Raw genomic sequence first — 288,358 nt, 5'->3', positions numbered from 1 at the left:
AATTGAGAAATACTTATTTACAGGTCCTGGAAGTCTATAACTTCTTTGGAAGGGCAGAATAAGCATAAAAGAAGAGGAGAAAGTAGCAAATTATTAATTCATATTAACCGGTTAATTATATGAAACTCTTGCACATAAACCATAGAATTTCACACAGGGATTCCTGAATTTAATCTGCCAATTTATAATGGACCTTGTACATTGCAAATATCCATTTAATCTGAACTGAAAGAGTTATGAAAGCAAATTTACAATGCAGAAAACTATTAACTATCTTTATGTAAAAAATTAGTTTCATTTCCACTTCAAACTTTTTTCTGTGGTTCTAGAAAGTGATAACAGTGCTCTAATAAGGGCAGAGTTCAGCTGCAGGAGACAGAGGCAGCCATCATACAATTCTGGCAATTAAATAAAGCATTCAAAATATCAAAACATGCCATCTACGTCATAAGATGTTACTCTTCTTGGAAATGTAAAAATCTGTACAAGGAGGAAGCAGCAAAACAAGAATAGACAAGTTTTTTTTCTTTGAAGAGCGTAAGATATCCTTTCTGTTCACAACCATTTTTCTGACCTTAAATACTTCTCTGCTGTATCAGTAAGGTTTTTAACTTGCTTTCAAAGCCACCAAATACATTTCTGAACTGAGCTTAATTCATGACTGATTCTTCATTAATTGTTTCCAGTCTCATTACAAGTTTCTGTTTCAACACGTTTTGAAGATTAGCACTTCTGGAAATCAACCAAAGCTACAGCTCTAGTAAAAAATTATCTGCAGAGAAGTCTCTAGAGGCTGTCTGTGTTACAGTTTCCCACCACTTATCACAGCTCCTCTGCCTGAGGTTACTGCTTTCAGAGCAAAGCTGGCAGAAGAGCTCAGGTAAGCGTTTCTCACCTGTTTTGATACGAAGTCAAGCTGGTCAACTTGAAATGCTTTAAAACCCACTGGTATTTAATAAATGAAGCTGAGGTAGGTGATACAGAAGTGCAAGGGTTGAGGACCTCCCTCATCATACATATTGCCAGCTCTGGAGTAAGAGACAACATCCAGCAAGGGGCTGCTAATGGACACCTGAATATGTGAAAAATCACATCATAGCCTCTTACTAAGAATAAACAAACAAACATGCCAACAGAGCGAGCTGGCATATCACCCATCCAAAGAACAAGCATGTTAACTGAGCAACGCAAAAGCTGATACTTGGTTATATCATATGATCTTTAGAAACATAAAGCACAACCTCCAGTTTTAAAATTATTCCCTAGAAACTAGATTTACGATAATCAGGAAGATGAAACCCTCCCTTCTTGCCTAATTTCCAGTTATATGAGGCACACTTTGTTCATTCCAGGCAGTGTTTCTCAATGACAGCCAGGACCTCAGAACACTGGTAGGGCAAAAATAACCAAATCCACCAGCTGTTGCAGCTGGAAACAGATACAGAAGAGAAAGGAGTTTTAAAGTGCTTTTTCTAAAACATTACCTCTCTGGGTTCAAAAAAAATTTTGAGTCAGTTGTATTGCTGCAAGTGCCGATGTGCAGAATTTACTTCCTGCTGTAACCTTGAGGACAAAGATTCAAGTTTTTGCCCTAGAAAAATAAGGCCAGATACATTTTATCCATCTGTTGGGAATATTTACTTTACCATGTACAAAATTGATTAGTGTCTACGAAAATTTTCCATTTAGAGTTCAGCCAAGCGTAGTATCTGCATTGCTTATTCCAAGGGCTATTGTACTTTTCCGTTTTCTTTTTTCTTCACAATCTTTTCCAGTCTTTTTCTCTTGAACTTAAGCCACTTCTGGTTGTTTCTCTCTTCAACTCTTGTTTGACCTTTTCTGCCTACCTCTAGGAACAGTAAACTAGAACATTCTGTCAAATGGAATCTTTACAAAAATACTAAAGCACTTTCAGCAAAAAAACCTGTTAACCAATTTTTTGAAAGACCTAGTATTTAATCTTATGTGGATCTAACTCTGGTTTAGCATGTTAAGGTGGGTATAGATAAACCTCATTATATTAAGTAGGTAGCATAACAAAGATACAAAAGATGAATAAGCCTCATAGTAATAAGAGAGAGGCATTTCAGCTTGTGAAAGATGACCTGTTTTCTTCCCCCTACTTACAACTATCTGTCAATTCTCCTCTCCCATGTGTCTAGAAATATGATCTGAAATGTTTTATCAGAAGTTTCTACTAGGTTGTAAAGCTTTAAAATTGATCAGTTTCTTACTTTGGTATTTTAGGAAAACAGGCTAGAAAATAGCCCATTCTCCTATCCAGTACAGAGTCAGTGGTACCTTTGGCAGTCCTGAAGCAAGTAATTTTTACCTACCAGTAATAAAGAGCCCATGGTCTCCCTGGTCTACTCAACTGAACATCAATCTTTACTCTTAAAACAATGTCCTTTAGTGTCTCACTTATAGCTCCCTTGCTGCAGTGTGTTACTTACTTCCCTAAAGAATGGAGAACAGACTATTCCCTTTTCCTCTTCAGAAGCCTTCTATACATTTGAAGTGTATTAACTTGTGTCTTTTCAGCCTTTTCCAGATTAAACAACCCTGCTTACTTCAGTCCTTCTTCACAGGCCGTTTCCAGCAAACTCCACTTGCTGCTGTCCTCTGGACTCTCCAACTTATTCAAATATATCCAAAAGGTGTCGCCTATAAATTAGCAGTACATTCTTGAGGTGGCTGTTATTTGAAATAGGATGAAAGTATTTAATTACTTCTCTGGGCTTGATCAGTAGATGCCGAAACACTAGAACAGAATCCCTCAAAGACTTTACTTTTCTCTGATACAACACGGATGAGTTAGGTCATGTTGCTTATATATTTTTCAGGTCAGAATACTTTCTGTGAACTCTATCACCTTTTGAAGAACACAGCAGTAGGTGTGCCTGTTTATTTTTATTATTTAAAGTACTGTTATCCAAAATATTGAAACATTTTTGTCTTGCAACTAACAGTGATCCAGAACAAAACAAGTTGGGATCTTTGCAAACAAGAAAATACTAAAACTAAATCAACAGTCAATCAACAAGTGAGTTCAACCATATAGTGGCTTTGATCAGCAAAATTATGTTGTATATTGAGAGGCTCTCTTTTTTAAATGTGTTATGATGAAATTAGACATAGCCATTTCAGATACTTGTTTTTCAGCTAGGAAGTCACTGTGAGCCTCAGCAGCCATACTGCAGCTTCTCCAAACATTGAATAGTTGATGTGTTACTGAAGTTTTCTGTTAAGAACCCATCATAGATATTGAACAGAAATGTTCACAATGTGTTTTCCCTAGACTTTCTGAAAAATGGTAATTGTATGTAACTTTAAAACATAAGCATTTTTCAGATAGTACAGCATTTCCCTAAAGAAGGAAATTCCAGCTCTGTCTCTGAAGGAAGATAAGTCTGCCTACATGGGAGTTGTTCCAGAATAGCTACTTCTGATTAAATACAGGAATGGGCCTTCTAAATCTGAGCTAATACTGTCAGCTTCCAAATAAGTTAACCCATTTTGGAAAGGGATTTTCATTTGGTACAAACAGTCTCATTTTCAGTCAGGATGTCCAACGCCATGTACAAATTAACTGCATAATGTAGATAAAGAAGAAAAAGGTTTTTTGGTTTAATTTAAACCTTGCTTTAATAGAAATTAATTTTGCTGATAAACAAGTCACCAGCCCAACCATCTTTCTGGTGCAATATAAATGCCAGCAATGGAAAACTGTCAAAACCTGTTAGACAAATGGATTGTACAAAGCTGGAAAATGTACATTATCTGAGAACAAATTATTCATCCAGCTTTTTAATATATTTGATTATTACAGGACTTTCTCAAAAAATTAGTAAATATTATTCCACTACCTTCAATAAATGCATGTTATATAAGTTATATAGCAATTATGTCTCTAAATATCTGTTCATTTAAGTAAAAATGCTATTAACTTTTGGGCTCCAGTCATTACAGCCATTCTAAGTCATCAAGTTTTATATTTTAGGGCAAAAAATTCAAAACAATAAAGAGCTTTCTGAGTCATATTGGAATAAGATTAGTAAGCGCTGGCATTTCAGCAGCAGAACTGCAGTGAAACCTATGTTTTTAGACATAGGCTTTACACTAGGTTTCTCTCTTGCTTAGATGAGGAGTCACTCACTATCAAATGATAGCATCAGAGTCTAGAACCCTTTGGAGCACTAGCCTGTTCAAAGTATATTAGAACTGCCTGTAAAAACATGGCTTGTATTACCAATGGACTTGCATATGATAAGGTTTGCTTTTGAGATTAAATGTCTCTAGCCAATTCTGTGTCACGGGCCAAAAGCACAAAAGAAGCTCCTTTTGAGCAGAATTTTAATCACACCTAAGAATCATTTCATATTTGAATGGTCTCTTTTTCTCTGGGAAGCCACTTAAGTTGCAATGTTTCAGACTGACTATTTTGTATTTGCTTATCTGCCACCAGGCACCTGAAACTGATTCAAGACAGGGGTGGGAGTGGTGTGACAACAGCAGACTTGGCAGACAGGCAGGTGACCTCACTAGCTGTATGAAGTTCCTCACTGCCAGTCTTAAGGGCTAGACACCATACTTTTCCCTCGGAGGGTATGGAAAAGTACTGCCCAGCCCAGACACTGAGCAGGTCTGCAATTTCCTCTTTCCTATAACTTCTCCTCAAGAATCTGGATCTCCTCGGTTTTTTCTCCATAGACCCATGCTTGCCAGGAAAGGTTGGGAAACAAGTAAACACATCAAATGATGGGAACTAGTGAAGCACAGACTACCTTAGCACAGATCAGCACCTTCACTGTGAAGACCTACCTGTGAGGGTCTCGTGTAAGGGCATTCCCAGTGGTGATGTATTTGCCCTTGTGCATGATGGGGACATCGCAGGAGGAATATTCATCCTTCCCACCATCACGTTAAACCCAGCTTTCTCTGAATTCGTTTGCAACCTGCTCTATCTGTTTCTTTTTCATCTCACCTAGCAAGGAGCTGCTATCTGTAGCAGTGACACAAGAACAATACTTTATGTAAATAACTTCCAAGTGGAGGTAGTCATTAATGCAGACAGTTCTGAAGGCAAGTGAAACAGCATTTGGCAGCAAGCACTGTTAATGAGACTGTCTCTTAAGATTGTAGTCTGATTCAGAACACGCCTTTCTGACTTCCTCATTTTTCACTTTTTTCCCTGCAATACAATCCCCCAAACCGTAGGGCTTTCTCCTATTGCAGCAGAGATTATTTGGGAAGCTGTTGTTAGCTCCAGTGCAGAGAGGAGATAAGGAGCAAGCAAGCGCAGCATTGAATGACAACACAGGAAAGAGGGAGGTGTTCAGTATCCATCATTAATCTGTAGTCTGCAGGTTGCCAGTCTATGCAAAGTCAAACTCAAGCTTAAAGCTGTATCCACAGCCACATTTGCATACCTCCCAGCATTCAAAATTCAGATAGTGTTAGGCAAGTGCCAGCTTGCCCTTTCTGAGTGGCCTGCTCCTCTCTTTCTGCCCCAGCACACACTCACCCAGACACACAAACACAGCAGAGCACACTGGAGAATATTTCATCTAAACATGCATAGCCCCATAAAACATTCTTGTGCAGGTGCCAGCTTGCAATGGCTGGACACAACGGACTGGCCTCAACTGAAGGTGAGAAAAAGCAGACCTAAGCGTCTCGTGTAAAGGGTTTTAGGGGAGGATGAAAGAACAGGCTCTCCGTTGTTGGCAGAGACACTGCAGAATGCTTGGGGGATGTGGATTATTTTGATTTTGATTTTTTTTCCTATAACACATTAGGAAAGCTGAAAGATTAGCAGGGAAGCAAGTGAACCTCTATTTTCTCAGGCATGTGATACCACAAATAAACCCAGAGACAGTAGTTGACCCATAAAAGGTGCCGTTTAGTCCCCAAAGTGGGAGAATTAGCAGGTACATGCTCCCTTGTCCATGCTTAAACCACAGAAACAAATCAAAACCATAGGATAAGAATGTAGGTTGGAAGGGATGCCTGGAGATTGTCCGGTCCAACCCTTGCTGACATTTAGCAGCTCTGTCACCAAAGTGATAGAAGGTATTCCAACCTTTCAGAGAAGGTTAGAGTATTTTTTGGTGTGGGAAGTGGGAGTTTTAAGTGTAGCACCTGAGTTATATAGACAGGATAACTACAAGGAGAAGGCACACCTAAACGATGTGAAGAAGAACAAATGAAAAACACTGTGGAGAAAGGAAGTTGGAAATGGAATGAGAGGTAGGAAAAAATACAGAACAATACTCACACTTTCTGAAGGGTACCATACCCACACTATGTCTTTTCTTTAGGACCTGTTGCTCTCTGCCTCATACTGTGTGGTCCTGTGCCCTTCATTAAATGTGGGGTAATAAAATACACTCAGTAATTACATTCCTCCAGTTTAATAGGAAATTTGTTGGAATATGATGCACTAAATAAATACCTTTTCTTCACACTTCAGAAGAATGGCTGGGAGGCTCAGAACCAATGCACAGTCTGTTTTACCCTGAAGTCAGTTTTCTGTGGGGTTTGGGGTTTTGCTTTTGCATAGGCACCGAGACATAAAATAATTTTCTGTAATTTACCAGGGAGACTGAGAAAAGAAAGGGCTCTCAATCTTTTAAGAGAGTGAGTTAACGTGGCATTGTGGCAAAGCATTATGCTGTGCGTATGACCAGTGAGTGGACATGCAATGAATCAGAAACCTGAGCCTGCAGAGCCTGTATTTTTTTCCAGATATTACCTTAATTTTCCCAAGGAACAAACATTCATTTCTAACCCATCACAGTGTAGAAATCACAGAAAAGTTTAACTCTGTATCCTTACAACAAAAATATATGGTCTGCCTTACTCCAAAATTACTCATATACTATACTTTCAATGTTTGAGTTTAATCTCTGTGGAATTTGGTTTCCATTCCTTATTAGTTACTGGACAATGAAAAAAAACCCCAACACAAAAACACATGAAAATTGAAAACAAATACTATGATAGGTGATGTGGAAGAAAAAGGAGGAGCTAAGTGAAATCATTTACTGGTTTCCAAGTAGCAAGAAAGACTAAAATTGCCTGTGCTGAGTGATACTTAATGAAGAAAAAATGAGAAAAGTTATAGCTTATGTGATGTGGAATTCTAGAATAATCACTGGGAAAAATTATCTTTTCTATACCAGCAATTCTATATATTCTATATAAAAGTGAATATCCTGCCTCCTCAGTGGAAACTATTGGAGTTTCCAATATTTGAAGAGAGTGTCTGTATAGAAAGCCACTTTAGGACAGCCACCATGGAAAAGCGCATACCAAAGTTTATATTCTGATCAATTTTCCTATGTTAGACAAGATTCAGAGTAGTATTTCGAAGTCTATGTTTATTTACAATATCTTGTTTTGCAGAAGGGAGCAAATGGCTGCATGACATGAGTCCTGAACCAAAAGGAAGAACTCATACAGCCAGTGAGTTTCCCAGCCACATGTCATCAGGCTCCACAAAAGACCAACTAGGCTCTTTTGGATATTAAAACAACTAATTTGGAAGGAAATGCCAGAGTACTGAGATGTTAGACATTAACACTCAGATGAGGATTTTCATACATCTCCATTTAGTTTGGTATTCCATCATGACTGCACAACAAGCCCGGAATAAAATAAGACGCAGATAAAAAGGGCTACTGTTCAAACATCTAATCATGAGCTTTCTCCAAATCTAATCTAGGAGCCAGTGCAGGGGTGATGGTATCAGCACCAGCTGAGGGTTTCTGAGACGGCAAAGTGGCAGATGGAGTTAAAGCATGACTCTAGGAAGAAGGAAAGAAGCCAAAACTTTTTCAGCAAGAAGCTTACTCAGGTGGCATATCTGAGTATTTCTGAGCAAGAAAAATACTTTTTTGCTGTTTTTTTATTTCTCTGATTAGGCAAGCAAGACACTGTGTTTATATTGTGAATAAAGATTTTACTAAAAACATAAATGTTTCATATAATAAACTTTTCATCCTAATTGAAACAAAATAGCAGGGCTTTATTTTGGGCTTTAATAATGTAAACATATTTAGAAAACATTAATTTGTTATTAGTATCAGAATTTCAGCAAAATTTCAGGTGCAATGTTATTTCACAAAAGATTTAATTAATTTGTTTTATTCTGTACTGAAGTGAACTAGAAGCACGTTTATAGATAGAGTTTATCTATAGATACAGACATAGGAAATTACAATATCTGGGTTAAAAGGTGATAAACTTGCCACATCCTAACTGCCAAACTTCATGGCAAAACCCACCCTTTAGATACTTAAAACCTCACTTAGTTACTGAGCATCAAAAACACCCACTGACAACCATAGACAGCGTTCTTCTCCATCACTTCTGAAAAGCAGACCATGAAACAAAGCAGAGGTTAAAGATTTTGAGTTGTGTACCTTAACTCCTTCTATTCACATTTCAATGTATTTGTAAGCATATAAGTCATCTGTCACTTAAAGTTTGAAACTGTTCAGGCAAGAAGTGTATGTTGATTGAAATAAAAAATATGTACGGATCACCTATTGCTAGAAGCCACAACAAGCACTGAAGTAGGGCAAACTCTGAAATGGCAGTACATTTATAGGTGAGATAGGTTATAGACCAGGGAATCTACAAATTGGCAATCTACTTAGTGAGGTAACACCTGAGTATCAAGAGAAAATCAAGGCCTTTCTGTAATCCTGCCCTATCTTCTGCCTTCACTAAGCTTACAGGATCAAAAGTACATTTCAGGGCAGCTAACAGTTAGCAGACTTCAAACAGAAAGAGAGAAATATCCATTCAGCTGATGCTCAGGCTTTCATGGATCTCAGTGAAAGCTGGGACAAAATGAAACCTTTCTATAGCAACCAGGTCATAAGAGTGGGTAGAAGAGAGCCGGCACAGCTCTCAGCTGGTGGGGACACCAGGCAGTGTCACGGTGTGCCCCAGGCTGCCAGGCTTGCTCCTTCCACAATAATACTGAAAGAGTTTCCATAAGCAATGCTGAAAGAGTCTCAGAAAGTTTCTGGCAGGCTTTCAGTGACCGTCCTCTGCCCCATCCTTGATGGTGGTGTGCCCACCCCTCACCCCTATACCCTTACCCCTGCATGATCCTGCACGTCTCCACTCCTCCCTTTGCCTTCCTCTCCTTTGCTCATCCCCACCAAGATGTTCAACATTCAATGTCTCCATTATGTCCTTCCAAGTGACAAGTGATAGGACGAGAGGAAATGGCCTCAAGTTGCGCCAGGGGAGGTTTAGATTGGACATGAGGAAAAATTTCTTTACTGAAAGAGTGGTGAAACATTGGAACAGGCTGCCCAGGGAAGTGGTGGAATCACCATCCCTGGAGGTATTTAAAAGACATGTAGATGAGGCACTTAGGGACATGATTTAGTGGGCATGGTGGTGTTGGGTTGACGGTTGGACTCGATGATCTTAGAGGTCTTTTCCAACCTCAATGATTCTATTCTATTCTATGATTCTATTCTATTCTTTCTAGCCCCTAGAAAGCTTCTCCTCTCCAGAGTGGAGGAGCAGCCATGTCAGTAAGTGGAAGGATGCTAGGAGGACCCAGCAAGCCCCAGAGGCAGCAGCACAAGGGCCCTTCCCAGGCAGGGCTGGGTGCGAGGAGCTGGGAAGGAGGAGGGCTGGGTGAGGCAGGAGCCAACCTCCATCTGCTCTGGCAGGCTGCTAGGTCCACTCAGCTGCTTGCAGACATGCAGCTTCAGCCTAGGGGGATGCAGGTATAAGGTCTGAGTGTAGTTTTTTACAAGACTTCTTATAGACTGCAATAAGTCAGTGACATCAACAGGTCAGCAGGGGAAAAAGTAGAGAAAAAGAGCCATGATAGGCTAGGTGGAAGAGGAATACCCAGGTCCATTAACTGAGACCGTGACACACAGCCTTCTGTTTAAAATCAAAACCAAATTTTTTTGCAATGGAATTGAAATTGGATTAAGATATGGTATTAATGTAAATGATGACAATTATTTGTAGGAGGCCATTCACATATGGAATTACTCAGTTATTTATAAACCCTCTAGAAAAATGTTAAATCTCTGTCCTCCCAGTGGAGAAATACTACAAAATAAATTTTAGAAAAACATGACAAAGGCAAATAAAAAACCACAATCGTATTTATTCTTCAAAAATCTTAGTGTCAAAGACTGATTTCACATTTTTATTATTCTGACTGACAACCTTTTCTTATATCTGAGACTGATAGTATTACTGTCATCCCTATTTCCTCCCTGCTGTCCCTCCCTAGGAAACTTACTCTTTTTCTCTTGGCAACATTTAGTTCTCAGACCTGAGGGACCAAATGCTTCTAATTATAACGGAAGATTCTCCGTCTATTTTCATCCTCTTATTTTTTGGTTCCCTCTTGAAAAAATGTATCAGATCTGCTTCCATCCATATGGAACATTTCTGCAATACTGTGAGGAACAGCCAACAGTAGCCACTTCAGATATATTTAGTTTGTTAACTCTTTTTTCCCTTGCTCAACTCAAGGATTAGGTATGTCAACACAATAGAACTATTTTTATTTATAAAACTGCGATTTTGCCCATTTTCTTAATCTGATCCTTTTTAAATGAACAAAATTGTTCTATGAATCCATAATGTGTTAAACTGACAACTACAGATAAAGTGTATGAATATCTTAGTAGGAAAGGAAGCCTGCAAATGACTAAGGAATTACTACTACACTGTTCCCACCCTCCTGTTCCCATCCCCCTCAGAAAAACCTTTAAGAACTTTTCTTGAGTGAATGAAGCTGTATAAACTTAGACTAGAGTGCAGGCAGGCTAGATAGTTCTCAAATAGAAGTAACTTTTTTGATTCAAGCATTACTTACAGATCATTTTCATCAGAAGGATTACAAGAGATGTGTTGAAACTCTTAATTTTCAAAGGGTCTTATCTGATTAAAAAAAATTCTCCACATCATACTAATCAAAGAAGACACCCTCTTTCACTAAATGAAATTTAGCATTGAAACTTACAGAAGTACCATTTGATATGAACTCAGACTATGAAGTTAGCAGCGTTTCACTCATTGCTTGAGTAATTCTTTATTTGAAATGAGAAATGTGCTTCCTGTTAAAATATACTGGCTATTATTTTGAGGATGCCAGATGGAAATAATTCCCTCATAATCTTAGGAAAACTCAGAACTCCCATCGGGTATTCACATACACGTTGAGTTAAAACAAAGAAATAGACATCCATTGAAGTTTTATAAGGTTAAATTTCACATCAGTGATACTGAAAATGAGAAAGAAAGAGACAAAGAATAGGCTGGCCCAAATCCATTTCATTAATTTGTAGGGAAGGGCGTATTAAATGCAATTATTCACCTTAGTCTACGGGATGTGTTTCACAGAACAAAATTGTCTCCCTCATGCCTTTATTTAGTTCAATCAGATTTAACATTTCCTCCTTTTTCTGTCTGTCTGTCTGTCTGTCTCTCCTTTGTGTGAGAGCAAGAGATTAATCAAATTTGTAGAAAAACATGGACTTTTTTTGAGAAATTTCTGCTTTGACTCAATTAATCCAGCCACACTTAATACAGGGTTTGTGCTTACTAGAGGTTAGGTGGTCATAAAAATTAGCCAACCTAGGCTCAGTCTTCAAAGATCTATGTTCATGTTTGAGGCACAGGGGTTGTTCTCCATTGCAGCAACCAGCTTCTGTAACCTGTGACTTTGACATTTTGAGCTGTGCTATAGTGTGCATGTAGCTCCAACCCATATCAGCCAAAACTCTGAAGCTGCCCATGAAACACCACCCAACATTTTAAGGAGTAGTTTTCACTGAGAGCATGCATTACTCTACTAGATTGTAACTACATCTGCATTGCCAGTGACATTGTCCCCTGGGAGCATTCCCTGAAGTCCAGGCCAAGTTGCGCAGCATGGGTCACGTTCTCACTGCAGATGGTGATGCTCTTTGAAGCACACAAGCTGTGTGCACACTGAATAACACTTGGCCCAAAGGCCTCCTCTGAATGTCCTCTGAATCTCATGTGGTACCCATCTGAACCATGAAAGATGTATCATTTTGTTGTGATTTTTCTGTTGAAAGTACCTAAAATAACCCAGAGAATGCTGCAGTGCCCAACAGGGTGGTGTTTCTACAGTAGGATGTTGATGGTAGACATTGCATACATTAAGGTATGGAGTAAAGGTGAGGAGAGTTAGCTGAGGACTCCGAAGCTGCTGGGGCAGTGTTAAGGGCAGTGCAGAGCAGGGAAGCTCAGATTTTGTCCTGTCTCAGATCTTGTCTTGTCTCAGAGCAACTTGGAGAAATCATTACTGGAGCAAAGCACTTCCTGAGCTACATCACAGAGGGAGAACTGACTAGTTTGTTCCAAACAAGAGGTTAGGAGAGAACTAACATATTTATTATGTGCTAAAGAAGATAGAACCTGAGGAGAAACCAAAGAGTGAAGTTACTGTCAGCTTGTCTTCCCTGATGTCTGTCTGCTTGTTCTGAGCTGGAGGTAATGTCCAAATTCCAAAGAGGATTTTGAACCTGTCACTCACCTTGCCAAAACCTAGCATTGCGTAACAGTCTGCATCATCTGTCACAATTCCTGGTTATGTTTCCACTTTCAACATTATATTTATATATAAAAAACAAATTTTGCAGAAAGGCTTCTGTTGTCTACTGTTTTGCTTTGCTTGAGGGAACTTTTCATAAAAAGTAGTCTTCTGAGATTGCCCAAAGAGAATATGAAAAATAGTTTTCCCTTTAAACAGGAAAACTGTTTTTAAGGAATAATTATTGGGCAGGCCTGGATAATGAAAAAGGTGTTTTTTTCAACTCAGTTTAGTCTTATTTAGGTATGATTTTTACTCCCTAGCAAGGGAGTAAAAACTATCCAAGAAGATTTGGGCAAAAAGGGGATGAAAAAAGCCACCATCATCCATACCACAGCCTGGCTTGGTACCTTCAGAAGGCTTCTGTGGGTGAGCCAAGGGCTCCCAAGCCAGCTGGCTTTCAGGAGAGCACTGGCATTGTTTATAGCTCGTGTCCCTAACTCACATTCCGGGACCTAGATTTCTTATCACAGTTCTTGCATAAAGCATGGGTGATGCTGCGCCCAGGCCCCTGAAATCCTCTAAATTTCTTTGATCTCAGCTTAGTCCTTCTTGTAAATGCTTAGATTGTCAGCATTTGAGGCTAGGCAGAATCTTTCCTATTTGTATGAGCCCGTAGACTATGTGGTAAAAGGCATACAACTCTGGCTCCTGCTCAGTCTCCAGAGCTCTTGGCCGGGTAAATGATGTCCCTCTGACCCACGTCCCACCTCTGCCAAGGTCTGTGCCTGCTCCACAGGAATGAATTGGCATTTGTGCCTGGGGTTCAGCCTTGCCTCTCTTTGAGCATGTTTTCTGTCATTGTTTTCCCCAGTGTAGACTGTGGTTTTGATGCCTTTTTCATAAGTTGGCATTTCTCCTAGTGCAGGCAATCCTTCTTAAGAAGCAGCTTTAATCTTTCTAGGTTTGATAGCTGCATGGGCTCTGGTGGTGGTGGTTTTATGCATTTATTTAAAAAAGTAAATAAAGAAAAAGATATAAAGAATGTGGTCTGTGAAAAAAATGCAATATTTTTTCTTTGTCTTTCTTCTTCTGTATGATTTTCTAGTAAATGAGGCAATCTGCATTTTGAAAGACCTTGTGTATGTATCCTGAAATAATCTAAAACCTTTAGAAAACAAATTTCTTCTCACCAGCCCTGATAATCACAACCAGAAGAGAGGGAAAGACATGAAGTGGAGGATCTCTTTCAAAGTTCCTTTTTCTTCCATCCACATCTATTTAATATACCATCTCTCAGTCTGCTTTAGCAAGTACTTGTAAGCTGATTCAAAATCCTGACATGAAAAGTTCTACTGCAACACAAAATGTCATTAGCTTTGAACGATGTGTTATTAAGTGGACATCTTGAAATAGAACTGCTTTTTTAAAGAAGGCTGATACTAAAAGAAGTACTAGATGGCCACTCAAAAAGATTTTTAAAGGGACAGAGGTTGTTGGCCTCTTCACAATGAATTGGGACAGTGTTGTATCATTTCTCTTTGGAGAAAGCAATCTCATTTTTAGCCATGCTGCAACTGCCTGCGATAAGATTTGGATTTTTTTTTATTCATATACATTACTCGTACTACATAGAGATTAAACAACAGAATAACAAGGATACATGTTTCTTTAAAAAGAAAGGAAAAGACTTATTTGTTTGCTTTTTTTGGTCTGCTGGACAATACAATGGTGGGAGCCAGCTTATTACAACTTTTCCCACAGGCCTGCCCTTGGGAATAGCTCTCTATAAAATCCCCTTCTTGTGGCCCTACAGAAATAGAACATAGTGCCTTTTTTAACTTGAAAATTATTACACCAGGCACCCTACTGCAAATGAGCTAGAACAAAGCTGTGTCCTGTAGTGTGATGATACTAATTTCTCTGAATACGTCCTTACACTTTCATAATGCAATATTTAGGGAAAGTGGCACAGCAGCAAAGTGTGTAAACAAAGAATAAGTAGATGTGGCATTCTCAGCATTTCTTTAGTGTCCTAAATGGAAGTGAATTTTAAAATGTAAGCAGTCATTTTGACTTGGCCTTTCTGATAAGGTCTGTCACAATCACCCTAGCTGAAACATAGAATACCTATTCTCCACCTGTAATGTTTAATATAATGTAAAAAGTAAGAAAATATTTATATAGCATCACAAAACATCCATCAACACACTGGCACGAAGTGTATACAATCCCCAGAGCCGTCTGCAAGGAACACAAAACCTAGCCAAACCCCAGAGATGCTAGTGTAGATTCCTTGGGATTCTGTAGATCGTCTCCTGAAGCTGCAGAAATGCTAGTGGCTTTAGAGAATATAAAGAGCTTGCCAGAATTTAGCAGGGGGATGGGAGAGAAAAACATCTTTTCACACAGTAAGGTTAGATGATATATTCAAAGTGACTTTTATCAGGGTAAGGTTTTTACAGCCTCCTAAGACATTCTGAGTAATCCCCACAGATCACAGATTTTCTCAGCATTTAACTAAGAGAGATAATTGAATTGCAGCACTCTCTCTCCAATGTCATTCTGTTTACACTTGCGTATGCAAATTGCTTTTTGCTTGAAGTTCTGCAGAATCTGCTAGGACCTTGTAAGGAAGGAAAAAGACACAAAATAGAAGAAAAGCAGATGGAAAAGTAGATGCAAGTTTTGCATAGGTTGCCACTTCTCATTTCTATGCAACATATTTATGCATAAGCTGCTAAGCCCAGGGTTGTAGCCAAGTATTCAGGCACACTGTGATGGATGTGGAGATCAATTGTTTGTGAAGGCAGAAAGGGTTCTAACCCAAGCTGATACTTTTAAGTTAAACAAATTATGTCACCTTTTTTTGCATAACCAAAATGTTTACAAATATACCTGCTCATATGTTATGGTCCTTTCTTTTTCGCAGAGGCATAGTCTAAACTAGACTAATGTTGTTTGTTACGAAATTCTAGGGCTGTAATCCACATACTTTATTGACACCTCTTTCAAAAATTCACTGACAATGTTACAGAAAGTGTCTCCCATAGCCTGCAAGGACGGTTGAGCCATAACTTTTAAAAGTTCCATATAGAAAACCAGAAATGAAGAATGAGGCACAAATTATTTCTCAGTAGAAACTCACTTTATTAACATAACTTGTCACTGTGTGTAGTTTATTCTGGTGTTACACTATTGCTCAAAGAAACACATTTGAATTCCACAACCATCCAAAGTGATCCATTAATGTCATGTCCGTTGAAACTGCCTTTCAATCAAAAGTCAGAAAAAAGTTGTAGTATTAGTACAATGCATATGTCAGTATAACATGTGTTTGTCCAGTTTCTAGAAAATATCAGGGTCAATGTGAAGCGATACTATTCATTGACTTAGGAAGTACAAAATGCTTTTGCCCTACAGTGAATGACTTAGCTACTTGCTCAGCTCACCTTGAAAATAATCCTTCATTTGCTGTATGGAAAAATAAGGTTAGCCCTGGATCATACCCAAGAGACATTCACTTTTCCAGGTTTGATAAAGCAGACACTTTTCTGGTGGCAGAAAAGTTGAAACTTTGCCCAAAATCCTGAGTGTTGCAGAGGGAACTTTCATTCTGTTAAACCTCAGCAGGAGAATTATGATATTTGTGAAGTAGGAACAGCAAATGCAGGATCTACTTCCATGAATACAGTTGGACAAAGCGTTGTGGTTTAACCCCAGCCAGCAACTGAGCACCACACAGCCGCTCGCTCACTCCCCCCCGGTGGGATGGGGGAGAGAATCAGAAGGGTAAAAGTGAGAAAACTTGTGGGTTCAGATAAAGACAGTTCAATAGGTAAAGCAAAAGCCGTGCACGCAAGCAAAGAAAACAAGGAATTCATTCACTGCTTCCCATCGGCAGGCAGGTGTTCAGCCATCTCCAGGAAAGCAGGGCTCCATCACGCGTAACAGTTACTTAAGAAGATAAATGCCATCACTCCAAATGTCCCCCCTCTTCCTTCTTCTTCCCCCAGCTTTATATGCTGAGCATGATGTCACATGGTATGGAATATCCCCTTGGCCAGTTTGGGTCAGCTGTCCTGGCTGTGCCCCCTCCCAACTTCTTGTGCACCCCCAGCCTACTCGCTGGTGGGGTGGGGTGAGAAGCAGAAAAGGCCTTGACTCTGTGTGAGCGCTGCTCAGCAATAACAAAAACATCCCTGTGTTATCAACACCATTTTCAGCACAAATCCAAAACATAGCCCCATACTAGCTACTGTGAAGAAAATTAACCCTACCCCAGCCAAAACCAGCACACAAAGTCGGGTTGCTTACAAAACAGGCTTCAGACAGGAAGGCTGTGAAGCATCTGTCAGCTTCCTAGCTGACCTCTGCAGGGTCGAATGGACCTTGAAAGCTAAAATGCTAGGTAGATATATGTTACTTCTTTTTATTTCTGAATGTTTGCAAAGAGTGTCATATATTTATATTTGGTAAATAAATACTTCTTTTCTTTGTTCTTTTGTAGCCTGGTTTGAGATAAAAGCTGATTTAAGTGCATTGTCTGACCTCACAGCATTCCATGCTTACTGACACAGAGCACTTAAAAGCAGGCCCTGGTCCAGGCTGACAATGTTCAGTTCCCCAGTGTATTTCATTAAAGGATCCAAGAGTAGTAAGAGCATGTTTCCATTTAAGCTGAACAAGCTGATTTTAAAGATGTTAATGCAGATGTCTGAGAAAAAAAGAGACTCTTCTGGTGAGGTGCTAATATAATTTGATTTCTACCAAAAGATTTTTTCATTAATTACACCTCAGCTTTATTGTGATGAACACAAATATTATTGAGTGCAGTGTTAGTCTATCAATGCAAGTTAGTCCATCAATGCAATATAATAAAAGTGCCATCAATGGTACTTGCATTATATTTAATTTCAATTTCCCTTTATCACTCGCATACTTTACTATCCCATATTTTTATTAATATAAATAGAACTAATAAAAAGCCCCATACATTTTAGTTCCATTATACATGGATGAAGAAAGTCCCAGTTGGTATTACTGGAATTGTCATAATCAGAAACAACCTATTACTTCTCATTTTGCAGATATCTGGTCAAGATAATATAGTAAGTTTAGGAATTTGCTTTCTGAATTTGTATACTTTATTGCAAAACCACTCTGGGAGTGCTCTTCAGTGACAATGGTCCCATGAAAGGGACTCTAGTTATGATCCCTGCTGCCCAACTAACGTAGCGTACTTTGATACTGAGATAAAAACAGTGCTTTAGAAATTTGTTTAAAGAGCTTGTAAGAATAGGACACACATAACACCTGCATGTATGTTTTTTTAAAAAACAAGATAATCTTGGTTTTGATCAAACAGGAAAGACAAGCAAAGACTGGCACAGAACACCTGTCCAGCAATGAAATAATCACACACCAAAGACCACCATCTTTAATCTGAAGAAGTTTTTCCCAAACATAACTTTTTAAAAAGACTTACAAAGTATTGTAGCTGAAAAAACAGGTGCCACAAGTGTCACAAAAATGAACTATTTGTTTTAAGAGTCAATGCAATAAATAAATTTAAATAAATACATGCAAAAAAAACCCTTTTCAAATTTAAAATTTGGTTAGAAATTGTAATGTAAAATTTTGATATCATCCTTGCTATTAATCCCAGAAAACGTAAAAAGATCCTAGATACAGATAACTAGATAGCTCTGAAGAAAATATCCACCCTCCTTCACATTAAAGTGCTTCCAATGCTGACATAAGACAGTGTTTGTAATCATGAAATAACATAGCTTTCATGTGACATATTTAGTTACTTTCTCAGGTGAACAACCAAAAGTATACCAAAAAAAAAGAAATCTGAAATAAGGTTTTGCACTTTACCCAATGTGCGTCCCTCCCCCAGCATGTCCACACCTGAGCTGCTCTGTTTGACCACTACCATGAGCTGCTACTCCCTCCCTGCCGTCCAGCAGACCTGCAAGCTCCCTCCAGCCTGCTATGGCCTTGCTCACCCCATGTTCTCTTGGGGCTCCTATGAGTATGGTAGCATCCAGCACTCATCCCAGACCCTCCCACGTGCGTGTGCACCATGCATGCCCCTTAATCCTCCACACCCCTCCCAAACAACTTTGCTTTCTCGTTCTGACACAGTTTTTCCTTTCCCTTCTCTGCCTCGTTTGCCTACGGAGGCTTTCCCTCTGTTGCCATCACAATTTTTTAAGGCTGCTCCACCCACACAGGTCTTCCCTGTTTTCTTTTATCAAAAAAATCTCCCGTTTGTAAGTGACTAAAATATAGCATCCCACCTACTTTCTTCTGAATTTTTTACTATTTGGTTGCCATGGTACTGAAGGCTTGTAGGGGCTGGCTAGCCTTCTGTCCCTTGGTGCTCACTGCCCAGACTCACATATCTCTGCACTGTCCTTGTTCTCCTAAGTACATGACTTGAGGGTCATATGAAATGCTCCCCAGCTGGAGCAGAGCTCCTCCTTGCCCAGATCAAGGCACAGGTCAGTGGCTCTTGCACTCCACCAAGAGTAGGGAGGAGAGGTGGAAGGTAGGGAGCTATAAGCTCTCTGAATTCAAGAGAACAGACACGATGTTTTAAAGTGCAGAAATATTTTCTTATTGTCAAATATGAAAGTATTTTTCTTTTGGCAAGTACAAACTGTGTTGGCCCTGAAAACCAGTCCATACTTAACAGAACTTCAAGGACTGATTGCCCTTTTGGAAAACTAACGGAAAACAACAGAGACAATATTTACATCTGGGCCAGGCCTTCTTACAGGCCAGGACACATTAGTCAAAGTGCAACGAGAATACATCAAGAAAAGCCACCCTTTCCTACTGAGGCCATTTGGACTTTCTCAAAGCCTTTGAGATTTATGTGCCCAGAGGCCCTCTTCAGGCAATGATCTGGGGAGATTGCTCAGAGGAAGTCATGGCATACACATAGAGGCAACGCTCCTGCTTGGCCTTTCAAGGCAGCTAAGGAATAAAGTTTCACCTACAAGAGTAACCTGTGGCCAAAGAGCAGTTAATAAAAGTAAGGGTTGTTTCTCCTCTGCCTTCATAATAATGAATTATAATTATGAGTTTTAATAAGTGGAAAGTGGGATCTCTATGAAGGCCATAAAAAAAAATTGTCCATTGGGAGAGGACAGGAAAACCTGATGGACCTTTACTGTCCTGTAGACCCATCCTGCCAGGCACCGCTCCCAAACACTCCCTTGTCTCTTCTTGCCTGTTACAACAGCCATTTCTTTAGGTTGGGAAGCCTCTGCCAGCATCACTGTCATTCTGACTGCAGGCCAAGGCCCACATGGGCATGGGCATCTATGGAGTTACCCCTTTAGTGAATTTGTGAGAATGCCTCCTGTATGTTAGGAGTAGGGAGAAGAACTGCTCTGGTCTGGTTAGATTGCCAAATATTTGGAACCTAGGGAGTCTTGAAGCCCTTTAATCCCAGCCCTAGTGCCCTTTGACAATATGAGACAAGGTTGTCATTCTTTCACCAAGTCCTGTGGCATGATTTTGTCATGCCCTGGTCATAAGAAATGCTGCTGGGATGGTGCCAAATTATATACCTTTGGAAGGAGGCGTCTTGCTGTTATAAGATGATGGCCCTACTCAGGCTAGTGGACGTACCAGTTGGTTTGGTGTCACAAAAATATGAGGCCTATGCCTATTGTCCTTTTCCACATTAGAGTCAGAACCTTAAATGTTCTTCTCTTGCCTCATCCTTTCTTCTTTGCAATGGGATGGACTTTCTTTTATCTTCCCAAACTTCTGAGGAGCATAAATCCATTGCCATGGACCTCCCTTCTATGGACCTTTTACCTTCAGGACTCCTGCTATAGGTCTACTTGGACCTATGTCCTGTTTGAAACAGAAGAGTTTCTTCTCTGTTCTTCCTCTGTCTCTGCTCTCTCTCACCTCCAAGCAGTTGTTCCCATCTTTGATCTTGCTGCAAAAGTGCTTTCACCTTTATCCACCGCTGATCTCCTACCCTCATATAACACAGCTCACCATCTGATCAGAGGTGTAAATAGCTGTAAAGAGCCTTTCAGTTATTTATATCCATCCTTTTCCATGGAAATAAACATATGTGCCTCCTTGAAGATTCAGAACACGCGATGTGTCCATTTGAGACAAGTGCTATTAGATTTAAGTGGGGTCATTCAAAACTGTGTATCCATCATCCAAACTGTTTCTAAAAATACTGTGGAGGGCACGATAGCTAAGTGGTCCTAATATTTTACCTTTAGTGATATTTTAGCCCTCAACATATTACAAAAGGCATTCCAAGAGCTAGGAAGTGGGAATGGTCAAGGAATTTAGCCTTTAGGATGACCATGCTGCCCTTGTATAAAACAGTATAGCACAAGCCACTTGCATCTAGCTGATTTTGTAAAATGGAGTATATAAATATGATGCTAATGTCAAGGGTTTAGAAGTCTGCAGCCTTCCCATTTGTGCTACTTATTAACCTGACAACATTCATGCTGTGGCACCATTCTCAGTCTGGTAGCATGTATCCCTCCCTCTCTCGCATTCGCAGCTACTCTGTCACTTCCATGAGCCAGACAGTTTGACCTGCAGGGCTATGATACACAGGAGAAATCAAGGCCTTGCACTTCAGCTGAGGAGCATATCACATAGTGAAATTCTAAGCTTATAACAGCCCTGCTAGAAGAGACCTGAGCAAAGCTTGGTGCCAGATCCTTCCTTCATTACATAAGCTGATCTAGCACATACTCCCAATCACAGAGTGGAGAAGTGGCAGTTACCTATTTATGTTGCAACAGCAGCTGGTACTGCAATATATACTGTAGCTAATGGCAGACTTCTTGAATAATACATTACAAAAAGCTGCATATAGATTCTGGATGCAATCCAGTGCTTTATGTCTAACTGTTGAAATCAAGGGAGGTAAATAAGATGACTGTGCTGTTTTAATTTGAAGATTAAAGAAATTATTTATAGATAAGTTCAATCCATATACTTTTAATAGGGTAAGACATTGTGAAGAGAAGTTGAAGGATCTATATGTCTTTCAGTGCATCAGTATGTCTAAACAGGAGCACTGTTTATACTGAAGGGCTATGTCTATGTTGTTATCAGATGCATAGAAGCCAGGATTTAAGATTGACTTAGTAATAAGCTTAGCTCCAAATGAATATGGTTAATCTTCTAAAACACCATTAAAGCATGTTCCTTTCCAAAATGTATCAGAGAAAAAATTATCTACTTGGCTTCTGTATAGAGCAGCCGAGTCATTAAAACATCATATAGCATTTTCTTCCACAATAGACTGGGTATGCAAAAAATCTTATGGATAACTGACAGCTTGAGTGTGTCAGGTCATATTCAGAACAATACATAATAAAACTATCAGATGTCCTATTGAGAAAGACTGGTTATATTGGGAAGTAACAGTAATGTAGCTAATATTTACAAAAGCTAGACAATAAAATAGAATCATAGAATCATAGAATCATTGAGGTTGGAAAAGACCTCTAAGATCATCGAGTCCAACCGTCAACCCAACACCACCATGCCCACTAAACCATGTCCCTAAGTGCCTCATCTACACGTCTTTTAAATACCTCCAGGGATGGGGACTCCACCACTTCCCTGGGCAGCCTGTTCCAATGTTTCACCACTCTTTCAGTAAAGAAATTTTTCCTCATGTCCAATCTAAACCTCCCCTGGCGCAACTTGAGGCCATTTCCTCTTGTCCTATCACTTGTTACTTGGGAGAAGAGACCGACACCCACCTCACTACAACCTCCTTTCAGGTAGTTGTAGAGAGCGATGAGGTCTCCCCTCAGCCTCCTTTTCTCCAGGCTAAACAGCCCCAGTTCCCTCAGCCGCTCCTCATAAGACTTGTTCTCCAGACCCCTCACCAGCCTCATTGCCCTTCTCTGGACACGCTCCAGCACCTCGACGTCCTTCTTGTAGTGAGGGGCCCAAAACTGAACACAGTATTCGAGCCTGTGCGGCCTCACCAGTGCCGAGTACAGGGGCACGATCACTTCCCTACTCCTGCTGGCCACACTATTTCTGATCCAGGCCAGGATGCCATTGGCCTTCTTGGCCGCCTGGGCACACTGCCGGCTCATGTTCAGCCGGCTGTCGACCAACACCCCCAGGTCCTTCTCTGCTGGGCAGCTTTCCAGCCACTCTTCCCCAAGCCTGTAGCGCTGCATGGGGTTGTTGTGGCCAAAGTGCAGGACCCGGCACTTGGCCTTGTTGAACCTCATACAGTTGGCCTGGGCCCATCGATCCAGCCTGTCCAGGTCCCTCTGCAGAGCCTTCCTACCCTCGAGCAGATCAACACTCCCGCCCAGCTTGGTGTCGTCTGCAAACTTACTGAGGGTGCACTCAATCCCCTCATCCAGATCACCAATAAAGATATTAAACAAGACCGGCCCCAGTACTGAGCCCTGGGGAACACCGCTCGTGACTGGCCGCCAACTGGATGTAACTCCATTCACCACAACTCTCTGGGCCCGGCCGTCCAGCCAGTTTTTGACCCAGCGCAGAGTCCACCTGTCTAAGCCGTGAGCCACCAGCTTCTCTAGGAGAATGCTGTGGGAGACGGTGTCAAAGGCCTTGCTGAAGTCCAGGTAGACCACATCCACAGCCTTTCCCTCATCCACTAGGCGGGTCACCTGGTCATAGAAGGAGATCAGGTTGGTCAAGCAGGACCTGCCTTTCATGAATCCGTGCTGGCTAGGCCGGATCCCCTGGTTGTCCCGCTCATGCCTTGTGAGCGCCCTCAAGATGAACCGCTCCATAATCTTCCCCGGCACCGAGGTCAGGCTGACAGGCCTGTAGTTCCCCGGATCCTCCTTCCGGCCCTTCTTGTGGATGGGCGTCACATTGGCAAGCCTCCAGTCTTCCGGGACCTCCCCCGTTAACCAGGACTGCTGATAAATGATGGAGAGCGGCTTGGCGAGCACCTCCGCCAGCTCCCTCAGCACTCTCGGGTGGATCCCATCTGGCCCCATAGACTTGTGAGTGTCCAGGTGGCGTAGCAGGTCATTGACTGCTTCCTCTTGGGTTACGGGGGGTTCATCCTGCTCGCCGTCCCCGTCTTCCAGCTCGGGGGGCTGAGTACCCTGAGGATAACTGGTCTGCCTGTTAAAGACTGAGGCAAAGAAGGCATTGAGTACCTCAGCCTTTTCCTCATCCTCAGTGACAATGTTCCCCCCTGCATCCAATAAAGGATGGAGATTCTCCTTGGCTCTCTTCTTGTCATTAATATATTTGTAAAAACTTTTTTTGTTGTCTTTAACGACAGCGGCCAGATTGCGTTCTAGCTGGGCTTTTGACTTTCTCATTTCTTCTCTGCACGACCTAACGAGATCCCCGTACTCTTCTTGAGTCGCCTGCCCCTTCTTCCACAAGCGGTAAACTCTCCTTTTTTTCCTGAGTCCCAGCAAGAGCTCCCCATTCAGCCAGGCCGGTCGTCTTCCCCGCCCGTTCTTCTTACGGCGTACAGGGACAGCCTGCTCCTGCGCCTTTAAGACTTCCTTCTTGAAGATCGTCCAGCCTTCCTGGACCCCTTGGCCCTTCAGGACCGTCTCCCACGGGACTCTCTCAACCAGCGTCCTGAACAGGCCAAAGTCTGCCCTCCGGAAGTCCATGGTTGTGGTTTTGCTGCCCCCCCTCCTTACTTCACCAAGAAGCGAGAATTCTATCATTTCATGGTCGCTAAGCCCAAGACGGCCTCCGATCACATCAGAAACCAAGTCTTTCCTATCATTGTATTTCTAGAGGGGCAAAAAAAGGTGTGTGGGGGAAATCAGTAAACTCATTTTGAGAAGAATCTAAGATTGTTAAAGTTCATTAGTCGCACACACCTAGTAGGTTGGCCCATCACTCTATTCCTTCTAAGCATTTTTTGGAAATCTGTTCCAGGACGCATCTGCTCAGTTGCCTTGGTAAAGTCAATACAATCGGTTCACAACACAGTTCTGTTAAATATGCCTAGGGAATTGTCAGGTGAAAATGGGAGAGAGAGCACCTATTTAGCTACTTTCATGGTTGGGTTGCTGTTGAACATTTCAGATGATAATTTGGGATTTGGGCACCTATGGTCTTTAGTTGATCTGCCTCATGATTTTGCTACTTCCTGAAATGCTACAGCCCCGAAATGGTGTGTCAATACACTGAGTAATTTTAAAATATAATAGTAAAGGTAGACATTTTACAACATGGGGAATAAACTTGATGGGACAGGGATGAATGTCCCATCCATTCGAGAAGCAGCACGAGGGAGGAACACACCTTTAGCTGTGAGAGAAAAGCCAAATGGCCTTTATGTTTGGGGATTCCTTTGGCACACTCTTAACTGGACTGTGAATCAGATTAACACCAGACAAGCTAAGTTGTTACATTTCTGCCAAATCCAGTGGGGAATACTCAGAATCCTAAGGTGCCTTGTTTTTAACAAATGAGTTTTGTAAATGTATTTACGAAGTGAAGGGCCTGATTTTTTGTTGCTATAACTTGGCACAGTTCCACTGATTTCAAAAGTGTATAGCTGATTTACACCAGATGAGAGTGTGGACCAATAAGCAATGCCACAAATATGAGACCATCTTAAACAAAACAGGCTTGAGTCCACAACTAGGAAAGCCATTATCCCCATTATTTCTTTGAAAAGCCTGCACTCAGGGCTTCCATAATATTTTGAAAGACTTCAGAGTGCCTGAAGCCTTCCTGCTATTTTGAGTCCTGAGAAGCATAGTTCCCAGGAGCTCACAAAGAAGGCGACTACGGAAGCCAAGACTTGAAATTGGGAGAGTCTGTATTTTAGGCTTAGCCCAGCACTGGAGGCTAGCGCAGCGCAGATGTGTGGAGGTTGTGTCAATGGTCCAATTGATGTAACAGATCAACCAGTCTCAAGTCATAGCATCCTACTCATGGCTGAGAGTACCTAGATACTGTGTTTGTAGAAGGGATGTGCTGTTGGGCTTCAGCCTTAAGCAGCTGGATGAGATTTGTCTACTGGATTGTATTCTGTAGGAATACAACTTTATCTTCTCAGACACGGCTACCTAGACATGCCAGGCTTCCAAATGAGTATTCTTCCTAAGTTAAGAGGAGTAGATAATAGCAGTGCATCAATGATAACCCCATTCATCCCTATAATGTGACAAGGAATAGGTGTTATGTTATGCTATGCTACCAGGGATGCTATATTTCCATTAGCACTTCTTTTATAAATATGTTTGCTTTTGCTGGCTCAATAGGTGAAAACATTAAACCAAGGAACTCATTCCTTCGCTTCAGCAGCCATGAGCCAACCCCAGAAGGAAGAGTATTGCCAGAGGGAGACATTTACCTGCCAGCTTCCCACGTCAGCCCACTAGCTTCTGGTCAGTTGGCCCTACAGAGCTCCAACAGAAAGGCTGCAAAACTGTGCATGTTTCCCACATGGGATCCTATAGCAGTCTGAGACTGCACTTGCAATTTTGGCAATCTGTAAGCAACTCTGTTTATATTTTGGAAGGGCAGTATCATTTGAAGGAGAGTCTGAATATTTCTGTAGAATACATTTTTTTTCTGATCTTTTTGGCCTAGAAAGTGAATATAAAGTAAATCCCATCCTCTTCCTATAAAAACTTGGATCATTTTGAATGTGTGATGGGTTCCAGATTGTGTACAAATATATGCATTCCTCCACTGCACAGCAGTGCTGAATGACTGTACGCAGAGGTTAGCTTCAGACAAGTCTCGCTACATTTTTTCCTCTAGTTAATGGAAAGAGATGAGCTATTCCAGGGAGCAATTCAGAAGATCTTAGAGTTTCTGAATAACCTCTTCCTATTCACCTCTTTCTATTCCTGTTTCTAAGGACCTCCTATTTGCTGTAGGGAGAATCCACAAGAGTATCATTAGTCTTTGGGCCTGTTCCCTTTCTCCCTTGAAGAAAAACCATTCACAGTGAATGCAGACTCTTCCCTAGTCACCCCTTTTAGGAAATGAAATTTCAGTTTTGCCTACCAATCCATACTTCTTCTAGAACTGATGCCCGTGATACAAACTTTTGCAACATATTTCTCTTTCTCCTTCCTTCCTTCCTTCCTTCCTTCCTTCCTTCCTTCCTTCCTTCCTTCCTTCCTTCCTTCCTTCCTTCTTCTCTTTCTCTCTCTCTTTCTCTCTTTCTTTTTCTTTTTCTTCCCTTCCTCCCTTCTTCCCTTCCTTCATTGTCTTGGACAGTCATGTAACTCTGCCCAAACTTGCATAAACATCCTGTAGCGTATTATCCGACAGATAATCAGGGGCAGAATTTGAAACTCTACCAAACATACTTATTTCACTTAGTCGACCAAACAAGTATCACATCTTAGCAGACTTAATCTGTCATAATTAAGATTGATACAGGAATTTTCCTGTGAAATAACTTTTGTTGAAAGATGCCGATTGACTGAAGCCAAAATTTTTACGAGGTTACTCAGTTCTGAATGAGATAGCTGATGACAACTAGTCTAACGAGAATGGATCAGGCCTGTAGCAGCCCTATAGGGACTATAGCAGCTCAGCGTATGGACTCTAGCAGCTCCTACATTTAGTCATTCGTTCTATCTGCATTTTCTACAAATTAAGACTGATAACTGGATCTGCTCCACTTTAATGACCGGTTGTTTCATATACACAAAACAAAAAGTTTCATTAACTAGTGGCAAGGCCACTCCTTCAGTCTGTGGGAGACCCAGCTTCAAGTTCTACTTTTAAATTAGACAGAGATGGGAATTAAACTTGGCCATAACAGAGCTTATGTGAATAGTTTGGCTACTCAGTGGTTTCCCTTCTTGCAGAGTGTGAGAAATTTCAGAAATATCAGTTTCAGCTATACTGAATATAACCAAATTCCCTTAAGCTACATTTAAACATGACACAGCCTGACTTTCACCAAGCAACTTAAAATTATAGGCTCTGATGCTCCAAAACCTCTACTGCATTTTCTTTTATGCAAAACAAGGATCAGATGTGCTTCCAGTCCTGACTGGCCCTTTTCCCAAAGTAGGTGATGAGAGGCAGGCCTAGAAGGAAAGAGAAATTTGGGCAAATTATTTCACATTACTCCTGTTTCTAAATTGTTATAAGTGAAAATTGTTGCCAACTGGCCCTCAAGTTAATAAGAAACTTTTCCATCTTTATATTTTTTTCCCTTGTACTTTCACTTTATAACAGAAGTGTTTTGGAGAAAAAAAAAAAGAAGTTTCTTTATGGAGTAATGGTGTGTGTCTTATCAAAGCTATGCAAAATTTGTGGTTGTTAATGATATTCGGTATGATCAGCACATGTCAGAACACAACTGTGTCAAAGCAAGTGATGTATCTCTTTTTGATATATCAATAATGTTTTTTGAAAGGTTTTCAAGTTTCTGAATTTTCTACCCTATAGCAACAAAACAATTATATAACAAGCCAGATATGTTTCTTGTTTTCATTGTACTTTTGCCTTACAAATGGTTTAATTAAATGCCATTTATCAAAACCCCTTATGAGCAGGGTGTTTCAAAGCGGTTCACATTTGGTGCTCCTCTTGAAAATATATTACAGGCATACAGACAGAGCTGTTTGTTGGTTCTCATGAGCTGGAGCAAAGGAAAACAGACTTACAGCATAGCCCCAGGATTATATCCACAAAAGATGTAAATGGCAAAAGTTGGAAGTAAACACCCAGGTCAAAACCCTCTAAATCACTTTTCAGTTATTGCCCAATTCTCAAGGCAATAAAATATGGAGGACACTTGGTTTTTGCAAATAAGAAACTTGAAGTTCAGCCTATGGATATGACCAGTAGTGATGTATCTCACCTTCTGCTGGATATCTGTCTCATGTCTAAGCCTTTTCAGAATTCAGAGACTGGACATTTGTCTTCTTCCCTGTGCATTCTATAGGCAGTCTCACTGCACCCCAATAGATCCAGTGGGAGAAAGTACACCCAGTGGCTTCACTATTGCCTGGGATGCAAGAGATTAGTCTGCTCTTTTCTCTGTAACATGTCAATCACTATCTCCCAGAGAGATCACCAAACAAGCAATTCTCAAGCCTTTTGTACCCAAGCATCACATGAAAAAAACTAGTGTTGCTCTATGCTCCATCCACTGTCATCCCAGAATGGCTATCTCTGCTTCCTTACTTTCCTGTAACCTGCCCAGAGCTGCTTCCTACTCCTTTCCCTCACTGCTCTGTAGATGTAACTATTAAAAGTTACATTTTCATCTTCTGCACTTTCAGAACACCCTTTTCTGAGAGAACTCATTTGCTTGGATTGTGTCTACCACCTTGGGTGAAAATTTTGGTTATTATATGTTCAGGAATTAGGTTTCTCATTATCACCCATTTAAGATGCTCCACTTTACATAGTAGAATTAAATATTCATGAGACAAGAGAATGTAAGAAAGAGTGATAACCTGAGGGCATTCACCTGGGAAGGAGAACTGGACTCCAACGTTTGCTCCAATTAATATTTTAATTATTTTTTTCTTAATTTTTTTCTGGTTCAATGAATATTTCCCTGCAAAGCTGAACTACTCCCTCAGATGTGTTTGAGAAAATCACAGCCATGAGTACTTCCTAGCAAAGATGAGAAATCATTCAGCCAAGGTGTGCCATGTAACTTCTTATGTAGGAAATAAACAGTTGTTTCTGTTGCCCTACCCCTCTTCCCTTCTGTGACTGTGAGTGCACATGCCACAAGGCCAAAACCCACATAACAGTAAAAGAGACTATACAGAGCTCCAGGGAATGGACAGTAGGTCAGAAGAATTTGTCTCTCACCTTTGATTTCCAAGGTATCCCAATTGCAGGATATCCTGGTTTTCAACAATACTGTCAAATAGAATCCCCAACTATTTTTATTTTCAAGAAACAGAACATAGGGATTGATTGTGGGGGACTTCAACTTCCCGGACATCTGCTGGAAATACAACACGGCAGAGAGGAAGCAGTCTAGGAGGTTCCTGGAGTGCGTGGAAGACAACTTCCTGACACAGCTGGTAAGTGAGCCTACCAGGGGAGGTGCCTCGCTCGACCTGCTGTTTACAAACAGAGAAGGACTGGTGGGAGATGTGGTGGTCGGAGGCCGTCTTGGGCTTAGCGACCATGAAATGATAGAATTCTCGCTTCTTGGTGAAGTAAGGAGGGGGGGCAGCAAAACCACAACCATGGACTTCCGGAGGGCAGACTTTGGCCTGTTCAGGACGTTGGTTGAGAGAGTCCCGTGGGAGACGGTCCTGAAGGGCCAAGGGGTCCAGGAAGGCTGGACGATCTTCAAGAAGGAAGTCTTAAAGGCGCAGGAGCAGGCTGTCCCTGTACGCCGTAAGAAGAACGGGCGGGGAAGACGACCGGCCTGGCTGAATGGGGAGCTCTTGCTGGGACTCAGGAAAAAAAGGAGAGTTTACCGCTTGTGGAAGAAGGGGCAGGCGACTCAAGAAGAGTACGGGGATCTCGTTAGGTCGTGCAGAGAAGAAATGAGAAAGTCAAAAGCCCAGCTAGAACGCAATCTGGCCGCTGTCGTTAAAGACAACAAAAAAAGTTTTTACAAATATATTAATGACAAGAAGAGAGCCAAGGAGAATCTCCATCCTTTATTGGATGCAGGGGGGAACATTGTCACTGAGGATGAGGAAAAGGCTGAGGTACTCAATGCCTTCTTTGCCTCAGTCTTTAACAGGCAGACCAGTTATCCTCAGGGTACTCAGCCCCCCGAGCTGGAAGACGGGGACGGCGAGCAGGATGAACCCCCCGTAACCCAAGAGGAAGCAGTCAATGACCTGCTACGCCACCTGGACACTCACAAGTCTATGGGGCCAGATGGGATCCACCCGAGAGTGCTGAGGGAGCTGGCGGAGGTGCTCGCCAAGCCGCTCTCCATCATTTATCAGCAGTCCTGGTTAACGGGGGAGGTCCCGGAAGACTGGAGGCTTGCCAATGTGACGCCCATCCACAAGAAGGGCCGGAAGGAGGATCCGGGGAACTACAGGCCTGTCAGCCTGACCTCGGTGCCGGGGAAGATTATGGAGCGGTTCATCTTGAGGGCGCTCACAAGGCATGAGCGGGACAACCAGGGGATCCGGCCTAGCCAGCACGGATTCATGAAAGGCAGGTCCTGCTTGACCAACCTGATCTCCTTCTATGACCAGGTGACCCGCCTAGTGGATGAGGGAAAGGCTGTGGATGTGGTCTACCTGGACTTCAGCAAGGCCTTTGACACCGTCTCCCACAGCATTCTCCTAGAGAAGCTGGCGGCTCACGGCTTAGACAGGTGGACTCTGCGCTGGGTCAAAAACTGGCTGGACAGCCGGGCCCAGAGAGTTGTGGTGAATGGAGTTACATCCAGTTGGCGGCCGGTCACGAGCGGTGTTCCCCAGGGCTCAGTACTGGGGCCGGTCTTGTTTAATATCTTTATTGATGATCTGGATGAGGGGATTGAGTGCACCCTCAGTAAGTTTGCAGACGACACCAAGCTGGGCGGGAGTGTTGATCTGCTCGAGGGTAGGAAGGCTCTGCAGAGGGACCTGGACAGGCTGGATCAATGGGCCCAGGCCAACTGTATGAGGTTCAACAAGGCCAAGTGCCGGGTCCTGCACTTGGGCCACAACAACCCCATGCAGCGCTACAGGCTTGGGGAAGAGTGGCTGGAAAGCTGCCCGGCAGAGAAGGACCTGGGGGTGTTGGTCGACAGCCGGCTGAACATGAGCCGGCAGTGTGCCCAGGCGGCCAAGAAGGCCAATGGCATCCTGGCCTGGATCAGCAATAGTGTGGCCAGCAGGAGCAGGGAACTGATCGTGCCCCTGTACTCGGCCCTGGTGAGGCCGCACCTCGAATACTGTGTTCAGTTTTGGGCCCCTCACTACAAGAAGGACATTGAGGTGCTGGAGTGTGTCCAGAGAAGGGCAACGAGGCTGGTGAGGGGTCTGGAGAACAAGTCTTATGAGGAGCGGCTGAGGGAACTGGGGTTGTTTAGCCTGCAGAAAAGGAGGCTGAGGGGAGACCTCATCGCTCTCTACAACTACCTGAAAGGAGGTTGTAGCAAGGTGGGTGTCGGTCTCTTCTCCCAAGTAACAAGTGATAGGACAAGAGGAAATGGCCTCAAGTTGTGCCAGGGGAGGTTTAGAATGGACATGAGGAAAAATTTCTTTACTGAAAGAGTGGTGAAACATTGGAACAGGCTGCCCAGGGAAGTGGTGGAGTCCCCATCCCTGGAGGTATTTAAAAGACGTGTAGATGAGGCACTTAGGGACATGGTTTAGTGGGCATGGTGGTGTTGGGTTGACGGTTGGACTCGATGATCTTAGAGGTCTTTTCCAACCTCAATGATTCTATGATTCTATGATTCTATTAGTATGAAAAACAAGATGAAGAGAGAGAACAGAACAGAAAAAAGTAAGGTATGAGATGTTATAAAGCTGTTTGTGTTAGTGATTTTGACTGCTCTCAGTGAAGCAGGTCAGGAAGCCTTTGCTTCCCAATCTGTGACTGTTAGTGTCATGCCAAAGCCACTCATACTCTTCCTAACTTCTGCTGCAAACTGAATTATTCCAAAATTGTATCAGACATGGGAACATAACTAAGGCATAAGACTCATCTCAACAAAGAATAATTTGCTTTCCGATGGAAACAAAAGGGTAATTGTCTCTACTGGGAATCCAGGATGATGAATGCCTAGTAATATATTATTATTTAACAATCCCCATGTGTGCTTTTAAGTAGAAGATTGTTACATAGATTGCTTTGTAAGCAGTGTTTTTTTATTGCTTCCCTGATGTTACAAGAAGCTGTTCTATGCAATTTATGCTAAATATCACTTTTTCAGTTCTTATTGCACCCTAGAGAAGTTAAAGTTTAATCATTAATACACAAGGGAATTTTTAGAATTAAACTAAATCTTGTTTTTAGGGAAAGATGAGATCAAAAGATATTCACTAGAGACATGTATGATATAATTAGCAATAAAACAATGATGCTTATGCCATATTGGCTTAATTAATTATATTCTCCAGTAAAATTATTTACAAAAATAAATATTAATAACCAATTACTAGGCTGTGAAGGTCTTCAATGTGATATTATAAAATGGAAAACTTGCTGGAATATGAGTCACTGTTCAACAGAAAACATTTTTTATTACAAAGTCATTTATTAAAATGGCCAAAACTCATAAATAGAAGACAGCAGAACCAGTCCTGAATGTATGACCAATAATAATACATACCTGATTGCCCCTGTTATGTTAAAAACCTTGTTTTCTAAAATCCAGTCTCTTTCATAGGCATTCATTATTTTTGCCCTATAAAATTATTATATCCTTTTCATTGCTAGCTATTTTTTCGTTCAGCTTTAGCTGGTTTACAGCACGTGAGATTTTGAATCAAATCAGAAATGGTAACTTGCGCTTTTTGGTTGACCAGTTCCAGCTGACCTAACTGTTTGGAAATCTGCTTATCAAGTTAATTTAATTAACTGCACCTAATTTATGTTAAAGGCAACTGGGGTTATAACAGCCAAAACCCAAAAAAACTATCTTGAAGATAAAATTTTTATAAAATTTCCTGCTTGTTCAGCATTACTGTTTGCTAGAGTGGTTAGCGGGAGCCCAGTGACTTCAGAAAGTCTCCTTTGAGACTGACTTCCCATTTATTCCATGTTTATCTAGAAACATCCCTTAAGTAGTCAAATTAGAGTTCTGAGATCAAGTATCAACTATCACAAATTCGTAATTAGACATTACAGTCTATTGTGTATATAAATCCTTCCAGATAGTAGGTGATACTCTATACTTAGAGAACTGCTTCCCCTTTCAATCTTCAAATTAAGTGTTTGCAGACTATTTCTAAATAAGCTTTCAGGGGAGGGAAAAAAAGACCTGCAGTATTATTGCACAAGATGGATTCAATTAGTGAGAAGCCATGATTTTTACAAACATTTTTTCAACCCAACTTTTTATTGATGGAGTGGATGGGAAAAGAAAGCAGTGCAGTTCTCTAGTTATTCCTCACCTTCATGTAAGTCGTCTTCCCCAGCCAAAGATAAAATCAGCTATGTCAAACACTTGTCCAACCTTTCTTCAATGTCTTCCTGCCATGGAAAATTAACAACCTGAGGTGAACTTTCCCGCACCTCATTCTTTTTTTTAATTGGAGACTGTTTCTTGGTGTCTACTCTTATTGTAGTTTACATTTTAAAAATTCTTTTTATTTTATTTTTTACTGCTTCCTTCTACATATTTTTCTCTGGATTAAATATACCATTTTCTTTCAAGAATTCACTGCAGATCATTTTTCAAAACTTCTATCATATAGCACCAGATAGCACAGACCTACTTCTTGCATTTCACAGAAAATACTTTGATCTATTTATGACTTTTGTCTTTTTTATAACAATATGAGAGATTTACCTCATTTTCAGTGTGATTTACTATAACTGTACATGCTGCTCTGAAGTATTTGTGCATCCTCCCTCAAGCTACATTTGTACAGCCAAATATTTCGCTGTAAAGATAGATTTTTGCATTTATCCTACTGAATTGCAGCATGTTTTTATCAGACCATTTCTTTGATTTGTCAAGATGATCTTGAATTCTAAATTTGCCTCAAAAACGCATGCAGCCATTCACCCAAGTCACTAACAGAAGTGTTGAACATTCATAGGTGCAGGAGAGATTCCCATAGAAATCTACTTTATTTAGCTGTTAGTCTGACAATGAAACATGAATGACTGTTCGTCTGGATATATGTTTCCAATCAGTTGTGCAACTGCTTCATCCAGTGGTCATTCCCACAGCTTCCTCATAACAGTGCCTTTTAAGTAGTACCTGACAAGACAGATAATATCTGCTAATTCCCCCCTTCCAAATAAGTTTGCTACCTAGTCAAAGTAGAGGAGTAATTTTTTTTAAAAAGTATCATATTTGGAGAAGTCCATCTTGATTGTTACTTATCTCCTTGTCACGTTCTATTTGCTTAGAAAATATTTGCGTTTTTTTGTTTCAGCAGGTTTGTTTGTTTGTTTGTTTCGAAATTAAATGGACTAGCCTAGAGATCACTAGTTCCTTGCTTTTACTAGACACATTTGGATGACTCTGTTAGGCCTTCAAAGTATTTGCAACTCATCCAGCTATTCTATAACCTACTCTTCCCTTACTGAAGCAGTATAAACACTTTTTTCTCTGCTGCACCTGTACCAATTGGCTGACTACAGTTGACTTTTTAAGTGAAAAAAAGAGAACATGAAGCACACAGTCAAATCAAGATAGTAGCTCTCTGTCCTGCCTCAGGAACAAAGTTTCTTTGAGTCAATATTAACCCTTACGTCTCTCGTTCATTTTGCACCTTGGACTTTTTGACTGTGTCCCTTTATGTCTGTGCTACCATTTCATATTAATCTTTAGCAATATCTCTTAGAATCTACTTTCTGTGCTCTCCCTTCTTGTTTTCAGGGTGACTGAAATTTGATCCAACTACGATGATCTTTCAGCCTGTGTGTGACAACTGATGCAACCCTGTACCACATAAATGTAAATAGGGTGTTTTGTAACAAGACTGTGGCTGGGTAACAGAGAGAGAGGCTCCCTGACCTGGCTGCCATGCTTTTGGTGCCACCTCCTCTAGAAAGGAAAAGGGAAGAGGAGTTTGTTCTTCCCCTGAGAGCAGCTGAGCGTATCCAAGCGCAGAGAAGCCCTTGGACAGCAGCATACGGCAAGCAGCCAAGGACAGATAGTAGAACAGGAGCATGAAGCATTGAGATAAACAGGAGTTTTGCCCCTGAAAGGAGCAAGGGGCCTTTCTGAAGCAAGAAGTAGGTCCAAAGTTAAGACTCAGAAGCAAAAGAAAGCAGGAGACCCAGAAGGAACTGTGTGGAGTTTGTGGAAACCCAGGAAGCTACTGAAAGTTGCTGGAATGGACAGCAAGGCTGAAGAAAAGGATGTGTCCTTGCAAGGGCACAACTGGCAGGGTACTGGTTTGTTTCAAACTTTTAACTTCAGTCTCCTTTGCCCAAGAGATTTGAGGGTTTCCTTTGTAAATAACTACCTTGTGGAGGTTTCATATTTTCTGTTATAGTAAAACCAAACTTAAGACACTGGTTATATTTTTTTCTGTCCTGTGTAAGGAAAAGGGCTGGACAATTCTACCTCAAAGTTTTGGCAAATTTAGGATTTTCTCATACCATATGTGGAGACCAAGTCCAAAAAAAAAAAAAAAAGCATAAGGATTCATCATCTGAATACTTGAAGACTCCTAGAGCTGATTAAAGCCACAAGACAGTAAGTTCTCCTAAACAAGCAGTAAATAGGGAATGAAAGGGAGGAATAATCAAAGACTTGAGACATGTTTTGGTGCTCTATTTGCACTAAAAGGAAACTAGAAAACCTCCAGGTACAACTTAGGAGTCAGACAGCCACAAAACAACATTGGCATCAAAGTGCTGCTGAGTCAGTCCCTTAGTTCCCACAGATGACCTACAATCATAAGTGTCTCTAAACCAATGAACTGCCAAGCAAATAATCTTTCGAGCAATGGAACAAAGAACTGCAGGGAGAAGAATTGGCTATCAAGAAAGTTCCTCCACTTATTGTCTGTGACTTTGCATTAGGTGGTGTTTCTCTGGAACAAAGAGGGGAAGGCTAGATTAGGCATCATTACAAAATCCTTTGGCTTGTCTCTATTAATGATGACATACATTAGAATAAATGCTATGTGAAATTATCCAAGTATAAAGGTTAACTTGAAAGAAAAAATCAAAATTTTTATGGAGTTCCCCCTACTCTCTCCACCAGACAAAATGTGAAAAGCAGAAAGCACTGGAGATGAGCCAGCAGTTTTATCATTGGTGAGAAAGAAGTTTCCTGTTAGGTGGAACGCTCAGCCATATTTCTATGGTTTGGATGCTACATAAACAGCTTTGCCTGCATTTCATAGGTTCTGAGGAGAAATGTTTGGGGATGGGGTGGTGACTGAGTTCTTGCCAGTTTATACACCTGTGCCAGGTTTAGACTTAGAAAAAGCTACATATTACAGTAATCTTTTCTGTTGCCTGGAAAAACTGACTCAAATAACTATTGGACCTTTTGTAAAAAAAAATCAGCCAAAGTATCACAGTTACTTTTCCAACTATACGTTTAAGATTAATCAGAGCTGTTCTAAGTGACTGTTGTGGTTTAATCTCAGTCGGCAACTAAGCACCACGCAGCCGCTCGCTCACTCCCCCCCAGTGGGATGGGGGAGAGAATCGGAAGGGTAAAAGTGAGAAAAACTCGTGGGTTGAGATAAAGACAGTTTAATAGGTAAAGCAAAAGCTGCGCACGCAAGCAAAGCAAAACAAGGAATTCATTCACTACTTCCCATTGGCAGGCAGGTGTTCAGCCATCTCCAGGAAAGCAGGGCTCCATCACGCGTAACGGCTACTTGGGAAGACAAACGCCATCACTCCAAACGTCCCCCCCTTCCTTCTTCTTCCCCCAGCTTTATATACTGAGCATGATGTCCCATGGTATGGAATATCCCCTTGGCCAGTTTGGGTCAGCTGTCCTGGCTGTGCCCCCTCCCAGCTTCTTGTGCACCTCCAGCCTTCTCAGTCGGTAGAGCATGGGAAGCTGAAAAGTCCTTGACCAGTGTAAGCACTACCTAGCAACAACTAAAACATCGGTGTGTTATCAACATTGTTCTCACCCTAAATCCAAAACACAGCACTGTACCAGCTACTAGGAAGGAAATTAACTCTATCCCTGCCGAAACCAGGACAGTATCCACCCCTTATTCTATACCATCTACGTCATGCTCAAGTCCCATATTTTCCAGTGCAACCTCATTAACCACCCACCCTGCTTTCCATCCTTTGATATAACACACAGATATCATTCCCTTAGTCTATGGACCACCCTTGTGGAATGTCTGTAAAATGTCCAGAAATGTCCATGAAATATCCATTGAGTTCATTTAGTCCGTGACTTTGGGCTCCATCTGTGATGGTGGTCACTCAGGACAGGAGAGGTGGTGTGTTGCGTGGAGTTAATGGGCACCAAAGCCAGCTCAGGTCGGGTCACTGCTGCACTTGCACTGCTTCTTGTAAGGCTTGTCCTCCACTTGTTCGGGTGGTTCCTGCTATAGTAATTTCTATAACACGCAACTCAAATCATGGGTTACAACAATTTAAAGGTAGATCCATTACAATCGCCACCCCTGGTCCCTTTGGGCCAGGTTATAGGGTTTAACATTGCAATGAACTTCTCCCCCTGCCCCTAGCCTGGCTAGCAACAAGGGGTTTCTGCTATAGTAATTCCTATAACACACAACTCAAATCATGGGTTACAACAATTTAAAGGTGTTTCCATTACAATATCCACCCCTGGTCCCTTCGGATCAAACCATAGGGTTTAACATTGCAATGAACTCCTCCCCTTGGCCCTGCTCCAGCTTGGACTTATCCACAGACTGCAGTCCCTTAGGGTAGTACCTGCTCCAAGTGGAGCCTTATCTATGAGCCACAGTCTCTCCAGGGGTACACCTGCTGCGGCATAGACTTATCCACAGTCACTTTGAGATGCACCTGTTCCAGCACGGCCTTCTCCATGGGCCACAATGTCTTCAGAGATATACCTGCTCCAGCGTGGCCTTACTCGCAGCCACAGTCCCTTCAGAAGTAAACCTGCTGTAGCACAAACATAACCGCGGCCACAGACGCTTCGAGATGTACCTGCTCTGGTATGGGCTTATCCACGGCCACAGACGCTTTGGGGTGTCCTGCTCCCGCATGGACTCATCCACAGGTCACAGTCCCTTCGACTCGAGTTCACACTGGAGTTCCAGCCTGTCCAGTACAGCAGCACAGAAACAGCAGCGATGCCCTGGCCATCTGCCAGCCCAGGCACATCACCATTGCTGTTATCAAAATGTTCCAGGCACAGTAGAATATGATGATAAGCAGTACAGCAGTACAGCAAGCAGCGAAAGCAAAAAGCAGCCACTAACGAGCACTAGACTTTAATATACAGTAAGGCAAGCAAGCCCCATGGCAAGCACAGGAGCCTGCCAATTAATAGCTAAACAGCTGTAACAGGTATAAATTCGATCTAGCACATTCCAATCAAACCTGTCATTATCTCGAACCCTTCGAGCCCCACGTTGGGCGCCAAAAAGGACTGTCGTGGTTTAATCTCAGTCGGCAACTAAGCACCATGCAGCTGCTCGCTCACTCCCCCCCAGTGGGATGGGGGAGAGAATCGGAAGGGTAAAAGTGAGAAAAACTCGTGGGTTGAGATAAAGACAGTTTAATAGGTAAAGCAAAAGCTGCACACGCAAGCAAAGCAAAACAAGGAATTCATTCACTACTTCACATCGGCAGGCAGGTGTTCAGCCATCTCCAGGAAAGCAGGGCTCCATCACGCGTAACGGTTACTTGGGAAGACAAACGCCATCACTCCAAACGTCCCCCCCTTCCTTCTTCTTCCCCCAGCTTTATATACTGAGCATGATGTCCCATGGTATGGAATATCCCCTTGGCCAGTTTGGGTCAGCTGTCCTGGCTGTGCCCCCTCCCAGCTTCTTGTGCACCTCCAGCCTTCTCAGTCGGTAGAGCATGGGAAGTTGAAAAGTCCTTGACTAGTGTAAGCACTACCTAGCAACAACTAAAACATTGGTGTGTTATCAACATTGTTCTCACCCTAAATCCAAAACACAGCACTGTACCAGCTACTAGGAAGGAAATTAACTCTATCCCTGCCGAAACCAGGACAACCAAACAGCAAAAATCACTAATTGTGCTATTTTTTTATAGTTATGTTATACGATTCCAGCAGTAATGAGTTATCAACTTGTTGGTATCATGCAGGTGTTTGTAGATTGCTCAAACCATAAGCTAACCTTTCAAGTACTGCTATCATCATATTTTCCCCTGTATCTTATTTTTATTTTTTATCATCTGAAAAGAGTCATATTTCAACTTTCTCACTGCTTCTTTTAAACAAAAAGATGAACCTCTCCTCATCACCGGCCTAGATGTAACTTCCTGTTGTGCTGTAAAATGTAACCTTAAATATTTATAAATATTTATAGGCATTAAAATACACATGATATTCAGTTTCTCATTTTTTGTTATGAAGCATACACATGCACACACAGATACATACACAAATATGAATAGACTTCATTTTTCAACTCTCTATACTTGAATTCACCATACATCCAGAGAACATGTTGTTACATGGTTTGAATAAATGTTGTGCATATCCAAAATATTTCTAGCACAGATTGAACAAATCCTCCCTGGAAAACAAGAAATCATAAGCAACTTTAGATAAAGATATCTTTGGTGTTTAAAACCTATTCAGGTAGTCCTAATAGATGTATTTTAACCACTTTTTCCAATATTCCTATAGGCATACCAGGGTCAAAGGAAATCTTAGTAAACTTTTGCAATCTAAATACACGAAATTGCAAATTTTTTTGTCTCCTAAGCTAGAAATTATAGAGAGAGGGAGAAAATAAACAAAATACTGGCTAGTATAAACAAGCTAATGAAGGCTGTTGCCAGAACAACATTTTTCCTGTTTTAAACTTCCTCCCACACCAGTCATAATGCCAGAAGACATTTTCAAGGAATTTTAAACACTGTTGAAAAAAACTCAAACATTAAGATAGTTCTGACATCTTGAATCAGAGAATCAGAGAATCACAGAACAGTTGAGGTTGGAAAGGACCTCTGGAGATCATCTAGTCCAGTTGCCCTGCCCAAGCAGGGTTAGCTAGAGCAGGTTGCCCAGGACCATGTCCAGTCCAGTTTTGAGTATCTCCAAGGATGGAGACCCCATAACCTCTCTGGGACACCTGGTCCGACGTTTGACCACCTGCACAGTAAAAAAGTGTTTTCCTGTCTTCAGCTGGAATTTCATGTATTTTAATCTGTACCCATTGCCTCTTGTCCAGTCAGTGGGCACCACTGAGAGAAGTCAGTGGCTCCCTCTTCTTCATTCCCTCCTAACATTTGTACACATGTACACAAGGCCCTGAGCCTTCTCTTCCCCAGGCTGACCACTCCCAGCAATGTCAGTCTCTCCTCATATGTCAGATGCTCCAATCCCTTAGTCGTCTTCATGGCCCTGCATTCGACTCACTCTAGTAAGTCCATATCTTTCTTGTACTGGGAAACCCAGCACTGGACAATATTCATCCTAATGCAGCCCAGGAGGCTTTTGGCATTCTTTCCTACAAGGGCACATTGCTGGCTCATGGTTTGCTTGTTGTCCACAAGGACACCAAATTGCTTCTCTGTGGAGCTGCCTTCTAGGTCATCGGCCCCAGTTGGTACTGGTGCCTGGGGTTATTCCTCCCAAGGTACAGGACTTTACACTTGCCCTTGTTGAACTGCATGGGGTTCCTGTTGGCCCATTTCTCCAGCCTGTCCAGGTCCCTCTGGATGGCAGCATGATCTGCTGGTGTATTAACCATTCCTCCCAGGTTTGTGCCACCTGCAAATCTGCTGAGGGTACACTCTATTCCATCATCCAGGTCATGAATGAAGATGTTAAACACAATTTGTCCTAGTATTAATCCCTGGGGTACACCATTAGTGACTGTCTTCCAACTGGACTTTGTGCTGCTGATAACAATCCTATGATCCCAGCAGTTCAGTCAGTTTTCAGCCCACCTCACGGACCATTTGCCTAGCCTGTATTTTATCAGTTTTTCTGTAAGGATGTTAGTGGAGGTAGTGTCAAAAGCCTTGCTAAAGTTGAGATAAACAACGTCCACTGCCCTCCCCACATCCACCAAGCCAGTCATCTCATCACAGAAGTCTACCAGATTGGTCAGGCATGATTTCGCCTTCATAATTTTATGATGGCTATTCCCCATTACCTTTCTGTCCTTCATGTTTGGAAATGGTTCCCAGGAGGATTTATCTCTACTACCTTCCTAGGTAGGTATTGAGGTGAGGCTAACCAGACTGTGGTTCCCTGAATCCTCCTTCTTGCCCTTTCTAAAAATAGAATTGATAAAATGATCAAGAACAACATAACAGTGACATCGGCCAGCTCCCTCAGCACTTATGGGTACATCCCATCAGGTGCAACAGACTTGTGTATGTCCAGTTTGTTATATGCTCCCTAACCTGAACCTCCTCTATGAAGGGTATGTCTTCCTTGCTCCAGATTTTCCTATGAGTCTCAGGGACCTGGGACTGCTGAAGACAAGCCTAACCAGTGAAGACCGAGGCAAAGAAGACATTGTGTACATCAGCTTTTTCCATGTCTTTTGCCACCAGGTCCCCTGCCCCCATGTAGCAGTGGGTGCGCATTCTCCCCACTTTTAATTCTTTTTGTCTTCTGTATACCTTAAGTACATATAACTCCTATCCTCTTCTTAATGCAGACACTAAAGCTATTATTTGTTTAGAACAACTTAGAACAATGAAACTTGACTCATTATACCAAGATCTAGTATCCAACCAGTCTCAAAGCCTTAGAATTTCGTTGAATTGGGCTTTTTATCCTGAATTCTACAAAACCACACTTTCATTCTGTTCAATTTAGCCAAATTTGAAATGACAGAGCCTATATGAAACAAACAAACGTTGACTAACTGCTGATTAAGTGATTTTTACAGCAATCTAGCTATGGTTTTCAGCTGAAAAGCAACATTAGGGAAAATTTAAATATCAGGGAAAAAGTACTTAAATCTGGCCACTGTGGCAGCTAACAGTGCTAAATGAAGCTCAGAGTTAAACTACTCTCTTCTGGGAGTTTCCCTTTTTTGCTTTAAGGGTGTGTGGGAAAATGTGCAAGAGGGTGTTCAATTTCATAACAATATACAACAAAAGACGTGATAACTGAAATTTGCACACGGATTTCAACCAAATTGTTACCCTTACCAAAATTTAATATTTATCAGTAATTCTTTTTCATATTCAGTCTTCATAGTACTTTGTAGGGTTAAATTTCTGTCAGCATTCAATCTGTGATGAAATGGGAATTATATAACAAAGAAATAATTTTTTTTTAATTACTCTGTCAAATGAGTCATTAACGCAGAGTCTCATCATAGTAAGTGCTTAAGAACTAGGCATTAGAACATCTAACATCTTTAAAAGAGTTCACTGTATTCAAGTTGATGTTGCATAATGTCTTTGAATATCATTTTTATCTCCATATTTATTTCTGACAAGGTAGAAATAGTAGAAGTAGAACACAGTATAGAATAAAAGATCAACAAGAAAATAGTTGAAGCACAAAATTAACAAATGGGATTTTTAGCATTTAATTATCTTTCTCTGCAGCAGGTTCTAATAACAAATGTAAATCACCTGATTGTTAGATTTTGTCCTTTTGAAACGCCTTAAAGAATGACAATTTTGTGGGCCAGACTGATGGATATCTCTTGCAACATCCCTGTGGTGACATCTGATAATAGAATGCCTTTGATCATGTACTTGTCATATGCATACACTTGTTGCAGTAGGTCCACATAAGTTGTGCCAGAAACACTTTCCTTTCAAAAAATGAAAGAAGCAAATAGGCAATTAATGGAAAATATATTAAAGCTATTTTACAACCTGCAACTCCATTGATGCCAGGAGAGGCTACAAGTATTTAGAAGGATGTAAACCAAGTCTGGGGGAAATCTAGACACCTGTTGATCAGATTAAAGAGTGGACTTTCTAGCATCAAGAAAATGTAATGTAAATTCTCTTATGAACAAAGCTAGTTAGTTCCAGTATAGAAAACCGAACTGATTTGGCTAAATGTGAGATTTATTACTTAAAGCAATCATCAATACTGCTTCCTGTCATCAAGAGGTAGTACATGTCAATACAAACCACTCTTCAGATGAGCTGATGTATATGATAAGTCTTTTTTAATAGCAATGCCTATCATGACCATGTTTATGCCATTAGCCACTCCTATCCTGCAGTAAAAATTATGGGGTGATGCTGAGTTTTCTCTTATTCCTTTTCCAAAGTAGAGCTGGAAGCAAGTTACAGGATGTACCTCAATCCATTAAGCTAGGTATGGAAAAGTAACTATTCTTTCTTCTTCAGTGACTGTGGGAAGGTGGCTTTTCAGAAGCATCAGTTAAATGGAAACTGAAGTTTCTCTTTCCCAGCCTCAGCATTTGAAATACCTGCATACTGTTCGAGTAAATTCAATGGATGACTTCAAGTCACCCAGAGCACATCTCTAGAGGAAAGGTAAAATACTGCTTCAACCTGTAAGATCCTGCTGCTGGCTGGAAAATTACCCAGTGAGATACAGGCTATTGTGAATTTTGATACTTTTAGTTGGTGGATGATTTGACTTTTACTATATCTGAGACATGTAATGGTCTTAACTTTCATACTGAAAAAATATGGTTCAGAAAATGGTTTGTGGAAGGTGCCCCACATGACATCCTGCTTTCTTAGGAAGTCTTCCCCATAGAACAAAATAAAACTCCCAAAACATTGACTTCTCCCACCAACAACATGAAGCCTTGTTAGGAAGGCAGGAAGGCTAACTGACTGAATTATGGAAAAAGTTAAATTAGTGACTAATCTGAGGAGACGTCTCTGTAATATTTGATGACAAAATAAAATATTTGATATACAAAATAAAATGTTTAGTATACAAAATGTATTGCATATCTCAAAGGGGATTGGGAAACTAAGAATACTGCTACAAAGATCCTGTTGTTAAAGCCACTGGGATATAAGCTTACAGGTAGAAGTGGAAGTTTCTACTTAAAAAATCTCATATTTTGTATTAAATTCTGTTTTCAGGATAGTCTGACTAAAGCATGTTCAGTATTGTTTAGAAAACTGAAGTGTGAAAGTGCTTTTTATCTTTCCTGTATTTTTATGTCTACTAAGACAGAGAGAGAAATACTTGTATACGCTGCCTAAAGTAAGAAGTTATATTTAAAATCTTTCAAAATTCTATCAATTTCCTTTTACATTCATATGCCTTTGTAGGGTTAATCCTATGATCGGATGGTTTACTTAAGAGGAGGTCTAGAAGAAGCATGATTAAGCTAACACTGTCCTAGAGATACCCTTTTTTTGAGAAGGAGTATCAGGCAGAGTATTTCTGGAGATGTTAGTAGGAACTTAGCAAATGACCCCAAGGAATTCAGGGACATACACCCAGAGGATACACTTGGCTGAAGAATGCCATTTTTAAACATCTCAATGGCCTGTTCTTTGTCCAGGACAAACACAGTCTTGTGTTGCTCAAAAGGAAAGAAGCAAAATGCTAGTTCAAAATTAATTTCCTTAGTCTGTTTCTTTGTTTTTTTCACATCTCTGTTTGTGTCCTTCCACCTGCTCGCTCTCCTTTTTCTCATGAAAGGTAGTTATTTATTTAACAATATAAAAGCTTATGTCAAGACCATGGTTACCTATACCCTTCCTCTTATCTTGTCTTCTTTAATCTTAGAAGGTAATTCTTATCTTCATTCAGCACAGTAAGGCCAGCTTGGGATCTCTGTAAATACAGACAAAACTACTTTCTTTTTCCCCTTTAAATTCCTCTTTAAAACTCTCCTTTGCATTGATGCCTACATCACCACTCATTTGTCAGTGTTGATCTCACATGTCTACTCCTGTGTTTATAGGCACTGCCTTCAGAAGTTGCCAATATTTTTTTCTGTATTTATACAGTATTTAAACAGTCAGTACTGATCTGTCACTAGTGTTCCTCAGCAGTATGCTATGAAAGTAATCAGTAATAACTTTGTTAGTCTAGTTCCAGAAGTTTGAAGAAGGGTCAGCATTTGACAGGATTTGAGGATTTGAACAGGCTGACGGTGCGTGGCTGAGAGAAGACCACCTAAACTTGATGTGTTATAATATCCAGCGGAGGGAACAGCAAATACGGCTGAAGAGGTTGCTGGCAATCAGAAATTGCTACAAGAGAGCTATTTCCTTCTAGCCTATTATTTCTGTTATTTATGAGTGCTATTATCTAAGACAGTAAGGGGCAGAGCCTGCCAAGATTTATACCCCAAAGTAGAGCTGCATACAAGCAGTCCCATCAACATCAAATATCTTAGTTACTTATAGTTAAAATATACCAAAAAAAGGAAAACAATTATGTACATGCAACCAAAATGTCCCTTTCATATGCACTTAGAATTGTTTTGTTTCTCAATTATTAGAAAACAAAAGTAAATAGAAAGAAATGACAGCAACTTATTTACAGGTTAATTTATGATCTAATGGTTGCTGGGAACGTCCTCATGTTATGCTTCAGATGGGTTTTGTCTTAAGTGAGGGCTCAGAAGCTAAACACAAAAAAGTACACTTAACACAAAGAGTATTTAGCTGTGGTTGCTTATCTGACCCACAGCATTTGCCATTCCAGGCACTGCAATTTTATGGATCAGATTCTCATAAAGCTCTTTTCTATACCTTGTTCGCTTGTGATGACAATCAATTTATTCTTTCAAAGACAAAGTCTTGATATACTAATGAACAACATGTGACTTTAATAAAATACTGAATTTTTCTCATCATAGCTAATTAGGTTGGGCAGAACCTCACACTGATGTGTCCAAGCAGTTTTGAACTGCATCCCACCGCCGTGGAACATCTGGTTGCACTTGACCATGTCAGATTGCCAGAAGTGCGATCAAGCTGACTGTGGAACCAGGAACCAGTGTCAGACCTTTTAAGATGCTGTAAGCAGCAGATTTTTTCTAATTGCTAAGAAATGTAGAATACATATGCTAGAAATAACCCAAGCTTACATTTTTTGAGGGGGTTTATATTTATTTCATATATATATATATATTTCATATATATTTATATATAACAACTGAAAACAAACTCAGATTAATACCACCTTCGCTTGGCTTCTCCTATGTCTCAGCACTATGCAATTTTACACATCTTTCAAGGGTTATTTGTCTGTGATCAGGTTAACCCAGCACTGAAACATCTTTTTTCCTAATTAATTCCCTTCCTATTGAAAAAAATCCTTCCTCTAGGCTTGATATCACTAGCACAGCTGATTATCCACCATTGTTACCAAGATATATTGTTGTCCACTTCTGTCCCAGACAGAACATGATCATATCCTGACAGATAAGCAATTTTAGGCAGGGAAAAAATAAAAATAAAAAAAAGTTCTTCCTAGGAATAGGAGATATTTAATTAGCATATCACCTATTTGCCATTTAACTTTTTACCATTACTTCTGAAAATGACGATAGAACGATTCCTTTTCATTAATCAAATAATTTAGTTATAATTAAATTCAACAATTCAAATTAATCTATCTGTGCTTTTGTACACAAATTTTCTATATGACTAGCAGGTGAAGTGGGCATGTTCAAAACTAGGAACAATCATTTAAACCAGGTCTACCAGTACAAAAATTATTTTTGATGTATTATAAAGAATTTCTGGCCAGAATATCCCAGCTGACAACTAACCATAACTAATTAATTAGGGACATCTGCTAAAGAAGATAAAATAATCCAGTTTTGTTGATATTGTTATAATTTAAAAAATGAGAATTTGCTTACCACAAGAAGTGAAGGAGTGATAATCAGAAGATTCCTTAAATACCATAAGGCATTCTGAATTCATTTAACAGAACTTGTTCCATGTCCTTTAAGAAGGACAGAAGAGGAAGAGCAGGCATTTACCTATGTACACATATCTGTTCTGAACATTCATCTTGGTGCTGCAACCAGCAGTCATGCTTGCATGCCATGTTCAAGGCACGCTAAATAAGAATCCATTATGAGAAATACACAAACAAACACTGTTGTGACCTGCTTGTGTTGCACCATCACTTCTTGTAGTGGGATCCGAGAGGTCTCTGCGATGATTCAGTAGCCTAATGGTGTGAAATCCATGCCATTGGAAGCAACGAATTAGCTTGATTCAGCACGGAAGAGTTTATAAAATAAGCAAAGCTTTGCTCCCTTTCAGATCCAGATCCCGTATCCTCTGCTTCCAGAGACAGGATGTTAGATATCGGTTTTAATCTAATATGCTCCAAAAATTATTCTTAAATCAGAGTGATCTTCTGTGCTCCTGAAATCTGTTACATAAATAGTTTTGCAATAAGTTCTCTTTCTTTCAGTAGAGTAGGGGTCCTGTAAACCTTATTGCATATCTAATTCTTAAGAATAAATTCCGGGCAATATAAACCATAAGTTCCCTTTTAATGTATTCTCACTTTTACAGGGAAGTTTCATCTTTTTAAATGTTGCCTTTGCATATAAATATAGGTCTACTTTACTAAATAGGTCCACTTAGTAGAACCCTGCATTGACATGTTCTTTCTCTTTACAATAAAATATTTTGGATTACCTTTTTATATTTATAAATTTTGAGTACTCTGTGCAAAGGAAAATGTGAACTTTTAGAGGGAGAATCTACTGAATAGTTCACTAGGGTAATCTGCAGTTGATAAATGTCTGATATTTTACAAAAAAAGTGCAATATTATTCCTTACCTTCTGAGAAATACAGCCCTGCTTTGGGCAGACCACTATTTTCATGCCATAAAGATCTAGGTCTTTACTGGGAGCATGGGATTTGTTATTCAGAGTTTTCTGTGACCACTCTGGTTAATCTCATTCTCTAAACACAACAGCTACCCTACCTAAACACTAAAATGTGCATTTAATTTATGAGTACCTGCAGACTTGGAATTTATTGGATTTATGGAGGAGAAGAATAAAGCCTGTTGTCATCTGTGTGAATCAAAGCATTTCTTTCTTAGTAGGATGTGCACAAAGAGCACTGCTAGTGACAAAATTGTATCTTCAGAGCAAGCCCTGTAAAGATTTAAAGCCAGAGGAGTATTCAGAGGTAAGGAAAAAGGACATGGCAGAAATAAAAACCAATAAGGTTGTTTAACTTTTGAAGTATAGACTACAATGAAGTAGAAGAGATTCTGTTTTCTTTTGCAGCATTTTCATACTGACATCTGTACTTGTTTTCTTGTTTCAGAATATACATTCCATGTTGCCAAGAGGTCCATAATATCCAAAATAAATTAAAGGTGAGATATTTCTGTATTAGATTTTGCTCAAGACACACATATGAGTACAATAAAATAATACATACAGCAGGTATTGAGGTTTCATTTATTTCAATGGGATTTGTACCTGGACTTCAGTGGAATTAGCTCTTTAATATCTGTTTCTACTTTTTTTTGTATGCAGTGCAATTCACTACAAAATAGCTAGTGGACTCTAAAACACCACCAACATGCAGCTGTTGTGCAACGTGTAAATACAGGGTCTAAAAGTGACACTGTCACTCTTGCCTAGAGGACTAATTTTGGTGGGATTTTCTTTAAAATCTACTCCTTTATTTTCAAAGTGACAGGGAGAATTCAGGGTTCTACTTTTCAAAGGTACTATTAGTACTAATAGTACTAAAGGTACTATTTTCAAAGGAATAACTGAAAATCAAAAGAATATCAAGAAAACAGTTGCAAGTTTTTTCTCTTCATGAAAACCTTACTACAGCATGTTCCCTGTATACTTATGCAAACCCCACAGATGTCTACATTTTATAATACAGAGATATTTTTAGCCAATTCGTCATCCATGCCTTGCTGCACAAAGTAGCTTGACACAAGCTACAACCTGCATGAAACTTTTAAGAAATCTAACACCTGAATCATCACAAGAGTTAATATTTGCATTCACAATCTCATTTGCCTTCAGGGCTTTGCAGATGCTACTGCTAAAATGTAGAATATCCAAAGATGACACATGTTAGCACCTGAAAAACAGTTACACAAAGCAAAAATATTATTTGTGAAGTTGTTTATTTGAGGATATGTTTAAGTACTGTAAGACAGAACTATACGAAGACATCTAAACTAACTCTAAAAACACATTGTCACTAAGAGGAAATGGCATGGTTGTTCTAATGTGATATTCTGCCTTGGCTGTGGCATGTCATTTCTCAGCCAAAATAATTTCCTTGGATGCAATTCCATAGAGGTGTGCGCAACTCTCTAATACTCGCTGAATGAGACTGCTCTGCACTAGCCTGGATATTTCTGTGACGTTCTGCTTTGCTGTGTAGACTGACACATAGGACGAATTTTGGAGGTTTGGTCCACTGTTTGACTTTCATGGGATGTGACAATTCACAGCTTTTACGTGAATTAGCAAGGACTCTAATTATGCAACTCTGAAAATGAAGAACTTGGCAGCCCTAAGGTCACAAAGAGAATGAGAATGCCAGAGGGGTTTTGTGGCAACATTTTTGGGATCCTTTCTGAACAACCCTGAGTATATGATGAATACTAAATTTATATATTTATGAGAAACTAAATAGAACTGTGCAGATGAATTTGAAAGCTTCTATTATGGGATTAAGATATGATTAATATGGCAAGCTGAAAAGCTGAGTGAAAGGTTTATTTCCTTTAATTGGTCTAGCTGCATTTGAACAGAGGAGAAATTTGGTGTTTACACAATTCAAAGGCAGATGTCAAATGCTAATCCTTACCAAACAGTTGATCTATCATGGATTTGTTTTACATAAAGGCTCTCCTCCCTCTAAAGGATGCTTACTGAACTACTCAGACATCTAGGGAGGGTGAAAATTGTCCAAGAATGACTACAAGGGTCAATTTTTACATGAGGTTTGTGGTATGCTTTAAGAATCACTGCAGTTTTCTTTCTTAACTAGAAGTACATTAATGCAAAACCAGATAAGAGAAATAATTTATAACAGCTTTTATTTATTTATAACAGCTTTTAAACCCCAAGTTTATGTAGAGATATGGCTTAGACACATTTCCTCTTAGCAGTGATTTAAAGGACTTAAAAATGCAGAAGATGTGTAGAAGCCCTAAAGAACTGCAAAGATTGAGGTGTGGATAAAGAAGATCCCACAAGAAAATCTAGGACTAGGGAGAAGTTCATTTATCCTATCTAACCAAGCTGCTAAAAGAGAAAACGTGTTTTGGCCTGGGATTCTGCCTTGGGGGTGGGGAGGAGAAGAAGTTATGTTTTAGGAAATAGTTTTGGCTAGTAAGTAACTTGAAAAATATAAGGTTCTGCTTTCTGTGATTCCCAAAAGGAAATGGGGGGGGGGGGGGGGAGAGAAAGGAAAAGAGTGTCCTCTTTTCAGTTTACTTTCTCTAATATCCTAATTGTGATGAGATACGACGTTGAGGACATCATTTTCTGTCTTTTCAGCCTGCACTTACTAGATTCTCCTTTAACCCTTGTGGTGGGTTGACCTTGGCTGGCCACCAGGTGTCCACCAAGCCGCACTATCACTCAGTCCCCCTCCTCAGCAGGACAGGGGAGGAGATGAAATCAAAGAAGAAAGAAGATGAAAAAGAACTTGTGGGTTGAGATAAAGTCAGTTTAATAAAGAAAAAGCAAAGGCCATGCACAGAAGCAAAGGAAACCAAAAAGATTTTATTCTCTACTTCCCATCAGCAGGAGATGTCCAGCCACTTCCTGGGAAGTAGGGCTTCAGTATGCATAGCGGTTGCTCTGGAAGACAAATGCAGCATTTATTGCTGAGCAAGATGTCATATGGTATGTAATATCCCTTTGGTCAGTTTGGGTCAGCTGTTCTGGCTATGTCCCCTCCCAAACCCTTGCCCACCCTCAGCCTACTGGCCTTTGGAGGGGGCGCGGTTTGGAGAGACAGCCTTGATGCTGTGTGAGCACTGCTCAGCAGTAGCCAAAACACTGGTGTATTATCAACACCTTTCTAGCTACAAATACAAAGCACAGCACTATGAGGGCTGTTATGGGGAAAGTTAACTCCATCCCAGCCAGAATCAGTACACCTCTGCATAATTTGAAAGGCATTCAAAATTTACTTCCAGAAGACTATCTTAGCCATAAATCCTTAAAACTGAAGGAAGCAACATGCCTTTGTGTTCTGCTGGGGGGGTGGAGTGGTGTCCTAGCTCTGAGAAATATTTATTTGAGTGTTGCTTGTCCGAATGTAAAAGCAAATCTGACATAGTTCAAATTTACTGTGATTTGCAACAGATCTCTGATTTCTTTAAAGGGCTGTAAAAGCTAATTTCCATACATGAGAACCAACACATATATCTGCCACCATGTTCAAGTGCACAGAATGAAAAATGCAGCACATCACCTCAGGCAAAATGCTAGTTCCTTCTTCCCCAGATTAGGTAAATTTTTAATTTCAGCTACTATTTCAGCTAGTCACTTTTTATTTCTTTATTTTTTTAAGGCTAAGAGACATCAAAGTTTTCTCAGATGCAAAACGGTTCAGTAAATCTGTTGATGAACCTGTGGCAACTGCTATTCCCAACTCTGCATCCAGCCCTCAAGAGGGCCCTATGTTCCCCAACAGAAGTGCATTTCCTCTAGTCCTGACAGCTGAAACCAGTGTCTGAAATTATCCTGTTGGAGGACTAGAGGAGAACAGTGGATCTCTTCCATCATTCTTAAAAGGGCTGGGGATAAAATACATGTACCCTTTCTTGCTGGTAATCCCAGTAAAATATATTCTCAAGTTTTTCAAACTGTGAAAGCTTATGGGGAGCCTATTACTATATAAAGCCTGTGTAATTTAATGCATGCCATGTCTATGGTGTTTAACTGCATATTATCCACATAGGTCAGGTTTCAGGCTTCTGGAAGAGTCACATATCCTGCCACAGAAAATAAATGAAAATGTTGATGAACACACACAGTGTCTCATTACAAAGTAATGTACACATATATAAAATAAAACTTAAATTGCATGACTTAAAGTATCTTAAATACTAAACATTTGCATTGGATTGCAAAAGTACTCTGGAATTACATGACAATGAATGGTGAATGCAACTCAAGGAAACCACATGCTGCAAACCTTCCTGCATTTTTTACAGTTGTTGCACAGCCTGGTAAAATGCATGCTACTACATCCAATGCTGCTACTACAGCCATTATCAAACCACAGCCACCACATCTTCCCTAACCTCTGGCAGTGGGCATCATTCCCTGCACATCTTTCCTTCACAATCTGTCTCATCTGACCCACAAGTTCTGCAAACTCAAGTTTTCTCTGTCTGCTCTGATTTTATCAGGCTTAACTCCTGTTATGACAAATGTGGGCAATTTTCTTCTCATTAGTCATATCTAAGACATGGGTAACATGTGGTAGTCTCTCACAATATTTCAATGTGAAAACAGTGGCTTCTTAATATCTTATTTTTTTCAATATACAAGTTTCACATGCAAATGGTAAAACTTTTCACATGAAACTAAAACAGAGTCATTTTTTACACTATTCAGAAGTCTAACTGCCTATTAAATTGCTAAGTTGAATGTAAATTAAATTATTCTGTGTAATATTTTACTAACTGATTTGAATTCTCAGTTGTCTCTTTGGGCTAGGACAGAAATGGCAAGAAAATGTTCCAGTATTTTAGATGTCAGAAACAACTTTTGACATTGTGTGGCTTTAGATCTAACTTGTTTGTTTTTCCTGCTTTTCTTCCTCAAGTTTTCCACATCTTGTTGCAATAACCCAAAACATTCAATACCTCAAAGTATATATATATCAGTATTTTTTTTGGCTCTCCGTATGCAAATTCCACCCCATAGATTTCTATTAGTGCTGGTTCTTGTGAGGTCTTCTAAGCTACAAATAAAAAGGATTTGGTCATACTATGGGACTCTATCTAATCCCTATCTTCAGGTGAGATCAATTAATCTTATTTTAGCCTTATATGATTTTGACCAACTCTTACATAAGGCACGAACAGTAAATACTTGTTTTTATAAACTTTTCTGGATCTAAATAGTGCTGCTTCATCAGCCAGAGGTTTTCTGCCTTGGATGCAATCCTCAAAAGGATAATCCATAAAAATATTTTGCAAGGGTGTCAATAATGTGTTTACACAGTAATTTTTACAGGGAACAAAGCAACCATCAGGGACCATGGATGTGTACTCTGTCTTTGGCCATTTTCCAGACTTCCTAGTCACATTAGAAACTTACAAAATATCTGGATGACTGCACTTTCATTTTATTTTATTTATATGTTATTCATTTAGACTTACTATTTAACTGTGTCCTCACTTCATCTCCAGCTAAATCTCTTATGCTTTCTTTACTTCCCACAAAAAATTTTGCAATTACTAGAACACAGCCAGATTTCACCTTTCTTTATGGATAGTTGAAGGATACTCTAAATGTAGATTCTGTACCATACCCTTTTATCCTTCCTTTGATAGAATAAAAAAGAGCATGTTTTCACAGATGTTCCCACAGTTTCTCTCAGGCTAAACGAATTGACAAAAATAAGTAGGGATTAGCAATGCTGATCTTTGCTGCAAATAACATTTGTAGTCAGATTAAATACAACAGTTTGTCCTTTAGTTGAAAATGCTGTATTTCAGAATATGGGAAAACTTCTAAGTCTTCAAGTTTCCATTTTTGTGTTTCAGCCTGGCTGCATAATGATTTAGGGAAGTCGTGTTCAATAATTCTGCAAAATATTCTGTATTTGACAGTATCTATCCATATTGTTAAGTGGGAAAGAAATGTTTGATTGAATAGCATAACAAGTCTGTATCTCAGATGAAAATTCCTCATTTTGTTCTATGATAGCTCTCAGAAAACAGAGACTTCCTTCAGCTCAAGCGTTTTTCACTGGGCTGCTCTGTTAGTACATCACTAAGCCATAATATAGTCTTCTCATCAGACAGAGGCTTATTAAAGGTCTGCTGCATGTCTTTTTCTACTGACAGAAGAAGATCCCAGCAGGGAGGAGGCTATAGTCAAATGCTTAATTTGGTTATAAATAAAGGATTCAAAAAGCAGTTCTCCATTCTTGACAGATCCATTGATTTCCTGAATTTTTGGCAGGTTTGTTATGGCAGATGTGCTCAGTAGAACTGTACGGTATGCTTATAGCTACTTACAGATTTTTGGAAGCTGCTGTTTCTGCTAAGTTATTCAGTTTAGAACTGGAAAACCACATTTTATAATAAAACTTGATGACATCTGTCACAGCTTGATTACTTATGTTGAGGTAGTACCTTAAGTCCCTTAGTATGAATAAATAACAGTATGATCATTTATGTGTAATTCTGCCATCTATCCAAAGACTAAAATCAGTTTTCTATCAAATCTTGAAACAAAAAAAAGGCTCCAAATGGGTATAAGGACAAACCTTTTCACCATGAGGACAGACAAGCATTGGAACAGGTTTCCCAGAGAAGCTTGTGCAGTCTCGTTACTGGAGATTTTCAACCTAGACTGGATAAAGTCCTGAACAATGTGGTCTGACCCTGCTTTGAGAAGGACCTCCTGAGGTCCCTTCCAACCTGAATTTTCCTATTATTCTATAAGAACTATTTTGTTCCTGATTTAGAAGAATTGGTGTATTATTTTTGTTTCATGGAAGTTCTAAGTTAACTGCACATCACTTTAATTAGATATTGGTTAATATGGCACATCCAATGAACATCTCTATAATTTTAACTGTCGAAGTCCTATTTTTTTAGATGTAATATCAAAAGAAATTTAAAAATTAAAATAAAAACTTAGGATTACTTTCCCCCCTAATCTGTAATTCTTAAACTTTGGCAATAGATACACCAGTAAAACTTAAATTGCTTGAGATATGATGAGGAAATACACTGAAATACCACCATTTTACTGATAATCTAGTTTCGGTCTACAATTTTATGAACTTTCCAATGCTAACCCAAAGGAACAATTATTTACTATTCTTTTTATCATAGTTAGTAATTCAATGTAGTAAAAAGATAAATTAATCATAGAAAGACAAGATCAAAGTGTAAGAGCAGCCATGACTACAAAACAACATCCGCATGACTTGAGATGTCTCCAGAAACAAGACTGATATGCAGTCACAGTGGAATTTTGTTTTTCTTGAATAACATTATTAGTAGCAACAGTGGTAGAAAGGCACTACTGAAATTCCAAAACATATTGCATTACTGTGTAATCCAAAGGGAAGGGGATAAAAATACATTTGTAGCAGTTCTTCAGAGAGAGAAACTGCAGAGCACTACATATACCATAATTTGTAACAGTTCTGCTTTCATCTACCAGCTCTACCTGTAAATTGCCCGAAGCCATCATCTACCTGAGAATAAAATCGAACATTTATATAACTGGCACTGAAGGGCTAGGACTTAGGGCGGATTGTAGGAGTTCAAATGACTTTGTAGTGGCAGGAAATCAAACACTAGTTTTGTATTCATCATGTGACCAAAGGTTCTCTCTAGAGACTGAAATTCTCAAATAATGGTGGAGTCCATTAAAACTCACTGGGATATGAAAAGACTAGATGGGGGCTTTAGGAGGAAATTGCTTCAGTTCATGTGAAAAGTAAATTGCACTTATCCAAGATTTTTGTTTCTAATTAAGACAGAACAAAAGGGAAATACATACCAAGCATTCACAATGTTAATCTGTTTCATTTTTCATAGCTTAACTATGAAATAAAGAGAAATAAGGCAGTCATCATTATCTTTGGCTAGCTTGAGGCAAATTCTCTTTGTAATCCTAAAATTGGGTAACCTCTGAGTACTTCATGGAGAACTAAAATCATTCTGCTGAGCTAAAAAAATGATATTTTTAATGCCAGTAGTAATTTAGGATCTCTTTAATGGAAGTATTGTCATGTGACCAATGCAGATAACTATCTAGTGGATTTTATAGGAGTCCTTAGGCACGTAACGTTCACTGCAAACTCCATCTGTGGGTACCTGTTTGTTGTACTTAGCTGCCAGCAGATTCATCTAACATTAGCATCTAACAGTAACTTTCAGAAGTACCTCCACACAAAAAAAAGGCAAAAAAAAAAGAAGAAAATGTCCAGTTTATATCAAATTAATCCCATTACTCTGAGTTTGGCAAATATAATCATTTTTCTGGTCAGTGCCCACAGGTAGGCTACATCCAGGTACGCTGGGCTTCAAGGTTTAAGTATAACACAATTAAATAAACTACTAATTCTTCTCCTGAAAGGCGGTTAGCTGAGATGGAGTTCGGAACAAGGGCTAAAGCTTTCAACAGCCAAAGTCCCTACAAGCTGCTTCATGCAACAGATTTATTCTAAAAGTGTAGGTGTGAAAAGTGTATTTCTGGTATCCTTTAAAAGAAAGCAGACAGCTTAACACAAACACCCCATATAGGAATGTTTCAAATCAGAAGTCTTGCTTCTCTTAAAGCCCATATTGATCTTCAGGGGGCAACAGCCGGTAAGGTAATGGATGCTATGAACACAATTGCCTACAATCACTCTGAAAAAAATTATAAGATGGGACAAAGACACTGACTACAGTGTTCAGGTGAACCGATCCATTTGCACTTGATCACCCCAACTGTACATTCATGAAGGACGGGTGATATTTTAAACTATTCTGTTGTCTTAGGGAGTGCTATACACCAACAAGGCAACAATTGTTCTATGGAAGTAGGTTATTCCCAGAGAGTACAAAGGGTGTTCTTAGTCTGTGGGTTTATGAAGACTGCCTGCACTGTGGGCTGCTGTGCCTCATGCTGCACCCTCAGTGCTGATGCAAGGGGCTCCTCCTGGAGTACACTGTGACTCCTACCCTGCCAGACACAGGGGGACTAGAACTACCAGGTACACCTCAACCTGCATGTCTCTACAGATTTGCCGTGAGTTCAACTGGTACCAAGGTAGAAGGAAACATGTCAGTCTGCAGCAAGAATGACAGAATAAAACAACCTGTGAGGACATGGCTGGTTAGAAAGCAAGTAGCTTCTCAGTAGGATGGGCCTGAATTTATGATGTTTTAGGGAAAGTGATGCTTGTCCCCTGGTTCTTCTCCTCTCTTTCTCTAGCAACCTGGCTTTCTCTTTCTGGTGCAGGACTGGCCTCCATTCTGCTCAGACAAGCCAGAATGCTGAGGCTGCCCTAAAAACATTCCTGATGCCGGTATTCCAACAAGAGAAAGCCATGAGTGGACCCCTTTCCCTAAGTCATTGGATGAGTTGTATATGAACTGGGCTAGGCTGGGCTTTCCTACTGCTGCCTTTGGAGCTACTGGATCTGTGCCAGGTGTACTGCTCCCCCACTGGGAAAGCTCACGTGGAGTAAAAGCTACAGTGCAGAACCTAGACCACAGGCATCATTGTATCCTCTGGATCCAGGGATCACACTCAACACTCTCATTTGCTTGAGGTAGATATGCAGGGTAAGATTCAGTGTAGAGGTTGACATATCTACATTTATGTGTATATGTATGTGACTGTTAGGATTCTACTGATTCGAGCTCTTCTTGCCAGTGGGGAGCTACTCACCCCAAAGGAAATACGAAGCAACTATCCGCTGTTTCACTGTATAAGCTTCACTGGCTGTATGCCAAGATCTTCAGTCACTGTAATTGGAATTTAGAAGCGTAGTGCTCATCTGGATGTGTAAATGTAGGTGCCTTAAATTTGGACAGAATCCCACCCTCAATTCTTGCAGATGAGCTTTTCTTCCAAAGCTGTTAGAGGCATAAACGACATTTTCTAAGGAAATCACACAAGCCCAGCAAACTATTGAACTATCCTGCACAACATCCTACAAGATGGCTTGGTAGGTTTCTGTGTTCATTAGACAGCAATGATACAATAGATTCGTGTAGCATGAAGATTTATACACAGAACAGAAATCAGAAGTGCTGCACTTCTGCTGGTATTTTTAACTACATACTTTCTGTACAGAAAAGTTGCTGTTACAGTCCATCCCTGTTGAAGCTGCTGTTGCTCTGAATGGACCAGAGCGCCATGTTTTCTCATGTGAGGTAGGTTAGAATGTCTCTAAGGGAAAAGGATCAAAAAACTAGTGGAATGGTGGCCAACAAGGAAAGTCTATGACAGGTAGGTAAACAATAAGTCATTTCCTATTCACTGTGTCTACTATTTTTAAACTATGTTTGGGTTTTTTTAATAGTAAAGGTCAGAGAACTATGGTCAGGTTCAATACATAGGGGCTTTCATAATTTTTCTCCAGATCTAATATGAGGCAGAGAGGAAGTAATTCTCTGTCAGACGGAAAAAGAGATCTCACAATCTCACAATGACTTGAAAGTTGAGAGATCTGTGTATCATTGTTGGAGATGATCCCACTATGAAAATAACTACAACAATGTAGAAATCTTCCTTGAAGAAGGTCACAATGGGATTATTTACATTCTCTAGCACTCCATATGTCAGCATCACCCGTGATGCTATCAGAAGTAGCAGGTTTGAGACTATGCTTATCAGGACAAACAATTCTAGTATGCTTATAACTAAAAGAGCTGTCATCAGAGGAGAAAAACTTGGGACTAACTTGTTACTACTCCAAGATGATTCAGTTCAAAGTTGCTGTCAGTGAGACAAGAATCTGTATGTCAGCTCTAACAGAGTCATCGACTACTGGCTCCCAGCAGAAGCTTTTAGGCTACATGTGCATCACAAAATTAAGCAGCACCAAGCCATGGGCTCTAGCCCAGGTGGAAATCATCCATGCAGCACATCCCCTGGCATACTTTGTCCCATGCTAACTAGCACTCCGTGGTTCAGGTACTGTTCTCAGTTGGCAGTACAGATGAGAGCAAACTATTTTGCAGGAGGAGATGGATATGAACCCTTTCATAATACTTATTCTCCAGGAAAAACAAAACAGCCCTGTCAGGGCCCTGAGGGCACTAATGGCCCTGACCAACCTCACCTGGGGCCTCCACCCACAGCTGTGGGCCCAGAAGTTCTGTTTAAGCTCGGACTTGAGCCTCAGTTAGAGGAATGCTGGTCTCTAGTTCAGTCACAGTTAAGGCTGGTGGTGAACCTTATTGATCCAGACACCAACCTGCAGGCTGACTTCCTGGTTTTACCTTGGTTCTGCCTGCCTTTTCATTATGAATCTGCCAAGTGATGGCTGGACCTGATCCTGACCTGCAGTTTGGCTTCCAGGCTTGACTTTGGAAGTACCTCATCACTGTGCTATAGATCTGGACTGATGGTTGGGACCTGGCTGCCACCTATGAGTCTGACCTGCTCCCTGGCTGCCCCACAGGAGCCTCTGCCACTCCCAGCCCTCATCTTAGAGGGAGCAGCTGGCCTGTGCTGCTCCCTGACAGCCCAGGCATATTTTATTTTCTAGTGTGAGTTTAGGTCTGCAGTGCCTGTGCTGCCAGGGTGTCAGATGCCTAGCTCCAGCGCTGGTGTTCAGAGCAGTTCCTCAGGGGAGTGTTCGCCGAGGAGGGATCCTTGGGCAGTTCCTCTGCCGTGCCATTAAACCAGATGGGGACATCAGTGGTTCCAGATTCTGGGCCAGTAATGGTTTGGGAAAGTGTTTTCAAAAATAGTTTCACCGATTTTTTTTTTTTGACACTGAGCATTTGTGAGGACTTTTGTCAATCTGTTCTGGATCAAATCTAAGTTTAAAAAAAGAGCTCATGACATTTCTGATGGATCTGGCCAATGTCAATGTCAACTCCAAGGATATACAGTCTTCCCTTGAGCAGACTGTTTTTGACTCTCAGCGCTACAAGGGTGTCGTGGTTTAATCTCAGTCGGCAACTGAGCACCACGCAGCCGCTCGCTCACTCCCCCCCCAGTGGGATGGGGGAGAGAATCGGAAGGGTAAAAGTGAGAAAAACTCGTGGGTTGAGATAAAGACAGTTTAATAGGTAAAGCAAAAGCTGCGCACGCAAGCAAAGCAAAACAAGGAATTCATTCACTACTTCCCATCGGCAGGCAGGTGTTCAGCCATCTCCAGGAAAGCAGGGCTCCATCATGCGTAACGGTTACTTGGGAAGACAAACGCCATCGCTCCGAATGTCCCCCCCTTCCTTCTTCTTCCCCCAGCTTTATATACTGAGCATGACGTCCCATGGTATGGAATATCCCCTTGGCCAGTTTGGGTCAGCTGTCCTGGCTGTGCCCCCTCCCAGCTTCTTGTGCACCTCCAGCCTTCTCAGTCGGTAGAGCATGGGAAGCTGAAAAGTCCTTGACCAGTGTAAGCACTACCTAGCAACAACTAAAACATCGGTGTGTTATCAACATTGTTCTCACCCTAAATCCAAAGCACAGCACTGTACCAGCTACTAGGAAGGAAATTAACTCTATCCCTGCCGAAACCAGGACAAAGGGTTTAGTACACCTGCTAGTATTTCTGTAGTCACATTTAAGAAAATACTTCTGTGGCATAAGCAGAAATGTGGGGGGAAAAGATACACTATACTATAGAGGCATCAGCTGGAGCTTGCAGTACATATTGCTAGTTCTTCTCCCAAGTAACTAGCGATAGAACGAGAGGAAATGGCCTCAAGTTGCGGCAGGGGAGGTTTAGATTGGACGTGAGGAAAAATTTCTTTACTGAAAGAGTGGTTAAACATTGGAACAGGCTGCCCAGGGAAGTGGTGGAGTCCCCATCCCTGGAGGTATTTAAAAGACGAGTAGATGAGGCACTTAGGGACATGATTTAGTGGGCATGGTGGTGTTGGGTCGACGGTTGGACTCGATGATCTTAGAGGTCTTTTCCAACCTCAATGATTCTATGATTCTATGATTCTATGATATGAACGTATGCTTTCAGCCACTGCCACTATGTTTGACTAAAACTTTAACAGGTGACTTTGTATTACATTTCTGTAAGACAGTGCAAGTTTGTTTGCCTGACAGTTGTATTAAAAAATAAGCTTACCAATGCAAGTGTTGGCATGAATATGCAGTGTTAATTTATCTCTATTATGTAACCCTACCATATATCATTTGCAGATCTGCCCAGACAAAACTTTTTTTTGTATAATAAGAATCTGCTTCACGAGTGGTCCATGACAAGCCCTCTGGGTTTACTTGGTAATTACACTAAAGGCTTCAGAATTAAACACATCTTAAAATACCAAGCAAGATTTTGTATAATTTAAGGTAATCTCTTCTAGTAACTACTTTTGCAATCTATAAGCAAATAGCTTCTTTGATAATTCATCTGTAAACCTTTAGTGTAACTGGCTATTTGCAAAGCAATGGATTTTACTGGAGATTGTAATTTGTGGATTTAAGCAGCCAGACTTTGTGTGGTGAATTACGAACATTGTGAACTTAGTGTCTGGTGCCTATAAGATGAACAACTGTCTCTCCAGGAAACCAGAGCATTGCAAATCATTATGCTGTGGGGAAGCCAGTATGGGTTAATCTATTTATGTTCTGTTGTCCTTTTCCCCTTAAACAAAGTGCTGTCTTTTAAGCCGATTTGTATTCCTGAGCAGGACATGTTACTTCAATGAGTGTTAGGCCACCTCTTCTTTTTCCCTGATGACTAGATAGGACTTGAGATTGTTTATCAGTGACCCTAAAATTTGAATCCAGCCGTTGTTCCTATGGAACAAAGCCTAGCAGCAGGCCTTCCATGATGAAATTAAAGCCAAAGTAGTATCAATAGGACTAGGAAGCCCTTTACTATCTTCAAAACAGTCGCATGTTAAAAAAAGGTCATCTTTTGCCACCAAAGGCTTTTGTTTGGTAGGCCTGGACACCTCTGCCCTTTGGGTACTTAATTATCTTCATGTTACTGTCTTAATTAAGAATGCAGAAAGAGGGTGGCATTTCTTACTAGACTTGCTCTCTAGTGTGAAAGTAGATTTTTTTTTTTATAGTGCTCATACTTTTGAGTTCAAGGAGTTGAGTTTAAATTTTTTTTAAGATATTTATAAATGAAATCACAGTTGTGATGGTATTGTCTTAACAGCAGTGATTTTAGATAAGTGTCTTCGAAATTATTAGCTTTTGTTCCCAGTTTGAGATTCTTAATGAAACCAACTGTAAATATGCATAATATAAGTGGTTTAGGGGTATTTTAGGAGGTCAGTTGTGTACTGGGCAAGGAAGATGTTAAAACAAATTAATAAGATTCAAGTAGTAAGCCTCAGTCTCTTGCTGCAGATGGTAAATGATATCACCTGGAGCTTTGTGTCCTTTTGTTTACCTCTCCTTTCTACTCCACACAAGGTTTATTAAGACCACTTTTTGCCCAGAGTTTTAGTACCTAACACTGACGTCTACATCATGTTATTTTGTAGTCAATGAGTAGTTCCATTTGAATCACTGAATGGCCATATAAATGTCTGTTTTGAGATTTGGTCGGTATAAAAATACAAGAAAATACCCTCCATAACAGTTTTTCTTGCAAACAAATAAAAAGATACTGTAGACATAGCCTTAGGTTGCAAATTCTTCAAAGCAAGGATTACAAGTTACTTTGTTTGCATACCTCCTAAAGCCCAATAATGTATCTAAACACTAAGCTGTTTTGAAAAAGTTGGAAACTAGTGCTAAGAGACACCTACAGAAAGCCATAGTAAATAGAAGAGGACTATTGTTTTATAACTACGTAATGACAAAGTGATTTATCTTCATCTATTTAAGTAGATAGTGCTAGTTTAATTTCTAGTGAATATTACAAAAAAAATCTGACAAGCATATTTTCATTTTCTTTTTTAATACTTCTCTTGTGGAGACAAAAAATAAAGTGTTCATCTTCTGGAAAATAAAAGAAATGCTTCTTCATGTCATGAGATGTAGTTATGCAAAATAGAGAGAGGGACACCTTAGATAAATTCCAATATTGTAAATACTGAGAAACAAGAAAAAAATACTGTTTATTATAACATAAATACTAGTTAAAGCATGTGAGCATCCAATCCCTTCTTCTTTTTGATCCCATTAGTCCCAGGGTATTTAGCCACTATTGTAATTGGGGTCATAAAATACTGTGGCAAAACCCTATTAGAATGTGTTAATGAAACATACACACTAAAGTGCTGGGTCCAGTTCTGGGCTCCTCAGTACAAGAAAGATATGGACTTACTAGAGTGAGTCGAATGCAGGGCCATGAAGACGACTAAGGGATTGGAGCATCTGACATATGAGGAGAGACTGACATTGCTGGGAGTGGTCAGCCTGGGGAAGAGAAGGCTCAGGGCCTTGTGTACATGTGTACAAATGTTAGGAGGGAATGAAGAAGAGGGAGCCACTGACTTCTCTCAGTGGTGCCCACTGACTGGACAAGAGGCAATGGGTACAGATTAAAATACATGAAATTCCAGCTGAAGACAGGAAAACACTTTTTTACTGTGCAGGTGGTCAAACGTCGGACCAGGTGTCCCAGAGAGGTTATGGGGTCTCCATCCTTGGAGATACTCAAAACTGGACTGGACATGGTTCTGGGCAACCTGCTCTAGCTAACCCTGCTTGAGCAGGGGGGTTTAGACTTGATGATCTCCAGAGGTCCTTTCCAACCTCAACTATTCTGTGATTTCCAAAGCTAAACAATGTATGAGGATCAGCAAAGGTGAGTACCTAAGTAATGTCCTACCAGTGTTTTGTAGGACCAATTCCCACCAGGGCCAGCTTTAAGCCACCAAATTTCTCACCATACTCTAGCAGAACTCTATAACTGCAGCACTGTGTTTCAATGCGTAACTACCCTTGCACTGAGAGTTCAGTTTCTGGTACCATAACAGTAAGACTGAAGAAAATTTAAATTTAAGTCTCATCCTTGTGCCTCTTCCTCATCTTTGTACTTGTCCCTTAAATTCACACACACATATGCATGTCTTTGTGTCCTGTTTCCTCCCCATTCCAGCTGCCCAGGTCATTATTCCCACATGCAGCACGTTGAGGAAGGTGGTAGCAGCCACTTCTCCCCTAGTGAGTCAGCATGAGACAGCTGGCAGCTCCCCGGAGACCTCCAGTGCCTGAGAACAAGAGACCAAATTTTTCATGACTGTGTTATGCTATGTGTTACATAACTCAGCTGCTGAATCCTAAGAAATTAAACAACATGGCAGTCTCCTGAACACAACATTGGTTTGGGGAAATTACAGCTCAAGTACAGTGGAAATTCTGATACCTCCCTATGGTAAATACTCTTGAAAAATTCAGAGAGTGAAAACAGTCCTTGAAAGCATTTAACAGCTGCAGGCAGGCTCAGAGCATAATAGCTCTTTGATCTTGTGTATGATGGGAAGAGCACCACTGGGAGCTTAATGCCATCATTTTATGCAAATGTCACGGAAGGAGATTCCACGTAGTTAAATTGTTCCATCTCAAATACAACATTTATGAAAGCCATCACTTCTTCATTATCATCCAGGTGGATACAATAGATCATTATATAATAGAAATTAAATCTAAATGTTATCTTTGAGTTTGGGGAACTAGAAGATGCTTTGATGAGAGAGAACTGCCTGTGATATTTATAAGCCTGTTTGCAAAAAGCTACAGTTGTGAAATACTGACTGTAACTAATGCAAACCCTTTGAAAACAGTTAGCAATGTTTTCAGACAATGCCTTTAAATTAAAGAATAGGATTTCTCCTACCTTATCTTGAAAAAAAAATTGATGTACTGACTTCTGATCCTGCTGTAAATTCAGTCTTTTTTTAGGAGCTTCAAGGATGCTTTTATCTTATTTATCTAAATAAAAAGGTGTTTGTTTGATTTTAACTTTCTGGCCTTTCACAGGGTGAGTTAATTTTAAAACCCCATGAAAACAAATATGATCATCTGAGAAAACTCTGCATCTTTAACTTGCAGCAAATGTTTCTAAAGTACAGCTGAATGTTTTTTTACTGCACAAGAAAAAAAGTATAGGAACAATATGCAGAACCTTTAATGAAAAGAATGCATCCAAAAATCACAGAACTAAGTGATTGTTCTGGTTTTGGCTGGGATAGAGTTAGTTTTCTTCCTAGTAGCTGGTACAGTGCTGTGTTTTGGATTTACTACGAGAATAACGTTGATAACACACCGATGTTTTAGTTGTTGCTAAGTAGTGCTTACAATAAGTCAAGGAGTTTTCAGCTTCCCATGCTCTACTGACTGAGAAGGCTGGAGGTGCACAAGAAGCTGGGAGGGGGCACAGCCAAACTGGCCAAAGGGACATTCCATACCATGTGATGTCATGCTCAGTACATAAACTGGGGAAAGCTGGCCGGGGGGGGCCGCTGCTCGGGGACTGGCTGGGCATCGGTCGGCGGGTGGTGAGCAATTGCATCGTGCATCGCTTGCTTTTTATATACTTTTATCATCATCATCATCATCATCATCATCATCATTATTATTATTATTTTATTTCATTTCAATTATTAAACTATTCTTATCTCAACCCACAAGGGCTTTTTCGCTTTTACCCTTCCGATTCTCTCCCCCATCCCACTGGGGGCGGAGTGAGCGAGCGGCTGCGTGGTGCTCAGTTGCCAGCTGGGATTAAACCACGACAGTGATACATCTCTATAAACTATTTATTCAAAAGAATTCCAAGTCAGAAGGAAAAATGGAAGTTAACTAGAGAGAAAGACAGATACGCTATGAAATGCATCATGAGAAATTCTAGGAGACAAAGTTTAGAGGAAATATACTCTAAAATGTTTGCTAGTAAAAATAAATATGTAAATCAATTTCTGCATAAGACCCCTTCGTTAAAAACAACTGAGATTATAACATTTTTGTTTCAGTGCTATGCAGCCAAAAAAAGCCAGTTAAAATATAAAAGTTAAGGGTCAATCCTTATCCTGGACTCAAGAAGGTTGCTGGATTTTTTTTCTCTTGCTCTCATTCTTACAAGTTACTGGCTTTGACTTAAATTTAAAAAGTAAAGTGGATATCATTGAAATGTAAGTTTTACACTTTAAACATAAGGATTTGACAGTTATAGATGGTAACTAACAGTTGCTTCCAATATGGATTGATCCTGCAGTTTTAATGACAGGCAGCATAGCAAATACAGGCAATTCAAAGAGTAGGATCCACTTGTTAGAGTAATAGCAGAGCTTTAGATCGTATTGCAGTTAACTAGTATTACCACTTCAGAAATAAAGTATCATTAGATTTGTTATACTGTTTTCTGTGGGAAGTCTACAGTTTTTATTTATTTACTCACTTATTTTTGTAGTAGCAGTAGTAGCATTAGCAGTCGTAGTAAATTCTCCCTTTTGCAGTTATCTTACATTAACAAATATAGAAATGAGGAACTGAAGTAGGAAACAAGAATTTGTAAACTGAACTCTGCTCCAGTGGGTCTATTAATGACCTACAAAGCCTTATTCCTATATGATTTATGATGTATACGTCAGTGTTCCCCCCACCACAAGAAGTAACCAGCTCTGCAGGTGAGCCATTCTGCAGGACACCCAACTCCTTTACTGTGTTTCCCTCTTATGCTTTGAATTACCGTATGCTATCACTGGTGACACACATCCAGTTAAGCTGGTTGCTGTATGAACGGTGGTGTGCTGCAGTCATCTCTTTCGTCTCAAGTGCCAAAGCACATCAGAGCACAGTAAAACCCTTCCTTGGCTCTCCTTCAGAAACCTTTCCTAAAAAGGAAAGAAAAATAAATCTCATCTACCCAGCTTTAAATCTCTACAAAGCTTGTAGGAACCTTGTATAATTTTGATACCTCTGCCCCTTTGACAAATTTGGTTGTAATTAGACAGCAAGTTCAAGAACTATAGAGAAAGTATTAGTAAGAGATAAGCATGCCATCTCCATCATTTTTAGCCCAATGTTCTGAGGGCTTTTTTTGTTGGTTTTTTTTTTTAATTACTTTGATTTCATGAATATTAATTGAAATTATATCTGCCAAATTGAATGTATTGGGGAAAAAATAGGCTATATTGGGGAAAAAAAAATCATTGAAACATTTTTCAGTTTTTAAAAATTTGTACTAGGAAACATAACTGATGAATCAATAATAGCAATATTTAAAAAAGAGAGATGAAAGACCAAGTAGGCTTCTCATAGAATAAGTAACAGGCAGCACACCTTTTTACTATTTACTACCTACTATTAGAAATGTTTGTAAAGAGCATATGATTGTTTTTGCAAGAATATTCACTTAGGAGAATGAGGTTTTTTTCAAATTTTTCCAAAATAAAAGATTTATCTATTACAGAAAGACCTGACACAATTCCCTTTTTACATAATGCTGACAAGCACAGTATGTTTGCTAAGGTACTGCCTAATAAAAATTCAGTTTGAGAGCCAAGCCCTGGCAACACTGGCACACTGCTACAGCAGATGTTTCTTACTTTAAGATAGCTGTAATGGCTTTTAACAATATCCTAGAACTGAAGAACACAAGGGGCAGGACTTGGCAAGAACAAGGTATTGTGACTCATAAAAATCAGGCTTCATAGAAAGACTCCTGAGAAAATGGAATTCTCTCCTTAGCTCAGGGAAGTCTATTGTCATGGGCTGACTTTGTTCTCTTGCTCTCATATGAAAAAGCATTTTAGGGGGACTTATAGTAGTTTTTCCTGCATCTTCTTTTAAATCTTTAATCTTAATGTTATTTCATAAACCAAGAATCTCTACTTCATGTTCTGCTGTCAAAACCATAAAACTTGGTATCATTTTTGACCCTGAACCCTGCTCCAACAATGGCTTGAAACATTTACTGAACAATAGATCAAGATTCAGATTTTTCCTGTAGGTAATCCTGCTATCCATAGATGCAGCTCTACCACTTCTGGGGCTTGAGCTAGTAGTTCTGCATAGTGCCTCCCTTTATCAGGAGGACATACCCTACAGCTTTGAGCAACTCTAAGGTCTGATCTGGTGCTCTGTTGAGCCCTGTACAGTTTTAGCTATCCCCTCTGAATTCCCAGCTTTGAAGAATTCCTGGCATCCCTGTCAGGGCAGATGATGTCAGTTACTCCATTTCTATACTACTTAGCACAATGGATCTCTGTTCTCGGATGTCCCCAGGATGCCACCCTAATACAAACAGTAGTATCCTTTTCTGCTCTCTGACTATCTGAATTTCTCTTAGAAATCCAGCAGAGCTGTATACTGATGGCATTACAGACAGAAAAGTCAAAACTTTCTTTGAATTTTATTTCTTGACATCCTTCTCAAAATTAAATTACTACCTTAAATGGCATGGGCCATGTCTACAAGACATGCATCATACGGATTTTCACAGGGTTTTTCTGCAGATCCACCAAGAATGAAAGTATAGAGAAGATTCATTATAGCTTGCACTTTGTTTCTCTTTCAGTAAAAGGAGGAGCAGTCATATGAGTAACTGCTGGCAAATATTAGCTTATCTTTCTCACATTAAAATACCTTTCACCTACAACCTGAACAAGGTATTCAAATTACTGCATAGTAAATAATCACTCTCCATCAAAGTGATGCTTTCTCTATTAGTCATTTATTTTCCTCCTAAAATGAATAATTAACTGCTCAGATAATTCAGAGAAATACAGAAGCTGTTGCAAGTTCTGAGCTGTTGCAAGTTCTCAGCTTTACGTGAACTTAGTGTGTCCTCAAAACTCAGTAGGATTTCCTCTGTTTTTCTTCTTAATTTTCCTAAACTGAAATGCAAACAGTTATAAGATTGAATAGTCAATGAAAACAGGCTTACTTTTTGATTTACAGAAGCCATATGTCAATCCCTTGAAATCACTAGATTTTTATATGTGTTGCTGTCCCTAGCAGAGATGACTACAGGTGTGGGCCCAAAACATCATTTTAAAACACATTTTTAAAAGATAATTCTTTCTATGTTCAGTAAATACCACAGGAAAAACAGAAGTGTTCAAGTTTTTGCTCTGTTTTATGAGTACACCGTAGATGATTATTCCTAACTTGAGCAGAAGTCCCTGCCACATGTTCTTTCAAAAAAGGAACTGTAGAATCAAAGGAAGGTGACTGCTGTGGACATAAGGTATGGCTGGATGTGACTGTGCCGATATGCTGAATCTACAAAGAAAGTGGAAAGAAGCAAGGAACTGCCACTGGGCAAAGAGGCCTGAGATGCTTAACCTTTTACAAAAAAAGTAGCTTGGGAAAGAAAGAGCATGAATTAGAACATAATTCTTGTTTTCTATACCCACAGTAGAATTCATAGCTCTATTTATTCCCATGAACCAAGAATTTACCCAGTGTTCCAACATCTGCTTAACAGGATTGATAACACCCACTGCTGTGGGAGGACATGGCCATCTCTAATTGCAAAAGCACCTGACAGGTAGAATTGCACTGGCAGAGACAAAGCTCAGGAGGTTTCAGGCAGAAAGTAAATTGTAGGCATGACACTTGCTCGTGGTCTCTTCAGCCCCACCATACTCATCAGAGTCCTGATACAGCTTCTGTTGGTGCTCTCTGATCACTGGGACAGACAGGTGCTATAGGCGCTTCAGGAGATAAGTCCCAGGGTGGTAACTAATATTCCAGTCCCTATGAGGTCATGAACAACATTTTCTCAGGGATGAGGATCTGAAGACATGCACTGCACGTTATGTGGAGCCCAGAATGATCAGGAGCTTCCTGAGCTGGACAGACCTGGGGGGAGAAGCTGTGAGTGAGGTAGAGCTGGTTTAGTCCAGAAAGCATGGTATTTTACCATTATGACTAAAAGTCCACAGTCTTGATGTTAACCTGGCAGTGTAGGAGCTCCAGACTTGCCTGAGCTAGCCTATTATTAAATGGTAGTACTGTGTTAGTATTATTATAAATCTGCTTTATTTTGGTTAGACTATCAAATTAGACTTACAAAAAAATCATAGCTCCACATATATAGAATAAGTTTCCTTCTGGCAATAATAAGATTTGGAGTGTTACACTGTGCACGCAGTTTCCAAGTTCATGCATTAATAATAGCTATCTCCTTTCTATTCATTCAGAATTTAGAAAACCTCCACACCAGCAGAGCCCCATCACCAATCACCAGGGAAGGGGAACACCGTGTGGCTGCATAGCGGCTTGAGCTGACACAAGAGGGGAAGAGGGAGCATGCAGCCAAGGGCAGAGAGAGGAAACCATTGTTATTTTCCAGTGCTTTATCATATTATACCCTCACTGAACTTTTCCTTTCCTAAAGTACAAGTGCCTGCATTTGAGTCATTGTCTGCTATTGTGAACATTTACATCTGCCATGTACAAATTTTTAATTCTTTAACAAATATTGTAGGCCTATGATTATTATATCTAAAATTCATATCTCCTGTCAGTTTACCTGATTCATCAGATACACAACCCAGAAAAACATAAAAATTCAGTGGAAGAAAGCTTGACTTCACCTAAAATCAAACAGATCAGAAAACAATAAAGATTAGTTACCATATGTAGTACTGGAATGAGACCTTTTTATATTCACTTGAGTTATGGTAGCTTGATGTGTCCGAGTCTTGAATGTGAATGCAATGTGTCTCGTAACCAGAGTGTTTCTCAAATAACAAAAGAAGTATCATATTTACTGAAAAAAGATGCACTGCAAGTTCTGCCTCTCAGTTCCTCTCCCCTAAAATCTATTACTGGCTCCAAAGTCAGTAATGCTTAGCTTCAAACCCACTTCTCCATGACCTACTGTAAAGCCCTCTAGCACACCAGCCTTTCCACTTCACTTGCTGTACCTCATCTCTCTTCCTTGGTGATCAAAATGCCAGCACAGCATCAATGGCATTTGGTGGGATCACAGATATTGTACCCGCCTAATGAGAATTCTGGATTTAGGTTCTTCTTTCTACATCTGCTGCGCTGGCACACTTCAGGGCTTTGATGAAACAAAATAATGAATATCTATAACCACTAACTACATGAACACATAAAAAGAAATAGTCTTTTGAAGCACTTCCTCACCTTTGTTTATTGTTTTGGAATCTCCAAGGGGGTCTGACTTCTTCCTTTCAGGCTCTATCACCAGTTCATATATCTAAAACACTATTTAGAGCTTAAATTAGGCTTGTTAAGGAAGCAGTAAGGTTAGTATGACTTCCACGTTAGGACAAACTCTATAGTCTCTCAGCACCTTTGCTGAGCATGAGGCATGCTCTTGCCTCACAACAAGACACCAAAATGTAATTTTGGGATTTTTGTTTTGGTTTTATACTAGACAAAATAAAGTTGGCATAGATGTTTATAAAAAACACATGTGAATATAAAAAGTAATCATAGAATCATAGAATCATAGAATCATTAAGGTTGGAAAAGACCTCTAAGATCATCGAGTCCAACCGTCAACCCAACACCACCATGCCCACTAAATCATGTCCCTAAGTGCCTCATCTACACGTCTTTTAAATACCTCCAGGGATGGTGATTCCACCACTTCCCTGGGCAGCCTGTTCCAATGTTTAACCACTCCTTCAGGAAAGAAATTTTTCCTCATGTCCAATCTAAACCTCCCCTGGCACAACTTGAGGCCATTTCCTCTCGTCCTATCACTTGTTACTTGGGAGAAGAGACCAACACCCACCTCACTACAACCTCCTTTCAGGTAGTTGTAGAGAGCGATGAGGTCTCCCCTCAGCCTCCTTTTCTCCAGGCTAAACAGCCCCAGTTCCCTCAGCCGCTCCTCATAAGACTTGTTCTCCAGACCCTTCACCAGCCTCGTTGCCCTTCTCTGGACGTGCTCCAGCACCTCAATGTCCTTCTTGTAGTGAGGGGCCCAAAACTGAACACAGTATTCGAGGTGCGGCCTCACCGAGTACAGGGGCACGATCACTTCCCTACTCCTGCTGGCCACACTATTTCTGATACAGGCCAGGATGCCATTGGCCTTCTTGGCCACCTGGGCACACTGCCGGCTCATGTTCAGCCAGCTGTCAACCAGCACCCCCAGGTCCTTTTCTGACAGGCAGCTTTCCAGCCACTCTTCCCCAAGCCTGTAGCGCTGCATGGGGTTGTTGTGGCCAAAGTGCAGGACCCGGCACTTGTCCTTGTTGAATCTCATACAGTTGGCCTCGGCCCATTGATCCAGCCTGTCCAGGTCCCTCTGCAGAGCCTTCCTACCCTCGAGCAGATCAACACTCCCGCCCAGCTTGGTGTCGTCTGCAAACTTACTGAGGGTGCACTCAATCCCCTCATCCAGGTCATTGGTAAAGATATTGAAAAAGACCAGCCCCAGTACTGAGCCCTGGGGAACACCGCTCGTGACTGGCCACCAACTGGATGTAACTCCATTCACCACAAGTCTCTGGGCCCGGCCGTCCAGCCAGTTTTTGACCCAGCGCAGAGTACACCTGTCTAAGCCGTGAGCCGCCAACTTCTCTAGGAGAATGCTGTGGGAGACGGTGTCAAAGGCCTTGCTGAAGTCCAGGTAGACCACATCCACAGCCTTTCCCTCATCCACTAGGCGGGTCACCTGGTCATAGAAGGAGATCAGGTTGGTCAAGCAGGACCTGCCTTTCATGAACCCATGCTGGCTGGGCCGGATCCCCTGGTTGTCCCGCACATGCCTTGTGAGCGTCCTCAAGATGAACTGCTCCATAATCTTCTCCAGCACCGAGGTCAGGCTGTCACTTTCAACCTGCTCTTATAAAAATAAATGTTCATTTTTTCTTTCCCTCCTCTTAAACACAGCTAGCTGTCCACATGCATTTAACTGATGCAGCTCTGAGATACTATCCAGCAAAAAGTTTTTCTCTAGTAAACCATGGTAGCTTTCTAGGAATAATCTCATTTCCCTCTAGTGATCGCAGTCACATTCAATTCTTTCTCCCCAAAGCTTACCACCTTTAACTTTTCCCAGAGGTCATTCTGGCAGTATCTTTCTGCTAAGCAAGGGACAGTGTCACCTGTATGAAGATTCCAGTGTCTTTGCACTTGAGTTAGGAGTAAAACTTCGGCCTCTAGTTTATAGCCATCTACAATTCAGTATAAAATGCCTCCATCCATTGAAACTTATTATTTATTTCAACATCTAATATGAAGAATACCCTTCACACAAATGGCTGATTAGTGTTAAGCCATGTAGCTTTTCACTGGCTCTTGGTGGAGAACATTCATGATGGCAATCACCTACTTCGTGTCAGATTCAAATGGCCTGGACCTCCTGAACTACTATTGAGAAACACTGCAACTTTAAAAAAAAAAAATCTAGAAAATTTAATAATCAGGGAGGTAAAGTAGTAAGAAAAATAGATCAGAGAAGACAGATACACATTGAAGGAAAATAGATTTTTTTCTTGGTGCCAATGGAGATAGATCAGACAGGAAATGTTTGCTTCCCTCCACTGGCTATAAGAGGGGACTGGGATAACTAGCGCAGATGCAGAAGTCTACAATGTAGGAGTCTAACATGAAGTGAGATGAATTGGCCCTGGATATTTCCCAAGAGGCTTGTCATTTGAGCATCTGCATTTAAAACAGCACTGATTTTTCCCTTTTTTACACTATTGATAAAGATTTAGATAAGAGTAAATAACATAAAGTGGTAAAGCAAATAAGACCTTTTTTTTCTTTTTAGAAAAACAGATTTTAATATCAAATCAGAAAGATACACTCAAGTGTACGTCTCTTATCAAAGGTCATCAACATGTAAATAGAAAAAAACTACATCAGAATGAAACAAAACTTTTGTTCAGTGTTTTTCTTCTACACTGAGTGTAGCTTTTGACATATGCCCTTTGTGATTTGTAAATTGAACAGATGAAATGATATCTGTAAAAATAGAATATGAAATAGATTTTTTTCCTCTTCGCTAGAAAAAATACTTTAGGAAAAACAAAAAGGAAGGTTCCATAAGTATCTTTTTAGAAAGCATTCTCTCTGTGACACCATTTTTATAAAAGTGGAGAAAATTATCCTACTTTAAGGAAAGCAGAAAAATTAAAAACACCTTAGAAAAATTTAGAAGCTGTCCATAGTGAAGGTGTTTTAATATAATGGGGAAAATGGAATTTGCAATGTTGTGCAGTCCAAATGTTGAACCAACACCAGAAGAGGCTCTACTTTTTAATTAGAATCTCATTCACAGTAGAAAAAATATATTCAGGAATATTATTACTTGAAGAAATGTGTCAAAGACAGGAAGGAAATATTGGTCGGGAAAATATGCCTTGATATTCAGTGAAGATGCAGCCAGGACATGTGAGCATATTTTGACGTATCATATCAATGGGCTTGACCAATTCTTAGCACATTGTAGACTAAATCAAATATAAAATGACATTTGACAGTATGCAGTGCGAACACATTGATTTAGGAGCTGATGAAAAGTTGGGGCTTTATCACTGGAGATAGCAGAGGAGGACAGCGAACTGGATGTATGGGTCACACACGGATGACCATAAGCCAAAGAACCACACAACTGAGAAATGCAAGTTGAGAGTATGCATAGACAGGTGTGAGATGCTTATTGCTTTGAAACTGGGAATTTCAAAATACAGCCTGCCCCCTTGGGTTGAGAAGTAAAGGTGCAACAAACCTGAGGGAAATGAAAATGCTTTTTATGGCTTCTGTCCTTTCCTTTTTCTCTTTTCCTGCTCTTTTTCTGTGCAAATTGTTGAATATATTTGTCCTAGCTTAAAGTAACCATGGCATATAAACATTACATTCTTTTGATTCTTGGCCCCAGAGCAGAACAGAATTGCTATATTCATTTGTTATGAACTAAAACAGCTCTCAGACACATATAGCTGTTGTTGCAAATGTAGTCTGTGACTCTTCTATTTTTTAGGCAAGGTTTCAATGCCCATGTAGTTAAATGCCCACAGCTGACTTACTGTGTTTTTAAACCCTGGCAGTTAAAACAGTTTGTCAGTCTGTTTTCTCTACTATTCAGTCAGGTCTATTAGCTAATCTGGTATCCTTCTAAATATGTTCTCTTGCCTTTCTATTATGTGTGCTCTCTAGACTAAAGAAGCATTCAGTATGTTGGCCACAGTCAGACATGCCTCAGTTACTCCTTCCCAAAGATAACAACACAGAATACAGACAGGAGATAAAAGATTTACGGAAAAACCAAGCAGAGTACGCTGTCAGGTAAAGTGCTGACACGGTATAGAACCAAACACACTGCCACAGGCTGCATAAGGCACCCAGCTCCTATCATTGACACTCAGAGAGGTATGCTGAAATACAAAGTATTGAACTGCAGACTACACGAGATTTTACCATGAATATCAATGGACTTTTCCAGGAGTCTGAAACACGGGCAATAGCTGTGTTTTCATTAGTCTTTATTCTTGCTCATATGGTCAGGAATCTACGGTGACATGAAATCCTGGGATTTCTGGAGACAGTAGATCTCCCTAACACGTATGAAAAGGCAGCCAGGTGTGAGTAGCACATTGATATTCATGATTTACCTCATTTCTTGGACAATGGCTTTTCCTCAGTTAAGTACAACGCAGATTAGAGGCTTAGGAAGTGGAAGAGGAATTGAACTGTGCTGCAGGAGCAGAAATAAATGGCCTAAGATAGGGAGAGGAAGGAATTCCATAACCTGGAGATGCTATTGAACTGCTGTACTGGGGAAGCACCCTGTTGTTTCATTTCCCTTACCCTCCACACCTCCTAAGTGAACTACAACTTACTGAGTTTCTGTGGCTCTGCACACATCCAATTGTTTTCAGATAACATCTTCATTTTTAGCCAAAAGCAGAAATGCTTTTGGATTTATTTATTTCAAAAGAATCCATTTTATATATATTTATTTATATGTATGTATGCGTGTATACGTGTATATATATTTATATAGTCAATATACAGTCAATGCATTATGGGCATTGCATATATATATTTGTGTGTGTGTGTGTGTTGGAATACTATAAATACACACATATACATAATATATACATGCATAAAAATTTTACTTTTTTTTTACTATATGTATAGATATGTAATGTCTATAGTGCATTGACTTTTCCCTTTTTCACTTTGCCAGGAATCCTGCAAATAAAATAATCTACCCTTTCTGCCACGGGGTTCCTTTGATTTATTGAAAAGTACTAGAATTTCTAGCTGAAGGACTAGCTAGTCTGCAAACTTTCAAGCTAAATAAAAAACTAGTAGCACTTATTTAGCACTGAGTTGTTTTCCTGCCAGAAATAAACGGATATAACTTTCAGATTTATTAGTTTAATTCCAGAATAACTCAGGGGGATAGGGGGCAGTGAACTCCTTTTGTAAGCTAGAATTAGTATGGAAAAGCTCATTAGTGCTAATGTTTTCTAAACCTTACGCTATTAAAGTCTTTTGAAACCACTATGAGATGCCGAGTTTGACAAGAGGTTGCCTAGGTACATCTAGACAATCTAGATTGACTGAAAACTGTGTTGTCAATATAACATTTACACTTACATACCCTGTCAAACAGGAGTGTTTATTCAACAAAATTTAGAAATATTTCAAAGAAATGCAAACTAATTCAAAGTGAATACCAAAAGTATAAATTTAAGACAGAAGCAATGGAATAATATTCCACTATCAGAATTAATATATCCTCTATCTTTGGGATATTTTTTCTATTTACTACTTAAAAATGTTTGTCACAAGTTTTGCTAACTAAATTTTAGCATCCATTATTTCAAAGTAGCTACTCAGCCATTTTGACATTTCAGATTCCCAGTCTACAATTTATCCATATGATCTCTAACACAGCAGGAGAAGAGCTCATGTGGACAGAAGATATTATTATGGGAAATGAAAATAGTTAGTTCTGCCTAAAAAGTAAGCCAGAGTGAGTAGTCACTCTGACAGATGATCCCTGAGGGCATACACAAAAAAAAATATTATGTAGCTGGAAATACTTTCTGGAGTGTCATATACATGCATATCTTACTGTTATGGCTGACTTTTCTGACCTAAAATAAACCTGTTAATGAACACTTCCTTTATCCACGTTTCCGGACGTGAATGCACCAGAAGTCTTTTCCTGCTTCTGTGTAAGTGAAGAGATAAGAGAAGCAGCATCATACCAAAACCAGTTTGCAATGAACATTTGTAAAAGCATTCCTCTTTGCTCTTCTTTGCAAAATTACATAATTACAGTCTTTTTCCTATAATTTTTTTTTCTACAGATTAATGAGAGACAAATTCAGGTGACTGTGTAAGCAGTTTTAGAGGGGGGACAGGATACTTCTAATGTGTAAGCCCTAGTGATGTGCCTGAGATGTCCAAGGAATTTAACTGTTTCTGGTCTATGCATGATGTACATACATAGTTTAAGCCAAAAGAGAAAAGAATATCATATAAAGATCTAACAGTGTAAAAGTTGGCCTCTTCCTCCAAGTAACCATGTAAAATACAGCTTCTTTGAATTTTGCAAGTAATAGGCAATATATGACCAAAAAGCAACATATGGCCAAGAGAGCAAACAATGCATGCTCAGATTGTGCAGTCACTATATTCTTATGACATTTTCTTTACATTATGGATCACCTACTTAAAAAGAAACAATTGTCAGGCAAATCTTTTTCCTAATGAATAATACAACATACACCATTAATTTTTCATAGCAGGAATTCAATTTTAACATAGACAATATGGAAGTGCATATTTATCCACAAAAATACATTGCTGAGAAGGTCTCACAGTGCTTGTACCGATTGTTTGAATGGCAGGGCTGGCCCACTGTAAAACACCTGCAACCAAGCCCAAAGATCTATCACATGGGAAGGAGGAGCTGCCTGGCGTAGTTAAATTTGACAATGTTCTGCTTCATTTACTCGCTGATAATTGCAACTTTTTAACAAAACACCAATGTCTGCAACCCTGTCCTAGACACCCTGTCTCCAAAGCTAAGCTGCTTTAAAGAGAGATTCCAATAGTATATCTTTGCTTGCCAGGCTAGCATAGCACCAACAACAGTGAGCACTTATGTAATAAGTTTTACTTATTTAAAGCTTTAAATACTTCTAAAATTGTTCAGTTAGCCTCTGAGATACCTTATTCTGCCATTCTGACTTGAAAAACTCCTTTGGTTATGAGTATTGCCGAGAGACGGCAAGGTCATTTGTTCTAACAGTACCATGTCCTGGGGCTTACATGTCCCAATTTGATGTTTCTTCCCAGGAAAAAGTGCAGAATAAATGTTCCTTATCCTCACCAATTGATCACATAACATGTCAATGACTCCCTTCCATTATGTGTCCAACTAGGGTGGATGTATAACAACTCCCTTAACGTTTCACAGTGTCTGGCAATCATTGACTTCTACCATATGTATCACCTGCACCGTTCTTCTGAAATACAATACTTATATAGGTTTTTTGAAGTCTTATCTGTCCATTTCTATTTTTTCGAATTCCCAGTTCTTGAATAGCATGTCAGTGGCTGATAGCATGTTAATCTGTGCTATTCCATAGCAACCATGCTAAATATGGATCAGTGTCTGACTGCATTCTTCTTCAGTATGCATTTTATTAGGCTGATTACTTTTTTCCCCACCAGCCTATGTCACTGGGTTATAAGGACTAACAGTGACATATCTAAATCCATATTTCACTGTAAACTCCCTAAATCATGTCCACATCTCTTGACAAATAGAGCCCCGTGAATATACCATGGCTGAAAAAAAAACCAGAACTGATACACATTATCTGCTGTTTATACAATAGAAGGAAAATAATCTAATGTAAATGAATAATTTGTCAGGTGAACACAAACCTGTTTATATATATTTGCTTTATTTACTCACAGTTTGGTGTATATATAAAGCACAAAGTTTCCTCATCATTGCTGTTTTTAGGGATGAGTATAGTACTGGGGCATGGGTGGGATAGAAACAGGAACATGGCATGCAGAAAGACTGTACAAGCTTCCAACGTCTCTCCACCACCAACAAAGAATGCTTAGTGCTGTATGGTATTAACTGGGGTGCAGGGAAGGACAGTTTTTCTCAAATAATTTAGGGATTGCTGTCTGGAGGCTGTCAAGTGAACCACTCCAGAGAACTTTCTGCATTCTTCTGGCCTGCACCGGGATCTGCTTGGAAGACTTCTATGGGATATGGTCTTGCAGAGAAGAGGGTTCCAGAAAAGCTAGGTGATTTTCAAGGATCACTTCCTACAAGCTCAAGAATGGTCCATCCTGATGAGTAAGAAATCAAGCAAGGGTGGCAGGAGGCCTTCATAGATAAGCAAGGAGCACCTGAAAAAATCCAAACTTAAAAAGGAAACGTATGAGAAGTGGAAGCAAGGTCAGGTCACACAGAAGGAATATAAAGACACTGTCCAATGGTGCACGGACGGTGTTAGGAAATGCCCACCAGGAGTTGAATCTGATAAAGGACATGAAGGGCAACACGAAAGGCTTCTACAGGTAGATAAGCAGCTAAAGTAAGACAAAGGAAAACACAGGCCCACTGTTGAAAGGGGTGGGAGACCCAGTGACAAAGGACATAGAAAAGGCTGAGGTGTGCAATGTCTTCTTCAGTTCAGTCTTTACTGCTTAGACCAGCCTTCAGTAATTGCAGCTCCCTGAGACAAGCGAAAATCGGGAGCAAAGATGACGTACCCTTGGGGGAGGAATAACAGTTTAGGGAGCACTTAAACAAACTGAACATACTTAAGTCAATGGGGCCTAATGGGATGCACCCACAAGTCCCGTGGGAGCAGGCAGATGTCACTCTTGATTATCTTTGAAAAGTCATGGCAACCAGGAGAGGTTCCTGAAGACTGGAAGAAAGCAAATGTTACTCCAGGAAGGGCAAGAAGTAAGGCTCAGGGAACTGTAGGCTGGTCAGCCTCACCTCAGTCCCCGCCTAGGAGCATGATACAGGAAACCCTTTCCAGGCACATGAAGGACAAGAAGAGGATGGGGAGTATTCAGTACAGATTTATGAAGTGGAAATCGTGCCTTACCTACCTGGTAGCCTTCTACAATGAGATGACTGACTTGGTAGATGTGGAGAGAGCAGTGGATGTTGTTTATCCTGACTTCAGTAAGGCTTCTGACACTCTCCTATAGTATCATTAATGACAAACTGATGAAGTATGGGCTAGGCAAATGTACAGTGAGGTGGACTGAAAAGTAGCTGAACTGCTGGGCTCAAAGCTTTGGAATCAGCAGCATGAAGTACAGTTGGAGGCAAGTCACTAGTGGTTCACCCCAGGGGCCAATACTGGGACAAATTCTGTTTAATATCTTCATTAATGACCTGGACAATGGGGCAGAGTGTACCCTCAGCAAGTTTGCTGATAATACAAATCTGAGAGCAGTGGCTGATACACCAGAATGTTGTGCTGCCATCCAGACGGAGCTGGACAGGCTGGAGAAATGGGCCAACAGGAACCCCATGCAGTTCAACAAAAGCAAATGCCAAATCCTGCACCTGGGGAGGAATAATCCCAGACACCAGTACAAGCTGGGGGCCAACTAGCTAGAAAGTAGCTTTGCAGAGAAGGCCAAGATGGCCTTCTTGATGGACAAGAAATTGAACATGACCCAGCAACATACCCTTGCAGGAAAAGATGCCAAAAGCCTCCTGGGCTGCATTAGGCAAAGTATTGCCAGCAGGTTGAGGGAGATGATCCTTCCCCTCTGCTCAGCACTGGTGAGGCCATACCTGGAGTGCTGTGCCCAGTTCTGGGTTTCCCAGTACAAGAGGCAGGGCCATGAAGGCAATTAAGGGATTGGAGCATCTGACATATGAAGAGAGTCTGAGCGAGCTGCGACTATTCAGCCTGGGGAAGAGAAGGCTCAGGTGGATGTTACCAATGTGTACAAATATCTGGTGGTGGGGAGGGCATGATGAAGTCATACTTTTAGCCAGGGTGCTCAGTTAAAGGGCACAAAGTGAGATACTGGAATTTCCACTTCAACAGAAGGAGAATTTTTTCCACTGTGAGGGTTGTCAAACACTGGACCAGGTTGCCCAGGCAGGTTGTGGAGTCTCCATCCTTGGAGATATTCAAAACCCAACTGGATGGGGAGAGAATAATGAAAGAATAATGAAAAAAAAAGTAAAATTCATGGGTTGAGATAAAGACAGTTTAATAGGACAGAAAAGGAAGGGAAAATAATAATAATAATAATGATAAAAGAATATACAAAATAAGTGATGCACAATGCAGTTGCCCACCACCCACCAACCAATGCCCAGCCAGTTCCCGAGCAGTGGTCACCCCTCCCCCAGCTAACTCCCCCCAGTTTATATATTGAGCATGATGTCATATGGTATGGAATATCCCTTTGGCCAGTTTGGGTCCGCTGTTCTGGCTGTGCCCACTCCCAGCTTCTTGCTGGCAGGGCATAAGAGGCTGAAAAGTCCTTGACTAGTGCAAGCACTAATGAGCAACAACTAAAACATCAGTGTGTTATCAACATTGTTCTCATCCTAAATCCAAAACACAGCACTGTACCAGCTACTAGGAAGAAAATTAACTCCATCCCAGCTGAAACCAGGACACTGACCTTTCTTTGAACCAGTGTGGCTGTACTAGATGATCTCAAGAGGTCCTTTCCAACCTCAACCATTCTGTTATTCTGTGATTATTTGGTGCTAGGGGCTGGAAGTATGCCATCCTATTCAACCTGTTCTGGTAGTTTCAGTCATTCTCCAGAGTGTCTTAAATTGAGCAGTAGATTGGGCAGTTAAAGTCCTATTTCATCTGATACTGGCTATATTCTTTGTTTGTTTTGGGTTAAAACATTAACTTTGTATTTTGCTTAATTGCACTTCTGTAAATTTTCTAAAGATTGTGCCTGCAACCTACATTCATAACAGACAAAAAAGGCAACTCTTATAAAGTAAATGGAGAGGTTTCTAGGCCATTTTAAACAGCAGCAAGTGCTTTATGACCAGTTTCATCCAGTCTTAGTTAAAGACATGAAACTTTCTTATATGCATCATTATCTCTTCAAACTGATTATACACATTGTGATGTATTTGGAGGTACTGACAGTATAGGAGTAATATGACCAAATCAAATAGACACATCCTAACAAGCAAAAAGTAAAGCAGGTGAATCAGGCCTGTTCTCCATTTTCTCACAGGCCAGGTTGTCCAACATAGATACAGACATTTTCAGTGCAAGTGTCAAAGTACATATCCTGGTTTCAGCAGAGATAGAGTTAATTTCCTTCCTAGTAGCTGGTGCAGTGCTGTGTTTTGGATTTAGGATGAGAATAATGTTGATAACACACTGATGTTTTAGTTGTTGCTAGGTAGTGTTTACACTAGTCAAGGACTTTTCAGCTTCCCATGCTCTACCGACTGAGAAGGCTGGAGGGGCACAAGAAGCTGGGAGGGGGGCACAGCCAAACTGGCCAAAGAAACATTCCATACCATGTGACGTCATGCTCAGTACATAAACTGGGGAAAGCTGGCCGGGGGGGGCCACTGCCCGGGGACTGGCTGGGCATCGGTCGGCGGGTGGTGAGCAATTGCACTGTGCATCGCTTGCTTTGTGTATTATTATTATTATCATATTATTATTATCATTTTATTTCAATTATTAAACTGTTTTTATCTCAACCCACGAGTTTTTCTCACTTGTGCTCTTCCAATTCTCTTCCCCCATCCCACCTGAGGGCGGGGGGGAGTGAGCGAGCAGCTGTGTGGTACTCAGTTGCCAACTGAGGTTAAACCACGACAGTACAATAATAAATATCTTGGGATGAATTATACTTTCAATTTTCATTAGTGCTCAAGATACCTAAATCTCTAAATTTGATCTTACTTCTTTAGAATAGCACTGTATCCCTCCCTGGAAGTACCTGTGGAGAATTAAATTTTGTACTTCAGTCTGACTGAGAATTTGAACTTCTGTAAGTTTTCATTTTCTCAGAGTCTTTATCTGTATTGCACGTCCATAGGGAAACACTGCTCAACAGCGTTCACAAAATGCTGGGTTAAGCAACAAAACTCAGTAAAAATTTCCAAGTATAATCCGTCATTCCCATGGACACTCTCCTCACCAGTTAGGGCAGACAGCTTAGTGGTGATGTCAGCTGTGCTGTGATCTACGTGTACACGTCCTGTGTTAATTTCTTCCAGCTCCCTTTTGTTCTCTGTTAAGGGTTTCTCTGTTCTCTGGGAGACATTTTTAAACTGCTTAATTGTTCTGGACCTCTGAACCCTCAGTGAGGATATCCTCCTGACAATAGCACAAACCTTGGTGCATGGCCAGTCCAGTAACAGCAACTCTTTTCCTTTGCATTACAATATATCACTTTAAATTTGTTATTCACCAACGTACCTATTTCACATGCTCCTTTAGGAGGAATGTGCATCCTCCAGGTTCTTTTGTTTTAATTTTTGAATATGTCAATAGGTCAAGCTGCTGTCTCTCCTGTATTCATTCATTCATTATGCTTTCCATGGTTTGAAAACTTCTAACTTTTTTTTTATTTTAGGGATTAATTCCGAATCTTCCAGTAATCCACCGCTCTCTAAACTTGTCTACAGCGCCAGGTGTCAAGAATAACAAAACCAGGAGAAAGGAAGCCTCTCTGAGAGAGACTGGGTATATAAAGGTGCAGCGGGTTGATATCTGCTCCACCGTGGACCTCCATGGGCTGCGGGGGGACTGCCTGCCTCACCATGGTCTTCACCATGGGCTGCAGGGGAATCTCTGCTCCGGCTCCTGGAGCACCTCCTCCCCCTCCTTCTTCACTGACCAGAGTTGTTTCTTTCACATATTCTTGCTCCTCTCTCCCGGCTGCTGTCGTGCAGTGTTTTTTACCCTTTCTTGAATATGTTATCACAGAGGCGCTACCACTATCGCTGATTGGCTCAGCTTTGGCCAGCGGCGGGTCCATCTTGGAGCTGGCTGGCATTGGCTCCATCTGACATGGGGGCAGCTTCTGGTGTCTTCTCACAGAAGCCACACTTGCAGCCCCCCCAGCTACCAAAACCTCGCCATGTAAACCAAATAGATTTAGGCACAATCCAGCACCTACATGTCTAGACAGTCACTTCAGACTTCAGCTAGCATATGCCCTGTTAATTCACAAATAGAGGGTTCTATTTTGAAATTGTCTGTACTTGGTCAGATCCGAGTCATAACTGTTTCTTCTGTAGGCCTTGATCATTACTCCTTGTGTTTGCCAAATCTATTGTATTCAAACACATTAGTCCCTTCTGCCTGAGTTAACTGGAACTTTGTGAACTCAGTAAGTGTTTCAAGATATATGGCAGTCAAAAATAAAGCTGCCTTTTTCCTTTCAATTGGCCAGCCATGATCTGTTGGCCATCTCTTACAACTTCCAACAAAACCAGTGCCGATGTTTAAGTTAGGTCTTAGTGTGCCATGATTCATATAAACTACCCCCCTCTTTGGTCTTAAAAAAGTCTCTGTATCTATTTTTGCAGTTCACAAACACACACATACACACACACACATAAATATGCACACATACATATTTATATATAACTGGATTACGCTTCACTAGGAGATAAGCTTTTACTCAAGAGAATTATATATACTCAAGAGAATTATATAGGTTGTCTTTCTTGAATTAGTCTTTGTTTAGCCTCAAGGTCTTTAGAAATGGAATAATGTTCTAGAGGAATAAAGTATGTGGTTAAAGTATGAAATAAGTGTGTGAGTTAACTTGAACATCCCAGACAAAGTCTAACTCAATCAATTACACCTTCTATTACACCTTCTGTTTCAGCTCCATCTTTTTGTGCCTGGGTGAATGATTATGGAAAGTGTAAAGAAATAGTTGTAAAGTTAATTCTAAGCACATCTTTGGATTAAAGGTTAAAAATATACTTGAAAACTGAAAAGTACACAAGGGGGCTGGCATAATATTGCAGAGGCAAGTTTATTTCTGATATTTCCTAAATTTTAAGAGCATTCCTTTGCAACCTAATAATGATATATGAACAGAGGTGTGTATAAGTGGATAAAATATAAGGAAAAGATAACAGCCTTCAATGGAGTCAGACATGAAAGTCCTACTTGTCCTAGAATTCAAAATGTTTTAATTGTCAGACCAGCTAAAATTGAAATTAGAAGTGACAACAGGGACATGCTTTGTGTTTAAACAACAAAGGCAATGTTAACTTTTAGAACGGAGAACAAGGTACCGACTAAACTAACTGCGTCTTTAAAGATGCCAGACACAATTCTAGGAAGTTTATCAAAAGTATCCATTTTTGAAAACAATTGGGTATAGAGCATCAAAGAAAAAAATCTTGCCAAGATTTTAATTAACTTCTGCAAATAATGAAACCTGTATTTCATTTAGGCATTTTTAATTTGCCTGTTCCCATGCTATTACACTTAACAAATACACTCACATACATACACTTGTCTATGTAACCTGCTTTGTGCATAAGCAATGTAGCTGTGGCATGTCTGTATGTATTTTCAAAATATAAGTCATAGCATCTAAATGATTCAGATTAATTTCCACATGAAAGCAATACTTTCATTTCAGTTTTCCATGTACTCCTACTATGTTCCGCATGTTGTCCCATATGAAGAAATTTGTTCTTTAAAGGGGAAACCATTAGACATTCTTCAATTTCTGCAATAATTCTATTCTCCATTCTCTAAAAATATCTGTCCTCTCACATTGACAGTGATGGGACCATGCTAACACAGCTTCTAGACAACTTTCTGAAAGAAAATTACTGTTATATTTGAAATAATAGCACTACTACTTACTACTAGTATCATAAGTATAGTATCATTAGTATTACTACTAAAAAATGGCTGGGCTGTTAACTTTTTTATTTTTCTGAGTGAAACAGAGCCTTAGTTTCATTTACAGCCAGACCAAATAACCAAATTATAAACCAGGATAACAACTAACTACAGGTTAATAAAAAAATGTTAAACTTTTCAATATTTAATTAAATATTAATTCAAATTAATTAAGGTTTTGTAAGAAGAAGCTAAAATTATAATGCTTAGGTAATGGTCATTAAAAAATGAAATATTTTTGAAGGAGAAAGATAAAGCATTCATTAGCACAGAAACAGAGCTTTGCAATCTACCTTTGACTCAGCATTGGCTAGGTGACTTCATCCATCTATTCTTCTGTATAATCTCTCACAGTAACACCTAAATGAAAAAAACAAAGCAGAACTTTTCAGCTTAAAAATTCTTTGTTTCCTATAATAATATTGCCTTTGGTCTTCAATAATCCTTAAGTGCTTTTTTTTTTTTTTAAAGATCTTAATTAAATTTTCTTCTCCTGGAAAACAAACAAACAAAAAAAGAACTGTAATGTTTCTTCATTCTGAAACATTTATTATCATAAAGGAAATGTCATGTTTTGCCACAAAGTTTAATAAAGACCAGTGAGTGTAAGAGATAAAAATTCAGCAATGTCAAGAATAATAGTTAATGTCCTTCTTTACAAAATGAACCAATAATAAGTAAAGTGGGTTTGGTTTTTTTAATGATTTTTAAATGATTTGGGTTTGGTAATAATTAGTCAAAACCCTGAAAAGAATTTTCCTCATATGTCTTCCTTCGTATTTCCATCCCACCTTCTTTTATTCTGTTCTCATAACATTCAGTAAGCCAGCATTTGAATGTGAAAAGATGATTTAAAGTCTTTCTCTTCCCCTCATCTGCGCTGGTATCTATGATTCCTTTTGTGTCATTTTGCTAACTGAAAACAATTATGTCAGAGTGTAGCTCTCCTCATAAACATCATATATATGTCCAAGAGAATGGAGTCCATGCAATATGCAGTTCTAGCATTTGAAATTAGATTAAAATACTTTTCAGAAAAACATATATTCTTAGCTTTTAAAAAGTAGTATTAATTTATAGCACAGGATTTTTTTGAACAAAATCTTCAGATACAATTCTTGTGAAATCCCTCCTATTTCATATGATTACTTCTTTTCCCAATATATCCAGTCATCAACATTTACAAGTTGGAGCACCAGGTAAGAAGAAGGTGAAATACATAGAAAATAAAAGGAAAAATAAAATCCCAGCACCTCAAAATAAGATTTTTTTGTAGATGTATTTAGTACATTTTAGTACAATTTTTAAGACCAGAAATTTGAAACCCATTTTTATTTCAAAACTTGGAAAAGCAAAATTTATCTTTCATTCACTAAAAAAAAAGAAACCACCATCTACAGCATAATTAAAATGTAATGCAAAACAGTCTCAGCTCTGTTGTCAATCTGCTCATCTCTGGAAGGTCTTTACATGCAAGCACAATACAGTCTCCTGTAAGAATTTAGAGACTCAGCGTACTGGAAGTACTGAAGTCTCCGCGTTTTCTTAGTAAAGGAAATTATTAATCTGAATTATCATTACGCAGCCACAGTGCCAGCCATTGGCCTAGGTGACTTGTGCTGTATTTGTGGCTATATCACCAGAGGAGCCGAGACCCGCCTGCGCGGACAGCACCAGCTGCCATTTCAAACCACACCGGCCTCAGCACTCGGCTGTCTGGCACAGCCAGGGAGCCCGGAGCTCAGCTCTTCACCTCCAGCCTCCCGCAGGTGCGCACATAACAGCCATCCGCTTCCCACATGGAGGCACATTCCTCCTTTCCTTCAGACACCAAGGAAGTGGAGGAGACTCAACTGCTCTCTATGTCCACTCCAAGCTACCCTGAAGTGGAGCAATAAGATAAACTGCTGGGACAGCGACAGGCAGCGTTCCTTATGATTGACCTGTCGGCAAAGGCAATTAAGCACCACAATGGATAACCAAGGGAGGCTGTATAACCCAACTACTGTGCATTTGTAAGCACAGATCGGAAAAACTGCTGTCAACAGTTTAGATATTGTGGGTTCTGCCTTTGGAAAAAGGGTTACACTAGTTACTGTCTCAGAAGTCTTATATTTTCTATAACTCTGTGTAACACACATATCCTTAATGATTTCAAATGTGGCTATTTAAGCATTCCTGAAAACTCCTGTTCATTTGAGAAGTCACACTGAATAAAGAGTTCCAACCAAATTGTTTTGTTTTGTTTTGCTTTTAATTACCGTACTTATCATAAAATAGATATACTTAAGATATGCAAGACATAATCAAATATGCGAAAATATATGTGGACATCTGTTTTTTCAGTAATTTTAATCATTAAATTCGTAGAGATGATCAACTGTGTTCAGAAAAAATAACCGGTAGCACTGATGTAGTGATGTAATTGGAATTGACATTCTTTTTGTTGGCAAACTATGGATTATGTTTGCAGAGTACTAGACATTATTTTGAGACAATCAAAAAGCTTTTGACAAACAAAACAAAATTAATTGAATTCAAATTATCATACTGAAGTGAATGTCATCTGAAACTTCCTTCTACAGTTCCAGCAAATGTTTTGGAATTTCAGAGAGTTTCACTTTAAAATTTCAATAAAAATATAGAAAGCAAATTGGAATCTTAGAAACAAGAACTTCAAATTATAACTTTCAGCCTGCCTGCAATTTTGTATCATATTTCTTGGATGTCCTGAGCTCAGTATGTTCCCTGTATTGAGCATATTTGTAAACTTCCTGAAGTTAATATAACTGTTTACATGCCTAGTTAATGAGGGTTCCTACATACCTTCTTAAATTGTAGCCTACAAGAAGTAGCTCTCATTAGAACTATTTGCAGACTCCTATTTTTGTGTTTATTGCAGGCCTAATTCATCATTCACTAAAATACACACTCCCCAATGACCCTTCTAAGAATCAGATAAGTCCTGAGTCCTTTAGAATATAAAGTTTAGAGAAATCAGGTAGTATTTGTAATACCATTTTCCCTTGCAAGTTCTTAGAAACTAATTTAACCTATCAGTGTTAACACAATTTGGTATTAATGCACTGCATTAATGGATTCCTCATTGAGAGGTATAAGTCAAATGTGATTTGTAATCCCTGCTCAATGGTTGCTTAATATGAAATACTGACGCATTCCTTGGAAGCAAACATTGGTCTACTTTGTGGTAGGTGAATGCAATAACCAACTGACTCACCATGATTCAACTAATATTTTCTTGCAGGACAAGTAGAACAATGCTGGCAAGAAAGGTAGACATTTTTTTCCTATCCTTTCTGTTCCCTCTGTTTGCAGGTCCTAATGTTTTAAATCCTGCAGGGCTGAAATTTAAGTTTGTTGGTGAAAGGGAAAAAGGCCATGACAGGTTAGAGGGTAGCTTGAGTGAGGATGTCCACATGTTGGCCATGGCACTAGAGCAGAGCAAGTCATCAAAAGAGCCTGGCTCTGTACCCAGCTGAGATTGGGGGAAAATAGAGATTTGCTCCTCTTTATACCTTGTAGACAGGTATGTCTACATGGTATATCTAGACAATCCTTGGAACATGACCTCAATGTTAGTGTCTCAAATTAGTATCTAAGCAATATTTAACGTCGTTTTGTACTTGACTGAGGATTTGTGTTTGTATGCTTCACACCAGATGAACGTGGAACACTGAATCCATCAACGCATTTCAGCTTTTTTGTTTTGGACGTTATCTTTTGATATCAGAAAATTATGCCTTCTGGCCTCTCTTCATTTTTTTTCAGATTTTACAAAGAATGTATTTCATTTCCCTAAGAAAAATTATTACCTTGTATAGAATACTTGTCATGATTAAAAGCATGATGGAACAATGCCAGGAAAAATCAGGCAATTTAGATTTCTAGCAAGACTAGGTATACAGTGGATGGCATTGAGAAAGTTGCCTAAACTATCTGCACTTTTTAGATCAATAAGACAGACTTGATGTATGTACATTCCACAAAAACTAAGCAGATGAAATGTATACTTACTGCTACTGGTATTAATTTCAGGGTTGCTTTTCAGTTAAATCTTCTGATCAATATTTCAGTCAGTGCACAGATTCTGTTAGCAGAACATTAGGAAATGCTTTATAATAAATGTAAATACCATGTCTTGATTCCTTTTAACATCAATATCCAGTACGTTTTTTGATTTAATGGTCTGTGCAGGAAGTTCACCTTATTTTAAAAGTCTACAAAATTCACTGTCTATTTTAAGTGGAAATTATTAGCTTGAGTCAACAGTAATCAAGAGGCTTTAGACCCAATGCAAAAGTTTTAAAATTTTTCAGAATACAGAGAACAGAGTAGAAATCCAACTGGATGACTTCTGGTGTTTGATATACTTAATTTCTTCAGTGCCCAACAACCAAATACATTATAATAAACAAGAGTTCAAAAATTTTGAAAAGTAATTCTGGAAGAAAAGTCAGACTAGAACATTTAAGACAGAGGTAGAACTAAATTAAGTATACCACACACAGAATCTGTAGAAAAAGATATATCTGAAAACAAAGTGGTGTATTTGCTCAAGTAAGATTTGGATCCACTTACAAAAAAATGTAATGAAATTATCGTTAGTTAAAAGAAAAGTTTGCTCTATCCAAAAGTTGAAATAGGATGAAAACAGCCAAATAAATTGATATTTTTTCAAATTCATATAGCAAAACCTTTTGAAGAATGAAACTAATGTTTTATCATTTCTGAATTTCTACTCAGAGCATAGATATACATGGTCCATAGTGACTCAGAAGATAAATATTTATCAAAAAAGAAAAGAGCCTCATCTGCAAAACTTGGAATTTCACATCTGTTGGGAACTGAATCAAAACAAATCCTGTCATGTAATAAGTGTTTCCTGTAAAAGTGCAGTATGAGCCAGGTTCTTTCTTACAAATATCATCTATATGCACTACGTATGGCTACACCCTGCTTTCAGGGTCTATTATCAGTTATCAGACAGTGGCCTAGAAAGAGACATTTTGATGGTCAGCACCAGGTAATTTTTTCCCCCAAATTAGTACAAATATATAGCCTAAAGAAAAAAAAGAGAAAAAAAAGGCAGGCCGTGCCAAAAAAAGCAGTGCCAGCTGGTCTGCTAAAAACATTTCTGGAAAATATTTGGGAGTTGGGACTACTGGGAGCAGGGCAGGGAACATTCACGCCTCACCTACACAGCTTTAAGGGATGCAACACAAAGACAAGTAAGCTACACACACCTCTTAGAAATAGCCACTTTACTATTAAAAAAAAGGAAAAAGTCTAAAAAAATCCAAATAAATTTGAACACATTAAAAAAAAACCAAAGTCTTAGTTATTACTTCTATATCATTTTATGACTGTCCAATTCACAAAGATCTTCCAACAGAGATTACTGTTTCAGGACATCAGAACAAGAATTAATCCAATCTCCTGCAAATAAGAGAAGACTAAAGTCTATTTCTTCATAACCTAAAGCAGGTCTTGCCTAAGTGCAGCAATTTAAAAGCTTGTAGCGTTAAAAGCTAACTTCAGTCTCATTTAAAAACTATTAATAGAAAAATTGAAGTTATACACCCTTTACAGCAATTAGTTGAACTCTGTAACACTAATAAGTAAGAGTCAGTAAAGTTAGTTCCAGATGCTCCATTAAACTAAAGGTTGATTTTTGGTACTGTATCATGGCTTCTGTCTTCCTTTCAGTTGTTTTGCTATTGCTTATACCTTGCTAATGAAAACTGATCTCAGTGCTGAAAGTGCATGAGCTAAGATTGTGCAGCACAGTAAATTAGAAATCAGAAAGCAAAAAACGAGATTCATTATTCTTCTTTTTCCATGGTCTCATCAAAGACGGAAGGTCTTTCTGGGACTTAGTTATACACAGATAATACCCTCCAATATTTTTCAGTTTTCAAGACTGTAATGGGAATTAGTTTTACTGTAATCTTGACTTCATTTTTTTAATACAAAATCCTCTACTGCAGAAAATTGTTTTGCTTTTTTGCAGTAGGAATTAATAAATCATCCTTAATGTTTTAGCTATTTTTTGTTTCGTTCAGCTATTTTTCTAGGGTATTCTTTTAATTCCGTTAGGCTGTAATAGTAATTAAAACTTTGTTTGGACCAAATAATAAATATATTTTTTAATGTAAAAAATTAGAAAGTTTTTCAGTCTTTCTTTGATTTTTTTTTTTCTTAGTGGTAATCAATTATAGTACCTTAGTACCTTGCTATATATGCACATAAAACACTAATTTTCACATAAAAGAAGTATCAGGCTTGTATTACAAAAGGCTTACATTTAAATACTTTTAAATAAACATAATAAAAACATTGATTTTCAGAGAAGGAAGAGAGGGATAATTAAATACTGGTAAATGCCATTATCTTTCTCTCTGACTCACTACTATGAAAGTATTGCAGGACATCATGGGTTTACTTCAGAAGAAACTGAACCATGATTTCATGTGACTACTAAAATCAGAACAGCATAAGCACAGAACAGAACAAAAAGAGAAGTCATGCATCAATCTGTTACCTAAATTCACAGATAGTGACTTGTTTATCCATTTAACCCTAGTTGCTGAAATTGAATTTTTTTCCAAATATTTTTTAACTCTTACCAGTTACACAATTGACTCTCTTTTTTTTCAGATTTGCATAATAATGCATCACTGTATTTTAATGCATATATATTTTCATAGCATACTTAAAATTGATTACTATGTAAATCTTGTTAATGGCCCAAATCAGAGTAACTTTGAGACTCCAACTTCCCACTTTTGGGTTTCTTCAGGACTAACAGGCTTTAGAAGAAGAATGTAACCCAAACTAGTGAACCTGTTACGAAGACAACAAGTATTTTCATCTGCAAGCAGAAAATGGGCTTGACATTGCCAAGATATGTGAAATACTGCAATCATGTTTTACTGAATAGCACTGAGAACCTAGTATGTGTGCCTTTAAACTATGCTTCAGTTAAAGCACCTCTAGAATTCGTATTTATGACTAAATGCTATATTTCAGTGAAGGTAAAAGATATCCACACATGGTATTTCTCATAAAGATCTAAAAACCCATCTGACAGAAAATCAGGATTCTGCTTTGGCAGAATTTGCTTACTTTTTGAAAGTAATTTCCAGTAAATTGGAAGATTTTGGCCCTGACTCTCCTCATTGTATATTCTTGGCTACTTCACTGCTAAGAGAATTAGCAAATCTCCTAAGAAGATCACATTTACAAGGTCATTTACAAGGTTATTCACAAGGTTAATTACCAGGTCATTACAAGATTGGTGGTGGCCACACTGTTTCCAGCAATGCAGCTTTTCTGAACCCACATCCACCAAAAATCCTGGCAGATTTTCCCTATCCCAGTGAGACTCCTGTGTTGACATCCCCAAAAATTAATTGAATCATCAAAAGTTCATTTGAACAAAACACAATAAATCTCTATAAATTGGCTTTTTCAACAATGCTTTACTTAAGAATATTTCTTACCCATTCTACTGTCAAATCACTCCCAATCTGACTCTTAGGAATATCATAAATAATTTTCCTATGTCCCTTGATATAATTAACTCTCCTTTCAAACATAAATTTTCCAAAGCAGGGGAGTAATTTTTAAACTATCTATGTACAACTGTGTCTTGTACAATGGGAATATTTGTTCCAATTCAGATGATTTTTTTTATTCATTGATTTCCCTAAGTGTATCATCTACCACTTGTTGTACGACAGCAGTTGTCCAGTAAGAATGTCAGTGCCTTGGGTTCCAAACAGAATATTTTACAATCTGCCTTTAGAGGACATGTGTAGCTCCTGTTGTCTGTGATACACACCTACATCACTGCCAGCAAGAAAGAAAATGTGCTGACCTGATAAAGTCAGTGAAGAAATGAAAAACATTGGTCTAAAACTGGACCAACTCGCAGTAAAGAAGCAACATAGTTAACAAAGGAAATAATTTTGAAAGGTTCCCATCCCCATTTTAATATGTTTTGGTTAACAGTGCAGTCCCGTTCTCACAAATCAGACAGGTCCATAAAGACAGCAAAATGCACATGCAAGCTCAGACTTGAGCATGCCCTTGGATGCATGAAGGGACTCATGTGCCTGAACAGGTCCAACTCTTCGATACCTCATGGCATGACCGGACAGGTTACAAACATGGCAGCCGTGCATGTTGGTGTATGTCAGACTGTTATAAACCTACATGAGCTTCTCTGGGAATAATGTGTTTTCATGTGCATAACTCATTAGAGATTAAAAAATCCATACAAACACTGTGATTTAACAGCAGAACAGTTTATATGCATGTGAGAGTTATGAAAGAGGAGATTAATCCCCAGGACCTCCTCTCCTTTCAACTCCTCTTGCTCCAGATCCCACACACTTTGCTTCCTCATCTGATTTCACTTATCTTTCTGTGTGATATGCTTACACAAGTTACCTGAAAATATATGTGAAAATTCCTATCATTAAAGGAGTGCTTCTATTTGGACAGTATTATTTCCAATTGTAATTAGTCAAGAGAAAGAAAAGAGCAACCAAAGTCTTAAGTAGAAACACAATTTCCATTTCTAATGTTTTCAAATTTTTCACATAGTAAAGAATGAGGTATCTGTGAGAATAGCTGTGATTACAGCTGTCCTGGTTTTGGCAGGGATAGAGTTAATTTCCTTTCTAGTAGAATCATAGAATCATAGAATCATTGAGGTTGGAAAAGACCTCTAAGATCATCGAGTCCAACCGTCAACCCAACACCACCATGCCCACTAAACCATGTCCCTAAGCGCCTCATCTACTCGTCTTTTAAATACCTCCAGGGATGGTGATTCCACCACTTCCCTGGGCAGCCTGTTCCAATGTTTCACCACTCTTTCAGTAAAGAAATTTTTCCTTACATCCAATCTAAACCTCCCCTGCCGCAACTTGAGGCCATTTCCTCTCATCCTATCGCTTGTTACTTCGGAGAAAAGACCAACACCCACCTCGCTACAACCTCCTTTCAGGTAGTTGTAGAGAGCGATGAGGTCTCCCCTCAGCCTCCTTTTCTCCAGGCTGAACAGTCCCAGTTCCCTCAGCCGCTCCTCATAAGACTTGTTCTCCAGACCCCTCACCAGCCTCGTTGCCCTTCTCTGGACACGCTCCAGCACCTCAATGTCCTTCTTGTAGTGAGGGGCCCAAAACTGAACACAGTATTCGAGGTGCGGCCTCACCAGTGCCGAGTACAGGGGCACGATCACTTCCCTACTCCTGCTGGCCACACTATTTCTGATACAGGCCAGGATGCCATTGGCCTTCTTGGCCGCCTGGGCACACTGCCGGCTCATGTTCAGCCGGCTGTCGACCAACACCCCCAGGTCCTTTTCTGACAGGCAGCTTTCCAGCCACTCTTCCCCAAGCCTGTAGCGCTGCATGGGGTTGTTGTGGCCAAAGTGCAGGACCCGGCACTTGGCCTTGTTGAATCTCATACAGTTGGCCTGGGCCCATTGATCCAGCCTGTCCAGGTCCCTCTGCAGAGCCTTCCTACCCTCGAGTAGATCAACACTCCCGCCCAGCTTGGTGTCGTCTGCAAACTTACTGAGGGTGCACTCAATCCCCTCATCCAGATCATCAATAAAGATATTAAACAAGACCGGCCCCAGTACTGAGCCCTGGGGAACACCGCTCGTGACCGGTCGCCAACTGGATGTAACTCCATTCACCACAAGTCTCTGGGCCCGGCCGTCCAGCCAGTTTTTGACCCAGCGCAGAGTATACCTGTCTAAGCCGTGAGCCGCCAACTTCTCTAGGAGAATGCTGTGGGAGACGGTGTCAAAGGCCTTGCTGAAGTCCAGGTAGACCACATCCACAGCCTTTCCCTCATCCACTAGGCGGGTCACCTGGTCATAGAAGGAGATCAGGTTGGTCAAGCAGGACCTGCCTTTCATGAATCCGTGCTGGCTAGGCCGGATCCCCTGGTTGTCCCGCTCATGCCTTGTGAGCGCCCTCAAGATGAACCGCTCCATAATCTTCCCCGGCACCGAGGTCAGGCTGACAGGCCTGTAGTTCCCCGGATCCTCCTTCCGGCCCTTCTTGTGGATGGGCGTCACATTGGCAAGCCTCCAGTCGTCCGGGACCTCCCCCGTTAACCAGGACTGCTGATAAATGATGGAGAGTGGCTTGGCGAGCACCTCCGCCAGCTCCCTCAGCACTCTCGGGTGGATCCCATCCGGCCCCATAGACTTGTGAGTGTCCAGGTGGCATAGCAGGTCATTGACTGCTTCCTCCTGGATTACGGGGGGTTCATCCTGCTCGCCATCCCCGTCTTCCAGCTCGGGGGGCCGAGTACCCTGAGGATAACTGGTCTGCCTGTTAAAGACTGAGGCAAAGAAGGCATTGAGTACCTCAGCCTTTTCCTCATCCTCAGTGACAATGTTCCCCCCTGCATCCAATAAAGGATGGAGATTCTCCTTGGCTCTCTTCTTGTCATTAATATATTTGTAAAAACTTTTTTTGTTGTTTTTAACGACAGCGGCCAGATTGCGTTCTAGCTGGGCTTTTGCCTTTTGCCTTTCTCATTTCTTCTCTGCACAACCTGCACAACTAGTAGCTGGTACAATGCTGTGTTTTGGATTTAGGATGAAAACAAAGTTGGTAACGCACCCATGTTTTAATTGTTGCTAGGTAATGCTTACACTAGTCAAGGACTTTTTAGTTTTCCATGCTCTACCGACTGAGAAGACTGGAGGTGCACAAGAAGCTGGGAGGGGGCACAGCCAAACTGGCCAAAGGGACATTCCATACCATGTGACGTCATGCGCAGTACATAAACTGGGGAAAGCTGGCCGGGGGGGCCGCTGCTCGGGGACTGGCTGGGCATCGGTCGGCGGGTGGTGAGCAATTGTACTGTGCATCACTTGCTGTGTGTATTATTATTATCATATTATTATCATTATTATTATTATCATCATTTTATTTCAATTATTAAACTGTTTTTATCTCAACCCACGAGTTTTTTCTCACTTGTGCTCTTCCAACTCTCTCCCCCATCCCACCGGGTGGGGGGAAGTGAGCGAGCGGCTGCGTGGTGCTTAGTTGCCAACTGAGATTAAACCACGACAGTCCTTTTGGCGCCCAACATGGGGCCACTGAAGAACATCAAAACAACCAGCAGGTGGATCAGGCTGCTAAGATTGAAGTGGCTCAGGTGGATCTGGACTGGCAACATAAGGGTGAATTATTTATAGCTCGGTGGGCCCATGACACCTCAGGTCACCAAGGAAGAGATGCAACATACAGATGGGCTCGTGATCGAGGGGTGGACTTGACCATGGACACTATAGCCCAGGTTATCCATGAATGCGAAACATGCGCTGCAATCAAGCAAGCCAAGTGGTTAAAGCCCCTCTGGTATGGAGGACAATGGTTGAAATATAAATATGGGGAGGCCTGGCAGATCGATTATATCACGCTCCCACAAACCCGCCAAGGCAAGCGCCACGTGCTTACAATGGTGGAGGCAACCACCGGATGGCTGGAAACATATCCCGTGCCCCATGCCACTGCCCGGAACACTATCCTGGGCCTTGAAAAGCAAGTCTTATGGCAACATGGCACCCCAGAAAGAATTGAGTCAGACAACGGGACTCATTTCCGAAACAACCTCATAGACACCTGGGCCAAAGAGCACGGCATTGAGTGGGTGTATCACATCCCCTATCATGCAGCAGCCTCTGGGAAAATTGAACGATACGATGGACTGTTAAAGACTACACTGAGAGCAATGGGTGGCGGGACATTCAAACATTGGGATACGCATTTAGCAAAGGCCACCTGGTTAGTCAACACTCGGGGATCTGCCAATCGAGCAGGCCCTGCCCAGTCAGAACTTCTACGTACTGTAGAAGGGAATAAAGTCCCTGTAATGCACATAAAAAATATGCTGGGGAAGACAGTTTGGGTTATTCCTGCCTCGGGCAAAGGCAAACCCATCCGTGGGATTGCTTTTGCTCAAGGACCTGGGTGCACTTGGTGGATAATGCGGAAGGATGGGGAAGTCCGATGTGTACCTCAAGGGGATTTGATTTTGGGTGAGAATAGCCAATGGTCTGAATTATGTGATGTTAAGTACTAATGATAGTTATAATAGTTATACTAATAATACACAGATATACTAATAATACTAATAATATTATATGCCATACTAATGTTATTACAATAAGAATCATCCAGACTAATGAAGAATAACTTCAGTGAAACCAAGCAAAGCACAGTGATGATGGTACCAGAACTGACTTCAACATGAAACAATCCAACACCACATACCATCTCCATTTTTCCTGCCCTGAAAGATTATTATGACAGATGGAGCCCAAAGTCATGGACTAAATGAACTCACCGAACGTTTTAGAGGGATGGCCCACAGACGAAGGGGATGATATCTGTGTGTGTGTGTGTATATATATATTAAAAAAAAAAAGGGGGGGTGGTGATTAATGAAAATGTACTGGAAAATATGAGACTTGAGCATGACGCAGATGGTATAGAATAAGGGGTGGATATTGTCCTGGTTTTGGCAGGGATAGAGTTAATTTCCTTCCTAGTAGCTGGTACAATGCTGTGTTTTGGATTTAGGATGAGAACAAAGTTGATAACACACCCATGTTTTAATTGTTGCTAGGTAATGCTTACACTAGCCAAGGACTTTTTAGTTTTCCATGCTCTACTGACTGAGAAGGCTGGAGGTGCACAAGAAGCTGGGAGGGGGCACAGCCAAACTGGCCAAAGGGACATTCCATACCATGTGACGTCATGCTCAGTACATAAACTGGGGAAAGCTGGCCGGGGGGGGCCGCTGCTCGGGGACTGGCTGGGCATCAGTCGGCGGGTGGTGAGCAATTGTACTGTGCATCACTTGCTGTGTGTATTATAATTATCATTATTATTATTATTATTATCATTTTATTTCAATTATTAAACTGTTTTTATCTCAACCCACGAGTTTTTTCTCACTTGTGCTCTTCCAATTCTCTCCCCCATCCCACCGGGTGGGGGGGAGTGAGCGAGCAGCTGCGTGGTGCTTAGTTGCCGACTGAGATTAAACCACAACAACAGCTTAAGAAATCTTTTTTGGAATGCTATTTGAATAGGGAATACAGTGAAAAATCTACATTAGTTGTACAAAAATCCATTTAATCAAAGTCACCTCTTGCACAATACTTACTCTACTCAAATATTAAAATAAACTACAAAAAATATCATTGTATTATTAATTTGAGTAACACTGCAGTTTGAGAAATACTGTAACAAAACTTAGGACAGTTTACATGGTTCTCATTCTCTCATTGTGAGAAAAAGGCAGGTTATGAATCTGCGATGCATTGATTGGAAACTGCCACATTCAGCACAGTGTTAGATTCCTTTCATTTACCATGGAATGAAAACATGGGTAGAAGCAATTATTGGGATGCAGCATTACAAAAAAATCCATAACTTTCCTCACACTTAATTTCCTAGTTTAGTTATACACTAGCTTATCCATGTGGTTATGAGAAATCATTCTGAAAACTTCAGAAACCTCCTCCTACAGGATGTGGTCCAATCTCCTTTTTGCCTTAAAAGAAAAGAATGCAAAAAACAGAGAAAAAGATAATTTAACAGCGCTATGAAAAAAATAACACACAGAGGCACAGACTCTCCTAAGAAACTCATTAAAATATATGAATAACAATGTGGTAAAACAGAAAACTTTTATATACATATACATTATTTAACATATATAATATCTACTAGACAATATTATATATTAATATATAATACATGTGTGCATCTAAATATTGCATATACATATATAATATATGTGTGTGTGTATAAATATATATGTATAATTTCCCCTCCTCCTTACCCACCCCCCATGGGTTTTTTCCAATCATGTTAATTTTGAATTTCACTCCAATAATATTTTGGGAGCAGAAATGACTCAACAGGCTTATGAGAGTTCTTTTGCCTGTTACTTATTTGCCCTATCATCATTGTTATTGTATGTTGTATTACCTTTAAGTTACATTGCTGCTAAGATCTAATAATAAAATATTTTCCATGACTATGGCTGCCCGAATTCAATCTATTTCATACTTTTTTCTATAATTATAGAAGAATTTAAGATCTTTTTCATAAATCTGATAAATCTTTTCCTGGATTGTTTGAGCGTGCATGTCTTCTACATTAAGAGATAACTTATAAGCATTTATTTGAACAGAAATTTTTCCCTAAAAGAAAATTAAAACAAAACAACTTTCTTCACCAGATTCATATTACAAAATGAACAAAAAATCTACTCTGGAATACTAGTGGCAAGAGGAGGAGGAAAACATTTTTTCCATATCTAGCCTCATCTATCCTACACTTAGCATAAATCTAACGAAGATACTTTCCTCATATGAGACATATCTGGGATCTGAGTTCAAAATGGAATAATTAAGCACTTCGCTGTTGTAGGTTAGAACTCTGAGATATTTAAAAAGCAAAATCCTTATAGTCACCTGCTAGATTGTTTAAAAATTAATTTTTTTTCTTTACAAAATAAATCAGCTCAGCCAGAACAAAAAAAAAAAACATTCCACACAAACAAGCTCTTCTCTGTGAATATGAGAGGATTAAATAAAAAAACCCAAAACTGTCATTTTAAATAAAGATGAGATAAAGCAGTATGAAAGACAATGCAAGTTCTCAGATGCAATGTGAATGGGTTCAATGTCAGGGGAATTCCCCTGACTCCTAACAGCTTGGGTCCTAATGAAGATCTAAACTAAATCCCTATTGCTCTCAACAGAATATTCTCAAGAGGAGGGTATGAGAAGCATGCCTTAAAATGTAGCCCCTGGGCAGTCTGAGGGCAGTCCCAAATCAAGAGGCTAGCTTTAGACCCAAAACTTCTGCATACAAAGCAAACCCGTAATAACAAATTGTTAGACCAAAAAAAAAAAAAAAAAAAAAAGAAGATTAAATCTCTTTTTCTTGATTTATGTTTTGTGCAAGACTGGATCCTCCCAATGCATTTTAAGAATGAGAAAGGGAGTAAGCCTCCATAGGAACACAAGCTCAAGTGTGCCACCTTCTGAAGGCTGAGAACTGAGCACTTCAGTGCCTCAATGACTTGGGATGGCAGGCGCGTGTAGTGGTAGAAACTTAAGCCCTGTGAAATCTCGACAAGCAGAAGCTTAGGGTGCTGTGGAAGCGAGTCCTGTGTACGCGAGGAAAGCCTCAGCATGAGATGACAGCAGAGCAGGGTTACTGAGGACCTGCATTTCAAGCCTTGCATCCCTCACACGGCAGCCAGACATTTAAAAACTTCACAGACCTAGCACATATGGTTCAGAAACAGGTGAAACCATACATCATCTAGGAAGCAAAAGTTTTGAAGGCAGTCAAGTCTTTCTGGAAAGACTGCAGGCGAGAGAACAAATCTCATGCTTTTAAGTGGCAAGGGGGAGGAAAAAAGTGGTAAAAGCTGTAATATTATAGAAAATAGAAAAAGCTTTTGTTCTGCTTTGATTTTTAAATTAACCACCTGGTAAACTGGTAAATCTGTGATAGAGTTATATCTGCTTTTAACAGTTTGTTGAATAGGGATGGATGACAAACTGCCTGTATCCTTTCTTTCGAAAACAGAAGGCAAGGGTTGGGCTACCAGCACAGCGGGTAGAGGCACAGGGTGTCTACCTGTGGCCAGTGGGAAGTAAGCTCTGGAAAAGAGGTTTCAACACTGGGAAAGCACTGAGGGATGAGGATTAGGACACTCTCCAAGTTTTTCAATTAAGCCTCTGCTGCTCAGAAAGAATTATGTCTTAAATTAGTCACAACCCTGCAGTGATTTATCCTTTTTCGGGATCATGGTTATCATATCCAGCCATCTCAGAGCAGTGGTAGAAGTGGTCAGGGCTGCTTGCACATATGTTCTTGTATATGTGCTAATGCATGTTTGTGAGCAAAGTCTTTAGCATTGCAGTGTCAAACCTTTGCTGCAATGCAAACAGGAAACACTTCAAAATACAAATTGCTACCACCAAAGTTTTAATAAAGATGATATAATGTTGATTCATTATAAATGTAAAAATGTGTTTGTGCCTCTTGGGTGTTGAAAATTTCAAGATAGACCCTCACCTGGCATTTCAAATATATGACTTCTGTTGGAAGAACCTGTTGACTGATGGGAAATAAAGTGATAAACTATTATAATTAGGTTTACATTTGGATCTTTTCTGAATTACACAATTATTATTCATCATAATATAGTTCAAGTACATTCCTTGGATCTTCATGCTCTCAGAAACAAGAGGGAGACACACAAAAAGTTTGGATGAGGATCAGACCACACTTTCAAAAAATGTGTTCAATAATTTTAAAAAAGAAAAACCTGGAAAATCCAGGACCTCATTTTATTTTCTCTATGTTCTTTGGTATTGTCATTGCTTTATTGTGACCTTAAAATTGCTTTCACTCCTCTTTTTTTTTTTAACACATAAAAGATGAATCTGAAATAATTTTTCTTTTGCTTTAAATTTAACAAATTATTTCAACAACCAATTTTTCCATATGTCCTGAATAATAGAATAAAGTAGGTTCTACTTTTGTTCTGTATTTCTTTATTACCTTAACTGGTTAAAATGTTTCTAGGAGACAATCCTGTGCCTATGATTTACTTTTCATATACATATAAAGTCAGAGCTATAAATATTAAAAAACAAGAATATAATCCAGTACGAAATACTGCATTTTCCATTTCTTTTTGATTTATAACCAGTTTTTCATTTTGACTATTATTATATTGTATAATAAATAAATTTTATTATACATATGGTTGTAGCAAACTTTGTCGTCTTGGCCTACAACCTAGAGCGTATGGAAACAAGAAAAGAAAGGGAGAGACCTGCATATTCTTCCCTAACTTCATATTACGCACAATACTGATTCACTCCAATGTTTTGTAAGGCTTTCACTACCATCTCCAATAGATATAAAAAGGTAATATTTGCATCTTCATAAAAATTTAATTCTACTGCAAACTTTCAGTTGCTTCATGTACTCCCCCATGAACAGCACCAGTAACTCAGCATGTGCGACTATGTGGTACTTTGTACATCAAGGGATTTTTCCTAACATCATTGAGTTGGCTCTTTAAAAGTTTCGCTGTTGCTTCATTTAACCTATAGTGGGAGTTTCTTAATTCAAAGGAGTAAGATGGCAAAATAATTCAGGAAGAAAACAAATGCGCAAGTTTAAAGAACTTATTTTCACTGCTGCATTAAGATTTCAGTAAGATTATAACCACTGAAAACAGGCAATTTTAATATGATCTAAATTTGCATTGTTGTGTGCAGAAAGATTTCATATGCAAAATACATCAGTTTGCAATAGGCAGTGTTACTTTCACAAGAGTACCTCCAATTTAAACATACACTGTAAAATAAACAGAAGATGGGATGGAAATTCCTATAATTTCTTAGCTCAGAGCGCTTTAAGGAAGCACAAAATTAGAATGAACCTCCTGCATCACAAAGTTTAGTTCTTTATTATTACAGGTAGCATTTAATGCATTCACTCTCAAAAATGTTCATGGCCTTAGCTTAAAATAACTTCCCCTTCCCCCCGTTCTCCTTGAAAGATAGTCCCAAAATATATTGTTCCAGTAGTCTGGGCCTTTTGCCTCATTTCCAGCCTGAGTTTATTTATAATTGTTTTCTGCCTTTTTGTTCTTGTACAAACATTGGCTTTTAGCCTAAATGGTAATTTTTCTTCCAGTTTTCATCCTCCTGCTGAATATCTTGATAACCACATGCCCTTTTGATTTGTTTAGCCTCAGATAACAAGATCTAGCTCTTTGCAGAAGGTAAGCCTCCTGCTTTCCTTATTCACCCAGCAGAGATTTTGTGTATTTGTTTTAGTTTGAATTTATTGATCTTGAACATAGGTAATCAAAACTGAGTATTCCAGATCAGCGTCACCAGTGTCTTGTAGTAGAAACATCTCTATTTCTACTGGAGTCACCTTTTCAACACAGTCACCTCATTTTCTGGCTAAACTACTTCAGTAATTTATAATCCTGCTGTTATGTAGGACAGCCAAATGCATTTCCACCTTAGTTCTTTGCAAACTTCTAGCTTTCAACAGAAGTATGATACCAGTACCAGGGTGTATCAGCTTGTATTATCTATTACTGAATTTCATCCCATTTCTACTAATCCAGTCCTAATAAGTGATTTTTATACAATACCCTACCCTGTATTGACAATGCTTACAGATTTATATTGTCAACAGATACAATTCACATTTTTACTGTATTGCTACCAGGACTATTAATGACAATATTAAAGAAGTTCAGTGCCAAGGTCTTTTAAGAACATCACTAGTAACTACTGTGCTACTGGATAGTGCAGGGCTGCCTACTGGTCCTTCCCTTTTGGATAGCTTTTATCCCTCCCATAACTCCATTAATTCTTGTCATCTGTAGTTTAACTATTAGTTTCTCCAGAGCTGAATTTCAGAAAGATGGTATCAAGTGTTTTCTTCATTTGTTAAACCAACTATAAAATAGCATCTCAATCTACATAGATAACTTCATGGTATTTTATTTCCACGTTTCTCTACATTTAATTTATCCTTTTACTTGTCTTCGTACATCTGTGTATAAAAATCCGCCATTTGCAAAACCAGACTTGAATAACAGGCCTACTTATTTTTTCCATTTAATTTAAAATATATCAGTTTGTACCTTTTTTCCACAAAGCTGTTTTTTTAAAGCCAGATCCTCTCACATACCCCACTACTTATCAAAACTAATTTTAATTAATGTCACTTTTTGCACCAGCCTATCTAACTAACAATTTGCTGACTAGCATGCATGCAATATCCAGGCCTTACCATATTCTTATCATTTGTTCTCTAGTCTGTATCTGCAAAGTTGAAGATCCTATGACATTTATCTGCCCAAAAACATTACAGACAAGATCTTCATCTATATATCCAAAACTGGGGTTACAATATATAATTGTTTATTCTATGTTGCTCCAATCAAAACTTTTCTACCTTTTTCTCTACTGATTTTGAAATTAAGAATAATTCTTATGGCATGGGTCAGACCAAAAGTCCATTTAGCTTGCTACAGAGTCTCTGACTGTGTCTACTGCCAAATGCCTAGGGGAAGAGTTTAGGAACAAGTTTACGAATAGGGCAAGTGCAAGGTGTTTTTTTCCCTTGGCATATCCTACCAGGTTTTGGGATTTTGCAGGCGAGGATCTTTCTAAACCAGAAGTTGCATCTATTTCCTTATGTCTAATGGTATTTCATAAATCTTCACTTTCATCAATGTAGCTGTTTGGTTCTTGGGATCTTTTATTCCTCAGCAACCACAACATCTTGCAATGAACTATAAAATTTAATTATGTATTCTGTGAAGACATTCTTTTTACCAACAAAGTCTTCAGTCATTTAAGTCCCCCAGCCTGGTATTAAGAGAACTAAAGAAAAGTAATTTCCTGTTCACCTTTACTGTAAATTGCATGATTTTTCCCTGGATCTCTTCTACCCTGGAAAACCCTTGCATAAGTAATGCATGACCTTTGCAATGACTTTGCATCAATTTAGTTGCTTTTATCCTTCTCTGTACCTTTTTGAATTCTACTGTGTATGCCTGGAGTTAGCCCAGGCAGTATCTGGCACAGCAAAATTACTCGCTCCAGCTCTGCTGAAGTGGTTGGCCAGTACAGTCCTGTTCTCACAGGGACGTGATTGCTGAAGAGCCTGAAGCAGGCAACATGCCAAAGGGGTGACACGCCTCTGAACAGCATGATCATCTGCAAATAGGAATGCTGAGAAGAATTATTTTCTTGCATTTAATTAGAATTTCCCCTGCTGCAACTTGTGTCCATTACCTTTTGCCATGTGTCACCGAGGAGAGTCTGGCTGCAACTTCTGTGCAAATACCTACAGAGAGTTGAAGACTGCAGTAAGAAGCCCCTATAGTCTTGTCTTCTTTAGGCAAAAGAAAATCAGCTTCTTCAGCCTCTCTTCACAAATCATACGCTGCAGCCCCCGACCACCTTGAATACACAGCAGAATTCCTTCTAAGAGTGGCCACACCAAATTAGACCATAGTCTATGTAACCCACTTTCAGTCTCTGAAAGCGAATGCTTAGAAAAAGAGAAGTGAAAAGCAAGTTGGAAGTGATATTTCTCTAGTGTGTACCCAAGCACCCAGTAATCTATGGAGAAAACACGTCTTGACACACTGGACACGCATCCAAAAACCTTGGACAATTTTTTTTTTCCCCCTCTTAACCGTTTCCAGTCATGTTGTACCTGCAATATTCCAAATGTGGCCTTCACAGCACTTTCATTGTTCGGTGCAATTCTACATACAGGCTCTTCAGGATGTATGCATAATCACCCTGAATTAAAATTAAAAATCTGAGTGTGGGATTTGACAGTAACATTTAAAAGCAAATTACTATTTTTCCTCTAATTATGCAGTCACAGAAAAACAATAAATTCTTAAGAAGAAAACTACAGGCCTGGAGGGATGTTAACAAGCAATATCATGAAGATCGTCATATTTCAGTAAAATTAAGAAGCTTTGTAAGACCCTAGATGCTTTATTGCTAGTCCCCAATATATAATGGAAATGCCATTTTTATTTATTTCCTAGTTTAGATCATCACATACTTCCATGATGATAAGCTACTCAGGTCAGACGCCACGTCTTCCAGTGGTGTTATTCAGAGCATTGCAATTTATCCTGTCACACGGAGAACATGGGTTGGATTGCTGCTTAAGATTTATATTGTTGGCCTAAACTGTACCAGAGCTGCTACTAGGACTACAAGGAAGGCTATCTGCAAATAGCTAAATGCAGGACAGAAATATAGAACAATACTAGCTAATTTCATCCTTATCCATAGATCAGCTGGTTTTCATATAATCATGATCTGCTTGAAATCTTGTTCTAGTTTAGCTTGTTGACTCTACCCCTCTGCTCCTCCTTTTCACAAGATACTTACCAAGAGGTCAAGTACAAAGATAACAGCCTTCACCTCTGAAGTGATAATGGACAGCAGATGAACAACAGTCTGAACAGTTGCTGCGCCTGGAAGCAGAAACTACTACCATCTCAAAACCCTGCCAGATCCCGAGCAGTAAATAAACCAAATCACAAGATATAACAGTAAAATTCAGTCACACGGTGTTACGCTCTACATATTATACAACTCTACATATTTATTTATGTAAGTCTCTGCACTCTGATCATTTGTGTGATTTATGCAACTGCTCCATACTAGGTAATAACCTGAAGCAGTAACTTGGTCATCACTGCCTGTAGGTATTTTTCTGCATTGCTGTTCCAAATAGCAATAATAATAGTTTTCAATAATAAAGCGAAATGAGCACTTTTCCTAGTGAACATTGAAATAACTGTGTACCAGTTCTTTAGCAAAGACTTACTTATGTGATTTATATACGTATATATGTTATAAATATATATATTTAAATCAGAAACAAAAAGCAGAACACTGAAGATGCTTACTATTAATACATATAATAAAGACTTAAAAACCTTCAGTTAGCTCATCTGCTTTTTCTTTTCCCTCTTTACAGCCTTCTGTCCTGGAACACTGGCAGTGTGAGAAAGCACCACTGCCACAGAAACAAAAGAACACAAGAGAACAAAGGAAAGAGAACCCAAAAGTATTACAGAAATACAGTGACTGTGCTACTGGAATTCAATCTCACCTTCAATCTCTTTATACTGTTTCATCTAGAGCTGAAAAAGGAACAGTATACTAGTAAAAACAACCATATGAAATGGGTTTTAAACTCTGAAGTTGAGACGGTCAGTAATTGATGAGTTAAAGTTTGCTGTATTTCCTTGTCAGCCAGAAGTCTCATAGGACACCCAGACACTAGACAGCCTAAGATAACAGTGTTTGTTATTTTGTTATTTTTAAAACAAAAAAACCTAGATGTCTTCTTGCATTTCAGTCGCTTTTTGTTTCATGGTTTTTCTTTTTCTACAGTCACAATAAGTTTTGTGTTTGTAAGCTGAAGGATCATCTGCCAATTTTGTACTCATAATTAAAAAAAAAAAAAAGCTGTTCTTCAGGGGAAAAGGTCTTACAGACAGTAAGATAGTCAAAAGGTAAAGGAAGTCAATGGAAAGAGGGTTCCTTTTGTTATTTTTATCACAAGATAAACCAGTGCAAATAATTGGAAAATCCTTATGCATCATTTTAATTTCTTAATCTTTGTAATTTCAGTGTTGCTTTTATCCTTGTGCAATGCATATATTTTTGTTCAAATATATACTTTTTCATGTATATTGATCAGAAGGCAATTACTCCCAGAACTTAATTATGCTTCTTATTTTTGCTTTTCATATATATTCTAGCAAATTAGTTCTTTTGCAATATCTGTAAAAACAGCTGAAGGAATATCCCTGAAAGGTAAATTTAAACCCAAATATTTGCACTAAAACCTTGACTATATTCACCCAAGTAAGGGGCAGAAATATAGTATGACTCGTTCAAATAATACTCATCAATACAGCTCACACTTTAACTTCATGCAAACCCACTCATATAAATACATCTAAAGAAATACTACCCATTCAGCTTCTTTTATGTTTCTGCACAGTATTTGAATTTCATGAGTTTTAAGCTTTCACATACCTTTCATTGTCTCTATTTATTTGTTTGTAGCTATTTATACTGGAACAGTGATAAATGTTTATGTATAGAGCTGAAGAAAACCCAGCATTCCAGACCTGTTTAAAACTTGTTCAAGAAGGTAGAAAAGGTGTTCAGAAGCTCCTTTTAAAATTCTTTTATCAATTGTCGTCTTTGGTTTTTTAATTGAATAAGACTTCTTATATTTTTGCATAACTTCAGAGCACAGCACTTATTACATACCTTTATCTTACTGGATTTCAATGACACTTAACATTTCTTATAATTTGGCTTCCCTCATTTGTACCCTCTACAGCTTTCAGGTGTGCCCAATATCATCATGCTATCTTTGTCTGCTAATGGGAAGGCACACATTTACAGAGAAATTACTGTATCTTGCAAACTGAGATAGTCGTCCGTAATGTCTGATACTCCTGTAGATGGAAGGAGCAGTGTGCCCAAACAAACAAGCAAGCCTCAATTATTCAGCTTAAGGCTGAGGAGAGATAACAAGTAACCCCCATTCTGTAAGCGCCAGTTGTCACAATCTCATTTGAGCTCTCAGTCCTGGGGAGTTAGTGCTGCAGCATCGTGCTCTAATGACAATCACGTATAACAACAGCGTAGGACTGGGTTAACAATGTGCAAATGAAATAAAGGTGAGTACATGTTCAAGATGGTATTTTAAAAATCAAGATTTATGACTTCTACTTTTGGTAAGACATCCTGTAATTGTTGTATTTTCCTCCTCCACCTACTCTCATTGTGCGTGGATGAATACACATATAATTATAAATACCTTGCTATGTGTATTTAAAAAGACAATACCCTGATAATTACACATAAGGAACAAACTTATATACTGAATAGGTGTAGGAAATCTGAACAACTTGCTTTATTTTAATGCTCACTTCTATTTTACCTGGAATCGTTCAGGCTTCACATTCATAACAGTTGCAGTGTAGAAAAGACAAAGAAAATTCATAACCTCATATAAAGCTTGTAAGTCATATCACCTCCCAAAACTGTATCAAATACACCAATTTGTCTGCTACGTTGACCTACCAGTCAAGTATATGTACATTTTTCCACAATGCCAAGGTGTAGTCTGGCATGCAAAGCCCTACAAACCCAAGCATTTCATTTCTTTCTGTTTCTGTCCACGTCTGAAAAAGGCTGAGCCCACCCAAACAAGCATGTAACCTCTAAACTTGCTGTAAAGAATGTTAGTGCCTCTGTATGGACATTTAACAAAAGATATTTACAGTTCTGTAAGCACTGGTGAAGGCACCAGCTGAACAGGGACTTTTTACTCACTTTTTTTTGACAGTATATTTCTTATACTGGCAAGGATGTAGCAGCTAACAGTTGTTTGCGTTATGCCAGAGTCTATTAACATTATATTAATATTTTGTTTTAAACAGAATGCCTTAGTTCAGAGTATATGGTACCTATGAAGTCCAATTCTCTTTCTAGCAATCTTTGAAAGTATGACACTGCACCAGGGAAGGTTAAACCTGTTTTTCTGGAACTGTTTCCTAGCCCAAGAAAGTTATGCAGGTTATTATGTTGGTCACATCCCAGGATAATTATGCAGAAGGTTCTGTGGTGGTTTTGGTTTGTTTTGGTTTTGGGGTGTTTTGTTTTGGGTTTGATTTTTTCTTTCCCATCCTTGCTTTTTGAGACAGACTGATGTGGGTATACAAAATTTATTCTGGCTGTTTGCAAGAGACATATATCCTGCATGCAGGACCACTGGTTTGTAGACAGGCACTAAATATTAAGACTGCAGAAAGCAGTTTTTAAGCTTTCAAAGAATACTAGCTGCACTACCACTCACTGAATGCTATAAAAATAACGTTATATCTATCTAGGATTATTTAAAAAAAAAAAGAAAAAAAATAGCATAGTAATGTATGTAGCATAGTAAGCTATGTTATTTTGATCCCAGGCAGAAATGTCTCACCTTTTTGTAAGCTATGTTAGAAGTTTGGGGGACAGATTCTTCTTGATCAGGTGAAACACTATATGAAGAGTGTTACAGTTTTGTATGGAGAGGCAGTGAGGTGAAGGACAGGTGGAAGGAGAGGTGTCTTCCAGCCTTTCCATTCTCAAGCTTCTTGTCTAAGCAAAGCAGGATTCCTAGGCTGAAATTCGGAGAAGCATAATTTTGGTTACAGGGCGATGGCTGAAGCAGGGCTTCTCTGGAGTAGGAGGTTCTGCTGCAGTTCCAGACATTTTGCCAGGCAGAGATGGATCATAGCACCTTCACAAGGAAAAGCCCAGCCACATACACTCACCCAAACCGGGACTTTCCCTGGTGCTTTTGTGGGATGCAAAGTTTGCAACAGCCTGGGGCGGGCTGCTAACTTCCCAGAGTTATCTTGATCTTCATCGAGTCTTTCTAAAGGAAACTTCAGGAAGGAACAAATGCCTGCATGTTCAGCTCAAAGCTCTATACCCTGGAAGCAGGTATGTGAGCAGCTTTACTGCTACAAGGCGCAGCCTGATCTTGCAATAAACTCATCTGACAATGAAGTGGCAGATGGCTGAACTACTGTGCCTGAAGAGCTACTCTCTGTGCCCCTTAGCGTTGGAACACCCGACAGCTGTGAGGAAGGGAAAGCTGCTGAGATGTTGCGCTGGACAATCTACGTGCACAGTGCCAAAGTATTTCAGCAGTTTTTGCTTTGGGCAAAAGGAGAGTGCTTACTCCTCTATCAGAAAATCAACATTTCTCAAGGTCAGTGCTTTGCTCTGAAGTCCCATTAAACATGAGGGCACCTACCCCACAGGCCTATGGTTCAGCTAGCTGTGGTGAATGAAAGCTGAGTAATAAAACACTGTTGATGGCAATTTAAATCCATTTAGGTGGAACTCAGTTACCATACTGTCACACCTCCTGGAAAACAAAGAACATGTCCATTTTTTGCATCCCACGGGCACAGAAAAAACCTGTGCCCCCTTCAGAGTAGGAGGATCTTCTGAGCCTGTCTGTTTCATGCCAGAGAGCCAGTGGGGAATGAGGAGCTGGATGAGAAGTCCCTCTAGGTTTTAGAGCTACACAGGCATTATTTCACAGGTTGTGAAGCCAAGACGCACTTACCTTTCAGCATGTAGTTTTCCTTTTAAACATCATGAAATTGCTATTGTGTTCCAAAATAAGGTGCAGTTCAGTAAGTCTCCACAACTGAGCAGAAATCTGAAGCTTCCTATTTCCTTCAGTTGAAGGCTCTGGCAGCACAAGCATGGCATGTTTTCTTGCTTTCCTTCATATGAAAGCCTCCATCCACAGCAATCTTCCTGTATGCTTACTCCTAGACTGACTTTCTCTCTTCCAGTATTGCCTAATCAAGGTGTAAACTGCACTGCACACTAAAAAGAATTTCTGTCCCACTTAATCCTTTGTGACTCCAATCTCTGACACTTTGTACACACCCATTTGTAGAAAAGTGTTTCCTATTCTTCACAGTCTTAGAATCATAGAATGGTTCGGGTTGGAAGGGACCTCTAAAGGTCATCTAGTCCAACCCCCCTGCTGTGGGCAGGGACATCTTCAACTAGATCAGGTTGCTCAGAGCCCCATCCAACCTCACCTTGAATGTTTCCAGAGATGGGGCATCCACCACCTCTCTGGGCAACCTGTGCCAGTGCTTCACCACCCTCAGCACAAAAAAATTTCTTCCTTATATCTAGCCTGAATCTACTCCCCTTTAGTTTAAAGCCATTCCCCCTTGTCCTGTCACAACAGGCCCTGATAAATTTTGTCCCCATCTTTTTTATAAGCCCCCTTTAAGTACTGAGAGGCTGCAATAAGGTGTCCCCCAAGCCTTCTCTTCTCTAGGCTGAATAACCCCAACTCTCTCAGCCTTTCTTCATAGGAGAGGTGTTCCATCCCCCTGATCATTTTTGTGACCCTCCTCTGGACCCGCTCCAACAGGTCCGTGTCTTTCTTATGCTGAGGGCTCCAGAGCTGGACACAGTACTCCAGGTGGGGTCTCACCAGAGCAGAGTAGAGGGGCAGAATCACCTCCCTCGACCTGCTGGCCACGCTTCGTTTGATGCAGCCCAGGATACGATTGGCCTTCTGGGCTGTGAGCACACATTGTCGGCTCATGTCCATCTTTTCATCCACCAGTACCCCCAAGTCCTTCTCGGCAGGGCTTCACAATACCCAACTATTTCCCTGACAGAGCTGATAAAAACCAATAGACTAAAAAAAAGAAATCGGATCTGAACGATCATGTTTTTAACTGTAATGCAAATACTACTACTTAGAAAATAAAGAATACTTGCAATACTTAGAAAATGAAGTCTTAGGATGTTTCATGTGCAAAACAGACAAAAAAATTTCTATACTCAAAGATTAACCTACAATCGCACACGCTGTCCTTCTGCAACTGCACTACCTGTAAGCATCCAGTTGTCTCAACTATATGCATGCATATCCAATTAATCCTTAAATTTACATGTATTCACCTCTAACTCTTTATGCACATACTCACCTGCTAAAGATCCACAAGTTAATCTTACAAATGCAGGATTTTGCACTGAAATTATATGCACAAATGTGTATAATACTTTATATGCTTATTGCAGCTGTACATGCAAGTTTGAACAATTTGTGCACGTATGCAAAGGTGATACAAGACATCTCTTCAGGTTTCTTCAGCAACCACAGCAATTGCATTGTATGAGAAGAGGGCTACAAATTATTTTAGTATGCCTGTCCCATCCTTGGAATTCCCAGTTCTTGCATGGTAGTGAAATTGGGAGTTCTAAAAAGGGATGACATTTATGGTGTTCTTGCACAGGAGGATGGCAGGGAGAGGAGAACAGATAGGTTGAATCGAAAGGGGAAAAACACCTGTTGATTATTCTGTTCTATCTGCAAGCAGACAAAGCCAAAATTATTCTCTCTCTGATAGTTTTCCTATGAGCAAATGCTACTTTGATTATATTTCAGAAGTTACACCACTTCAATTTACTGAATCATTTTTCTCATGAGAGTTTAATTTTAAAATGGTTGACACATCCTAACAGGCTAAATACAACTCAGCACACTGACATTAGTCAAAATACTTGTTTTTACTAAAATTTCTTTTAAAGAGCCAAAAGGGGCATAGTACCTGCAAACAGACTGAAAGACCTACCCTCCAGCATCCTTCAGTTTACATTAGTTTGATGATTTTACTTAGTTAAACCTGATGGCACCTCTTAGCGTCAATAAATCTAACAATTCTTGCTAGTCCCTAAAGAGCAGCTACTCGGACAGTCAAGATGAGAGCAGTGTGACAGAGGCTCAACTGCAGAAATCGAGAATGTGCCTTTCCTCCCCTCTTCAATTTACAGACCAAATGAAAGTGGTGTGGCAACGGGATTCTGGGAGCTCTTGATATAAAAGAGGAGAATCCTGGCCTGCTCCATCAAAGAGAAAGTACCTTTTCTTACTACTTAGTTCCTACCATTTTCAAATGCATGTTCCTTTGTATTACCCAGAACAATGACTAATTCTTTCGTAAAACAAAGGTTTAGAAGGAAGACTTAATATGCAAGTCAGTGTTTCTATAAAGGTCAACATACCAGCTATTTTAGCTACAAGTAACCGAGTTATTTGCAGACAAGACAAAACAGCAATTTTCAAGGTATGCTCAATAGATTCCTGGGAGCACTTCACTACAGGCACCACTTAAAACTTTTGTATGAAGAATGGCTGCACACCACATACCTGTTTGCAGCTTTTAAATCATGTTTTTAAAAACTCACTCCCCCCACCCAGTTATTACCATGCAAGCAGTTGTTGTGGTAACATTACAAATGATACATAATAAAGAAAAGGTCCATGCAAGGTCTTCAACCATTTAAGATCCCTCCCACAAAGATAAATATTACATTACAGCTGGATTACTGCCCGAGGCAGAAAGTTGAGCTGTTACGGAAAGGATTAAGTTTAAACAGTAGAGTTGCTAAGGAATACTTCTACATCATGAAATAAGACAAAACATGAAGAGTAAGAGTTAGATTTAATGATTAATTAAATTATTACTGAACCCAGCTCTTACACTTCTTTTCCTTCTTGTAATTAAGGAAAACATCAGGTTTAGGTAATTGGTAGTACATTTAAATAAATATATATGCATTGCACAAGGATAAAAGCAACACTGAAATTGCAAAGATTTATTTCATGTAAGAAATAAAATGATGCATTAGTGGAAAAGTGTAAATGGGAATATTTTAGTAGGCAAAATAAATATTTAATAAAAACCACACACCCATGACAAAGTATCAAAACACTTAGTGTTTGGAAGGATACTATCTACATTTCCTTGTGTTAAACACTGCTAAATTCAGTGGCTTAATTATTATCACGCTGCCTTCAGCAATCATCGCTTGTATTAGTGTTGTAAGAAGTCATGAGAATAGAAATACTGTTCCAATGACAGAAATAGTAAGGCCAGTTTGCTATAAACAAGGAATAATTTACTACACCAAGGAGTCAATCCACAGCCATTGATACAAAGTCAACAAGGACTACTGCATAGCATACTGGTTACTGTATCAAAAGTGCATTTATCAGCATTCAATGAACTGGGGAAAAGGTGAGAAAACCACCCCTTTTTATATAATTTTTAAAAACAAGATGATTTACAGTTGAAGAAAAAAACACACATTTCCTTTAAAAGTAAAAGCATAGTCTAAAGATCTTAAGAGCACCATAAGATTTCTATCAGGTAAAACAGTACAAACCGTTAACATTGTAAGTAAAGAACAATTAAGAGGTTCTCATTCCATATTTAGAACACAACTGAAAACTTTAGTGTGTTGTTGCATCCTCCTATACTACAACCAGTGGCATTCTGATGACTTTTTGTTAAGTTCTGGAAACAAATAATGCAAAGAAAATATCTTTTTCATGTATAGCAGAAGTCTAGAAAGATTTAAACTGATGATGTGTAAACTGAAATGCAGATAATGGTAACAGAAACAGATTTATATGGGGGAAAGCAGCAGTGTCTGGCTTATCCCATTAATTCTCCATTCAGTTCTTTCACTGATTCACTGAAAGTAACGTTACTGAATATCCCTGACTACCAATGATTTTTATGAGTGCTATGTTCTCACTATTAGGATTCTGCACTTAAGATTATTCTCAACCCTTTATCCTTCGAATCCCACCCATCCCCGACATCATATTTAAAAGTTGCAGTTTTCTCACATAAAGCATTGCAATGCTTTTTGCTGCTTGCTAAGTGATACGCAGTCAACATTATTTCTATTTTCAAAGCACTGAGACCACTTTCCAATTGGATCACATATTAAACAATAATTAAAAATAGTATTTTCCCCTTATTCTATTGTGACATGATAAAGACTATTATTCACCATTTAATATACGTTCAATCTCTTCTAGTCTTTTCAAAGCAGCAACTCTCTTTTTCTCAATGTCTTTGATTTCTTTTGTAGATTTTTTGGGAGTCTCTTTGTCCATATTGTTTTTCTCTGTTCGTTTCTTATTTTTTGAGTGCCCTTTACTGTTATCAACCGTTGTTTGGGTGGTTTTCTGCTCATTTTTTACTACTTTCAAATTTTGAAATGAATTTTTTTTTTCTTCTGCAGCTGCAGTCCCATCTGCTGGAAGTGATGACTGTTCCGTAGCGCTGAGTGACGCAATTTTACTTCTAACTATGTTCAGATGACGCTGGATATACTCTTCATGAGGTGCTAGTGCTAGTGTTTCAACCAAACATTTTTCCGCTTTTATTAAGTCTCGTTCTTCAAAGTAAACCACACAAAGATTATGTTTTCCTTGTACATTGGTGGGATCCAGTTCCAAAATTTTTTCAAAACACATTTTTGCTCCAATGATATCCTTCTTTTGGTTCATAAGGATATCTCCTTTCAAAATCAGACCTTTGGTATGATCAGGGTAGTATCTCAGTAGGTCTTCCAGGACGGGCAAAGCCATCAATTCTTTTCCTGTCTGAGAATAAAGCAGTGCCAAATTGAACAAAGCACTTCGGAAGTTTGGCTGTAACCTTATGGCTTTCTTCATCCATGCCTCTGCTTCCATATCTTTTTTGTCATCCATTGCCAGCATACCCAAATTGAAGTACCCATTTGCATCCTGTGGTTCTTCTTTCACATAATGTAACAGTCTTTGTTTAGCTTCAGGTCTAAGCCGAGCATCACCTAAATGACAGAAAACGCATTTAATTCCAGATTTATTCTGAAGGATTTTTAGACCAGGCCTGTAAAATGCTAATTTTTATTCAAATTGAAATGTAACATCTTTAACACAACTGTTTAAAGGGAAAGGGTTTAAAATGCTACTTTTTATCATTGCTGTGTAATAGCAAAAGTAAGTGACATCTACCTTCTTTATGGAACGAAACTACTTACAGTTGACTTGTAGCCAAAGTCAGCATCATTATTCTATTATCTGTTGAATTATATTTAGGTTTGGTATAACAGATACAAAAGGTGTCTCTACAAGTTTAAGAGAAGTTATTTTCACGTATGGTTGAGCAACCAGAATGCAGAGAAGACATCAGTTCTGACAAACCAGCTCTTACAGAGGCAAACTTGGAGTGAAATATCTCATTTTGTTAAAGATAGATTGAAAGAGTTTAAAGACAGAGATCACATAGGGTGACTTCAGATATAGCCAGGCTAAAGTATCTTCTAACACCAAAACAATAAAATCTGCAACTCCCATATTTTAATTTGCATCAAAGTTTGGAAAAGATATAGTAAAATAATCGTATCTGACAATACCATGATTAGCTAAACCAGCTTGTAGCCTGTGCTATTTTTCTGAATACTCCAGTAAACATATTTTCATAAGGAATTCCAGGCACAGACTTACTGAAGGATGGGGGAGCAGCGAGCTGATTTTAACCACCTTCTTTCACCTCCTGAAACAGTGCTGCACCTTCCAGTATGAATAACTGAATACTAGATACCTAATGCTTCTGCTTGTTTAAAGTCCCTTGTGCTTCTACAGACAAGAAATAAGGCATTTCTTGTACTACCTAACTTACAATGTGAGAAGAGATGGAGAATAATCCATTTGCACCAGCTCCAATCAACTCTGTATTATCTCTTTCTTAGGGGTAGTTTACCATCACAACAAAAGGGAAACAAACCTTACTAGTCACTTGCCAAATACTCTTTGCAGCAGCCTGAATTCACAAAAGGCTTACACTTACCCATACAGCTAGAAGCTATACATTTGAAAAAAATAAACTCATGAAAATCTGACTTCATTCATACTAATTAGCAGTATTACAGAGGAACCTATGAAAACATTCACATTTCCTAGGGCTAGATTTAAAGCCCACAGAAGTCAGCTATATTTTTTAGTCAATGAAGAATGAAATCAATTGATACAAATGCAAAACATAGATATTACACATTCTACTAAATATGATTTTTATTATATAGGCACAATTTTGAAGATATTTGTGTAGTATTTCTTTATATGTATATGATGTTATATTGTAAAATAGCACTTGTATTAAGATGCTGATCAGCTAAGGTACACGTACACTTTGCACAAATTCCATACACTACCAGTAAATTACAAAGCTGACTACTACAATAAACAGTTTCTTCTTTGATGATGCTACGAACTTCTGCTTTCCAAAAATAAAACAGTTCATTAAAAAAAATAGTATGGATTCTATAAATGCAAATACACAGTATTTATATAAGGGACAACTAACATACCAGATTCCTGCATTAGTAGCGCTGAGTTGAATAATGCCAGTTTATGTGTTGGGTTGAGTTCTAGCGCTCGGTTGAAATTCTTCAGGGCTTCTGTTGGATCTTTCAGTTCAATGTAAACAATTGCCAAGTTGTACCACAGGTCTGCATTGTTCCTGTCTAGATCTAGAGCTCTAAGATAAGCTTCCTTAGCTTTCAGAGGTTTGTTCATTTTTAAAAGTAATTCTCCCCTGTTGAAGAATCAGATTTAACCTTCAACTTTTATTCATACTAATAGGAAAATAATTGACAGTTTTTTTAAAGGTTTGCCTTCCTATAGACAGTAGATGTGAGATAATAGTGGTTTTGGTTTGGGGGTTTTTTGTCTGTTTTAAACACAAAACAATACAGGACATTCTTCACACACCATTCCCAAAGCTTTCAGCTCTCTTTTCAGAAGTCTGTATACAACAAATGCATATGCAGGACAAAACCCCCCAAAAAGCGATCAAGGGTTCCTGATATTGGCTCTGTAATTACACTGCAACAGCTATAGTTTAGGCATCTTTGCACCTCCCTAAGTCCCAATGGGAATCACAACTAACAAAATAGTGAACAGAAGCCTCAATACCCACAGCCACATTACTCATCTATTTAACTAAAAAGCACATGAATGTCAGCTAAGTCTTGCATTTTCTGGACCACCTTTAACAAAAAAGGATAAAGAAAGCTCCGTGATTCAGACTAACCAAAAGTTTTTTAGTTCAAAACTGTTGTGGTTTAACCTCAGTCGGCAACTGAGTACCACACAGCCGCTCGCTCACTCCTCCACACCCCCTCCCGGTGGGATGGGGGAGAGAATTGGAAGAGTAGAAGTGAGAACTCGTGGGTTGAGATAAAAACAGTTTAATAATTGAAACAACAACAACAAAATAGTAACAATAAAACAATAAAATAATAATAATAATAATAATAAATAATACACAAAGCAAGTGATGCACAGTGCAATTGCTCACCACCCACCGACCGATGCCCAGCCAGTCCCCGAGCAGCGGCCCCCCCCCCCCCCGGCCAGCTTTCCCCAGTTTATGTACTGAGCACGATGTCACATGGTATGGAATGTCCCTTTGGCCAGTTTGGCTATGCCCCCTCCCAGCTTCTTGTGCACCTCCAGCCTTCTCAGTCAGTAGAGCATGGGAAGCTGAAAAGTCCTTGGCTAGTGTAAGCATTACCTAGCAACATCTAAAACATCGGTGTGTTATCAACTTTGTTCTCATCCTAAATCCAAAACACAGCACTGTACCAGCTACTAGGAAGGACATTAACTCTATCCCAGCCAAAACCAGGACAAAAACTAAACTAGGATATTAGAAATTTGAGTTTGAGATTCATAAAGAAATCTAATGGAAGCGTCTTGCTATACAATGTTTGAATACACAGCTTATGTGGAAACACACCATTTGAAGCAGGAATTTAGAAGAACAGGGCTTGTAATGAATAACTGATTACTGCCCCAAATCTTCATCTTCTCATTTGGAAATTAATCAATTCCAGCAGTTAATCAACTGTACAAACTAAATACCGTTCATAGCACTGCAAATACATAAATGTTTATTCAAGAGTATGTATCTCTAAAATTAGAAAAGATACCTGCTGATGTAAGCCTGCTTGAAATCTGGCCTCATACTAATTGCTTGTCGATATAATTGATCCGCTTCTTCAAGGCGAGATTCATTTGCTCGAATTAAGTTTGCAAGATTGATATAAACATTCAGATGGTTAGGAGCAACTCTTGCTGCATATTTTTTACCTGGAATAATCTGTCAAAAAGAATATATGTACCAAACACAGATGAGTAAAAATATGAAAGACAATCAGTACAGATCTCCTCTTCACTCTGCCACATTTGTTTTAGGGTATCACTGGACATTAGTGTGCATGCTTTTAATGATTACAAATAGCAATTCTTCTTTCCCTGAAAAATCATACCAAAATATAAACAGAGTATTTTTTCTTCTTTAATTCTATGAGGACATAGATGACTTTTATATCATATTTATCAGTTAATTAAACTCTGCTACTAATTGGACTCATGCAGATAGCCATTAGAAACCAACCAGACCTTGCAAAACTTCCCCCATTCAGACAAAGAATATTTCCTAAAGCTTAAACTGACATTCTCTCAGACATTTTCATTCCTTTTTTTAACCCTCCAGCCTAAGATAAGTGTAAATAAGATTTTACCAGCCACTAATATAGCAGATGAAAAAGTTGTGAAAGATGAAAATGCTATGACATTGCAACTGTTGTCCTGTTTATACTTTATCCATCTAGAATCTTCATACTGTTTCACAGTAGAAACTTTTTAATGCCATGCTTCTACTCAAGGGACTGCTGGTTTTTGCTGTCAGTCTCATTTTACCCACAGCTTTTCTTACCTCCATACGTTCTCCAAAATATTCCTCTCTTTTTCTTACTAGAATAAGTAGTATTTGCTATGTATAAATATAATTTAATAAATGGTAAAGGTAGCAAAGCACATGTTTTTAAAAGTATGTTCAAAGATTTTTTTTGTTGTTGCTGCGGCTACAACTGCTACCTCCAATGCTGCATTTAAGCCTTCTCTTGAGGGCTCAGAAACTCAGTCATCATCAACGTATTAGCTGCAAGTAAAAATAAACCCACTGTGACTAGAAACTGTAGGTGTACATTTTTAACTGCTGCTTTCTTTTATATCCTCAATTTCAGCAAAGAAAACCCCACAGCAGTATAAAAAGTAACTTAAAATAGTTTTAACAAAGAAGTTCCAATTTAGCTTTTTTTCCTAACAGCCATGACTGTATACAACCTACTCTTTTAATAGACAGGTTTTTAAAAAATCCTGACAACTTTAAAGTATACAGCAACACAGAGCTTCAGGAAACGTGAAAAATGTTATCGTGAATATAGGTCTGAAAGAGTTCCCTCCTGTGGTGGCAGATAAAATAAAGTTACTAATTACCTGTGGCATCAATGATTTAGCAATCATGTATGATTCTTCGGCTTCTTTAGTTTTGTTTAAGTTTTTGTAAGTTCTTCCTACATTCATGTGGGCACCAATATCATCTTAATAAAGAAAAGAATGAAATTTCCAATACTTCCATGCACTGAGTATCACGAAAATAAATAACGCTACTCTGATGGCATAGGTAAGTACAGGTACTGCATAAAACCCAACAACAAAAAAAGCAATTCTATATTATTTTTCATCTTAATTATGAAGCTAATAATTTAACCATGAACCAAAGATGGATTATAAAGTTACTTGGGAAATGGTAAAAAATTTGAGGTCATACTTCCATGTATCTATCTTTAATCTTTTGCTATAGTAGAGGCACATAAATTGAAGGTTATTTATTAGGCTTCTAAAAGGAAAACAGAAAAGTTGTCCAATACTACCTAGAACTTCTTTTGCAACAGTATGTAAAATAGAGTAAATGTGCACTTTGATACTATCTAGATTTTTAAATTTTTTTTATACACCTCCTTAATTTTAAATAAGAAAATTAAATAATAATTATGTTTCATAAGAAATTACAGTTTAAGTTAATTCAGAAAGAATGTCATCCAAATAAAAGTTTTAAATGGAAAGTCTTTGCAACCTTTTATAGATAGAAATTTTTCTGAAGGACTTTTTTTTAGTTTATTTCCAAAATCTATGGATCAATTAACTTAGTGTATGACACTGTTTGATATTCAGTTGGAGAAAAACAGATCATTGAGAAGATTTTGTTAAGTAAGTTAAGCATACTGAAATACTAGGAGTGCAGAGACGCCATTCAATGGCAACTAGTGAAAGCTTTTACCTGGTTGCACTTGTGTGGCTTGTATGAAGAACTGCAGAGCTCTTTCAAAATTCTTTTCATTTTCTAATGCATGCCCCACATTGTTCCATAGTTTTGCATTGTTCTTATTCACCTAAAAACAGAAAAAAGATACCAATGCATAAGGTATTAAGCTGAAATGACATAACAACTGATTTTCTTTTAACTATGTGTTAAAGATGTAAAAATGCACAGCAAATGACAGATTTCGTCAAGCTGCTATATGTAAAGAATAACAAAACACTGCATACAGAATGATTACATTGAACTCGTTGCTCAACATCCATTTATTTTAGTTATTTGCCCCTAGAAATACCAAACGTTTTAAAATTCATTGTAACTGTTATAGGATGTTGTACAAACTATCCTACCATGCCATATGCACACTGAAGAAATTATTCTGTGCATCAAACGTTTTGTAGATTTTTATACTGAAACATCATGTTTTCATCCAGATAAGAAAATACATTCAACCGCTTTAACACAAGAAAAAATTATCATCTATTTCTTGCACATGAATTCCCATGTGTGCATCACACTGCTTTTAAAGCATTCCCAAAAGCAACTAATTAGATGTTAATACTGTCAATGTAGAAATAAAAGTGGCAAAACAAGCATCATTTCTCTCCATTTTTATCATGCTCTACTGCAGCTTTTTGAAAACAGCAACACAAACTTTCCATTATCCCTTTCAAATAGAATACAGTACCTTTAAAGCTGACATAAACAATGTGTACTCTGACTCCCAATCCCAGTTTCTGTGCAGTGTTTTTAAGGCATGAGTGAGCAGCACTGCAGCCAAACAAACCCAAGAAATTTTTCTTAGCACGCTATTAAATAAAACAAAGATTTGTTATAAGCAGACAAACAATTCTAATTTATACTAGAATAAGTATCTCATATGCTAGGAGGCAAATAAACTGAGGAACATATTTGTGAATGGTATACTCCAATTTATCTGCCTCATCACCAAATGGCACAGTCCAAAATTTGAAAGGAAATAATGTCCAATTTCAAGTTAATTGTTATTTACCTGATTTTTTTTTATCACTATGCAATTTACTTAGTAGGAACAAATGCAACCCACATAATATAATGTAAACAAAAAATACAGGAAAATTATACTTCTGTTAGAGCTTGTCTGTAATTTAAGGCAATGAACATGATCATGATGTCAAACAGTGAGGTTCTTCAAAACACTGTACAAAATGTTAAAAATTTAAAAAAGCAACTAAGATCTCATCCCATCCTTTTGTTTCATATCAGAAAATTCCACACATTCTTTACTGCACACATCACCAGTCTTTCCCACACTGTAGAACACATCTCAATAGAGAGGTCTGCTGTGGAGACTACCCAATCTTCCATAAGCAAATAAAATCCTAGTGCTACTGTAATACCTAAAGAGGAGAAAGGTTTAGTGTCTTTGTAGCAATTTTATTTTTAAAGCTGCAAACTGGGGCAGAAGTCGCTCTCTGCGACGAGCTTGTCAGAAACAATCTTCTTCTAGATTCCATGCAGTTTATTCTTCTGGAGTTTGAACACGATTGACTTTAACCACAAGACATATAAAACATACGCTTTAACATGGTGGTCATTTGGTCTCCGAATTCTAATTTAATTATGAAAAAACATGTTAAACACCCAGTAGCCTTCCTACAATTATGAGTATTATTTTGTTTTTAGAAATCTCATTCTTGAGCAGACATGTGGCTGTTCACCGTTGTCAGCTATTTCTTATACCTGACTTATGCAGCAGTTGTTCACAGCGCTATGTACTTCACAGGAGTTTGCTAAAAACTGAAAGGTTTTTTTTTCTGCTCCATTTTTAAGATATATAAAATGCTGTGCAGACTTAGACGACCATGCTTGGTTTTAAAAAAAAATATTAAAAAATAAAAAGTAGAACAGCAGTATTAAGAGAGAAATTCTAAAACATTAGCAAAGCAACTGGTGAGAACTGGGACATGCAGTAAACTATATCCCCACCAGACTTATGAGAAAGTTTTTTCTTTCCACTTATTTCTAAAGCAAGGAGCCTTCTCTCTCTCTCATAAGACTTTTTAGGGTGCTGATTCCCAGTATTTCTGTAGTAAACGACACTGCTGTCTAATTTTTCTTCCCATCCATCCTCTCCTGGTTCCTTGCTTTCTTTCACATCCCTTCTATTTTTACTGCCTCGTAGTGGGATTTGTGATAATACTTTCTCCTCACTCCCACAAGGTATCACTAATTTCTCATTACCCAGTGCTGTCAGCTTTGGCAGCACCAGTTAGCATAAGTTATATTGCAAGGCCTCACCTCTAATGATAGCAGACAACATGGACTGGGAATTACTGCCTTTCCCTTTGTCTGAACTAGCATTAGGATGCTATTGGGGTAACAAGGGTAAAGCATCAGGTCAGAGGGAGATATGTGCAGATCAGTGTAGAAGATAGCAGAAAAAACAAAGGCACATGCAAAACGTGCTTCTAGAGCAGAATTTCCTAAGGAGAAATTGTTATCCAAAAAATTCTTTAGTTCAACAAATACTGAATGGCTCTGATGTCCATTCCTGGCATGGCATGTCTGAAAATTTAATCAGTAAAAGATATTTTACTATGCTGCGGACTGATATACATGCATTACATAAACTTCAGTCAGTAATCACCTTTGAATAAAGTACAAATCAAACCTGGCCAAGAAATTTTTTTGCCTAATCTTTAAAAAAAGTCTAGGATTTAAACAGAAAATATTTGTGTTTCTTTACAGAAAAGAGATGGGTTATACTCCTGGGCTCATAGGTAAAGTCCATTTTGTGGCAGTATGTAATGTAAGTTACACCACATTCTAAAAGTGTTTGGTGCAGTCTGAGGCTTTTTTTATATATATATGTGTATGCTTAGATATATAAAAATAAAAAATATGTAAAATATATATACGTGTATACATGTGTGTATATAAGTATATATATTTTAAATAAACATTATAATACTCTCAGAATAATCCACTGGTCTCCTAAGAACTTCCTTGTTGTCATTTGTTCACATGACTGCCAAACCGTTTCTTGGTCATTACTCTGTGTTCATTGAGAACTTGAAACGAGTAAGAGCTGTAACGTAATAAATTCATACTGGTAAAAGCTCTACTGGGAAAGCTTGCAGTTATAAATGTAGTTATCTTTTATGAAATTGAGAGATGAGTTAAACCAGTCATAGGTAACACCACCTTACCTTTTATTTGATAATTTCTTCCATCCATGTGCTACTAAAATGCAGAATCCCATGCTAGGAACATACAACACTCGTTCTGCTACTACGAATCCAACAGGAAAAAAGAGGTTTGATGCAGGAATGAATGGCAGTACTATTAAGCAGAGTGCCTAGAAAAGAAATGCAAATGAATTAGTAATCAAGATCAGGCAGTGACAAACTCTACCCAAGAAACAAATTACGAAGCAGTTATAAAAAAATCCCAGAAAAATAGACATACATAGTAGATCTTTGGCGTTTTGTTTTTTTCTTATAAGCATTAAGATCTGTTTTACATTGAGACCACTCTGAACATGGCAAGTTTTAACCTGCAAATGACACTATTCCTTACTTAAGGGCCTACAAGTGTATTTGCTTTTCTATACTACAGAAAAGAGCAGCTGTATGACAAAACACTAGGATCAAAGGATCAAATTCAAAACAATGTTTTAATGAGTTCCACACACAAAAGCATGACAGTCTGAGAACCTTGGACATCATCTTTTATAACAATTAAAAATTTGTACCAGCTTATATGATGCATAAAGCAGTTATTTTTACAATACAATAAAGTCCATTTTTAGTTTCTGTAAAAAATGTGAAGAAATAACAAAAATCAGAACCAACCACTGAATAAACAGCGATAGTGCACTAAGGGCACCCTGAAATATCTAAAATGACAATGAACTTAAGAACTGCATAATTGTTGGCAACAGGCATCTTAATAAAAAGTGTGTTTATTAAAAGACAGAGAAATCCATCTGCTGCAAAGGAAGTAGACATGACCATTTGCTTTAAGTCCTGGGTGACTGTTAAATAGCAGCTTTACAATCTCTGGTACCAGAAAAGTCTCAAATAATTTTTTCAAAATATCTGGCCTCCAAGTTACAAAAAACAAAATCCCTACAGAAATTGAATGTTTCTTTGAATAAAGAAAGAAAGAATTTTCTAGAAATTCTCAATACAACTGGCTGTCACCTTCTGTCTTGATTTAAGCATAACTTTAACTGCTTTTCAATTCTAAAATAGTTAACACATCCAGTTTGAAAGTCATCTAGGATTTCCCATATAAAAATGCAACACTGATTTAATACTTCAAGTAAGGTTTTAGCTCATATTTCAAGGGGCCAAGAATATGCACAGGGATCATTAACACAGCTCAGCTGCTCCACAGCAATTCATTAAGCTACATGAAAATAAATACATAATTGAGCTTTGAAGAAATCACAAGCGCAATATAGAAAATGTTGATTACTTGAGGACAAAATCCAATTTAATGCCATTTCACATTCCTCTCCCTTTCTCCTTCACATTTTTATAGCACATGCTCCTTATAGAGCACCTACCAATCTGTAAAAGCCTCAACACAGAACTCTATTACAGATTTTGTAATCCACTTTGAAATGCAGGATTCATCACGCTATCCCCAAGCCAGTCTTCTGTATCAGTTTTTAATTTAGTTATAGCAAATGTCTTCACACTTTTGGGGGTGCATTATGGTAAATGAGGGTATCATTCTGTATTTCATTCTGTTTTGAGCAGCCAAACACATTTGTGAGTACAAAAGCAAATGTACAAAAGCGTGTTCAAAATGTGCTTTAGCAAACAATGTGCTGTTTTGCAAATGTTTTTACTGCAATATGAATAAACTGTATTTAGCTTTAAAATGTATGTAAGGCTTGTACATAGGCTTAAATGAATTAACTTATTTTATGAAATCTTCTGATAAACCAATTTGAAGAATTCACCTCTTAAGATTTTAAAAAATTATGGTTTTACATTATTGCTCAAAAAATGCAGGTTGTTTTGGTTTGTTTTTTTAATATAGTAAGGACATCGCTACCACAGCCCCATGAGGTCAACATATGCATAGTGAAAGCAAATTCTTTCCAATGGGTTTGAGTGGAAAAGATTCTGCAGCTGATAAAGCAAGTGCCTGGTCCCCACTGAGCGCTTATGATCTAGGCATCTAATAAAAAGGTTTTTGCGTGTCCTGCTCTGTGCAATTCCTCTGACAAGTGTTACACAATGTTTTGCTGAACTTCTCTCTAGATCCTTTTGCCTCTCCTTAGTACACCCTCCTTCAAATACAATTTCTTGGGCAACAGACTCAAAGCCCTAGTGCGGATAAAAACGCGTTCTCTTCTGTTCGTTTATTCTTTCTGTTTATCATAGTCTTTCAGCAGATGCAGAGGGTCTGTTCCAAAAATATTCTGGTCAAGGCAACTGAAAAAAACCAAAAGAAAAGACAGAAACCATTAAAGTACGCAGGAAGAAAAAAGCGTATGACAAAACTCTAAAATAAGACCATAAGCTATGAAGAGCATCTGAACTGCTAAGTAACCAGTCAAAAGTTCACAAGGAAACATTTCAAAGCCTGAGTGAGGCATAAGCATAGGAAGCAGAGAAATAAATATTGTTGCATTTAGAAGTACTGATGTCTTGGCACGACACTTAAAAGTGTTAAAAACTTACTCCAGTAAGCCTAAGGATACCTGTCTGTTCCCGACATTTGCAAGTAACAAGCCACCAAAGTTTGCGGCTGAGTAGCATGGACTGCTGTCTTATCAGAAGGGAGGTAAAGCATCCTTGTTTGGGACACTTAGCAAATATCAAAAGATACTAAAAAGCTTTTATTAAATTTTGCCAGCCAACAAAAGGAACATCTATACCCAAGAAATTCCATGAACAAACAAGGGCCATGATCACAGCTTGATTCTGAAACCTACTGAAAAGCCACCAAAGTAATTCTAGATCAGTACTATTCTTAGTACTCAACATTTTCAATATGTATAGTGTAAATAAAACTTATTTATAAAGGTCACTTAGTCTGACAGTCAAATAATCTGACTGTTCACAGGGATAAAGTAAACAGAAAACGTAAGAGAATTTAACTGTTCATACATTGTTTCCAGGGCATGTCCTTTACTAATGTAAGAATAACAGATTACTTCAAGCAGCATAATGACATCAACCTCCCAAAGCATGTGTTCCAATTTATAATATACATTCCCATTTTTTCTTAGTTTAACATTGTCAGTTGGTTAAAAAAAAAAGGGCAATTTATCTGTTTTGTCCTCTCCTAGTGCTGTTATTTTGAAAAGACAATTTTAGAACCTATGGCAAAAATTAAGATAAGACAAAATGAAACACAATGTACCCACTTACCGGAGTTATTTTTCCTGGAGATGACTGGTATCAAACAGATGAAAACTGACTAAAAATGAGTCCTTCAACTTTTCCATCTCCCAGTAACGAGTTCATCCTGTGAGACTGTACTTGGGGAGAACTCTGGAATGTCCACTGGCACTTGAGGAAGTGGGAGAAGGAATCCCTTCTTCTGTTTTGTCCCTCAAGCAGTACAGCACCAAATCCACATCCACATCAGCAAATAAGGAAAGACATGTTCAGACACACTTGTGACCTCCCTTCTCTTTTGCATTTTGGATCCCTCTGTTTGGCATATTTTTTTTGCAAAGTCCAAATAAACATCTTTAATTCTGCAGCAGGTCTAAAGTTGTACCTTTTCTGATCTCACAAACAAAAGTAACTTGAGACTTTTCCCTTAGATCAGGCTTCAGCATGACACCTCAGGGTCTCACTGAGCTAGTGGAAGAGCCAAAACATGCTAGAGATTTGTAACAGCAGACGCTCTTTACAAAGCCCTTTATTACTCCTTTAGAGTGACACTCATTAGTGTGAAACATCAAACAGTGCAGTCAATCATGGGACCAACTGTGATGAAGCCACCATTATACTAATATCATGCGGCATCCATATGGATAGCACATAGAATTCATACCTGCCAGGGTAGTAGTTTATTTTGACCAGCACCAATTCAGGCTTTTATTGGTAGAATTGAGAACCAAGTGTGGAAAAAAGTTTTTTAAAACTAGTCATTCAACATAGTTATTGGAACATTGCCATAATCTGTGTAAATTGGTATCACTAAATAAAGGTTCACTTTCTTCACTTTAAAGATGGTACTATGATTTCTCTAGTAAGTCAGATTGAGAAGCCATCAGAAATTGTTCTCTCCCCCTCTCTCCCTTGGCAGACTACCCAGTCCACATCAGGACATTAATGGCTTACTGAAAAGAAGAAATAGGCTTTGGCCTACAGTGTTGTTGCATCTTATAGTACATAACAATTAATTTTTAATATAAAATACTGCATTCTCATTTCCTAAGAAATTAGCTTCCAGGCACTTAGACATTATGTCTGAAAAAAATCAGCATCATACTGAAGGTTATATACACAACATAGGTATATATTAAAGGAAAACAACTTTCATTAAACAAGGATTATACTGTGTTAAGCGACACTGAGGTTCGCACACTGGAGTGAATGATCTCAGGCAACCTCTCCTATAAAAAACACTTTGAATAATAAAAACAAACATAAAAAACCCACCCTCAAACAAAAACTAACTGATTTACAACAATGTATGCTGACAATTCCATTAATCCTTTCCTCTTCTGAGCTTTACTGGGTAGGGAGTAAACAGAAAGGTAGAGAGATAAAGAGCTTAAAGTTTCACTTTTAAGTGGAAAAAAGTGAACCACACCCCACACGCATTTCTACTGCTATCAGTGCACTGGAGAAAAGCTGTTTCACAACATGTAAGAAGGAAGATTAAACTACCCCTTTACATTTTTTAAGTGCTGTAAAACTATAACATTTCTTTCTGGGTATGTCACCTTGCACATTTATTGTATCAATAAGCTACTTAAGTTTCTTTTCTTCATACACAGTTTCCAAATTAAGGACAAGAGGCTTCATCAGCAATACTACAGATCATTTTTACAGATTTTCTAGTCACTGGAGCAAGGCAATTTGTTTCACAAGACAAGAAAAACCATATGAGTCAGAACTATAATGCTAGGTCTCTTTGAAGTGAATCAAAGTTCGTCAAAGAAATTCTTAGTCTTAAGTTGTGCATAAATATTCCCACCCATCTGAAACTTTTGTTGCCTGAGTTACATATTAATAAAGTACGTTATTTCTGAAGCAGACTAAGATCTATGCATGCAGGTTTGTTGTACACGTAATTACACCACTGATTTAATAAAAAACATGGTATCTGATAATCATTAATCTTGTGAAAATTTGCAATGGAAGCAATCAAAAAGATGACTGGGTTTGGATGAAAAAATACTAGCTCATTTGCTTCTTTCCGTTTCCTCCAAAATATTCTTTCCTGTTAATCCATTTCAGTTTTAAGGTCATATAATACTGAAAAACGAACTGATCTTACAGGTTGACAAAATTAGTTTTGCCTTGGAATATGGGAAAGACTAAAGAAGAGTGCCTTTGTTAAAAGAACAACAACAAAAGAGGAAAACTTATATTCCTAAATGCCAAAATATGTCCTTTTATACCTATGAGAAAGAAAATCAAGTCACTTGCTAAATACACAGCATGACTACTGACATTTAAATAAGGTAGACAGTTTGCAGGATGGAAAAAGCATTCCGATCTTTAAAATATATTTAAGTTCTACTGAAAACCCCCATTCACTAGTTGAGTTCTGAATACCTGAGAAAGGCCGCAATACAGTTTGCAAATACATAACAAGGGACATATTTATTCTCATCTCTTGTCTATTCTTCTCCATCTCATCCCTGACAGTCACATACTTAACTGCAATTTAACAGTTCTGTTGCTACAACAATTTTCCTCTTTTCTTATGTGTTCATTCTAGCCCAAAAGGAGATGCATGTAATATCTCTGGGTCACAGCAGATTAGACATGTGACCAAACAACCTGAGCCACTTACACTCTTAAAAAAAGGACAAAAACAACGCATCGCTCATACCATCAATACAGTCTTGGAGGATTCCCCAGGATATCGGAGACTGAAGACAATCAAAGATCCCAGAAAGCAAAAGAAGGTAAGGGTGGCAACATTTCTAACATCTAACAAAGACTCCACAAGAGGAATAGTTCCCATTGTCCAGTCACAGCATAATTCTGAGGGGTTGAGAAGAAGCCAAGCATTTACAGGGAGGAGGTAGTTGAAAGTCAGCTGTCTTGCTGGGGATGGACTAACAGCAGCTGGGTTATCAAACCTAAAGCAAAAGAAAGGAGAAAAAGAAGCTTTTAATGAAAAAAAGATATGGTCTTGATCCACTTCGTGCTCAGAAACCAGCAAACTTTAGATTCATAGCTACAACTACCAATTACAGACATGTATAACATCCTCATCTTCCTGCATTTGTCAGGTGTGTAACTTGGGAACCATGCACAATGATTCATCTTAGCATGGGACGGAGCCTCCTCCAAGTTTAAGAAACTGGTTTGGGATATAATCAACATAAGTTTGAAGAAACAGAACAATTTACACCTGAAGTTGGGTTCAGTGGTCCTTGTTCATGTTTTTAATAGTGTGCCTCATTTTTCAGGGAAAATATTAGATTCTTGTATTTCTACATTGCTCACACATTTTAAGATAAATTACAGTTTTTCAGTTCTAACATTATTCATATACATTTATCTTCAAGCACTGTATCTGAAGTCAACCATGCTTTCTGCATAGTATGTACGTAAAACCAAAAAAATATTTTGCATGTAGAAGAGGAAAAACTTACTAAGAGGTTTAGAGTATTCAGCCAAGGCTCAAACACATAGCCAATAAAAAATACTTTAGTAATAAAACATTTAAATTCTGAATTACTAAGACAAACTAAAAACCATAAGTTTTTAAAAATTAATGCCTGCTCAGATACCTCAGTATTTTGGACATTCTCATCAACAGGTACTGAAATATGCCATTTATCAATTTCACAACAAATGTAATATCATACAGTCATTGCTTACCAATATTAAAATAAGCTAATAAACACTTAAGTTGATGTACTTTTGGCCATTTCATTCAGACCTCATTAAGCCACATCTCATTTATCAGTGTCTGTAAATAAGAGACACTTTACTATTACCTTGTAAACACTGGAAGTTGAGACTGGATAACCTGGACTCTGACAACTACAAGCAGCAGCGTACTGAACATTAGGACTATGAGCTTCAACAGTGTTTGGAGCATAGAGAAAGGAATACTGCCCTTCCCTCGAAGAATCTGTACAGCTGTGTCCAACAACACTGGCAAGGTGTACTGCAAAGGAAAAAAGTGTTTATAATCAGACAGTGTACTCATTAATCCCTTAGATAAATATGAGCTACCTAATCTTTTTTTTTTCCTTGGTTTTCTCTAAATGCCTGCTCCCAATAGTTACTTAACTCAGCTTCTTAGCTTTCATGACAACCCCCAAAAAGAAGTCCACCATTCTAATAAAAATATCTCTATTCAAATATTCTTGCTAACGCTATCGTAGCTGAACTTGTATACCTGTAGTTCTGTATTTTGCACTGACAGATTATAAAATCTGTACCATCTTCAGAGACTTCAGTAAAACAAGTATGACCATGAAAAATTTTGAAGAAATCACTATTTTTAGAATTATCAGCCCCTCAGAAAACTTGTCCTATAAACAAAATTCCTTAGGAACAGTAGAAATACTATTCACTTCCTGATTAGCCCTGGATTTCTATTTTATGCCTCTACTGCAGTAACCCATCTCTCCCTGCCTCATGAACACTACGATCTTGCACAGTTCCCCACTACATACCCTAATTTCTTCCCCATGTACCCCTTTCCCTATGTCTTCATGTCTTGTGCTGGGGATGATTTATTGCTTCACATACACTGGTTGGCTGATCTACAGATATCGTAAGTTTTTGAGAACTGATCAAACTCATAGTTCATGTTACACCTGTGCCCTCAGAAGAAGCCTCAGTTTGGATTTTATCTTTTCTGCTCAGTTGACTTACACAAACTTATTAAACTTTCATGAAATTGAGGATCAGATCAAAAGTTACTAAAAGAAAGGAAGAGTGGACTGAAAAGTATGGTCACATACTGGCGATTTCCTTAGAAATCCAGTTTGAAAATTATACGCTTATTCAACTAGACTTGCAAAGGCAATAGTTACAAACACATTTCTGTAAGCACAAAAAATGTGATTTTGATATTTTGGCCTTGAATATGTATCCCCAAGACAGACAATCTTTTGGCTTTTACTGGTGCAGTTTTTGCAAAATATTCCTTCAAGTAAATAAGGAATAGTAAACTAGAAAATTTTCTTAGAATGGGCAATCATACATTTTTAAATTGCATATGGTTTGACTATTAAAAAGCCAAGAATTATTTCATTGCAGGAACATCTTGTTTCTCTAAAGAAAAGTTACTGTTAACTTAAAGACTTATCAATGCTTAAGATGCTATCAGATTAGAAATTAAATTTAAAGGTATTCTTAGAACAACAAATTTCATAAGAATATTACTGATTCAAATAAGACTACTCCAAAACATCTAGTTATTCATTAGAATGTGATGAAATGCATTTGTATATAGTATGTTCTCTATTTTTACTACAGAAATTAAAAACAAATAACCCCCCCATCTTTATGCACCTCAGACTTTAACCAAGACTGTTACATGCTAGCCTTTGCAAACCTCAGCCAACTAAAACCTTAGGTTTCCATTAAGACAAGTCAATTCTTTATTGAGTATGTTTGGTAACATCTCTGTATGGCATGTAAAGGACAACTTAGAAGTCACTGGATTCCCTCACCATGAACCATGTACGTTAAACGTTAGCTGAGTCAAAAAAAAACCTGAAAAATGTAACAGAACAACAGAGTTAGCCTGAACTGACAAAAATCAGTGCTGAAATACGACACTTCAAAGTACTTAATGTCTCATTACAGAATTCCTGAGAAGAAATCCAATTTATTTTTCAACAGCTTACCCCCTGAGCAATAAATACTTCATACACACAGCATATCCCCACCACCGTTATTCCTTGTTCTTTACACAGTGTTGCAACAGCTACTAGAAACACAGTCACTGCAATTGGAGTCCACACTGCAAATAAAGACATTATTGAAAACGTTCCATCTTACAACAAAAACAAACATTTAATAAAGTAAATTAACCTAAAAATTGAAGACTTTGGCTCTTCATGTTCAGTATGCCATTTGTTAAAGGGAAGATTACCAGTTTCACTCTACAGAAAATAATATACATGTATCAGTTTTAAAACTGCCTCCCTTAAATTGAAAGAACTAAATGAAAGGCAAAAGACTAATCTATGACAGGAAAACAAAAAACCCCAATCTTTCCTAATTCACCAGAACACTTTTTCAATTGAATGTTTTATAGGGAGTCAGGAATTTTCACAAGGTCAATCTGACTTTGGAAAAGAGGCAAGCCTCCTACATCTCCACTGAAATTTTGCAGCTTACTTGTGACCGTCTGAGGCATCTCAGCATACTTCCACTTACTTGCAATAATAGAAGTCAGTGCAAGAGTCCCCTACTCTAGGTGTTACAGAACAACTGAAAAAGTGCTTAAGTCTTGAAGAAAAAAAAAAAAGGGCAATTTATAATGGAAAGTAGTATTACATGGGTACCTTGGGGCTAAAGGGTTTTTTGTACACACTGAATAACCAATACACCCATATTACCATTTTAAGAGCTCTATTATCAGTGATACAGAAATTAAGTTATGTATATATTTGTCAATCATTTACCTATGGTATTATCTGGCCCTTTAGATTTTGTATATGACAAAAAAGCAGCTAGAAAAAAGATAGATGATAAAAGCTCTGCTCTGCCCACAACTCCAGTTACCTGAAAAGAAAAAAGCAGAAAAAACAAGATTATTCTTCTAGTGACTATTCTAGTACTAGAATAGTGCATGACTGATATACTATCAGGATATGCATAAACAAGATCTGTATATCAAGCAAAAAAGGCTAAGAAGAGTAAGGCTGCTTTCAGTTCAATCAGTACTGAATTCAGGAACAAGATGACACAGGCAGCTGGTGGCCACCTGTGGCTGATGTGCCCCTAAGTATCACCATTAACAAGACAACTGAGAAATGCTGTACATACTTTTATCTTTAGTAACACCAGCCACAAATAGCATTTGAGGCAAAATTTGGGCACTCTAACAACTGCTTTCTTCATAATACTTGGAAGAAACCAGCTTTCATCAATGGGAGCTTTAAGTGAAGCCTGACAAGGACTGTTGTACATATACATCCTGCAGACAGTGGCATATAGAAACTATGATTGTTATTTTTGTTCATACCTTTTCTGACTGAACAGATCTGAATCCGAAAGAAGCATTCCCTTGACTGGTGCTATGGCAGCTCTTAGGTGAGCAGTCAAGAGTTACAAATAAATTGATGGCAAGCTCTGTGCAATGGAGTTAAAGAATGACTCAAGCTTTACTACAGGTCTGGCAATTTTCTGAATGATAATTTGGTTGTCAGTATTGAAATTGCAAGTAGTGCCCCCTTTGGTAATGAGACAGAGAGGAATGGATTTTATGAAAATTTGGAGAAGGGCTAAAATCCATAGGGCAGAAGGTTGTTTCAGAATCTCCAATGAAATACAGATTAATTTCGATTTCAGGAGCTGTTTTCAAAAAACGCTAAGGTGCAACCAACAACCAGAGACAGAAGACAGGTCACTATGTTAATGGTTACTGCAACAGCCACTGTGCTGTTGCAATGTGCTGACCACAGTACCATTAGGACTGCCTTTCTTCCTCATTTGTCCTCTTCTGTAATGCCTCTGATTACATCCAAATTTTTGCAAGCAAGTTGGCTGAAAAATGGCATGCTATCCAGAGGTAGACAGTCATATTTAGCTAAGAAAACCACATAGTTCACCATTTAATTATGATGATGCTGAAAACCAACTTTCAGCCATCCAGACCCAGCTAGAAGTTTTTATTGCTAGGTACATTCTTGGTCAAGCATGATTGATCCAGAACAGTGGATCAATAAATAAAAAGAGAAAGTAACTCAATATCCAAGGTCACAGTGTAAAGAAGAGTATTCAAATCTGAATTTGAAATCATGCTCTGGTGCTTCCATTGGGAGTAGCATACATTTACCAAAGAACTCACTGAATCATGCACAGACAAAGCATGTTTCACAACTGATAAGACATCAGAATTTGTGTTAACATTTTGGATAGTACACAGGTATTTGTTTCCAAAATGTCCTAAGATGTTTCAAGGATTCCTGGTCTGGATCTCAAAATTGTCCAGCATTAAGACAGAAATTAGGGAACTTTGGCTGTAGACCACTTGAAAGAGATCATTAGTAAAGCAAGTGTGCTAGAGTGCCTCCACAGTCCCCTGCCAACAAAAGAGATATTCTATTTCTGGATACAAAGGTGACTTATGAGAGAAAATTCCAGCATTCACAAGGTTAGTTGACATCCCGTAGCTGTAAAGGTGCTCAAAATGCCTCTGGCCAGAAGAGTAGCAAAGTAGCTACAGAGACTGAAATGGAATTCTAAAGACAACAACAAATGAAACTATGATGCTGTTATTCAACCCATTTCCTCAAAAATTCTTCCTCAGCAAATAATATATTACCACCGCAAGAGCCCACCTTCTCTCTGAAGTCAAGCAGAAAATTATTTTCTATTTATCCTGCTCTGCTAACTTTTCCAGGAAAAATCCATTTATTGTAAGATAGGTAAAGGTTTGAAATGTTTACGTATTGCATCTGCTGTTTCAAACTCTTGTGCAGGGAAGTAATAAGTAGGAGACTAATTTGAAGGAATTCAAATCGGATACATTTCAATTATAAAAGATACAAAAGGTACCATCAATTGATATAAAAACTGGGAATGAGACCCGTTTTGGAGTTTTCACTTTAGTCTGAATAAGTTAGATGGCACCCAGGTCCCCAGTTCTAAAACACAGCTCATTATTACCTCCTCTTTTCCATGTATGGAAACTTCCAGTTGTTTTGCCTTTTATACGTGTGCACAAGTCTCAACTGCCGACTCTAAGAATCCTTTCTTGGTTGCATGTGAGGCAGAATTCTCAATGCAAACACTTGAAAGGATAAAATGCACTACTTCTCAAAAGTGTAAAACTTAAATTGAAAAAGGTTGGGGAAGGAGGAAGAAAACCCCTTAACTGATTCTTCACTGAGTACCTAAGTACAACAGCAGGGGAATTCAATTACAATTGCACTTAAATCTCAGTCTCTAAGTGTTTTAAGCACAGCACCAAGTTCTACCAATCACATAGTCTTAAAGTGCCCTCATGTGGCTAATATCAGGGATTACACACTTATTACCAAATTGCTTCGTAACTGTACTTCATAACTTTGTAATACATTGCCTTACACAATAAGCTTTCATTACACAATGTTTTGTAGTATTTGTATGGTACTTTTTGCTAACTGTTGCATAGTACTAAAAGCAACTGTGTTACTGTTATCTCATACGGAATCTGACAGTTCAAGCTTGATAAGGAATCATCATATTTGGAATGAAAGTGATAAAATTACATAGAATGATCTAAGCCATGAACCACTACGTAAGTCACTAGCAACTTGCTAATGCTCCTGTAAAGATACTATCACATTTACTACAAAGAGGCAAAGCCAAACTTTGAAATTTAAAGCATGTTTTTTCAAAGGAACAGAAAACCAAATGAAATTAACAAATTATTTTTTTAACCCATATTTTACCCAAGATTTTATGGGGGTTCGTGCTTTCAAGCACAGAAGCAAGAAAAAAATTTAGGTGTTTTACTTCTGCATTTTTAAACATACCACTAACAACTTCTAGCAAGGACATATTAGTAGCTCAAATAGCTGCCAACTATAAACACCATGAACTTAATTTCTGTAAAGATTTGCTCAAAATACACAGATGCAGGCTACTGAATTGCTACTGACAAGGATTTGTGTCTTTAGAGAACAAGAGATGTGAATTCTTTACCCAAGCAAATCAGGGCCATAAAAATACAACATAAGGTGAGAGCAAACCCTTCTCATTTTCTTAATATCAAGAGATGTCTCCCCTCCCCCCCGAAAAAAACACATTTAAAAAAAAAAGTGGGATAACACCTCCAAAGAAGCAAAAGGTTTAAACATTTTCAGTTTTCTGAAAATCAGCTAATACTGTAAGAAAAAAAGAGACTGAGAATGGGCTTTGCAACATGTGTGAACTGGAATCTAGGAAAACCAATCTAAGTGGTGCAGAAATAACAGCAGAGAATTCCACAGATCTGCTTTATCAGTGTTTCTAACAGAAACAAGTCTAATGAATGGCGATCACAAGACTCTCTTTACTCCACAACATTGCAAGCCTGGTTGACCATTAAAAAGTATATAATCAGGCAGCTTGTATAAATAATGCATTTCATAGCAGTGAAAAACTCCTTCAGAATCAAAGGGAAGGTAAATATGAGAGGTGAGAAATGTATTTCCTCTTTCTTGTATCAGGTATGTTCAAAAATGGAAGGTTCAAACAGAATGGCCCTAAGCTGGATGTAGCATATCAACAACAATCCCAGAAAAAGCCTGGCTGAGATAGATGTATTGGCCTAAAAGAAAGTGGACAGAACAGACTTGATGATTAGCTAGAGGGGAGTGCTTAGCGATTCTGGAAATCAATTAAGAGGTATTCATAGTATTTGCAAAATATGATACTGGATGAATCATCACAGAACACAAATATCTATGTAAGCTAAAGTAGCCACCATCATAAAAGCCAATATTCATAGCAGAGACCTGAGTTATTAAGTAACTAAATTAATGTTTCTTTAATTATTTTTCAGTAGCTGCATGGAATACCAAACAACTCCAAGCATTAAAATTTGTCACCTCCACCACTCACTGCAAAGGGCAGAGTAAGCACTAGTAAAATCACACACTTGTTGGAGTTACAATATATAAAGAGATACAAAAAACATGAAACTTAAAGTTAATTAATACAGCTTGAACAAATTAAGCACATCACAGCTATACCTACCGCTTCAGTATGTATTGGGTGCACTGCAAAGAGCAAGGATGCAACTACACTGCTTCTGTTGTCCAGAAAAAGCTTACAGACCTTGAGGAACACTACACAAACCACCACATGAAAGACCAGATTTAGGAAGTGGTAAGAAACTGCATTTAACTCGCTGAACAAGTAGTTTAAGCGAAACGTAAGAACGGTAAGGGGACGATAAGATTTATGACTCCTCTCCTAAAAGAAAACAAATCAATCAATCAGTCACCACCAACTTATAAAGGGAATTTTACTCCAAAATATCTTTCTGAAAATCTATGCATACATGATTCCCCCCCTCTATTCTCGGGCATCTACCTTCAAAATAAAGACCTGAAAATCAGTAATACCAAAAAAAAAATTAAAAAATCTAAAAATCTAGTGAATTAAATGAAAACTCGATTTAAAATTAAAATGTTAAACAGAAGTTGTCTGACTATTTTTCCTACTTCCACATAGTTTTAATGTATTATTCAAATATTTTTATTATTCTGCCATTTCATGTTTTAGATGAGCATTTTATAAAAATTTGGTGCACTCAGTTTAATGTATTATCTACATTTTTTCAATATGTCTACGCCGCCAGTTACTCCATCCATAAACCCTTTTAAAAACTACACTTAACACCATGTTCCTGTTCCAAAATGCATTTGTCAACCCACAGCCTGTTGATATTTTGCTGAATATGTCCGTAAAACATAGGAAGAATATCTGAGAAAAAACTGGGGGGCAGGTACAGGGAACCAAATTGCACAGACAGACAGACAAAAACACAAGATAGGAAAAAATATTTTAGAAGTCATGAACGATCAAATTAATCTGACTTCATTTAGTTAAAATTCACCTGACTTTCAGATGGTTTTGAGTGCAAAATTAACACTGAATGAGATGGCTTTCTCCCACTCCACATGGTTAGGATTTTTTTTTTTTTTTTTGAGTAAAAACATGCCGAAAAATACTAATTGAAAGGAGTTTAGGAACCCACTTACTCTCAATGACTACAGGATTAGATGGCATCTGAAAAAATAGACTGGAAGCTTTCATTACAGGGTTATATGAAAATTACGTATCAAAGTCTATTTGTAGAGCTAATGATTAGTATCTCACAAGGAGCTAACCCTGTATGTTATGGACATAAGAAAAGAGAAGATTACAAGGCGGAATGCCTTCATAGGCAAAAAACCTATGACTGTCAGAGAATTTTTATCCATTTGCTCAGCAATGGCAGCATGTGTAACTTTCTAAACTATATGTACATCCTTTAGCCATTGCCATTTAACAATGTTTATCAACAACTTTAATGCCAATGCAGCTTTTCAGATAAAAATAGAGCCACTGTACACGGGCTACAAACCAAAAACTCTGAATTCATATAAACGTACTTACTCAAATAAATTTAAGGGATTCAATACCCATTCTCTAACTTCTAGCTTTGTCGCCTAAAAGTGTCATCTTTCCTTCCAGACTGCAATTAGAAATAACTAACCATGTATGTCAATGTCTAGCTTTTGCAGGAGGAGAAGGGAAAATGGTCAGAGCTGTCCAATTTTGATACTGGAATTAGATAACACAGCATCTTGAAGCGCGATATATGACTTCATTTTCTTACAAGTTCTTTTATTGAACAAAGGGAAAGAATATAAGCAACATCTGTTCCTGATCTTATAGTACAAAACACTAGCACCACCAAATTCCATCAGAAACAAACTATTCTGCTGTTAAAAAACATTAGGGGAAAAAAGTGTAAATACTCTCTGCAAGGTTTTTTTCCATTTCCTAAATGCCTCAAAGTGTTTCACAAGCAGTTTACCTCAGACATTGGAGTGCCCCAGAAGTCATTCTGAAACAGATTTTTTAATGGAGTAGAAGGATGCAAATCTTTATTGTCCAAAATCGCTGAAACATCATCAAAAACAAAGCCACAGAAGAGACTGTTCCAGTAGCAGGCTGCCACCACACCAACTATTAGTGCTGCTTCCTTCAGGCTTACATCAGCCATCTTCTCTAAGAGCTTTCATGGACAAAAACTGAAATATATGGACAGAAACTTGAATAGTTTTACTTGTTAAAAGCTAAACTTGATAAAGTCAAATTAAGACATCCAATATTTTAGAAGTTAATGACACTACATATCTAAAAATCAGTAAGATAGAAAGCTTTCCTCAAGTCTCCTCCGTCTTACACAATTTAGTGTTTAAAAGAAATACTCTCATTAAAAAGTCTCACCCCTAAAAAGCCCTCACACAAGCTGGATATACTGTTATATTTCATGTTTTACTAAAAAAAGAAGATTGATGATAAATTGTGATGTAGTTTTAGCACACAGCTATGCAGTTCAAGTGAATGCTGCAAACTGGAGAACTATGAAAATTAAGTTCTCTAGAACCCTGAGTAATTTAACATACTGACACAGAATACTAAGTTATCAAAAAGGCAGACAGTGTGTTAATTATTCATGGGTTTTAGGTTTAAAGGTGTTTCTCAAAATATTTCAAAAGCAAGTAAAAAAAACAAATTTCAAACATCCTGAAGAACAAACGGGAAACTTGAACATCTATATTTATTAAGTTCTTCAAGAACAGGTAAAGAAGGACATTAGTAATAATAAAAAGTTAAAACTTACCATTGAAGCTCACACTTCGCTCATTTGCATTCTTCACAGAAGTTCATGAAAAGGTCTTTTTTTTCTCAACTCTGCCAATTGCTCTGATGTCACTGAATGTTCATGAGTCCTGTCTAAAGAAAAATAGCATGCAAAGACACTACAAATGAACTTTATCTTACATTATTTTTTCTCATCTTGCATAAACTTCCTAAGCCCTAGAAATTATTAAACAGCAGTTTTATGATTATTTAAAAAATAATATATGGGTGACCTGATCAAAAGGTGAAATTACTATGTATTGGGTTGTTTGAAAACACTGTTCTGTCTTGGAAGAATAAGAAGGTAACTACAGGTCAAAGGCATTCTTTTTGACCACTGGTTGACACAGCATGAATTACTGCCAATTGTTGGGATCAAAGATACTGAAAAGCTACAGACAGTTGAACACTGACTTAGTTTTGAGAAAAAGGAGAGATGACTGAACAAAAATATATAGCATTTTCTCCAAAACTAGAGAGGGGTAACATCTGTAAGGACACAGAACAGCTAATATTAGCTGGATAATGTGAATCCATAAATACGTAAAAACACCAGCCTTATGTCTGTCAGGGTTCACACATTAAAGCTGATGAGTTATTTGGAAGCTATAGTCTGTTTTATTGTCCTAAGCCCTGAAATGCTGGTGATTTTTTTTTTTTTTGCTTTGGTTTGTTGGGTTTTTTTAATTGTGTTCAGGTTTAAGTATACTATCCTCTAAAAAAAGGCCATAGAGATATCTCATCCAGACAGATAATTTCAATTGTGGTTTGCAGCCTGGGCCTGAGAGCATGACAATCACCTACCACAACTAGTGGTAAAAGAGCAGTGGTACAGGAAGGAATACATGTTCAACAAGATGCAGGTGCAGTTAAACTAAAAACCAGGACAAAGATCATTTAAAAGGAATCAAACTAATCCATTCAGTGTTACTCACATAATGGCAGTGAAGTGTTTTTTTTGATTTTGTAGTGCTTGGAGCATTGGCTATTGGTGTTAACTTCAACCAAGAGCGAGCCTTTTTTCAAAGCTGCCACCACCCTTGTAATAAAAAAAAGGAAAAAAAACAATGTTAAATGTTAAAGGATGCTGCTACATCTTTTTGCCAGGCTGGATCACGGTACTTTAAAACACTAAGCCAAGATTAAGTCTGAACATATTTATGGTCTTCTTGGCAGCCAGAGAAATCTTATTAAAAAAAGAAAACAAAGCATACTGCAGGAATACATGAAAAGACAGCCCACTTTTGAACTTCAATTCACCAAAGTTTTTTGGTTTCCCCCCCAAAGAACGCGGAGGAGAAGAAACTGCTGTTTCTCACCCTGCTAGAAACAGAGTTTGAAATTCCGTGTTTGCAACAGCTTCTGAACAGTGCCCTTCCTACTTCTTGAAGTTCACTTAGTTCTACTGAAAAGCAGTAACACCTGAAAAGAACCTACAACAAACATGTAGTGATTTTCCAACATACAAGCCTACATTTTTAAAATACTGTGTTTCAAAAATTAATGGGACAAGATAATATTGCCACGCAGAACCAACCGTAAGATTTATTTAAATTCACCCTTTAAGAAAAAGCATCACAAGGTGAGTAGATTTTTGGTGACTTGAGACTTCTTTATTAACAATATAAGTTTTACTATATTGGTTGAAGCAGCAAGCCCTTGCAGATACTGCTTTACATATCAAAGAGTAACTCTGAGGTAATTCTTTAACAACCCTATTTCAGAAACAGCTACTACTACCCAACTAGGGAAAAAAAAAAAAGATAGATTCCTAAAGATAGCCTCCTATCAAAATGAAAAGCTCAACCAACCTTAATTGCAAGGTCCTCAACTACTTTTTGTAGGTTTTTACTTTTCTTTCCCTACACAGAATATATGTCAAGACAGCTACTTTACTTATCCCTTATTCCTAGGCAATACTGATGCTTTCACAAGCCTTTCTTTTTGCTCTGAATTTTTAGTATTTCTTCCACCCAGAACTCTAATTTTACATTACTACTGACCATGCTGTTCCCTGACAGAGCTACATTTACCTACATGCCAACTGTAGGGAAAATACTGTTTTCATTTGAATGAAAAGGAACTCTCAGGCATGAAGAAGTTATGATTTTAGCCACATCCAAGTCAGGTTTAAGTGGCTAGCCCACCATCAGAGAAACCTGTTTGAGAACTCCAGAAAAAAAATTCACCTTCAACATCACAATTTTTTAATTTGCAATTCGCCCTCTCCTTTACATCCACATTTCAATCACAGATATGATTGCAAATACATGGCTATAATTTGGTCTTTCAAGACAAGTATTTGAGCCACAGACACTCCAAGCAATTCTGAACAGCTTACTAAATTTACTGTAAGGAATGAACATATGCAAAAAAATGCATTGTTCTGGTTTTAGCAGCAAGTCACACAACACACGGCTTGAACTGTGCCAAGCTTGGTAACCTCAAATGCATCACACCATACGCCTCTCAAATTTCTGTGGTGTGCAAAAGCACCAGTAGCTCTTGGCAACAGACGGGCACAATGGAAATCCGGAAGAGCCCCCATTTTCCAGCAATCTGCTTCCAGAGCAAGCACAAAAAGAAAAATGGGAAATGCAAGGCCACGTACAATCTGTAGATTGCACAAAACTGTAGCACAGATACTTTACTACTTCTGACTTGCATTCTGGCATTCTAAGGTTTTATTTTCCTGAAATATACTGTAAAGATACATAAATTTAGGAAAATTACTTTTTCCACCTGGTCTGATTACAGGGCAGTTTAAAGTTCTTGCTGAAATAAAGCATAAATATGGAAAAGATGTTTTTGCGGTCTTTTTTGTTAGCATAACAAGGCAGATTTTGAGGAAGGCTCACCATCAGAACTACTACTTCCTATTTGCTACTACAGCTGGGTCCACCACCAAACTCCAAGCTTCAAACCTGGAATGATCATCAACATGTTGAGAATGCAAGACTAAAACAGAGGGAGACTTATAAAAGCTCATCTGTACTTGGTAAGCCAGGCAAAAGTATGTCTGCCATTAATCTCGGTGGAAAACAGCAATTGCTATTTGGCAGCCAACACTCTTTTCACACCAACTAATCTGTTATCAGTTTGGTGTTGGAAAGTAAAAAGCCATATAAGGAGTATGCAAGACTGAGAACCTCATAGATCACAGATGTGCAAGAGGCTGCTGAAGCCTTGGTATGATTGGGCTCCTCAAGTGAGTCATGGTGAGTGGGTATATTCCCCTTCTTGCCCAACAGGCATACTGAAATTTGCTATCAATCCAAGTATGGTCTTGCAAGTGCCAGTACTTCACCACTCCCAGTGATGGGTGTATTCATAAATACCTGTAAAACACGCTGCCTAACAACTTGTTTGTTAATACAGGCTTGCTGTGATGGAGAACCACATCAGTGACTGCTCCAACACATGTAAACAGATTGACTGTCCCTCAAGTTATTTTTTCATTTCACCTACCTGCTACTTTCTCAGCTTGTAAGTCTGCCCATCAGATACCTTAACTACCCCTTGGGCTCTATGGCTGCCAGTTTGTGGTCTATGAACAGCCACAGAGCCCCCACTTGACTAGATGAAATCAGGACAGACACATACTTTATTACGAAGATCTCTGTTGGATGTTTTAATTTACAACAATATCTGAACATGTCATGAAGAATATACAGCTGAAAACAATAAGCAGCAAGATAAGCCTTGCGAAACAGAAACCGCACAATCATGAGCACCAGTTGTGGAAAACAGAATGCCCAAGCTGTACAAAACACCTGATTGTTAGTCTAATTTTCTCAAGCTGTTTGACACAGAAATCTGCATTTTGCACTGTACTGTTTTCATGCGTGTACAGAGACATTAGGTAGAAAGGACAGACAAGAACCAGAGCTCTCAAGCAGGTTTGGCTTGTAAGTTATTTTCCTCTTCCAACTTGTTGGGAACCCTCTACGAGTTCATCCAGTCTTCTCCTTCAAGAATTACAGTCAAGAGTAAGACATAACAAAAGAAAAAAAAAAAAAACACACCAAAAAAACCCAAACCCCAAACTCTTTTCTAAAAGTAGGAAAACAAAATATTTCTCTACAATCACTACCAAATCCATGACACTACAGACAGTTTAGCACCGCATACTGCAAAATAATAGTAGTCTGCACAAAAAATTCAACACAAATAAAAAAATGCGTAATGATGTTCTAAGAGTGTCCTTGGTTGGGAGATTTGGGAATGTGGGAGCCATTTTCTGCCCATATGAATTTAGGAAAAATTACCAAGTTATATATTTAGGAAGGAATACAGCTGCAACCCTAAATATGCAACAGCTATTTAGCACTCCATAATTAGCTATCTGCCACCTTACATCAACAACAGACCCTTACAGGAGGCAAATATGTTTGTGTTGATTAGACACATCTTACTACCTAACTTTAGGAACTTAAACATACATTTAAAACTTTTCTTCTACTGGGTAACGGCACTTGCCTCTTTTATACCCTGAAGACCACTAATAACTTCTGTTCCAATGAAGCCTACTTCAAAGAGAATGTTCTATGTGAGTCACTTTCTTCTTTAAAAGAAAAGTCATGGGCAGTAACAGAGAATTTGAAAACCATGGCACTTCTGTATGGGAAAAAGCTTGTACAATCCACCTAATCCTGCTCGGGATTTCTACAGAAACTGACAGGAACAAATGCGATCATTAAAATTCATCTGAAACAGATGTCCCAATTGCAAAGTTTCAACCTGTTCCAGCTTTTGTATGAAAGCTCTTACTACTCCTGAAAATACTCAGCATAATTGACACATTATTGATATTTGCAGCTTTTGATACAGTCAGTATTTTGAAAGTCAGTTCAAGCTGTCAGAAAACTTTTTTAAAATTCACCTTATTGACTGTCCATAACAGAACATTAGTTACTACAATCTAAAGATTAATTTTTTTTTTAATCTCGTATTTGGAGAATATTTTCATTCACACTTTATTAAATATTCGTAGATATTAAAAATAAACCTGACACTTTTCAGTCATACCAAGATGTTAACATTTTCAACCATAATCAAACTGCAACAGTTCTCTGGAGATGACAATGTAAGCATCAGTGAGGCAACAGAGCCTGTAACTCCACAGAGTCACTTTGATAAACAGCGCTTTGCAATGTGAAGCGTAATTATTATGTAAATCTCAAGGACTTAATTTTGTGTTATATTAATTAGGCTGCTGGAAACAAAAAACAGGCAATTTGTGTACAGATCAGGCAGTTTCTTGAAAAGCTTTGAAAACAAACTAATGAACATTTATGCACATACCTAATCATAAAATGGGGGCTTCCCACTCTCCTGTTTGGAGTTCTAAAGCCAGTGAAGAGACAGACATACACAAAGGAGCTGCCAAAAAATAGTTGTGCATCTCATTTACTCTGGAGACATGTACTTTGATAACCACTGAAGGTCCTGAACTGTTTAAAACATATTTACAGTTCACACAGAAAACCATCAAATTATCAAAGGTAGAAGAAAACAAAGAACTGTTAAAACCATTCCTAGATTTATGTTTATTTTTAAACAGGTGAGCATCAAGCTGGTGGCTGAATTGATGAGTATCAGCAGAGATATATACAATGGGTTACCAAACCCAGTAGTATAGTCACTTAAAAATGGCATTTTAATTCAGCTTCTGAGGCTCTGCTAGTGTCCTAATTTGTCTTGTCTAATTGCTACCCTTTCTTTATTTTTGACTAAATTGAATATTCTTTCTGCTGACTTGATACAAGTGTTTAATGACAGAAAGAGATCAGTATTTTGTTTCTGTTGCCCCTTTTGAACACAGCCTTTAAATTTGTCTTCTCTCAAAAATGTCACTCTAAGGTACAACTCCAGTATGAAACAACTTAGATGCACAGCTGAGATTCAAATGATTGGGCTTGAATCTCATACAGGAGAAGGCAAACAGTATTTGGGAAGATGGGAGGAGGAAGAATGCAAAACATGCCTGGATTCCCCTTTTATATTTATTCTGCTCTAGGATCTCAGCAAGATAACAAGAAAAGTTTTATTGTGGCAACCTTCCTCTACAAATACTACAGGATGAAAAGCAATGGGACTAATCTGAAGTACTCTTCATTCCCCAGCAAGGCAATGGCCCTCAGCCTTCTCTTCATACAGTTCTGAAGGATCAACTAGATGAGGAATGTCAGTTCTGACATGGAGTCAGAACACTGTGTTGCAGGCCAGAGGAAAGATTCCCTGGGGGAAGACTGAAGAGCTTGCTCGCAACCAAGCAGCTGAACTAACACTCGGGACATTTTAGGGTACTCTTGTTACAAACAAGGATCAAAACATAAAACAATTTAAAAATGGATGAGATGAAGATACTGGTTTAGCTGGTGGTTTAACTTCAATATGTTCAATGCAATTGGTGCAACAGTCAGTTGAAATACATACCACATCGGTATGGTTTGTATTTTAAGGTATTTTATACCTTAAAATGATTAATAGGATCTCACACTTCAAAGTCAAACCTTTAGGGGTTGTGGGGTTTTTGTTGGTTTTGTTTTTGGGGTTTTTTTGCTACATTCAAACAGTAACAAAATAATAACTTTTATATTTAGAGTAACTACATAAAATGTGATTTCATTCCTCATAGGACACCAATGCAAAAATAGTGTCTCTAAAATAATGCTGATCAACACTCTCAGTGTTCTAGAAATACAACAGCAGAAACTGCATGTTTGTTAACGCCAAAGAATAAATGAACAAAAGCTACATGGGTGGCATAAGCTGAAAAGACAGCCTTTAGACTCTGCTATGCATGTCCTTATTTAGTATGCTTGATCTGTATATGACTTCTCGTGGTATTTTTAATAACATTCCATGAGGTCTTTCATGTTGCAGTTTTTGTATTAGGTCTTTGAAATGGCATACTGTTATCAAAACTGTTGTTTAACATGGATGCCTAACTTTTCTACCAGGGTAGGTCAAGCCGTGTACTATGGAGCTAAAATGTTCTTTGGCTCCAGAACTACAAGCGTATTCCCGCTAAAAGAAGATCCACTTATACAAAGTCTGTCACACAATTAGATGTGACACAGAACAAAAGAAAAACTAATTCACTTGCTCTAAGTTATTCTGTATTTTAAACCTTTTCTCATTTTGTGTGTGTTAATACTTCCATTCTTTTCACTCTTTTTTCACTTTTGGAAGTTTTCACGCCCACCTCAAAATTCCCTTTAGTTCTGCATCAATATTCTTTACTAGCTGCACTACACAATTATAACCTAGATGTGGTTTCACTACCAGTATATGTAATAGCGTATTTTCTGTTGATACAGAACAATACTCAAAAAAAAGCTGAAGCACATTAAATAAAGTACATTAAATAGCTATACTAGCCTTAACAGCTTTTTTTATCCTCTTCATCAGGTTAACAAAAAAAGTTCCTATTCAAAAGCATCCTTACATCAATGGATTATTTTATTTTCTGTATCACAGGTGGATCCATTTCCTGAAAGCTCATCTTGTAGCAAGGCAGCATTATTCTCTGTGGACCACCTGCTCTACCTATAAAAGTCCATCCTGCTAAGAAATCATTGTTTTACACTTAACCAGAATGAATTTTATTTTTAGTAACATTTTCCATTCATGAAATATAAAACAGTCTCTTTCCCTTCCCTATCTACAAACTTTGCTTTTCTTACCCAACACAGAGCTGTAATTAACCCATCTCTGGATGATGTATAAAAGTCTCTACTTTCAATCAAGAATTAAGAGTTATGCCATGACTGGACCAAGTTACATAACTATAAGGAGTGCCAAGCATCTTGCGTCTTTGTCAGCCTTCATTAAATATCAACAATAATCAAGAGATAGCAAAGAAAGAGAAAACAATGAATAATCCAGAAAAAGGCAAGTGTCCAAAGATGACATTATGATCACCTTTCTCTCTCCATTTAGAAATAAAAAACAAATCATCTTCAGCTCTCCACAGCTGCTGAATGAATACAAAGATATACACACGCCTCAAGTGGTTGCTGGTTTTCCTTTTTTATTTGAAGAGATATGCTCACACCCATTTAGCTAAAACACAGGACCCCAAACTTTTTGGGCCATCTACCAACGCTCAGACTTCCTCGCTGGCCACCAGTACGCAATGGATCCGAGTAGTTTATAGATGTGATCTTTTTCTGTACTGCTCCGCAAGCTATCTTCTGGGCCCCGACTATTACGTACTTACACATGAAGCACATGCACAGCTGGGCAGTGCTGCAGCCCTCCAGTCAGCCGGTCGTGCGGGAAAGAGCACGCTGCCCGCAGCCCTGGGGCGAGGCAGGAAACGTAGGGCCAGGGTGGGGGGCGGAGGGGGCCGGGCAAGCGGCCGCCGCCAGGAAGCCTGAGGAAAGGAGCGGGCCGAGCCGGGGCGCGGGCCCGTGCCCCGCTCAAGCGGCGCGGAAGCGTGGCCAGGGACCGAGGTCGCACCGCAGCCCGGCGCTCAGCAGGCGCGGAGGGCTCACGGATGAGGCCCGGCATGCACGGCCAGGGGAGAGAGGACCACCCGCCGCCGCGGGAAACTACCGCGGGCAGCAGCTACGCCGGACCCAACACCCCCCCCCCAAATCCCGTCTGCGGCGGAAGAGCCCCCAGCCCACCGCTGCCCGCCCTACCTGAGGCCGCGGAGGAAACGGCCTCACCGCTACCAGCGCCGCCACCCACAGCTCGCTCCGCCGCCGCCGCCAGTCACGGCGCACGCGCACGGCACTCCCCACCTCCCTCCGACCGCCAAAGGATGTCGGGAAACCGCCCCCCCCTCCCCGTCCCGGGAGGGCAGGCCCCGAGGCATGCCGGGAGCTGTGGTCCCAGGGGAGCCGCACGGCACGCTGGGACACGCAGTCCGCCGCCAGCTGGGTTGCGGCCCAGCGCCGTTGCCATGGTGAAACGGTTGACCCGAGCAGAATCGCACCCTGCCCCGCCCGTCTCCCCGCTGTGTCGCCGTGCAGTACCTCGGGATTGGGAGCGTCCGGCTGGCACCGTGGGGCCTGTCGTGCCGCGGGAGTGTTGACTTTCTCCGCACCCACGAGTATCCGGGTCCCCGGGACCGGAGCCGGCGGGGGAGTTTGATGGCGTCGCCTAGCAGCGGCCTCCGCCGCCAACGCCGTCCTCGGGGAGCGGTGAGGTCGAGGGGCGGGGGGTGCCCGGCGGCCGCGAGTGGGCGCGGCGCTGCTTTGAGGAAGGAGGCCAAGATCGCTGCGCTCTGCGCTGCCGCCGGCCGGGGCGGTCCGCGCTCCCCCAGGCGCGCCGCGGACAGCGGGCAGCCGGACCGGGGGCGGGAGCGAGGCGGGGCCGCGGGTCCTAGGCAGAAGCGTCCGGGCGCAGGCATCGTCGCAGCGCGGTGCCCGGAGAAGGTTACAGCCCGCTCTGTCTGTTCTAAATTGATGCCTCAGCTATGCCCCGCGATGAAGGTGGACGCAAAATAAGGCAATTTGTTAATTCAGGAGAGTCAGATGAAATGGAGGCCAAATTGTCTCTCAGCAGCATCCTGGAGGGATCGCGGTCTGTCACTGTATCATTCCCGGGCCTGGGATATACAGATTGGAAGAAAATAGGAACCCTGCACAAGATCCTATTTTGGTTGTGGCTTTGTAGTTAAGATCTAGTGCTCTGTAGAGCTAGTAGATGAGAGCTAGTCTGGGTAGTGTAATTTGAAAATCAGAAGTAGCTTAAGCTGGGTTAGTCTTGGTAAACTAATACGGAGTTAGCAGAGCACATCTCCCACATGACTATGCTGCTTCTTCATATTCAGTCTTGCTCAAGTATACATGACTCTGTGCTGCACATTGTACACACCTGTACGGAAAAAGAACAGCTGTTTCTACCGGTGCTTAATTTCACTGTGATGGTAAGGTATCTGCATGGCAGCTTAGCTGCCTCTTTACATGGGCAGCACAGGACATTGTTATTCTGGCAGTACCTAAACATGCCCACCAGACCTCCTTTTCTATGCCCTTGCTGAACTTTGTAACATCTGGCCATTTTATGTATGTTTGATTACTTGAGTAAGTCAAGAAAATCTTGTGATAACTAATGTCAAATGCACATCTATTTCACACTTTTTGTAGAGCCATGATCTCAGTGCCTCACCACACAGATCATCTGTCAACCAAAAGAACAGGTTCTAGTTGAGGGCAAGGGATCAGCTAAATTTTATGATGGAAAACTCTTCAATTAGAATTATAGAATCATAGAATCATTGAGGTTGGAAAAGACCTCTAAGATCATCGAGTCCAACCGTCGACCCAACACCACCATGCCCACTAAACCATGTCCCTAAGTGCCTCATCTACTCGTCTTTTAAATACGTCCAGGGATGGGGACTCAACCACTTCCCTGGGCAGCCTGTTCCAATGTTTAACCACTCTTTCAGTAAAGAAATTTTTCCTCACATCCAATCTAAACCTCCCCTGGCGCAACTTGAGGCCATTTCCTCAATTAAATAAGTTCTCTCTTATTGTCCTTAAGTATGTACATACTGTGGAACATACTGTATGCTTAGGTTGTGCCCCCCACACCTTACTATAGCTAGTCTTCCAACAAGTTGGATTATTTTGTTTATGTACAGATATCTCTCCTTTTGGATAAAATTTTAGGATTGATTCTTTCTTAAGACATTCTTTTATAAGTTAAGAGAAAAAGAGATTTGAAAGATGGAAGGTAGGAAAAGATTGACAGTCATAAGGTTGTGTATTTGCTTTCAGAATAGTTTTGATTGTCGGGCATTTCATACCCATAATTCCTACATCTCATTGTTTAAGAAAAAATTAATATGTTTTTTAAAAAACAACCCTTAAATAACTATGTTAATGAAATCAAGTAGTATTCAATTAACTGAAGAAGTAGGAGTGCCAAGATCAGTCTGTGCCTGCATGTGATTTTCTTGTATTTTCCTTTGCCATCTACAACAAAGCAGAAAAGCAAAAATGTATATATGATGTTATCCTCATGAAGTCATGGGTTATATGGAATGCATGTTTTCTAAAACATTTAGCAAACACTGAAGAAATGGTAAATATAGGGGAGCTCTCAAGTAGTTCATGTATTCAGAAAAGGTGAGGAAAGGTTGATTTTTATCCTCCCTTAAGCTTACAGCTGGATTTCAAAGTCTTAGAGCTCTTCTTTCAGACTGCTTAGGCATATTTTTTGGGAAAGTAATACCAGTTCAGCCTTTCATTGAGGAAGGAAGTTTCAATTGTTGAGTCTTTAAACTGCTGAATGATGAACAGGGTGCATGATGGAACAGATCTCAAAATATCATGCTCAGCATAGAGCATTGTTACAGTTATTGATTGAGCTTCGTTTTTTTTCTATAAAATACATATTCCTGCTGTATGATTAGTTTTTTGAATAATAATTAATTTAATGTTCTAGTCAGTTTTCTTTCTTTCTTAATTTTCTTAACCATTTATGCCCTATTCATAATTTAGGGCAGTAGGTAGATTAAAAAATGTTCTGTTTTAAACTTTGCAGAATCTAATTTTTGAAATATTGATAATAAAGGCTAGAGACAGTACCAGAGAATAGAATAATCCAAGACTTCCAATCTCTTCTGCCTTTTTCAGATACTCCATTGACTTTCAGGTATATGAGAAGTCACTGTGGCCCACAGCAACCAGTAGGTAAGCAGTAGAACAAAACTTTGCACCACTTTCTGATCAGATTTTTGTCAGTTTCCAGGTTGTTTACTGTCCTTTATCAATTCAAGTATTCTAATCAAAAGGAAAAGATATTTAATGCAAGAGTTTAATATCTTAGAAATGAATGTCAAGTGGATGCTTATAGTATCAAACTAAAGCAGGTGTTGGTTGTGTTTTAAATATTAGAAATAATGATTTTGTGACTGTAAGGAGATGCTTATCCTACAAGGGCTGGTTCAAAGGGCATCAGGCTGTGTTTGTTCATTAACATAAAAATACCGTATTGAGAGGTGGGGAGGAAAAGAAGGATATTAAAGTTAAAATAGAGGTTTCATGTGTTGTGATCTTCACTGTTAGTGTCACAAATTCATTGAGTATGCATGATGTAATTTTTAACTTAAAGAAAACATGGTTTTACTATAGTCTCCTTGTTTGCAGTAGACCAAAATGTGAACACAGTGTTAATCAGTGTTACAAAATCAATACAGTTATTAGAATCATCTTGTGTGGTTCAGTGGCCAGCCTTGTTTGAATCATTTGACATAAAATTGATTGGCACTGATCATGTCTGATAGTTGTTATTTCAATTTTTGTTCCAGGAAAAATTACAAATTCAGTATGGCACCCATTTTAGATTGGAAGAAGCTTATGAAAGTTGATCCAGATGCTCTGCCTCGTCAAGACGAACTAGCGAACAGACTGCTGGAGACCATGTCCAAGGTACTCAAGGGGAAAACAGAACATAAGGGTTTTGTTATGCATTCTTCCCTAAACTGTCTCTGGTGCTTCACATACACAAATGATTTATTTTGTGGATTTCATTGATATTTGTATAAAAACACTGTTGTCTCTTTCCTTAGGTTGATGGGAAAGACTTAAAAACTGAAACGCCGGAACAACTGATACACCTTTTTAAAATTACTCAGTCACTAATGAAGGTTTGTATTAATCCTCACTTCCTACAATTCTGCAGATGCATTTGTTTATTTTTTGTTTAAATGAAAGCATCATTACTTTTTTTTTTCCTTGCATTGAGCACACTGGTTACTCCTAAGAGCATTTATATGCCAAATGTATGCTTGCACCAGAGTATCTGCTTGTCACTGTTGGGATTATGGCATGTAGCAGTGGGAAGTGAATAGGACTAACATAGTTATATAGTTAAGGAACCTTAGTTTTATAGATGGAAAATGCAAACAAATATCTCAAAAATTGGTTAATGTTGTAAGTTATTGGTAATGATTTTAACTTTAATAGAAGTTTTTGTGGTAGGTTGATGTTTTAGAGTAAATAAAAATGTCACCATGAATGAAGAAACATCGCCATCCTAAAACTGATCCTCTAAATCTATCATACTTTCTTGTATTTACTCATGAATGTACTGAAAGGAAGAATTAACAGCAGCATAGGTTAGCACATTGGTTTTAGAGAGGCTTTTTTACTGTTTTTAATTCTCAGCAGTATGCTTTTGAATATGTAGGTAGCCCTGTAGAATAAATTACTAAAGAAGATATTGCAACAATCTGAACTTCTTAATTGTCAGCACGGGGAAAAATGGGAGTGGATTCATTTGTTTAAAGGGAGAAAATCGATGATCTTTTGTAAACATTTTCATCATTTTAAACATGAGGTCTATAGAACAATCTTTTAATTTATGTTCGTAGTAAATATTTCTTCTTTGTTTACTACACATTTTTTCCCAGATGAAAGCTCAAGAGGTAGAGCTGGCACTAGAAGAAGTTGAAAAAGCTGGGGAAGAGCAAGCCAAATGCGGTAAGCAAGCCTTTTTATGCTGTTCCTAAATTATTTGTTAAATGTATTTTTTAGGGTTTTTTTTTAAGTTTAGGGAACTGAATAAAATACCAACTGCTCTGAAGTCAATTGCTTCAGTGAAGCCAAATATTTAAAGACTAAGGTTAACCATTGTTGTTCTATGTACTTTTTACCTTGTTGGGTAATTCACTATATCTGTTCTATTTTAACAGAAAATCAATTTAAAACAAAGGTGATGAAACTTCAAAATGAATTAGAGGTATGTTTTAAAATTTTGTTAGTTTATAGAGTGCTGTTTGGTGGGGGGGGGGTTAATGAGGTTTTTTAGACTCGTATTTTAATCTAGTAAAGAGATGTAATAGCCATACATTTTAGTTAATACCTTTTATTGGCTTTTGAATATTCACCAGCCTCAGGTTTGCAAAGAGCTGTATGTACAATGAATTTTTTTTATACTTGAATAAATCCCATTTATTTTTAGATTTCTGGGTTTTGTTGAAAGAAGCTAGTGAGCCCTTCCTGCTGCTTTTCCTGAACACCAGGAACGTTAGTCTTAGCATCTGCTTTGTTTTTTTAGTTCTTTCTATTTTGAAGAACTGTAATATATTTATAATGTTATTTTAATGCTCTTAAGACGGCACAAAGATCTGCTGGTGGTCGTGATACTCGTTTTTTGCGTGATGAGATCCGCCAACTGGAAAAACAATTAGAACAAAAAGAGAGACAGTTAACAGATATAGAAAAAGAATTGGAAAAAGAGAAGAAAGTGAATGAACAGGTAAGAAGGACTTCAGCTTGATATCTCTCAAAGCTGTTCTGGCACATCTTTTGAAAAGTCGATGTTCTGAAAAGAGCCTCTGAAATAAAAAAAACCACTGTGCATTTGTTTTCTATTTTGTTTCTGGAGTTCTTTGTTTTCATAGTTTATGGTGTTAGTGATACCTATAAAGGTTTTCCATCTTGTTCTAGCTTGCTCTTCGAAATGAAGATGCCGAAAATGAAAACATCAAATTAAGGAGAGAGGTTAGTAAAGAATTATTGCTGATTTACTGTATTTTTAACTTTATATTATTAGCTTTCTGTATTTATAATCTTTGGTGTGGCATGATGTTTAATTCTGTTTTAGAACATTTCCTGGTTACTGGTACAAAGAGAATATGGAATTTTAATCACACTTAGCAAACATATATTACGTCTGCTCCAATGAAACTTAGTTAATTGAGGTCAGGAGGTGTCTACATTTGAATTTACATAGTCCTACTGTGCATTAATTTTGTCTGGATTTTGTGTTTTGATTTTTTAGTATTTTTCTTAAATACTATTGACAAATAGATTTGGTAGATATTAGACAGGATTCGATTTATGCTTGCTGCTTTTGCTAAGATTGTCTGATTGGTTAAAATAAAATTATAAAAAGTCAAAAGTTAATATAACAATAAATGCAAAGATAGAGTTAACATTATTACTAGAATTTTTTTTTAATTTGTTCTCTTGAAACATTTTTTATAGCTGTTTTTAGAAAATACCTGTAATCTTGGCCTCTGAGAGAATAAAACAGACAGCAAAAGTTAATGTCCTGGAGGAAAACCTTGAGAATCATTCCTCAAAATGCCCTTTTACATATGTGTGTGTATGTATGTACATGCATGCACAGGTATATAGAAAACTCTATTTTATTTTGTCTCTATGTTGATTCCTATTTAGTCTTCCTAAAGCAAAGATAATTTCTAATATTTTCATGCTTTGTTCTCTTGGTCTTGTTCTCTCCTTTTTAATCTGAAGAAAAAACGCATAAAGAAAAAGGTGAGACTTCTAAGTTTTTTAAAAGCAGACTGTAGGAATTTGGATGGGTTTTGACTGTCTTAGCTCTTTGTGTTAGCTTGCTAGAAAAGCAACAACTTTGTCTTCAACTCTTCAAAATAGATTTAAGTTTGGATTGCTTTCTGTGCAGAATGAACAATTGCATCAGGATGTAGTTGACTATCAGAGGCAAATAGATTCTCAAAAAGAAACAATTCTGTTACGAAGAGGAGAGGATTCTGATTACAGGTCACAGTTGTCCAAAAAGAACTATGAGCTTGTCCGGTATTTGGATGAAATTCAGGTAAAATCTATGCATGCTATTGAGTATTTACTAGACTGTTACTAACAATAGTGTTTTTCACAAAGCTATGTCAATTTACAGATCAAGTCTTGTGGAGTAAGGGAATTCGTAACGCAGTTGGATTCTGTGATGCATATACTCTGCATCTGTGAATCTGGCAGAGGTAATGAAGTTACTGGCAATGGAAGATGTGTCTTCTATTTGCTGTTAGGATTTGTTGAAATTGGTGATCTAGAGGTGAAATACTGTCTTCTGTGCTAATTTCATGTAAGACTTTCAAGTCTTACATTTAAGGTAGCTATCAATTAGTGCTTCTTCAGGTATTAAGATGTGCACTTTTTAAAAGCAGCTTTTTCTTTAATTTTGCAGAATTTGACTGAAGCTAATGAAAAGTTAGACATTCAAAACCAAGAAATGAGGAAGAATCTTGAGGAATCAGTGCAAGAAATGGAGAAGATGACTGATCAATATAACAAAATGAAACTAATTGTGCAACAATCTGATACTGTTATGGATCAGTTAAGAAAAGAGAAAGAACAGTACAAATTTCAAGTAAGAACTGACTCATTGAATGTAATTTTTTTTTAGGTTTATGGTGTATTTTCATATTTTAGCTCAAATTAAAAAACATTCAACATATCCAGTTAAAAATACATGCTCTACTGAAATAACACTCCCTAAACGTAGTATGATCTTTAAATTTGGTGCAAATTTTAAAACTTGACTGCAGATCACAAAATTTTTTTGTACAAAATGTTAGTCATACTCTGTTCTTAAGAGTCATGACCTTCCCTTGCTGCTGTAATGCTAATCTGTTAAATTGTACGTGCTTGATGTAGTATGTTTGTACATATATGTGATATGATGTTCATGCAAATGGCATTTCTAGGTTCAAGAGCTTTCAGACCAGCTGAAAGCGAAGAATGAGGAAGACGATCCACTCATGGCAGCTGTAAATGCAAAAGTTGAAGAATGGAAGGTACTTTTTAGATACTTTTTTATTACTTTTAGGAATTATTTCAAGTGTTCTGATGGTATTTTATCTTCTTTTCAGAAAATCTTAGCTTCAAAAGATGATGAACTCCTAGAGCATCAGCAAATGTTGTTTAACTTGAAAGAGAAAATGAAAATGGCCCAACTTGATGTAGACAGAAACAGCATACTGGCCCTTCAGCAGGTACAGTCTATGTGAGAAATTAAACGCATAGAAATTACCGTTCACTAAATATGCTAGTGACCAAATAATTATTTAGTCTTTCATAGTTTGCAAATACCAGAATATGTATTACTTATGTTTGAGAATTATGAGACAGGTTGATTCATTCCACTACAAAGTTAGCTTAATAGACAATGCACAAAGGAAACTTCTCTTGCTGTATGTATGAACTGAGCTTTTGGTAGTTGGTTCTGTTACTTTCATATTTATCTTTTCTAACTATTAGTAGAGTCATTGCTTTAACATCTAAGCATCCGTAATTTAATGTTTTTAAATTATAGCTTAGTTTTTGTCCTCTAAATTTTTTAGTCAAGGAACAGTCTTACCTAGTGTTTAATTTTCTGTGTTCCTTTGTCTCACGTGATGCCATACTATTAAGTCTGTGGTTCAGCCCATGAGAGAGCTAGCTGAATTTAAGTATCTGTCATATTCATGCAAAATTACGTAGTTCTTTATGATTTTGAATTTCCCAACTTTCTTGAAAAACATAAAAAGAATAAATAAATAACACGGCTCATTAGGAACCCTGAAATATACATTATGGAAAGCATACTGTATAATACGAGGATGATTTCCTGCCTTGCTTCACGTTTTTTAAATAAACGTGTCATGACATTTGTGTTGCATGTTGGGACCCTGTAGACTGAGCAGTATGATGAGATATATTTACACAGTGTTCCAAAACTAGGAACAGATAGCTTCTCAGGAGAAAAAAACCTTAAGTACAAATCGGCCTCTGATGATCAGAAGAGAAAGGCAGCTGAAAGTAACTTTCATAAGCAGTTGTAGAGTCTGGTTTTAGCTGACTAGATGGCTGTAGAGGTTGCTGTTTTGGATGACCATCATTAGCATGACATTTTGAACAGTTTTGTGGAAATAAGCATATTTTTAAAGCAGACACTTAAAAAATAAATCAAGTTACTGCACTGTGTTTTAACTCAAAATGGACTGAGCTTGTTATGGTTCAGTGTATGTTTATATTCTAAAGGGTTACGTTTAGCTCCTTGCAACTTTGCTAAGCTCTTTACCTTTAGATTTGAAATGTGGTTATATTTGTCCTCTAAGAAAGCCTGAGCTTTTGTTTTTCATAACATTGGTATAAAGTAAGGTCGGCAACTCTTGAGATTTTTACATTATAATTACTTTCTGTAACTTTTTTCCAAGTCTCTTTTTTATCTTTTTCCTATTTTTTATCTATTTCCTCTTTTTTTGTTCATCACAGAAAAAATAACATTAAGCTCTCTGTGATATTTCTGAAGTTCATGTATATAAGCACAGAAATAGTATAATATAAATGGAAGTCACTTTCACAGTCTGTGTGTACTTATGGATGTATATGCATGCAAAACAAGGTGTGATATGAATTTGTAAAAGTTGGATGACTTGCTGAAAGGCAGTCTGCAGTACAGGTGTCATGTATGATGGATTGTTAGTCCTCCCAATCTTGAACTTGTATCTCTCGGTTCCCACTGGTAATTGTTTATGAGGAAGCTGTAAGAAACCTATATCATCTGAAACTTTTCATCATACATTGGCTAACTCTTAGAGAACTGTTCCATTTAAAATTGATAAACTAAAATACTGCTTTTTGTGTGTGTGTTCGAATGCTTTATTTTTACTCTTTCTTTTATTTTTCCTGCTTTGCCTTTATATACCCAACTGCTAGATAATATCTGAACTCTATGTTGTAAGTACAGTATATTTGATGTTCTATAAATTGTTTTGTATTAGCTACTTTGAATTTCTTCATTTACTGTGTAGTGTTCTGTATTGGTAGCTTGCCTGTCAGTAAAGAAGAATTCTTTAATGGAGTTTCTTTTTTTGTGTGTGTAGGGTGTGCAAGAGCGAGATGCTCAGATAAGATTGCTTACTGAGCAAGTCGAACAGTATACCAAAGAAATGGAACAAAATGCATTTGTTATTGAGGAATTAAAAAATGGTCTCCAAAAAGGTAAAGATAACATGACCATAGATATTTTAATATCTATGGAAAGGAAAATAAGAAACCACAAATTTACTGTGCATTCTTTATTCTTTAGAAATACAGAAAAAAGATTTTCAGTATTTGAGTACTATTAGTCTCTAATTTTTTTTATTAAACATTCATGAAGAGTTCCAATTTATTCACAGTACTTCAGTGGGTTTTATGGGTAATACAGTGCCTAATAAAACTATATCTGGTCTGTAAAGGTTAGAGCATAACGTATAAGGTCTCAGCTCTATCAAGAATTGCAAATGAGTAGTAACATGCAATTCAAAATAAATTCTGATGTCCCTTACGAGCACTTACTTCTTATAAATATTGTTTGAATGAACGATTAGGAGGAAAAAAAAAAGCTCTTACATGTAGTCTTTTGTAATTACTTAATTAAAAAGAGCAGAAAATGAAGATCTCTTTTATAACATCATCTGAAGCGTTTCTGTCTTGCTTAATGGCTGATAGCAAGAATTTGTAGTTGAACTGTAAACAGATCGAGGTTTTTGTTTCCAGGTCACTCATCTGTTGCTCAGCAGAATCGTATTGGGGATATGCAAGAAAAGTTAAAAATGCTAGAAGAGAGAATTAAGGAGGCTGAGAAATCAGCAGCATCAGCAGAAGCAGAAGCTAGAGAAAAGGACAAAGAGCTTGTTGAGGCTCTGAAACGAATGAGAGACTATGAACTGGTAAACAATTTGTTAGAGCGGACAGGGTATTTAATCATATTTTTAGGAGATCATTTCGTCCTTCCATTTTTTGTTGACTGTGTTCTAATTAGAAATTAAATTAATGACTTCTGATGCTGGGTTTTTTTTTTCTTTTCTTTTCTTTCATAATAACATTTAGTGGTCACTGACTGCATGCAATTTTTTAGCCATACTTAACAATTTTTACAAGTTGCCAGTTTTAACGTATTCACGTGGGCTTCTGAAGTCCATTGAACAGTAATTGAACACTCAAGATATGATTCTTCAAAGGATCATGTAGTAAGAGGACTCAATTTTGAAATATGCAGAGACTCCTCTGTAGTCAAAAGACAGATTTGTAAGATCTGCTTTTTATTCAGTAACTTTTTTCACTAAGCATAATGCAGAAGAGTGATACAGGTTGAAAAACATTTTTTCTTATCTGTGTAATGATGAAAGACAGATTCATAATTTATTTCTTACATCTGTTGGTTGGGGTTTTTTTACTTTCCATTTGGGTTTTTACAGGGAATATATGGTTTGGAAGAGGCTCTTGCTGAAATAGAAGATTTAAAAAATCAAATCAAAATACGAGATCATGAGATTGAATCATTAATTAGGGAAGTCAATAAACTCGAATTTAAAATAAATGATTTTCTTGATGAAAATGAAGACCTCAGAGAGCGCTTAGGTATGCTATATCCATTACGTTTTCAATTATTTGTTGTGTAAGAATTGAAATAACATTATATCATGGAAATCTTTTACTATACCAAGTAACTACTTGGAAATAGTTTTATATATTCTGCTAGTATTTGCAAGTAGTTTTAGTGAGTTAGGACAAACTGCATGAATGTACATGACTCAACTTGAATGTACATGACTAAACTTGGCTTACAGGTTGCTTTGACTGAAGAAAGTAGAAGAATAAGTTTTGTAGTGCTTTTTTGGTTTTGATTCCTCTTTGACTGTACACTGCTTAATGAATTTCATACTATGGTCTTTGGAAACCATAGCATACTGAAGTTGTAATGCTACATTGAAAAACAGAGAAAACTTTGGACAGGCTTATTTTTACATAGAAGAATCTAAACATAAATACAGTTAATTTTAGGTGGCATTTTATTGCATTTTGGTTTTTGAGTAACAGGTAAAATTATGCTTTCTTCAGGTGTTATTATATGGAGCATAAGATGTGTGTACATATACAGAAATATATTCAACTATCAACATATTTTTTTAATTCTACTTGACTGGTTATGTTCTGATTTAAATTAACTGCATTCTAATGATACTAACATTAATGTTCTTCCTTACTGAATAATTATACAGCATATACTGTATTTTAGGTCTTGAGCCAAAGACAATGATTGATTTAAATGAATTCAGAAACAGCAAAGCACTGAAGCAGCATCAATACAGAGCTGAAAACCAGATTCTTTTGCAAGAGGCAAGTGATAAATCCTATTTTTGTGTAAGAGCTACATAATAAAAATGTATTTGAACAAATGAAATACTGATCTGTGAATAATAATACGCAGATTGAAAGACTAGAAGAGGAAAGAATTGAACTGAAAAAACAGGTTCGTAAGTTGGCTCAGGAGAAAGGAAGAAGAGTTCCAACAATAGGTAGGATTTTTTTTATTATAAACTGTCCTTTCAAAAACATGCTGTCTATACTTATTAATATAGCTATGTTATATTTACTCATTTGTTTAAATTACAAGGCTAAATACGTTTCATTGAATCTGTGGGAAGAGGTGAGTGGGTTTGTATTTCTGTAGTCTTACAGCCCAGTAGTTTTTTGACTTGTGATGGCTAGTAGTGCATCACTGGGAGTTGTGTCATTGGCTTGCAGTTCTTAGATGCAGGACGGTCTTGCCATGATTTCCAGTAAATCTATATAATGTATGTGTTTCAAAAATCTTAAAATTTCAATTCTGTGCCACCCAGGGAAGCATAATGTGCTCAAATGGAAAGGTGTACAGCTCCTTACTTTGCAGGTAGAAAACTAGAGCTCAGATATACTAAATGGAATATATTCCCTTGCTTGGAGACCAATTAAAAATTCGTAATAATTTATTACTTGTACATTTACTTGCAATTAGGATTGGATGCTGGTGACGGCAAGGTAACTGATAGCTTTACTGAAGAGAAGGGAATGAGTAAGAGCAAGTTGGATTTCTTGAACAGACATGATATTGCTGAAGTAAAAGCAAAGGTAGGTTCATAAAGCAAGTTTATAAACATTTATTGTATTTCTCTTTCAAAATAAAAATAATGTTATTTTGTAAATATCTGTTCAAATATTTCTCTAGGTGCTTTTTATTAACGGCTTTTAAAAAATCCAAAAATTAATAATTTGTAATTTTTTTAGAAGACTAATGAATATTCTATATTTTTTGTGAATATAGGCTAGCAGCTCATGTAACGTGGAAAGGAGAAACAGACTTGCAGATAGAGAAGCACCAGTTAGACTTTTGGAGTCAGAGAAAGATATAGCTGAAAACAGTAAGGCTGTGAGAAGTCTACCTAGAAGAACTAATGGCGTACTTAAGAACTTAGATCACTTGGAAAAAAGTAGAAATACTTCTTCGGTTCATTTAGGTTCAAAACATGTGACAGAGTGGCAACTAGTTAATGACAACTGTAGTTCTGAAACTCTTGATATAAAAGAGCTTTTCGTATCACCAGAGCTACAATTTACACAGTCGTCAGGAATAACAGATGATACAGACAATAGAGAGATGTCAAAAGACTTGAAATCAGACTACACAGTTTCTTTTTCTGCTTATCAGCGAGTGTGTCAGGCCTCAGAGGTAAATAACCGGAATTACAGAAACAAACCATCTTTTCAGAATCAAGTGTCCGTAACTTCTAATTCAGACCAAACAGGTCAGGAAAATTTTTGCCCAGGACTCACTCTCAGCAAAAACTCTCTGATTCCTTGTGCATCTGCTCTTGGAAAGCCAGTAACGCACAAAACACAAATAATGACATTGAAGGATAAGCAAGACTGTTCGCAAGTAAAGTTTTCTGATTTAACTACCTTTCAAGACGACAGAGAAGGAAAGAAATGCCTAACAGAATTGTTGCAAGTAAAAACTTTGGCAAGTGGACTTGAAAACGGACAATCAGAACGCTCAGGTCAGGTAGATCCTGTTGAAAATCTCATAGAGCAATTGAGGAGAGAATTAGTCCTTCTTAGATCACAGGTGAGATACCTTTATAGTATGGGTATGTTTATATCTATTGCAGTTATTTAGAAGATAAATTCAAATAATAAAGATGTTTTAGTTTACTTTCATCTTTATTAATTAAAGCTATAGGATAGTTCTAATAGAATTTGGCATTTTTTCTTCTAATAAAAAAGTGCCAAGTCATTAATTTGCAGTTTATTTGTTGATGTAGAATTGAAAAATGTAGGAATATATTTTCATTCTGTCAGTGGAAAAAGTTTGCACAACACCTGTGCACACACACATAGATGGGTACAAAGAGAGAACAGGTTTTATTCCTAGACCTTATACACGTCTGTGTAAACAAAGTACTCGTCACTTTTCTTATTAGTGCATAAAGCCCTGCATCTCATACAAATTAATTGTTGCAACTGTATTTTAAACAACATAGTTTGAGATTTTTTTTTTTTTAAATTGTTTTAAATAAATACAGAGAAATACAAATGGTAATTTACAAGCGTTAGTTGAATGAAGTAGGGACTGAATCAGTCCTTTGGTATGAAAGACAGAAGATGAGATTTCTGTTAAAAGACGCAGATGTTATTTGACTAGAGGATGTCTCCTGCCTCCAGAGAGAACAGATGGTGTAAAGTTAGACTTTTGAAATCAGAAAGGCCTTTCCTTCTGGGAAACATCTAAGAAGTTCCTGAGTTGGTTCTTCTATCCTTTTATCCATTTCCCTGCCAACTGACAAAGATAATGTGTATCTGTTTTCAGAAAAGATGATTTCCAATGAAAAATTCCATTATTCATTAAAATGATCTCTAATGATAAAATCTTTTAGGTTCTCAAAAGGGTTTTTGAAAACTTTTTCTAATCAGTGAAAGAATGGGTTGATTTCAGGATGCTTGCTGTGGTTTCTTTTATTCACATGATAAATCATATAAAAGAATTACTTACTGCTTGCTTCCTAAATTGGTACCTTGAAATGGTGTGTGAGTTTTCAGTATAGTGGAGGACATTGCTTTGGTTGCTAGAGATACATTTGGGGCATGGATCAAGTCAATCCCTCAGAGTCTCACAGATTCTTGGTCTGTACCAGACTGTTGTTCCAACTGCTGCATGACCCCAGAATACGTTTGCCTAGACAGTGTTACATGGGATACACCTTGTGTAATTCTTCCAGTGAATCCATCTCTGTTGCCGTTGCATTTTAGGCAGGAGATTCATATGTGGACTGGGAAATTTTCATGAAGGCATACTCCAAACTTGAAAAAAGGCTGGGACTAGAACATTAGATTGCTAAAATTAGAATCTGTGTTTTTTGTCTGGGAGAAACCATCTAAGAATGTGATGAGGAAACATCACGATTACAATGTATAAGATAAGCAAATAGGTCTTTCCTATCTTTAACTGAAATGTTTTGGAACTGATGGCATTTCTGTTGAACCTGTTGAGCTATGTAATTGATCAATGGAAAGTATAAGTCTATATACATCAGGCTTTTTTCAATTCTACAAGTTTTTCCATGCTACAGGAGTATGCTTTACTGTTGTGATTTCTCTTAAAATACTGTGTTATCTAAGCTGTGGAATAAATAATGCCTACTTATTGCATTTTCAGTAGAAAAGAAGTGGGGTTTTTTATATTTTGGAAGATAAGTCTTGGAAATACAATTTTTTTTCTATATAAATGGAGATACAATCCTATAGTAATAACTAACTTGGGGTTTTTTTAGAATGAGCAGATATCCAGAGATTTGTTGATCAAGAATATGCTAAATAGTTATAGAGAATTAAATCTTGAAAGATGCAGAAGCCAGGCAGTGCAGGTAGTACAAGGTTTTAAAAAAAAAAAAACAGGATAAATATTTATATAAAGTTTATGCATGGTTTAAATATTTTTTCCTGATAATTTAGTTGCTGTGAAGATGAGGCTATTTCTTTGATTGTTGCCTTCTATGTAACACCTCATTTTGGTTTACATACTATGTAATTTCACTGTTGCATATATATGGATTAGCAATATTTTCAAGCATTTATACTCATTTAACCAGTCTTAATGAAAATTCTAATACTAAAATTCCTAAATTACAATTTTTGAGTCGTCTTTGTTCTTTTCTTTAGAATGACTACCTTACAAATGAATTAAGTTTGAGAGAGAGAGATTTGGAGAAGAACAGGACTGTAATAGCCAAATTTCAATCTAAATGTAAGTTGCAAACTGTTTTAAAACTAGGGAATGTTATCAGGTACCTGCAGATAGTTTGCTTATTTAGTTGTTCTGTTTCTGTGATTGTGAACACAAATATCTGACTTTACAGTTTCTGTTTTAAATGCAGTTTACTTTGGTATCTTTCACAATGATTGAATTTGCTGTGTACATAGAAGGTTATTATACAATCATTCTGATACACTTCTGAACTGTGGAAATTATGGTTGTGAATTGGTCCAGGTGTGAACACAGTGATTACAAAACAATGAATGTAAATGGCACTTATCGAATTGGAATTGCTTTGAATTCTCATTAATGACTTTTTTTTTAAAATTGTGTTTATATTAGTGTATATATTTGTGTGCGTGTGTATAAATACATATATAGTGTTGCTAATTTTAAACTTAAATTAGTGATAGTACATGAAACATAGTTTATTCATACTAAATACATTAAACTAGGATCTCATGTTTTTCCTTCCTGAATTAGACCTAATAAGGCCTTTAAGTCTGTGAGTGACCCCAATTATAACAATTACACAATTTACTTGTGTAATTGTAGTGCTTTTCTGGCTCCAGGGAAGTGTTGAGGAATTAAACCCACTTGCTGCTTACGTATATATGTATGTTAGCTGAAGTGCACTGCTTGCAAACTCTGAAATAAAAATAATGCTGATTTCTCCAGACAAGAATTTTAATTTTTTCCCAGAGAATGTGAATTCTAAAAATTCTTTTTGACTTTTCAAAATAGACTTGGTGAAACTGCTCAAACTGCTCCAAATTTTGCAGTTCACTCCTGGGTCTTCAGGACAGTTAGCCATATTGTTAAGATGCAGAGAATGTCCTGACAGGTTTGTTGTTTTTTTTAAAGTTTCCAGGCTTCTTGCTCTATGCTGGAAACTCTGGAATTCCACTGAGACACTAATGGTGGCAGGAAAACTGTATGTCTTGAGAGTCCTTATTGCAAATAATTTACGTGTTCTTTTTTTCCCAGTCTGCAGCAGGAATTCAGGCAATTCCTATATACTTCATTGTTATACCCAAACATTGCCAAGACAGCCATGTTTCTGGATTTGTGAAAGCCAGTCAGACAGGCTACTAAAGAAGTGAAAAAAGTGGCAGGAAACATTGTAGACTGGAAGGTTCAATAAAGTCAAATGTGTTCCCATAAAGCATTTCATTATTGTTTTGTTGGTATTTCTCCAGCAAAACATACTCTCTGGATGTTCCTAGCAGCTCTACTTTTAACTTCCTAATTGGTTATGTCTATATATAATATGAAAATTCTTTTTATATATCAAATCAACAAGTATTATGATGAAATGTTCTAGGAAACCTTAACTCATTTTTTCAGTGCTTTTAGACACATTTACAATTTTTATTACAGTTAAAGAATTATCAGAAGAGAATAAACAACTTGAACAAGGAATGAAAGAAATATTGCAAGCTGTCAGGGAAATGCAGAAGGATCCTAACGTGAAGGGAGGAGAAACAGCCTTAATAATCCCTAGTCTGGATCGTTTAGTTAATGTAAGCTTGCTTTCTAAAGTATTATTTAGCTGTATAGGATTTACAGGCTTTTTTTTTTCCTCCTCAATTATTGGGTTATTGTAAATTAAATAGTAGCTTCCCTATACATATACTTCCTTAGTTACAAGTAGGAGTACATAGTGTGATACCTCTTTAAAAATGCAAATTAAAAATATACAGCAACAAGAGATTACCAATAAAAATTTAAAAACAAAAAAAAATCTTCAGCTGGATAGTATAAAACTGTCTATGGCAAGTTTATTGTCGCAGTCATAAAGCTTAGGTAAAAGTTTGTTTGCATGTCTTATCTCTATGGGACCTGCAGGAAATATTTAAGAAAAATTCTTTATTCAAACATCTTACCAAAAAAATCAGTGTTTTTACAGGAAAATTTAACCATTTAAATCACAGTCTATGGCAAATATACCATCAGGAAACTGATAAGTAGATTTTAAAATGTTAAAATTTCATGCTTTTTGCTAATTTCATGTAGTCTAAACTTAAGGGCTCCAGTTTATTATGAAAAAACAATGCTTTTCTGCACTTTTTCTCTGTTTTGTTAATTAAATGTTTACTGCATTAGGCAATGGAGTCAAGGAATTCAGAGGGAATCTTGAATGCTAGTGTGCACTTGAAAGCTCAGGTTGACCAGCTTACAGGACGAAATGAAGAATTAAGACAGGAACTGAAACAGAGTCAGGCGGAGGCAACAAATTTCTCTAATCAGCTGGCAAATGCAAATGAAAAGGTATATAGTTTATTTTATGCAATTTATTTTGTACTTGAAAAGTGGCTGCTCTGATAATTTAGAACAAAACCACACAATCTATAAGATGCTGAATTTAGCTTATGTGAACAGTGTAATTATACAAATCTTAATTAAATTTACTTATTGGATCTACCAGTTTGTCCCTTTTAAGTTCAAATCTTACTCTTCTTAATGTTACTTTATCCTTGGAATATCCTATCATGTTAAACACCAAGCATGCCTATCTTTTGGGGAGAGCTGTGCCCAAAAAAGCTCACAGATTTCTTTCTTCAAAAAGCCAGTAGGCTTGCATTTGCTATTTATAAATAGGTAACAGAGATTAAGTGTTCTAAAATGATGACTCGTTCTCTAAAATCCTGTATCTTTTTTTAAGTTGTACAGTTGATTCTGTGGAATGCTTCTTCCAGGGCAGGAATGAGGAATGGAGTATTATCTTACAAGAAGCCAAATTTAAATTTGCCTTTTAGAACCGCTTTGGTGATGCAAAAAGATTTGCCAGTAACTAATATTTTAGAATAGTGTTTTATGTACTGTTAGAGTAGAGAACCAGAGAGCTTTTAAGAAGTTAAATGAAAAGGCAAAGATTTGTTTAGAATAAGCCATCAAATAACCACTGCAATAGTTCTATCCAAAACTTTATCTTTTTAAAAGGAATAGAAATGCACTGTGTTTTAAACAATTTGGAGTAAAACTGTGGTGAATCCTTAGATATGTGAAGTTGCCCTGATTGCTGGAGTCATTTGATAAATTTGGCTTAAGATATTATGCATTTAATGATTTACAGAATCACAGCATTTTTAAAAGGTTACTTTAAAGAGTATTTGAATGCTTTAGAATATAAGTGGAAGTGAACGGGGTTGTTAATTACAACTGATGTAGCACAGGAAAACAACATATTTTCCATCAGTGATTTTTTTTTAATTGAATAGCAAGAGCTACTTCTTTATGTTTTTGTTTCTTTTCTTTAGATTGCACAACTGAAAAATGAAATTTGCTTATTACATCAGTCAGAAGGTGCCAATATTGTCTTCCGAACAGTGAATCTTCCAGAAGGAATGGTTCCTTCAAGTGTTAATATGATTAATTCTCTGAATGAATATTTAATACGTCTTATACAGGTAACTCATTTACTGCTTGATATCAAGAATATTTGTAACATATAGCTAATTCCCCCAAAACCCAGTACCATGCCATGTGTGGACATGGGAGAACTCTCCAAAATTATTTTGAAGTTCTGACATCCAGAAAATTCTTTGGGCTATTCTATTTTTTTAAAGCTGTAAGTATTTTGCTATGTTGTAAATCTGGAAGGTTTAATTAAATTTTTGACAACAATTCAGATTTTTTTTGTTTTAAATCTGAATTTTGATCTAAATATTTGCCCACTCTTCCTTCTACTTCTGCAGCTGTACTCTTTCTATGAGAAATTCTCTCTTACTGCTGTCTGGATTCCACACCTGAGTCTGCATGTGCAAATCCTACTCTGAACAGTTTTTCTCTATGCAGCAAAGGTCTCTATTTATTTACCATATGAATTTTCATTCCATTATTTGTCAAAAATATGTCAAAATTTGTAAAAAGAGGCATAAATACATTGAAACCGAAGCCAGTGATTCCCATGGGAAGCATAGCAGACAAGCATATAGTAAAGAAGAATTGACTCTTTGAGAATTGGAGTAAAAAGAACTTACCTTTTTATTATTATTGAATTATTTTGTTCTGTCTTTGATCACTTTGCTTTTGTTGATTAGAGAATATTTTTCAACTGTATATGATTATAAAGTAGAAGAGTATTTGGGAACATGAGAAGAAAACATCCCTTTCCAGTTAGACATTTGATTAGTATTCTTTGTGGACTAGCAACATGTCATGGTGTTTTGAACTTCGAGGGCTGTAATCCACAGCGCAATTATGCACTATTTCACACCTATTAATATGAATGCCAAAGTTTAATGGACTTTTTTTCATCTGTCGCTTCTAAAGAAAATACACATTTCATATCTGCAGTTCACACAGTTCATGACAGAAGCATCTATCATGAAAAACACAAGGGAGAACTGGCATTTTGATTAATCCTTTCATGTTTAAAACCTATATTAATCACTTCAATATTTTTATTTGGAAAATAATCATTAGGAACTGGAAAACAAAGAACAGTTACTTAAACAATTAGAAGATGCAGTAGAGGACTACAAGCGAAAATTTGCAGTAATTCGTCATCAACAAGGCTTGCTGTATAAAGAATATCAAAGGTATCGTTCTCTTTTCTGAATTACAAAAGTTCAACTATCTAAATGTTTAATAATTTTGAGTACAAGATTTGCTGCTGTGTTGAAGTAGTTCTTTGGTTAACGTCATAAATGCTGCTGCTCTTGGATATGGACTACATACATTTTCTTTAGTCCTGTAGAGATTCAGAAAACTCATACAAAAACATTTCCTGCTGGACTCCCTTTGTATTGCATACTTTATAATGAGGATTGCATTGTGCTTTCTGCATCTGATATCTTGTATTTTATTAGAACCTGGTATTATGGACTCTTCAGTCTCATTTTCTTTTGCTTTCAAGTATGGGTCCTAACAGTTTTTCTGAGGGGAAAAAAAAGAAAACTGTTATCCAAATACAGTCAGAGATCTCTGTTTCAAAATTTCAGATCGTCAGGACTTTGTAGTTGGTTTTCTTTCAGAGTCTTAGTTCTTTTATATGCTTCATTGAATCTAATTTCTATAAAATTCTTCTTATGATTAAAAAAAAGGATTTTCATCTGTTGGGAGCATAGGGATGAATATGGTGATTTGGGTTCTTCAATTAACAGACTGTTAGTTTTGTCCTCTCTGTCTTTGGTTCGGAATGAACAAGTCACTGGACAGCTTTTGGAATAGGGGTGTTTTATCTTTTAGGACCTTCTGTTTGTTCTTTGAGTGAGTTAAGACTTCCCAGCTAACATTATCTCTGTTTGAGGCATTAAAGCTACAGCTTTTTGAAAATATTAAAGGCTATAATATACTGCCTCATTTACTACTAGATTAGATATCTCCAATGACAGGGATAAGATTCAAAGCTCCTTCTCCAAACCTGTTACAGATTGAAGTTAGGGGAGGAGATTCTTTGACTTGGCATCCGATAGACTCACTTTCAGAGCATTTTCCTTCCTTTTCCTCCATTTTCTTCCATTATGGAAGAAACTAAGAGATCTTCTTTGAAGAGAAAATACTACTTCTGAAATACCCTTGATTATTTGTTTAAACTAGCCTGAACTATCCTATACAGTCTATAGGAATTTCCTTATTAGAGATGTATAAACAGTTCATAGTTTTTTTTGTTTCCAAATAAATAAATAAAAGTGGATAGAAGAGAGTAGTTTGGGCCAAAGCGAAGCTGAATCTTTTTATGTTTTTGTTTGGTTTTCATTGAAATAGACTAGGCTGGGAAATTATGTCCTTTATGCATTTGAAATAAAATGAATGTAATAGAAGGAAAGATTTGCAAAACCATTGAAAAAAATGAGTTAATTTTACAGCCATTACCTGCCCTTTTGTTTAGAAGTCTGACCTCCAATGCAGAATTTGGATGTGGGAAACCTAAGTTTAATTCTGTCCACTTCCTGAGGGAAATTTGAACCGACGTCTTTTAAAGAAAAAGCCAACTACTATGCTGTGGGGAAATTCTCAGAGGATGAGCGAGTAATCTTTTCCTTATGATACTGTACCGTTCCGTATGATTAATTAAAAATACTTCAAAATCAACTTAGGTATTCTGTCTCTCAGGAACTGCAGAAGCCTTGTTCCCCTTGCAAGTTGTCTCTCTTAGCTAATGAATGTGCAAGTGCTTCATGCAAAGGAAAGAGTCATTGATTATTTGCCAAACCATTGTATCTAGCTGTAAATCTTATCAGCCAAATTATTGGGCACAATTGTGAAAACCTGCTGAAATCTGCTGGGCCTAGTCTGCTTCAAAAAGAAAAGGCCCATTTCCAGGCTCACAGCATGGTAAGTGCCAGTAGTATGATTTTTGTCTCCCTTCCTGTAAAAAGGAGAGCTGGAGTTTCCAGAGAGGTACTTAAAGTGGAAATGTTTTTATTAGCAAAGTTTTAAACTTCACCTATTTTTACGAAGACGTGCAAGAAAGTAATTAATTTGAAATACAAGTGTGTAATTTAAAGCAGATTGAATCCCAAGTGTGTATATTTTGGGGGAGTAAGGCATCTCTGTCTCTGCACTACAGTACACATGTGAAGAAGAGATAAGACACTTCAACTTAAGAATTATTTTCATCATTAAACCAGCTGCAGCCTAAACAGAGGGGATAGTTTTTCAGTAATCCATCTACAATTTATAATATCTTTTTCAAATTACCTTATTGCTAAAAATAAGTATCTTGGTTTGCAATATTTCAGGGTTGCTGTTTTAGTTACAGTTTTAAAAATCATCAAGTCTTTCATCATTCTAAATGAAAATATTTAATTACTGTTTTAGTCAAAAGGAAACCTGGCGGAAAGAATCAGAAGATATGAAAGAGGAAAAGAAAAAGCTAGAAGAGCAAAAAGAACAGGATGCTACAAAAATAAAGGCATATTCTGTAAGTAATTTTGTTGCTTTCATTTTTCAAAAGGTTTTAATACATAGAACAGAGGTTTTAGTACAATACTGTAATTTGTTAGATGGGGAAAATGTTGCAGGGGAAAACTGATCAAATCAAATCAGAAGGGAAGTGGTTTATCGATTTATTAGTGGAATGTAAATAACTAGCAATCAGTGAACTATACATTCAGAATCAGTATCAACAATACAAAAGGTAAATCACAATATTAAGGCACATACAAATTGTTACTATAGACCTAAAAATCTCTAAGCAACATTCAGGAATTAATCCCAAATATTTCTCATCCCACACATCACACAGTTATGTTAACTCCCTGGCCCCTTCAGGTTGCCAGCACACACCCCCTTTCCTGAGAGTGCAAGTTCACTGCGTACACACCTCTTGTGTGTACTCTAGGGTACTGTGCACATGTGGGGGTGCTCTGGTGCTATGTGTACCCGTGCGCCTCCCTGCAGTCTGCTAATCCATGCACTGGTGAGAAGTCACCCCAGGAGGTCACACACACACACCCAAGGTGTGGGTCCCTACTTGTTGCACTTGGTACCGCCAGTCCATTAGCTGGAGTGCCGAGGCTCACAGTGTCCAGCAGGAAGAAAGTGCTCACATCTGCACAGAGGAGGCAGGGACAGTGGAGAAACTTCTGAAGCTGAACTAGGTTATGAGTGCTGTATTATAACTCTCTCTGCCCCCGCTGTTAGAAGTTTTCATGCTTCTTTTATGCTAATTTTCAAGCTGACTACTTCTTTATTTCAAGTCTCTAATTTTATGGTTACTGTTCAATCTAGTTAATGGTCATCTTCCTCTTTAACTTTATCAGTTTTGAGCAAATTCCCTCTCAGACAGTCTCAGGTATTCTGTTCACACACACTATGTACACTCACATTGCTCTCTTAACAGCAGTTATCATCCAGGCTGTTTGATTGGGAGGAGGAGCAGTGCAGGCACCCCCATGGAAAACGCATTAGTTTATACTAAGAATTAAGGTTATTATTTGAATTACATCTTATTTATATATACCTGTTAATGTGTATGTGTCAGTATTTCACAAAAACAGGAAATAGAATTCATCTTTCTATTTTGATTTACTTCCACCAAGACTGAATTCAATATTCTATTAAGAAAAGTGAAAAATAACTTTTTTAAGAAGGTTATATTTAAAAGTTCCTGGAATTTATGCAGGTGCCTAATCACAGACATAGTGCAATTTTAGATGTCTTCGGGTGTCTTTGGGCAGATACCAAAAGCTGCCAAATACGACAGAAGACATGGGACACACGTCCTTTTAGAGAAGCAGACACAGAGCAAGGATATCACAAGGTGTTGAAAATGGCTATGGATGCCTAAGTTTAGACAGCTGAGTTCTAACCCTTTTCTTCTGCTGAGGGGTGACTGTAGTGGTATGTGGTCCTGCTGATAATCATGTTCATAAGTGTACTTGATTTGCAGAATAATGGTATCCTGAGGCAAGTAAGTCTAAATGTATTTCCAGAAAAGTGAAATTGAAATTGTTTTGCAAATGTTTCTACTGTATGTTTAAAAAAATGAGGGGGGGAAGCACATGCCATCTTACTTAACTTGTTCAGTATCTTATTCTGCATTTCCAGAGTCACAGGAGTAGACTGTAGCAGGATTAAGATATTTCTGGGATTTGTTTTTTTAAATGTCTTTAAAATATAATGGAGTTTTATGATGTTAGCAGTTCTATCAAAGTATTGCTGAGATCTTTTAAGAAATTACTGTTTACCGATAGCTTTTGTTTCCAGAAACACATCCTATCCAGAGATAAGAAATACGTACTATTATTTAATATTATTTTTTGTTAGTATGTAATTTTTATTAGAATTAGGTGCACATCTTCAGATTAAACATTTCTCTGAAATTAATTCACTGTAAATGATCAATGAAAATGTGTTGCTTGCTCTTAAAATCTTAAGAAAAACAGGCTTCTTGATCAGAAAAGCCAAATCTTTGCCAGTTGTCAGAGAACTGGATTTTTTTAATGGCTTCAAGGCTCCCAGGACTCAGGAGTTTTCTCTAGCTACCTGCTCCTTAGGCTCATAGGAATCTGGGATTTTACAGCTCCAATTTCTACTCCCTGTCTCCTTGGCAAGCTGATGTGTATGACAGCAAAGCTAAAGCTCACATACCTTCTGCAACCTGAGTTGCTGTAGTTCCCCCTCCCCCCATCCGCCCACCCCACCTTGGATTTATACATGCATGCAAACACATATGTGCACACATACACACAAACACGTGCATGTTTCCATAGGAGGGGTCCTGTGGTTACTTTACAAATACTGGTTTGGTCCTCAAAGTAGGACATTACTAGTATTTGTTAGGAAGCACAAGAATTCTATTTGGTTTAGAAAATTGTTCCAATACGTTTGTTTTGATTCTAGTAAAAGGGGGGAAGACTGATGACAATGTATGCAGAGAATTATTTTTGTTCTAGATTTTGAAAATGTCAGCATTAACTAAAATTCCAATTAGTCAGTCAGATGTATTTAGCTTATATTCCTCAGAAACTAATGATTTTTAAGATTTTTTTTTTCTTTTCTTATAATAGAATATTGTATGCTTGTGCATGTGTTGAGTGTGAGTGTATGTTTTCCTAGCAAAAAGAAATTATTTCAGACAGATTAACGGAATTTTTACACCTAGATTAAAAAATGTACAAGAAAGCTTGTCTATGTAGTTGAGTTTTACCATATTTCTGTACAAAGCTCTTGTTAAAAAAATTATTTTGCAGAATTTACTCAGCGCACTTCAGCTGGATCCTGATGAAACAAAGAAAGTACTTGCAGAAAATAACAGAAAAATAACTGTTTTACAAGTTAATGAAAGGTCACTAACAAGGCAGTATACCACTTTACTTGAAACAGAACGACATCTTAGGAAAGAAAATGAGAAACTAAAGGGTGAAATAACACATATGGAGACTGCAGTTATGGGGAAGATTGGAAACTTGCAACGATTCAAGGTATAGTTTATAGTAGTAATAGTACACATTTTTATTTTTCCAATTTGGCAATAAATACACTTCTTTTAAATGGAGGCAGTACTAGTTTCTTGAATGCATTACGCAAATGTTTGTTAAATGCTGTTATAAATTTTGTCAAAACATTCTTTGTATTTAAATAAGCATCATAATACGAAATCTGTCAGTTTTCCCCTTCTGAAGTTGCTTCAGCAAGTTCTTTTTATTGAAAGTGTCGTATGAAACCAAATCTTACTTATTAGCCTTGCAGGTTACTAGGGCCTGTATTAACTCATCTTTATAAAATATGTTTTTGACAGTGCCTTATGATTGAAAGGCAACTATTGATAAAATTACCCAGAGAGTTGGAATACCAGGGAAATTTTGTCAATGTTTATTGCAAGCAATTTATAAAGATGGACAGTAATTTAGTATAATAAACCAGTATCAGGTGCTAAAGCATTATTTTAAGTGGTATTCTTTTTTTCATGGAGTAATTTTATTTTTTCTATTTAAAGATCTAGCAGACCTTAGTAACCCATTGTGTTGATTATTTTCATAGGAAATGGCTAGCTTTAAGATTGCAGCTCTGCAAAAAGTGTTGGACAGTAGTGTGCCATTGTCTGAGCTAGAACTGGCTAATAAGCTGTATAATGCATTAACTGCTAAATACAGAGATATGTTACAAAAAGATAACTTGCTCGTCCAGCGGACTACAAACATGGAACACATGGAGGTAATGTTTGCGTTATGTTTGAACCCTAAGGGAAAAAACTCTCTTTATACATTTGTTCTGTATTGGTTTTTGTTCTCACTTAATAGAAAGATAGAACAGAAGTCCCAGCCCTAGACCTGCTGGTTATAACAGTTCCAGAGTGGATATGAGATATTGGAGCGAGACTTACTGTTGCTATCGAATTTTAATTTGCTTACCTGGTATTTTTCAGCGGATTAAAACATAAAAGCATTTTGTTTAATTGTTTTGGTGGTTTTGGTTGTTTGGCTTTTTTCTTTGTTTGTTTGCTTTTTAAGTTAAGCTCTGGGTATTTTCCCTCACAAAGTTTTTTTAGTTCTTTGATTACCAAAACAAGGCTGGCAGAAGGAATGTTTGCTATCATCTTCAGTTTTGCAGGTCATAAGGAAAGTAGAATAAGTGTAAACACTTTCAAAGCTTTCTCTCAAAGTAAGTGCTCTTACTAATTCCTGACCTACAAGAATGAAATGTTCAGTTCCAAAAGGCAGTAAACCTTTGAAATTTTACTTTCATAAAAAAAATAAATAACCAAAGATTGTTCACAATGTTTTTGCAAAATGTCATAGGGACTGCAAATATGTAACTATTCCTTTGAACTTTTATTCTCAAGTAGAAGGGAGCTTCTTTTCAAGAACTGTGAAGCTGGCTTCAAAGATATGTTACTACCTCCCACTTTCATTCATGTCAGAAATAATAGTCCAAGAAACTAGTAGTTTAACCAGTAGTTAAAACTCATGTCATGTTCTTGTCTGTTGGGTTTCTGTGGTTGACAAGGGTTAAATACATGTGGTGGGTAAGCTTACTGAACCATTAAATTTGTCTGCTTGGGAACCGGTAGGTACATTTGTGTTAGCTAAAGAATGAATTATTCCTTCTCTGTTTTATGAAATTTTGTGTGTATGAAAACTTGCATTGCCTATTTCAGCAATTTCACAGAGCTAGAGAATCATTTATCAATAGCAAACTAAGAATGTGTTTAGCAAATTAGAAATTGAAAATTAATATGAAGTATTCAATTTGTTTTACTGGTTAATGTGGAAATTTGTGTTTCTATTTGGAGGAGTGAAGGAACATTTACAAAACTAATGTTTGGCATCATATTAGATGCCTAAAAGAGCTGAAAGAAGCAAATGATCTGTCTCAAACATGTATTTTATGTGCAAGATGAAATATCCTGTGCGGGATGAAATATCCTCCGGAAGTATTTCTTTCTTTCCCATTGTTTAGTGTGGGATGTTTAGTATGACAAACATAGATTTCTTCATCTAATTCTAGACACTCTAGGAATCACAGTCACTGATGATAAATATTCACGGTAATACTAGTTGACAATAAGATACAACATAGACAGCAAAGACTAGCATTTTTACAGTCAAGAGGAAACATGCTCTTCTGTTGCCTTGTATGTAGATTATGGGTTGTGCATAGGTAAAATCTGTTCATTTAAAAGATTTTATAGATACTAAACATCAAGTCTGCTACAGTTAAATAGTTTGTTTTTATGTTGCAACTTTTTTTGTCATACAGCGTGAGAATGAATCCTTGAAAGCACAGATAAATTTATTGAATAAGGAACTGGAGATCACGAAAGAGAAACTTCACACTGTAGAACAGGCTTGGGAACAGATGACTAAACTGGGCAAGTATGAAAGTTATATTGCAACATTAAAAATCAAGTGGTATGTCCTGTGTAAAAGTAATATTTTAAAACATTTTAAAATTGATGTATCTTAAAACAACAAAAAAAGTCAAAACTATTTTGTATCTTTCATTAACGGTCTTAATATTTTTTGGTGAGTTTTTCTTTTGGTTTGTTTCATTTTACTTATCTATTTGACCAAAACCAAGTTTGGTATCTTCCTCTGGAAACTGTTCCACGTTGACTTTTCTTGGGTTACTGGGTCAAGGGTTTAAAAGCTGGAACTTGTAAAGCAATATCACCTGATTTTTTTTTTTTTTAATAAGGTGCAATATGTTTGAACTTGATTGTCAGTCAAAGTACTTCATAGGTTGTCAGGAAAATGATTTATTTGTCCTGGTTTCATGCTCTGTAACTAAGTATTTTTTCTTGATAGCTGGGGCTTCTTTGTGTACAGTTTACATTCCCATTATTCAAGAAGAACTCATCCACATCTGTTTCTTTTACAGATTTTAAATTAAATTTCCTGAAGATTTTCCAGCTGAATTAAGGATAAAGTGAAAGGCTACACTGAAAATGGTTATCAGTCTCAGTACTCATGGTTGCAGATATACCCATTTATAATTGATAATAATATTTTATTCAAATTATATACCTTGCAAACATGTAATAAGGCAAGATAACCATGCCTGCAGTTTAAAAAATAATACAGGTGGTTTGATAAAGTTTATCTGACAGAGATAAAGCAAAACTCATGTTCTGTTTCTTAGTGCAAATAATTTTCATAGTTGAATCAGCTTGTGTATTCCCTAATTTAAATATTTTTTAATGTAGGGGATGACAATGCCATGGACAAGGATACAAAAGCAATAACCAACAGTGAGATTTTGTCCATTTCTAAGAAAATCACAATGTTGGAAATGAAGGAACTAAATGAAAGACAGAGAGCAGAACATTCGCAACGAATGTATGAACATTTAAGGAACACTGTAAAGCAAATAGAAGAACGTAATTTTGAATTGGAAACAAAATTCACTGAGGTAAATCTGTTGAAGTTTAACAACATAATCTGACACATCTTAAAAGCATATTTTTGTGCTTTTCAAAAAGGATTAATCTATTTTGTATCACAACTGGCAAATAAGCTTATGGTGCAAAATATAGCTGCCTTTAAGAGCTGCAATTTTGCATGCACAGGACATTTGTAAAAAATATAACTTAATTAATTTGCAGTAGTTTATTTCAAACATTAGTTAATCTCTGTAAAACACATGATGAGCATCTTGACAGATAGTTTGCTAGTTTTTCAGCAGACTGCTAGAAAAAAGTCTGTTCTTGACCTGTTATTTCTTGTGTCTAATTCATATGATCCCTTTTCTGTTCATTTTCCCTTAATTACTAACGATTCAAAAAATGTTAGACCTTTGCATCCCTTTTGCAAATGATAGTGTCATGATTCTGTTACAGGCTGGCTATGTCCTCTGTCATGTGACAAACATTATAATACAGGAATAGAAGAGAAGTCATGTGCCATTGAAGCTGATGATCCTTAGTATTCCTGTCATATCAGTCTTAATCTTGTGAGATTTCTTTGTCCCCACAATTCATATTTGAAGTTTGTTCCATAAATTCATTATTTAATAGTAGGAGACTTTATTATAATTTCCAGTCTAAATTTATTTATAGGCACTTGTACACATTTGTTCTTGTGCCAGTATTGGCCTATAATTTAAACACAAGGGAAGAAAAAGAATAGTTATGTTGACAGGAACATTGTGTTCATTTTCCCCTCCTTGTGCTTTGCTAGACTTTAGCCCAGCTATTTTAGATTGCTGTTATCTGGACTCCCCATTTCTCTGTTGTTTTAGTAGTGTTTGTTACACTGTTTTGATTTGAATTAATTTGGGACATGGAGTAACTGAAAGTATATAAAGCTTTTCAGCAGCAGTATTGTTAAAGCCTCATCTGATGGCATGACTTCATTTATTTCATTAAGAAATACCTCAGGTTATGCACCTTAGGATCACATTTCCCTTTTTCTCTTTTGCATATATTATTATCTGTCTTGCAATACGTTTAGGTATGCTGGTCTTCCTTCATTTTGAGTTAATGAACTCTTAATGACACAATTTTTTCTTATTAGCTCCCCTGTGCATCCCTTTTTTCCTTATTTCTGTAGCTCCAGGACATATATTTTCTGTTTCATATACTCCTGTTGTCAGTGCCTCCTAATCTAGCATCACTGCTTTTTTATATATATATATATATATATATATATATAAAAAAAAACCCGCAAGATTGTGCTAAAGTTGTAAGTGATATCAGCTTAAGAACAGATAACTAGAAGTCTGCTAGACATCGCCTTCTAAACTCATAAATCTACTTCAACATGACTCTTAGTTTTCTAGATAGTACCGATAATAAGATATACCACACTTTTTTTTGTTTGTTTAGGAAATCAGTTATTTTATTAAGGAGTGGTATCAGATTAATCTGCCACAACTGTATTTACTAAATTAATTCCTGAGGCTTCTCTATGTTGCCTAATGCTTTTCCAATGTCTATCTTTTGTTAATGCTCTTTGGTTTGAATTGAAACATTGGTTACTTGGTATTTAATAATCAACTTGAAAATTCAGGCTGCTTGAAAGAATATCACTTAATTATGAAAGTTCTTTGTAGAAAGAACAAAAGAACTACACTATCGTGAGTCTTGGCGCTTATAACCTGTATTTGTGTTACCAATCCCGATACTAGACAGTATATAAATGAGACTGTTCATTTCCTAAAGAGTTTACAGTCTTATTCTTTTTTTTTTCTTCTTTTCTTATTATAGTTTAAGAGCAAGTTATTGCGGTAATGGTTTTAAGAAAATTCACTAATAAAAATTGTGTTTAATTTAGAATCCTGTTCTGTGCCGATCTGTGTATCAGTTCTATGTGTATCAAAGCTGCAAACAAAAAGATGTTTAAGCAGAGAGGAAAGGAAATTGTTTTTTGCACGCAGCTGAACAGTGTTTTGTAGTGACTAAAAAAGAAAAGATACATTTGGCACTGCGTTTCCTTTGCAGGGTTGGGAGCAGTTGTGTGCTTAGGATACCATTTTATTTGTTTCTGGTTTTGGGTTTTTTTAAGCTCACCAAAGTCAACCTTGAGGCACAGAAAGTGGAACAGGAATTAAGGGATGAACTGTCAAAGAGTGTAAGTAAGGCAGTAAGTGATGCAGACAGACAAAAAATCATGGACCTAGAGAAGCGTGAGATGGAGCTCAAGATCGAAGTATCAAAGTAAGTGCTGAAGTAACAAATTTCAAATGCAGTATGTTCCAAAGCATGCAAAAATTTAGGCTATATAGGCTTATGTAATACACTACTTATGTATTACTAACAGATAATTTTTCAATGCCTCATTTTTTTGGCATTTATATATGCCAGATTTGGAATTGAAAATGAAGCATTTAATTCATGACTATTAAGAAAGTAATTTGCTTCATTTTGATTTGAACAAGGAATTAAGTGCCGGCCTGGGTAGGCATGGATAAGTGTGCGTAAGATACGTATTACTAGTATTTTTGAACTAATTAATTAAGGTTTATTTTGTTTCTGTGCCACAACCTCCCTTAAATGTATGAAAATCTCATAAAAGACATTGGAAAGCAATTCTTACTTTCAAAGAGTCATAGATATCTCAAAGATTAAACTGCAGTGGGGCTTTTTTTTGCCATTTACTTAAAAGAGATTAAATTTGTATGCATAAATTGAAAAACTGACCTTTTTAGGTATGTTGATATGGACATTTGTCTTTGAGTAAATAATGTAATCCTATTACATTCCTAAAACAGCAAAGTCTGTGGGGATGTTGCAGCGATTTTTGACACTGAAAATGAGTGAGTAGACTTGGGGAAGCAGAGAAAGGAATTGAGAATGAAACTTTTTGAGCATTTATGTCCTGAAGTGGGAGAAAAATAGGGGACAGACATGCTTCGTTCAGGTAAAAACCATGGCATTGAGTAGGTTACTGCTAGCAAACTTCTGTATAACTTACAGGAAAATGTCCTGTGAAAAAGCTGAGAGGCAATACAGAAGAATTTTCGTAACAAGGACTTTGAGTAGTAGAGAAGAGTATGCTGAAAAGAACAAAGTCTTCAAATGTTTTGATATGAGGAAACATACTAAGCATCTTTTCTTAGCATCTTCTATGTAGAAAAACTTAATACGTTATTCAGTGATTTCAAGTGACACAATACTCTTGTTTTCCCTGCAAGGTTAAGAGAACTGTCTGATGTAGCAAAAATGCAAGTTGAAGCTCTGGAGGCACGCCAGCAATACAGAGATAAAGAAGTGGAATCTCTTAGAATGCAAATTTTAGACTATCAGGTAAAATTCAACCTTTATTAACACTGCAGTTTGGATTTTTTCCCATAGTGAGAAGAAATGAAGTAATTTTACAGTGAATTAGGAAACTGCAAAAGCATTTCAGAAGGACCTCAGCAAGCTGGTCCTCGTAGTCGCCATACCCTTTCAAGTGTTCTATATTACATTAATTATTACCTTCTCCATTTTTTCCATTTCTAGCTGTACAGCTATTACAGATCCTGAGCTATTTTCCATGTTATTTAGGTAATATTTATTCCTATATGATTAATAGCTCATGGTCAATATTTAAATATAATATCAGGAAAGTTTGATCGTTTTTTACAAGACAAGCAATGACTTGTAAATCTTGAAGATTTGCAGTAGACTTATTATATTGCTTTATAATTCGCTGAAACAATTTCTTGGGATTTGTTTTCATGTTCTAGAATGGTTTGAATCCCTAAATACAACAGTGTTGTCAGCTTTTATGTTACCGTATTATCTAAGTTTAGGTATACATTTCTTCCTCATTTCCTGTTTTGGAAAGATACAGTTTTTAAGATCGGTATCTGAAAAGGTGTACTTCTAAAATGTGGCTGTAGGAACAATAGCGGAAAAATAAAAAGCTGGTTTTAGAGGCTAATTCTTGCTCTTACCTATGGAATAAAATACATGCAATATATAAAATATAAAAAAATAATAGCTTGTTTGTATTTACATATACACTGCATTAACATACTCAAAATGAAAAATAAATTTGTTCTATATATTTTGTTCTTAGGCACAGTCAGATGAAAAAGCAGTTATTGCAAAACTGCATCAACATATCATAGCCCTTCAAGGTAGTGAATCTGTTGCTGTAGGCAAATTGGAGACGCTTAAATTGAAACTACAGAAGATGGAGATCCATAATCTACGTTTGGAACAGAAGCTTGATGAGAGAGAGCAAGCCTTATATTTTGCCCGACTGGAAGGAAGAAATAGAGCCAAACATCTACAACAGACAGTTCAGTCTTTGCGGCGACAGTTTAGTGGTGCTCTGCCTTTAGCACAGCAAGAAAAATTCTCTAAAACAATGATTCAGCTACAGAATGACAAACTGAAGATCCTGGAAGAAGTTCAGCATGCCCAGCAGGACCGTCGGAATGCAGAAAACAGAGCATTAGAGATGGACTTAAAAATGAAAAGTTTAGAAGAATTAATAAGTGCATTGAAGGATACAAGAGGAGCTCAAAAGGTTTGCTATTTTACAACTTTGAATAACTTTTGTTCATCTGATCTGCATTTAAATTACATTTCAGTTCAGCTTGTTCCCTAAACATCTGTTTTAACGTAGAACTTAATGACTTCAAAACACACTTTGTTAGAATATAACAGCTATCATTTTTTGTTTTCCTGTTTTAAAAAAAGTAATACATCGTTAGTTATTTGCCCTGTAAAAGCACAGTCAGATTTACTAATTTATTTTTTGCCCAATTAAGTGGCATAGGAAGTAGAGGCTAACTATAACTTCAGTTATATTAAATGGAATTAAATTATGAATTGAATTGAATTATGAATGAAGTTAAATTAAACACAGAGTAGCATTCTGAAGTTCTGTTCCATGAGCTAGCATTGAAATCTTCACTACAAATCCATGTCTTTTCAAATAAATCCAGGGGCAATAATTTAGACAGCATGGTCAGAAATGTTATTATACTCATGTAATTCTACTTAATCATATTTTGCTATTGTAAACAACATTGCCTTGAAATTTGAATAAGGCTTTCTCGCTTCTCTTCCAGATCACTGTGTATTATATAATATGGTTATATCTGTCATGAGTAAAGATGTCTGTATTTTGCTTAATGGTTGTAGCGCTCTTGGCGTGTTTCAGTTTTAAGCCAGTTTTCAAATATTTTTCTAGAGCATTTTGACATAAATATGTCTGTTATTCTTAGTACCTGTGCATTTTTGAATACCTACAGTTTTTAATGGTTTTGAAAATCTTTTGCTGTTTTAGAAAAGTCAACCAAACTTCTTGCATGCTTTTTTTGTTCAGTCTGGACAGATGCATAGGGTATAGCTTAGTTAGGTCATCTGAAATTTATTTGCAATGCACTTCTGTCAGTGTAGGGGAAACCTGTGGCCTCTCCAATTGTCTGCTGCACTTTTCAGTCATTCCTCTTGCAGTTTCATACTCTTGCCATGCCTCCTCGCGCAAGAGAAGTGAAGAGGCTTAAAAAGGCAGAACCTCTTTCTTCCTGTTGGTTGGATAAGCGCCATACTGCCTCAAAGTCGAAGAGTGTAGCTGCATCTAGTTGGCCTGTGGACTTGGTAAATATAATAGTGTATCATTCATTATTAGGTAATTGAATGGCATATGAAGATGGAGGAACTCCATCTGCAAGAACTTAAACTCAATCGAGAGCTAGTCAAGCAAAAGGAAGAGGTGAAGTATTTGCGTAATATAATTTCTGAATATGAACGTACAATCAATAATCTGGAAGAAGAAATTGTACAGCAGAACAAGGTACGTATTTCTGCATGCTATTAGAAAACCAGTCTATGCCTATTCCTTATTTCACTAAGTGATTTTACAAAGGAAGATTCTTTGTAGTAAGTTTTTAACATAGAGGTTTGTATCTTGGTTCCATAATTCTTTTTAATAGCACATTTGAGTGTTTTACATTTTGTTATCTCTCTTTTTTCTGCTTAAGTTGGTTATAAAATTCCCATTGCCTTCAATGAATAAAATACCTTTATCAAACATTTGTTACAGTTTCATGAAGAAAGGCAAATGGCTTGGGACCAGAGGGAAGTAGAACTGCAGCGCCAATTAGACCTGTATGATCATCAACAAAATGAAATACTCAGTACAGCTCTAAAGGTACAGGCACTGAATTAACTAAAAATAGACTCATAAGCACATTTCCCGGAGCTGTCAGATTACATGAATATGAATCTTTCTGTGCAGTTAGAAGAGGCTACAGGATCAGTTCCAGACCCTAGTTTGCCACTCCCACAACAACTTGAGTTGGCTTTGAGAAAGATTCGGGAGCATATTCGAACAATCCTGGAAACTAGGGCAACCTGCAAATCACTGGAGGAGGTAATTAAATGTATAAATTATCATATAAAGGGACAAAGTTTGTATTTCTATGCCCTTTAATTTTTTTTTATATAATAAATACCCTTTTCTAAATGTCACTTAAATGTGTCCAATTCCTTAGAAGTATTTAACACAGAGAAAATGTAAATAATATAATCACACTATGACTAAAATGAAATATTTTTTCCATTGGAACAAATTAACGGAGAAAATTTTTGAATATTTTAGAACGTTCATTTAGTAGGGTAAGATGCTCTTGCTGTACAAACTTCAGTTGACTATAGCTAGTTAATTTAGCAAGTGTTACATTAAATTTAACAAGTAGCATAGCAAAATCCTTTTATCTTGGGTTGCTAAATTAAAATTCTGTTACAGAAGATACTTTGTGGGTCTTAAGAAATTTGAAAAACACCAGCTTCTTAATTTGGTAGCACAAAATGAGTTGCATAAGTGTCTTGTGCCAAGCAAATAATACATAAAGACACGGTAATGATATTCTGGGACTTTTTTAATCTAATAGTAATCCCATACAGCCAGAACTGAGTGCAAAACATTTTGTGTTTCTAAGTCCATTAAGACAAATCTTTCTGGCACATTTTCTAAAAAGTAAGATCTTTCTGAAGTGTTTGAATTCTGGAAATGCAACAATTGCCTTTCGTTGTAGAAATTAAAAGAAAAGGAAACTGCTCTGTGGAAAGCTGAACAAAATGTTTTATCAAGAGACAAAGTTATAAATGAACTAAGACTTCGATTACCTGCAACATCAGAAAGAGAGAAAATAATGGCTGAATTAGGCAAACAAGAAGATCATCCAGAGTACCATCATGCCATGAAAATTGCTCATCAAGCCATTGAAAATATGCAAGCAAGATTAAATCAAAAGGAGGAAGTGTTAAGAAAATACCAACGTTTGCTTGCTAAAGCAAGAGAGGTAGTTAAACTTCTTGCACAAAATTTCTTCCATTTTTAAGTTGTTTTAGTTGATTCTTTGTTTATCTAATTGCCAGTAAAATCTTTAAAACTTTCTGACCTCAGAGGTAACAGAACAGAGACAATTAGTAATTTTTTATGTAGAAAGTTCATGTAGAATTTTTTAACTTCTTACAATAGGAGGCTTGCTTAGTCAAGAGGTTATGTATATGATGTCTGTCTAGGAATTAAATTAGTGTGACAGGAAGAAAATTAAAATTCTGCTGTGAGAAGTGGTCTCAGTATATTGTATATTTATATGGGATTTTCCAGTACTTGCAACAAAGGTATCTGGACTGCATCTTCTAGTGAATTTGGAAGGTACAGGAAAGGCATGCATTTATGGCAAATACGCCTCTTAAAGCATATTGTAAATTAAAGCATATTTTAAAGCATAAACAGTGAATCTAAGCATACTTTATATTCTTTATTCTTTATCCCCTTAAAGCATATTTTAAAGCATAAACCTTGTGTCTAAGAGGTACTTCAAGACTAAACATGCATCAGTTTTAGTGTGTTTGGATCAGGAGCACATTTCCAAAGCAGACTTCCTATGATCTTCACTTAGTGTGCTTTGGTTAACATGTGTAGCTATTTCTTCTGGGAGAAATCAAGTTTTTTGGTTTGGAACTAAACCAGAAGATGCAGTCTAAAAATGAGCCTACTGTGCTCTGTCTGCTAGCAGATATTCAATCCACAGGATCACACTATAGTCCAAAGTAAATAGACCTGAAAAGTACATAGTATGGATATCACTATCCATATTGATAGTCATAGTTGGTGAGGACCAACACCAACTGTTTTGCTCTCCAGCTCCTGTCCTGTTGCACCATACTACTTGCTACATAGCTTAAAACTGCAATAGTAGATTTTTTTCCAGTAGTGTTAAAAAGGGGGGAAAAAAATCATTGGTTATAACAAGAAGAAAAGAATTTTAAAAACTGACAGAGGAAAATTTGGGGAGCAATGCTGAGCAATGAGTGAGCAATCAACATGAAGTTACTGTAGTTTCATGACTTTCTGGAATAGTATGCATCAGTAGAGTTATATTTTTATTTTGAACTAACAGGAACAAGAGGAAATAGCAAAGAAGCATGAGGAAGACCTTAGAGTTCTACACCAGAAGTTACATTTGCATACTGACGATTCCCTTAATAAATTCAAACAGACTGCTTTGGTGAGTTATGTGTATTTGTGGGATAAGTGAAGTTGTTCCCAAATTTTTAAAATTGTTGCTCAAAAGAACAGCTTTGCAGTCAAAAGTAAGTAATAAATGATGACAGGAAAAATAAATGGGTCGTCGATACAGAATTATTGTATTGTTCTTGAGAGAATTCGAGTCGTAAAAAGTCGAAAAAGTCGTAGAAGTCGAGTGTAAAAAACCAAAGTTACCACCTCAGTATATATGAGCATTTTTCATATCATCCTAATTTATGGAGACTTCTGGGAGACAGGTATATTTTGTTTTCTGTTCTTTTCATTCAATCTGTGGTTATGTTGAACTAACCCATTTCAATACAAATTTTCTCTTGACACTTTATGATAAGGTGAAGCCTGTATTTAACTGGTTATTCTGTGGATCATTTGATGCACAAAACTCTTTTCAAACCAGTGTGACTGCTTTCTCTGTGGACTAAGAATCACATCTCAGTAAATAAACATGTAAGATATTAATGCTTGGTTATATTCAGGACTGAGTTTAAAATGCATCACTAATGCTTACCTTTGATTTAAAGCTTAAAATGTTTATCACATGCATTTGTTCTGTTTTACAGGAGTTAGTGAAAAAGACTTCTTTATCACTTTCCAACAGCAAACATTTTCTCCGCTTAGCTGAAATGGAGCAAACTGTAGCAGAACAGGATAGTTCTCTTGCTTCACTTGTTGGAAAATTAAAGAAAACATCATCTGATTTGGAGAAACAAAAACAGATTACTTTAATGAAAATCAAACAGTTTGAGACTATCAGAGCCCAGTAAGTTTTTAGACTGTTAACAGTCACAAATACATTGGATCAAGTCAATTATGTATTGCTGCTACAGGACTGGTCTATCAAATTGAACATGTTTTTGCTGAATTTAAGATTTGGCTGAAAAAACTAACTCAAGAGATTTACTATGGTTGGTAATTGTAAATTATTTTTAATCTGTAGCCCTTCATCGGGGTTAATATTGAAGAACTGTGTCTTGGAAAGATGCCTTTCAGTTGTTAGCTTTGGGCCATTCAGTGAAAAAGAAAGTATTCAAGGAGTCTTGGTATGAGAGTTGTCTTTAAGTTACTGTGATACTTGCTGGTTTGTGTTTTGGGTTTTTTTTTCCCCGATACATCCATTCAGGCTTGCTGCCTAACACGTTTAAACTCACAAAAATTTAACCCCTGTTTAAAAGGATGATGCTTTCTTTACCTGTTAGGGCCAGGAATTAGAATGAACAATGCTCTAATCTCATTTTGCTGATCTTCTTGAGTATTTTTCTTATTAAATGGAGGCCTTCTTTGTTGAGTCAGTCTTTTTTTGCTATTTCCAAATCTATGTGTCATTTGCTTTAACAATAATAAAAAAGATAACATCATGCCCTTTGTTATTTATTTGGAATTTGCTAACTTAATTATTGCAGTGTACCCTATTAATGCTTATTTTTTATTAGGCTTCAGGAAAAGCACACAGTTGATGTGGAACAACTAAAAGATGAAGCAAATGAATTGAGGAACGTGTTATCTCAGATGGAGAAGCAATTAGCAAATGTAAAAGCTGAACTAGAGGTCCAAAAAGAAGCAAATAATAGAGCACCCACAGCAACACTGAAAAACCTGGTGGAACAGCTGAAGAGCCAGTTAGCCATAAAAGAGAAGCAGCAGAAAGTTAGTCAACAAAAATTAATCCCTATGTCACATAGATGTTTAATGTTGCTTAATGCTTGAAGAATTCTATGTATAGTACAGCAGGAGGTAGAATATAATTGCATAATATAACATAGTAAAATATAATTGCCTTTTCTTGTTTTGTAGTGTTCATATTAGCAGCTTCTTCACTTAAAAGAACTTGAATTTATTATTTTCAGGCTTTGAGTAAAGCACTTCTGGAACTCCGAGCAGAAATGACTGCTAATGCTGAACAGCAGATTATTTCTGCTGCATCACAAAAAGAGGCATATATGAATGTCCAGGAGATTGTTGACAGACAAACAAAGGGGCTTATGGTGAGTACTGGGTAATATCATTGTATTGCATTGTTGTATTGCTGATAATCCTGATTTTGGGGGTTTGCTGCTTTGTTTGTTTGTTTTCTTCTAGACACAGATAGAGGAATTAAATAATCAGATTACAAAACTTACAGATAACCTTAAAATAAGTAAAACCAGGGAAAGTTCTTTGTCTGATGAAAGGGATGAGTTGAACCAAGAACTTCAGAGGAAACAAAAAGCATTTGCTAAAATGTTGAGAGAAAAAAATGGAGTGGAAAAAGAAAATGAAGAACTGAAGAAACGGATTAGGAGGCTAAGCAGTAGCATTCAGGTAGAAGTGATTTTTAAAAATATATTCGATCTTGGTCAAGTTTCTGCATAGATGTGCTGGTTTAGGGGAGGAAGATTAAGTACTTTTGGCAGGCATTGAGACTTATACTTGATTTAAAAATTTATGTTTGCTTATCAGCTGGGTTACATGTGAGCTATTGGCTTTTGCTGTTGGAAGCATGCCTGAAATGAAAGGAAGAGACTGAAAAATACTTGCTCCTTGAAATATGTTTGAAAGAGTCTGAGGAGTTGAATTACCACTTTCAAAGCTTTTTTGAAAAATGGAATTTTGTGATCTTCCTGGCTGTCCTTATTTCCCCTTTCAGAAGAAAAGTAAAGGATTTATAGTAGAATTGTCAAATTATTTTTTTTAATTCAGCTACTTGCTGCTGATTATTCAGTTTAGAATGCAAAGTTACACTCCAATACTTTAATAATTTAAAGATAATTTTAAAAAGATCATTCAGGTTGTAAACTAATTCTACCAATTGGAATTAAAGTCCTTATTTTTTGAGTGGAGAAAAATACTTAGGTAGTGGTCATTAAACTTTAAGTTTGTAAAAGTTCGTAATTTTTCAGAGCAAAGCTGATGAGCAAAATCTGATCGATGCACTTCAGAAAAAAATCAAAAAGTTGGAAAGTGAACTTGAGAAGAAGTGTGAAGAAACAGAAAAAAAAGGTGTAAGAGAAGACAAGGTATGTGATATTTAGATCATGGCTTTGAAAGACACCATCAGCCTAGGTCTATGCAGTTCAACTCTCCCTATTGCCTCTAAAAAAAACCAACCAACCAACCAAACTTGATCAGAAGAAAAGCAGTTTCATGACTCTAACTTCTTCATGTTTCCCATGGTCTTTGTTACTGCTCTTGTTGCTTAGTACTGGTATATTAATGTTTTACTGCCCTTTTTGTAGAATTAAAGATCCATTACAAATCTTAGAAAACTAAGATTTTATAGGTAGCAGTGAAATTGATTACGTAAGTGCTGTCAAATGTGCATTTGCGAAATCAATGCAATGATAAAAACATGAAGTACTTAGGAGCAAAGGTGTGAATCCTAAAAGGGATGATGTCTGTATAAGTGATTATTCTTCACAATAGTGAGTGATCTCCACATACAAGAGGTTCTGAGTGATTGGAGATGTGTTCATTTTACCAGTTGTTTGGTTTTTTGCTTGTTATTTTACTACTTCAGTAACTGATTAGTGGCTTGTCATAGTAATCATAAAGTATACTGGAATATTATAGCATGCTTGTATAATGACATTCAGACTATTTATTATATTAAATATTATTCTAGGACTGCACTTAGGCTTCCAATTAATTTGAGACTTTTTAAATACCTGTTGCTTAGTGTCTAGAGATATTTTTCTCAAACTTGGCATGTTTTTTCCTTTTTCCAAGATTTTGCTTTCTGTCTGTCCCTTAGTAGCAGTAACTGTTTAGAATGAAGACAGAAAAGAAAGTACAGGGGCTAACTGGAGAAGGAAAAAGTCCAATTAAAAAAACCAAAGATTGTTTACAGGAATATTGACTGTGATTTTTCAGTAGCCATTTGTGATGACATAGGCATAGGTTTTAACTGATGTATAATTTATAGTTACTGAATTATAACTTTAAGTAGAGATTCCATTTCTCATAGGAAAAAATAAACTAAAATGACCAATTGTACAGCTGTGCAGCAGGGGGATATAAACTCCTGGTGAGCTGCAGAAGACAGATCTGCTGTAAACTGGCATAGAAAAACACTTCTTTTTCTTTAACCTGTCTTCTTTACTAACGTGTAATTCAAAGTAAAAGGATACATTGCACTAGCACCTCTAAATTTCATAAAATGTGTCACTCCTTTTTTGTAAAATGAATATTAAAAGCTAAGGAAGAATTTGGTAGTAGCATTAAACTGCATCAGCTTTATACACCAGTCACTACAGCATACTTAAGGTATCCAGCTGGGCCTGCTATTTACCTTATGGTAAATAAGGTAAATAATACATGCCTGCTATGGCTTCATGTTTTAAATTGATAAATGAAGAATATATCATTCTTGGTTTTCTAACTTGTTTGCTTATTTTGCTTTAAGAAAAAAATTGAAAAAGAAATACATAATTTGTTTATGTGCTTCACAGGCCTCCAAAGAGGAAATAATTAGAAGGGAAGAAGGTAAAAAATGGCATATCAGAATGGAAGGATTGCGGAACAAACTAAGGGAAAAGGAAAAAGGAGTAGATGCTTTAGCCAAACAGTTGAATACACTGAAGGAAATTTATACCAAGTGAGTTGGTTTAATAGATTCAGCTGCAAAATGATGACCTAAGGGAAATCCAAATATGTTTGCCATGTAATAATTGTTTTGTTTATAAGATTGATGTCTAGAATTTGACATTGCTATTGAGATTAAAAGGATTAGTTAATTTTCAAGCAGCAGGCTACTACTCTAGTATCCTTTCCCATGTAGAAGCCAACAACCTTTATTGCAAGAAACTGTCTCTGAATAAAACTAATTTAAGTCCTCTATTATGCTTCTTGTATATAGCATTCTGTTATTCCCATGAAACAAATAACAGCTTTAGGAAGACAGGCTGTTTCTCACACTGCGTTATTTAATCAGATTGCTGGGATTGGATACTGTGCTACTGTTATATGTAGTGCTACTGCAGTGCTCACGGTTCTAGAATAATGAGATGGAAGCCTTTTAAAAAAAACCACATGCGCAAACCCTCTGCAAATGTTACATTTATTTCAGTACAGTAACGGTGGGGTTTTACTGATAAAAGATGCAGAAGAGAAAGGAAACTCTGATGGTGATTGTAGCTGTTGTTAGATTGTGCTTTGAAACTGCTTCAAAATGGCATTTATTCTTTGCAAGACTTGCATGAATTTCACATAAAACACAGGCAAGACCAGCAAGTGGTTTATGACATGCATGATACTGACTTAATGTTCATTGTTTTTTCCAGGTTTAGTTTTTGGGTTTGGGGGGGGAGGGTGGGGTTGGTAAAGCTGTACTGTCTATAAGGTAACCTTATTAAACAGAAAAGGGGGTGTGGTTCAGTGAGCAAATAAATTGCAAATGTGGATTCTTTAAGACAGAAAATATTTTCTCCTAAAGAAAGCAAGTTAGCAAATAAAGTTTTAAATGTAAATTTACTGGATGTTGCAGGACTGAAAAAGAGAAAATTGCTCTACAGAAGAAACTGAAAACTACTGGTGTCACTGTTGACCGTGTTACTGGAGTAAGAGCCTCAGAGACTGTAAAAGAACTGGAAGAACTAAGAAAACGGAATCTAGATTTAGAAAATGAAGTTGCTCACATGAGGTGAGAGGCATTTTAAAAGAATCTATAAAAACTAAAAAATCTAAATGAGAAAAAAATCTGTGGAAAGAGATAGATAGTCTCTGTTAGACCAACTGATTCAATGAGGAAAAAAACATGGGAATTTCAAAAATCCTTCTCTGAGTCTGTGACGAGCAAACTTAAAGCTACTTGGGAGCAATTGTGCATGTTCAGAGAATATGCAGCATTGGTTCATTATTCTAAAAAGCTAAATAATATGAAAAACATCTGGCTCCTATTGTGTAAAATTATAATTACAATTTAGGGTTGGTGAAAGTTACTGGAACTGCTAAGTTGCAGTTAGGGAGTGTATTCTTAATCAGTGTATCCACTATCACAGTGGATAGTGTACTTGAGTAATAGAAGCTGTACACATCACAAAAGAGCAGATTCCTTCTGCCAAAGTAAGTAGTTTCGATTCATGGGGATTAGTTGAAATAGTGTATATGGCTAACACTGATTAAGCATAACTACCTCAGTAATACTAGAAAATCCAGTCTAGTAATCCAGAAGTTCATGGGTTTTTTACCTTAAGGGATGCTTTTCTGCATTAATAACCATTTGTTTGTTTTGGCTTGATTCATTTTTTGATGTAGAACACAGCAAGCAATCCCACGAGATTCTGTTGTAGAAGAATTACATTTCAAAAATCAATACCTCCAGGAAAAGCTTCATGCATTGCAGAGACAATGTTCGAGAGAGACACATTCTAAACCCTCGGTAAGTTAATGATGTAACCATATTACCTAGAGGAATTGCACCTACTTAACAAAAATATTTGTTATCCATTTGGTATTCTGTGTCATTTAGCTGGTTTTATTTCAAATTATAGTATTCTAGAACAGGATATGAAATACTCAGCTTTTAGTGTTTTTAAAAACCACAACAAAACCAACCCCAAAAAACCCCCCAAAACCAAAACTTATACTTTCAGTGTTCTACAGGTAGAAGCTGAAATATTCAGCATCCTAGCATATGTGGAGAAATAAGGAATATGTATTTTTAAATATGTGAGTCTGCAACTGAGAGACTACTTTCATATTCCATATTGATTGAAAAATTGGGATACACAGAGGTTGGGGAAATACTGAGCTGCATTTCAGTTACATTAGGTGTTTTTGTTGTGTTTTGATTTTTACAAGGTTCATATATTGCAAATATTGCATTATTGGGTTATCTTAATCTTTCAAGAAATAGATTTAACAATACATTCTAGGCTTCTTTATTTCCTGTTTTGTTTTACTGTCTTCTGCTTTTCTTTCATGCTTCATTCTATCTTCAACTTGAATCAGAGTACATGTGACCAAACTGAACTGACCAACTCTGTTCCTATCAGTATCAGTAAACAAAAGTATTTGAATTCCCTTCAAAAGAAATCTATTTCAATTAGGGATGAAATCAAACATCAGACTAATCATAGCATTACTGATGGCAATGAAATAGATGAGGAAGCACACGTGCAAACATGCATCATGCATAATGAAGGCCATGAGGCTACTGTGAATGCAAGCACAGAAGTGTCTCCTGAACAGCATCCTGAAGATAGTGAGAAATGCAAGGACACAGATATTTCTAGGGAAGGATTGAAAAACAAAAATATAGCTGAAGCTGATGAAGAGAACTGCAGTGAAAAAGAAGAAAATATAACCCAACCTGAAAATGGAAAATTTAATGAGGAATTTGAAGAAGAGGAGAGGAAGCAAGAAATACTCAAGCAATCAAATGTTGATGAAGAAGAAAGTGTAGAAGAGCCTTATACTGACAGAATGAGCTGCAATCAGTCTGATTCAGGGGAACCTTCTAATCAAGCTAATGATTATGAAGCAGAAAAAATAAATGTGAATAATGAAATGAATCAACACACTGCAGAGGATAAACATGAAACTTACCAAAGTGGTACAGACGGGGTTGAAACAACCCCAGAATTTTGTGAAATGCCCGAGGTTTGATGCTGTAGCAGTCCTCTATCATTTCTTCTGTATAAATGATGTAGAAATAGAATAACTTGATCTTGATAATGCAGTGGTTTCCTATGCATGGTCTGCAGGTATATTGAAGTAGTCACCAAGTGGTCCATAAAGCAAACCTTATACTTTCATGATAGGCATGCATGTCAACTCACAAGTAAGCTATGGTCAGTTCTAAAATTTCGATCCAGAAAGTTTACAAAATCACAATGATACATGCAGCTAGTTGATGACCTTCATTCCTTAAGAGACTTCTGATGTGTTATTACTTACACTAAGAAAAAAATACGCTTTATTGAAGCAAATACTTTATTTCTATCATTATTAGTGATGAATTAATGGATCATATGGTTAATTCCATAATTACATAAGTAAAAACTGCTGATTATTATATCATCAAAAGGTTTTACTCTTTACTAGTCAGGCATAATAATTTACCATATACTTACGATTGGAGTTGGCAATATAAGGCATGCAAAGCACTCTTTATGTAATAGAAATTACTAGCCTCCATGGATAAAGACTTAAGATTGTAGGAACTAACAGACTAAGAACTAGAGTTATACACTACTTTTCCTGACTTGCTCTGTAATCTGACTTCAGTGAAATTCCTGATGCCATATGTACTATTTAATAAACATATCAGAATATGTCCTTAACATTACATGCTGTTCCCAGGTACAGTGTCACAGCTTACTACACTCAGTAGCTTTTTTGTCTTTTAGACTTTGAGATTTATTTCTACCCAATAGTTTGAGAGTTAATTTTCGTTTGACAAAATTTTTACTGGTTCATACTGATCTGTAAACTTCCCTTAAAGGTTAAGCAAGTTTAGAAAATGTCAGAGAAGGAGTTAAAGTCAGAGCAGGTTAGATCAAAACTGGTGATACAACTGTCATCTGTTTTATTTCTGTGAAAAATACTAATTCGCTGTTGCTCTTTATCAGCTACAACTGATAGAATGAGTAGTGCATTACCACTTAATAATAATTTTTTTTCCCTCCGTTTTCTCAAGACATCAGGAATAGGATCGGGCAATCAATATCGAAGAGAACAAGAGGTTTTAAAGGAAAATTTAACATTGTCATCTGAAAACGTTGAGCTAAGATTCCAGCTAGAGCAGGCCAATAAAGATTTGCCAAGACTAAAGGTATCATCTTTTTACCTGTAGTCCCCTTTACCCTGACACAGGTTAGGGGATTGCTGAAGAAGAAATGAATATCTTTTCTGTACATACTGTAAGTTTTTCATGTTTTTATGGAAGATGAGAAAGTCAAATGGCTGGTAGAAATGATGAAAAATGTCATTGCGATCGGAAATTGCTTTCTCTTTACATTTTTCAAAGTAAACCAACTGTAATTTTGTTACTGTTCACCTCAATTTGAAATCTAAATAAGTTGTTTATTACTTTGGTTTTTTAGGACCAAGTAGGTGACTTAAAAGAAATGTGTGAACTTCTCAAAAAAGAGAAAGCAAATGTTGAACGAAAGCTGGGCAGCATTAGAGGGGTGAGTATTGTAATAGCATTTTTCATCATAATTAAATGAAACCAAAATACCGAAAAAGCAATATTTTATTGAAGCTAAATTATGAATTATATGAAAACTGAAAATTATATTCATGTATTTATGTAAATGCATAATCGTTACAGCTTTATGATTTAAAAGATAGGATTTTGATTTGATGCAGATGCTAGAAAGTGTAAGTTATTATTAGTGAAGTTTTTTTTTGTTGTACTATGCAAAATGACACAGTTAAATTTTACCCTAGCTACTGTCAGCTACTTTAATAGAGCAATATTTCAGAAGTTACAGGAAAAAAAGGCTTCAGCAGTGCCCAGTATCTCTCTTGCCACTAACTTGTCAAACTATTTGTGTGACCTTTTAAAGGAAGCTGATTTAATAAAAGCTCTTAAGTGCCTTCGTAGCTCTTTCAGTATACAAGGAGAATGGGTTGTACTTCTTGGTACCTGGAAAAGATTGTGTATTTCCCATTCTTTTACTTGTACCTTGCATGGACTGCTTGTGTATCTGCCTCTCTCTTATGCAGTGGTAGTTTTTGGGTAAGGAAATTCAGTTTATAAAACTGTTTCATGCAAAGGTTCTGAGGAGGCAGCAAATTCTGAATCTTCCTCCCTTTTCAGGCACCAAGATCTGACAGAGGTTTTTCTTTAACTCTGCTGTGTACCAACACAAACCTCCTAATCCCTCCAGTTATTTTAGAGAAGAAAGAATAAGTCATTTTTACTTCCAAAGCTTGGTCGCTATATAGGTTTCTATAGGGCTCCAGGGAGTAAAATCTTCCGCGTTTTCCACTGTACTGTGCTCCTTACCTCTGTAGAAAGAAAAGGAGGTACTTCCTGGGCGCAGAACTAGAAACAACAGCATCTTTAAACTATTACTGGCTGAGGAAAACAGTCACTACAAAAATGATGAGAAAACAAATGCATTTGAACACCCTTTAACATCTTTTCTACCTCATAAATGAACGTAGCGAAAGAAGAAAAATGGAGAAATTACAAGCTTTTCTCCCCATATTTATTTATTTATTTATCACTCTGCAAGAATATATGCCTTGGGAAGGGGAGAAGATTTACTCATGCTTTAAGATGCAGTTCTTCTGTCACTTTAATCCAGCAGAAGTATGGTTGCTAAAAAAGGGCCCCCTTTTCCTCCCTCAAGCTCCCAGCCATTCTTTTTTTTTTTTTTTCCCCCCTCAGACAGTATTAGGATTCAAGCAATTGCACGGTCTATTGGATCAGGTAATTGCTCTACAAGAAAAGCTAAAACAAAAAAAGTAGTACTTTGATTTATTTTCCTAATGTTTCAGTTTAGTTCATAAAGTACAGCAGATTTTGAGACTAACTGCAGCTTTCCTGGGTAACACAGAAAATGAAGGAGCTGATATGGTGACTTTGGGGTGAATATATCATTTTGGGGAGCTAAGTATGCAAGAACTTTGGTGTTCAAGTCACACCAAAATATAACATCTTTTTTGTAAATATAAATTGCAATGGGAAAATAAGCGAAAAAGTAAGATTTGGAGTATCTCAGAATGTTAAGATGAATGGTTTATTTCCTTTTACTTTTTTTTCTTCCCTCTCTATAGGCTGGTAGAAGTGGAAAGACAGTCCCAGAATTGGAAAAAACAATTGGTTTGATGAAAAAGGTTGTAGAGAGAGTCCAAAGAGAAAATGAAGAGCTGAAAAAAGCTCCTGCTGTGGTTTCTAATGAGAAATTACTTGGTCTTGAACGGGAAAATGAGAGGCTAAAGGTACTGATCTATCTCCAATAACTATATTTAGATAGCAGTTTATATGCAAGTTAGTAGGAAAATGGAGCAGCAAGCCTGTTGTTGACATTGATTGGCACGAAAGTGTTTTAAAAATACCAGCTATGAAACGTGTAGAACACAAAAGCAAAACTTCATTTTAGCATAACTTACTGCATGATTTGTGTAAAGGTACTCTGTTTCTTAAGGACATGTTTAAATATGTGATGAAATGTTATGTTCACTGTGCTAGGTAGCTGCAACTATGCTGTATTTTAAAAATGGAAATCTGAAATTTTCTACTAAGCAATGTATATGTGTTTTAACAAACTGTTTGATATTTAGTCTGAAATGGAAAAAATGAAACTTCATCTGGGGGGCCAGCTGAGTGTGCATTATGAATCTAAAACCAAAGGAATGGAAAAAGTCATTACTGAAAACGAGAGGCTGCGTAAAGAACTGAAAAAGGTATGATGGTTGTAATGCATCCCTTTATTTCCATTAGTTACTGTAGTTACTGGTTGTGGCCAGTATCTTTCTTTTTTTTTCTTTTTTTTAAATGGTTGATGTGGAATGGACCCTTTTCTAAGCACTGATACTGCTATGACAGAATTTTTAATTATATGTGGAGAGGAGACAGCCCAAGACGGAATTTGGAAGTTGTAGTGCTAGTGATCTTGGATGCACTGTTTTCCTCTAAATCAGCACTGACCCTATCTCACCATCATTTTAGATAATCCTGTGCTTCATGTGAGGTTAAGTATTCCATAAACCTGTGTTTTTATTGAACAATAGGAAGCTGACAGTGGAGAGAAGCTACGAATAGCGAAGAATAACTTGGAGATATTAAATAAGAAGTTAACTGTACAGCTGGAGGAAACCATTAAGAGGCTAAATTTGGCTGAGAGCCAATTTGACAGAGCTGACAGCAAAAGCTGGAAGTCCGTTGTTGTAACAAGGTAGGAATTGAGAATGAAGTAAGGAAGATGAACACAAGTGTTAATTCCTTTTTAAATATTAGCAAACAAATTAGACTTTCATTTTCACAATTTTTCTTTCCTCTTTTGAAGATAGTTTTATATTATCCGTATTTTATTTTCTCATTCTATATTAGTATGTAGAATCAGTATATAGGTCTCTGATACGAATCCGGAAGAGATCTAGTACCCTTAAGTACTGGCTTTGTTAGCTGCTTCTATACAGAAGCCAGTTACTTACCTCCCTTCTTCAGATCAGCTGTAGACTTCTGGATAATTCTGGTAAAGGAAGTATTTTGTGTTCCTTGCTGCTTAAATGTATTGTATTTGTGCTTTGTGGAATAATGTCAGCATTTTTGCTGAACTTAGAAAGTATTTCAATACCTTACCATGTGGATAACAATCTGAAACAAAAACTGGAAGCCAGCAACCTGCATTTTCCAGCTTGGCTGCATTTGAATCTACATCTAACCATGTGAATGTGCAGAGGTTGTATTAGAAAACCCACTGGGATTTCTATACTCCTTGGGACATGTAGGCATACCTAAAGATCCTTCATGTGTGTTCTGAAGGCCCTGAAAGCTAACTGCAGTCAGCCAGTTGATTCTGTTATCTGTAGAAGAAGGGAAAAAAACTTGGAGACTAGCACTGGATTATCTTTTCCAATATATAAAATGAAGTGTGGGAATCGCCATTTCCTAGATTTTTAGATAAAACTCAGGCTTTGAAATCAGCATCAAAAATCAATTTTGGTTTGGTAATAATAGTAAATGTCTACAACTCTTTACCAATAAGTTATCTGAAGGTTACCTGTCAGTTGTTTTAAAATTCAGGTATCACTTGCATCACTCAATGTGGAACAAACTAAAGAAAACAGTTCTATGACACCGATTTCTGCTTTGCAACTTGGGCACACATTTTTAATTTATCTGTACTTCTGCAGTTAGTTCAGATGCTTTTTCTGTAACAACCTACTTATACAGATCTTAACTCTACAGCCTGAACAACTTTAATTGCATTCATTTCTTTGCTAGAAGCAAGCTGGTTAGTTCTGTGTTTTGTGGTTTGCTTACAGAAATGATTTTGGCCAACGGTCACCCCAAAACCATTGCCAGTCCAAAAAGCATTACTATTACACCCATTTTCAATAAAGAGCTATGCACAAAGATGCTAGTTATATGTCACACTAGCGTGTTTAATAATGAACAGATTGATATAGAATATGAAGTTTGATGTAAGGTACATTCACATGAAACATGCCTGTGATTCATCAAAGTGGACGAGGAAGGAGAATTTTACCCCTCTTGAGGCAAGAGTTTTTAATTGGAAATCATCTCTTGTACTGCCGTATCTCAGAAAAAGACAAGAAAATGAAGCAATGCTTATGCTATTAAGAGAAATAAACAGACTGTGTTCTGCATAAAGATGGAAGAGAGCAAATTTTTGGGAAGAAATACTTAGTCCTGGACTCCTGGATGACCTCAGAATGAAATAAGATGACGTGTTGCAAAAGTACTTTTTAATAGTTGTAAACAGAGGTGGAGGGTATCTACAAAAACAACCTCTGACTGCAACCTTATTAGGGCAGAAAATCAGCTGGACAGGAGAGAGACTTGTCTGATTCCATCTTAGGTCAGGTCACTGTTGATCAGCCTATCTGCTGATGTCCAAGATTTTACCCACTTCCCAGTCTTGCACTCCCACAGGACCCCTTGGGGGAGTTCTGGTGCTTCTCTGACATACTGCTGAGCTGTTTCACTTCACTGAGACTTCAGAAAGCCGTTCCTTTTTTTTAACCTTCCCCCTAACCATGTAGTGAGGTAAAATGTCTTTATGCAAGGTCAGATGACAGCCATATTTAGCATAAGGAAGGAGGGCAAAACTGGCTGCCAGCCACAGGAGGAGGAGGACAGGAACATGCAGTGAAGATGGTAGGCCCTTAACACCTGGCATATCAGCTCAGTAGTTTGAATATAGTTTTTTCTTTCAGTTCTTTACCTCTTTGAAAAACATTTCTACTTAATTCTATTTAGTTGCTATAGATAGGTAGTTGTATATAGATAGATATAAAATATATGGTTTTGCTTAATTGTACTTGCCTATTTCAACTGGTGTGAATAATAACTTTTATTTGCATTTACTTTAACATGATTTTAAAGTAAGTGAATAACATTAAGACATTACTAACCTAGAGGAGCTCATTGAGGCACTTTAACATGCAGTCCACGTCACCAGCGCATCTTCCAAAGCATGTACGTGGTAATAGAAAGTATTTAGTAGGTCAGACAAAGGTGTCATCCAAGTGATCCTTTGGAAGGCTCTTTGGCAGATAGCAAGATGTTGGAGGTTGTATTGCTATCTGAAAACCCACTTCAGATGGGAGATTGGATTACATGACCTCCAGAGATACCTTCCAACCAATATTTCAGTGGTTCTAACAAAAACCTTTTTGTAGCCTTGTATGGCTCAAAGCAAAATGGAATCCTTCTCAGACTGCTGTTACTCAAGAGTAAACATAATTTCTTGTAGAACATTTTTGCCCTTGGAGTCTTCATCTTCTGTATCTGTATTAGCCCTTTTCTAAGCACATTAATTTATTTTCCATAAATTATTAAATCATAAGAAAAATACTTTCAAAGGTATGACACTGAAGTAAGACATGACCAATGTGCACACTGCATCAGTAACAGACGTGCATGTTTCTAGCAGAAGGTAGTTTGGGGTTTATGTGCAATACCATAAAAAGCTTCCAGTCCCTCTTCAATAAAGTGGAGATACAAAGTAAGATCCATGAAGGTGTAACATTTGGAAAAGCCTTTATTCTAAGGTTAAAAGTGTATTTTTCATTATGCTTCTTCCAGCTCAATAAATAATACCAGTGATTATTTCAAGGCCAATGCCCCAAACACATTTTAGGGTGTATTTTATGGCATTTAATCTCCTAAAGATATTTTAATCTCTGTTTCTGCAAAAATATTAGCTTTTGCTCTTATCTTTTTCTAAATAAAACTACTACCAGGATGCACAAAACCAAGATGAAGGAAATGGAAATGGATATTGCTAGAAAAACCCAAAGCATTACTGACCTTAAACAGCTGCTTCAGGAAGCAACAGAACGTGAACACAATGCTGATAAAAACTTACAAGATCTAAAAGAACAAGTGAGTAAAATTTAGCCAGATGACTCTGAGAACAGATTGCTTAATATTAATTGATTTCTTTCTAATGTCCATACTGGCAGAGTACATTTTTTTTCTCTAAGCCATGCTTTTATAGGTTTTTTTCAGTCCTAGTTGCCGTAATTGTACATCTACATATTAATGAGGTTTACCACATATTATCAATATATATTCTTGACTTGCAGTCTTAGGGGAAAATTAATTTTTTTCTACTGTATTCTTCTGTAGGGTTTTGTATTATAGTTTCATTGATCACATGAAAGCCTGTAGGTACAGATGCTTCAAATGGTCTTAAAATCTTTCTAGCTTGTTCTGCAGAGTGAGTTTGCTGCAGGGACTTCCCTCTTCCTTCCAGGTCTTTTTTGGGGGATTGACTTTGCCATCCTAAAGGGGATCTTCATGCCTATTTCCACTATGGCCTCTTACATGCAGTCCCTAATAAGTCTTACAAATATTATTTCACACATGGAAGAGTTGATGAATTTTAAACTCGGGTACCTTTGAAACGATGTGTCAAATTTTGGCCTTTAAGTACTCCAGAGATGTAGCCCTAGGACTATCCACCTAGATTAGCTTCCACCTTCTAATTTATTAATACGTGCATGGTTTTCTTCCCCCGACATCTTGTACAGGCCATTCTCAGAGTAAGGTAGCGAATACACAACTTTCAATATAGGAAGTCATATATGTTATGTAAGCAAGTAAATGTGTTCAGTAAATAGAACTTGGAATTGAGTCCTATAAAACCATTATTTTGTTAGTTTTTGCTTGTTTTCCCTTTTCTAAAGTCAGCATTATTAACATGAAGTGTATACCAGCAGCAAAATTAACACAGAGATAAAATTCTTTCATTATGTGATATTACTCTGGAGCAACACACACTTTCCAGTTTCTTTCATGTCTCAAATACTGATGAAGGGATGTGGTCAAGGTTAACTACATTTCAAAGAAACAGACTGATTGTGAAAAAACCCAAATCCTTACCATTTTAGGTGGTAATAGAACAAAAGCCTATCGCTAACAGTAGCCTTATAAGAGTTCATAAATTGTCACTGCACTCAAAACTGTATATAGTCTTATATTTTAAAACACTGATTTTTTGCTCCCGCATCTTCTACTGAAAGGCACTTCTAGAGGCTAACTCCCTCTCTGGTCGGGGACCTATTCTGACTTACGACTGCAGGTCGTTTCTAGTCGACATGCACTCGTTTGGGTTTTCAGTGCAAAATCACAGGGTTTTCGTATCACGTTTAAAAAGGAACTTGGACACCTAAGTATGCAAATAAGCATGTCAGTACTATTTTAAAGCACTTACATGATTTAGGCATATCACTTCCTTAAGCATATGTATACATGATGCTAACATAGCTATGTGTCTAACTTTCTTTGTAAATCTAACCTTTGAAGACTTTTTTCTTCACCCTTCATGAAATATGTAGCAATGATCTATACTAACTTTAAAAAGGCTGTAGATAATTAGCTTTGTGGAAACTGTCAGTAGATGAACACTTAGGGTTTTTTTCTCTGTGATAACCTAGTACTTGGTTACATCCTTAGTATTATTTTCATTCATTTTTTAATCCTGTATCAAAGAGAACTCCATCTGAACTGCATTATCCATGGATACTGTTTTCAAGAGCAAAACTTTCTTAATTTTTCTTTTAAGATTGAGCTTCTCAAACACCTTCCTGAAGGTGCAAGGACAGAGCAAAGCCTCATCAGGGAGCTTCAGCTTTTAAGGTAATGTACTTTTAAATAACTAAATAAATACCTCAGCCAATATACCTAAAATAAGAATGATCAGGAAATGGCCATTGCGATTTTTAGTTACATCTTTTATATTCTAAAATATTTTTGTAATTTTTAAAAATTATTCTAAAATTGTTTTATATTCCAGATTAATTAATAATCGATTAAAGAAAGAAAAAGCAGAACTAGCCCACCAGGTGGAAGATTATAAGCACCACGTACACACATATACAAGTGAAGGTCCTGCAGCCGGTAATAATTTTCAATACCTAAAATAAAGATCTTCCTGTATTTGGGGCCTAAAGCTATTTTTACTTAATATGTGTGTGCAAAATGATCATAAGTCTACAGAATTATTTGAATTATATTAATGCCAGAGTAGTGTAAACTGGAGCAGACTAAGGTCTTGGATTTTTGAGGACTTATACAAGTTTTTTATAGGGAAGTGTTAGTAAAAATAGCCATAATTAATTATCTTGAACAAGAGGCTGTAATCTTTGTAAGATTTCCTTTTCCAAGAAGATGTGTAGTTCATGCCACCATCTGCTTTATAAACCTCAAAAGACCGCTTGTAAGACGTCAGGCATTCATTGAAACCCTCTTGCCTACCCCTTTTGCCTTGGGTTCCAAGCTGCCAGAGAACGAGCGTCTATTTGCAGATACGAGCTCTGTGAATGACTTAAGACCTAGCAGGCATCAGTCCCCTGGGACAAGCAGAGCGCTATAGAGCAGCACATTGCCATATGACTGGGAAAAAAATTAAAAATTAACCCTCTTGAAATTATGAATATCATTAACAAGATCCTTATACTACGTTATTTCCAAGTTCCCTGCATTTAATTCGGAGAAACTGTACGTGTCGTATTTCTCTGAAGTATGCTAATGGACTGGCTGCTGGAGTATTGCGTTCAGTCACAGGAACTAGGCACCACCACCTGATTTGTACAAGAACTAAAGAAAAGCCCAGATGACTTGAATTTTTGGTGGCTGTTGATCCCAATTGGGTTTACACACTTTAACTGTTTCAGTTTTCAGGAGATGCAGAATTACTGTACAAGATTATTCATGTCATTGATTTTCATTACCTTAAATTTCAAAACAAATTATCATTATTTTTGCAGGACATAATGAAACTGTAGAGAAGGATAAAAATGACAAGTTAATGACAGAAGTAGCTGACCTCCAGACACAGCTGAAAGCCTCAGAGTTGGAAAAACAGCAATTAAAGGTGAGTTGCAAGGATCATCCTAGGCAAGATAATGAGCAAAATTATGGTTAGCTAGAAAGAGCTGTTTAACATCTAAACTAATATTTAATGACAAAGTCAATTTCTAAACATTATATTTATGAAGCCTATTTTGTTGTTAGTGAACGTGCTGTTCACGGGTAGATTTTTGTGTTTCTAGAGAACATACTTATTCTCTCATCATTTAGCTTCTTAAGAAAAAGGCAAAAAAAGCTGTTGTTGACGTGTATTTCCTAAGTTCTGGATAATGGTGGTACTCCTTCGTTCTTTTTAATAGGAAGAAACAAAAAAGCCGAGAAGAGAACTAGAACACTTTGACCCTTCCTTTTTTGAAGAAATTGAGGATCTGAAATACAATACAATGAAGAAGTAAAAAAAAATATTATCTTAGAGGAGAGATTAAAGCAGCTTTCTGAAGAGTTTGGCATTCAAGTGGATAGTCCAGGCAATGTTTCTGTTGATTAGGCTAGTGTTTAGTATCCTCAGTATCGATACAGAAAATAAATTCTGGGGCAGTTACATAATACTGATTTATTTGTCTGTTTTTATCTTGGAATGATACAAGTCTATTAAAGTTACAGTAGTTTGGCACATACCTAAGAGTGCAGAATTGGATTAGTCAACAGATTATAGTCAGTATTTATATACACCAGTCAAAATAAAAGTGAGTTTTACCTCTCACACCTCCTTTGCAATATTATATTTTAATTCAGAACAGTAATTTGGGTAATACACAGGTGTCAGGTGAAGTTGAAACCTTGGACTTATCCTAAAAGTTGAGAAACACTTAAAATGTGCTAAGTATGCTAAGTTCCAGATCGATAAGAATATGTAACTTCTTCTTGCTGTCTTGTGCTATCATACTTCTTAACTATGGACTCAGGGTCAGTGTGCTGGATGTCTGTTCCTGTTATTTTTACATGAATTTTCGAAAATCCACAAAGTTAAGTTATAGTATTTCAGCCAAACTAATGGTATTTTTGTAGATAAATGATTTTTCATTTTGTGTATTTTATATAGCTGGATGTTTACTTTTATAGCATAGATAAAATAAAGCCAACTCAAATGATCATGCAGTCTCACCTTTATTATTTACATGCCATCTCACTTAATATGCCCTTGATGAAGTTTTCCTAATTGAGATGCAGTCTGAAAATGGGTATTATTAAGCCAAGTCATGTCCCTCTCTAATTACTAAGGACCTCCAAAATAGAACTAGTATACCTCCTATTACTTACTCTTTTTGTCCCAGAATAGTGGAAGTACCTGTAGGATATAGCTTAATTAGGTTTTCAAGTCATAGCATAATGCTGCAGCTTGCCAGTTAAATAATACAGTGAAAAGTTTTCCCCCAAAAGAAATTGTTACAACTTTAAAAAAAAATTATCAAATTTCAGGACTAATTCTGGTCCCACCTGAAATATGTCCTTTACTGTTGAGAAACAACTAGATCCTAAATCTGAATCCTACGTATAACATGATAATTATATTTATAGAAGTGCAACCTCTGGAACTTTTACAGTTGATTGCATTCATTAGCTAAGCTATTAGGACCAGCCAGTGTTAGACAACATACTTCTTACGCTTAATTACAACAGCTTCCAGAAATGGGTTCAAAAGTTAAGGGTCTTCCAGAACTGAAAATAAACATGCTGAAAGCTAGATCTCTGCTCTGGATGTTGGATCTCTCGTTATATAAAATCAGTCATTTAGGAAAAACTTAAAATCTTACAGTACCTAGGCCGCTGCCTAAGCTAGAAGATTATTTGTGAAGAGTTCTGTGGTAGACACAAGTAAGAGGAATGCAGCGCATACAACATTTAACTTAAAAGAGAAAAATCATTTCAAGCATCAAACTTGATATCTTGGAGTCTGTCAAATCTTTGACCATCCAATTTTGAAAAATGGTGAAACAAACTCTTTGGTTCAAAGTCACAGTCATATTTAGTTCTATTAAAAGCAATTACAACAGGCTGAGAATTCAGGTACGTCTCTGCAAGTGGCCAGCGTAAACCAAGATGATGGCGATGGAGCTAAAATAAAAAGAAATAAGATCAGTTTAGACATTCTGATATAGTAGCCCAACAGTTCCCAACTTCGGGGGTCGGGGTGTGTGTGCTTCAATTCTAGGATCCTCTGCATTAGAGCACTTACAACCATTAATCAGTCATCTAACATGAGTAACAACAAAGCACAAAAGACAAACCAGAACCAAGGTGTCCTCCACAGCTTCAGAAATAATATAAACTTGCTAATTAATCAAAAATCCCATTCTTATTAACAATACTTGTTCTATAAGTTCACATTACAAGAAATGAATTTTTTAAATAAAAGAATTAAGCTTTAAAATGTTGAGTGATTCCTATACAGAGGCAAGAAAATACTATTTTATGTTCTTAATTACTTTAAGTTATTAGCATAATGTAGATAATCAAGAAGTTTAATATGTTGTCATTGTAGTGACACTGGCTTGACTAATTCTGCTGTCACCTGATTTGCTAGAACATTTACTACTAAAGAATTTGGAAAACAAGACAAAAAGTGAACACCTCGCAATACTTCATATACTATGAATTATTATAGTGCTTTCCACATGTCCATCTATATACTTACCTTGATTAAACACCCATCATGGCAGTGCCACACAATTCCTTCAACTTTACCCTCACTGCAGCCTTCAAACCAAGACAGTATGTCATTTTGTTTCAAAGCAGGTGGATTCTTTATTTCAAATGCTCCATGTGGTACAAGAAGATGTACAGGCTGCTTCTTGCTTCCTAATCCTATGTTAAAAGAAACAAAAATCTTCCTGCTAGTTACGTGTGAGAACTTCAGATTTTCCTCACTTTTGTTATTACGGCTATCTTAAAAGCACTCTATAAAGGCAGACTTCTATTAGGTACTACAACATTGTCCTGCCTTTAAGGGAACAGTTAAATATACTTCTAAGTATCAAATGTAGCTGTCTCCTCCTCATGTAACTTTTTATTTGTACAAAATAAACACGATATAGAGATTTATACAGTTGTCTGTTTTGTCCTTGGGGTCACCTCCTCAGTAACCATAAAGCTACTAGCTAAATTCTTCATGCTTCAGATCACAATCAATAGCACAAACATCTTAGTTCCTGAAAATCTGGCATATTTTCTTATGAATATGGATTAATACTTAAGCCAGGCTGTTTACAAATGCATTGCCTCTTCACTGACTGTTCAACATAAATCTTCATCTAAAAATACAGCTATTAGAATTTTTTGTTGCGGTTCCCTTACATTCTGAGAAAATGCTTAGACCAGGTACTATTTTTCTTATTCATCCTTGCAAGTTATCCTAACAGCAAAGCTCAAAAGTTAAAACTCACTTGTGCTCATACCTAATTGTTTTTTTGTTAAAAGGCTTTTAAAAATGTAGCTTAAATTACATTTCCTTAAAAAAAATCCACAGTATTTCATAATTTCAAAAATGCAACTTACTACTAAACCCTAGGGACTCAAAAAAAAGTGGCTGAATAAAATTTTCTACTTTAATGGTCTAAACAGCATCAGAAGAGCAAGTAAAAAGAAGTCAAGAAAAGGCACCAACGAACAATCTTTAAAAATATTTTAATATTTTAATAGTAATATTTAAAACAACTTTTCCAGTCAGAGTATTTTTTGAAAGACTAAAGCAAAACTTTTTTATAACTCCTAAAGAACATGCAGGTGGGAAGAGGTTTAATAGACATAAATAGTCTCATGACAACTCAGCTTTATGAGGTGAGTATTTCTGGGTGAGTGTTCTTTGAGCTAGTCCTTTCTCTCCTTTCTAAAAAGCTTACATTGCTACCTTAGGCCTTTTTTTAAAAAATTTATACAAAGAAAATACATAGTTTTCACTAAAAAATATCACTAAATAAAAAAGTATTTAAGAACAGACCATACAAACTTACCATATGGATTTGCATTAATATTAGTCCCAATAAGCTCCAATGTTTGTTCTAAAATCTCTGATAATGGCACCGGACTAATTTCCAGAAGCCCTGGGTCAGCATGGTGTTTCAATACCAGCGCTACTTCAGCCTCATAATTTACAACAGATGAGTGCCAACAATACTGCTTACTATTTTTCTCCACAGGCACCCAACCTATGAGAAAACATTGCATTTTACCAACATAAATATCTGAAGTTATCATACGTGTACTAGAACTGTACATGCCTTAAAAAACCCCCACAGTTAACTACAAACAGAAAAAGTAGCAAGAAAAACTATGTCATATCTCAGAGAAATGCAAACGTGACAACTATGCCTTCAGCTGAAGCCCTGTAAGTCTGTACAGCGAACTGCAATTACTTTCAATGTGTCAGAAGAACAAAGCCTTTCTGGATAGTGAATGAATGACATTCCAATTGTTTTCTGAATAAGTTAACTACTACTTCTAACTCTGGAACTAATTCTAATTCACTTCAAAAATGGATTCCCCCTCAGCATTTTACCTGTGTTGCATCATAGGTACCTGGCATATGTCCGTTTTCATCGGGCAAAGGATTGCCATTAGAGAACTCTATGTCCTTTGCTGGAATCCAGGTATCTGGAACAGGCTTGAAATCCTCTTCAACATTCCAAACAAATTCTAGACATATAAATGTGACAGTTTTTGGCAAACTGTTAGCCAATTTTATGCTTTGATCGTCTTTCAATGCAAGTATTAAAATACCATTGACCTAAACCTTCTTTTACAGACAGTAGTCCCAGTTACTTTGTACAAGCACCAACATGTAGCACACTCAAGCAGTCTACAATTAGGAGGGTTTAAAGAAGCATAGTAGCCTTTAAGTAGTTTAAAAGTTCAAAACTAACTAAGACTAAAAAAATAGCTACCTAAATAGCCAACATTATATTTAAACTAGAGCAAGAGAAGTAGAATAGACTAGACTCTTTTTTCAGTTGGAAGGGACCTACAATGATCATCTAGTCCAACTGCCTGACCACTTCAGGGCTGACCAAAAGTTAAAGCATGTTAAGGGCATTGTCCAAATGCCTCTTAAACGCCGACAGGCTTGGGGCATCGACCACCTCTCTAGGAAGCCTGTTCCAGTGTTTGCACACCCTCTTGGTAAAGAAATGCTTCCTAATGTCCAGTCTGAACCTCCCCTGGTGCAGCTTTGAACCATTCCCACGCATCCTATCACTGGATACCAGGGAGAAGAGATCAGCACCTCCCTCTCCAGTTCCCCTCCTCAGGAAGCTGTAGAGAGCAATGGGGTCACCCCTCAGCCTCCTTTTCTCCAGACTAGACAAACCCAAAGCCGTTAGCTGCTCCTCACAGGACATTCCTTTCAGCCTTTTCACCAGCTTTGTTGCCCTCCTCTGGATTCATTTGAGGACCTTCACATCCTTCTTAAATTGTGGGGCCCAGAACTGCACACAGTACTCAAGGTGAGGCTGCACCAACGCTGAACACAGCGGGATAATCACCTCTTTTGACCGGCTGGTTATACTGTGCTTGATGCACCCCAGGATGCGGTTTGCCATCCTGGCTGCCAGGGCACGCTGCTGACTCATACTGAGCCTGCTGTCGACCAGCACCCCCAGATCCCTTTCTGCAGGGCTGCTCTCCAGCCACTCCTCTCCCAATTTATACTTGTGCCCAGCGTTACTCCATCCCAGGTGCAGAAGGCGGCATTCGGACGTATCATCCCATTAACCATTGCCCAGTGCTCCAATCTATCTAGATCCCTCTGCAAGGCCTCTTGTCCCTCAAGAGTCAACAGTACCTCCCAGTTTGGTATCATCAGCAACCTTGCTAATGGTGCATTCAACTCCTGCATCCAGATCGTTGATAAACATATTGAACAGGACTGGCCCCAGAATTGAACCCTGAGGAACATCGCTGGTGACCGGTTGCCAGCCAGATGTAGCCCACTTCACTACAACCCTTTGAGCTCTGCCTTTCAGCCAGTTCTTCACCCAGCACACTGTGAACCCGCTCACCCCACAGCTGGACAACTTGTCCAGAAGGATGCTGTGAGGGACAGTATCAAAAGCCTTACTAAAATCCAGAAAAACTACATCCACCGCCTTCCCTTCATCCACTATGTAGGTGACCTTTTCAGAGAAGGGTATCAGATTAATTAAACAGGACTTTCCCTTTGTGAACCCATGTTGACTGTGCCTGATGACTGCATTATTCTTTAAATGCCTTTTAATAGTATGCAGTATAATCTTCTCCATAATTTTTCCCGGAACTGAGGTTAGACTAACAGGTCTGTAGTTCCCTGGGTCTTCCCTTACGCCCTTTTTGTAGATTGGAGTAACACTGGCTAGCTTCCAGTCAGCAGGGACCTCCCCAGACTCCCAAGACTGTTCGTAGATGATCGAGAGGGGTCCTGCCATAACATCCCCTAGCTCCTTCAGTACTCTGGGATGAATCCCATCAGGCCCCATGGACTTGTGAACATTCAGCTGATACAGCTGGTCCCTTACAATTTCAGTGTCCACAAATGGAAAGTCACTGTTCCCACACTCATGGTCATCTGACTCAGGGGACCAGGCAGCCCAAGGTCTGTCAGTATTATTAAAGACTGAGGCAAAAAACGCATTGAATGCCTCTGCTTTTTCTTCATCCCTATTAGTCAGATGACGATCTTCAACAAGTATTGGTCCAACGTTTTCTTTAGACCTCCTCTTGCTATTAACATGCTTAAAAAAGTCCTTCTTGTTACCTGTAACAACACTGGCCAGTTTCAACTCTAATTGAACTTTGGCCTTTCGTGTCTTCTCCCTGCATAAAGAAACCACAGCTCTATACCCTTCCTGCAAAGCCTGACCTCGCTTCCAGAGATCATAAAATTTCTTTTTCCTCTTGAGCACCACAAGGACTTCCCTGTTCAGCCAAGCTGATCTTCTGCCCAGCTTTGCTTGACTTATGACACAGTGGAATTGCCTGCTCCTGTGCTTCTAAGAGGTGGTTCTTAAAGACTGGCCAGCACTCGTGGACTCCTAAGCCCTCAAAAGCATATTCCCAGGGTACTATGCTAAATAGCTCCCTGAATAACTTAAAGTTTGCTCTCCTGAAATCCAGGGTAGTGACTCTGCTGTCCTTTTTTCTCACTACACTGAAAATTTTAAACTCAACCATTTCATGATCACTGTGGCCAACAGTCACCAACCATCACATCCCCCACGAGTCCTTCTCTATTCACAAAGATCAAGTCTAGGAGGGCATCTTTCCTAGTTGGCTCACTGAGTACCTGTGACAAGAAGTTATCTCCTACAAACTTCAAGAATTTCCAAGACCTGCTTGTCACAGCAGGATGATATTCCCAGCTGATATCTGGGAAGTTGAAATCTCCCATAAGGACAAGGGCTACCAATCCAGGAATTTCTCCTAATTGCCTATAGAATAACTCATCAGTGCTTACATCCTGGCTGGGCAATCGGTAGCAGACCCCCACTACAACATCTCCTTTGTTTTCCATTCCCCTAATCCTCAACCACATCATCACTAACTGTAAGGGCTGTAAAATCAAACTTCTCCCTTACGTGCAACACCTCCACCTCGCCTGCCATGCCTATCTCTCCCAAACTGCCTGGAGCCCTCCATCCCAGCACTCCAACAGTGGGACTCATTCCACCAAGTCTCACTAGTACCAATGATATCGTAGCTCTGAGAGGTGACCCAAAGCTTCCAGTTCATCCTGTTTGTTTCTCATACTGCATGAAGTTCTGTATGAGCATTTCAGAGCTCCTAAGTTCTTTGTGCTGCCAGAACCACTGTAAATGTTCCCAATAGCATTGCCACCTTCCGGCAATGCCATGCCAATCCTTGGCTTACTTACTGCAATCCTGCTGGTATCCCCTGACCCCATCAAATCTACCTTAAAGCTCTATCGAAGTAAAGTTAAGAGCGACATTAAAAAACTTGGAGCAGTATCACCGACATTTCCTAAGTTAGACCAGAGGTGTTCTTCCAATTGGATAACTTACATTAACAAAAAGAAGAAAAGAAATCTTCACTAACCTTTGCAATCTTCCAATGAATACAAGAACCGTTTAAACCTTTTTTCAGCTTCTTTGTTGGGTTTTCGATCCAGCCTGGCCCATAGATAGGGTTGCCCTAGAGTTTCCAGAGGGATAAAACCAGCAGTTTACTGAGGTCACCATACCCTGCAGAGTACTGAAATCAACCACATAAAAGGCAAGATAGGACTTCTCACTCGTCACCAGAGAAATTTCATACCCAAAGGCACCCTTTAAAGTCATCACTTAACTACTGTAGATCAATCCAAAATCTAGTCCTAGAATCTTGCCTGGTGTAATACAAAGTTTCCTCACAATTTCAGGTAAAGGCAAGAACCCCAGCGATGCAGCGAACCACACTCGTCGCGTTTTCCTCCCAACCTCCACACGTCTTGTAATCCTCCCCAAGGAAATCAGGCACCCTCTATCACATAAATTCTAGTGTGCAAGGAAGATTTCCTAATAAGAAATTTTAAAACGGGAATACTTCCTCCACTGGCATGTTCGCTTAGACCATGCTTCCTGGACTTCAGAGAGTAAAATCTGTAACAACTTTAGAAACACCTACTATGTTTACGGTAACTGTTACTTTGTGGTCAAGACCTTTAAGCAGGCTGGAATTCACAACAGCTGCAATCCAGTAAGTCATACAATAAAAGTGAAAACTAAGTAAAACAAGGCTTCTAGTCAGCAGGAGAAACCTGCATACGGACCTTCCTTCCTACCTTCATAGGCAGTTACGTAACAGCAGGTTCCGTCCACCTTTTCAGTAGGAATTGCATTGTATATATCTGCCTCTAACGCCTTTCCAGTTATAGTTTCAGTTGCCAACACTTTAAATGGCTGAAAAGAAGACAGGTATTTTAAACTTTCATCGTGGCTATGTTACTGCCTCGGTCTCATGCGGATTCTTGCTCCTTACAGCTGGCCCCCCTCTAGGTCCAGTATTACACATTATAGTGCTGATTTCTAATACTGTCGAAATACACCCTTGTTTCTTCAAGACATGACGCTTTGGAAAATGCCCTAAGACAAAAGAACAAAGGCAATCTACTTGCAAACTCTCTCCCTCTTTTAATCGTTCTTGATGAGTATTTAGAGGTGACTTTGCCTTCCACTTTACACAGTGCATATAAACTAGAAGGGTTCCAGTCCAACGCTGCAAAATGTTGAGATGTGTCTCCCTGCCTCACGATGGCAACAGAAACTCATCATGACTAGCTGCTCCGAGCTTTCAGTTTGGAGCGGAAAGTCAATGGCACCGTGTTAGTGCAATGCACGGACCTGCGGAATGCAAGGTGGCAAAAGCGTCCCGGTGTTAAATACTTAGGAGCAGTGCTGCCAACTGAATGCTTTCCCGCTTAAAAAGAGCACAGAAGGAAGTGGGCCGGGGTCTGAAACAAATACCCAGCCACAACTAGTCCACACTTCTAGGAGGACTCCTGCAGCTAGGGCTTCTTTAACACCTTCACTGCAAACATGTAATCCCTTCTGTTTGGATTCCAATAGTCTCCTCGATAACCATCACCCCGCCCTCCTCTCGCCCCAGCCAATTTTCACTTGTAAGCTGGTCACGGTCTCTTCCTGCTGGCAAAACACAAAGCGAGTCCTTGTCTTGCAAAAGTCTCCAAACAGAATTCGGAAGCCGTAAAATGAGAACAACCTTCTACATGCTTGCCTGACATTACGTGGCTGCTTCATATTTTAGTCATCACATGTGGAACCACAACATACAGCATACAGGAAGATTTCACGAAGGTGACATGGAAAAGAAAATTTCCAGGGCAGGGAGGAAACATGCCCGTTGGTTTTCCCACCACCACCCCGCTTCTTCCCTAGCAGTCATAACCCCCTCTATTATCCTTGCCTGCGCTTTGAAAAACAAGAAGAATAGCATCTACACTGGTATAGACCTAATCCCCTGTCGGCTTGTCCCCTATGAAGGAACAACAATGTCGGGAGCTACCCTTACATGACCATTATCAAGGTGGTGTTGGTACTGAGAGTTCAACAGTTACGTTACTGACGTTTTGGCAACCACTTCAGCTCTTCCGTCCAGAAGCCAAACACCAACGGGAGAAAGTCACCCAGATGGATTCAAGTGCACTACGCAGCCGACAGACAGCAGTAGGTGCTGCTACTGCAGTCGGGAAACACAAGTCGGAGGTCTAGAGCTAGACAGGTGAATGCCACCCCAATCTGTCCCGACACTGCCTCTTACATCTCGGGAAGAAACAGCTTGGATCGGGCTCCATTACTTTCACCTTCGTAAGTATCCCGCGTCTGACAGCCTCAAATGAATTCTTCTGTCATGGGCCTGATATTCCTTTGGTCACAAAAAAAAGACCTTTTCTTTTAAAAAAAAGGAAGAAGAGACACAAGCTGATTTTTCCCCCGCAAGGCTCACAGGCGGGGACGGCAGGATGGTTTTACACAAGCTCCCAGGGCGGTCATGTCGCAGTGGCCTCAGTCCTCGCCATGACTGTTCCCGACACTTAGAGAAAGCAAACACAACGTCACGGTGAGCACCTGGGTGCACTTGGCAGGAAAGGAGCGGGACAGAGCTCAAACGGCTCCCACACGACCTTTCTTCCCCGCATTTACGGGGGGGGGAGCCCCATGGAAAACGCTGCCGTGCATTTCCCTCAAGGTCTGGAGAGAAACCTCTCCCCACTCGGGTGTCCCCCTCCCCGCAGCCGGGCCGGGCCGCGCCGGGCGGGTCTGACACGGTCGGTGCTGCTGCCCGTCCCCCCGGCTTCGCTCCGCTCCGCTCCGCCGTGCGGCGCCGCTACCCGCGGCCCAGCGACTCCCCTTGCGCCCGGCCCCGGCCCCGGCCCCGGCCCCGGCCCCGGCCGCGCCGCGGGGGCTGCGGCCCCGCCTCCCTCCCGCCCGGCCCCGTGCCGCCCCGGCCACCTGGCGCTCCCGCTTGGCCGACGGCTCCTCCTTCACCTCGGTCACGAATAGACACGGCACCTTCCGCTGCACCGCGCCCCGGCGCCTCATGGCCCCGGCCGGCCGCCCGCCCGCTCCCGCCGCCGGCCCGCCGCCGAGACGGAACTGCGCCTGCGCCGCCCCGCGCCCGCCGTGCGCGGCGGGAAACCGAGTCCGTCGCCGCCCGCCGGGAGCCCCGCGACGCACCCCAGCGCCGGGGACGGCGGGGCGGGGCGCGGTCGCCTCTCTCCAGCAGCCCTCGGCGAGGCGGTGGCTCCGCCGCCCAGCCCGGCCGCGGGCCTGGGGCAGCTCCGCTTCCCACAGCGGCGGCTCCCGCCGCGGCAGGGCCGCCCCGCCCCAGCTGTGCTCGGCGCCGGGCTGAGGCGGCCGCGTGGTGGCCCGCTCGCGCGCCGTGGCGGCGGCCGTTAGCCGCCGGCGGTGCCGTTCCCCTGGCCTGGCAGCCTTTCCTCAGGCTGTCTTTTCTGCTCGCCGGGGTGCCACACGCCCGGGCCTGGGGCGTGGATGCCCTGGCCCCAGGGCGTGGGCACCTCTCTGGGTCCGACTTTGCCTCCGCCAGGACAGCGGCCTCCTCCTGTTAGCCAGGCTCTGCGCCTCGGTAGACAACCTTTCAGTCTGTGGTGGGTTGACCCTGGCTGGACGCCAGGTGCCCGCCAAAGCCGCTCCATCACTGCCCTCCTCAGCCGGAGAGGGGAGAGAAAACACGACGAAAGGCTCGTGGGTCGAGGTCACTCACCCGTTACCCTCACGGGCAAAACACACTCGCCTCGGGGGGCGGGGGACACGACGGGAAATTAATTTATTAGCAATCAAACCCGAGTAGGGTAATGAGAAATAAAACCTGAATCTTAAAACGCCTTCCCGCCACCCCTCCCTTCTTCCCGGGCTCAACTTTACTCCCGCTTTCCTCTACCTCACCACACGTTGTCTCTGCCGCTCCTTCCTCCTCAGGGGGAGGACTCCTCACGCTCTGCCCCTGCTCCAGCGTGGGGTCCCTCCCACGGCAGACAGTCCTCCACGGACTTCTCCAACCTGAGCCCTTCCCACGGGCTGCAGTTCTCCACAAGCTGCTCCAGCGTGGGTCCCCCACGGGGTCACAAGTCCTGCCGCCAAACCTGCTCCAGCGTGGGCTCCTCTCTCCGCGGGTCCACAGGTCCTGCCAGGAGCCTGCTCCAGCGCCGGCTCTCCACGGGGTCACAGCCTCCCTTGGGCGCATCCACCTGCTCCACCGTGGGGTCCTCCACGGGCTGCAGGTGGAGATCTGCTCCACCGTGGACCTCCACGGGCTGCAGGGGGACAGCCTGCCTCACCATGGTCTTCACCACGGGCTGCAGGGGAATCGCTGCTCCGGCGCCTGGAGCACCTCCTCCCCCTCCTTCTCCACTCTCCTTGGTGTCTGCAGCGTTGTTTCTGTCACATACTGGCTAGCGGCGGGTCCGCCTTGGAGCCGGCTGGCATTGGCTCTATCCCACATGGGGGAAGCTTCCAGCAGCGTCTCACAGAAGCCCCCCCTGTAGCCCCCCCGCTACCAAAACCTTGCCACGCAAACCCAATACGGAATTAATGCTTCCTGACCGTACCTTCTTCCGCGCCTCATTTAGGCACAGCTATACAGCTACAAAGAGCCCCTGTTTGGATAGCTCTTGGCAGCGTTGACCCGTTCCTCCTATGGCTGCTCCTGCCCACTGACAGTTCATTATCCGTGGCCCTCATCTGCTTTCCTGAATTTTCCTTCCCCTCTGTGCCCCAGTCAGTGGTAGGGCTTACGGAACTGTGGCAGCCTTTTCACATCATTTCTCTGTTCACAGCTCTCGCCAGTACTCCCCACCTTGATCCCAGCGGGCACTTTCATTCTCTACTTAGGTGAAGTCATTCCAGTAGAAGTCGCTTTATTCCGCTGCCAAAGTCCCAGTGGTCAGGCATGCGGTACTGTCCTTTGCAGTTAGCCTTCGGGCCACCCGCTGATACTTGAGTTACAAACAAATCGATAGGCTCCTAGAGAGACTAGAAGACCTCCAGTCGTTTCAATGTCTTTGTCCTTCTCCCCCGGCTTGGGTGTAGCCACCGCTGAGCCAGCCTTGTACCCTTTGTGCCCATGGAGTCACTGGCACCTGAAGTGTTCATCTCCAAGTCACCGATGTCACTCAGTGTTGCAAATTTGACCCTATGTCCTGGGGATAACAGTATGCCTTACCACGCTCCGGGACTGAAACTTCATCCCCCCCCCCCCCCGATACCTTTTGTTCAGAGGCAGCCTAGGACCTGAATGAGAACAGAGGTGTTAATTAGGGACACAAGCGTACGCTGTTCTTTCTGCTTTAGCTGTGGCAGCGGGCGTCACGGAAGCGAGAAAAAGCAATGAACCCCAACACTGTAAGCAGTTAGCAGCTAACAGCGCACTAGCAGGAAGCAGCAAGTTTCTCCATCCAAAGAAAGAGGTACAGTAAGGAAAACACTGGGCTCGAGGGTTTTGGTTAAAAATAGTCCAAGAAGGAGGTTTGTCTTTGCGGTGTCAAAGATTTGCTTCCAAGGCCACAGTTCCTACGGCAAGGAGTTGGGTATTATTGAAGCCCCGCCAAGTGGGTTTCTGCCGTTTTACGTTAAAGAAACACCGGAGCGGGAGACTCTTTGAAACGGTCCGATCTTCCGTACTTTACTCTGAAGCAGTGGAGATAAAGGAAGATGTTCAAGCTGGACAGGTCAGAGAGCGCCATGACGCTGATGTCACCAGCTGGAGGAGCGGTTGGCAACCGTGGAAAGGTAACATTCTATACCGGCTGGCAACTGCCTTCGTCGGTTCAACAAGCCTGGAGAAGGTACCACCTCCTTCGTTCACGTGTATTTCGCTGTCAGTTGGCGTTTTGTTCCAAAAAAGCAGCAGAGCTAAGGTCCTGAAGGTCCAGTTTTTGAAAGGAAACTGCTGCTTTCGGGATAAGATTACGATTGGCCTGAATGCTGGTAGCTTTAACGTTTCCATGTCTGTTCTGCCGGTATTAAGAGAGTGGAGGAGAAGCACACGAGGTGAAAATGGCCGCAGTTGGGAATGACCGCTCTTGCCATTTCTATTCCCCCTACGCACAGGTAAGTGCTGTAGCTTTTAGAGTGGTTTGTGTCCTTGACTTTCTTGATACACCCGTGTTGAAAGGGAGGTTTATTAGGTAAAGGTAGAAGTTGATACGTCGCTCTGTCTGGGTCATGGCCGCACCTGTAGGTCAAAGATCTGATTTTCAGCAGCGGTGAGAAGAGCTAATGCTCACCTAAACCGCGGGCAATTAGGACTCCTGCGAACTGGGCTCCGATACTCAAGGGACACATCAGTTAAACACCGCGCATAAAGTTCACTCATCGCTCATCTTTCTTACTGAATCAACGTTACATTGATTCTGAATAAATAGGCCACGTTTATCATCTCTGCTTAGAGCCACTGCCTGAATTTCTGCAAAATCGGGTACTTAAAACAAAGTCCTTCAACGTGGGTTTGCCCTTCAAAGCAATATTTATATGCCACGTGGTAAAAATCCAGGGGTGGGTGTAGGGCTCGTTGTTGTTGCATCCCTTCCAGCATCGGGGATTTAGGCGTTAATGCCTGGGAGATGGGCTTTGGCTCCAGACCCCAGCGTGTCTCAGTGGATGGCCCAGCTGTACTGGCTGCAGCCCAAAAGTGGCGTGTTTTTGTAGGAGATGCTGCTCCTACACCCAGCTGCTAATGTCTGGAAAAGTGGGTGAAACTTACCTTCGAATAGTCAAATATTCCCCAGTGTGACTTTGCTTTCCTCTAAAAACTGACACAGAAAGTCGCTAAGAAATACCCGGCAACCTGGCATTTACAGCTCTCAGCTGGGATGTAGTTCATATCCAGGGTATAAACCTGAGCTTGTATGTTCAGGGTAATGGTCATGAGCAGTTGCCTCTTTGGAATGATGAGTTCATCATGTGCTTGAGGAAGATACCTCGGGTTAGAAGCGAATTGCATAATCAGAGGCGATGCTAAAATCTGTAAACTTTAATAAGGCAGAGCGACAGAAAAAGAATTTTAAGCATGACTAACAAGAGTGACTCTCGTTGTGAACGTGCTATCTCTGCGATAGTGTGCCGACTTCTTGGCTGGCGACGTATTGATCAACAGAGGGAGAGCAGCACTGTGATTATATGTGTGAGTAAAGCAGCAACCATTAAACAAATAATTAAACAAATCCACGTAGATATCCTTTTTTTCCCATTAGGCTTGTGGTTGTCACCTATAAAAGCAGCCGGGAGATGGTGTGAGCGGTGTAACGACAGTAGTCTCAGAACATCGATTCCCAGTCTTTCAGTGTTTCAGTTTTTGTTGGGAATCTTCCCGGGTTTTGCTTCTTACTCCTTATTTTCCCGTAGACCCACGTCCTTTGATAGTAAGAGAGTGCTAGTGTTAAGACTTGCACTTGCACAGCAGATTTCATGTGACATTGACCTGATTAGCCCACTGCGCAGGAACGGAAAGGCGGCCACCTGTCAATTGAGTGACTAACAGATTTTTTTTCTTCCCAGCATCTCACGAAAAGTCTGCAGCACAGTAAGTAGACTGCTTTACTCCTATTCTTATCTAGGAACAGTTTTACACCATGAAAGCTCCATAGACCTAACTCGAGATAACTTCAGGGGTATCTGGAGCTGAAGATAACTTTAAAGATAACTGTAAATGTTCCAAAACATCAGAGCGTGGTCCCGCAAAGTCTTAGTCGTATGTTCATCACAGCAGTACACCGCGTGCTGATCCATTTAGTCCGTTTTTAGTGTTTTATTCACAATATCTGAAAACCGTTTTCTCCTGCAGCAAAAGTACAGCAACATCTCCTGTTTGTGGGAAACACAACCCGTAGGCTGTGTGAGGATCAGTTGTGCCTTCCGTCACAGCAAACCTCGTATTATAAATGGACTTTTTTTGCCACCTAGCAACAGTGAGTAGAACTCTTTTTTCTCAACAGTTTGTTCATTAATACACGCAAATGTCCTTCCGGTGCTTACTTCCAGTGCTTAGGTAATATATATGTTAAGGTCAAGAAATGTACCATGGCAAACCGATGCGGTATGATGTGCTATCCCGGCAAGCTCAAGGCAAAGAAAGGAATTGTATTGGCATTTGAGTAGGGTTGCCACATCAACTTGTTTAGCTGTCATGTTACGGATCTTCCTAACTATCAGTTACACGAAAGACAAAGTCACAAACGGCGGTTTAGGTTGCTGAGATCCGTGGAGGAAGACTGTTGCTTTGCTGGGGTATTGGCTGGATTAAATCTCTCTAGTAGCGAAAATGGTTAGTAGGCAGGTAACCACTTAAGAGAAACAAAAAGTAGTGTGTGTGGTGGGGGGAGGAGGTTGGTAGGGCCGCTAGTAGCAATATCTGTTGACGGAGCACAACATGTTACCTGGATGAGCCACCCCTTGTAGAGGTAACATCAGATTACAGTGCTGTGTGTGCAGATGTATTTCCAGTTCATCGTTCTGAATAAATTCTTCAGGCTTGAACATTGGATGCAGGCTATTGAAGTACAGTAACAGTGTGTGGGCAGTACAGTATCTGAAAGTCAGAGTATTTACGGAAAAAACCACCACTGTAAGTTGGGTTCCTTTTTCCCTTTCGAAGAGGAGCTCTTGTCTAGCAGGAGTCCGGGTAGACAGCTGGAACCTGGAACAGGGAAAGAGTCCAGGGCAGGGAACCAAGACAGGTGTCAGAAATCAGGCGGAAGCAGGAGGGAGAGCAAGTCAGCGTGACTTGTCACAGATGCGTGAACAAGTGGACTGAACTGTAGTTGTTCGTGGGCCTGATCTCCGGAGCTGGAGACAGGTGTCAGAAGAGAAGTCCAGAAAGACCTCTAGTCAGAAGCAAACACCTTGTGTTCCTGCAGTTCCCCCGGGAAAAGGCAGCCTGTCATAGCTGGGCGTGTTGAGCCTAACTAACCACATAGGACCACGGCAAGAACTTGAGCGCTGTTTCGACGAGTGCCCGTACTGCTCTTAGTGCAGTTCCCACATCCACAGCACCGGCCCCTGGCAGCTAGTGCTGTCGTAAACACCACGTAGGCACGCTTGTGGGTGCGGTGTGAGTCAGAGACTATGCCCAAGAGGCACTACGGACAAGGGTATCCTGTAGAAGAGCAACGTCCAACGATCAGAACGAGAAAATGGACGCAACCCTTTTTCTTTTTACGGCAATGTGCATAAATTCAGAGTCCGTGTGCTCCACAAGAACACTGCAAACATTAAAACTGCATTTATTCGTTTTCATGCTTAGAAATCTTGTTAAGCTGACTTAAGTTTGATTTGGCTTACACTACCCGGAGCTGAGAATATCCTGTTGGGGACACTGAGAAAGGCTCTACCAAGCTAAAGTGTTGTCTCTTACTTTCTCTCGCCTGAGACACAACAAATCCCATCTGCAGCAGTGTTATTAAAATGGGCTTAATATGATACACACGCTGCTCGTAGGCAAGCAAGAGGTGCACAAGAATAACAACAAGTGGAATACAGGAAGATGCCCATGCCTCGTCTTATTCCTCTGAAACTGGACAACATATCCAACTTCAATGTTTTTAATACAATGCACAGAACCCTGATTGTGTCTATAGCTGCACGTTGGTCAGCTTGAACAACGCAATCAGACTCACCATTTTTCATCATTTTTCTTTTCGGACCGTTGCATTTCCTGGCTCTCAGAAAATGCTATCCCAGTGCTGAAATAGTTTTGCTGGGTAGATTACATTATGGGTAGATACAAAGGCCTAAGGAAAAGAGTATCTTTTCTGACTTTCTCCTGATTCAGTGTAAATTATTTTCACGAACTTCATAGTCTTTCTCAAAATCTACATTTTGTACTTAGTCAAGAGAGCTGTGATTCAGAAAATTGATAGGGAAAAAAAAGTCTACAGGCTAAAACGGGCTAATCCTGTGCTTAGCACTGCTAAATTCTTCAAAACTGATGCCGTGGGGAGTGATACAGGCCTGCCTATTATTCGACATGTTTAAAATATTTGCCCAGGCGGGGTCCTCAACCCATTTGCTCTCTTCAGCCCAGGTATTCCTAATCGCACGTCTCCCGAGGTTGTCAATCTCTCTCTGTTTTTTCATACTTTCTGTAGTTGGAAGATGCTCCTTTGCCAACCTCCGCAGAAGGTTTTTCCTAAAAGGCACAACCTGCCTATTTAATGATCCCTTCAGTATGAGAATGGTTTCAAAACTATACCTGCTGGTCTCAACCTGGGTGCGATATTCTAGTTCCCTCCTCATAAAATAAATGCAATGTTCTTTTCTGCAGATGCCCCGTTGCAACAGGGTGTCCAAGGAGGGATTCTGCATCCAGCCCATCGTCAAGAATCACTCAGAAATCAAGAGAATCTTTTATTCCCAATTCACCCTCCACTGATTATAAACCTCAACGACGAAGACGACGATGAAGAGGACGATGAAGAGGAAGAGAACTGTAAACAGTTTTTTTCTTTCTTTTACAAGCAAGTAGAGTGGGCTTTTTCGACTCTCGCAATGTACTTCACAACTGATCGATTACAATAACCGTTACATTTTTAGAAAAGACTTGTTGACAAGTTTTTGAAATAGTTCCCCGCTAATCTTCAAAGTATCGGAACTGGTAGTCACCAGGTGTGAGTGAGGCAGCACGTTCTGACTCCTGTCAAATGCCTAGCTGTATATTTCAATAGGGCTGTAATTCACCTACCTCTCTTTCATTAAATAGAGTTTAAAATGTGCTCCACGGTTCAGATGGCCATCAAATACCCCCCAAAATGCCTCGAAATTCGGGGACGAAATTGCAAGTTTAGGAACCAGGTACTTCTTTGCTGGGAAACAAACTGTTGAACAGGGGCTGTACGCACTCGTCACTGAAGGTGAAGTCACAGGTTTGTTCACAAGAGAGAGTTGTGTGACTTCCACTTAAATGATTTGTTCAACTGATTTCCTAAACTCTGTAGGCAGTCTCATTGTATTACAGAAAGTTATTCTTAAACCTAGCAAAGAGAATCCATGCAAAACTCTGCACTAGTTTAACTGAATGTGTATGTGTGGGTTTTTTGGTTTTTTGTTTTTTTTTTTCATTTCTACAATGTAGTTAAACCGTTGACTGTATCTCACTGGGAGAGGAGAGATTCACAGGGCAGGAGTGAATTGCACATTCCCGGAGAGCGAAAGTCAGAGAACGACCGACTCTCACGCGTGCACTCCGCAAATTACTGTGCTAGTTCTCAGGCAGCCCCAAGCTGCTTTTCACTTTCCCCCTGCCCTTCAGGTTGGCTGGCAGGGCTGCCTGTTAGCGCTTCCTAACTCGCTTTCAGTCTGAGTAAGCCGCATTAATTTAAGCAATATACAAAGTAGGGCTTTGCTGATCTTAGTAGCCTTAACCGAGACGGGTAAGGAGCACTCACTTCACCAGCTCTGCCGGCAGACATTACAGGAGAGTAACTTTGGGCAGAGGTCTTGTGACAAGCACTCCCTGCTGACATGCTTAATCAGAAGATTTCCTTTTGGGTGTAAAGGAAGAAGGATTATTTTGGCAATGGCTACTGAAGATGTTTTTGAAGCATTTGAAATCAACAAACGTTAGCTTCTTAATACGTGTGGTAACTGCAATTCCATTGCACTTGGAAAGGCCTAACATTAAGGAATCATTTTTCTGTCCAGAAAGAGAGGTTGCGGTCAGAAAAACCAAAACCGTGACCGAAATGGAATTCCTTATGGTGTTTGATTATCAGGAAGTGTTGAAGGGCTTTGTATAGATACCTAGTAAGCTTCTAAAAATATCTCCTACAGATGTTTCTGACTGGGTGCCTAAGACTGCTGCAGACATCGAAGAGGAAAGAGCAATAAAGGAAATATGCTATAAATCTGGTAAATATGAAATTAGCCACTCTTTCCTAAACAGCAGTGCTGACAAGAGAGTAAACGTTGGGGTTTTTTTCCCTCTTGGGGTACGTCTAGGAGAGTATTACAGGATTCAGTACCCTCACCAACAGCAATCCACAAAAACTGCGTCTTCGCCTCGGGAAAACGAGCTATTACCCTTGGAAGCTACCGAGCGAGACTTGCAGAAAGGCAAGTACTTTTCATCTTCTTGGACAATGTTTACCACTTTTAAAACTACTGTTGCAGGGAGAAACTATTACACAGATTGCCCCGCCTCCACGCTTTTTTAGTTTAGTGACAATAAAAGGTAGCCTATTACAAAGAGCATAACAGTGCCTCAGTAAGTTTTCCCCATATATGTGTGTGTGTGTGTGTGTATAGTGTCACACACGTGGTGACTACCTGCATCGATTGCAGATGGAAAAGGTAGAAATGGGCTATTAACCCTATGCGTACTGTCCTGAGATACACAACATAGGTCTTTCATATAATTTTTCTTCAAGATCAAGATTTGTGTAGTCTAATTTTAACCCCCCTAAGGTTAGGAATGTAGTTTAAATTTCTCGTCTAGGCTCTGCGTTGTAAATGGAGAGAGACAGGCACTCTTAGGGGGCTATTTCTTGCATCATAAGATAGTGCCAAAGAAAGGGGAGATGAGTCACTTTCCCAGAGGTGCTCCGCGCTCGCTGCTGGCTGTCTTGGGTGTCTAGCTGAGGAAATGGAGCGACACATCAAACTTCTACAGAACTAAATTTAGATTAAATAAATACCCCCTTGAAGCGTCTTCTGAAAGAGATCCGCAAAAGAGTTCCATTTTGTTTTGAATGTTGGGCTTTACCCAACAGAATCAAGCTCAAAGGAATACAGATTAGTAAGTATTTACCTCCCTTACTACGTTTCTCCTTCATTCTTGACCAAGTGGCATGACCGAGAAAAATCTGTATTCGTTGCTTTAGTGAGTAAGTACTATCTAATTCCATTTTAGGAGAGGGAGAGATGTTCTTAATATAACAAGACACCAGAGTCATCAGTCGATCAGTCATCAAAAATTGCTGGGCAGAAAGATGACCTGCTACTTCTAATTAAAAAAAAAATAAATTGTTTAGTTTCACAGTAGTGTAAATTTCAGGGATAAAACCGCGATAATACTGTTTTATGTAAAGCAGAGTTGAGTAGGAGGATGTGCTCATAAAAAGCGGGAACGGAAAAATTGTCTCCGTGTCATGCTTTTTCGACTGACGGTCTTTGCCTGCCTAAACCGTTCAAAAGAATCGGGCAAAATTGTTTTCTTCTTATTTCGACGTTTAAAATGTTTGTTATTGAAATAGTTTTGAAAAGCTATTTCTGGCAAGTATTTGGATACAGTTAGACTCCAGACGTGGGATCAGTAACAAATACACGACTACAGCTTTTAAGACATGTCTTCATTTACCGTTAGATACATTCAGAGAAAAGGATAGAGATGTTTCCCCAAAGCATTTCTTCAATTGAGTTAGTTCTCTGAGGCTTTAGGTACGATGATGACGCGCATCTTGAAAATACCATAAATTCCATCAGGTAGGGCTCACAGATACCGTTCCTGAGCAGTGAGAAGCTAAAGAACGAGCCGGTAACGTGTAGCTGGTTCTTTACTTTGGAGCCAGAGTCTTCTTTAACCTGTGCATGATGGTATTAGAGAGCATGAGAGCTACGCATCAGCTACGCTCGACAGGATCCAAATAACTAACAAGAGAGAAAGAAGAATATCAAACGAGAGGTTACAGGAAATTGCACTAAGCTAATCACTAGCTCACAGAGGTGGGAGGAAGAGAACGGCAGTGCCGTTCCCTGGGCTTACACACGAGCAGCTAAAACATTCTTTCTGTTGCCTTTCCAGGTGAGGGTACTACAACTCCTACAAAACGTACTAACACAAAAAGGGGCGCAGAGACTTCCGGAAGGAGAGCACCAACAGAGCGTATTCCCAGAACAGATCGCAGATCCTTTGAAAATGGAGGTAATATACTTTAGCATCAGCTTCTGCTTGCTGGACATCTGGTGGTAAATAACTGAACATGCACGCATTAAACCTCACCATTTCGTATTTGAGGTATTCTTTGTTCTTTATGTGCTAGAGGCTCTTTCCCATGCTGCACCGTTAGTTATAACAATCAAAAACACTGTATATGATTCTGCTTGGTTTAGGATTATTAAAAAAAAAAAAAAAATCCTCTGTTGAGGATGTCTGTTGACATCGGAGGTAAAGCTACTATAGGAAGGATGACTCTTGAGCCATTCATCGGTGTTTCCGCAATGCAGTTTGTCAGCATGTCAGCAATGCCAGTCCAGCTGTTAAAACTATGTGTGGGCCCATGCCGTAAACTGTATCACTGAAGTGCCTGAGGATTAAAATAATCCTTTTATAAACTGAAGTTATTTTTTATGCCACGTCATGTTAGTTGTTCAGTTTGCAGGACAACACATAGCTGAACTGATACAACTGAGACAGAGGCAAAGCATACCTCTCGCGCAAGGGATGAGAGCTAAGCACCGGCAGACAGGAACGTGTTAACGTTCCTGTTTTGTTGCTAACTGAGTCACCTTGTAACGACACGCAGTTCAAGCTCACAAGTTGTCACCCTGTGCTTTGGAGTCCGTTTGCATTGGGTTCCCACTTAGATCTCACACTGTGACTTTGGGAAAGGATTTGTTCCCCCGCGACACACGCGTAAATTGCATGCAACTTCTGATTCCCAGTCATTGCAAATGTGTACGTGGATTAAAGCAAATGTTTGTAGTTTTAAACTGTAAACCCTAAATACAGTATTCATGAAGATTTTCTAATTCATAATGAGAAGCATTCTGAGCCAGAACTGGTCAAAGCAATTGTATGAGGTCAAAGTAGTGTTGGTCTTTGTGTTCGTAGTCAATTTTTGAGTTTGCTTTCACGGTTGTGCGACCGTGAACTCTGCCAGAGGAAATCTAGCCACTTTTGCTTCCTTTTTGGGGAATGATACCTTTAGAATAATTAACAGGTAAAACCATCTTCCACCCAAGAAGACCTGTGTATGAAGCGGGAGATCAGGTTTTCAAATCACCACAGCATTTTTGGATAATGAAATTTTTGTGTGCTTTTTAGGAAAGTGAGTATGTGTTCTTTTAATCCCTCAGCAACGAACCACACTGAGCTGCTAAAGAACCATCACTGTAAAGAAGGAAAGGAAAAGAAATGGATTTCTGAGGAGCCACGAAATTCACCTAACACAGTAACAGGAAAAGGTATTTTGAGAAAACAGGTGGCTTATTCATTTCTATTTACTAAACTGGTAGACGATTTAGCACCACCCAGTTAATGTCTGTTCTTAGGGTCAAATACGGACAACCCATATTTGCATTGGACTATCCACAAAGAACATGTTTTTCATCTTGTCTTCCAGCCTCCAGTCTCCCGCAATATGTCACCTTCTGAGTAATAGCACAACATTCCTGTTTGTTTTTTCACTTCTAGGAATTCACACTTCCGACCCCACAGTGAAACCAGGTGACCGACAGAGGGGTCGGGGTAAGGATGATGGAACTGCTGCTTCTATCCCTTACGTGAGGGAAACTGGAAGAAAGACTTATTCCAATTCTTCAGGACCTCCAAGATCAGCATACGTAGTCTACCGTACTGTCACCGTCAGCCAAGAACCAATGTCCAACGGATCTACAGGTGGGCTCCTGCTTACGCAGCATTCTTAAAACGCCTCCAATTTACCTGTCTGTATTGTGCTGCTTTCGATTTTGTCCCCGCAGGTGAATGTGACGCTATTCATGCCTACCTACGGGCAAGGGTAAATTTGATCCCGGACAACTGTCCTAAGTAGATTGCAGCAGTACCCACAGGCAGAAACGTAAAGCTTTGTAAAGCTTTACAGTTAGTCAGACAGAATATTCATGAGCAGTAATTGAGCCACCGTCGCAGCAGGAATTCATTTCTCTGCCAACAAAGAGGGATGAACGCGATGATGCGCTGATGTGCACTAACGTACTGACCCCCACTATTTACAGCACCTCTTAGGTGATTTCTTCTTTTGAAGTATTTCATAAACCTCGGAATAGTCCACCTTTAGCTTCTCGTTTTGCTCTAACTATTGATAGCAATAGTACTAGAAGTAGTTTTGCAGTAGAGTTTCAGTCTCCTCTCAAGAAGCGTTTCTTGTCCAACTTTTTTCCTCCTCCCAGCAGGGGACGAATGACCTTGCTTTGCGCGGCATTTTGCCACAACTAGGATTTCACTGGAGTTTTGATTGTGATGGCTTTCTGATTATTGCCATTATTTAGGATTATTTCTCACCTTGAATAAACAAGGCCTTGGGTCTAATTCAAACGTCTGTTTTCGATTTAAACGTATCAATTGAAATACTCTACTGTCCTCTTGATAGGACGTACTATGCCATCAATTTGACAAGAAGCCTACAGGTGGCATTCTGAGTCTTGTATCTTTCTTTTTGGCAGTCTGTTGCAGATGCAACCATAATTTTACACCTTTCGCTTTTTTTAACTTGCTGCTATAGCGTCACGCAATCTAGTACCTCATTTGGGTTTTGTTTGCCTTTCTACTTTCCCTTTCCACGGTCACTCTGGATCATTGTGGTTTTTCATCTGTCACTTCATCAAGGCATTTAGTGGCAAATAATTGAAACAATCCTAAGTTGAGGAAGTGATTTCATCTTGCCAGCTGCAGTCTCCTCTCTTAAGCTGGGCTGCATCTCCACCTTGAGGTGCCTCCCTGCCTTAATTTCCAACAAAAGGAACCTCCTTCAGACAGAGTAACCCCCGCTTTAAGAGGAATAAAGTGAAGTGAAATGAATCCCGACATCACTGCTTCGTCTCGGGGACGAAGAGTTGTGGGGCTTTTCTTTTTGCTTTGAATGTCTGCTTTGATTAAATGTGGACAGATTGGTAGAGAGATTACAGAGAGAACGTTCTTAATGTGAAGAATACCTCTTACCCAATTTCCAGGTTAAGAAAAGGAGAGCACATTTCAAAAAAAAGGTGAGCAGCATTTTTGTCACAAGAGCGACCGTTACCATTTTCGCTACCTTTCTTTTCAGCAGTACCTGAGCCGTACGGTGGGAAACGCTCCAAACAAAGGAATCAGCTTGACACAAAGAGGAGATTTTGGACCCAAACGGAAAACTATGGTAATACTTACATGTTGTGTATCAACGGAAAGTTGTAGGATTATTGGGCAATTAATAATTTGAATCAGTGGCATTAAGCTGGAATTAACAGGAAACAAGAGTATTAATGAGATGAAGTTTTAACCAAATTTTACAGAAAACGGTTCGTCAGTAGGCAGCTTACTCTGGCGCAAAATCAAGTGCCAAGCACACAACCGTAATATTGCCTTGCATCTAGTGCTTGCACAGCCAGAGATGAAACAGGAGGCTGGCTTACGGGTTCACTTAATCTAACAGCAACTGATGCCTTTGGGAAGATTTTCAACACAGCAACATTCACGTTCTTCCAGTCAAGGCCGTCCGTGGCAGAACCGCCGCGTTTGGAAGATCCTGTGGGCCTGCTGAAAACGCTGCAAGATGGCAAATGATCTTTAAAGTACTAGAGAGAAAGTCTGTATTTAACACTAGCTTGTATTTCAGAGAGGAGGTATGACTCACCTGATGCATTAATTGACACCTCAGCCAACGTAATATTGAATTCACACATCAGACTGAGAGAGTCTTTCCTGAAATGGTAGCTGAAATTAAGAAACAATGCGTATGTTTTTTCTACAGACAAATATACCTCGGGATCTTACAATGCACCAACTTGGAGGAAAAAAACCCCACATGCAAAAACGTTCGCCAGGTTCAAAACAACCATTCAGGTAACTGTTTGAGAGAAATTTTTACAGTTCAGTCTTTTTAGTAAAAGTGGCATGTCGCTCCCCACCGAGGGAATGCAAAATTGCTCTTAAAACTCCCCCAACCAAAACCCGCGAGATTCTAAGCAGTGCCGAGTACTCTGACAGAGCAGTTAGTAGTTTTGTTTGTTTGCAGACATGTAATTTTGCCTGCCTAACTAGCCCGTGATTCCTAGTTTTTCCCCATATTACTGACATGAAAGCAAAAGATGTGCCCGCCTTTAAAGCGAGGAGCTACAGGAAGTGGGGTTTGGCTTGTAGCACTGGGCAAAGCAGAGCAGAGACTATATGAGCGCGATCTATTTGTCCCTCTGCTTGGCTGCTCGTGAAGCATCTGCAATAGCTGAACGATGATCAGCCGAGGTCCAAATTCATAAAAGGACTCGGGCTACAAACCCTTCACAAGATGCCCGAAGGACCGTGAATACATTTTACAGCCGTCTTGAAAGCAGAGATTAGAGCCTCTATCTCGTGTCTCGCGCCGAAAGCTTAATTCTTAAAATGTTTCTGAAAGAGCACGTAGTTTTCCTCTAATACATTATGCACAAAACGTTCTGCATATCTATTTGGACAGCAGAGCCAAGAAGACGTGGAAGCGAACAGAACAGGAGAACGATACGTAGACAGGAGAAAGAGATGAAGCGAGTGCGTCACTTCACAAGAAAAATCTAAATTGAAATACGGAAGTTATCAACTGGAAAAACCAAAGGTGATAAAATGGCAAATTCTGAAAAGAAGATGTACACAAAACAAGGCGTAAAGACTGTAACGTTTAGAAACTGACAAGAATGGAAACTTGTGTTTAAAAATAGTGTTTGTATATTCATAACTGTACAGTAAATGTACCTCATAAAGATAAAGATGTGTTACATTTTACAGACGTTATTTCCCTTGCTTGTAACAGGACTGTAATTAGCTAAAATAAATTCCACTGAGCTTTGACTACATTGAATTGACAAGCATAAAAGTATGCCTTATTTGAACTCATCTTTCAACTTTCAAGTTATGTGCAGAACACTCTGCACCTCAAATCAGCAAAACCTCCCCCTCTCTCCGATTCCTACCCCCGACTCCATAACCGGCAGCGCCCTGTGCATGGAGGAGCGAGTGATCCACAACACAGTCAGCCTGAGCAGGCGCAGGCGGTGCTGTGCCGTGCCGTGCTGCGGCTGAGGGAACGGGGCTTGTTTAGCCTGGAGAAGAGGAGGCTGAGGGGAGACCTCACCGCTCGCTACAACTACCCGAAAGGAGGTTGTAGCCAGGTGGGTGTCGGTCTCTCCTCCCAGGTAACAAGCCACAGGACGAGAGGAAACGGCCTCAGGTTGCGCCAGGGGAGCTTTAGATCGGAGAGGAGGAAAAACTTCTTCACCGCAAGGGTTGTCAAGCACTGGAACAGGCTGCCCAGGGAAGTGCTGGAGTCACCATCCCTGGAGGTCTTTAAGAGACGGGCAGACGTGGCGCTTAGGGACACGGCTTAGCGGTGGACTTGGCAGTGCTAGGTTTACGGTTGGACTCGATGACCTTAAGGGTCTTGTCCAACCTGAGCGATGCTACGATTCTACAATAAATACATGGCTCAACGAGATAGTAACAGTTCCTGCCAGCTCTCAACTGCTCTTGGCCGAAACCAGCGGAAGGGAAGGGATCAGTGCTTTGTGTGGTCAAATCCTTATCCAAGACTTCCCTTTCACAGCTTCAAAGGCACTAAGACCCACAAAAACAACAAAAAATACAGGCGTGTTTTCCAGACCACAGACGCATCCCCTGTTACGTTCCTTAATCCCCTCCTGCCTGGTTGTCTCTGGCATGAGGGCCCCAAAGAGGAGCCCAAGGAAAGGGAGGATATTCAGCATTTCATGCAGGGAGGCCCTCAAGACTGCGTGTCTGTGTTTTCACATACGCGCTGCATGACACGTCCCCCACGCTGGCTTAAACTAACAGCACTTGAAAATAAGCCCCGAGACACGAGAATCGTTGACACCTTTCTTCAGCTTGTTTGTCGGGTTTTCCATCCAGCCCGGCCCATAGACAGGCTTGCCCTGGAGTTTCCAGAGGGGTAAAACCAGCAGTTTCCTGAGGTCACCATACCCTGCAGAGTACTGAAATCAACCGCATAAAAGGCAAGATAGGACTTCTCACTCGTCACCAGAGAAATTTCATACCCAAAGGCACCCTTTAAAGTCATCACTTAACTACTGTAGATCAATCCAAAATCTAGCCCTAGAATCTTGCCTGGTGTAATACAAAGTTTCCTCACAATTTCAGGTAAAGGCAAGAACCCCAGCGATGCAGCGAACCACACTCGTCGCGTTTTCCTCCCAACCTCCACACGTCTTGTAATCCTCCCCAAGGAAATCAGGCACCCTCTATCACATAAATTCTAGTGTGCAAGGAAGATTTCCTAATAAGAAATTTTAAAACGGGAATACTTCCTCCACTGGCATGCTCGCTTAGACCATGCTTCCTGGACTTCAGAGAGTAAAATCTGTAACAACTTTAGAAACACCTACTATGTTTACGGTAACTGTTACTTTGTGGTCAAGACCTTTAAGCAGGCTGGAATTCACAACAGCTGCAATCCAGTAAGTCATACAATAAAAGTGAAAACTAAGTAAAACAAGGCTTCTAGTCAGCAGGAGAAACCTGCATACGGACCTTCCTTCCTACCTTCATAGGCAGTTACGTAACAGCAGGTTCCGGCCACCTTTTCAGTAGGAATTGCATTGTACGTATCTGCCTCTAACGCCTTTCCAGTTACAGTTTCAGTTGCCAACACTTGAAACGGCTGAAAAGAAGACAGGTGTTTTAAAGCCTCGTCAGGGCTGTCTTACTGCCTCGGTCTCGTGCGGATTCTTGCTCCTTACAGCTGGCCCCCCTCTAGGTCCAGTATTACACATTATAGTGCTGATTTCTAATACTGTCGAAATACACCCTTGTTTCTTCAAGACATGACGCTTTGGAAAATGCCCTAAGACAAAAGAACAAAGGCAATCTACTTGCAAACTCTCTCCCTCTTTTAATCGTTCTTGATGAGTATTTAGAGGTGACTTTGCCTTCCACTTTACACAGTGCATATAAACTAGAAGGGTTCCAGTCCAACGCTGCAAAATGTTGAGATGTGTCTCCCTGCCTCACGATGGCAACAGAAACTCATCATGACTAGCTGCTCCGAGCTTTCAGTTTGGAGCGGAAAGTCAATGGCACCGTGTTAGTGCAATGCACGGACCTGCGGAATGCAAGGTGGCAAAAGCGTCCCGGTGTTAAATACTTAGGAGCAGTGCTGCCAACTGAACGCTTTCCCGCTTACAAAGAGCACAGAAGGAAGTGGGCCGGGGTCTGAAACAAATACCCAGCCACAACTAGTCCACACTTCTAGGAGGACTCCTGCAGCTAGGGCTTCTGTAACACCTTCACTGCAAACATGTAATCCCTTCTGTTTGGATTCCAATAGTCTCCTCGATAACCATCACCCCGCCCTCCTCTCGCCCCAGCCAATTTTCACTTGTAAGCTGGTCACGGTCTCTTCCTGCTGGCAAAACACAAAGCGAGTCCTTGTCTTGCAAAAGTCTCCAAACAGAATTCGGAAGCCGTAAAACGAGAACAACCTTCTACATGCTTGCCTGACATTACGTGGCTGCTTCATATTTTAGTCATCACATGTGGAACCACAACATACAGCATACAGGAAGATTTCACGAAGGTGACATGGAAAAGAAAATTTCCAGGGCAGGGAGGAAACATGCCCGTTGGTTTTCCCACCACCACCCCGCTTCTTCCCTAGCAGTCATAACCCCCTCTATTATCCTTGCCTGCGCTTTGAAAAACAAGAAGAATAGCATCTACACTGGTATAGACCTAATCCCCTGTCGGCTTGTCCCCTATGAAGGAACAACAATGTCGGGAGCTACCCTTACATGACCATTATCAAGGTGGTGTTGGTACTGAGAGTTCAACAGTTACGTTACTGACGTTTTGGCAACCACTTCAGCTCTTCCGTCCAGAAGCCAAACACCAACGGGAGAAAGTCACCCAGATGGATTCAAGTGCACTACGCAGCCGACAGACAGCAGTAGGTGCTGCTACTGCAGTCGGGAAACACAAGTCGGAGGTCTAGAGCTAGACAGGCGAATGCCACCCCAATCTGTCCCGACACTGCCTCTTACATCTCGGGAAGAAACAGCTTGGATCGGGCTCCATTACTTTCACCTTCGTAAGTATCCCGCGTCTGACAGCCTCAAATGAATTCTTCTGTCATGGGCCTGATATTCCTTTGGTCACAAAAAAAAGACCTTTTCTTTTAAAAAAAAGGAAGAAGAGACACAAGCTGATTTTTCCCCCGCAAGGCTCACAGGCGGGGACGGCAGGATGGTTTTACACAAGCTCCCAGGGCGGTCATGTCGCAGTGGCCTCAGTCCTCGCCATGACTGTTCCCGACACTTAGAGAAAGCAAACACAACGTCACGGTGAGCACCTGGGTGCACTTGGCAGGAAAGGAGCGGGACAGAGCTCAAACGGCTCCCACACGACCTTTCTTCCCCGCATTTACGGGGGGGGGAGCCCCATGGAAAACGCTGCCGTGCATTTCCCTCAAGGTCTGGAGAGAAACCTCTCCCCACTCGGGTGTCCCCCTCCCCGCAGCCGGGCCGGGCCGCGCCGGGCGGGTCTGACACGGTCGGTGCTGCTGCCCGTCCCCCCGGCTTCGCTCCGCTCCGCTCCGCTCCGCTCCGCCCCGCCGTGCGGCGCCGCTACCCGCGGCCCAGCGACTCCCCCTGCGCCCGGCCCCGGCCCCGGCCGCGCCGCGGGGGCTGCGGCCCCGCCTCCCTCCCGCCCGGCCCCGTGCCGCCCCGGCCACCTGGCGCTCCCGCTTGGCCGACGGCTCCTCCTTCACCTCGGTCACGAACAGACACGGCACCTGCCGCTGCACCGCGCCCCGGCGCCTCATGGCCCCGCCCGCCCGCTCCCGCCGCCGGCCCGCCGCCGAGACGGAACTGCGCCTGCGCCGCCCCGCGCCCGCCGTGCGCGGCGGGAAACCGAGTCCGTCGCCGCCCGCCGGGAGCCCCGCGACGCACCCCAGCGCCGGGGACGGCGGGGCGGGGCGCGGTCGCCTCTCTCCAGCAGCCCTCGGCGAGGCGGTGGCTCCGCCGCCCAGCCCGGCCGCGGGCCTGGGGCAGCTCCGCTTCCCACAGCGGCGGCTCCCGCCGCGGCAGGGCCGCCCCGCCCCAGCTGTGCTCGGCGCCGGGCTGAGGCGGCCGCGTGGTGGCCCGCTCGCGCGCCGTGGCGGCGGCCGTTAGCCGCCGGCGGTGCCGTTCCCCTGGCCTGGCAGCCTTTCCTCAGGCTGTCTTTTCTGCTCGCCGGGGTGCCACACGCCCGGGCCTGGGGCGTGGATGCCCTGGCCCCAGGGCGTGGGCACCTCTCTGGGTCCGACTTTGCCTCCGCCAGGACAGCGGCCTCCTCCTGTTAGCCAGGCTCTGCGCCTCGGTAGACAACCTTTCAGTCTGTGGTGGGTTGACCCTGGCTGGACGCCAGGTGCCTGCCAAAGCCGCTCCATCACTGCCCTCCTCAGCTGGAGAGGGGAGAGAAAACACGACGAAAGGCTCGTGGGTCGAGGTCACTCACCCGTTACCCTCACGGGCAAAACACACTCGCCTCGGGGGGCGGGGGACACGACGGGAAATTAATTTATTAGCAATCAAACCCGAGTAGGGTAATGAGAAATAAAACCTGAATCTTAAAACGCCTTCCCGCCACCCCTCCCTTCTTCCCGGGCTCAACTTTACTCCCGCTTTCCTCTACCTCACCACACGTTGTCTCTGCCGCTCCTTCCTCCTCAGGGGGAGGACTCCTCACGCTCTGCCCCTGCTCCAGCGTGGGGTCCCTCCCACGGCAGACAGTCCTCCACGGACTTCTCCAACCTGAGCCCTTCCCACGGGCTGCAGTTCTCCACAAGCTGCTCCAGCGTGGGTCCCCCACGGGGTCACAAGTCCTGCCGCCAAACCTGCTCCAGCGTGGGCTCCTCTCTCCGCGGGTCCACAGGTCCTGCCAGGAGCCTGCTCCAGCGCCGGCTCTCCACGGGGTCACAGCCTCCCTTGGGCGCATCCACCTGCTCCACCGTGGGGTCCTCCACGGGCTGCAGGTGGAGATCTGCTCCACCGTGGACCTCCACGGGCTGCAGGGGGACAGCCTGCCTCACCATGGTCTTCACCACGGGCTGCAGGGGAATCGCTGCTCCGGCGCCTGGAGCACCTCCTCCCCCTCCTTCTCCACTCTCCTTGGTGTCTGCAGCGTTGTTTCTGTCACATACTGGCTAGCGGCGGGTCCGCCTTGGAGCCGGCTGGCATTGGCTCTATCCCACATGGGGGAAGCTTCCAGCAGCGTCTCACAGAAGCCCCCCCTGTAGCCCCCCCGCTACCAAAACCTTGCCACGCAAACCCAATACGGAATTAATGCTTCCTGACCGTACCTTCTTCCGCGCCTCATTTAGGCACAGCTATACAGCTACAAAGAGCCCCTGTTTGGATAGCTCTTGGCAGCGTTGACCCGTTCCTCCTATGGCTGCTCCTGCCCACTGACAGTTCATTATCCGTGGCCCTCATCTGCTTTCCTGAATTTTCCTTCCCCTCTGTGCCCCAGTCAGTGGTAGGGCTTACGGAACTGTGGCAGCCTTTTCACATCGTTTCTCTGTTCACAGCTCTCGCCAGTACTCCCCACCTTGATCCCAGCGGGCACTTTCATTCTCTACTTAGGTGAAGTCATTCCGGTAGAAGTCGCTTTATTCCGCTGCCAAAGTCCCAGTGGTCAGGCATGCGGTACTGTCCTTTGCAGTTAGCCTTCGGGCCACCCGCTGATACTTGAGTTACAAACAAATCGATAGGCTCCTAGAGAGACTAGAAGACCTCCAGTCGTTTCAATGTCTTTGTCCTTCTCCCCCGGCTTGGGTGTAGCCACCGCTGAGCCAGCCTTGTACCCTTTGTGCCCATGGAGTCACTGGCACCTGAAGTGTTCATCTCCAAGTCACCGATGTCACTCAGTGTTGCAAATTTGACCCTACGTCCTGGGGATAACAGTATGCCTTACCACGCTCCGGGACTGAAACTTCATCCCCCCCCCCCCCCGATACCTTTTGTTCAGAGGCAGCCTAGGACCCGAATGAGAACAGAGGTGTTAATTAGGGACACAAGCGTACGCTGTTCTTTCTGCTTTAGCTGTGGCAGCGGGCGTCACGGAAGCGAGAAAAAGCAATGAACCCCAACACTGTAAGCAGTTAGCAGCTAACAGCGCACTAGCAGGAAGCAGCAAGTTTCTCCATCCAAAGAAAGAGGTACAGTAAGGAAAACACTGGGCTCGAGGGTTTTGGTTAAAAATAGTCCAAGAAGGAGGTTTGTCTTTGCGGTGTCAAAGATTTGCTTCCAAGGCCACAGTTCCTACGGCAAGGAGTTGGGTATTATTGAAGCCCCGCCAAGTGGGTTTCTGCCGTTTTACGTTAAAGAAACACCGGAGCGGGAGACTCTTTGAAACGGTCCGATCTTCCGTACTTTACTCTGAAGCAGTGGAGATAAAGGAAGATGTTCAAGCTGGACAGGTCAGAGAGCGCCATGACGCTGATGTCACCAGCTGGAGGAGCGGTTGGCAACCGTGGAAAGGTAACATTCTATACCGGCTGGCAACTGCCTTCGTCGGTTCAACAAGCCTGGAGAAGGTACCACCTCCTTCGTTCACGTGTATTTCGCTGTCAGTTGGCGTTTTGTTCCAAAAAAGCAGCAGAGCTAAGGTCCTGAAGGTCCAGTTTTTGAAAGGAAACTGCTGCTTTCGGGATAAGATTACGATTGGCCTGAATGCTGGTAGCTTTAACGTTTCCATGTCTGTTCTGCCGGTATTAAGAGAGTGGAGGAGAAGCACACGAGGTGAAAATGGCCGCAGTTGGGAATGACCGCTCTTGCCATTTCTATTCCCCCTACGCACAGGTAAGTGCTGTAGCTTTTAGAGTGGTTTGTGTCCTTGACTTTCTTGATACACCCGTGTTGAAAGGGAGGTTTATTAGGTAAAGGTAGAAGTTGATACGTCGCTCTGTCTGGGTCATGGCCGCACCTGTAGGTCAAAGATCTGATTTTCGGCAGCGGTGAGAAGAGCTAATGCTCACCTAAACCGCGGGCAATTAGGACTCCTGCGAACTGGGCTCCGATACTCAAGGGACACATCAGTTAAACACCGCGCATAAAGTTCACTCATCGCTCATCTTTCTTACTGAATCAACGTTACATTGATTCTGAATAAATAGGCCACGTTTATCATCTCTGCTTAGAGCCACTGCCTGAATTTCTGCAAAATCGGGTACTTAAAACAAAGTCCTTCAACGTGGGTTTGCCCTTCAAAGCAATATTTATATGCCACGTGGTAAAAATCCAGGGGTGGGTGTAGGGCTCGTTGTTGTTGCATCCCTTCCAGCATCGGGGATTTAGGCGTTAATGCCTGGGAGATGGGCTTTGGCTCCAGACCCCAGCGTGTCTCAGTGGATGGCCCAGCTGTACTGGCTGCAGCCCAAAAGTGGCGTGTTTTTGTAGGAGATGCTGCTCCTACACCCAGCTGCTAATGTCTGGAAAAGTGGGTGAAACTTACCTTCGAATAGTCAAATATTCCCCAGTGTGACTTTGCTTTCCTCTAAAAACTGACACAGAAAGTCGCTAAGAAATACCCGGCAACCTGGCATTTACAGCTCTCAGCTGGGATGTAGTTCATATCCAGGGTATAAACCTGAGCTTGTATGTTCAGGGTAATGGTCATGAGCAGTTGCCTCTTTGGAATGATGAGTTCATCATGTGCTTGAGGAAGATACCTCGGGTTAGAAGCGAATTGCATAATCAGAGGCGATGCTAAAATCTGTAAACTTTAATAAGGCAGAGCGACAGAAAAAGAATTTTAAGCATGACTAACAAGAGTGACTCTCGTTGTGAACGTGCTATCTCTGCGATAGTGTGCCGACTTCTTGGCTGGCGACGTATTGATCAACAGAGGGAGAGCAGCACTGTGATTATATGTGTGAGTAAAGCAGCAACCATTAAACAAATAATTAAACAAATCCACGTAGATATCCTTTTTTTCCCATTAGGCTTGTGGTTGTCACCTATAAAAGCAGCCGGGAGATGGTGTGAGCGGTGTAACGACAGTAGTCTCAGAACATCGATTCCCAGTCTTTCAGTGTTTCAGTTTTTGTTGGGAATCTTCCCGGGTTTTGCTTCTTACTCCTTATTTTCCCGTAGACCCACGTCCTTTGATAGTAAGAGAGTGCTAGTGTTAAGACTTGCACTTGCACAGCAGATTTCATGTGACATTGACCTGATTAGCCCACTGCGCAGGAACGGAAAGGCGGCCACCTGTCAATTGAGTGACTAACAGATTTTTTTTCTTCCCAGCATCTCACGAAAAGTCTGCAGCACAGTAAGTAGACTGCTTTACTCCTATTCTTATCTAGGAACAGTTTTACACCATGAAAGCTCCATAGACCTAACTCGAGATAACTTCAGGGGTATCTGGAGCTGAAGATAACTTTAAAGATAACTGTAAATGTTCCAAAACATCAGAGCGTGGTCCCGCAAAGTCTTAGTCGTATGTTCATCACAGCAGTACACCGCGTGCTGATCCATTTAGTCCGTTTTTAGTGTTTTATTCACAATATCTGAAAACCGTTTTCTCCTGCAGCAAAAGTACAGCAACATCTCCTGTTTGTGGGAAACACAACCCGTAGGCTGTGTGAGGATCAGTTGTGCCTTCCGTCACAGCAAACCTCGTATTATAAATGGACTTTTTTTGCCACCTAGCAACAGTGAGTAGAACTCTTTTTTCTCAACAGTTTGTTCATTAATACACGCAAATGTCCTTCCGGTGCTTACTTCCAGTGCTTAGGTAATATATATGTTAAGGTCAAGAAATGTACCATGGCAAACCGATGCGGTATGATGTGCTATCCCGGCAAGCTCAAGGCAAAGAAAGGAATTGTATTGGCATTTGAGTAGGGTTGCCACATCAACTTGTTTAGCTGTCATGTTACGGATCTTCCTAACTATCAGTTACACGAAAGACAAAGTCACAAACGGCGGTTTAGGTTGCTGAGATCCGTGGAGGAAGACTGTTGCTTTGCTGGGGTATTGGCTGGATTAAATCTCTCTAGTAGCGAAAATGGTTAGTAGGCAGGTAACCACTTAAGAGAAACAAAAAGTAGTGTGTGTGGTGGGGGGAGGAGGTTGGTAGGGCCGCTAGTAGCAATATCTGTTGACGGAGCACAACATGTTACCTGGATGAGCCACCCCTTGTAGAGGTAACATCAGATTACAGTGCTGTGTGTGCAGATGTATTTCCAGTTCATCGTTCTGAATAAATTCTTCAGGCTTGAACATTGGATGCAGGCTATTGAAGTACAGTAACAGTGTGTGGGCAGTACAGTATCTGAAAGTCAGAGTATTTACGGAAAAAACCACCACTGTAAGTTGGGTTCCTTTTTCCCTTTCGAAGAGGAGCTCTTGTCTAGCAGGAGTCCGGGTAGACAGCTGGAACCTGGAACAGGGAAAGAGTCCAGGGCAGGGAACCAAGACAGGTGTCAGAAATCAGGCGGAAGCAGGAGGGAGAGCAAGTCAGCGTGACTTGTCACAGATGCGTGAACAAGTGGACTGAACTGTAGTTGTTCGTGGGCCTGATCTCCGGAGCTGGAGACAGGTGTCAGAAGAGAAGTCCAGAAAGACCTCTAGTCAGAAGCAAACACCTTGTGTTCCTGCAGTTCCCCCGGGAAAAGGCAGCCTGTCATAGCTGGGCGTGTTGAGCCTAACTAACCACATAGGACCACGGCAAGAACTTGAGCGCTGTTTCGACGAGTGCCCGTACTGCTCTTAGTGCAGTTCCCACATCCACAGCACCGGCCCCTGGCAGCTAGTGCTGTCGTAAACACCACGTAGGCACGCTTGTGGGTGCGGTGTGAGTCAGAGACTATGCCCAAGAGGCACTACGGACAAGGGTATCCTGTAGAAGAGCAACGTCCAACGATCAGAACGAGAAAATGGACGCAACCCTTTTTCTTTTTACGGCAATGTGCATAAATTCAGAGTCCGTGTGCTCCACAAGAACACTGCAAACATTAAAACTGCATTTATTCGTTTTCATGCTTAGAAATCTTGTTAAGCTGACTTAAGTTTGATTTGGCTTACACTACCCGGAGCTGAGAATATCCTGTTGGGGACACTGAGAAAGGCTCTACCAAGCTAAAGTGTTGTCTCTTACTTTCTCTCGCCTGAGACACAACAAATCCCATCTGCAGCAGTGTTATTAAAATGGGCTTAATATGATACACACGCTGCTCGTAGGCAAGCAAGAGGTGCACAAGAATAACAACAAGTGGAATACAGGAAGATGCCCATGCCTCGTCTTATTCCTCTGAAACTGGACAACATATCCAACTTCAATGTTTTGAATACAATGCACAGAACCCTGATTGTGTCTATAGCTGCACGTTGGTCAGCTTGAACAACGCAATCAGACTCACCATTTTTCATCATTTTTCTTTTCGGTCCGTTGCATTTCCAGGCTCTCAGAAAATGCTATCCCAGTGCTGAAATAGTTTTGCTGGGTAGATTACATTATGGGTAGATACAAAGGCCTAAGGAAAAGAGTATCTTTTCTGACTTTCTCCTGATTCAGTGTAAATTATTTTCACGAACTTCATAGCCTTTCTCAAAATCTACATTTTGTACTTAGTCAAGAGAGCTGTGATTCAGAAAATTGATAGGGAAAAAAAAGTCTACAGGCTAAAACGGGCTAATCCTGTGCTTAGCACTGCTAAATTCTTCAAAACTGATGCCGTGGGGAGTGATACAGGCCTGCCTATTATTCGGCATGTTTAAAATATTTGCCCAGGCGGGGTCCTCAACCCATTTGCTCTCTTCAGCCCAGGTATTCCTAATCACACGCCTCCCGAGGTTGTCAATCTCTCTCTGTTTTTTCATACTTTCTGTAGTTGGAAGATGCTCCTTTGCCAACCTCCGCAGAAGGTTTTTCCTAAAAGGCACAACCTGCCTATTTAATGATCCCTTCAGTATGAGAATGGTTTCAAAACTATACCTGCTGGTCTCAACCTGGGTGCGATATTCTAGTTCCCTCCTCATAAAATAAATGCAATGTTCTTTTCTGCAGATGCCCCGTTGCAACAGGGTGTCCAAGGAGGGATTCTGCATCCAGCCCATCGTCAAGAATCACTCAGAAATCAAGAGAATCTTTTATTCCCAATTCACCCTCCACTGATTATAAACCTCAACGACGAAGACGACGATGAAGAGGACGATGAAGAGGAAGAGAACTGTAAACAGTTTTTTTCTTTCTTTTACAAGCAAGTAGAGTGGGCTTTTTCGACTCTCGCAATGTACTTCACAACTGATCGATTACAATAACCGTTACATTTTTAGAAAAGACTTGTTGACAAGTTTTTGAAATAGTTCCCCGCTAATCTTCAAAGTGTCGGAACTGGTAGTCACCAGATGTGAGTGAGGCAGCACGTTCTGACTCCTGTCAAATGCCTAGCTGTATATTTCAATAGGGCTGTAATTCACCTACCTCTCTTTCATTAAATAGAGTTTAAAATGTGCTCCACGGTTCAGGTGGCCATCAAATACTCCTCAAAATGCCTCGAAATTCGGGGAAGAAATTGCAAGTTTAGGAAGCAGGTACTTCTTTGCTGGGAAACAAACTGTTGAACAGGGGCTGTACGCACTCGTCACTGAAGGTGAAGTCACAGGTTTGTTCACAAGAGAGAGTTGTGTGACTTCCACTTAAATGATTTGTTCAACTGATTTCCTAAACTCTGTAGGCAGTCTCATTGTATTACAGAAAGTTATTCTTAAACCTAGCAAAGAGAATCCATGCAAAACTCTGCACTAGTTTAACTGAATGTGTATGTGTGGGTTTTTTGGTTTTTTGTTTTTTTTTTTCATTTCTACAATGTAGTTAAACCGTTGACTGTATCTCACTGGGAGAGGAGAGATTCACAGGGCAGGAGTGAATTGCACATTCCCGGAGAGCGAAAGTCAGAGAACGACCGACTCTCACGCGTGCACTCCGCAAATTACTGTGCTAGTTCTCAGGCAGCCCCAAGCTGCTTTTCACTTTCCCCCTGCCCTTCAGGTTGGCTGGCAGGGCTGCCTGTTAGCGCTTCCTAACTCGCTTTCAGTCTGAGTAAGCCGCATTAATTTAAGCAATATACAAAGTAGGGCTTTGCTGATCTTAGTAGCCTTAACCGAGACGGGTAAGGAGCACTCACTTCACCAGCTCTGCCGGCAGACATTACAGGAGAGTAACTTTGGGCAGAGGTCTTGTGACAAGCACTCCCTGCTGACATGCTTAATCAGAAGATTTCCTTTTGGGTGTAAAGGAAGAAGGATTATTTTGGCAATGGCTACTGAAGATGTTTTTGAAGCATTTGAAATCAACAAACGTTAGCTTCTTAATACGTGTGGTAACTGCAATTCCATTGCACTTGGAAAGGCCTAACATTAAGGAATCATTTTTCTGTCCAGAAAGAGAGGTTGCGGTCAGAAAAACCAAAACCGTGACCGAAATGGAATTCCTTATGGTGTTTGATTATCAGGAAGTGTTGAAGGGCTTTGTATAGATACCTAGTAAGCTTCTAAAAATATCTCCTACAGATGTTTCTGACTGGGTGCCTAAGACTGCTGCAGACATCGAAGAGGAAAGAGCAATAAAGGAAATATGCTATAAATCTGGTAAATATGAAATTAGCCACTCTTTCCTAAACAGCAGTGCTGACAAGAGAGTAAACGTTGGGGTTTTTTTCCCTCTTGGGGTACGTCTAGGAGAGTATTACAGGATTCAGTACCCTCACCAACAGCAATCCACAAAAACTGCGTCTTCGCCTCGGGAAAACGAGCTATTACCCTTGGAAGCTACCGAGCGAGACTTGCAGAAAGGCAAGTACTTTTCATCTTCTTGGACAATGTTTACCACTTTTAAAACTACTGTTGCAGGGAGAAACTATTACACAGATTGCCCCGCCTCCACGCTTTTTTAGTTTAGTGACAATAAAAGGTAGCCTATTACAAAGAGCATAACAGTGCCTCAGTAAGTTTTCCCCATATATGTGTGTGTGTGTGTGTGTATAGTGTCACACACGTGGTGACTACCTGCATCGATTGCAGATGGAAAAGGTAGAAATGGGCTATTAACCCTATGCGTACTGTCCTGAGATACACAACATAGGTCTTTCATATAATTTTTCTTCAAGATCAAGATTTGTGTAGTCTAATTTTAACCCCCCTAAGGTTAGGAATGTAGTTTAAATTTCTCGTCTAGGCTCTGCGTTGTAAATGGAGAGAGATAGGCACTCTTAGGGGGCTATTTCTTGCATCATAAGATAGTGCCAAAGAAAGGGGAGATGAGTCACTTTCCCAGAGGTGCTCCGCGCTCGCTGCTGGCTGTCTTGGGTGTCTAGCTGAGGAAATGGAGCGACACATCAAACTTCTACAGAACTAAATTTAGATTAAATAAATACCCCCTTGAAGCGTCTTCTGAAAGAGATCCGCAAAAGAGTTCCATTTTGTTTTGAATGTTGGGCTTTACCCAACAGAATCAAGCTCAAAGGAATACAGATTAGTAAGTATTTACCTCCCTTACTACGTTTCTCCTTCATTCTTGACCAAGTGGCGTGACCGAGAAAAATCTGTATTCGTTGCTTTAGTGAGTAAGTACTATCTAATTCCATTTTAGGAGAGGGAGAGATGTTCTTAATATAACAAGACACCAGAGTCATCAGTCGATCAGTCATCAAAAATTGCTGGGCAGAAAGATGACCTGCTACTTCTAATTAAAAAAAAAATAAATTGTTTAGTTTCACAGTAGTGTAAATTTCAGGGATAAAACCGCGATAATACTGTTTTATGTAAAGCAGAGTTGAGTAGGAGGATGTGCTCATAAAAAGCGGGAACGGAAAAATTGTCTCCGTGTCATGCTTTTTCGACTGACGGTCTTTGCCTGCCTAAACCGTTCAAAAGAATCGGGCAAAATTGTTTTCTTCTTATTTCGACGTTTAAAATGTTTGTTATTGAAATAGTTTTGAAAAGCTATTTCTGGCAAGTATTTGGATACAGTTAGACTCCAGACGCGGGATCAGTAACAAATACACGACTACAGCTTTTAAGACATGTCTTTATTTACCGTTAGATACATTCAGAGAAAAGGATAGAGATGTTTCCCCAAAGCATTTCTTCAATTGAGTTAGTTCTCTGAGGTTTTAGGTACGATGATGACGCGCATCTTGAAAATACCATAAATTCCATCAGGTAGGGCTCACAGATACCGTTCCTGAGCAGTGAGAAGCTAAAGAACGAGCCGGTAACGTGTAGCTGGTTCTTTACTTTGGAGCCAGAGTCTTCTTTAACCTGTGCATGATGGTATTAGAGAGCATGAGAGCTACGCATCAGCTACGCTCGACAGGATCCAAATAACTAACAAGAGAGAAAGAAGAATATCAAACGAGAGGTTACAGGAAATTGCACTAAGCTAATCACTAGCTCACAGAGGTGGGAGGAAGAGAACGGCAGTGCCGTTCCCTGGGCTTACACACGAGCAGCTAAAACATTCTTTCTGTTGCCTTTCCAGGTGAGGGTACTACAACTCCTACAAAACGTACTAACACAAAAAGGGACGCAGAGACTTCCGGAAAGAGAGCACCAACAGAGCGTATTCCCAGAACAGATCACAGATCCTTTGAAAATGGAGGTAATATACTTTAGCATCAGCTTCTGCTTGCTGGACATCTGGTGGTAAATAACTGAACATGCACGCATTAAACCTCACCATTTCGTATTTGAGGTATTCTTTGTTCTTTATGTGCTAGAGGCTCTTTCCCATGCTGCACTGTTAGTTATAACAATCAAAAACACTGTTTATGATTCTGCTTGGTTTAGGATTATTAAAAAAAAAAAAAAATCCTCTATGCTGATTGCAATTGATTTTTTTCCTGCTTAATTTTGGAAAAGAAATGGTTCTGTGGAGTTATAAAAAAGAAATGCCTACAGAATAATACCCTTCGTTACTAGGTCTGTTGACATCGGAGGTAAAGCTACTATAGGAAGGATGACTCTTGAGCCATTCATCGGTGTTTCCGCAATGCAGTTTGTCAGCATGTCAGCAATGCCAGTCCAGCTGTTAAAACTATGTGTGGGCCCATGCCGTAAACTGTATCACTGAAGTGCCTGAGGATTAAAATAATCCTTTTATAAACTGAAGTTATTTTTTATGCCACGTCATGTTAGTTGTTCAGTTTGCAGGACAACACATAGCTGAACTGATACAACTGAGACAGAGGCAAAGCATACCTCTCGCGCAAGGGATGAGAGCTAAGCACCGGCAGACAGGAACGTGTTAACGTTCCTGTTTTGTTGCTAACTGAGTCACCTTGTAACGACACGCAGTTCAAGCTCACAAGTTGTCACCCTGTGCTTTGGAGTCCGTTTGCATTGGGTTCCCACTTAGATCTCACACTGTGACTTTGGGAAAGGATTTGTTCCCCCGCGACACACGCGTAAATTGCATGCAACTTCTGATTCCCAGTCATTGCAAATGTGTACGTGGATTAAAGCAAATGTTTGTAGTTTTAAACTGTAAACCCTAAATACAGTATTCATGAAGATTTTCTAATTCATAATGAGAAGCATTCTGAGCCAGAACTGGTCAAAGCAACTGTATGAGGTCAAAGTAGTGTTGGTCTTTGTGTTCGTAGTCAATTTTTGAGTTTGCTTTCACGGTTGTGCGACCGTGAACTCTGCCAGAGGAAATCTAGCCACTTTTGCTTCCCTTTTGGGGAATGATACCTTTAGAATAATTAACAGGTAAAACCATCTTCCACCCAAGAAGACCTGTGTATGAAGTGGGAGATCAGGTTTTCAAATCACCACAGCATTTTTGGATAATGAAATTCTTGTGTGCTTTTTAGGAAAGTAAGTATGTGTTCTTTTAATCCCTCAGCAACGAACCACACTGAGCTGCTAAAGAACCATCACTGTAAAGAAGGAAAGGAAAAGAAATGGATTTCTGAGGAGCCACGAAATTCACCTAACACAGTAACAGGAAAAGGTATTTTGAGAAAACAGGTGGCTTATTCATTTCTATTTACTAAACTGGTAGACGATTTAGCACCACCCAGTTAATGTCTGTTCTTAGGGTCAAATACGGACAACCCATATTTGCATTGGACTATCCACAAAGAACATGTTTTTCATCTTGTCTTCCAGCCTCCAGTCTCCCGCAATATGTCACCTTCTGAGTAATAGCACAACATTCCTGTTTGTTTTTTCACTTCTAGGAATTCACACTTCCGACCCCACAGTGAAACCAGGTGACCGACAGAGGGGTCGGGGTAAGGATGATGGAACTGCTGCTTCTATCCCTTACGTGAGGGAAACTGGAAGAAAGACTTATTCCAATTCTTCAGGACCTCCAAGATCAGCATACGTAGTCTACCGTACTGTCACCGTCAGCCAAGAACCAACGTCCAACGGATCTACAGGTGGGCTCCTGCTTACGCAGCATTCTTAAAACGCCTCCAATTTACCTGTCTGTATTGTGCTGCTTTCGATTTTGTCCCCGCAGGTGAATGTGACGCTATTCATGCCTACCTACGGGCAAGGGTAAATTTGATCCCGCACAACTGTCCTAAGTAGATTGCAGCAGTATCCACAGGCAGAAACGTAAAGCTTTGTAAAGCTTTACAGTTAGTCAGACAGAATATTCATGAGCAGTAATTGAGCCACCGTCGCAGCAGGAATTCATTTCTCTGCCAACAAAGAGGGATGAACGCGATGATGCGCTGATGTGCACTAACGTACTGACCCCCACTATTTACAGCACCTCTTAGGTGATTTCTTCTTTTGAAGTATTTCATAAACCTCGGAATAGTCCACCTTTAGCTTCTCGTTTTGCTCTAACTATTGATAGCAATAGTACTAGAAGTAGTTTTGCAGTAGAGTTTCAGTCTCCTCTCAAGAAGCGTTTCTTGTCCAACTTTTTTCCTCCTCCCAGCAGGGGACGAATGACCTTGCTTTGCGCGGCATTTTGCCACAACTAGGATTTCACTGGAGTTTTGATTGTGATGGCTTTCTGATTGTTTTGGCTTTAAGCTGCCCCATAAACTGAAGCAGAAGTACAGAATTTCTGCTGCATTCTGGCCTGAACTGATGGGAACAAAAGGTGCTTGTTGACATTCGCAGGGGAAAAGCAACAACAGGCAAAGCCACATCTTCCCGCAGAGTAGCAGGGGCCGGGTGAAGAGCACTGTGGCTACTGTATACTGCAACCTTCCCTGTGGAGTTCTGTTTGTCGTTTGAAGAGGGCTTACCTATGCGACCAATGCTATTACAGTTTTAGCCTCCTCATGGGTAGTATTTTGTTATGTTCACCAAGCGCCCATGTCCAGGACGTATCTAGATGCTACAGACAGAGGAAGTAATTCATAGTTCAGCCAGAAGGTGTCCTTCGGAGTGCACTGGTCTCCGTGGGCTCAACCATGGATGTTCCAGAGGTGCGCATACCACCTATGCAGTGTAGAGAAAGGATCCAGCTGGGCAGGCAGTCAGCGCTTAGAGGACAGTAGTGGATGAGGGGGTTGTGTTCACAGCTGCTCTTGAGACAGTCTGAAAATACAGACACGTTCAGAGAAAAGGACAGAGATGTTTCCCCAAAGCATTTCTTCAATTCAGTTAGTTCTCTGAGGCTAAGGCACGCATCTTGAAAATACCATAAATTCCATCAGGTAGGGCTCACAGATACCGTTCCTGAGCAGTGAGAAGCTAAAGAACGAGCCGGTAACGTGTAGCTGGTTCTTTACTTTGGAGCCAGAGTCTTCTTTAACCTGTGCATGATGGTATTAGAGAGCATGAGAGCTACGCATCAGCTACGCTCGACAGGATCCAAATAACTAACAAGAGAGAAAGAAGAATATCAAACGAGAGGTTACAGGAAATTGCACTAAGCTAATCACTAGCTCACAGAGGTGGGAGGAAGAGAACGGCAGTGCCATTCCCTGGGCTTACACACGAGCAGCTAAAACATTCTTTCTGTTGCCTTTCCAGGTGAGGGTACTACAACTCCTACAAAACGTACTAACACAAAAAGGGGCGCAGAGACTTCCGGAAGGAGAGCACCAACAGAGCGTATTCCCAGAACAGATCGCAGATCCTTTGAAAATGGAGGTAATATACTTCAGCATCAGCTTCTCCTTGCTGGACGTCCGGTGGTAAATAAAATAACTGAATGTATTTGGATTGGACTATCCACAAAGAACATTTTTTTCATCTTGTCTTCCAGCCTCCAGTCTCCCGCAATATGTCACCTTCTGAGTAATAGCACAACATTCCTGTTTGTTTTTTCACTTCTAGGAATTCACACTTCCGACCCCACAGTGAAACCAGGTGACCGACAGAGGGGTCGGGGTAAGGATGATGGAACTGCTGCTTCTATCCCTTATGTGAGGGAAACTGGAAGAAAGACTTATTCCAATTCTTCAGGACCTCCAAGATCAGCATACGTAGTCTACCGTACTGTCACCGTCAGCCAAGAACCAACGTCCAACGGATCTACAGGTGGGCTCCTGCTTACGCAGCATTCTTAAAACGCCTCCAATTTACCTGTCTGTATTGTGCTGCTTTCGATTTTGTCCCCTCAGGTGAATGTGACGCTATTCATGCCTACCTACGGGCAAGGGTAAATTTGATCCCGCACAACTGTCCTAAGTAGATTGCAGCAGTATCCACAGGCAGAAACGTAAAGCTTTGTAAAGCTTTACAGTTAGTCAGACAGAATATTCATGAGCAGTAATTGAGCCACCGTCGCAGCAGGAATTCATTTCTCTGCCAACAAAGAGGGATGAACGCGATGATGCGCTGATGTGCACTAACGTACTGACCCCCACTATTTACAGCACCTCTTAGGTGATTTCTTCTTTTGAAGTATTTCATAAACCTCGGAATAGTCCACCTTTAGCTTCTCGTTTTGCTCTAACTATTGATAGCAATAGTACTAGAAGTAGTTTTGCAGTAGAGTTTCAGTCTCCTCTCAAGAAGCGTTTCTTGTCCAACTTTTTTCCTCCTCCCAGCAGGGGACGAATGACCTTGCTTTGCGCGGCATTTTGCCACAACTAGGATTTCACTGGAGTTTTGATTGTGATGGCTTTCTGATTATTGCCATTATTTAGGATTATTTCTCACCTTGAATAAACAAGGCCTTGGGTCTAATTCAAACGTCTGTTTTCGATTTAAATGTATCGATTGAAATACTCTACTGTCCTCTTGATAGGACGTACTATGCCATCAATTTGACAAGAAGCCTACAGGTGGCATTCTGAGTCTTGTATCTTTCTTTTCGGCAGTCTGTTGCAGATGCAACCATAATTTTACACCTTTCGCTTTTTTTAACTTGCTGCTATAGCGTCACGCAATCTAGTACCTCATTTGGGTTTTGTTTGCCTTTCTACTTTCCCTTTCCACGGTCACTCTGGATCATTGTGGTTTTTCATCTGTCACTTCATCACGGCATTTAGTGGCAAATAATTGAAACAATCCTAAGTTGAGGAAGTGATTTCATCTTGCCAGCTGCAGTCTCCTCTCTTAAGCTGGGCTGCATCTCCACCTTGAGGTGCCTCCCTGCCTTAATTTCCAACAAAAGGAACCTCCTTCAGACAGAGTAACCCCCGCTTTAAGAGGAATAAAGTGAAGTGAAATGAATCCCGACATCACTGCTTCGTCTCGGGGACGAAGAGTTGTGGGGCTTTTCTTTTTGCTTTGAATGTCTGCTTTGATTAAATGTGGACAGATTGGTAGAGAGATTACAGAGAGAACGTTCTTAATGTGAAGAATACCTCTTACCCAATTTCCAGGTTAAGAAAAGGAGAGCACATTTCAAAAAAAAGGTGAGCAGCATTTTTGTCACAAGAGCGACCGTTACCATTTTCGCTACCTTTCTTTTCAGCAGTACCTGAGCCGTACGGTGGGAAACGCTCCAAACAAAGGAATCAGCTTGACACAAAGAGGAGATTTTGGACCCAAACGGAAAACTATGGTAATACTTACATGTTGTGTATCAACGGAAAGTTGTAGGATTATTGGGCAATTAATAATTTGAATCAGTGGCATTAAGCTGGAATTAACAGGAAACAAGAGTATTAATGAGATGAAGTTTTAACCAAATTTTACAGAAAACGGTTCGTCAGTAGGCAGCTTACTCTGGCGCAAAATCAAGTGCCAAGCACACAACCGTAATATTGCCTTGCATCTAGTGCTTGCACAGCCAGAGATGAAACAGGAGGCTGGCTTACGGGTTCACTTAATCTAACAGCAACTGATGCCTTTGGGAAGATTTTCAACACAGCAACATTCACGTTCTTCCAGTCAAGGCCGTCCGTGGCAGAACCGCCGCGTTTGGAAGATCCTGTGGGCCTGCTGAAAACGCTGCAAGATGGCAAATGATCTTTAAAGTACTAGAGAGAAAGTCTGTATTTAACACTAGCTTGTATTTCAGAGAGGAGGTATGACTCACCTGATGCATTAATTGACACCTCAGCCAACGTAATATTGAATTCACACATCAGACTGAGAGAGTCTTTCCTGAAATGGTAGCTGAAATTAAGAAACAATGCGTATGTTTTTTCTACAGACAAATATACCTCGGGATCTTACAATGCACCAACTTGGAGGAAAAAAACCCCACATGCAAAAACGTTCGCCAGGTTCAAAACAACCATTCAGGTAACTGTTTGAGAGAAATTTTTACAGTTCAGTCTTTTTAGTAAAAGTGGCATGTCGCTCCCCACCGAGGGAATGCAAAATTGCTCTTAAAACTCCCCCAACCAAAACCCGCGAGATTCTAAGCAGTGCCGAGTACTCTGACAGAGCAGTTAGTAGTTTTGTTTGTTTGCAGACATGTAATTTTGCCTGCCTAACTAGCCCGTGATTCCTAGTTTTTCCCCATATTACTGACATGAAAGCAAAAGATGTGCCCGCCTTTAAAGCGAGGAGCTACAAGAAGTGGGGTTTGGCTTGTAGCACTGGGCAAAGCAGAGCAGAGACTATATGAGCGCGATCTATTTGTCCCTCTGCTTGGCTGCTCGTGAAGCATCTGCAATAGCTGAACGATGATCAGCCGAGGTCCAAATTCATAAAAGGACTCGGGCTACAAACCCTTCACAAGATGCCCGAAGGACCGTGAATACATTTTACAGCCGTCTTGAAAGCAGAGATTAGAGCCTCTATCTCGTGTCTCGCGCCGAAAGCTTAATTCTTAAAATGTTTCTGAAAGAGCACGTAGTTTTCCTCTAATACATTATGCACAAAACGTTCTGCATATCTATTTGGACAGCAGAGCCAAGAAGACGTGGAAGCGAACAGAACAGGAGAACGATACGTAGACAGGAGAAAGAGATGAAGCGAGTGCGTCACTTCACAAGAAAAATCTAAATTGAAATACGGAAGTTATCAACTGGAAAAACCAAAGCTGATAAAATGGCAAATTCTGAAAAGAAGATGTACACAAAACAAGGCGTAAAGACTGTAACGTTTAGAAACTGACAAGAATGGAAACTTGTGTTTAAAAATAGTGTTTGTATATTCATAACTGTACAGTAAATGTACCTCATAAAGATAAAGATGTGTTACATTTTACAGACGTTATTTCCCTTGCTTGTAACAGGACTGTAATTAGCTAAAATAAATTCCACTGAGCTTTGACTACATTGAATTGACAAGCATAAAAGTATGCCTTATTTGAACTCATCTTTCAACTTTCAAGTTATGTGCAGAACACTCTGCACCTCAAATCAGCAAAACCTCCCCCTCTCTCCGATTCCTACCCCCGACTCCATAACCGGCAGCGCCCTGTGCATGGAGGAGCGAGTGATCCACAACACAGTCAGCCTGAGCAGGCGCAGGCGGTGCTGTGCCGTGCCGTGCTGCGGCTGAGGGAACGGGGCTTGTTTAGCCTGGAGAAGAGGAGGCTGAGGGGAGACCTCACCGCTCGCTACAACTACCCGAAAGGAGGTTGTAGCCAGGTGGGTGTCGGTCTCTCCTCCCAGGTAACAAGCCACAGGACGAGAGGAAACGGCCTCAGGTTGCGCCAGGGGAGCTTTAGATCGGAGAGGAGGAAAAACTTCTTCACCGCAAGGGTTGTCAAGCACTGGAACAGGCTGCCCAGGGAAGTGCTGGAGTCACCATCCCTGGAGGTCTTTAAGAGACGGGCAGACGTGGCGCTTAGGGACACGGCTTAGCGGTGGACTTGGCAGTGCTAGGTTTACGGTTGGACTCGATGACCTTAAGGGTCTTGTCCAACCTGAGCGATGCTACGATTCTACAATAAATACATGGCTCAACGAGATAGTAACAGTTCCTGCCAGCTCTCAACTGCTCTTGGCCGAAACCAGCGGAAGGGAAGGGATCAGTGCTTTGTGTGGTCAAATCCTTATCCAAGACTTCCCTTTCACAGCTTCAAAGGCACTAAGACCCACAAAAACAACAAAAAATACAGGCGTGTTTTCCAGACCACAGACGCATCCCCTGTTACGTTCCTTAATCCCCTCCTGCCTGGTTGTCTCTGGCATGAGGGCCCCAAAGAGGAGCCCAAGGAAAGGGAGGATATTCAGCATTTCATGCAGGGAGGCCCTCAAGACTGCGTGTCTGTGTTTTCACATACGCGCTGCATGACACGTCCCCCACGCTGGCTTAAACTAACAGCACTTGAAAATAAGCCCCGAGACACGAGAATCGTTGACACCTTTCTTCAGCTTGTTTGTCGGGTTTTCCATCCAGCCCGGCCCATAGACAGGCTTGCCCTGGAGTTTCCAGAGGGGTAAAACCAGCAGTTTCCTGAGGTCACCATACCCTGCAGAGTACTGAAATCAACCGCATAAAAGGCAAGATAGGACTTCTCACTCGTCACCAGAGAAATTTCATACCCAAAGGCACCCTTTAAAGTCATCACTTAACTACTGTAGATCAATCCAAAATCTAGCCCTAGAATCTTGCCTGGTGTAATACAAAGTTTCCTCACAATTTCAGGTAAAGGCAAGAACCCCAGCGATGCAGCGAACCACACTCGTCGCGTTTTCCTCCCAACCTCCACACGTCTTGTAATCCTCCCCAAGGAAATCAGGCACCCTCTATCACATAAATTCTAGTGTGCAAGGAAGATTTCCTAATAAGAAATTTTAAAACGGGAATACTTCCTCCACTGGCATGCTCGCTTAGACCATGCTTCCTGGACTTCAGAGAGTAAAATCTGTAACAACTTTAGAAACACCTACTATGTTTACGGTAACTGTTACTTTGTGGTCAAGACCTTTAAGCAGGCTGGAATTCACAACAGCTGCAATCCAGTAAGTCATACAATAAAAGTGAAAACTAAGTAAAACAAGGCTTCTAGTCAGCAGGAGAAACCTGCATACGGACCTTCCTTCCTACCTTCATAGGCAGTTACGTAACAGCAGGTTCCGGCCACCTTTTCAGTAGGAATTGCATTGTACGTATCTGCCTCTAACGCCTTTCCAGTTACAGTTTCAGTTGCCAACACTTGAAACGGCTGAAAAGAAGACAGGTGTTTTAAAGCCTCGTCAGGGCTGTCTTACTGCCTCGGTCTCGTGCGGATTCTTGCTCCTTACAGCTGGCCCCCCTCTAGGTCCAGTATTACACATTATAGTGCTGATTTCTAATACTGTCGAAATACACCCTTGTTTCTTCAAGACATGACGCTTTGGAAAATGCCCTAAGACAAAAGAACAAAGGCAATCTACTTGCAAACTCTCTCCCTCTTTTAATCGTTCTTGATGAGTATTTAGAGGTGACTTTGCCTTCCACTTTACACAGTGCATATAAACTAGAAGGGTTCCAGTCCAACGCTGCAAAATGTTGAGATGTGTCTCCCTGCCTCACGATGGCAACAGAAACTCATCATGACTAGCTGCTCCGAGCTTTCAGTTTGGAGCGGAAAGTCAATGGCACCGTGTTAGTGCAATGCACGGACCTGCGGAATGCAAGGTGGCAAAAGCGTCCCGGTGTTAAATACTTAGGAGCAGTGCTGCCAACTGAACGCTTTCCCGCTTACAAAGAGCACAGAAGGAAGTGGGCCGGGGTCTGAAACAAATACCCAGCCACAACTAGTCCACACTTCTAGGAGGACTCCTGCAGCTAGGGCTTCTGTAACACCTTCACTGCAAACATGTAATCCCTTCTGTTTGGATTCCAATAGTCTCCTCGATAACCATCACCCCGCCCTCCTCTCGCCCCAGCCAATTTTCACTTGTAAGCTGGTCACGGTCTCTTCCTGCTGGCAAAACACAAAGCGAGTCCTTGTCTTGCAAAAGTCTCCAAACAGAATTCGGAAGCCGTAAAACGAGAACAACCTTCTACATGCTTGCCTGACATTACGTGGCTGCTTCATATTTTAGTCATCACATGTGGAACCACAACATACAGCATACAGGAAGATTTCACGAAGGTGACATGGAAAAGAAAATTTCCAGGGCAGGGAGGAAACATGCCCGTTGGTTTTCCCACCACCACCCCGCTTCTTCCCTAGCAGTCATAACCCCCTCTATTATCCTTGCCTGCGCTTTGAAAAACAAGAAGAATAGCATCTACACTGGTATAGACCTAATCCCCTGTCGGCTTGTCCCCTATGAAGGAACAACAATGTCGGGAGCTACCCTTACACGACCATTATCAAGGTGGTGTTGGTACTGAGAGTTCAACAGTTACGTTACTGACGTTTTGGCAACCACTTCAGCTCTTCCGTCCAGAAGCCAAACACCAACGGGAGAAAGTCACCCAGATGGATTCAAGTGCACTACGCAGCCGACAGACAGCAGTAGGTGCTGCTACTGCAGTCGGGAAACACAAGTCGGAGGTCTAGAGCTAGACAGGCGAATGCCACCCCAATCTGTCCCGACACTGCCTCTTACATCTCGGGAAGAAACAGCTTGGATCGGGCTCCATTACTTTCACCTTCGTAAGTATCCCGCGTCTGACAGCCTCAAATGAATTCTTCTGTCATGGGCCTGATATTCCTTTGGTCACAAAAAAAAGACCTTTTCTTTTAAAAAAAAGGAAGAAGAGACACAAGCTGATTTTTCCCCCGCAAGGCTCACAGGCGGGGACGGCAGGATGGTTTTACACAAGCTCCCAGGGCGGTCATGTCGCAGTGGCCTCAGTCCTCGCCATGACTGTTCCCGACACTTAGAGAAAGCAAACACAACGTCACGGTGAGCACCTGGGTGCACTTGGCAGGAAAGGAGCGGGACAGAGCTCAAACGGCTCCCACACGACCTTTCTTCCCCGCATTTACGGGGGGGGGAGCCCCATGGAAAACGCTGCCGTGCATTTCCCTCAAGGTCTGGAGAGAAACCTCTCCCCACTCGGGTGTCCCCCTCCCCGCAGCCGGGCCGGGCCGCGCCGGGCGGGTCTGACACGGTCGGTGCTGCTGCCCGTCCCCCCGGCTTCGCTCCGCTCCGCTCCGCTCCGCTCCGCCCCGCCGTGCGGCGCCGCTACCCGCGGCCCAGCGACTCCCCCTGCGCCCGGCCCCGGCCCCGGCCCCGGCCCCGGCCCCGGCCCCGGCCCCGGCCGCGCCGCGGGGGCTGCGGCCCCGCCTCCCTCCCGCCCGGCCCCGTGCCGCCCCGGCCACCTGGCGCTCCCGCTTGGCCGACGGCTCCTCCTTCACCTCGGTCACGAACAGACACGGCACCTGCCGCTGCACCGCGCCCCGGCGCCTCATGGCCCCGCCCGCCCGCTCCCGCCGCCGGCCCGCCGCCGAGACGGAACTGCGCCTGCGCCGCCCCGCGCCCGCCGTGCGCGGCGGGAAACCGAGTCCGTCGCCGCCCGCCGGGAGCCCCGCGACGCACCCCAGCGCCGGGGACGGCGGGGCGGGGCGCGGTCGCCTCTCTCCAGCAGCCCTCGGCGAGGCGGTGGCTCCGCCGCCCAGCCCGGCCGCGGGCCTGGGGCAGCTCCGCTTCCCACAGCGGCGGCTCCCGCCGCGGCAGGGCCGCCCCGCCCCAGCTGTGCTCGGCGCCGGGCTGAGGCGGCCGCGTGGTGGCCCGCTCGCGCGCCGTGGCGGCGGCCGTTAGCCGCCGGCGGTGCCGTTCCCCTGGCCTGGCAGCCTTTCCTCAGGCTGTCTTTTCTGCTCGCCGGGGTGCCACACGCCCGGGCCTGGGGCGTGGATGCCCTGGCCCCAGGGCGTGGGCACCTCTCTGGGTCCGACTTTGCCTCCGCCAGGACAGCGGCCTCCTCCTGTTAGCCAGGCTCTGCGCCTCGGTAGACAACCTTTCAGTCTGTGGTGGGTTGACCCTGGCTGGACGCCAGGTGCCCGCCAAAGCCGCTCCATCACTGCCCTCCTCAGCCGGAGAGGGGAGAGAAAACACGACGAAAGGCTCGTGGGTCGAGGTCACTCACCCGTTACCCTCACGGGCAAAACACACTCGCCTCGGGGGGCGGGGGACACGACGGGAAATTAATTTATTAGCAATCAAACCCGAGTAGGGTAATGAGAAATAAAACCTGAATCTTAAAACGCCTTCCCGCCACCCCTCCCTTCTTCCCGGGCTCAACTTTACTCCCGCTTTCCTCTACCTCACCACACGTTGTCTCTGCCGCTCCTTCCTCCTCAGGGGGAGGACTCCTCACGCTCTGCCCCTGCTCCAGCGTGGGGTCCCTCCCACGGCAGACAGTCCTCCACGGACTTCTCCAACCTGAGCCCTTCCCACGGGCTGCAGTTCTCCACAAGCTGCTCCAGCGTGGGTCCCCCACGGGGTCACAAGTCCTGCCGCCAAACCTGCTCCAGCGTGGGCTCCTCTCTCCGCGGGTCCACAGGTCCTGCCAGGAGCCTGCTCCAGCGCCGGCTCTCCACGGGGTCACAGCCTCCCTTGGGCGCATCCACCTGCTCCACCGTGGGGTCCTCCACGGGCTGCAGGTGGAGATCTGCTCCACCGTGGACCTCCACGGGCTGCAGGGGGACAGCCTGCCTCACCATGGTCTTCACCACGGGCTGCAGGGGAATCGCTGCTCCGGCGCCTGGAGCACCTCCTCCCCCTCCTTCTCCACTCTCCTTGGTGTCTGCAGCGTTGTTTCTGTCACATACTGGCTAGCGGCGGGTCCGCCTTGGAGCCGGCTGGCATTGGCTCTATCCCACATGGGGGAAGCTTCCAGCAGCGTCTCACAGAAGCCCCCCCTGTAGCCCCCCCGCTACCAAAACCTTGCCACGCAAACCCAATACGGAATTAATGCTTCCTGACCGTACCTTCTTCCGCGCCTCATTTAGGCACAGCTATACAGCTACAAAGAGCCCCTGTTTGGATAGCTCTTGGCAGCGTTGACCCGTTCCTCCTATGGCTGCTCCTGCCCACTGACAGTTCATTATCCGTGGCCCTCATCTGCTTTCCTGAATTTTCCTTCCCCTCTGTGCCCCAGTCAGTGGTAGGGCTTACGGAACTGTGGCAGCCTTTTCACATCGTTTCTCTGTTCACAGCTCTCGCCAGTACTCCCCACCTTGATCCCAGCGGGCACTTTCATTCTCTACTTAGGTGAAGTCATTCCGGTAGAAGTCGCTTTATTCCGCTGCCAAAGTCCCAGTGGTCAGGCATGCGGTACTGTCCTTTGCAGTTAGCCTTCGGGCCACCCGCTGATACTTGAGTTACAAACAAATCGATAGGCTCCTAGAGAGACTAGAAGACCTCCAGTCGTTTCAATGTCTTTGTCCTTCTCCCCCGGCTTGGGTGTAGCCACCGCTGAGCCAGCCTTGTACCCTTTGTGCCCATGGAGTCACTGGCACCTGAAGTGTTCATCTCCAAGTCACCGATGTCACTCAGTGTTGCAAATTTGACCCTACGTCCTGGGGATAACAGTATGCCTTACCACGCTCCGGGACTGAAACTTCATCCCCCCCCCCCCCCCGATACCTTTTGTTCAGAGGCAGCCTAGGACCCGAATGAGAACAGAGGTGTTAATTAGGGACACAAGCGTACGCTGTTCTTTCTGCTTTAGCTGTGGCAGCGGGCGTCACGGAAGCGAGAAAAAGCAATGAACCCCAACACTGTAAGCAGTTAGCAGCTAACAGCGCACTAGCAGGAAGCAGCAAGTTTCTCCATCCAAAGAAAGAGGTACAGTAAGGAAAACACTGGGCTCGAGGGTTTTGGTTAAAAATAGTCCAAGAAGGAGGTTTGTCTTTGCGGTGTCAAAGATTTGCTTCCAAGGCCACAGTTCCTACGGCAAGGAGTTGGGTATTATTGAAGCCCCGCCAAGTGGGTTTCTGCCGTTTTACGTTAAAGAAACACCGGAGCGGGAGACTCTTTGAAACGGTCCGATCTTCCGTACTTTACTCTGAAGCAGTGGAGATAAAGGAAGATGTTCAAGCTGGACAGGTCAGAGAGCGCCATGACGCTGATGTCACCAGCTGGAGGAGCGGTTGGCAACCGTGGAAAGGTAACATTCTATACCGGCTGGCAACTGCCTTCGTCGGTTCAACAAGCCTGGAGAAGGTACCACCTCCTTCGTTCACGTGTATTTCGCTGTCAGTTGGCGTTTTGTTCCAAAAAAGCAGCAGAGCTAAGGTCCTGAAGGTCCAGTTTTTGAAAGGAAACTGCTGCTTTCGGGATAAGATTACGATTGGCCTGAATGCTGGTAGCTTTAACGTTTCCATGTCTGTTCTGCCGGTATTAAGAGAGTGGAGGAGAAGCACACGAGGTGAAAATGGCCGCAGTTGGGAATGACCGCTCTTGCCATTTCTATTCCCCCTACGCACAGGTAAGTGCTGTAGCTTTTAGAGTGGTTTGTGTCCTTGACTTTCTTGATACACCCGTGTTGAAAGGGAGGTTTATTAGGTAAAGGTAGAAGTTGATACGTCGCTCTGTCTGGGTCATGGCCGCACCTGTAGGTCAAAGATCTGATTTTCGGCAGCAGTGAGAAGAGCTAATGCTCACCTAAACCACAGGCAATTAGGACTCCTGCGAACTGGGCTCCGATACTCAAGGGACACATCAGTTAAAAACCGCGCATAAAGTTCACTCATCGCTCATCTTTCTTACTGAATCAACGTTACATTGATTCTGAATAAATAGGCCACGTTTATCATCTCTGCTTAGAGCCACTGCCTGAATTTCTGCAAAATCGGGTACTTAAAACAAAGTCCTTCAACATGGGTTTGCCCTTCAAAGCAATATTTATATGCCACGTGGTAAAAATCCAGGGGTGGGTGTAGGGCTCGTTGTTGTTGCATCCCTTCCAGCATCGGGGATTTAGGCGTTAATGCCTGGGAGATGGGCTTTGGCTCCAGACCCCAGCGTGTCTCAGTGGATGGCCCAGCTGTACTGGCTGCAGCCCAAAAGTGGCGTGTTTTTGTAGGAGATGCTGCTCCTACACCCAGCTGCTAATGTCTGGAAAAGTGGGTGAAACTTACCTTCGAATAGTCAAATATTCCCCAGTGTGACTTTGCTTTCCTCTAAAAACTGACACAGAAAGTCGCTAAGAAATACCCGGCAACCTGGCATTTACAGCTCTCAGCTGGGATGTAGTTCATATCCAGGGTATAAACCTGAGCTTGTATGTTCAGGGTAATGGTCATGAGCAGTTGCCTCTTTGGAATGATGAGTTCATCATGTGCTTGAGGAAGATACCTCGGGTTAGAAGCGAATTGCATAATCAGAGGCGATGCTAAAATCTGTAAACTTTAATAAGGCAGAGCGACAGAAAAAGAATTTTAAGCATGACTAACAAGAGTGACTCTCGTTGTGAACGTGCTATCTCTGCGATAGTGTGCCGACTTCTTGGCTGGCGACGTATTGATCAACAGAGGGAGAGCAGCACTGTGATTATATGTGTGAGTAAAGCAGCAACCATTAAACAAATAATTAAACAAATCCACGTAGATATCCTTTTTTTCCCATTAGGCTTGTGGTTGTCACCTATAAAAGCAGCCGGGAGATGGTGTGAGCGGTGTAACGACAGTAGTCTCAGAACATCGATTCCCAGTCTTTCAGTGTTTCAGTTTTTGTTGGGAATCTTCCCGGGTTTTGCTTCTTACTCCTTATTTTCCCGTAGACCCACGTCCTTTGATAGTAAGAGAGTGCTAGTGTTAAGACTTGCACTTGCACAGCAGATTTCATGTGACATTGACCTGATTAGCCCACTGCGCAGGAACGGAAAGGCGGCCACCTGTCAATTGAGTGACTAACAGATTTTTTTTCTTCCCAGCATCTCACGAAAAGTCTGCAGCACAGTAAGTAGACTGCTTTACTCCTATTCTTATCTAGGAACAGTTTTACACCATGAAAGCTCCATAGACCTAACTCGAGATAACTTCAGGGGTATCTGGAGCTGAAGATAACTTTAAAGATAACTGTAAATGTTCCAAAACATCAGAGTGTGGTCCCGCAAAGTCTTAGTCGTATGTTCATCACAGCAGTACACCGCGTGCTGATCCATTTAGTCCGTTTTTAGTGTTTTATTCACAATATCTGAAAACCGTTTTCTCCTGCAGCAAAAGTACAGCAACATCTCCTGTTTGTGGGAAACACAACCCGTAGGCTGTGTGAGGATCAGTTGTGCCTTCCGTCACAGCAAACCTCGTATTATAAATGGACTTTTTTTGCCACCTAGCAACAGTGAGTAGAACTCTTTTTTCTCAACAGTTTGTTCATTAATACACGCAAATGTCCTTCCGGTGCTTACTTCCAGTGCTTAGGTAATATATATGTTAAGGTCAAGAAATGTACCATGGCAAACCGATGCGGTATGATGTGCTATCCCAGCAAGCTCAAGGCAAAGAAAGGAATTGTATTGGCATTTGAGTAGGGTTGCCACATCAACTTGTTTAGCTGTCATGTTACGGATCTTCCTAACTATCAGTTACACGAAAGACAAAGTCACAAACGGCGGTTTAGGTTGCTGAGATCCGTGGAGGAAGACTGTTGCTTTGCTGGGGTATTGGCTGGATTAAATCTCTCTAGTAGCGAAAATGGTTAGTAGGCAGGTAACCACTTAAGAGAAACAAAAAGTAGTGTGTGTGGTGGGGGGAGGAGGTTGGTAGGGCCGCTAGTAGCAATATCTGTTGACGGAGCACAACATGTTACCTGGATGAGCCACCCCTTGTAGAGGTAACATCAGATTACAGTGCTGTGTGTGCAGATGTATTTCCAGTTCATCGTTCTGAATAAATTCTTCAGGCTTGAACATTGGATGCAGGCTATTGAAGTACAGTAACAGTGTGTGGGCAGTACAGTATCTGAAAGTCAGAGTATTTACGGAAAAAACCACCACTGTAAGTTGGGTTCCTTTTTCCCTTTCGAAGAGGAGCTCTTGTCTAGCAGGAGTCCGGGTAGACAGCTGGAACCTGGAACAGGGAAAGAGTCCAGGGCAGGGAACCAAGACAGGTGTCAGAAATCAGGCGGAAGCAGGAGGGAGAGCAAGTCAGCGTGACTTGTCACAGATGCGTGAACAAGTGGACTGAACTGTAGTTGTTCGTGGGCCTGATCTCCGGAGCTGGAGACAGGTGTCAGAAGAGAAGTCCAGAAAGACCTCTAGTCAGAAGCAAACACCTTGTGTTCCTGCAGTTCCCCCGGGAAAAGGCAGCCTGTCATAGCTGGGCGTGTTGAGCCTAACTAACCACATAGGACCACGGCAAGAACTTGAGCGCTGTTTCGACGAGTGCCCGTACTGCTCTTAGTGCAGTTCCCACATCCACAGCACCGGCCCCTGGCAGCTAGTGCTGTCGTAAACACCACGTAGGCACGCTTGTGGGTGCGGTGTGAGTCAGAGACTATGCCCAAGAGGCACTACGGACAAGGGTATCCTGTAGAAGAGCAACGTCCAACGATCAGAACGAGAAAATGGACGCAACCCTTTTTCTTTTTACGGCAATGTGCATAAATTCAGAGTCCGTGTGCTCCACAAGAACACTGCAAACATTAAAACTGCATTTATTCGTTTTCATGCTTAGAAATCTTGTTAAGCTGACTTAAGTTTGATTTGGCTTACACTACCCGGAGCTGAGAATATCCTGTTGGGGACACTGAGAAAGGCTCTACCAAGCTAAAGTGTTGTCTCTTACTTTCTCTCGCCTGAGACACAACAAATCCCATCTGCAGCAGTGTTATTAAAATGGGCTTAATATGATACACACGCTGCTCGTAGGCAAGCAAGAGGTGCACAAGAATAACAACAAGTGGAATACAGGAAGATGCCCATGCCTCGTCTTATTCCTCTGAAACTGGACAACATATCCAACTTCAATGTTTTTAATACAATGCACAGAACCCTGATTGTGTCTATAGCTGCACGTTGGTCAGCTTGAACAACGCAATCAGACTCACCATTTTTCATCATTTTTCTTTTCGGACCGTTGCATTTCCTGGCTCTCAGAAAATGCTATCCCAGTGCTGAAATAGTTTTGCTGGGTAGATTACATTATGGGTAGATACAAAGGCCTAAGGAAAAGAGTATCTTTTCTGACTTTCTCCTGATTCAGTGTAAATTATTTTCACGAACTTCATAGTCTTTCTCAAAATCTACATTTTGTACTTAGTCAAGAGAGCTGTGATTCAGAAAATTGATAGGGAAAAAAAAGTCTACAGGCTAAAACGGGCTAATCCTGTGCTTAGCACTGCTAAATTCTTCAAAACTGATGCCGTGGGGAGTGATACAGGCCTGCCTATTATTCGGCATGTTTAAAATATTTGCCCAGGCGGGGTCCTCAACCCATTTGCTCTCTTCAGCCCAGGTATTCCTAATCACACGTCTCCCGAGGTTGTCAATCTCTCTCTGTTTTTTCATACTTTCTGTAGTTGGAAGATGCTCCTTTGCCAACCTCCGCAGAAGGTTTTTCCTAAAAGGCACAACCTGCCTATTTAATGATCCCTTCAGTATGAGAATGGTTTCAAAACTATACCTGCTGGTCTCAACCTGGGTGCGATATTCTAGTTCCCTCCTCATAAAATAAATGCAATGTTCTTTTCTGCAGATGCCCCGTTGCAACAGGGTGTCCAAGGAGGGATTCTGCATCCAGCCCATCGTCAAGAATCACTCAGAAATCAAGAGAATCTTTTATTCCCAATTCACCCTCCACTGATTATAAACCTCAACGACGAAGACGACGATGAAGAGGACGATGAAGAGGAAGAGAACTGTAAACAGTTTTTTTCTTTCTTTTACAAGCAAGTAGAGTGGGCTTTTTCGACTCTCGCAATGTACTTCACAACTGATCGATTACAATAACCGTTACATTTTTAGAAAAGACTTGTTGACAAGTTTTTGAAATAGTTCCCCGCTAATCTTCAAAGTGTCGGAACTGGTAGTCACCAGATGTGAGTGAGGCAGCACGTTCTGACTCCTGTCAAATGCCTAGCTGTATATTTCAATAGGGCTGTAATTCACCTACCTCTCTTTCATTAAATAGAGTTTAAAATGTGCTCCACGGTTCAGATGGCCATCAAATACTCCTCAAAATGCCTCGAAATTCGGGGACGAAATTGCAAGTTTAGGAAGCAGGTACTTCTTTGCTGGGAAACAAACTGTTGAACAGGGGCTGTACGCACTCGTCACTGAAGGTGAAGTCACAGGTTTGTTCACAAGAGAGAGTTGTGTGACTTCCACTTAAATGATTTGTTCAACTGATTTCCTAAACTCTGTAGGCAGTCTCATTGTATTACAGAAAGTTATTCTTAAACCTAGCAAAGAGAATCCATGCAAAACTCTGCACTAGTTTAACTGAATGTGTATGTGTGGGTTTTTTGGTTTTTTGTTTTTTTTTTTCATTTCTACAATGTAGTTAAACCGTTGACTGTATCTCACTGGGAGAGGAGAGATTCACAGGGCAGGAGTGAATTGCACATTCCCGGAGAGCGAAAGTCAGAGAACGACCGACTCTCACGCGTGCACTCCGCAAATTACTGTGCTAGTTCTCAGGCAGCCCCAAGCTGCTTTTCACTTTCCCCCTGCCCTTCAGGTTGGCTGGCAGGGCTGCCTGTTAGCGCTTCCTAACTCGCTTTCAGTCTGAGTAAGCCGCATTAATTTAAGCAATATACAAAGTAGGGCTTTGCTGATCTTAGTAGCCTTAACCGAGACGGGTAAGGAGCACTCACTTCACCAGCTCTGCCGGCAGACATTACAGGAGAGTAACTTTGGGCAGAGGTCTTGTGACAAGCACTCCCTGCTGACATGCTTAATCAGAAGATTTCCTTTTGGGTGTAAAGGAAGAAGGATTATTTTGGCAATGGCTACTGAAGATGTTTTTGAAGCATTTGAAATCAACAAACGTTAGCTTCTTAATACGTGTGGTAACTGCAATTCCATTGCACTTGGAAAGGCCTAACATTAAGGAATCATTTTTCTGTCCAGAAAGAGAGGTTGCGGTCAGAAAAACCAAAACCGTGACCGAAATGGAATTCCTTATGGTGTTTGATTATCAGGAAGTGTTGAAGGGCTTTGTATAGATACCTAGTAAGCTTCTAAAAATATCTCCTACAGATGTTTCTGACTGGGTGCCTAAGACTGCTGCAGACATCGAAGAGGAAAGAGCAATAAAGGAAATATGCTATAAATCTGGTAAATATGAAATTAGCCACTCTTTCCTAAACAGCAGTGCTGACAAGAGAGTAAACGTTGGGGTTTTTTTCCCTCTTGGGGTACGTCTAGGAGAGTATTACAGGATTCAGTACCCTCACCAACAGCAATCCACAAAAACTGCGTCTTCGCCTCGGGAAAACGAGCTATTACCCTTGGAAGCTACCGAGCGAGACTTGCAGAAAGGCAAGTACTTTTCATCTTCTTGGACAATGTTTACCACTTTTAAAACTACTGTTGCAGGGAGAAACTATTACACAGATTGCCCCGCCTCCACGCTTTTTTAGTTTAGTGACAATAAAAGGTAGCCTATTACAAAGAGCATAACAGTGCCTCAGTAAGTTTTCCCCATATATGTGTGTGTGTGTGTGTGTATAGTGTCACACACGTGGTGACTACCTGCATCGATTGCAGATGGAAAAGGTAGAAATGGGCTATTAACCCTATGCGTACTGTCCTGAGATACACAACATAGGTCTTTCATATAATTTTTCTTCAAGATCAAGATTTGTGTAGTCTAATTTTAACCCCCCTAAGGTTAGGAATGTAGTTTAAATTTCTCGTCTAGGCTCTGCGTTGTAAATGGAGAGAGACAGGCACTCTTAGGGGGCTATTTCTTGCATCATAAGATAGTGCCAAAGAAAGGGGAGATGAGTCACTTTCCCAGAGGTGCTCCGCGCTCGCTGCTGGCTGTCTTGGGTGTCTAGCTGAGGAAATGGAGCGACACATCAAACTTCTACAGAACTAAATTTAGATTAAATAAATACCCCCTTGAAGCGTCTTCTGAAAGAGATCCGCAAAAGAGTTCCATTTTGTTTTGAATGTTGGGCTTTACCCAACAGAATCAAGCTCAAAGGAATACAGATTAGTAAGTATTTACCTCCCTTACTACGTTTCTCCTTCATTCTTGACCAAGTGGCGTGACCGAGAAAAATCTGTATTCGTTGCTTTAGTGAGTAAGTACTATCTAATTCCATTTTAGGAGAGGGAGAGATGTTCTTAATATAACAAGACACCAGAGTCATCAGTCGATCAGTCATCAAAAATTGCTGGGCAGAAAGATGACCTGCTACTTCTAATTAAAAAAAAAAATAAATTGTTTAGTTTCACAGTAGTGTAAATTTCAGGGATAAAACCGCGATAATACTGTTTTATGTAAAGCAGAGTTGAGTAGGAGGATGTGCTCATAAAAAGCGGGAACGGAAAAATTGTCTCCGTGTCATGCTTTTTCGACTGACGGTCTTTGCCTGCCTAAACCGCTCAAAAGAATCGGGCAAAATTGTTTTCTTCTTATTTCGACGTTTAAAATGTTTGTTATTGAAATAGTTTTGAAAAGCTATTTCTGGCAAGTATTTGGATACAGTTAGACTCCAGACGCGGGATCAGTAACAAATACACGACTACAGCTTTTAAGACATGTCTTTATTTACCGTTAGATACATTCAGAGAAAAGGATAGAGATGTTTCCCCAAAGCATTTCTTCAATTGAGTTAGTTCTCTGAGGCTTTAGGGACGATGATGACGCGCATCTTGAAAATACCATAAATTCCATCAGGTAGGGCTCACAGATATCGTTCCTGAGCAGTGAGAAGCTAAAGAACGAGCCGGTAACGTGTAGCTGGTTCTTTACTTTGGAGCCAGAGTCTTCTTTAACCTGTGCATGATGGTATTAGAGAGCATGAGAGCTACGCATCAGCTACGCTCGACAGGATCCAAATAACTAACAAGAGAGAAAGAAGAATATCAAACGAGAGGTTACAGGAAATTGCACTAAGCTAATCACTAGCTCACAGAGGTGGGAGGAAGAGAACGGCAGTGCCGTTCCCTGGGCTTACACACGAGCAGCTAAAACATTCTTTCTGTTGCCTTTCCAGGTGAGGGTACTACAACTCCTACAAAACGTACTAACACAAAAAGGGGCGCAGAGACTTCCGGAAGGAGAGCACCAACAGAGCGTATTCCCAGAACAGATCGCAGATCCTTTGAAAATGGAGGTAATATACTTCAGCATCAGCTTCTCCTTGCTGGACGTCCGGTGGTAAATAAAATAACTGAATATATTTGGATTGGACTATCCACAAAGAACATTTTTTTCATCTTGTCTTCCAGCCTCCAGTCTCCCGCAATATGTCACCTTCTGAGTAATAGCACAACATTCCTGTTTGTTTTTTCACTTCTAGGAATTCACACTTCCGACCCCACAGTGAAACCAGGTGACCGACAGAGGGGTCGGGGTAAGGATGATGGAACTGCTGCTTCTATCCCTTACGTGAGGGAAACTGGAAGAAAGACTTATTCCAATTCTTCAGGACCTCCAAGATCAGCATACGTAGTCTACCGTACTGTCACCGTCAGCCAAGAACCAACGTCCAACGGATCTACAGGTGGGCTCCTGCTTACGCAGCATTCTTAAATTTGATCCCGCACAACTGTCCTAAGTAGATTGCAGCAGTATCCACAGGCAGAAACGTAAAGCTTTGTAAAGCTTTACAGTTAGTCAGACAGAATATTCATGAGCAGTAATTGAGCCACCGTCGCAGCAGGAATTCATTTCTCTGCCAACAAAGAGGGATGAACGCGATGATGCGCTGATGTGCACTAACGTACTGATCCCCACTATTTACAGCACCTCTTAGGTGATTTCTTCTTTTGAAGTATTTCATAAACCTCGGAATAGTCCACCTTTAGCTTCTCGTTTTGCTCTAACTATTGATAGCAATAGTACTAGAAGTAGTTTTGCAGTAGAGTTTCAGTCTCCTCTCAAGAAGCGTTTCTTGTCCAACTTTTTTCCTCCTCCCAGCAGGGGACGAATGACCTTGCTTTGCGCGGCATTTTGCCACAACTAGGATTTCACTGGAGTTTTGATTGTGATGGCTTTCTGGTTATTGCCATTATTTAGGATTATTTCTCACCTTGAATAAACAAGGCCTTGGGTCTAATTCAAACGTCTGTTTTCGATTTAAATGTATCGATTGAAATACTCTACTGTCCTCTTGATAGGACGTACTATGCCATCAATTTGACAAGAAGCCTACAGGTGGCATTCTGAGTCTTGTATCTTTCTTTTCGGCAGTCTGTTGCAGATGCAACCATAATTTTACACCTTTCGCTTTTTTTTAACTTGCTGCTATAGCGTCACGCAATCTAGTACCTCATTTGGGTTTTGTTTGCCTTTCTACTTTCCCTTTCCACGGTCACTCTGGATCATTGTGGTTTTTCATCTGTCACTTCATCAAGGCATTTAGTGGCAAATAATTGAAACAATCCTAAGTTGAGGAAGTGATTTCATCTTGCCAGCTGCAGTCTCCTCTCTTAAGCTGGGCTGCATCTCCACCTTGAGGTGCCTCCCTGCCTTAATTTCCAACAAAAGGAACCTCCTTCAGACAGAGTAACCCCCGCTTTAAGAGGAATAAAGTGAAGTGAAATGAATCCCGACATCACTGCTTCGTCTCGGGGACGAAGAGTTGTGGGGCTTTTCTTTTTGCTTTGAATGTCTGCTTTGATTAAATGTGGACAGATTGGTAGAGAGATTACAGAGAGAACGTTCTTAATGTGAAGAATACCTCTTACCCAATTTCCAGGTTAAGAAAAGGAGAGCACATTTCAAAAAAAAGGTGAGCAGCATTTTTGTCACAAGAGCGACCGTTACCATTTTCGCTACCTTTCTTTTCAGCAGTACCTGAGCCGTACGGTGGGAAACGCTCCAAACAAAGGAATCAGCTTGACACAAAGAGGAGATTTTGGACCCAAACGGAAAACTATGGTAATACTTACATGTTGTGTATCAACGGAAAGTTGTAGGATTATTGGGCAATTAATAATTTGAATCAGTGGCATTAAGCTGGAATTAACAGGAAACAAGAGTATTAATGAGATGAAGTTTTAACCAAATTTTACAGAAAACGGTTCGTCAGTAGGCAGCTTACTCTGGCGCAAAATCAAGTGCCAAGCACACAACCGTAATATTGCCTTGCATCTAGTGCTTGCACAGCCAGAGATGAAACAGGAGGCTGGCTTACGGGTTCACTTAATCTAACAGCAACTGATGCCTTTGGGAAGATTTTCAACACAGCAACATTCACGTTCTTCCAGTCAAGGACGTCCGTGGCAGAACCGCCGCGTTTGGAAGATCCTGTGGGCCTGCTGAAAACGCTGCAAGATGGCAAATGATCTTTAAAGTACTAGAGAGAAAGTCTGTATTTAACACTAGCTTGTATTTCAGAGAGGATGTATGACTCACCCGATGCATTAATTGACACCTCAGCCAACGTAATATTGAATTCACACATCAGACTGAGAGAGTCTTTCCTGAAATGGTAGCTGAAATTAAGAAACAATGCGTATGTTTTTTCTACAGACAAATATACCTCGGGATCTTACAATGCACCAACTTGGAGGAAAAAAACCCCACATGCAAAAACGTTCGCCAGGTTCAAAACAACCATTCAGGTAACTGTTTGAGAGAAATTTTTACAGTTCAGTCTTTTTAGTAAAAGTGGCATGTCGCTCCCCACCGAGGGAATGCAAAATTGCTCTTAAAACTCCCCCAACCAAAACCCGCGAGATTCTAAGCAGTGCCGAGTACTCTGACAGAGCAGTTAGTAGTTTTGTTTGTTTGCAGACATGTAATTTTGCCTGCCTAACTAGCCCGTGATTCCTAGTTTTTCCCCATATTACTGACATGAAAGCAAAAGATGTGCCCGCCTTTAAAGCGAGGAGCTACAAGAAGTGGGGTTTGGCTTGTAGCACTGGGCAAAGCAGAGCAGAGACTATATGAGCGCGATCTATTTGTCCCTCTGCTTGGCTGCTCGTGAAGCATCTGCAATAGCTGAACGATGATCAGCCGAGGTCCAAATTCATAAAAGGACTCGGGCTACAAACCCTTCACAAGATGCCCGAAGGACCGTGAATACATTTTACAGCCGTCTTGAAAGCAGAGATTAGAGCCTCTATCTCGTGTCTCGCGCCGAAAGCTTAATTCTTAAAATGTTTCTGAAAGAGCACGTAGTTTTCCTCTAATACATTATGCACAAAACGTTCTGCATATCTATTTGGACAGCAGAGCCAAGAAGACGTGGAAGCGAACAGAACAGGAGAACGATACGTAGACAGGAGAAAGAGATGAAGCGAGTGCGTCACTTCACAAGAAAAATCTAAATTGAAATACGGAAGTTATCAACTGGAAAAACCAAAGCTGATAAAATGGCAAATTCAAAAAATATGTTGGAGGAAGTACATTGTAACGTTTAGAAACTGATTAAAAATTAAAAAAGTGTTCTCTGTATGGTCACATATCCACTAAGTTTAGTCTGTTACAAAAATCTGACACTTGAAATGATTTTTATAGACTATGGCTGTACACCAGAAGACTGATAGTAAAAGATGTCCTTAGAGAAAAAAGTCCCCAAGTAGAGCCTTCCCCTATTTTATCTGACAGATGTTTTAGTGCATAATTACTAATATGAATAAATACTATTTCAGAGTTTCAGAGGACTTTTCATGTAAACAGCAATAGTAATGCATTCTAGAAAGTAGATGTGTTTGTGTGAAAGCCAGATTCTCTAGCTGTTTGCCAGACGTTTGGGGGCTCACTCTGAGTTTGATCTTGAGATTTTGCACTTTTAGCAGGGCAGCAGAACTGTGTTGTGAACTAAATGAACTTCACAAGAAAACTCTCAGAATTAACTGAAATATGGTTTTACACACTTTGTAAACTAAAGTATAAAAGCTTGGGTAAAGCCTGAGTGGAAGACTGATAAAAAGAACACTTTAATATTGCTTTCTGAATCAAGAAACCTCATACTAAATTGTTACATATATGTAACATATATGACTTCATATCTTTGTCTCAGACGTTTTTCCATTTTTGCATTTACCTGACCTTTGGTCATTCTTAGAACATCATCAGTTTTGGAGGAGAGCCCTTCAAACTTCTTTCTGTAACACTGGGACCCAGTAATTGTTTCGGTGGCACCCGTAACTGTGACTATAAAAGCGTTTTGCTTCCTTGGAGCCTTTTCTTCATCGTGACTGTTTAGAACATGAGGATGGATCAGATACCGTCCAGGGTGCCTTCTAGTTGAAATGATTCTATCGTTCTATGAGAAATATAGTCATACATTTCTCTATCCTACTTGATTGAGAATATCTTGCATAAACCTTGGGTGGTAATGGTGTAATTTTTACTCTATTTTGAAATTTAATTTTTAATAATTTAAACTTGCAAAACGCTGTAGCGGTTGTAAACAGGTATGCAGTTGGGCATCACTTTCCTTAACTGCAATAAGAATAGAAAAATCTAGAGTATCTGGTTTAGCTGAGAGTTACAAAACGGACAAGAAACATCTTTTTAAAATGAAGGACTAAGTGTATCGAAAATGTTTCCCCCCCTCTAATTAGACATTGGAGTTCCAAATTGTGGCACATGATGCCTTGCGGCAACATTTTATATGTTGTCTGCCTGAGGAAATTTAAAATCTTAATTCTGAGGGATATTGTGTCCCGTTATATGCGACCTCCTGCCTGGCCTCGCCTTTATCTAACGGTGCAGCGAGAAGAAGTTCTCATGTGAACATCCTTTTTGTTTGACAGTAGAAATGAGGAATAGAGTTGGCTTCTTTAGGAAAATCCTGTAAGAGCTCAAATGACCAACATGGGCTAACTTTTCCATGCACGGGATCTACAGGGTGTGCTAGGCCATGGTGGGAGGCCCATTCGACGTTGCACAGCTTGGGGTTCCCAGCATCTGAAGGGTCATATGATTATCTATACTATCCTCCTTTTCTTTTTAGTGTGATCTCAAACACCCAGCATCTTAAGAGATGCTTTATAGAATCTGAGCGCCTTTGCAACTGGGATCATAAAGAACTAGCACCCTCTGGTGCAATTTAACCCACCTCCCCACCCTGAAAAGCCAACCCAACAAGCCAAAGCCAAAAGAAAATAGTTTTCTAGCACGTTAACACGTCAATATTCCCAGCAAAGGATCGAGCTAAGTGGCAGGCCCAGCTCAAGGGAAAGACAAATAAATGCAGGAGGAGAAGGACGTGGCCATGAGGGCCATACTTGGCTGATCCTGGATTGTTGTGGAACCGCAACCTCAGTACACTATCTCTTCCCTTTTCACTGGAGCTTCCTGTAGAGAAATTACAAATGCTGTTCTCTTAGTCATCACTTGCTCAACCTGGCTAGTCACAGACACTAAGAAATACCTCATCATTATACAATAAATACATGGCTCAACGAGATAGTAACAGTTCCTGCCAGCTCTCAACTGCTCTTGGCCGAGACCAGCGGAAGGGAAGGGATCAGTGCTTTGTGTGGTCAAACCCTTATCCAAGACTTCCCTTTCACAGCTTCAAAGGCACTAAGACCCACAAAAACAACAAAAAATACAGGCGTGTTTTCCAGACCACAGACGCATCCCCTATTACGTTCCTTAATCCCCTCCTGCCTGGTTGTCTCTGGCATGAGGGCCCCAAAGAGGACCCAAGGAAAGGGAGGATATTCAGCATTTCATGCAGGGAGGCCCTCAAGACTGCGTGTCTGTGTTTTCACATACGCGCTGCATGACACGTCCCCCACGCTGGCTTAAACTAACAGCACTTGAAAATAAGCCCCGAGACACGAGAATCGTTGACACCTTTCTTCAGCTTGTTTGTCGGGTTTTCCATCCAGCCCGGCCCATAGACAGGCTTGCCCTGGAGTTTCCAGAGGGGTAAAACCAGCAGTTTCCTGAGGTCACCATACCCTGCAGAGTACTGAAATCAACCGCATAAAAGGCAAGATAGGACTTCTCACTCGTCACCAGAGAAATTTCATACCCAAAGGCACCCTTTAAAGTCATCACTTAACTACTGTAGATCAATCCAAAATCTAGCCCTAGAATCTTGCCTGGTGTAATACAAAGTTTCCTCACAATTTCAGGTAAAGGCAAGAACCCCAGCGATGCAGCGAACCACACTCGTCGCGTTTTCCTCCCAACCTCCACACGTCTTGTAATCCTCCCCAAGGAAATCAGGCACCCTCTATCACATAAATTCTAGTGTGCAAGGAAGATTTCCTAATAAGAAATTTTAAAACGGGAATACTTCCTCCACTGGCATGCTCGCTTAGACCATGCTTCCTGGACTTCAGAGAGTAAAATCTGTAACAACTTTAGAAACACCTACTATGTTTACGGTAACTGTTACTTTGTGGTCAAGACCTTTAAGCAGGCTGGAATTCACAACAGCTGCAATCCAGTAAGTCATACAATAAAAGTGAAAACTAAGTAAAACAAGGCTTCTAGTCAGCAGGAGAAACCTGCATACGGACCTTCCTTCCTACCTTCATAGGCAGTTACGTAACAGCAGGTTCCGGCCACCTTTTCAGTAGGAATTGCATTGTACGTATCTGCCTCTAACGCCTTTCCAGTTACAGTTTCAGTTGCCAACACTTGAAACGGCTGAAAAGAAGACAGGTGTTTTAAAGCCTCGTCAGGGCTGTCTTACTGCCTCGGTCTCGTGCGGATTCTTGCTCCTTACAGCTGGCCCCCCTCTAGGTCCAGTATTACACATTATAGTGCTGATTTCTAATACTGTCGAAATACACCCTTGTTTCTTCAAGACATGACGCTTTGGAAAATGCCCTAAGACAAAAGAACAAAGGCAATCTACTTGCAAACTCTCTCCCTCTTTTAATCGTTCTTGATGAGTATTTAGAGGTGACTTTGCCTTCCACTTTACACAGTGCATATAAACTAGAAGGGTTCCAGTCCAACGCTGCAAAATGTTGAGATGTGTCTCCCTGCCTCACGATGGCAACAGAAACTCATCATGACTAGCTGCTCCGAGCTTTCAGTTTGGAGCGGAAAGTCAATGGCACCGTGTTAGTGCAATGCACGGACCTGCGGAATGCAAGGTGGCAAAAGCGTCCCGGTGTTAAATACTTAGGAGCAGTGCTGCCAACTGAACGCTTTCCCGCTTACAAAGAGCACAGAAGGAAGTGGGCCGGGGTCTGAAACAAATACCCAGCCACAACTAGTCCACACTTCTAGGAGGACTCCTGCAGCTAGGGCTTCTGTAACACCTTCACTGCAAACATGTAATCCCTTCTGTTTGGATTCCAATAGTCTCCTCGATAACCATCACCCCGCCCTCCTCTCGCCCCAGCCAATTTTCACTTGTAAGCTGGTCACGGTCTCTTCCTGCTGGCAAAACACAAAGCGAGTCCTTGTCTTGCAAAAGTCTCCAAACAGAATTCGGAAGCCGTAAAACGAGAACAACCTTCTACATGCTTGCCTGACATTACGTGGCTGCTTCATATTTTAGTCATCACATGTGGAACCACAACATACAGCATACAGGAAGATTTCACGAAGGTGACATGGAAAAGAAAATTTCCAGGGCAGGGAGGAAACATGCCCGTTGGTTTTCCCACCACCACCCCGCTTCTTCCCTAGCAGTCATAACCCCCTCTATTATCCTTGCCTGCGCTTTGAAAAACAAGAAGAATAGCATCTACACTGGTATAGACCTAATCCCCTGTCGGCTTGTCCCCTATGAAGGAACAACAATGTCGGGAGCTACCCTTACACGACCATTATCAAGGTGGTGTTGGTACTGAGAGTTCAACAGTTACGTTACTGACGTTTTGGCAACCACTTCAGCTCTTCCGTCCAGAAGCCAAACACCAACGGGAGAAAGTCACCCAGATGGATTCAAGTGCACTACGCAGCCGACAGACAGCAGTTGGTGCTGCTACTGCAGTCGGGAAACACAAGTCGGAGGTCTAGAGCTAGACAGGTGAATGCCACCCCAATCTGTCCCGACACTGCCTCTTACATCTCGGGAAGAAACAGCTTGGATCGGGCTCCATTACTTTCACCTTCGTAAGTATCCCGCGTCTGACAGCCTCAAATGAATTCTTCTGTCATGGGCCTGATATTCCTTTGGTCACAAAAAAAAGACCTTTTCTTTTAAAAAAAAGGAAGAAGAGACACAAGCTGATTTTTCCCCCGCAAGGCTCACAGGCGGGGACGGCAGGATGGTTTTACACAAGCTCCCAGGGCGGTCATGTCGCAGTGGCCTCAGTCCTCGCCATGACTGTTCCCGACACTTAGAGAAAGCAAACACAACGTCACGGTGAGCACCTGGGTGCACTTGGCAGGAAAGGAGCGGGACAGAGCTCAAACGGCTCCCACACGACCTTTCTTCCCCGCATTTACGGGGGGGGGAGCCCCATGGAAAACGCTGCCGTGCATTTCCCTCAAGGTCTGGAGAGAAACCTCTCCCCACTCGGGTGTCCCCCTCCCCGCAGCCGGGCCGGGCCGCGCCGGGCGGGTCTGACACGGTCGGTGCTGCTGCCCGTCCCCCCGGCTTCGCTCCGCTCCGCTCCGCTCCGCTCCGCCCCGCCGTGCGGCGCCGCTACCCGCGGCCCAGCGACTCCCCCTGCGCCCGGCCCCGGCCCCGGCCCCGGCCCCGGCCCCGGCCGCGCCGCGGGGGCTGCGGCCCCGCCTCCCTCCCGCCCGGCCCCGTGCCGCCCCGGCCACCTGGCGCTCCCGCTTGGCCGACGGCTCCTCCTTCACCTCGGTCACGAACAGACACGGCACCTGCCGCTGCACCGCGCCCCGGCGCCTCATGGCCCCGCCCGCCCGCTCCCGCCGCCGGCCCGCCGCCGAGACGGAACTGCGCCTGCGCCGCCCCGCGCCCGCCGTGCGCGGCGGGAAACCGAGTCCGTCGCCGCCCGCCGGGAGCCCCGCGACGCACCCCAGCGCCGGGGACGGCGGGGCGGGGCGCGGTCGCCTCTCTCCAGCAGCCCTCGGCGAGGCGGTGGCTCCGCCGCCCAGCCCGGCCGCGGGCCTGGGGCAGCTCCGCTTCCCACAGCGGCGGCTCCCGCCGCGGCAGGGCCGCCCCGCCCCAGCTGTGCTCGGCGCCGGGCTGAGGCGGCCGCGTGGTGGCCCGCTCGCGCGCCGTGGCGGCGGCCGTTAGCCGCCGGCGGTGCCGTTCCCCTGGCCTGGCAGCCTTTCCTCAGGCTGTCTTTTCTGCTCGCCGGGGTGCCACACGCCCGGGCCTGGGGCGTGGATGCCCTGGCCCCAGGGCGTGGGCACCTCTCTGGGTCCGACTTTGCCTCCGCCAGGACAGCGGCCTCCTCCTGTTAGCCAGGCTCTGCGCCTCGGTAGACAACCTTTCAGTCTGTGGTGGGTTGACCCTGGCTGGACGCCAGGTGCCCGCCAAAGCCGCTCCATCACTGCCCTCCTCAGCCGGAGAGGGGAGAGAAAACACGACGAAAGGCTCGTGGGTCGAGGTCACTCACCCGTTACCCTCACGGGCAAAACACACTCGCCTCGGGGGGCGGGGGACACGACGGGAAATTAATTTATTAGCAATCAAACCCGAGTAGGGTAATGAGAAATAAAACCTGAATCTTAAAACGCCTTCCCGCCACCCCTCCCTTCTTCCCGGGCTCAACTTTACTCCCGCTTTCCTCTACCTCACCACACGTTGTCTCTGCCGCTCCTTCCTCCTCAGGGGGAGGACTCCTCACGCTCTGCCCCTGCTCCAGCGTGGGGTCCCTCCCACGGCAGACAGTCCTCCACGGACTTCTCCAACCTGAGCCCTTCCCACGGGCTGCAGTTCTCCACAAGCTGCTCCAGCGTGGGTCCCCCACGGGGTCACAAGTCCTGCCGCCAAACCTGCTCCAGCGTGGGCTCCTCTCTCCGCGGGTCCACAGGTCCTGCCAGGAGCCTGCTCCAGCGCCGGCTCTCCACGGGGTCACAGCCTCCCTTGGGCGCATCCACCTGCTCCACCGTGGGGTCCTCCACGGGCTGCAGGTGGAGATCTGCTCCACCGTGGACCTCCACGGGCTGCAGGGGGACAGCCTGCCTCACCATGGTCTTCACCACGGGCTGCAGGGGAATCGCTGCTCCGGCGCCTGGAGCACCTCCTCCCCCTCCTTCTCCACTCTCCTTGGTGTCTGCAGCGTTGTTTCTGTCACATACTGGCTAGCGGCGGGTCCGCCTTGGAGCCGGCTGGCATTGGCTCTATCCCACATGGGGGAAGCTTCCAGCAGCGTCTCACAGAAGCCCCCCCTGTAGCCCCCCCGCTACCAAAACCTTGCCACACAAACCCAATACGGAATTAATGCTTCCTGACCGTACCTTCTTCCGCGCCTCATTTAGGCACAGCTATACAGCTACAAAGAGCCCCTGTTTGGATAGCTCTTGGCAGCGTTGACCCGTTCCTCCTATGGCTGCTCCTGCCCACTGACAGTTCATTATCCGTGGCCCTCATCTGCTTTCCTGAATTTTCCTTCCCCTCTGTGCCCCAGTCAGTGGTAGGGCTTACGGAACTGTGGCAGCCTTTTCACATCGTTTCTCTGTTCACAGCTCTCGCCAGTACTCCCCACCTTGATCCCAGCGGGCACTTTCATTCTCTACTTAGGTGAAGTCATTCCGGTAGAAGTCGCTTTATTCCGCTGCCAAAGTCCCAGTGGTCAGGCATGCGGTACTGTCCTTTGCAGTTAGCCTTCGGGCCACCCGCTGATACTTGAGTTACAAACAAATCGATAGGCTCCTAGAGAGACTAGAAGACCTCCAGTCGTTTCAATGTCTTTGTCCTTCTCCCCCGGCTTGGGTGTAGCCACCGCTGAGCCAGCCTTGTACCCTTTGTGCCCATGGAGTCACTGGCACCTGAAGTGTTCATCTCCAAGTCACCGATGTCACTCAGTGTTGCAAATTTGACCCTACGTCCTGGGGATAACAGTATGCCTTACCACGCTCCGGGACTGAAACTTCATCCCCCCCCCCCCCCCGATACCTTTTGTTCAGAGGCAGCCTAGGACCCGAATGAGAACAGAGGTGTTAATTAGGGACACAAGCGTACGCTGTTCTTTCTGCTTTAGCTGTGGCAGCGGGCGTCACGGAAGCGAGAAAAAGCAATGAACCCCAACACTGTAAGCAGTTAGCAGCTAACAGCGCACTAGCAGGAAGCAGCAAGTTTCTCCATCCAAAGAAAGAGGTACAGTAAGGAAAACACTGGGCTCGAGGGTTTTGGTTAAAAATAGTCCAAGAAGGAGGTTTGTCTTTGCGGTGTCAAAGATTTGCTTCCAAGGCCACAGTTCCTACGGCAAGGAGTTGGGTATTATTGAAGCCCCGCCAAGTGGGTTTCTGCCGTTTTACGTTAAAGAAACACCGGAGCGGGAGACTCTTTGAAACGGTCCGATCTTCCGTACTTTACTCTGAAGCAGTGGAGATAAAGGAAGATGTTCAAGCTGGACAGGTCAGAGAGCGCCATGACGCTGATGTCACCAGCTGGAGGAGCGGTTGGCAACCGTGGAAAGGTAACATTCTATACCGGCTGGCAACTGCCTTCGTCGGTTCAACAAGCCTGGAGAAGGTACCACCTCCTTCGTTCACGTGTATTTCGCTGTCAGTTGGCGTTTTGTTCCAAAAAAGCAGCAGAGCTAAGGTCCTGAAGGTCCAGTTTTTGAAAGGAAACTGCTGCTTTCGGGATAAGATTACGATTGGCCTGAATGCTGGTAGCTTTAACGTTTCCATGTCTGTTCTGCCGGTATTAAGAGAGTGGAGGAGAAGCACACGAGGTGAAAATGGCCGCAGTTGGGAATGACCGCTCTTGCCATTTCTATTCCCCCTACGCACAGGTAAGTGCTGTAGCTTTTAGAGTGGTTTGTGTCCTTGACTTTCTTGATACACCCGTGTTGAAAGGGAGGTTTATTAGGTAAAGGTAGAAGTTGATACGTCGCTCTGTCTGGGTCATGGCCGCACCTGTAGGTCAAAGATCTGATTTTCGGCAGCGGTGAGAAGAGCTAATGCTCACCTAAACCGCGGGCAATTAGGACTCCTGCGAACTGGGCTCCGATACTCAAGGGACACATCAGTTAAACACCGCGCATAAAGTTCACTCATCGCTCATCTTTCTTACTGAATCAACATTACATTGATTCTGAATAAATAGGCCACGTTTATCATCTCTGCTTAGAGCCACTGCCTGAATTTCTGCAAAATCGGGTACTTAAAACAAAGTCCTTCAACGTGGGTTTGCCCTTCAAAGCAATATTTATATGCCACGTGGTAAAAATCCAGGGGTGGGTGTAGGGCTCGTTGTTGTTGCATCCCTTCCAGCATCGGGGATTTAGGCGTTAATGCCTGGGAGATGGGCTTTGGCTCCAGACCCCAGCGTGTCTCAGTGGATGGCCCAGCTGTACTGGCTGCAGCCCAAAAGTGGCGTGTTTTTGTAGGAGATGCTGCTCCTACACCCAGCTGCTAATGTCTGGAAAAGTGGGTGAAACTTACCTTCGAATAGTCAAATATTCCCCAGTGTGACTTTGCTTTCCTCTAAAAACTGACACAGAAAGTCGCTAAGAAATACCCGGCAACCTGGCATTTACAGCTCTCAGCTGGGATGTAGTTCATATCCAGGGTATAAACCTGAGCTTGTATGTTCGGGGTAATGGTCATGAGCAGTTGCCTCTTTGGAATGATGAGTTCATCATGTGCTTGAGGAAGATACCTCGGGTTAGAAGCGAATTGCATAATCAGAGGCGATGCTAAAATCTGTAAACTTTAATAAGGCAGAGCGACAGAAAAAGAATTTTAAGCATGACTAACAAGAGTGACTCTCGTTGTGAACGTGCTATCTCTGCGATAGTGTGCCGACTTCTTGGCTGGCGACGTATTGATCAACAGAGGGAGAGCAGCACTGTGATTATATGTGTGAGTAAAGCAGCAACCATTAAACAAATAATTAAACAAATCCACGTAGATATCCTTTTTTTCCCATTAGGCTTGTGGTTGTCACCTATAAAAGCAGCCGGGAGATGGTGTGAGCGGTGTAACGACAGTAGTCTCAGAACATCAATTCCCAGTCTTTCAGTGTTTCAGTTTTTGTTGGGAATCTTCCCGGGTTTTGCTTCTTACTCCTTATTTTCCCGTAGACCCACGTCCTTTGATAGTAAGAGAGTGCTAGTGTTAAGACTTGCACTTGCACAGCAGATTTCATGTGACATTGACCTGATTAGCCCACTGCGCAGGAACGGAAAGGCGGCCACCTGTCAATTGAGTGACTAACAGATTTTTTTTCTTCCCAGCATCTCACGAAAAGTCTGCAGCACAGTAAGTAGACTGCTTTACTCCTATTCTTATCTAGGAACAGTTTTACACCATGAAAGCTCCATAGACCTAACTCGAGATAACTTCAGGGGTATCTGGAGCTGAAGATAACTTTAAAGATAACTGTAAATGTTCCAAAACATCAGAGCGTGGTCCCGCAAAGTCTTAGTCGTATGTTCATCACAGCAGTACACCGCGTGCTGATCCATTTAGTCCGTTTTTAGTGTTTTATTCACAATATCTGAAAACCGTTTTCTCCTGCAGCAAAAGTACAGCAACATCTCCTGTTTGTGGGAAACACAACCCGTAGGCTGTGTGAGGATCAGTTGTGCCTTCCGTCACAGCAAACCTCGTATTATAAATGGACTTTTTTTGCCACCTAGCAACAGTGAGTAGAACTCTTTTTTCTCAACAGTTTGTTCATTAATACACGCAAATGTCCTTCCGGTGCTTACTTCCAGTGCTTAGGTAATATATATGTTAAGGTCAAGAAATGTACCATGGCAAACCGATCCGGTATGATGTGCTATCCCAGCAAGCTCAAGGCAAAGAAAGGAATTGTATTGGCATTTGAGTAGGGTTGCCACATCAACTTGTTTAGCTGTCATGTTACGGATCTTCCTAACTATCAGTTACACGAAAGACAAAGTCACAAACGGCGGTTTAGGTTGCTGAGATCCGTGGAGGAAGACTGTTGCTTTGCTGGGGTATTGGCTGGATTAAATCTCTCTAGTAGCGAAAATGGTTAGTAGGCAGGTAACCACTTAAGAGAAACAAAAAGTAGTGTGTGTGGTGGGGGGAGGAGGTTGGTAGGGCCGCTAGTAGCAATATCTGTTGACGGAGCACAACATGTTACCTGGATGAGCCACCCCTTGTAGAGGTAACATCAGATTACAGTGCTGTGTGTGCAGATGTATTTCCAGTTCATCGTTCTGAATAAATTCTTCAGGCTTGAACATTGGATGCAGGCTATTGAAGTACAGTAACAGTGTGTGGGCAGTACAGTATCTGAAAGTCAGAGTATTTACGGAAAAAACCACCACTGTAAGTTGGGTTCCTTTTTCCCTTTCGAAGAGGAGCTCTTGTCTAGCAGGAGTCCGGGTAGACAGCTGGAACCTGGAACAGGGAAAGAGTCCAGGGCAGGGAACCAAGACAGGTGTCAGAAATCAGGCGGAAGCAGGAGGGAGAGCAAGTCAGCGTGACTTGTCACAGATGCGTGAACAAGTGGACTGAACTGTAGTTGTTCGTGGGCCTGATCTCCGGAGCTGGAGACAGGTGTCAGAAGAGAAGTCCAGAAAGACCTCTAGTCAGAAGCAAACACCTTGTGTTCCTGCAGTTCCCCCGGGAAAAGGCAGCCTGTCATAGCTGGGCGTGTTGAGCCTAACTAACCACATAGGACCACGGCAAGAACTTGAGCGCTGTTTCGACGAGTGCCCGTACTGCTCTTAGTGCAGTTCCCACATCCACAGCACCGGCCCCTGGCAGCTAGTGCTGTCGTAAACACCACGTAGGCACGCTTGTGGGTGCGGTGTGAGTCAGAGACTATGCCCAAGAGGCACTACGGACAAGGGTATCCTGTAGAAGAGCAACGTCCAACGATCAGAACGAGAAAATGGACGCAACCCTTTTTCTTTTTACGGCAATGTGCATAAATTCAGAGTCCGTGTGCTCCACAAGAACACTGCAAACATTAAAACTGCATTTATTCGTTTTCATGCTTAGAAATCTTGTTAAGCTGACTTAAGTTTGATTTGGCTTACACTACCCGGAGCTGAGAATATCCTGTTGGGGACACTGAGAAAGGCTCTACCAAGCTCAAGTGTTGTCTCTTACTTTCTCTCGCCTGAGACACAACAAATCCCATCTGCAGCAGTGTTATTAAAATGGGCTTAATATGATACACACGCTGCTCGTAGGCAAGCAAGAGGTGCACAAGAATAACAACAAGTGGAATACAGGAAGATGCCCATGCCTCGTCTTATTCCTCTGAAACTGGACAACATATCCAACTTCAATGTTTTTAATACAATGCACAGAACCCTGATTGTGTCTATAGCTGCACGTTGGTCAGCTTGAACAACGCAATCAGACTCACCATTTTTCATCATTTTTCTTTTCGGACCGTTGCATTTCCTGGCTCTCAGAAAATGCTATCCCAGTGCTGAAATAGTTTTGCTGGGTAGATTACATTATGGGTAGATACAAAGGCCTAAGGAAAAGAGTATCTTTTCTGACTTTCTCCTGATTCAGTGTAAATTATTTTCACGAACTTCATAGCCTTTCTCAAAATCTACATTTTGTACTTAGTCAAGAGAGCTGTGATTCAGAAAATTGATAGGGAAAAAAAAGTCTACAGGCTAAAACGGGCTAATCCTGTGCTTAGCACTGCTAAATTCTTCAAAACTGATGCCGTGGGGAGTGATACAGGCCTGCCTATTATTCGACATGTTTAAAATATTTGCCCAGGCGGGGTCCTCAACCCATTTGCTCTCTTCAGCCCAGGTATTCCTAATCACACGCCTCCCGAGGTTGTCAATCTCTCTCTGTTTTTTCATACTTTCTGTAGTTGGAAGATGCTCCTTTGCCAACCTCCGCAGAAGGTTTTTCCTAAAAGGCACAACCTGCCTATTTAATGATCCCTTCAGTATGAGAATGGTTTCAAAACTATACCTGCTGGTCTCAACCTGGGTGCGATATTCTAGTTCCCTCCTCATAAAATAAATGCAATGTTCTTTTCTGCAGATGCCCCGTTGCAACAGGGTGTCCAAGGAGGGATTCTGCATCCAGCCCATCGTCAAGAATCACTCAGAAATCAAGAGAATCTTTTATTCCCAATTCACCCTCCACTGATTATAAACCTCAACGACGAAGACGACGATGAAGAGGACGATGAAGAGGAAGAGAACTGTAAACAGTTTTTTTCTTTCTTTTACAAGCAAGTAGAGTGGGCTTTTTCGACTCTCGCAATGTACTTCACAACTGATCGATTACAATAACCGTTACATTTTTAGAAAAGACTTGTTGACAAGTTTTTGAAATAGTTCCCCGCTAATCTTCAAAGTGTCGGAACTGGTAGTCACCAGATGTGAGTGAGGCAGCACGTTCTGACTCCTGTCAAATGCCTAGCTGTATATTTCAATAGGGCTGTAATTCGCCTACCTCTCTTTCATTAAATAGAGTTTAAAATGTGCTCCACGGTTCAGATGGCCATCAAATACTCCTCAAAATGCCTCGAAATTCGGGGACGAAATTGCAAGTTTAGGAACCAGGTACTTCTTTGCTGGGAAACAAACTGTTGAACAGGGGCTGTACGCACTCGTCACTGAAGGTGAAGTCACAGGTTTGTTCACAAGAGAGAGTTGTGTGACTTCCACTTAAATGATTTGTTCAACTGATTTCCTAAACTCTGTAGGCAGTCTCATTGTATTACAGAAAGTTATTCTTAAACCTAGCAAAGAGAATCCATGCAAAACTCTGCACTAGTTTAACTGAATGTGTATGTGTGGGTTTTTTGGTTTTTTGGTTTTTTTTTTCATTTCTACAATGTAGTTAAACCGTTGACTGTATCTCACTGGGAGAGGAGAGATTCACAGGGCAGGAGTGAATTGCACATTCCCGGAGAGCGAAAGTCAGAGAACGACCGACTCTCACGCGTGCACTCCGCAAATTACTGTGCTAGTTCTCAGGCAGCCCCAAGCTGCTTTTCACTTTCCCCCTGCCCTTCAGGTTGGCTGGCAGGGCTGCCTGTTAGCGCTTCCTAACTCGCTTTCAGTCTGAGTAAGCCGCATTAATTTAAGCAATATACAAAGTAGGGCTTTGCTGATCTTAGTAGCCTTAACCGAGACGGGTAAGGAGCACTCACTTCACCAGCTCTGCCGGCAGACATTACAGGAGAGTAACTTTGGGCAGAGGTCTTGTGACAAGCACTCCCTGCTGACATGCTTAATCAGAAGATTTCCTTTTGGGTGTAAAGGAAGAAGGATTATTTTGGCAATGGCTACTGAAGATGTTTTTGAAGCATTTGAAATCAACAAACGTTAGCTTCTTAATACGTGTGGTAACTGCAATTCCATTGCACTTGGAAAGGCCTAACATTAAGGAATCATTTTTCTGTCCAGAAAGAGAGGTTGCGGTCAGAAAAACCAAAACCGTGACCGAAATGGAATTCCTTATGGTGTTTGATTATCAGGAAGTGTTGAAGGGCTTTGTATAGATACCTAGTAAGCTTCTAAAAATATCTCCTACAGATGTTTCTGACTGGGTGCCTAAGACTGCTGCAGACATCGAAGAGGAAAGAGCAATAAAGGAAATATGCTATAAATCTGGTAAATATGAAATTAGCCACTCTTTCCTAAACAGCAGTGCTGACAAGAGAGTAAACGTTGGGGTTTTTTTCCCTCTTGGGGTACGTCTAGGAGAGTATTACAGGATTCAGTACCCTCACCAACAGCAATCCACAAAAACTGCGTCTTCGCCTCGGGAAAACGAGCTATTACCCTTGGAAGCTACCGAGCGAGACTTGCAGAAAGGCAAGTACTTTTCATCTTCTTGGACAATGTTTACCACTTTTAAAACTACTGTTGCAGGGAGAAACTATTACACAGATTGCCCCGCCTCCACGCTTTTTTAGTTTAGTGACAATAAAAGGTAGCCTATTACAAAGAGCATAACAGTGCCTCAGTAAGTTTTCCCCATATATGTGTGTGTGTGTGTGTGTGTGTGTGTGTGTATAGTGTCACACACGTGGTGACTACCTGCATCGATTGCAGATGGAAAAGGTAGAAATGGGCTATTAACCCTATGCGTACTGTCCTGAGATACACAACATAGGTCTTTCATATAATTTTTCTTCAAGATCAAGATTTGTGTAGTCTAATTTTAACCCCCCTAAGGTTAGGAATGTAGTTTAAATTTCTCGTCTAGGCTCTGCGTTGTAAATGGAGAGAGACAGGCACTCTTAGGGGGCTATTTCTTGCATCATAAGATAGTGCCAAAGAAAGGGGAGATGAGTCACTTTCCCAGAGGTGCTCCGCGCTCGCTGCTGGCTGTCTTGGGTGTCTAGCTGAGGAAATGGAGCGACACATCAAACTTCTACAGAACTAAATTTAGATTAAATAAATACCCCCTTGAAGCGTCTTCTGAAAGAGATCCGCAAAAGAGTTCCATTTTGTTTTGAATGTTGGGCTTTACCCAACAGAATCAAGCTCAAAGGAATACA

The 288,358-nt window shown here is 40.3% G+C and overlaps 3 protein-coding genes and 3 long non-coding RNA genes across 12 annotated transcripts; 1 reads left to right on the top strand and 5 right to left on the bottom strand.

The window, feature by feature from the left end:
* Positions 1–114,782: 114,782 nt before the first annotated feature.
* TMTC3 (transmembrane O-mannosyltransferase targeting cadherins 3) lies at positions 114,783–150,994 on the bottom strand. Of its 3 annotated transcripts, none has more exons than XM_076334094.1 (16): positions 150,927–150,994; positions 142,872–142,975; positions 141,917–142,029; positions 141,104–141,320; positions 139,273–139,491; positions 135,009–135,108; positions 134,226–134,341; positions 132,357–132,529; positions 131,237–131,489; positions 125,401–125,549; positions 122,898–123,018; positions 122,171–122,282; positions 121,327–121,430; positions 119,976–120,145; positions 118,350–118,576; positions 114,783–116,810 (listed from the first exon to the last, which is right to left on the bottom strand). In XM_076334094.1, exons 4-16 carry the CDS (start codon positions 141,290–141,292, stop codon positions 115,996–115,998), a joined length of 2,748 nt encoding a protein of 915 aa, XP_076190209.1. In that variant the 5' UTR covers positions 141,293–141,320; positions 141,917–142,029; positions 142,872–142,975; positions 150,927–150,994; the 3' UTR covers positions 114,783–115,995. The 3 variants fall into 3 exon arrangements, with proteins under 3 accessions (XP_076190209.1, XP_076190200.1, XP_076190218.1); XM_076334085.1 differs by lacking the exon at positions 150,927–150,994 and adding an exon at positions 150,591–150,668; XM_076334103.1 differs by lacking the exons at positions 139,273–139,491; positions 150,927–150,994 and adding an exon at positions 150,591–150,668.
* Positions 150,995–151,033: 39 nt separating this feature from the next.
* Positions 151,034–207,716, top strand: CEP290 (centrosomal protein 290). Its single transcript, XM_076334143.1, is given in 55 exon segments — positions 151,034–151,094; positions 153,540–153,596; positions 154,214–154,334; positions 154,475–154,552; positions 155,318–155,387; positions 155,600–155,646; positions 156,022–156,165; positions 156,357–156,410; positions 157,339–157,491; positions 157,861–158,043; positions 158,381–158,470; positions 158,546–158,668; positions 160,541–160,658; positions 161,199–161,371; positions 161,900–162,062; positions 162,721–162,821; positions 162,913–163,000; positions 163,480–163,592; positions 166,677–166,761; positions 168,151–168,293; positions 168,877–169,041; positions 170,031–170,180; positions 171,199–171,314; positions 173,539–173,641; positions 176,415–176,645; positions 177,205–177,378; positions 178,924–179,035; positions 179,870–180,075; positions 182,169–182,320; positions 183,298–183,409; positions 184,170–184,625; positions 185,736–185,900; positions 186,150–186,257; positions 186,345–186,479; positions 187,144–187,410; positions 188,518–188,625; positions 189,224–189,423; positions 190,094–190,307; positions 190,508–190,645; positions 190,740–190,961; positions 191,540–191,656; positions 193,088–193,233; positions 194,122–194,277; positions 194,892–195,015; positions 197,278–197,412; positions 197,684–197,770; positions 199,371–199,535; positions 199,878–200,000; positions 200,328–200,491; positions 203,529–203,670; positions 205,355–205,428; positions 205,586–205,689; positions 206,559–206,665; positions 206,961–207,036; positions 207,039–207,716. Coding segments are annotated over 53 exon segments (7,392 nt in total). The 5' UTR covers positions 151,034–151,094; positions 153,540–153,596; positions 154,214–154,232; the 3' UTR covers positions 207,149–207,716.
* Positions 207,717–207,751: 35 nt separating this feature from the next.
* Positions 207,752–217,701, bottom strand: RLIG1 (RNA 5'-phosphate and 3'-OH ligase 1). Of its 3 annotated transcripts, none has more exons than XM_076334115.1 (7): positions 217,596–217,701; positions 215,396–215,525; positions 214,684–214,779; positions 211,177–211,293; positions 210,612–210,806; positions 209,297–209,466; positions 207,752–208,716 (listed from the first exon to the last, which is right to left on the bottom strand). In XM_076334115.1, the coding sequence occupies exons 1-7, from the start codon at positions 217,683–217,685 to the stop codon at positions 208,528–208,530; spliced, it is 987 nt and encodes a 328-aa protein (XP_076190230.1). In that variant the 5' UTR covers positions 217,686–217,701; the 3' UTR covers positions 207,752–208,527. The 3 variants fall into 3 exon arrangements, with proteins under 3 accessions (XP_076190230.1, XP_076190240.1, XP_076190248.1); XM_076334125.1 differs by having other exon boundaries at positions 215,408–215,525; XM_076334133.1 differs by having other exon boundaries at positions 217,632–217,700.
* A 3,174-nt stretch (positions 217,702–220,875) lies between these two features.
* On the bottom strand, positions 220,876–237,353 carry LOC143158284 (uncharacterized). Its single transcript, XR_012994958.1, has 3 exons — positions 237,260–237,353; positions 235,075–236,843; positions 220,876–223,755 (listed from the first exon to the last, which is right to left on the bottom strand). It is a non-coding gene; the product is annotated as an uncharacterized LOC143158284 (long non-coding RNA).
* Positions 237,354–239,537: 2,184 nt separating this feature from the next.
* LOC143158293 (uncharacterized) lies at positions 239,538–259,204 on the bottom strand. 2 transcript variants are annotated; one of them, XR_012994963.1, is made up of 3 exons: positions 259,111–259,204; positions 256,896–258,664; positions 239,538–243,411 (listed from the first exon to the last, which is right to left on the bottom strand). It is a non-coding gene; the product is annotated as an uncharacterized LOC143158293 (long non-coding RNA). The 2 variants fall into 2 exon arrangements; XR_012994962.1 differs by lacking the exons at positions 239,538–243,411; positions 256,896–258,664 and adding an exon at positions 247,580–251,368.
* Positions 259,205–263,852: 4,648 nt separating this feature from the next.
* LOC143158289 (uncharacterized) lies at positions 263,853–278,656 on the bottom strand. 2 transcript variants are annotated; one of them, XR_012994959.1, is made up of 3 exons: positions 278,563–278,656; positions 276,360–278,128; positions 263,853–265,263 (listed from the first exon to the last, which is right to left on the bottom strand). It is a non-coding gene; the product is annotated as an uncharacterized LOC143158289 (long non-coding RNA). The 2 variants fall into 2 exon arrangements; XR_012994960.1 differs by lacking the exons at positions 263,853–265,263; positions 276,360–278,128 and adding an exon at positions 269,439–269,751.
* Positions 278,657–288,358: the final 9,702 nt, after the last annotated feature.

The sequence above is a fragment of the Aptenodytes patagonicus genome, chromosome 1 (genome assembly GCF_965638725.1).
Source record: "Aptenodytes patagonicus chromosome 1, bAptPat1.pri.cur, whole genome shotgun sequence".
In the NCBI taxonomy this organism is placed as follows: Eukaryota; Metazoa; Chordata; class Aves; order Sphenisciformes; family Spheniscidae; genus Aptenodytes; species Aptenodytes patagonicus.
The sequence above is the reverse complement of the archived record's forward strand: the minus strand, read 5'-3'. Positions and strand labels throughout refer to the sequence as shown.

What these genes read in the sequence shown, in the direction of transcription:
- TMTC3 (XM_076334094.1), bottom strand. Translation starts at nt 141,292, where the DNA reads ATGGCTGATGTAAGCCTGAAGGAAGCAGCACTAATAGTTGGTGTGGTG. An exon ending in CAACTTCCAGTGTTTACAAG is followed by an intron (nt 131,490 to 132,356) that starts GTAATAGTAAAG and finishes CTTTTGCTTTAG; the next exon opens with GTTTGATAACCCAGCTGCTG. An exon ending in CCTCCAAGACTGTATTGATG is followed by an intron (nt 125,550 to 131,236) that starts GTATGAGCGATG and finishes TTTCTTTTCTAG; the next exon opens with GCACTCTGCTTAATAGTACT.
- RLIG1 (XM_076334115.1), bottom strand. Translation starts at nt 217,685, where the DNA reads ATGAGGCGCCGGGGCGCGGTGCAGCGGAAGGTGCCGTGTCTATTCGTG. An exon ending in TATTAATGCAAATCCATATG is followed by an intron (nt 209,467 to 210,611) that starts GTAAGTTTGTAT and finishes CTTTTAACATAG; the next exon opens with GATTAGGAAGCAAGAAGCAG. An exon ending in ATGATGGGTGTTTAATCAAG is followed by an intron (nt 208,717 to 209,296) that starts GTAAGTATATAG and finishes TTTTTATTTTAG; the next exon opens with CTCCATCGCCATCATCTTGG.